The sequence below is a fragment of the Coloeus monedula genome, assembly GCF_965178545.1.
Source record: "Coloeus monedula genome assembly, chromosome: 1".
Classification (NCBI taxonomy): Eukaryota; Metazoa; Chordata; class Aves; order Passeriformes; family Corvidae; genus Coloeus; species Coloeus monedula.
Window position 1 is genome coordinate 33,005,358 of NC_138781.1, and position 288,358 is coordinate 33,293,715.

Here is a 288,358-nt window from a genome sequence, read left to right on the forward strand (position 1 = left end):
GAAAGCAAGTTGTAATTCTCTGGAAGTATCAGTGGTAAATCTGCCCCATTACTTCCATTTACTCTGGTCCTCCTGATGCTTCTCAGCTGGTACAGCTCAGAAATGCCATCTCATCAGAGCTCTGCCAGCAGAAGCGGGGAGAGGGACTGTGAGCACAAGCACTGAGTCTGGCAAAGAGCACACTCTGTAACAGATGACTATGGGTTCTTTTACTTTGATGATCATCATAATACATTTTATTTATATAGCACCTATTTGCATGGCAATAGGAGCAATATGTGTGTTTCAGTGAAATGAGACATGACAGCAAACAGATTAAAAACTACGATTCATCTTGAAATGAGGGAAAACAATCAAATGAATCACAGAGCCCAGCAATGGCGAATCATTCTTAAAAGAGCATAATAGCAAAACAAATGAAAAAGACAGTGTACAATGCTTTTTTCCTTGTCTGATGGCAAATACTGAGTGACATTGCCAAGCCTATTCAGAAACAGAGCCCAGTTTACCATTAAATTTCATGGAAACCCCTAAAGAGGGAATTATGTAAGTAGAACTTGAGTTGTGCATTAGCTATGTGCTAACCCCAGTATACACATGGGTTTGGGCCCTTGCAAAAACTATTACCTTCTAATCCTTGCATTGTTCATCACGTCGCAAGAATAAGGAAATGTGTTTTCCCAAACTTTAAGCCCCTTCAAATTGAATGGATTTAAAATTGAAAAATAATAGAACAGACCCTATTAATATTCAAACTCCATTTTCTCATATGGAATTCTTCAGCTTCCTCAGCCCTAATTAGTTTTTCTGAGGCTGTCAGTTGCAGGCAATATCAACTCTCTAGTCATCTCTTCTGCCTTCTCCTCCCATGTCCTCACCCATATTCATTATTCCTATTCTCCTCATGCCAGAGTGTCAAGCCTTCTCCATGTGCATTTCTCCTAATGACTCATCTTCCTGTAAGGCACCGAAAAATGATACAGCAGTCTATGTACAAATGAAAGAATCTTAATACAGGACATGGAAGAATCTGATTTTTTTCCAGTGGGAGGGTCATGCATCTAATGCCCCATAAGATGCTGGCTGGGTTGCAGAACCAGAGCAAGAGAAACTCTTCATTCATTCATTCAAATTTCTAACAATTTGACTTCAGCTGCTCTGTGCTGATCACTTCAGAAGAAAACTAGGCTTTTCCCTAGAATCTGGATTTTAGACTTGTATGTTCCTACTTATTATGTTTGTCTACTGAGAAAGCTCTTCCCTACTTATTATGATACATAAATATTTCAATAAGCAGTGGAGTATAGGACTAGATGTCCTCTTGGCAAGTGACTGGATCTGCCACACAGAAAAGAGCAGCAGACAGAGAAACATTTCTGTCAATTTAGAAAAGACATTTTACAACTCAAATTAGCAAGGCTGCCCTTTCCTGGGCTTGTAAATGTACACATCTGGATGTCATGAAAATGTATTAACACATGGCCAGCTTTTTACCCTGTCAGCAGCTGTCCAGCTATGGTTTAATCATGCTGCATTAAGCTGATGGAAAAACTCTCCTGACTTTGTGTGTCAAAATGTTTAGTTCTGCTTTTAGTGTATATTCTCCAATTCCTTAGAGAGAAGAGAAAATATCAGCATGATTCAGGATATTTTAGAAAAACAATGCAAGTGCCTTAAGCCCTTGGGTACCCTCTGTTCCTTCTCACTCCACTACTGTTAAATTAGGTTCTGACATAACAATCAATGGAAAGATGTGGGAGCCAATAAATAATGTGTGTAATTAAGCTGAGGCATTGAAATGTCTGTCTTTTCTGAACTTGGCCCAGAGAGTGGGAGGCTGTGCTCTGTGATAAGCACTGTGCTCTGTGATAAACACCTGAGCTCCTAAAGTCAGTGTGGGGGCAGAGATGGCTTGCTAGGAAAGGATTAGCAGCAGTAAACAGAGAGCAGGAAGGCACCTGATGGGAAATGCTCTGGCCACGCACAAGTCTTTCTCACCACGTACCCGCATCCCTTGCCCAGATGTCTCTGGCTGTTCTATGGTGACATGAGCAGCACTTGGTATCTTCCCTTAAGGCAAGAGAGAGGCACCAGGAGGAAAACAATTTGTGGAGAGGAAAGTCTCAGTTGAAAGAACCCAGCTAAAGAAGCTCACTGGAAACTGTTGTTGATGGAAGTTCTCAGGATGTAGGAATGGTCACTTTCAGCAAAACTGAATCAAAGTCCTGAGCTCAGGGGTGCAGTCATAGAGCTGTCAGCTGGTACCTACTCCCTCAGGGGCACAGAATGATGTATTGTTGTCTGCAGATGTTTGTAAGGACCAGGGACCTGCAAACTGTCAAATGCAAATAGATGTTTGCAGTGCTGCTGCACAAACATGACTGCAGTGCTTCTCCCTCTCCAGCCCTACGAGCACGGTGCTGCTGCCATCTTATCTGAGAAGAATACTCTGGTGCAAACACCTTTGTTCCAGCATTTTGCAAACCCAGTAGACCCATTTCCTGACAACATTCAGGAGACCCCCAGTTTGGAAAATATTGTTGAAGAATCCTGTAAGAAATATGGTGTGACTAAGGTGGAATCTTAGTTTAAGCATTCTGTTTTGTGACTTTTTTCAAGCATTTTCCAGCATAAAAGCTCTCACCATCTGCCTGTAAGCTCCTGCTGAGCCTCAAAGGGCTGTGCTTTGAGGTGTCTTTCAGTAAGGAGCTGACGGGTTAAAGCAAGGGTTAACTGTTTAAAAGATCAACTTAAGCAAGACAATTCAAGCTAACCTAATGATCATGCCTGGGTCAACACCATCATATGTAGTAGGGCTGAAGAAGCAAAAGGACGAGCACTGTGTATGGAGATATTTACAACTCTTCTTTTTGACTGACATTAATTAACTTGCCAACTGGACTAGCTCACAATGAATCAACATCCTGCAGAATTGCAATGTTCCACCCAAAGTGGGAATATACTTTTCTACTGAGCTGTCAAACACATATTTATAAAACACCATCATGCTGGAAAGTGGTTCTGCAGTGTGAAGCAGTGCAGATATGAGCTATACATCTCAGCTGCAGTATCCTTTTTTTTTTAGTAACTTGGTTATGTTTATATCAACCACTTTTTACCTTTGTATTTGTCCTTCAAAAAGTAGTAAGACACAAAAAACCCCACATATTAGAAAAAAATGTGAGGGTCATCTCGGTACATGTGTTTGTCACAGTAATGCTATTTGGTGATACTGAAATGTATAGAGGATAAGTAATGTTACTACACAAATTTGCTGCCTTAGGATACCATACTAGGGAATTAAAAGATAATGTTTTGACCACAAGAAGCATTCTATATTTTTCTATTAAAACAACAGAAACCTTTTGAAAAACTTTAACAGGTAATTTGAAAATAAAATATAGGCATTGTTCATTCTGTACTTTGCCCATCTTCTATTACCTGCCAGAATCTACACACATACTTGTTTTATTGGAATGTCTGTCTTAATCATCAGTATTTTGATTCCTGAAAGAGAGCAGCCAATTGTATGTTATTAAGATTCAGATTATTTTGGAATGAGCAAGATAATTACAGGCCAATCCTGCCTTCAGTTTCCTATCATAATTAAAAAGTGCTAATTCTGATTTCCATCAATGCAAAGCAGTTAAAAAAATTCTGGAGCAAAGTACTTCTTAAATAGGAAAGATTTTTTCAGAGAAGATATATTTTACATATAATATTTCTGGTAGAAATTAATTTCCTGATCCTGAAAAATGGATGGAGTTTGAATCTCCTACCGAATTTAATGAAAGCTGATGGAAATTTTGTGACTGTGATTCTGTGAGTCTGTGGGTTAGGCCACTAGCAGAATTAGAAGGGGGACACAGGCTGTAGAAGCTTTTGGGTGCTTTTCATTTCATCATCTACCTTGAATATTGCCAGTTTCCAAGACTTCATAACAGTTGTTGTAAAATCAGACGGATCAGAACCATGTTTTGGCTGCCAAAGTTATTGGTGAAATTTGATAAAAGAAATTTGAAACACAGTAAAAACTATTGCATATTATTAATAAAAAAAGGCAAGAAACAGATAATGTCCATGCGCCATGTTCTTCATGTCTCTAAAGCTGCTAAGTGCTCTTCTCTCCCTCTTAGGGTAGCTTTAGCTCTCTAGAGTATAAATGAAGCATCCTCTTGCTGAGAACAGTGTACTATTTTGTCAGTTAATAACATCTGTAAACACCCACATTTAATGACAACTGCAATTCATTTTCAGCTTCAAAACAGAATTTGTGATTTTCACTGTGAGAACAATGACAAGAATGTGAAGACGATGAAAAATGCAATCTATTTTGCCCATACATTTTTAATAAATGAAGCACATATTACAGTGAGCTATTTTTAAAGCTTTTTTGTCTGTGATGTTAAAGTGTGTAGGTACAAAATCCATCAAGATAATACATTAATGTTTAACAGTTAGCACATCAAACTCTGTTCTGAATAAACAGAGATGCTCTTTTACTAACTAGATTCTATTCTTTCCAACATTTCTTTAGACTGTCAGAGCTTATTTACTTCACTCTATTTTTGAAGCACTAATGTAATCTTTTTTTAATGCACTAGAAAACTCAAAAGCCTTGCCATACTTTTAAGTTATCATAGCATACAAGTTTGGGATAATTTATTGTTATATGCTCATTAAGATCTGATAAAGTACTAGACACAAATATAAACATGTAAAAGTTTATACACTAAACCAAAAAAATATGTGTTGAGACCAATAGAGTAATGGGCACATTTAGAACATTTCTAAATTAATCTGTTCTGGCTTAATAGCTAGTTTTTCCCTTCTTTCCAGTGTCTGCAGCACTTAATTCTGAGCAGCATAATTCTGATCTCTGGTAAGATTGACGGAATCATGACTGGATGAGGAAACCTCAACGTTTTGGGTTGAAACTGCTGCCATTGTTAGATATCCACAGAGAGGACACTTGAGATACTTGACAAGCTTTGTGAGGTGTTAATTGGCAATTGTCCTTAGTTCAGCCCCTTCTGAAGAAGAGCCAAAGAGCTCAGGGAGAAGGCCTTGCAGGAATTAGTCTTTGAAGCAGCAGAAGCTCTTGGTGAGAAATGCATCAGCTGGCTCAGCTGACTCAACTGCACCGAGAGCAACTCTGTTACTTATTTCCTACCATCTTGGAAGAACGAGAATACCTCAATGGCAAAGCTCCATGGAAAGTCTGGAGACAGCTTACCCATCCACCTGTCTATCCAAATGCCTCTCTATCCCTAGCTCATGGCTGAAGTATTTATGTGCTAGTCTAGCTGGTTTATTATGGGAGGTAGAGGTTGCAATGATAGTTGTTCAGATGCCAACAAGTAGGCATATGAAGTCCATCGGATGATATAAAGTATGTAAGACATCTGTGTAGAAATGACAGTGAAGATGAAGGAAGATCTAGAAGAGTCTGGCACCTTCTGGAGAGACAGCTGGACACCACGCAGGCTGCCTGCAGTCAAAAATGTCTTGGTTTAGGCAACAGATTCCTACCTCGTATGACTCACAACTTTCCATGAAGTTCTGTGTCATCAGGGACAAATGCCACAATTTGCCGGTTCTCCCGACATGTATGGAACACAGTGTTCTCATCCACTTTTTAGGTCAAAAGCAGTCGATATGTTCTCAGTGAAATGCAGCTTGTTTCACTCCGTAATATACTGCAGAAAGACACAAGATGCCATGTTTCAATGACCTATTAAAATGCACCTACTGTGCTTTAAAAAGCTTCAGTTTGGGAAACTTTAGCTACCCAAAACTGTACTAATAGTCAAGTAATACATGCTTTACTGTGTGCTATTCCTATAGTAATTTGGTTCTGTAATATTTATCAATAAACATCCATTTTAATGAAATCTATTTCAATGAGTTCATACCCCTATTTATGGAAAAAATAGATTGCTATAGAAGGAGAGGGCTTCTAGTGCACTCTATAAAGATATTTTAAAGCTGTTATTTTAATATAGTACCCTGGAAATGTAAGTGATAATCACAAATCCTATTTGCTGGGCTAAGATTTCTGTTAAATAGAAATCAAACTCAAGTATTTAGTTTAGTTGATTGCAAATTTGCACTCGGTGATTAATACAGCACTAAAAAGGTAGGATTTTCTCAACATTGCTTTTCCCTTATAAAGAGGCAAAAAGGTCATGCCACAGAAGATAAATGTACAAAACCATATGCTCCCTTCTGCTTTTCTGAGTGGAAGAGAGCAGACAGCTGCATATTGTGGCAAGAGGATGGATCCCCAGTAGGGACTGACAGCTCTGTGTTGGCTTTTGGTTCAACACAGAAACACTTCTCTTATCCTGGAAGGGCTAATTTATGCCATATTCCCTATGATGATTTGACATCCCTTTCTTTCTAAGGTTGGTCTTACTCCTGAGACTGTTGTGAAGGGCACAGCAAAGGGCTCTGTTTGCTCTAAGTGGCAGAGGTCAGCCTTCACCATTGGGGAATGTGAACTTTGGATGGATTGAAACTTCTAAAAATTTATTTCAATTTTTTCAAGAGCTGATACCTGCATTTGGGGTTTGGTATTGTAATTGTAACTGATTTTGACATTGACTGCTTTGCATTTAATAAAATGCAATTAATTCCCAGCTTGAGGAACGAGCATATTAGATGTCACACAACCTCCACTGCTGGCCTTACCAGTAGCAGTGTGTGTAAACATGAGCTCTTGCACAATGGCACTGGTGATTTGAGAGTGGATGCATCTGTAGAATGGTTGTACCTGGCCCTGCTGTAAGTCACTTTTGCCCTGCCTTTGAGCCCTGTCTTGCATTCTTCAGACACAGATAGGAATCTAGATAAGACATAAATTCAGAAACCTGAATCAACAATCAGATTGAGACTAGAAGAAATCGCATGGCCTTGTGACCTGGCCAAATTCTGTGTACACCCCCTTCAAAAATTCAGCCTAGAGCTGAATACTTTCTTTACTTCTTGTCTTAATTTTTTTTTTCTGAAACAGCTGCGCACTCTTCAATATCAATGGCATGTCCTCTTTCCTTCTCCCTTCCCCCCTCCAGATTCCAGTGTTTGACTAATAGACAAATAGACAGTATCTGCAGAACATGTATGAGTTTATAAAGTAATTTGGTCCCTAGTAGGTTGAAGTCCAATACACTACTAGGTTGCAGGTAGCTACCACTACTATTTACCTTTGTTCTGAGTAATCTTATGCCCAGGAAACTACTGCTACCAGCTTCCAATTTTGATAGAAGACTTATTTAATTTTTGTTTGGTTTGGGGTTTGTTCTTTAATGAAAAGAAGCCAGATAGGGAAGAACTGCTGTTAAAAATCCCTGGCAGTCTGTTAACAGAAAGAAAAAGGATTTTTTACCCTTCTCTGATAGGACTAACTCAGCTGTGTATTCCAGGTATTGCTGCTTCTAAATTTTGCTTTAAAAAAGAGTCCTGAACGTCACATAATTTGATTTTTAGTAAAATAGTAAAGAAGTAGAGAAGCAGCCCTGTGATGTGTACACAGCTTTTGAAAGGCATAATAATGCTCCAGAACACCTAGGAGAGGGTCTGCTAAAATCTGAAGTCAAAACAAAAATGAGGACTCCATATGTAATGTTGCTAAAACCAAGAAATCATAATTTACTATTTTTGCTAGTTTTATTCATAGAAGTGCCTAGGGGCCAACAAGAAGTGGAATTTTAAAAGATTAGGCACTGTTCAGACACAGAATGGAGATAATCCTTCCTTTATGGAACTTAAAAGTAACTAGATGAGTCTGAAAAGAAGGAAAAGGGTATATAGTTGATAAATACTGTAAAAAGGATAGTACTTTTATATATTACAGCTTGTTTAAAATATATATTTATTTTGTATAGAAGAACATAGAAGATAGTTTAATTATCCAGTGCAATGTAAAACACTGCACAAATACAATTTCCATTTGGTCTATAATTATTCTCTATAAATGACAGAAAACTAGGAATGCAAAGGACCAAACAGTCAAACAGTCCCTGTCCCTATTCTCAAGGCAAGATGAACCGTACCTTTGAGAGTCTGAAGGTTCTCAAAGCCTGATGATGATGGAAATTCTGCTATATTTCCTAGGTAATGTGCAAAACCAATATCTTACATGAGACAGTTTAGTCAACGAACAGAAATTCAGCCATGCCAACCGCCCTGTGTCCTGTGAGAAACATGAAGTAACTAGCCTGTACCTCCCCTTTGGCAGATGCTGCCCCAAATTAGTCAGCTTGCTCTCAGTTGCCTCTCCTGGCAGAAATTTGTCTGAGGCAAAGGAAATGAGAGTTTTGTCTGTAGCTCCCACAGACAGATTTGTATTGTATAACTCCATACATCTGTATTGTAACCATCCCCATTCACCAAAAGAAACCTCTTGCACAAAGAGGTTCAGGAGGCCATATTTTCCTTTGGCTTTTCAAAATGCACTCCACAGCAAAAATGGTGTTTTGACTGGACATAAAACTCTGAACAAAAGGATATCATTAGTCCTACAAGCCAACTTTTCTCAAATGATAAGCAATTTTGTGAAAGAAATTAACTGCAGGAATAAAAAGTACGAATTTGGGTTCTGTTCAGACTATGCAGAATAAGTAACTAGTCTTTAAATGGAGATATTTTGTTACATGTGCCTGCAGTAAATTTTTTTTTTTTTTGAGCCTGGTTTGCTGTAGTGGCCATAATTAGATTTCTTTCAAATACTTTTAAGACTTTTGGGATGGGCACAATTCTTAAAATTACATATTATAGTCTTACAAGTATTTGAAAATTAAAGAGGAAAAGGAAGTTATGTAAGATCAATACTGGCGGAATAATTCCTGAGCCACTCTTCCCATGGTATCGTATTTGTTATAAGAATTTGATCCATAAATATGGTTGTTAGTAAAATGAGTCCTTTCTAAAAAGTAAAATACCTAATCAGCAGTTATTTTTCTCTTTGTTTTCCTTTCCAATCCATGTACCTTTTACAACCACCTCATATTTTGTTCTTCAGTACTTGGTCTTTATTTCCTCACTCAGACAGCAAAATGTCTTCTGATGCTCTGTCATCTTTGCCAGACTGACTTGTGGGTTTCTTTAAATGAATTTGCTATGGCAGATAGCAGGAAACAGGCAGCAGTGCTTCCTACTGACATTGTTTATCTTCTACTAGATTTTCACTGGGGATTCAATTTTTTTGCTGGCATTCCATTGAGCTGGAGACATGAATGGCAATGTATTTTGCCTTGAGAAGATTTACAGGCAAAGAGCTTGGGGAAGGAGCTGTCTTTTGTAGCCAGAGCTACAACAACAATTTAGGGAAGAGGACCTTGCAGTAGAAGCTGCTAATTTAAAGTTCATTTCTCTGTTGTAAGGGATGGTTCTTCCTGCCCTCAGCTGAGTATTAATTTGGCCTTGAAACATGAGGATACACAGCCTCTCTGGCAACACTTTCTGAAAGGAGAACACTGCTAGGAAATGAGCTGAGCCTACTCATGTAGGCTGCTGAGCTGTGGCTTTTCTGATATGCTTAGGTTCACAAATGATTTGATTCCCTGGAGTTTATTTGAAGTTTTTAATTAAAATTCTCTCCATTGGTACTCTGATTTTATTGAATGTGACAAAGATTTCTTGGGACTTGATTTTTCTTTAAACTACAGTCCCTTTACAGTCATCACATAGTGTAAAAGAATTTTTAAGTGTATGTAAATGACATCATTTTAGCAATGTAAAGGAAACCTTTGGGAAAACGAGAATGTCTGTATTCTGTTTTTCTGGAATTTCATCTTTGTGTGCCTGGACTGAAGACAAGACGGTGAAATAGGAGAATTTCTACATTTTCTTTCAAGAAATTACTTTCAGATATGAGTATCTTGTCAAGACATCTCATAAGCATTATTTTCACAATCTTGTAATTCTTCTCTTTCACTTTAAGGTCCCCCTTCTCTGGGAAGGAGGTTATGGAAAGGGTAAAAATTAGGACATTTTCTGGTAGCCAAAAAAGACTCTAAATATGCAAGCTTTCTTGCTAGAGCAGAGCAACCAAAAGTTCACAGCTGGTGAGGCCAGGAGGAGAGCAGACAATGGGGAGCATGGAACTACAGCCGGCTTCTTACTGCACAGCTGGGCAGTTGTGGCTTGGATTCTGGTCCATGCTCCCAGTATAATTTAAGGTTTATCATTGTATTGAATAAACCATACATATTAGAACTTTATTCCCTGTAGATACAGTTCCTGTGAACTCATTGAGTAACTGTGTAATTGAGTAATTCAGCTAAGAAGGGAACCCAGGGGGTCTCTAGTTCAAGATGGTCCTGATGGTCCAAGAAAGCATAACTGGGAGAGCATACCATGCTGCTCCAGGCTTTATCCATCTGAGTCTTGAAAACCTCCAAGTATGGAGAATGTATGACGTATTTTGGCAAACACTTCTACTGCTTCCTGTTATGAAACAGGTTTTCTTTATCTACAGACTGAATTTCTCTTGGTTTCATTTATATCTATTTTTTCTTATCCTTCAGTCATGCACCACTGAGGAGCCTGGCTCCATCGCCCCAGTAATCTCCTTGTAGGCACTGCCAGACTAGTGTTATGTCCCTCTCAAAGCCATTCCTCCTCCAGACTGAACAAGCCCAGTTCTCTCAACTTTTCCTCACTGACCAAGTGCTCTAGCCTCCAACAATCTTGGTGGCCCTCTGCTGAACTCAGTTCACTTTATTCAATGTATTTCCTCTAGTGGGGGACCCAAAACTGGGGGCAGTATTTATACGTAGTCTAACAAAAGTAATGGGGCACTAATATACTGACTTCCCTCCTATATTAATAAAGCCTTGGTTTCTGTTGATCTTTTTTTTCTGCCAGAGGACACCCCTGGCTCATGTTCAGCTTGCTGTCTATCAACACCCCCTGGGCTTTTTCAGAACAGCTGCTGCCCAGCCACGCAGACGCTCTTCCCCCCAGCCTGAATCAGTGCAAGGAGTTGCTCTACCTCTGGTGCAGGACTCGGCATTTGTCCTTGCTGAATTTCATGAGGTTTGTGTTGGCCCATTCCTTCAGCATGCAAAGGTCTTCCTGGTGGGCAGCCCTCCCCACCAGCATTTTAACTGTACCCCAACCTACTCTCATGTGTAAATCCACTGAGCAACCATCACTTTGTCATCTCCTCCAGGTCATTGTTAATGATGTAAAACAGGACATGTTCCAGGACAGACTCATGTGGTGCTCCACTCGTTACTCCTGCTACTGTCCTCACGGTCCATTGCCCTGACCATCCAATCCATCTGATTGTCTGGTCATCCAGACTGAAACCTCTGAACTTGGGTAAAAGGGCATAGTCAGACCCAGCATCAGAAACCTTGGTATAGTCTGTCAAGGGTCTTTTCTGCTTTGCTTAAATCTTGACATCCACACATCCAGCCATAGAAATATTTTCAGGCTGGTTAGACATGATTTACTCTTTGTAAATCCATACTGACTGTTTTCAGTCACCTTCTCCATATGTTTAGAAATATGTTCCGAGAGGACTTGCTCCAGGACTTTCCCAGGAACCTGAATGAGTCTGGCCCTTCTGTAGTTTCCCAAATCATCCTGTTGGCCTTTTTTGAAGATGGGTGCAAATTTGTCTTTCTTCTGTTGTCAAGGGCCTTCTTTGATCTTATTAATTTACAAACATTGCCGAGAGCAGCCTTGTAAAGACACCAGCCAGCCCACTCAGCTCTTTCAGGTTTAAACCATCTGGGTTGCATGAGCTGAGTTCTTGCAAGTAATCCCTGTCATGATTTTCTGATCTACTGCTGGTACTTCTCTTCCTCCTTGCATGGAAACCTGGGAGACCTTGCTAGTGAAGAATGGAGGAAAAAAGGCATTGAGCACCTAAAACAGCTGTGTCTGTCGTCACTAAATCACCCCACCTCTTTAGCAACAGAATATTTTCATGGTTCAGCTCTATGGATTTTTTGTGCCTAACTGTATTCAGGAGGATACTGTAGACAGTAGATCCTTTAGTGAACTTGTTACTGAGACTCAAAGAGTAAACAAAAAATTTATTTTTTATTCAATTCCATTTAGCTGAAGCTTCTACAGCTCATGGCCACACAGTCTAGTGAAAGAAAGGGGTTGGATATGATTTATATAAGACAGATAAGCACTTTTGCACCTGTGAAGAAGTCTTGAAATGGTCTTTATGTAAGCTCTTCTTACATTTTTAGATTTTCTTGTCATTTAGCCCAAATTTCAAGATGGGGATGAGGTTGTGTTTTGGTGGTTTTTTTCCCTGCTCTGAACAGTGTGTGGGCTGAGAGTTGAGGATGCATATAGGTTGTGCACAGGGAAAAAGTATAGGTCACCTGAAAATAATTAGCACTTTTAAAATAACTGTGTTTGAGGTACAGCTCATAAAAAGAGACTTGTTTTCATAATATGGGTTTTTAAAGAATGTTGTTCTGCTGTCATGTTTCCTCCATCTTGTAAGGAAAAACCCCACTAACTCATAAAGAGTATCACATTCACATAAAGAACATAAATTTTGCAGAAAAAATAGCTAAATATTTTCAATTGCATCAAATATAATTTCTCTGATGCACATATTGATGGAAAATAAAATACAAGTATACACACAGAACACCTACAACAATATGTTCAGGCAATTAAAGAATATGAATGGTACTTCCCAAACTAAATATTCCAAAAACATGTCATTTCAGATCCTAGCTAAGGGCTCATCATTTGGGACTCTCTTTTTGCCTCCACTGCTGCAAAGATGCAAATTCTGTAACATTACTGACCTAATGAGAGGGAAATGCGCACTTTCAACCTCCAACGGCTAATCAATGCAATTCCCATGTCCAGTCAGTGACAGCTATTTTTGAATTGGGCTAGCAGGCACAGGTGGAAGAGTTTTTGATGGATTTCAGACAGTAATGCACATAGGTAATCATGTTCTAGGTTTTTTGTTTTGTTTTGTTTTGTTTTGTTTTTTAAAAACCCAAGAATGGTAATTCTAAAATTCTGACAAGTATATAGAAGCAGAAGTGGTACAAGAAAATAATGGTCTTTTCTCTGTTGGGCCAAGTATAGCCTCTGTTCTCAGATAATGGCAAAAGCTTGCTGCTTTAGAAGGCTGCACCTCTGCTCCCCAATAATAACCTTGCTAATTGTATAGTGTTGTATACAGTGGAAAGATTTTTCCTGATCCCGCAGGGAACAAGGGCTGTGAAGCATGAGATTTGATTAGCCTTATTATCTTAGCTTGCCCAGTTACCAATGTTGTAAGCTGCCATGAAATTATCCACCCCTTTTAAAAATAAAGCCATACTATTTGTCTTCATTATCTCCTTCTATGGAGTTGAATTCCACACGCAAACAGACCTCAGTGATGAAAATAGCACAGGAATTACACATGTAGACTTTTAACTCTGTACTGTTCCCTTTTATTCTTTCATACTACCTTTCCATGTAAATCAACATTCTCGTAAATATTGTGGGTTTGATCACTCGGTCCTGAAGGAAAACTGGTTTTATTTTACCGTCTATATTTGTAATTATCTATGTTATCTCTTAATGAGTTGCTCTGGAGCAACTCATAGCTAGGAAAATGGCGTGATTTCTTAGAAATTTTGCTGTATTTGCTGGATCTTTTTTTAAAATGTTCAGTGCTGTCTTTTGTACAGAAATGAAATCAAACTACACACCAAAAATAAATTAAAATAATAATAATGATAATTAAAAATCCCCTAGCTGATTTCTTTGGCACAAAGAACTTAGTAAAACATATCTTGGATGATATGTCAATGGATACATAAGTAAGTTATCATCATAAGATCTCCAAATAGTGATAAACACATCAAGGATACTGACACTTCATTGTTGTAATTTTTTCAGGCCATAAAGACAACATATTTTAGGGGTTATCAAATAAAGAAGTAGTCTAAAGTTCCATCTGACTTAAGACTGACCATGATAAATGATTATACAAATTAGACATGGGTTAACGAAAGTGCGTGGAACACTGGACTTGCTGAGTAGGCCAGCAATCAGCTTAAAAACCTCCTTTAAAAAAAATACTCCATCCCAAAGTCCTTCACTCAACACAAGTTTGCCACAAGAAGTATGGAAAGCAGAACTAACTCAAAGAAGTACCTCCTCTGTGGGTAAAACTGATCATTTTGTCATTAAAATAGCCATCAGAACAGTGACAGAGAATTCAGAATTCAGACCCAGAATTCTGCAGAGAATAAGATAAAGAAAATTTTGGCACAGTTCACACCAGCCAGTAGATAATTTCTCCACTATTGTGGCACTGCTGGTGGTAATTACAGGTTTTGTTTTCCATGTATACACCCAGAACTGTAATGGGACTGAAAACCACATCCTACTTTCCACATTCTGTATACTGGAATGTCTGCTACTCTAATTCCTCTAACATCAGGGTAGGAGTCCTAGCACAACCAGAAGACCCTGGAGAAAGACCTCTACCGTGTTACTTGTAGCATCAGCATAGAACTGTCACAACGTCAGCCACCCTCGTCCCTGCAGTTTTAGAGAAAGGAGCAGAAGACTGTAGTAAAAGCACTCAAGTGAGATCTGTATCATCAAAGGCTGAGTTCAAAGCTCTGTAGTCATAAACTCCAGTTCTAGTGAATGTGAATCCATCAGCCCAAAAGTATGAGGGCTGGGGCTGCCCTACGTACAGTCCTTATGCTGCTTGAATCCTGTGGCTAGACAGAGACTGAGATAATCCCTGGCATAAAGCAAATCGGTTTTGGCACTCTTCTAACTTATGCGTGGCTGACCATGATCACTAGCCAGAAATTGCTGGGACATAAGTCAGCCCTGGCCAGGTCCTGTCTTCTCTGCCACAAACTGGGAACAGGGTGAGGCTTGGCTAAAGCACAGTAATTGCCCATTAAATGGATAAAAGAGATTTACAGTCGTTTTTTTGCACTGCAGGAATGGTTCAAAGCTCTCAGATAGAACGGCACCAGCAGGGTCCTAAGGACCATCCTTGGATGGGGGATTTCTGCTATGAGCGGCATGGGAACGTAAGTAGCAAAAAGCCCAAAGGATATGATAATTCCTGACAGAGGGTAAACATCAATTTTTAAGTTTTTCTCTAATACAATACATCTCTATTTCTTCCTTGACCCTAATGGATCAAACTGATTAAATAGTGGGCAAAAAATGGTGTGTGAGCATTTGGGACACATTCCCTAGAGGGCTTTAATAGCCAAATAGCAGCTGCAGAGGCCAGAATGGAAGACATTCAAAAGACTGTGGAGCAGTCAAAGTACTTCGTGTTTAGATATTTCTGTTGCAGCCAAAAATGGGCTCTTGTATTTCACAGGTTTGGATTCAAGTTTTCAGCTGAACTGTAATAAGGAACCTCTAAGTTTTTCAGTGAAGCAATTTTCTTTCATTGGCCACGCAGGTAAAGTCAGGATATCATGAAAGATGTCAGCATAAATTGCTACAACCCTTTGTCCTTAACAGAATAACGTTTAGTTTTCAGAAATGCAGAAACTGTAAGAGAAGAAGTCAACAAGATGTTGAAATACAGGATGAGAAGGCATTTATGCATTTTGCGGCTCTGGTTCAGAAGGTTTTCCATTAGAACATCACAAAAAATAAACAAAGGGCAAAGGAGAGAAAACGATCTAAAGTTATTTTTTGGGGAGTGAGGATTTTTTATGCCTGTCAGTTTTTCCATAGTAGCTGCAGGGGTTCAAACACCGAAAGGGTGGTATAGGTCATTATGTTGCTTAGAATCCCTCATGCCATTTTAAGTTTCCTTTCAGTTTAACAAGAAAAAGATAACTGCTTGTGAAGCAATTTACCAAAAATATGTTCAATTTGGACTTTTTTACTGAGAAATTGCAGGAGGGCTGTAAACGCTTTGGACCTGTGGATGTATAATTCTGCATGCCTATGATGCTCTCAGCACAGGGTAGCTACTGTAATTTGAAGAGTAAGTAAAAATAATTCCTAAAGGAATTTTACATGCTGTTTTTCTAAGATGAGGTGCACAGGATCTCATTTACTTGATGCAACTTTATTGGACAATCTGAGAGAGGTTTTTCACCTGCTGGCTGCCGTTCCACAGTTTATGTAATTATGCCCATCATAAATATCAGCTGCTTTTTCAGGTATTTTTGCTGGCATAGAAATCAGTTTAGTTGTTATCTGGTAGGAAAGCAGAATCTGAACCCGTTAAAATGAAAATGGGTAACTAGTGGATTTTCTGTTAGAACTCTGCCCCCACATAACTCTGGCTTTCCCTTTTCCTCAATGGCTTCCAAAGAAAAAGCCAGTGTGAATTGCAGACAGCTTGTTGTGAAGGGTTACCTTACGTCACACGGGGCTACCAGGTATTCTTAAATCAGCATAATTATGCAGATTGCAGTTAAACTGTATGCTTGGATTCAAAAATTTCCAGGAAAGTCGGTATGAAGAGGAAAAAGTGAATGAAAACAAGCTGAGGAATGATGGATTGTTTTGGATATGAGCATTTCGTTTCTGGGGCAAATTTTGCCCTTAGGTGAAAACAAAAAAAATCCAGCTTTAGTTAGTGAGAATTCTGCATGCAGGACTGACCACGTGCAAACAAATTTCCCTCTTGGACAAAAGTCCAAGAGTATCCAAAGGTGAGCCTCCGCTGAGACAAAAAGCGAGAGCTGCTGTACCATCACTGTTCAAAACACATGAAATGTTTAAAGTGACCAGAAGTATGGGGAAATCGCTTTCCCAGTGTTATTTCCATTTAGGTGGTCTTGCAGGTTATTAGCATCAAGGGAAACTCCCCGCTTTTCCTCTCCCCTGTGAAATGTGTGGCTTCTCTGCTAGCATTTCTCGCACTCGGCGACTGACCAGGCAGCGCCACGTGTCCCCTCCGGACTCGGACCGGGGAGAGCCCGAACCCCGTCCGGGAGCACCGGTGAGGGCACGGCGACAGGGCACGGGCACGTTCGGACACAGGCACGCTCGGACACGGGCACGCTCGCTCCCTCCTCACTCGCCAGCGCTCAGCGCACTCGGCGGCCCTCACACACGCGTGCTTTGACACGAACACACGCGTGTCCCCACACGGCCCCGCGCCTCCCCCGCCCGCCTCACAGACACGCGCTCACACACACGCACCCGCACCCTGTGACGCGCAGTCACACACGCGCACGCTGAGACACGCGCAGTCACGCGCACTCCCGCGCACGCTGAGACACGCGCAGTCACGCGCACTCCCGCGCACGCGGTGTCTCACACTCGCCGACCCCTCTCGCCCCCTCACCCTCACACGGGGGGAGAGGGGGCGAGGCAAAGGCGCGCGCGCTCCCTCCGGCCGGGAGCCAGGGAGGCGCTCGCGCGCCACTGCCGCGGAGGCTGCGCGCGCGCGCGCTCGCCGGGGGTGGGCGGGGCAGAGGAGCGGCGGCGGGAGCGCGTGCCACAGCCACGCCGGCGGCGCGCGCCGAGGCGGGCGCAGAGCGGCGGCGGCACCTCCGGCTCGCGGCGTCCGTCCGGCAGCCCCGCGCGCCCGGGATCGTCCATGGGGCCGAGCGGCGCCCGCTGAGGGAGGAGGGGACGGGGAGCGGCGGGAGTCGGTGCCGGCCGGTGAGTTCCCGTACCGGCGGGGAGGTCGCGTGCTCGGGCGGGGAGGGAGGGAGGGTTCGCCCGCCCGGCTGCTCCCTTCTCCCGTCCCTCCGAGCCGGCGGGGAAATGGTGGTGGGAGGCGGGGTCCCTTAGCCATCCCGGCCGATCCCCTTGACCCGGCGGCGGGAGCGGAGGCGCCCCGTGTGCGTGTGGCGTGAGGCGGGAAGAGGCGTCCGCAGGTAGCGGGGCCGGGCGGGCCTGCAGGGGAGCGAACATGGCAGCGCCGGAGTCCGGGAAGAGGGATTTTTGCCCCCAGAGCGGGGATTAACCCTCCTCCTCCCGCCTCCGGATGCGTCCCCGGGAGACTCGCGCTTCATCTGCCGCTCCGGATTATCCACCCGCCCACCCTTCTTCCCCCACCCCCTTTCCCGGTATTTTCTCTCCTCCTGGAGATTATCAGGTTTCCCGCCCCTCCCTCTCCGGGATCCTCCGCCTCCCCCCTCCGAGGGGATTATCTCCCCCGTTCTCTGCCGGATTATCCCCCCAGTTCGCTGTCCCTGTCCCTCCCTCCGCGTTTATGCTCCTCCGCAGCCTCGCCTCTCGGGGATTATCTCCTCTCCCTTTGGGGTGATTCCTCCTCTCTTGATCTTTGTCCCGGCCTTTCCCTGCCTATTTTCTACCCGAGGAAGTCAGCCCTCCCCTTCCGTCTGCCTCTGACTGGGGAAAGGGGTGAAAATGTGGTTGTGATCGGGTGGGCAGGAGTTTCCAGCAGTGCTGTCATCTCCTCGGCCGTTGTACGAGTACTACAGGCAAGTGGATGTACGTGGAGGAGAGGTACAACCAGGGATGGATGTGCGGAGCTTGTACCAGAGTTCATTCAGCCTGTGGCGTTGTGCTCCGCATGCGGGAAAATATCTGCACCCTTCCTGCGATGTTACATCTGATGGAGATGGAGGAGAGCCCACCTGGATCAGTGCTTTATAAAACGTGCATGGCTGGGTGGTAGAGACTGCATGGAAAAAAAGCCAGCAAGCCTTTGAGTTTCTTTGGGGAAGGTGCAATGTACAGTAGTAGCTTTAAGTGGGAAGGTGCTTGCATGACATTGCTGCTGTCTGGGGGTAAAAGCTGGCTTGGATAGCTTCTGTCTTGGCTTGCAAGGCAGCTGGCTTAGGCTGTTGATCAGTGTTGAGGAGGAAGCAGACAGGTATCTTTTGCTGAAGCTCTGATGCTGATGTGTCAGCTTCAGGCTGTCAACTTGCTGGCAGAGGAAAAATGTGTGTGTTCCTAAAACACAGAGGGAACGTTTATCCCATGTATTTGGCTCCTGTGTAGGTTTGACCAGTTTGTTCTCCTAACACCTGGTCTCCCTGCACATGGGTTTGCTGGAGGAGAGTTGCAGATCTTCTGGCCATCTTGCGGCACAAGGCTCAGGATTAAATCCATTAAACTTCTCTCACTTGGCTTTGAGAGGAGGAGAGGCTGCTAGAAATTGTACAGAGACTGAGCAGCTATAAATAGATGTCGGACTAGAGGAGGCTTTGAAATCTTAGCATGCTGCTTCTGAACAGATAGTGTCTGTTAAACTGGTGGGGTTGACACTAGCATCATAATGTTTCCTTTTATTTCTGCTGAGGTGGTTGGCTTTTAACACTTTGACATGTGGTTGGACCATACAGCATCTGCCAAAAAATTCTTTTTAAAAAGGACACAGAGAAAATTCTCATTTAAATAAAGTGCTGACAATTGGAGTCTAGTTTGAGCTCATTTAAATGTGATTTTTAAAGGACCCTTGAGAGAAATCTTTAGTTTTTTCTTCCCTCCCTTGAAATGCTTGGAACTGATGATCTTGTGTCCTTAATTTGTTCTCAAAGTATTGCACTAGATAGATTACCTGAGATCTATGTTGCTGTGAAAAATCTGCAGTACTGAGGTATGGTGTCACAATGCTGGTAGCATTGCTGGATTTTTATTTTGTTCTTTAGGTTTTGGAGTTTTTGCTTGTTTGTTTGTTTTTTTAATGGAATCTTTGACATCTAACCAAAAGGGTGTATATTCAGTTTCCTTGAATTCAGGGTGCTTGCATTTGTTTTAGATCTTATGGATCACTGCTCTTTCAGCTTGTCTTGTTGAGAACTAATTAATATGGAAATTATTGACAAATATACTGTACTAGCTCTGTGGAATGGTATCTGTTCTGCTGCTCTATTAGTGGGCTAACTGCATACTCTAAGTCTTTAAAATTATTGCAAAGCTGTTGCAACATACGTGCAGTTGGACCTTTTTTGAAATACCTCTTTTTTGTGCCTTTTTTTTTTTCTTTAAAAAATAGTGGAAGCTGTTAAATCATGATGGTTGGGGTTTTTTTTTAATAAAAGAAAAATAAGAAAGGGAGTAATGAAAATATGCCTGGATAATATGAAAGAGTTTTAACAAAGGCTAATAGAGAGGATGAATATCTGCAAGAACCCTGACTTTTAGGACATTTCTTACTTCATAAAATTTTAGTCTGATCTTTTTTTTCCTTTTTCTGAATTTGTGTATATGTAAACCTCACGGAGGTAGAAAGGAACGGAAATCTTGGCAGTATGACTTCCTAGTTGTGGCATTTTTAGTTGGTATTTAACCATATTAAAAGCAGGAAAACCAAGTAATCTATCAAATAATTTGGCTTCATTTTGAGCTGTTAAGGATGTGATCAGAGCATTATCTTCAACACTGGGTATCTTCGGTCAGCATCAAGCTCCAGTTTGCTATTAGGTCCATGTGTTGGGTATTTCTCTGTGCAGAGACAGAGGTCAGTGATCTGGAGAAAACTTCAGAGTACCAAAATGACAAGCAAAAGACTCTTTAGTATGACTCATTCTGAATCCTTGTGTTGTTCTAAATGTATTTGTTTGTAGAAATTGTAGTTTGAATGCCATTTTCTACAAGTTCAGTGTCCTGCTTTAAACCCATACTTTCTGCCAAGTGATTTAAAGTTCTCGTAGGGTGTGACTGTCCCAGGCTTGTGAGTGCCCTTTGATCCTCTGTGCAGAACACTGGTCAGTGAATCTTTTCTCATGCTGTAGAATAAGTGGGAGGAATTTCTTTTTACTTAAGAGACAGGTATGCACCTGGGATTGTGACAGTCTCCATGCAGATGTGGAAGGAATAATAGTCTCAAGACATGAAAGGATGAAAAGCTTACATACATTAAAATAAAACGCCCTGTCGTATTCTGTGTTTAAGCTAAAAATGGGTAAAACCTGGATGAGTTGGCCTTGCACATGTGGTAAAAACCTGACTTTTTAGAAGCATCCTGCAACTGGAGGGGTACAGACACTATTGGACTTAATTGTGTGGAAATATGACACAGAATATGATGGCAGGGTTAAGAGCAAGTCGGTGAGAGGGAGAAGTGGTTTTACTGTCCCCCCCCACAAGAGAGGAAGCTCATAAAGGGTGCTGGAGAAGAGAAAGTTTAGTTCAGTGTGACATGAGAGAGGCTGAAATACAGATGTGGTCACAAATACTGTTAAAGGGCTTTTATGATGCCATGGTCATTATAAGCATCTGCAGTTGGATCTCAGGCTACACTACAGCAAAACTAGCACAACAAAGCATGGTGATGATAATGTACTATCCTGTGGCTTAAAATTGCTTTTTTTCAGAATAAAGTAGGCATGAATTATGTAGTTATGGCTGATGTCATTCTTAGAAGAATAATGGAGACCAAAAAAAAGATAAAAAGAGATTAGGACAGGGGTTTTTCCGTATATAAACATTTACTTCCCTATTTTGGGTTACTTAGAGTCTTTGAAGTTACAGTAATTTCACAACCCGTGTTAAATAATAACAATAAAAATTGAAAAATGGGATGTTATCTACTCTTACCATCATGTTTTAATTATTTTCAAGGTCTGTGGCTTAAAAGAAAAAAGTGTTTCATACTACAAGTGTTTCATATTAGCAACCATTCTTTGGGTTTTACACATCAGTTATTTAAAGAACTTATTCTAGTGTCCAGGTCTCATGAAACCATGGTGGAAATGAGAAAGATACTGAAATCAGGTGGCATTTCAGATTTACTAGCAACAAATGTTACTTAATAAATTATATATACATGTTTTTTAAGAGTATTGACTAGTTTTACATTCTGACAAGCAGCTGTTTGAGAGTAGGGACTCTGTGAAATCCATGCTTACTGCAGAGAATGAGAGTTTCTATAAACTTGTTTTTGGGGCAGGGGGACATGAAACATGATGACACATGAGACACACAAATTCTTTGTATCTTACACAAAAAGATTGCTCCTCATGCAGCTTCTCATTACCCAAATCCCAAAGGATCAAATTACTGGTTCTGTTAAATTCATTTTTCCAGTAGGTGGAGACACAACTGTTGATTTCAAATAAGCTTAAGCCTTTACATTTTGATTGCAAACATTTTGTCAAGATACTGGTGAAATAATGAAAATTAGGATGCTAGAAGGAGTTTAAGTTTTTATTTTAAGGTAGATTACTTCAGCCTCTTTTATTGAAAGAGTTCTGGCATTCAAATATTGCTTCTGTAGTAAAAGTGGCTACTCAAATAGTTTGGGTTTAATTTTCTAATTATCTCCACCCACTGGTCAAATATGCATTAATGAAAAGTTTAAGTGATACCTTTTAAAATATCCAAACACAGGATGGAGGAAAGTAGACTGAGGATAAATAGACTGAGGGTAAAAAGACTGGGTAAAGTTTTTTCTTAAGACTAGTAATGCAAGGTAGGGGACCCCTCAAGTAAATCAGCAGGGCCATAAAAGAAAGAGGAATCAGCCATTTTGACTGTGTTTTTCCATTCCTTGATAATTTTTTTTAAAAAATATTTTATTCCATGTTCATTCATTAGTTGTTCAGAGATCTGACTGCAGGTATCATGTCAGAGGTTTTGTATGTAAAACATGTCAGCAACTTTTTATGTGATGTTGATTTATTTTTTTAACAAGTCAGTGGGCCAGTTGGTAAGTCAGCCTTTACGTATCTTATTAAAATTCCACCCCATGCCTTTCCTGATCCTCTGTTGAAGTTTAGAGAAGTTGTTTTGGCAAGATGAAACTGCTTATGCAGCAGAAGTTCTCAAACTGGGAAGACAAACTGTATTCTAGTGAATTAAGTGAGAGAAAAGTTTGTTTCTCCTTTCCAAGCCATTCTGGCTTACTGTACTGTGAGCTGTTGTGCTGAAGCAAAGGACAGGGTTGCTGGACAGAAATTGCTTGAACATTATTAAGTTTGCTGTAGTCATACTGCTGCTTACAGCTTCTCATGCATTCTTCAGATCATTAGAAGGAGGTGTAATTAACAATTGAAAGTTCAGTTTACGCATTCTTTGGTAAAGAACATGCAGACAAGGGAGAAGTTGGTAAATGAAACTTAATGTTCATGGAGTGTGTGACAGTAGGGCATTCAGTCATCTGAATTCAAACCAGGCAGACAGTCCCTCTTCCCAGATCTACTGGCATGTCTCTGCTGCTTACAGTAGATTTGGTACGGAACAGCAAAATGCGATGAGCAGTGCTTGATTCGATCTCTTCTGACCAGTGAAGCTCCTTTATACAGGTTAAATCTTTGTAGTATTTTAGCAACTTCTAGGAGCTTGTTGCTTGATGTAGTTGGCATTTGCCTTATGTGATCCTCCCTGAGGACAAACTCTGGGTGTACAGTGCTATGTGTGGTATTTAAAGCAGTGTTCAACTGAGGCTTATTTATCAAGTGAAACACTGGTTTAAGCTCTGTGAATTTTGTTTCATTCTTTCATAGCTTTATGTGGAGTGGCCCACTTGCTGCTGGATAAAATTCAACCTTGGTGTGAGCCTGTTGTGTGAGAGAAGTTGTCCATCATTAGCTCTGCAATAATCTCACAGGTGTCTTGTCTCAAGAGGGATCAAATGGACACACTACCTTTGAGTCATTGTGCTTTGGGAAGCAAGATAAACTGGTAACCAGTGTTGCTGCGTTTTAATAAGCACTTCTGTAACATTACCTGGTCACAGAGAGGTAATGACTGCTTGAATTGCTCTGACTGATGGTTGAGAATCCTCACAGAGAAGTAATGGCTGTGCTTGAATTGCTCTGACTGATGGTTGAGAGCCCTCACATCTGCTTTGAGTTCCCATTGCTGGGGGGGAGAAACGTTTGGGCAGTTTTGAGGACAGGCCATAAACACACGAAGAGAAAGAAGTATGAGAGCACTGAAGAGTTGGCACTTGAAATGTTTTTTGAGTTTGACACATAATTTGATAGGAAAAAAAATCCATCCATGCATCCGTCTGTCCTTGTGTCTGCCACGCTCACACCACTGGCTCCCAACGGGTAAGTCTTAGGGATCCAGACATTGTTAGAAATTGGGCTATTGGTATGGGAGATTAAGTGCGTGTGTACACTGGTGAGAAGGTAAGAGGCTTTGTATGTTGTTAAAAAGGTGCAGAAAAGCGATTTTTATTGAATGATTTCCAAGTTCGAGTGCGGAGTCCGAACGTGCCGGGTCTGCTCGGAAAGGTGGCTCAAGCGCGCTCTCCAGTGGCCACACCGGGACAGCGGCGCTGGGATGGGGTCGGGGCCACGGCTCCGGGTGAGTGACAGAAGCCAGCTCCAGTCGTGCGGATGCCTGCTTGCTTAGCTGAGTACACTGATAAATAAGCTGGTGCTTCTTAACAAATAAGTAGCTAAATTTGTTAAAAAAAAAAAATCCGCTGTTGCCAAAAATTGATTCAGTTAGAAATCTTGCTCTTGTAGTTGGATCAAAAAGTGACTCTCCCATCCAGCAGTCTATTAGCTGGGGAGATTGGTGCAATCTCTGTTGGGACTGTTTGTACTGTCCCCTGGAAGCAGGCAGGTTTACTGCTGAACAGAATTTATTAGCTATGAATTGAAGCGTGCACATTTAACTGTGTCAAATCTTGGCAAATAGCTCTGCAAACAGCACAGACTAACTAAACAGCAGCAGAAAGAAATGTGTAGTTCTTACCAAGTTTACCACACAGTTCTCAGTCTTACATCAGATTCCATGCTGTTCAGGAAGCACTGGGGGCCTTTAGAAGGAAGAACTTTGTTTGTACTAATGAATAGGAAATGGAAAAGAGGAGGGCAGACTGTTCAGCAGGTGGATTCCTCATAAAGTGGAAGGTCTCGAGGCCCATTGTTGTAATTTGGGATTTCTGAGATAACTGAATGCTTCATAGATTATTTCAAGTTTCTGGTATTGTTTTACTTTGTCTCTTTTTAACTGTTCAAACCTTGAGCTTCTGGCTTCTGGTAAAGTTCTCTTTTGTAGACAAGACCTAAGTTAGGCCTTGTTGACCACACACCTTGTTTCTCCAAAAACTACAAATGTTTTGAGAGTTTTGTATGACAGCGAGGCTGTCAGAATGGTACTGTTACGTGTTGCTGTTAATTGGAGTTGTTGCACTAAGACACTTTAAGTATGAGCTTGTAAGAATATAGTGTTCGGTTGGTAATTTTATTAGTAAGGTACTAGCAAAAAACCTACATAGAGGAACATCCAGGGAAACCATTAAGAATTCTTTCTTTAGAATTGTAAGAATTAGTCTAATTACAAATTTGGCAAGAAATGCTTGTGTAATTAGTTTCAGAACAGTCTACTACTTAGCTTCGAATGTACGGGCCCTATAGGGAAAAGTGCAACTGTATGTCCGTTCATATGTGACATCTGGTGTGATACAGTTTTACTAGTTACACTTACCTGTTTACCACTTCTGATAAAGGCCATTACACAGAATATGTACTTTTGTGCACAAAGCTCTTTCCTCACTATGGATGTCATGATAAAGCTTTTACACATTTCAAATAATAATAAAAAAATAAAATCCCTTGGGCTTCTGTACCCTAGGCATAAATGATTTTACTTTACAAATATAATTACTGCACTTCCAGGAGGTAATCTCTCTGGACAGCCATAGATGAGTTTGAATTAGATTACTCTGTTTTTTCCTCCAGGGTGAGTTAATACATTGAGTTTTATTTTTCTGTAATTACTTCAAAATTTAGATCACTTTTAATGCTTACTATTCTTCCTTATAACTAGACTGGGAAAGCTAAGAATACTTGCATTTGAAAGGTTAACATGAACTTTTTTTCACCCATAACTTTATTTCTGTCAGGTAGGTATCAGTTCTGCTCCTCAACTTCATACATCTCATGCTGTATTCAGTTAGTCTCAGTTGTAGAGTTTCTTAATTAGGAAATACTGGAAATATTTCCTTAATAAGCAGAGAGTAGGCACACTAAATCTTCCGACTGTGACATTTAACCAAGTCTAGCTAGAGCAATGTTTTTGTTAAATCTGTGTTTCCAGAATTCTGGGTTTGAAAGCTTTCCACTAGTTTGGCAGTAAGCTTCATGAATAAAGCAAGTTACTACTTTTACCGCTGTTACAAAATCCTTGGACAGAAAGCCAGTCAGTGTGAAATAAACAGAGGAGCAGAGTTAGTCAGGGGAGACAGTCAGGAAAATGTTTTTCCTGTTTTTTTTCATGAACTTCAGCAGGAAGGGCAAATCTGTGGATAGATGATTGTGAACGACGATGGGATGCATATGCTTTTATATTAATGACCTGTTTGTATTTGCATTTCACTTACTTTAAGAAGCAGCAATGCGCTTAAGCACTAGATGAGAGAAGACTACGGAGATTAATTTGTAAATTAACTTTATAATAATACAGTTCTGTTTTGAAGTAGAAGGAAATCTTTGGTGTTTTGAGATCTCAGAATATGACTTCCTGTTTGTGTTGAATACAGGATATCTGTAGAGGCAGTCACTTTAGTTCTGTAGTTGGCATCGGGTATCAAAGTGCAGGAGTATTATGTACTAATGCAAAATTAAATACAATGTTAAAGGGTAAAACTTGTTGTGTTGCATATGAAGTCCTACAGCCTAGGTGTGTAACACGTAAGTCTGTTGCAAACCTGAAAGTACTTTGGTCCCCTTTAATATAGTAGGTTTTCAAATATTAAGAACTGTCATTGGGTCAGACTGAAGGTCCATCTAACTCCTTTTTCTGACATGCAGTGCAGCTTCTGAAACCATGCCGAATCTATCAGGAGCTCCTGTTAATGTTATCTCTGGGCAGATTTTCAAGAAGATAGAAGACATGGATGTCTCCTGATGAGAAGAAGCTGGGGCCAGAAAATTTCGTGTCTGGATAGCCTTAAATTCAGTTCCAGATAGGGAAAAAAAAGCATAATGTGGTCCCCAAGTGCCTAGATGTCATTATCCAAAAACCGGTGAAGAATTCATTGTGCTAATGTGCAACAGCGGCAGAATCCAAAATTTAATGCATTGTCCATGACTAAAATAACATCTTATGTAATTGCCCTGGGCCTGCAAATTAGCAGCTTCCAACAAGATCTGATAGCTTTGCAGAGGGGATTGAAAACTAAGGCAGCAGAATGACTGATAATGCTAAAGGCGTAAGGCTTGAAGGTCTCCAGGAAGTCCATCCCTTAGTAGAGAATAGATTACGCATTTGCCACTCTTCTTCTTTCCCTGCTCTTCTGCAAGTCTTTAGGGAGCCAGTATAAATGCAAGAGGATGACCTGAAATACCAGGCACAGGTTAGCAGCTGTGGGTGTGGCTACCTGTAAGAAAAAGATTCCTACTTCCTAATATTGCACTGAAGAAAGACCCTGCATCAGGAACTTTCTCTTGTTTGATGTGGTCTTTCTCTATGTTAGGATATTACCCATTTGAACTGAACAGGGTTATTCCTGTAATTGTTCCAATCCAGTAATGGATTGGAAGTCACAATCTGTCTTTTAAACGTCCTTTAAAAATACGTATATTTCACTTTGTTTGTATGTGTGCACATGACTGCATACATATATGGAAACATACAGAAAAAGAAGGAATTTTTAATAAAATGTAGTATTTTTTATATATGTGTGTTAAGATGTGTGTGGGTATATATATATGCACACATTTGTATCTTAAAAAAAAGAACGCTTGTCTGTAAACAGAAAGCCCAGCATCCATAAACTGTCTAGGAAAGCATAAAAACAAAGTAAGCATACATGACATTTTCCCTAGGTAATCTCACAGAATCTGGCTAATGTTTAAGCTGAAGATTTTTTGAATTAAATTAGGTTGTGGATTGTTTATGTAATTTGTGTTGGTTGCTTCTGCTGTTCAGAATGCTTCCATTTCAAAACTGGTCTCAGCTTCTTAATGGACCAGTATTCATATATAAATTGCTACTGTGCACTGGAGATCTGTTTGATTAAACATGAGAAACTCTTATCCTTGGATTGGATTACTGTTTAGTTTCTTTAAATAATTGACAATGGATTTTTGCTGAAGTGCTTGATAACTGAGATGTGATATGTGCAGCATTGTAGCCTTCTGTGAAGATTGAGCCCAGTACTAGTTCTTGTTTTGGTAACAGAGCTGGTGGCAAGTTTGCAGCAGATTAATGATTACCCATATCTTAGTTTAGGAAGCATGTCAGACTGACCAGGATACCCACAGGTTGTTCTTTGGTGGGCCATTGCTCCGTTCTGCCTAATGATATGTCCAGGTGAAACAGCAGAAATAGATGTTTAGACTCCAAACACTGGAGCTATGCCTGTTTATTTACCTGCTCTCCAGAAATCTGACTGCTGCTATGTGACATGTTCCTTCTGATCCTGTCTTCCACAGAGGCACTCTGTATAAAGTGGACCCTAGCCTTGGCCAAGATCTTGGTGTGGCTTTAAAGGTTTTTCTGCCTTCAGTATGGGGTTTTGATAAACGCAGAAAGATAAAGTGTGTTGGGATTAAAGGAAGAACATTCTAATAGTTTGAATTTTGGGTTGTTGAGTCGTTTGAACTTACCTGTCTGTGCTGGTAAGAGGTGGTTGTCTGGAGCTAAAGGGAAGACTTCTTGACTAGCAATAGAAATGCTCTTTCAAGTTAGTCTGACACTATGGTATCCTGTGCCTGAAAGCAAGTTCAACTATCCGTGGAAATGCACAGATAATAAGGAAACATCACTGTCTCAATTGCTGTGATTAAAAAACATCCTTCCTAACATCCCTCACATTGTCCTGTATCTATACCCAGAATTGGGAACAAGCTGAAGCAACTGGCTCACCTTTCCCTCACTCACTTCAGTCATTCTACAGGTAGTTCTTTGTATTCTGTATCACTTGGAAAACACTTCCAATTTTACAGCAATAAGCAATGACTTTAAAGCTTCTAGGTTCAGTCTTCTGATGTAAGGAAGAAGGATGGAGTCAGGAGTTCGAGATCAGCCTGTGTTAACAATGAACTGGAGATGTGTTTTTAAGTGAAATCATCTTGATACAAGATCTCAGAATCCCAGCAGTGATTTCCATACAGAATAAAGGCTTAGTGTTATAGAAATAGTTTCTACACCCTGTTGGAAATGTGGTGTCAGGGATTCAGAGAGATGGAAAGAGCTCTTCCCCTTTACTTTCCAGTCTATCATCTTCTCACTTGTTGATAGAAGTCACAGTTCTCATGTTTGATCCTTTCATCAGTCGGTTAAAGAGACAATGAAGAGGCAATGCCCCAATACAGTTCTCTAAAAAGATTTTGAAAAAATACCTTTTTAAGGTGACTTTCCTATTATCTTTTAATAGGAAGTGTAATCATTGACAAACCCCTAGTTGGCCTGAGTAGAATGTGGAAGCTCTGAGGCTTGACAGCAGCTGGGAAGTGTATAAAAAAATAAGAGCAGTTCCATTACCAAGAACTTGATCTAGGCTTTTATAGGTGCTCTTTCTTTTTGGGACAAGAGATTTCAATAGTGGTAGGTAAAACAAATAATTATGGGGTGTTTTTTTTAGTTATTTAGTTAAGAAATAATGCAACAGAAATGAAACAGAAATAACACAACATATGTGGAGTTCAGAAAAAATTGACTGACCTTTCTTATCCCAAGTTGCATCAAGAGGGCAGGTCTTCCCCTAATTATTGGTACATCTTGCTCAGAGAAGTGACAAGGGTTTATGTTACTTCTAAATTTGATCGTCTCATCCCTTGAAAGTGGGGCTTGACCAGACTTGTGTTTCCTCTTGCTGAAGAAATAGATCCTTTGGGAAAAAAATTGAGAAAGTGCAGCATGAATATGCTTCTTGTATAGAAATAGGAGAAAAAAAAGGAGTAAAATTTACCAGCTGTACATTGAATATTGTCTTTCCAAGTGATGCCCAAAAATACTCTTGTACATCTGAAGATGTTGAATGCATCATAAATCTCAGCTAATATTATCTAGAATTGCTCTACTTAGTTATCTGTGACCAAAATTAGAATCCTTCTAAAGCTTCTGTTACGTAGCTTTTAGAGTTCATTGACAGCTTCTGAGTGAATTAAAAGGATGAAGAAAGGCAAAAGAAGTGAAGAGTCATAAGGACTTGAGATCTTGGCCATCCTATTTTAAATTGGAATTTGAACATGAAAGATCTCTGAATGTCTATAGCACAGGTTGCTTTTATTCAAACTACTCATTGTTCTTTCACAGCTAACCTGCCATTTTGGTTTTAGTCTCTACTCTGATTCTTAAGCATTTGGTTGTACTTAGGAAACAGGAGGAGTACTTTCTCGTGTGAACAGAAATAGGCAGTGAATAGAAAGATAGTGGAAAAAATCTTGAGTCTATATGAACCTAATGGATTAATCAAGAGTTATACTGTATGACATTTCACAGTTTGTACTTAAGGAAATATATGCAAATACCTCTTGTCAGCCTGTTTTGAGGGGATCTGAACATGTAAACCTCTGAATGAGTCTTTCATTCAAGTAGGTCACTTCCTTCCTGTTCTTTTTTTTTCTGACATAATTCCCAAACCAACTTTAACAGATGCATTAACTTTGAAATCCCTGGGAATGGTTACCTGCTTGCAGCTGAACTTACACTTAAATCCTTTTCAGTAATATTTTAGCAAATTCTACTTCTCTGGTACATTGTCTAACCAACTTTTTTAAACATAGCAGGCTGAAAGAGGAGCACAGTGAGAGACTCAGCGTTGGGAACCTCCCTCTCTTTCCCATCAGTCAGGAAGCATAGTGTCATCTTCCGGGCAGAAGTGCCAGTATGTGTACATGAAGACAGGTGAAGCAGGTGACAGTTCCATTTAAACACCGCCCCTTCTAGCATGGTGTCAGCACTATGCGGTAGTGCTAGACTGTGTACAAAAATGACAGGAGGTGTGGTTTCCTGGGCCATCAGCTGGAATATGTAAGACATTTCACGTTTTTTCCTTTTTCCTACTGAGCTGCTCCTTTTGCTGTATCTAGGTTTTCTAAGTTCATCTTAATGTGTTGCCTACTTTCCAGCCTTTTTTTTTCCCCTTTTATTCAATAAATTTTCAAATAATTATTAAATAGGTGTTCAGGACTTTCAGCTCTTGAACAAAATTTTATATCTGTGCTGGAGAGATGCCCAACTTCTCTGTGTATGGTAGGGTATTTGGCTAAATGATTTGAACACTGATGTTGGGGTATGTGCGCAGGCCTGTGTTCTGATGACTGGTAAGATGACTGCAAAAAAACCCATGAGAGATAATCTGACACTAAGATCTTGAATTTGTGCATCTTGGTGGTGATTAAACTCACTGAAATATATTTACCCTCCCAAAATATAATCCAACAAAAGCCTTCAAAGGGTTAAAGTCAGTGAGTTTTTATAGAGGATTATTTGTACAAGGTGTTGGGAGGGCTGTGTCCATGAATTTGTTTGGGATGCTGTTACGTTATGTGTGTGTCTTTTATGGAATCTATTTTCCTTCCTCAGAAGTCATAGGACACTGTGTGTTGCATGGCTTTGGTCTGCTGTTAGCATAGTAGATTCAAGTAAAGATGTTTGGCAAAAGCAAGAATGTCTGGGATGCAGTTGCAGTGGTACTTCCATGCTTCAAATTTATGGTGGAGCCTAGCAGCTCTGCTGCACTAAGCAGATTTGTGCTGTGCTGTAAATGTCTCATTTCATCAGTCTTTGCATTGTTTTTCTGTATCTGTCATACAGAAAAAATCTGTATCCACCTGTTCTTGGAAAGCCCTGTAACTGAAGAGCAAGGCTGGTAGAATTACTATATGATTTATTCATTTTACGAAGTCTTGAACTTAAGATTGTCTTCTTCCTAATTTAAAATGAGAGATCTGATGTGTGCACATACAGCACTGTGTAAGTATTTCTTTCTGTCAAAAAGGTACCTGAACCCATTCAGGGTATCTCTCTGGAACAAGAACTGCCTGCAGAGTGATGGACTTTAAAGAATTAGGAAAACTGATGAACAGTGTAAGTCTTTGGTAAAAATCCTTTACAGTATCCTGTTGGTATTTAGCATGGATGAGAATCTTTTTCTGTTCATGTTTTAAGTTTCTGGTTGGTGCATGAGACCAGGAAATTACAGGGCTTCTTGGTGTCCTCTTGTCAAACAGGTTTTAACTTGTTTGACATGCTAGCAATTCATTTATTAAGCACAGGAAGAGCACATGTGAAATTTATGTAACTGCATAGTGAGTTTCAAGTACTTAGGGTGTATATAAAAAAATTATCATGCGACTATTTAATTCTCTACCCTTCAGCCATAATTTAATCCTATGTTGAGCCAATGTAATGCATGCCTGATTGAATCTTTATCCTTCATAGCCCTTGATGTCCATTGTTCTGGACAGAGGCATGGTAATTAATTTGTGAAAAGAATTTTTCAATACAGAGACTTGGCTTCTCTTTTAAGTACTGGCAGGAGCTCATTCAAAGCAGTCTCTCCGGTATTAAAAAACAAGTGTTGATTCCTTCTGTGTGAAAGTTGGCTTGTCTGGGTCTGAAAACTTAAGCTGAGAAGTGATGTGGTATTTAAATCCTGACACTGTTTGGAAAAACAGAATCTCTGCCAGATTTTCTGCAGCTGAGAAAGCTTCTTTCATGTTTCAAATACTTCAGTCATTGAACACAAATTCCTTTTTACAGGATCAAATGTGATTGCTATAACCATGGCAAGTTACTGTAGAGGAATACTCGGTGCCATCTGTAAGCTTGATTTATGGAAAGGATATTAATGAAAATAAAAAGGTCCCTTTCCAAGCAATATGGTGTTAGTACAGATGAGGTTTCTTCCAAACTGAGTATTCCAAAGGAAGTTTTGACACAAAGATCTGATGTTTCTAATGGATCTCTCAATGTGCAGACTAATGCCAGTAGGTTGGACCAGCAATCCAGCAAGTGCTTACCAGGCTGCTGGGCTTATGCCTTTTTTAGTGTGCCACTGGATCTGCCCAGGGACAGGTGTTCAGCAGTCTACCTGCATGTGGTTTACTTTATTAGAGCTGTTTCTTCAAGCTGTTTTCCCCTCCTGACTGGACCAAAAAGCAAGCTGAAGTCCAGCATGTGTCCTTGCAGTCCTGCAGTCCTTACAACTTTGGACGCATGTGTAGCTGACTCTTAGGATGAATGTAGCTGAAGTATCAGGATCTGTTGACTTAGGGAAGTGCAAGTCTGGGCTGCTTAAAAGTATCAGCTGCCCTTTGAGTAGAGACAGTCAACCAGGTTCTGTCCTGAGTCTAGGACTTTTTCTGTACCACATGACAAGTGGAATGTGTGCAGGTCTCCTGGGAGCCATATTAACAGGCAGGGTTTCTGAGAAGTTGAAACAGAATTAAGATTCCATTTGGGTGTTGAGCGTGTCTTCAAGAAAAGTGTAGTGAAAAGTGAAAGAAATGGAGCTGATTGTTTGAAAAATAACATAACAGGTTGATTTCCTTTCTGCAAACAGGAGTTTATACTTCTGAAAAGGCATTCTTAGACTATGTTTTGTTTCAGACCTTTCAAAATCCTGAGGAAGAATGGGACCATTTAACTTCAATGTCAAGTTTGTATGAGACAATGACTACTCACTCTATCTATTTCTTACTACCTTGTGTGCTCTCTAACCTGTCTGCTGAAATAGGACTTGGTTTTTTTTTAATGACATTCCTAAGTACTGGCAACAATGTGGTTTTGAGCTTGTAACACCCAGGAAGTTATAGAAAAAGACATCATTGGCCTTTCAAGTTTTCTTGGGAGCTTGAAGGTAATTTCATGTTAAATTATTCCACAATCTTAAAACTAGTTGTGTCTGAAGAACCAATTTATCCGTAGGAGGTTACACTGTTCTCTTTTATATTGTTCTCAGGCCCAATATTCTTCAGGGAAAGAGGAATTTAATGGGGAGTAAAATAAGCAGAAACAACCATGGCTGGGACTGACCTCTCTGAGAACTCCTTTGGTATGATGAGACAGTCCTCTCAACTGCCATGCTGAAGGTGGTTGGCAAAGCAATTACTCTCTTCCAGGTCAGAACCTGGACTTCATAAAACCTTCTTGTGGAAAAGCTGAAACACGGAACTATTATTTATCTGTTGCGGTGAAATTCCAAGGCTGGGGACGGAGACTTATGGTCCCCAACCTACCATTTCTCATTGTACATGGGAGGACTTCAGTAGGCTATTTTGGGAATCCTCTCCAGATCTTTTCTGTGGATGGCATTAGAAGTGGTTCTGGCTACTGATAGCCAGGTAACTGGGCCTCAAAAATTCTGCAAATCTGAGAGGTTTTATAGTCAAAACCCAACAAGGTTCTTGCTTGCACTAGTATCTTTCTTCTCCCACCTCGTTTCTCTGAGACCCCTAAGCAGTGTGGGAAACAACAGAACAAAGGACTTGAGTGAAAACTAAGATGTGTATGAGGATGTGTATGAACTGCTTTTAAGAAACAGCAATTGCAGTTTGAAGTCGAGAAAGACATTATCTTAGAACTTTATTTTTCTCCCCCTGTTGACTTTCTCACGGCTCAGATGCAGTCAAAAAGCCAAGTTCCATCATGATCTTATTTTTATAAGAAAAGCCATTATAAAAGAGATGATGTCATATCAGTAAAAGTTGTAGTTTCAAACATCACTACTTTCATATTTAGAGCCATTTGCCTGTCTCAGAAAATGATTAAAAGCCTCAACAGACATTATTCTTCCCTGAGTTTTGCAGTGGTTTGAACTGTTCAACAAGAAAAGTTCAGCTGTCTTTGCATTTGCTAGTGCTTCTTTTGGAAAAAAAAAAAAAAAAAAAAAACCAACACAAAAAACCCCCCAAAACCAAAACAAAAAAGCCCACCCCAAACCCCTTGAATTGAAAAATGTGCAAAATTTACTTAAAAGCTCTTTGGTTTTGCTTTAGTTGGAGTGATGGGGTACGTGACTGAGAATTCAGAAGTTCTTAGCAAAACTGAATGAAACCCAACTTGGTTTTCTGAGTAAATGGAGTAGAAAATTTCAAATATGTCAGGATGCATCACATACAGTTTTGGAGATACCCTTTGCTGTTTCACTGCCTGTGCCCACCTTACACAACACAGAACACTGTCATTCAGGGTTTACAGCAGTAACTTGGAAATGGACTTTAAAGTGAAAGTGGCAAACATTGAAAGAGTGTATTCAAAGTGGGAGTTTCCTTGAAAACATGAAGTTACTAATCCAAGCTGCCCCAAGACCACTAGAAATAAATTTTTCCTGATGTTACTGTGCCTAGATATTCTTAAATTGAAATTAGATTTCCCACTTTTCATTAAACGTTTGCAATCATAAATAAATCCTGATAACATAATGTGGGGAAGTAGTCCAGGAGTTAAACATGACTAAGGGCAGTGTGACTTACTCCGTAAAGTTTTTCGGTTCCCTTCAAAATACAAGTGTCAAGCTGATCTTTTTATTCCTTTTCCAGGGTTCTTGGACATACCCTTCAAAGGACTAAAGGAACATATCTGTTGAGGGTAATGAATAGGCAATTGTGTAAATCTCGGCTGCATTGAACTGAAAGAAAGGTTTAGAATAGTCTCTTCACTAGGGAAGTGACAGAGGTGTATTTTGAGCATTCCTGAAGGTCAAGTAAGCTTTTAACATGCTATATTTTGCCATCTCTTTATTAGAGCACAAAGATTTTATGTGGTATTTTTTGCTATTTAGAAACATAAGCAGTGTTATTTGGCAAACAAATTTGGAAAAGACATTTTCTATCCACTACATCACTTCTAACATTCCAACTGTGTTTTGGAAATTTTCTTTGTGGGTAAAGCTTTAGCTGTGTCCTTAAAATAAGTAAGAACTATATAATGTGACAAAGGTAGTGAAGTAAACATATTTTTATTTTCTTGTTGCAAGTCACCCTGAGCTAGAATATCATTAATTTAGTGAATTGCTTTTACTGCTTCCTAATAAGTTTGTTTGGGCAGAAATGAGGGGTGTGTGCATGAGAGAGATTAGTTTAGTGGAAGTAGGAGCATGAGAGTTTACGGATGAACTTCTAGTGAAATTTTTGGAAAATGTACTAGGTGATCGTGTAAAATTGAAAACTGAAGTCCTGGGACTGAGATAATTTCATTTAAATGTTATAAATTTTGCAGATTCACTCTTGTCCTAAATTGTTTGCCTTCAGGCTGGGATGCAGTAGAAAATTAAGTGAAAGTAGACTCTGAATTAACTGAACACATCCCTATGGAAGCATTTCATGGTGGGTCTTTTCCTTTCTATAGAAAAATGGGCTAGATATAATAATAGTGTAATTGAATATATTTTTCCTTTTTTATTAAAGAATATGTTGACATAGTCTAAATACATTCTAAAATGCTTTAACTTACTTTGTGCTCCAAAAAGCTGTCTTACTTTTCTGTTTTCTGCATATAATTTTATTGAGCAATTTTCAAATGCTTGTGGAGCATCTATAGTGGAACCTCAAAATATTTTTAGGCCTGCATTGCTACAGCTCTAATTTAAATACTCGAGTGTTTTAGCTTGGAAGGGATAATTCAATAAATACTTCATGGTAGCAGAGGCCTGAAACAGTGCATGCATGAAATGTTAACATATGGGTGTGATTGTTTAAAGGGCAGAGGTGTAGTTTTTTAAGTGGCTGCATCATAATGGAGCAATCAGATTTTGAAAGTGCTGTGTTTGGATGCTTTCATTTGGAAACGCATTCTGCTGTTGTTATAAAATAACTCTGAGAATGTATTATGATACAGCCTTATTTCACTTGATATCAAAACTCTTCATCGTAAAATTCTTAATTGTTAGAATTCCTCAGTGTCTCCTACACTTGAAGATGTAAAAGGAAGTAGTGTTAAAAGCGACAGTAGTATCTGGATGATATGTGGTTTCTGGTGGATTTCCTTGTCTAAGCATTTTCACTAAAGCAAAAGAGAACCAAAAACAAAGTGCCAAAAACTAATTTGAAACCTAGAATAATAGCAGTGGATAAAATATGTAGTGTTTTCACTAATGAAAGAGGACACTTTGTTCAGTTATAGATTTAAATTTTGGAGGAGGATGAGGTTTAAAGTGATCCTTTGTACTGTTTTGTGACAGACCAGTAGACAGAGCTGACAGTATGACATAACTGTAAGAAGGTCAAAATAGATCTCATTATCTCTCCATATAAGTGGAGAGGGAAGTATTAATGGTGTCGTGCAAGGCACTCACGAGACTCTCATCCGATTTATTTTCCACAGTTCTGACTGTCTGTATTGAAAAAAGGTGCAGACTGGAAGAGATACATGGGAGTTATGCCAAGCTTGCTTCTTTCCCAGTCAATATAGGAGAGGAGAAGACTTCTGAAGGGCAGAAAATTGCCCTCTTTATCTTAGAATAATGAAAACTGAGACATTGTTTGCTAGATGTAAAAAAATTGGGTTAAGAACGGGGACTAGAAAGAATTGGTTAAGCTAGATTTCCTATCAACCAAGATTAAGGAAATGCCCAGGTATCTGAAATGTGGATTGTTTTTAATGATAACCTCCTGATATTCTGTTGAGGGATCAAGTGCCTTCAGATAAAGGATGCAGACAGCCCTGAGATGCAAATTGCAGTGGAACCAACATCATCTCTGGTGATCAGGTTCATCATGGGTCTCTGGAGGTGCAGTGTTGTTACTTTGCCACACAGTGGAATATCTAATTTTGTTTATTAAAAATACCTTGTCTTTTTTGCAGATGTGCACAAAGCATGCTACAGAACAGCTCTGTAACTATTGTTCTGAACCATGACATTTACACTGACAGTAGAGTATGTAACAATCCTTGTGAATTTTAGCTTTCTTTGAGAAAATCCCTATCCAGTGTTCCTAGATGAAAGTGCAAATGGTTAAAAAAGATGTTGATGGCTGAGCTTGGACCAGTTGCTGCTGGGGTGCCTGGTCTCTGAAGTGGGGCACAACATGCAGCTTGCCTTATCCACTATGGCAGTGTTGATTTGAGCCCAGCAACAGGATGCAAGCATGTAACACTTGGACTGGAAGTCTGCTTTCCCTTTGGAAGGGTGTTCATTATTTTCTCTTCAGGTCTATTCTTTTTACTTGTGTAAAGAAGGGATTTAATTGGGGAAGAAATCTTAATTGATTTCCAGCTGCCTTTAGGCTGAATTTGAGAATGGGATAAAACTATAGATGGTTCTGTGTGGCTTCCCCTCAAGTGTTTCACCAAGAAAAGTGGTACAGTAAACGAATTCTTACATTTGTTTGCGTTTGTTTGTTTGTTACAAATAACGTGTTCCTGTGGTATATAACTGTGATCTTTACTTACGTTAGCATTTTTTCAGTCCTGTTTTCTTCAGGCTCTGTTGTTCTGCAACAGATAAATAATACTGAGTCCTGTGGCAGAAAAGCAGATATAAAGCTCTGATTCATTTGGAAGAGTGCACATTAGAGAAAGCAATAGTTCAAAAGGTGTACTTAGGTTGTTGCATCTCTTTTGCTGGCATTTTAGATTTCATAAAAACTGGCATTGCTTACCGGAGGTACTGCAGAGAACGCAAGTTTCATCCAGCTACTGTTTGCAAAATACCCGGGAGAATGATGGATGTGTGCAGTAAGCTCAGCCTATTGTATAAATTGAGTGCAGTGCAGGATATGTTCTGAAACTTTGTTGAATTTCTGCTATAACTTTTGAGTTTAAAGTAGTATCTTAGACTGCCTATTCACTGAATGTTTTGTCTTAATTTTAAAATCTGTTTTAATATATTTTCCAGTACCTGAACTACTAAAATAGTTGAAGAACTAAGAGTAGTACAGTCTTTCTTCACCAAAATTGAAATTTCTCCTGGGGCATGTCCTAGTATTCATTTAGAGTACAGTAGTCTTTACATGACATTAGTATATACTTTCCTAACACCTGTAGCTGAAAGGTAAGAACACATACAAAAAAAAATTAAAAATTCAGCCTTTTAAAAAACTTCGGGTTGACTTGCTTGTACATGCTCTGGTTTGTGCTGTATAGTGCTTGAAGAATTTTTTTCTGTGTACTTGTCTGGAGTGTGCATGTATGTCCTTCCTCAGTTAATCATTTCTGTGCCTGAAGCTTGCATCATTCTTCCTCTAATTAAAAAAGGTCAGAAAACTTGGTAATACCTAACACCTATATAGGCTTATCTTTAAAGCATCAAGCTTAGTGAGCATCAAGTTAAGTTAATTGCCTTTGTACTTTATGAAATATTTTTCTTTGCAATCCTTTAAGAAAGAGAAGTATGCCTTAATACTAGATTTTAGTGTATCTGTTTTCAATATCTTACTGGTGGTCATGATACATGTTTTTAAATAAGATTTAACCTTTTAATTCTGCTGGTTTTGGAGTTTTGATGTTTTGTTCCCTTTTTATCTTTGCTGAGATAATTTTTAAATAGTGCTTTTTTTTCCAAAAGATGCAGCTGTGAGGTCCATCTGTTCAGAAAATTTGTGCTTCATCTTTTTTTAGACAAACTTCACAGCCTGAAAGAAGCATGTCTGCAGTGTTCGAGCTGGGAAAGAGTTGTTGGCTCTTCCCTGTAGCTTTCATGACCTTCACAGTCATGAAAAATGAGCATGTAAGATATAGTTGAGCCAGGTTTGATAAGGCTAGGGACTGCTTGAGCTTCTATTTATAGGTATGCTAAAATAGCTCCATCTTGGCTTGCCAGTAGACTTCCAGAAAATGAAGTAAAAAAAATTAATAAACTTTTCTAAGCATTTATGTGATTTCTTTTCAACATGCAGAAATTCAGTGGGCAGAATTTGAATATCCAGAGGAACATTCATTCTTATCAATTAGACTTTTCCATCTTCCTTTAAAAATTCATTGCCATAGGTGATTCTGCAGTCAGTAAAGTGTTCATGCTGCAGACAACACCTTTCTTCATTAAGTAATCTTACTGTCTTTTTAGAGGAGGTCTGCTGTGTTTACTGCTTGAGGAAGGGGTCCCGTTTAGAAAAGGTGCCTGAGTGATGTTACAATGGAATGCTGCCCAGGAATGTCTGAGTTAAGGTGGCTGTCCAGGGCTGTAGCTGCACTGGCCCAGCACTCCCTGCTTGGCAGTGTCTGTCAAATAAGAGGTGCAAAGTGTTTGGGTGGGTGTTTAAATGCCCGAGTGTCATTGCACCCTGCTACTGTCAGCAGCATGTGTGGAGTAGGTGACTGATTTGTAGAGGAGCAGGGGGCTGAACTGCAGAGCTCCATCATTCTTGTAACGCTCGCTGCTCTGGAGCTGTGGCTGAGAGTGATCCTGCTCAGTGCCTGCAGCTGCTGGCTCTGAAAACACAAACGTGATGTTGTATGTGCTCACTGCATAGTGCTATCCCAGAGACTTTCGTCTTGAAATACGGCTTCTGAAACTTACTCTACCAGTAGTAAGACAGCTTTGTCAGTCTTTCATATATTCTTGGTCAATAGCCTGTTTATGAATGAACTTGTGAAATATTCTCAGAATGTTAACTTGTTCCTAGGTACTCCTTTTCCCTGTTCTAGACTGCCAAAACTGCTATAATTTGTGACTGGGGAGAGAAGTGGCCAACACAAAATAACTTTTTTTTTCCTTTGCCTTATATTTAAGCGTAATGATCATTATTTAAAAACATGAACACAAATGGGAAAAAATTACAGAGTTGTCATTGGTTAAGGGCTGGCGAAGTTACAAATTAATCTTCTTTTGTCTGAGCTTATTGTGTGTCTTGTGAAAGCTTTCCATATGTCCCTCTTGAAAAGGTTTTAAATTACACAAGAAATTATTTCTGAAGTTTATATATGTGACAAGATTTTAATCTAACTTTCTAGACTTTGTATGGAGCACCTGCCTCGCCAGTAGTCTTTGAGGTATTTATTATAACTTCCTATCCAGATGAGTAGGCCATGTGGAAATAAATATGCATGTTTATTTAAATATATTATACATAATTTTCTTTTCATTCCTGTTATTTTATAAGCTTGGAGACTAATAAAATGAAACCGAGCTAAAAAAATCTGTGCGAGGTATTCACTCTGAAAAGGTTTAATTTTCCCCAGTGAGTGACACATTTGTCTTCTGTCTGCAAATCTGGAAAATTTATTTAAATGTATGCTTCCTCTTTCCTCTACATAGAATTAATGTAGACAAGAATTAGGCACTGAAAGAAAGAATAAAATCAAATTTGGTAGAAGAGTCACAGCTGAGAGCTTTGTGAAAACCTGTCTTTTTCTTAAAATTACAGGAAGAAAAGAGTTATCGGGGTATCTTTTACTTCTGTTTGGTCTGAATTTACTATTGTAAGGTACAGTGTGTAGATTAAACCTTTGAAGCATCCTTTGGTTGTCTGAGGAACTCTGTGGGAATTAGGAGGATTTAATTCTGGTTAGTAAATTTTGCATTAGGAAGTGGGATTTCTGTGTTCCCGCACCTCAGGATGCGTGCTGTTTGCCACAGAGATCAATTAACATCTCTTTCCCCCTTTTCCCTTTTTGAAATGGGATTCAAATGGCGAACTAGTTTCCATGAATGTAGGGTCATATGTACAGTAGGATTAAATTGTTCAGTTCGTGTACACAGCAGACCAGTGTGTTCCTGCTGAGTCTTGCTTGAGGCTTTAAATTTGGCTGCAGTTATGAAGATGTCCTTTGAAAATTGACTGTGGAAATTAATTCTGTGTGTATTCCCTGTCACGAAAGCCGGGGGCTGGAGTGAAGAGTGGCCTGTTGTAATCTCATTTTCTCTTAGGAGTCCCAGCCTAGACTCAGTTCTGTTGTCACTTTTTCCTAAGAATCCCTTTATTTTAACACTTTGCCTCAACTGAGAGTCTGTTTCTGTTGCCCAGTTCCTCCTGGTGTGTCTGAAGGCTGTTGTCTGTGTGTGTTTCTTGTAATATGTGCGTGTTCCTAGGTGGTTTTGTTAACGACTGTAGTCAGCCATGCCTATCTCATGGTGTCCTCACAAAAGCAAATCCTTATGTGTTGTAATGAGAGTTTAAAGTTTTTCCCAGATGGGTCTTTGAATATAGAAACAGGCTTGCCTTCAGAGAGAGAGAGGGAGGTGAATAGTAGAGCTCTCAAAGTCAGTATATTCTTATTATTTTCTTGTAAAAGATGGGACAAGAGTGGGAAGAGAGACCCAATTAGTTTTCCACTGAAGGAAAAGCACGAATTTCCTTTTCATTGTACACCAAAGTACTCAACAATAAGGAGCACTTCTGACAACCTGGTTTATGCAGTTTATTCATGTAGTTCTTAGTTCTTCAGTATGCCTGACTTAAATGTAAGTTCTACAGGGCTTTCTACCCCGCAGTGAGTAACTTCTGTCAAATTTCAAGGGCAGATTCACCACAAAAGAGATGTGAGGCTCAAAAGGCAATTTTTGATTGGATATTTAGATGTGGTAGTGTTAAAACTCAGTTCCATCTGTTTCTTGCTTGGTAGGACCTGATCTTTTAAGTAAAACTTTCCTACATAAGTACTTTCATCTTCAGCTTTCATTCCCGCTGCTCAGGAACAAGATAAGATACTTTTCTTATAGTGCTAAGGTGGCTTTATCCCAGGAAAGGAAAAAGTGAAATTGTTTAAAAGAGTGCTACTTGAAGTTCCATGTGTGTCTACATTATTCTGAAAGATCAGTGTAATTAAGCCTGGAAACAAAGTATCTCCTGTTGTTTGTTGTCTAATAGAATATTTCTTCCCTAGAAATGAATAAACAAAAGCCTGTTGAATAGATACAGAAGAAGAGGTTCTATAATACATTTCCCAAAGTGTCTTCCCCTCCTCCCACCTCTGCCCTTAAATAGTCTTTTGATAAATCAAATTGCTTGAAAGTACATGTATGAATATCTAAGGCATATATAGTCAGTATATTGCTTAGACTTTCAAAGCTATTTTCACATGTGAGCAAATATCAGCGTTTCACATTAAACAGGAGCTATATTTGAAAGTGGCCCATGACTTGTATAACACACGTAAGACACTGAGATTAAAATGCTTTGTCTAGTCCATCAAAAATGTACCCATGTATTTGTGGTCTATTCTTTTTAAATAAACCAGCAGACATAGTTCCTGTTGGAAGATGCTCTTGATGATTTTTTGGCAAATAACATTTGATCATGTCCCGAATTTTTTGCCAGGTGAGTGTAAAGCAGTGAAACATGGCGAAGCATATAAATGTTCCTCTGACTACCATGTGCTGGGTAACAGGTGCAAAGACTGTTGAAGCTGAAACTTTCCCTCATGCTAAAATTTTTTTGCTTAACATTGTAACTGGTTAAAATAAAGGTACTTAAAGGTATTATTTTTTAAGTAGTTCCGATGCTAGATGTCTGTGAAACCTTTATTAAATAAAATATTAATTTGAAAATTAATACTGTCTACTTGCACAAAGTTTGAAAGACATTCTTCTGAAGCTTAACACTGCCCTTAACAGTTTCTCACTGATGATAAAGTTTCTGTGTAGGGACTGTATTTTTTAATTTGATCTAAGGCAGAGTTCTGAAAGGCTTAAGTAAGAAACAGGATATTTTAATGGAGATAATATGAAGAATGTCTTTATTCTAGATGTTTTTGTCATCATCAAGTGCTGGAATTGTAGCTGTTAGTTGAGATGCATACTTTGACATGAAGGAAGCTTTACATTTTCTCTGATAATTTATAGGAGCAAAAGTGCTAACCTGAAATCCCTTAAAAAGAATTTACATAACTGTTAAAAATGTAAAGAAAGCTTATTATTCTAACACTTGAGTTATTATGCAGCACCTATGATGTAAATTGGCCAGAAACATCTGTCCGCTTCTCCAGATATTGCAGCTTGCATGACTACATTAAAAGCCACGAGTCTGAAACTGGGAATTGAGAAAATGTGAAAGAAGGCAATTTCATCTGCAGCTGAACTAGTCAGGATGTCCTAGGAACTAGGACATACTTAGTCTGGGGCAGTTGTGGACTGTTTACACGGTAATTTCGTGACTTTACATAATTTGTGATTGCTGGCAGCACTTTGTCTGTTACAAAGTAGAAATAATACTGCTTCAAAATCTGAAAGCATAAAGTGTCATTTCCCTCCTACTCATGGTTTCACAGAAAATTCACTTTTTTCAAAACAAAGAGTGTGGTTAAAACATTTAAAATAATGCAGGGCTTTTGACATACACTGCTGTAGTTAAAATATGGCACATGAGTTGATTTGCTTGTTGAAAAGTCAGTTCCACTTAAAGAATGGCCAGAAATTTTTTTCTTGGGATGGAATTTTCTAGGAAGAATTGAAATCAGAAAGTAGGTGTTGAGAAATGCAGTTTGTTCTGTTACTGTGCAGTGTTTCATAATAGCTTTCATTATAAAGCAGTGAGGAAAGTTAAGGGTAAATTCCTGTGTGGGAGAAGGGGCATATAGGCTTCTCTAATTGTTTTGATATATACCACTCTGCAATATGCAGAGCCTTACAAAACACTGTGGTTATTCCAAGGCTTCTCAACTTACTGGGGATCTCAAGAAGAGATTTTGTTAGTACACCTGGGTGTGTGTCTGTTTAAGCATGCATATATAACTTGGCAGGAGTTAAAAGAATACAGTTAAGAACAGGAACAAACTCTCTTCACTCACCTTGATGAGACCAGAGACCGGGATGGTGGCATTTTCTGACATTTTCTTGGGCAGCATTGTTCACTCTCAGCCAAGAGCAGTTCTCTCAGCAAGTCTGAGGGTCCTGGGCAGGCATGATGCATTTCTCGTTGTAGGATGTACTTCCCACTGCAGTGTGTTATGGAACCAGGTCGGTCTTAGCATCTGCACCATGTGCACTTAGTCCCAGAGTGCAGTGGGTCAGGTCTGGCTGTAAAGGACTGCTGGGGATGTCCCCATGCTAACAGCTGCCTTGGAAGCAAATTTTTGGTTTAAAAAAAGTGGTTTGGAACTATGTGTGCTCTTTAAAAACAGTGAATCTGCCTCTACAAGCATTGTAAAACTTGTGGGTTGCTGTATGTATGAGGGCTGGAAACTTCTGAAAAAGATGGAAAGAAAAGAGTACTGAATGAGTTGCTTTTATTGTGTTTGGAAGATTATGCATACCTTGTACATAAAAAACTTGTTTGTTTTTTCAATCCTTAGCAGCAAATCTTGATAGGAATGTGGTGGGCATGGTTTTAATTGCATACAACCTTTATTCCATTTTTCAGGCACACACACAAAAAAAGCTTCTTTTCGGTTCTGTCCTCTTGCTCTCAGTAGATGTATTTGACTGTGTAACATCTCTAAAGTTAACATTGTGGTGTTCCCCAAAGCTTTTGCTCCTTATGGAAGCCTGTTTTGGTCAGTACTTACTTTATGTTTTTGTTTTGTCAGCAGCCATGCAGCAGGTCTTAGACAACCTTACTGATCTGCCGACATCAACAGGCGCTGAAGAAATAGACCTGATTTTTCTTAAAGGAATTATGGAAAACCCTATCGTAAGATCACTTGCTAAGGTATTTAAATTTGCTGCTTTGAGTAGAATTGGGAAATGTTTTCCATTATTGTGTGGACATTGAGTATGGATTGAGGTAATAACAGCATGTTATTGGTGCATCTTATTAAAAGTCTTGAAAGCCAGCTCGAAGGTGAAGATTTAGTAGAGTGTAATTTCTGTGCACTCTGGTTAATTGTTACATAGAGGAATCTAGAGGAAGAATAAAATTCAGAGACTACAGAAATAATGTGGTTACATTATTTATGAAGAAAAAATTAAAATACTTGAAATTAGAAGCAGTTGATTTTAATGTAGTCTTGTAACCACTGTTGTGTGCAAAACCCATATGCCTTCTGACTTTCAGCGTTTTTGCCAGAGGTGAAAAGTGAGAGCAGTAACCTTCATTACCCCATGGTATAAACAAGTTTTCTTTTCGTCTTTACCTCAAAACTACTTTCTTATATGCCCAGGAAAATATTCTCTCCATGCTCTTTCCTGGATCTCAAGAGTAATGCCGTTACCTTTGATTGTCAGCTCTCTAAAACATGGATTATCCTAAGTTTTTGTTCTTGGGTTACAAAAATCTTTTATGTATAGGTGGTAGCAATCAATTATAAATATGTAAGGTGATATTTGCAAAAAAATCTTTGGACTCTGTAAATAAAATGTTGCTGGTCTTACCAGTAGGAAATGCAGTCAAATATAGTATATCACTTATATTTGTTCTTAATCTTCTTCATAAAAAGAAGCTCCTTTCATGAGGAAAACCCAGTTAAATACAGCTGTCTCTTTAATAGGAATAGACATCTGAAAGCAGTGCCCTTTGGGCAGGTGTGAAATCCTCTGTAAAGCTAAAGGATTGTTGTTCAGGGATTTTGTTCAGTATAAAAATCTGCAAAGGAAAACTTCTCATGAGAATTCATATGAGAATTTACTTCTGTTTAGCTGTTCAAAAAATTGGTTTTAAGTTGAAGACATGGCATAGTAATAAACTTAGAAGTAATGGAAATGTCTCATCTGCTGGTGAGATGACTGCAGATGGAAGGACTTGTGTACTAGATTTACTAGAGTAAGTAAAAGCTTTTTTTTACTGATGATGGAAACAATGTTAAGTATCTGCTGCATAGGCCATCTTTAATATTCATCATGAAGAAAATGTTCATGGCAAAGCCTTTTTTTCTTATCAAGAATTTGTGCTTTGATGGCCAATTACAATTAGGTAGAATTTAGTAACTAGCAGATGTAAAAAAAAGTGCTGTAATGGAAACAGATTCTTAACTGTGTACCCATGCTTTATCTAGAATGCTTAAAGGTTTTAATTGTGTTCACATGGCATGACTGCACTCATATTTCTTTGTAATTATTTTGGAAAAATCCTCAGTCTTAACCAGCAGTGCTAAATAAGGATAAGATAAAAACACATTTGGTGAAGTGTATGTAGTTCACATATATATCTTACTTGTCCCTAAAAATACATAAACTTGCTTTTCTATTAGAAGAGCTGGTTTTACCAGAATTAGCAGTTCTCTGAGATGGTTACATTATTTAAACAGAATCATTTCAAAGCAGGCCAGAAATGCAAAAACTTTTTCATTTTCCTTTATTCACCACTTACTAAGACTAATCATTATGTAAAGTATGCCAAAAAGAACAAAAAGAAACTTAGGGAAAGGTGCTGCAAGCCATACAAACTTATTTTCTCCTTTTGGTCCTTAAATAAATGAAGGCAAACGATAAGCATAGTAGTTAAATTATAGTATTTTACAGTGCAAAGTTTGGCTGATGTTTTAAAACTGGGTTAGGTTAATTTCACACTTTTCCTGTATAAAGGCAACAAGGTAGAAATTACAGATTTATTTGGGATAGGATTCTTTCACTGAACCTTTCCACTTTTCAGTAGGTGGTAGAGGAAGGGAGAACTAACTATTACCATTGTAAAATGTTTTTTCCTGTCACTGATGTTTATAGACTCATGGAGTAGTTTTGGTTGGAATGGACCTTTAAAGGTCACCTTGTCTAACCCCCTTGCAATGAGGAGGGACATCTTCAACTAGATCAGGTTGCTCAGGGCCCCATCCAGCCTGACTTTGATTGTTTCCAGGGGTGGAGCGTCTACAACCTTTCTGGGCAACCTATTTCAGTGTTTCATCACATCCATCCTAAAACCTTTCTTCCTTATATCTAGTCTCAATCTATTGTCTTTTAGTTTAAAATCATTATGCCCTGTCCTATCGCTAAAAGCCCTACTAAAAAGTTTGTTCCCATCTTTCTTGTAAGCCCCCTTTAAGTATTGAAAGATTGCTGTAAGGTCTTCCCAGAGTCTTCTCTCTCCCAGACTTAACACCCCCAATTCCATATCTTTCCTGTGCTGATGTTTGTGTTCAATCCTAACTAGTCTTCAGAATTATTATGCTTTTTGGAAAATAGTTGTTGAACTTGGAACATGCATGAATTCTCCTCAGTTTTGCTACTGAACTGTAGTATCAAAATTCTCTTCTTCTGGATTGTTAACTATTCTTTCAGACCTCAAAACTTTTATCTTCTTTCTGCTGTCACACTACTGCTTTTAGCATTGTAGCACAGCCTACAGCAGACCAGGTGAATGCCCAACCCAGGCCAAGGAAACATCTTGGGAGTAATCTATGAGCGTTTAGTCCAGTATTTAAGATGTCAGATTGTTGGAGGTAAAAGCCTTACTATTTGAACATTTGGCAAGTATGATACAATACTGAATGCACAGAGAGGCCCAATTCAGTATCAATGATTTATTGATATTTATTTATTTATTTATTTCTGAAATGTTGAAGTGAAATTAAAAAAAGAATTGCAATATCTAAATTAGGTATTCTTATTTGTTTGTTTGTTTTTAACCTTATTCATACCATTCCATATCCTGCTACTCTTCAACATATTACAGGATCAGAGATTTTTCACTGATAAAACTTTCTGTTCCCCAGTATATACATGGCCTTGATTTTTGGAGTGAAGGGTAAGGATATTTGTTTTTAGATTATATCATTCAGTATTAGTGGTGGTATTTTAAAAACAACGAATGAGAAAAAAGGTAACCCATATTCACTAATCTTACAAAGGTTTTGCAGTTGGATTATGTTTAAAATCTAAGGACTCTTAGATTTGTGTTTTTACTTGCTGTAAAAGAAGTAAACTTTAAAAGAAGGATATTGTTTACTGTATGCATTATGTACAAAATAGCATTCCCTTATTAAGGAAAATGTGTGTAGGTGCCGAGCTTCCTATAACTTTGTAATCACAGTTGTTTGGTTTGTGTGTGTTGGTGTTGGAGAATGTTTGAAATGCCTTTATGTTAAATTTGCCTTTCCAGAGTTTGGTCATCAGTCCTGCAGAAATAGCATTTTATAGTTATGAAGTACAATGTAATACTCAGATGATTTCAGGAAGCAAGGTTTTCTGCTTTTAGCAAAATTTTGTTTTATTGTCTGTTTTAAAGCACTAATAAAGAGAGTAGAAGTGCTCACATACCTTCAAATTATATCTATGGGAAGCATATATAGATGACTCTGAATTATACCTATTATGTATTTGTTTTTATATGCCAAAGAAATTGCTCTTTTGTAAATTTCTTGTTGCTACAGTGTTGAAAATAACTTTCAATTGAGAATCTGAGTTATTTTTGGCCTCCTCTTATTCCCTAATTGTATGATAGAGCACTGTCTGTAATAAACAAGTGACATCTTCAGAGATGCTTCTCTTTCTGCTCAAAGTATGTACCTTTCAATGAATTTCAGTATCTGCAGAGTTCAGGAAAGGATTGTGTCTGCAGGAGTAGCTCTAGAAATAGATTAAATGTTATCAAAGAATCACGGGATGGTTGAGTCTGGAAGGGACCTGTGGAGGGCATCTAGTTCAACTCTCCCTGCTCAAGCTGGGCCACCTGGAGATGCCAAGGACCACATCTAGATAGCTTTTGAGTATCTCCAAGGAGGGGGACTCCCATCTTCTCTGGGCGACCTGTGCCAGTGCTCATTCACCCTCACACTGGAAGAAGTGTTTTGTGGTGTTCAGACAGAGCTTCCTGTGTTTCATGTTATGCCCACTGCCTCCTGTCCTGTCACCAGCCAGGAAACCAGTCACCACTGCAAACAGGCTGTCTCTGTCCTCTTTGCATAGTACACTTTTTATACACATTGATGAGAATGCCGGGAGCCTTCTCTTTTCCAGGCAGAACAGTCCCAGCTCAATCAGCCTTTCCTCATATGTGAAGTGCTCCAGACCCTTCATCATGTTTGTGGCCCTCACTGGGCTCTTTCCAGTATGTCCAGAGTGTTCCAGGTGTGGCCTCACTAGTGCTGAGTAACACTCACTCTTCTAGTAACACTTTTAATGCAGCCCAGGATACTGTTAGCTGCCTTTGACTCTGACTTTTCTTTAGCATTTCCTTCAGTTATGCAGATTTTTCTGTAGAACGTGCTGTTCAAAAGGTGTTTGAATGGGAGGAGTCTGAGGTAAATGTTTTTCTTGAAGACTCTGGAAAGATCCCATAGTTCCTTTTTTGCCCTTCTTCTAGAAAGTGTACTTGTCCAGGATTCTGAAGAAGGAAAGGTCCTGAGGTGCTGTACTGTTGATAGAGCAGTGTTTGATGTGTACAGCATAGAGGAGGTGCAGACTTAAAGCTTCTCTGGCATGTGCTGCTTATAAAGTTTTTTGGGTCATGTAGTTGAGCATGCAAAATCCTTCAGCAGTTAAATCAGATTATCCTATATACAATTTTTCTGGCTTTCCTGCTGAAGATTGCACTGAAAAATAACTTTAAATGCTTATAAATTTGAACCACTTGAAACTTATTTACATTATAGTCTCATATATTTAATCTTACAGGCTCATGAACGACTGGAAGATTCTAAACTTGAGGCTGTCAGTGACAACAACCTGGAGCTGGTGAATGAAATTCTTGAAGACATCAGTCCCTTAGTAAATAAGGATGAAAATATTGCAGAATTGGTTGGAATACTCAAGGAGCCTCATTTTCAGGTACCACCTTTTTACTGTATGTTACCAGCTTACTGTATCAGTGTCCACGTACGGATCTAGGAATAATAATGAAACAAAACCTGAACTATAGCAAACTGTAATATGTGGGATTTTACTCCAAATGAAAGGTAAAGGAGAATGTGGGGTTATATACAAATAAGTATGATTTTATTCTTTGATATCATTTCAAAAATACCTTTACTCACTTGTATTAAATTCTGCTGCAGTTTCTGTTATAAATCTTGGACAAGCTTTTACTTCCTATATGACTGCGAGTTTCCACAACAATTCTCTGAAGAAGGCTTGATGAAGGCAGATGAAGGCTTGCTTCATCTGTAACATTTCCAGATGATCTCAGTTCCTGGTCAGGAGCATGGTGCATTTCAGTTCAGCTGTTGGAATTTGTACTTGTGTGCAAGACGTACAGTTTGCAGAGTGAATGAACATGATTCTTCTGTGATCTGATCTGCACTGCAGCTGAAGCTGAGACTCTGTATCCCTCTCACTGTTGCTCTGCTTAAATGAAGTGTTGACATACGCTTGTCGAAAGCAGATGTTTTTCCATTTTGCTGTTTCTATGAGCAGCTTCTGTACTGAACCTCGAAGATCAAGGTTTGAAAATCCTTGGTAGATTCTGGCCTTTCTAGGCAGGGTTCAGTGGACTTCACTACTTAGCTGAAGGTATCCTGTAGAAGAACATAAACAACCTTTTGCCACAATATAAGTGGCCTTCTTTTGGCAGATGGGTATGGAGTCATAGGCATTTCAGGGGTAGATGAGTTTAAACACACTTTTTTCCCAAGTTTTCCATTACATGTTATACAAATGTAGCAGTGAGTTTAACATGGATAAACACTGGAAATGCTGTATTGTGGCCTGTTGGAAGAGGGATCACTTCAAGAACTCAGCTTTTGGGGCAGTAGCTCTTTTGAGTACTGACAGTTCCTCTGCCTCTCCTGTGTTAGCCTCCCTTGTGCTCTTACTTGTCCAGAAAGGCATCATAACTAAGTGATCAAAAACTATGACTCAGAGACTTACTGGTGCATAAACCTGCAAATCAGTCTTTGATCCTGTAGAAGATATTGGGACTTTAAAAGGACCGGATGAGTTTGGAGGAATTGGTAGTTAAAATGCAAAAGGATTAGAAGTGGGGGCAGCTGGTGCCGTGACAGACCTGACAATGACCCACTGTGTTAGATAGAGAAAATAAAGCTGAAAGTCAGGACGATGAATCAAAAGATGAAAAGGACATAACAATTGAAGTGCTGCACTTTGAAAGGCATGATAGCAATCATCTCTGGAGGGAGATGGCAAAGGCCAGAGAGAAGCTTGGGCAAAGGATCTTTGGGGTGGAAACTGGAAATGGCCTGTAGGAGGCTAGATCAAGTAAGAATTTTATTTTGGGTGAATAGCCAGTACTAAGGCAAACCCACCATTTATTCCTGTTCAGTGGTCAGATCTACAGAGAGGCAGAATGCGTTGCTGGTGTCAGATACTTCATTAGTTCAGGCCTAAGCAACTTAAACATGTAATCTAAAAGTTCCAAAATAGATGGTAAACTAGAATGTCAGTATTTATGCTCTTTCTTGTACCTTTTTTGTTGCTTGATATATAAGGAGCAGGCATGAAACTGCATATATGCTACCTTAACTTCACAGTTTTGCTCTGTGAATTAGTGCTTCCTAACTGCATATTAGGTAAATTTAGCAAACATCTCTTCTGTTTTCCTTCCCTGTCCCAGCAGTAGGCATCTAGGGAAGACTGTAAGTCTAGAACAAGCCAACAGTGATACCTTCCAAAACATGTTGTGAAGATTTAGTGATTTTTTGCTCAGACTTCTGAGTGAGAAGTAGTGTCATCCACCTGTAGTTCTCTTCCATGAGCTTTTTCAGTTGTTTTTTGAACCTGTGTGAAAATCTATCATTCACAGCATCCCCCATCTGAGTGGAGACTCTGCTCTTTTGTTTTTGAGACTGTCTCCTGTCAATTTCACTTAATATCCCTGTCCTCTTATGTAGGAAGAAAGTGAACATTTTTTCTTAATCAGCTTTTCCATGTTACTTGTGGTAAGAGAGACCTTATTGTGTCTGTGTCAAGTAAATAAAATGAAGCAAAGCTGTATATAGCATGGATTTATGAAGTGGTGTCTTAATTTCTATTGCATTTCTTACTTATGGCCTAAGAGTTCCTAGTATTTGGTTTGCCTATTTAACAGCTGGTGAATAGAATGGAACAGAACAGTTCAGTTAGAAGGGACCTACAGGGATCACCCTCTCCAACTGCCTGACCAGTTCAGAGCTGACTGAAAATTAGAGCCTGTTATTAAGGATGTTGTCCAAACGCCTGTTAAACACTGACAGACATGTTTAGGAGCCAATTCCAGTGTCTGACCACCCTTTCAGTAAAGAGGTACCTCTAGGCTTAGTGAGTGTAGAGGTGGGTTGTTTGTTAGGCTCGGTTTGGTTTTGTATTATTTACATTTTCCAGATACCATTTCTGACTCTCTGAGTTAGCATATTAAACTAGGATTATGTTTTCCCTTGCAGTCTGTGTTGAATTTCATTTGCCTTGTTCTCAGTCTGTTGCTTATGAGGTGCCTCTGAAGGTTACAGTCAGTTCTTTTAGTCCTTGAATAGTTCATCAGCATCAGCAAACTCAGTAGTTTCACTTCTCATCCCTATTTCCTAGGTCATTTATCTGACATGTCAGTGTATTGACAGGTGTAGAACTGAGCCCAGATGCCTGTGGAAATCACCTGATAATGTGAATTCTGAAAACAAATAATACTGTATTCCTGGCACCAATTATCTGTCTTTTAACCAATATTTTCTTCCTCTTGAAAGCCTTACTGCTTATCCTGTTGTAGTTTTGTTTCTTTAAAAGACTTCTACCAAAGGCCTTATGGAAATTGATCTATATGAACAACTCTTAACTGCCTTGTTGCCACGCTTGGTGACCCTTTGAAGGAATCTGACTAGATTTGAGAAGCCTTACTTCCTTATTAAAGCATGTTGATGCTTTCCCGTGATCTGTTTTGTCCAGTCATTCTGGGTTTTGTGGAAACTTATAATTTGTTTAGTATCAGCATCACACTTACTGTTTTGCAGTTTTTTGACTCTTCCTTGGAACTCAGTTTAAAAATTCATGTCATGATTTTTGCAGGCTGCTTCTTTCCCCATAGTGTTGGGTGAGTCATGGGCGTGTAAGAAAAATACAGTGCAACTTTGCTGCAAAACCTGGATTGCACAAAAAGGACAAAATAGTGTGAAAGGAAGAGAATAGAGATGGTTAAGACAGTTAAATGCTACCCTGGAGAATGAGCCTATTCATCACTCCGTCAGAACTAGAATTCATTGTTAAAGAAAGTCTGAATAAGCTTTAACTTGTACTTTTAAAATTTATTTTCTAAGTGCCTGTTGGAGGCATTCAGTCTCATTTGCAGAAACAATGCGAAGTTTTGGCTGCTGCATACAGGTAAAAGTGCCCATCTACTTGCTTCATTGAAGTGTATCTGTTGTGATTCAATTCTGAAGCCTAAAATTAGGGAGAATTTTCAGCCCTTAATTTTGTGCTTCCATTACCCCTGTGGAGGCAAGCAACAAAATCATTGCTTCTGCTTTTTACCCTCTTTAGTTTTAACTTTTCAGAGGTCAAAGTGTGAAAGTTCTAATGAGTTTCACAGTATTTATGGCTGCCCAGTAGGTCAGTATGTGTTGGAGAGCCAGCTGGCAGAGGCAGTGCATGGAAAAGCCTGTAGCAAATCTTACCAGACAGTAGCTGGAGAGCAGAGCACAGAAGTTGTAAGAGAGGTTGCCTTGAGGGAAGAAGAAACAGTTAAAAATTTTCACACTGTTGGGGTGGTTAAACATGCAGAAGAATCACTTCTGCTTCTTCTTCAATGGAAGAGCTTGTTCTGTTACTTTCACCTTTCCAAGAATTAACCAAAGCATTCATCCTAAATTGATTCTGCTGGCAATAAAATACTTAATCTGAAAAGCAGCCAGTATTGTCTTATAGTAGTCAGGTTTGTAAGGGCTAATCATACCTTTAAAAGGTTTCATTTAGAAAAAGTGATCTTAAGTTCCATTCTAGACAGGTATTAATAAATAGGGTTATTTTCCCCACATACTCCTGTGTTCTTACCAGCCCTCCTGATTTTTCTGAGGTCATAAATGATTTCCTCACTTTTCCAGAAGAGCCTTTAAAATGTGTTCTTTTCACATGACCATTAGGAGCCTCTAGTCCATTCATTAAGTTCTAATATTTAAACAATGTTATCAGGAAAGACTAGCACACATTTAGTGCATAAAGAGGAAAGGAAATATTTTAAATACTTCCAGGCCCAAAGTGTTAGGAAAGGAGTCCTGAATTCCAGATTGTAAGTCATTCTGCTCTTCTGTATTCCCTCCCACCACAGCCCCCAGTTTGTAATATAATTGTTCCTTTGGATCAGAATTGGGGAAATAGTTATTACATTATTTAGGGCAATGCTTCATAACATGTGCTTAGAAGTTTTTTAGGAAAAACAAATGTTGAGTTTGATGGTGGCTTCAGCACTGTAGAGAGCCTTTAATGTTTCATGTTTCTCTGTTTACTGAATTTTAATTACATTTTAAATTATTTTTTTACCTGTCAAATATATGCAGCCTCAGAAAACTACTGTAAAGAGGTCAATATCTTCTAAGTTTATGGATTGTTTTTTGACAGTATCTTACATGAAGAGATCATACTGTCTGTCACAGGACTGTTTATCCATTGTATGTTATCTCTTGTGCTTTGTAGGAGTTCTTCAAAATGCCTTATTCTGTCAATATTGTCATTTTTTCATGAGAACCTTTCTGCAGCTATCCAGTCTTGGATAGTCAGCTGATCCTGACTGGAGGAAATTACAGGTGGAAATTTTGTATGGAGGAAACTTCGAACCATTTTATGACTGTTGATCAGTCCATGTTGTTTTGCAGACTTTGGCAGTGGTTTTATAAGTGTTCCAGCACCAGTATGGAAAGGTCAGATTCCAGCGGAGCTCTGGAGCTGCAGGAGCACAGGATATCACTTTTTCCAATATCACAAGAAAGAAACAAGTTCATGCAACTGAATTTCTCAGCTCACTCAGCCACGTTCCTGAAATAAGAAGGAACTTAGTGACATAAAATGTTGGCGAGTAGTCCGGCAGTGGTACAGACACATGGCCCCCATTGCCAGGTGCCTGTGCTTAAGTGTTCTTCAGAACTGTAGGTCATGACCTGGCTGGCTGGAAACAGGCTCATAAAACTGGCACATATTCTTGAGTTTCAGAAGTGAGAGTTAGGTGTGGGACAGGAATAAGTTAACTGCCTTAAGGAAACCAGTGAACTACTTTTCTCAAAGAAACCACTTTATAGTTGTGGGCAGCAGTGTACGGTTGGTTCCTCATAGTCCTTCTGCGACTCAGGCATTGTGTAAATAGCAGGAAGAAGATCCTGTGATTGAGAGATGGTTAAGTAGTAGTTGTATGAATTCATGCTTGTCAATAAAACTGAGTGATTAAAAAGGATCAGAATGTGGAATGGGATCAGATTTAAGAACTGAAGAATTTTACAGAGCATGTTAATTTGAAAAGGATGACACAGACTCTTATCTTAGTAGGCTTTTTTGGCTGTGGATCAGGTTATAATCTGTAAATTGCATTACTATTAATGGGCAGGGAGATGTACAGGCAGCTGTGTGAGGCTCTGCCACAAGGCTCCATGAGAAGTATAGTGGGTTGTGGTCAGAAACTTCAGAGACAATTTGTTCTAGTGTGTGACCAGAAGAAAACTGGAAGTTTCATACCGCTGTATCTACCTGACTTTATGAGTGTTAATCTGTTAAAATGTGTAGCTGATGCAAATTAGTTTCATTTTGGAAATGCAGAAAGATCCAAAAATATGTTGCTTGCAAACATTGGCAGAGAGATCTATTCTCCTGGTTTCTGGATTGGATGTGTCTTGGATAGTGAAGAATTAGAAATTGCTACCATCTGACAGCTGCTTGATTTAAATAAATGATTGTTTTTCCTATTTAATTTGATTTGGTTTGTGTCCACAGTATCAGAGCAGCCACAATAAGCAGCTGTCTTTACAGTCTTAATGGAAGGGGCAAAATCGGTGAATTAATACTTCCTTCTAACCTCAAGTTGAAATATCAGCAGGTTTGTTGTGTAATGGGCAGATGAAAATGACTGTTCAGGTGTGTGACACTTTGAGCTGAGCTTAGCATGCTGAGCTTAGCACTAACCCCTAATGTGGCTGCACAGTCTTTAGCTTAGAGGTGGCTTACAGAAGGATGGAGCAGACTGCATAGCAAATCATTGCTGTTACCTGCTCGCCTGCTCTGCTTTCTGGTAGTTTGCTGTCTTCTTCAGGCATGTGCATGTCAGTATCAGCGACAGTCCCCATGGTGTCTTCTCTTTATAACTACTTCCATGACACCGTCAGCAATCTGGTTTAAGACCATATCTGACCAGTCACGGTTTGAAACAAAGCTGTGTAGTTGGAGGCCCAGTAGGTATCTCCTCTGCTTGCTACTTCTCCTCTCTGTATCTGTCAGTATGACTCCTTGTGCTGTAGGATGCTTTATCTTGGACTCCTGTGTATGATGGCTATAGGGTGTCCCTTTTCCTCTCATAGAATCACAGAATTGTTTGGGTTGGAAGGGACCTTAAAGATCATCTTGTTTCAGATCCCCCACCACAGGCAGGGACACCTTACACTAGAAGGTGGCAGAAAGACAGAAAGTCCCCACTGTTTTAATGCACAAGTTTGCTCTTGGTTTACCTGTATGTATTGTCTTATATCTTAAGAAAAATTTGTCTTTTATGAGAAAATCATGCCTAAATTGCATTGTCTTCCAAACATGATTATATTCGTTTGGATCTCCTCCTTCCACCTTGTATTTATGTCTCTGGACTGGTGAAAACAGCGCTAACTCTGAGGTCTGAGCTCTTGTCTTCCAGAAAGTAAATTCTGTCAGCTAGGATTCATTTGGTGCTAGAATTCTTCCTTGGCTTTATGCAAGCAGGAAGCACTCATTCTGCAGATGGCTAGAAATCCTTGCATACCTGTCATTATCCAAATTACTGTGGAGGAAAATTTTATTGCATTAAACACAAGTATCTAATGATGAGTTGTCTTCATTTTTTGCAGTGGGTTGTTCGTTTACTGTAACCATTTGCTCAGATACTGTCTCATTAGGTGAAAGACTATTTTAGGTACTCCTTTTTCTGTCTTCTTCCCTTGTAACATCACACATTCCTCCCCAATTTAATTACATTTCTCCTATATTTCCTTAAAAACCAGCATTTTTATTTACAAGACAGCATATTTGCTAAGGCAGTGGGCTTATCAGTTCATGTGAGCACTTGTATGTCTATTTTTGCTTTATTTCATGTGAAGTAAGAGTATTATGATGTGGTCCCAAAAGGACTGATTCAGTGTTTATTCAGCACTAAATCCTTTCAGAAATGGTTATTTCATGATTTTAAAGAAGACTTTTTCTGTTCCTTTGCAGTCACTCTTGGAAGCACATGATATTGTGGCTTCAAAATGTTATGATTCCCCTCCTTCTAGCCCTGAAGTCAATAACTCTTCAGTGAACAACCAGGTTGTTCCGGTAGATGCTATTCGTATCCTTGGAATTCACAAAAGAGCAGGAGAGCCACTGGTAAGTAACTGGGGATGAATGTGTCTTTACTGTAAAGTGCTAGTGAAAATGTTTGCATGTACCCCATTTCTTGCATTATGTTTTATTTCCATTATGTTGTCTAATTTAATGGGTGATTAGCTCAGTACTGAGAGGTTGAAGTAAGAAGATACTTTCATGTACTCCATCCCACTCTCTCCAAGAAGTAATGGGACAGTGAATAGGCAGTCACTGGGCTAGCATAATTGATTAACACAACATCTGTTTGGGCCTGATATGAGATGACAGGATTGCATGCAATCAGGAACAACACAGTCATTTTTTTAGTTATATGAAAACCTTGTCTGAAAGCACTGCTGTGTCACCTGATGCTTCTCTGTATGGGGAGCTCTTACACTGTAGTAGCTGTGACTGACTGTTTTCTTTGGAGGAGGTATCATTTTGGAATATCCCACAGCTGTGTATTGGTGCTTGAGATAATGGTAAAATGAAACTGACATTCAAACAGTGGTAAACTGGGTGTCACTACCTCTTTCAGGGTGTCACATTTAGAGTTGAGAACAACGATCTGGTAATAGCCCGAATTCTTCATGGAGGAATGATAGATCGGCAAGGTCTTCTGCATGTAGGTGACGTCATTAAAGAGGTGAACGGCCATGAGGTTGGAAACAATCCAAAAGAATTGCAGGAACTGCTGAAAAACATCAGTGGAAGTGTCACTTTGAAGATTCTCCCCAGCTACAGAGACACTGTCATTCCTCAACAGGTCAGTAGCACATTTCTGATCATTCTGTGAAAAGAACTTCTGCGTAGTACTTCATTGTATATTCTGGATTAGACATATTTTGATTATTTTGTGAATATATAATGTTAGGATTAAAACTAAAATGTAGATACCTGTATTTAGCTTCAATTACATTTTGGAAATGGGTTTATTCACCTAATACGCCTGCCTAAAAAACTCGAATTAGTGTCTAAATTGTTAAGCATTTGTATGCTACATACAAAGCACGTTTCTTTGACCTCAAGTGACCTCTGATAACCTGACAACAATCACACTACATGCAGTGAACTGTGCATGTTTATGACATGGTTGGTGTCCAAATAATCTGTTTCATAGAATGCAGAAACATACTAAATTCAACAGATGAGCTTGAACTTACTGACTTCAGTGGGAACTTGGATGGTGGCTATTCCTTATCCTTTTGTTGTTGCTGTAAGCTGTCAGTTTCTCCATGGCAGAAGTAACTTCTTGAGCTAAATCAGTGCCTTTGAAACACCGTGTAAGGTGCTCCTTCAGGTAGTGGGTCTTACACCTGTGACTATAACAGGCAGTGCTTCCAGTGAGTGGAGGCTGAGGGAATGTGCTCTATTGAGACAGGTGCAGTGCTTCTTCTGCTCCCCAGCCTGGTACAAAGAGTGTCAAAGATGTTTTCAGTTCAGTCATGCAACCTACTGTTTCTTCCCCTGTATGAAATTTGAGTCTTAAGCAGTTGCATATCCTGTTACTTTTAAAACATTGAGTTCATGGCAAAAATAGTTAAGATTCCACAGGCCTTAAACACAGGGCTCACATTCCAAGAATTTTTTGTGTTTTTAAGTAATTAAAAGTCAGAATTCTAATTGAGTTGTATACACTGAAATACAAAAATGAGCGTTTTGTAATGCACTGTCCAAATGGAACAGATTTTTTTATTTTTATCATGAAGCTACTTCAGCCAGGGTTTACACTGTTGATTATTCTGTCCCAGTTGGTGTATAACTTCTTTCCCCCTAGATTGTGTTTTACATGCCAAATGCAGCTTGGATCATGTCAAGCTTTTTATGCTGTAGGTAAAGACATTACTTCAGTTTGACAGACAGATTAGTCAGAATGTATTTTATAATGCTTAAGCTTTGTTAATTTTTACACATTTCAGGTTTTTGTGAAGTGTCATTTTGATTATAATCCATATAATGACAACCTCATCCCATGCAAAGAAGCAGGTTTGAAATTTTCTAAAGGAGAAATTCTTCAGATTGTAAACCGGGAAGATCCGAATTGGTGGCAGGTTGGTAAAAAGATTAAAATAAGTAAAATAAAAAACTGAAAAGCATCAGTAGTTGCCTTAATAATAAACTCTTTAAATTATGATCTACTATCATTTTACAGTAGATACATGAAAAATATATTTACACTGCAATCCAATTTCAAGCTAATAGAAAGATATGCAGTTGAAACACTAAAGGAAATGGAATGTTTTAAATTGTATACGTAACGCTCATTTTACTCTCAGTGCTGTTTATTTGTCTTTGTTCTTGTATCATAAGCCTGGACATTCCCAAATAAGTTTGAGGTGGACAATTTCTAGCAAAAAAGTCTTAAGTTGACTATAATTGTGGTAAGCCTTCCCTGACAGCAACTGTGGAAGAAGTGGACCCCCCTTCCTGAGTGCTCAAAGTTGAGGAGAGGGAAATTAACCTTGTGGATTTGAATAGAATAACTCTTTGGAGAGGCTGTATGTTTTATTTCTACAGTGGTGGTCAGTGTCTGTGAGCTGTATCATGCATGCTCACAGTCACAGTGTTTGGCACTATTTCAAATATTAACAGTTCATCCTGGTTTAAGGTGGCATTTCTACATTCAGTCCTTCAGTAGAAATGTAATCCAGTGCTTATGCTATGTTTATTTTTTCCAAGACACTATACACAGAATTAAACATTATCAGTGCCTTTGAAAATGGGACAAGCGAACGTTTAAGACAGTTTTCTCAACCGAAATCCTTAAAACTGGTGAAGAGTTTGGCATTATTAATTTCCCTTTCTACCCCTGTGTTGCTCACCCTTTGCAAGGTAACAAGCAGAAGAGAGCCAGACACTGCCGGAGAACAAGATACATGACTTCTTTAAAGCAACAAAAATATTCCAATATACATCAACAGCTGCTGAATTTTGTTGCTTCTCAGTGACAGTAATAACAGAAAGAAAGACAATAAAAAGTGTGAGGGAAGGCTGAAAATTTATTGCTGCCAACTTAATTAGTTTCAGAAGTAGATACTCCAGAACTCCAGAGGAGTTTGATGTTTAGCTCCCATGCTGACTTCTGTATTGCTTTTCAAACTCTCCAGTTGTAACTTGTGGGAGTCCAGGAGAAATAAATCTTCAACACTCAATCTGGTAAAATTGAAATGTGTTAAATCAGTGTAGTGTATTGCTATGCAGATCATGCCCCAGGAAAGAAAAGTTTAGTTCCTCATGCTTTCTAGAAATGCTAGACTGTTAATGAAAACTTCATACTGTAAAAAATCAGTTAGTCATAGATAAAAGTATAGGAGTTGAAAAGCAAACATCTCCTGTTAGCAAAAGAAGGATTTATTGCAAGCAAAAGATTTATGGAGAATTACACACTTCATAACTGTGTTTATGTGTGTTAAGCTTGCTGAGAATTGAGCTTGCCATTAAATTATTTTATAGAGAATTTTAGCCAAATTTTCATTACTAGGAATACTTCAGTTACTAAGATTTTAAATCTGTAGTTGCTTAGTGCAAAAAGCTTGAAGGCAGGATTAGGATGTGTTAACGGCATTCACTGGGAAATGACAGTTAATAAGCTGCACTGGAACCTGTTTGGAGCAGCTCAAGAATGTAAAATAAGTATACTGTATACTAGAAAACCTTGAGTTTTGTCACCTGAGCCTTCAATGTCTGGAGCCAGAGAATTCCACTTTGGAATTTATGCCCAAGTTTTACGGCTATGGGACCTTAGCAATGTAATGGCAACTAGTAATGAAACTTGGATTTATTTTATTTTTCTGAATTTTAATACTCAATGGCAAGACGCTATTATTGTAAAGGAGAATTTTAATATTTACATCTGACTTTGAATTTCTAAGTATCAGCAGTAAATGTATAAACACTCACCAGTGAGAAACTGTCAGTGAGGAAGTCAGTAACACCATGTTGATGAGAAAAATGCTTCTCACAGATTAATTGTAATCATTTGTATTGGTTTTTTTCCCCAGGCTAGTCATGTCAAAGAAGGAGGAAGTGCAGGTCTAATTCCTAGCCAGTTCCTGGAAGAGAAGAGAAAGGCTTTTGTTAGGAGGGACTGGGACAACTCAGGTGAGATTGAGTGAATTTCAGGAGTAGATTTTGCTCTGACTCCATTTTTTTTTGCTTTTCCTGCCTTCATAAATAATAGAAAAACTGCTGTGTGAGATTATACAGATTATTGTGAAAAGCTGAATATTATATTTTGGCTTTGGCTGAAGGACAAAGGGTGAAGTCTCTGTGTAGTGTTCAAAGATACATGAATCATTTTTGCCACCTGCTGATGAAAAGCTGAATGAGGTGGGACAGGCATTGTGCACTTTAAAAAAATTTTTTTTTTATAGTATGGACTAAAAGTTAATAAGCTAAACATGAATTTTTCAGCTGCCTTCTCCAAAGCTTTCTAGAAAAATACTTCTTTCTCTGTATGCAGTTCTTGCAGTACCATTTGATGGCTATGTAAATAGATTAATATCTTGCCCTAGGATATATACAATTCTAGAGTAGTCCTTATAAATTTAATTAATCTAAAAATTCATATATTCATGTAAATAAGCTTTGGAATTTAACAGAAATTGTGAGTTCATTTAGTTTTTTTATTTCTAGGGCCTTTCTGTGGAACAATAAGCAGCAAAAAAAAGAAAAAGATGATGTATCTCACTACAAGAAATGCAGGTATCTCTTAATATTACATGAAAGTCTAAGTTCTTTATGTTTCAAAACTTCAGAGTCTAGCGTATCTAGAGGTAAAGATTTGCAGTAAAATATTTGATTATAAGTTTGATAGATCAGATAGTTTTTATCATTTAAAAGCAATAGTGACCAGTGCCGACACGGTTGTGCTGAGTACATCATTTGGTGGGTGGAAATCAGATTAAAACTGGGTGTTAAGAAAAATGAAATGTTTGTTGCCAGTGGGGTGAGGGGATGTGATTTTTCCCTTCTGTTCAGCATTGGTGAGGCCACATCTAAGTGTACTGGGCACCTCCCCAGTGCAAGAGAGGTGTGGACATACAAAGGTGTTAAAGGGACTGGAGCATCTCATCCATGAGAAAAAGCTAAGACAGCTGGGAATGTTCAATCTGGAGAAGAGGAGGCTCAGGACAGGTCTCATCAATGTGTACAAATACCTGAAGGGAGGGTGCAAAGAGTTTGGAGCTGGGTGGGCTCTTTGGAGAGTAGCCCAGTGACAGGGCAAGAGCCGAGCAACACAGGAGGCTCTGTCTGAACACCAGAAAACGCCTTTTCCACTGTGAGGGCGACTGAGCACTGGCACGGGTTTTCCAGAGAGGCTGTGGAGTTGTCCTCCTTGGAGATACTCAACAATGTCTGGATGTGGTCCTGGGCATTGGGGTGGACCAGATGCCTTCCAGAGGTACCTTCCAACCTCAACCATCCCATGATTCTGTGAAAGCTCACTAATTGTTAGTCACAGTTTTCCCCTTCTCATCAAACACAGACTTTCTCCTTCAAAGTAAAAGTGAGAATCTGACCTTTCGCGGTAATGGAGGGATAACTATTTTATTCCCAAACCAATTCAAAGCAAGAAGTCTTGTATCAGACTTACTGCCCTCTGAGTACTGTTTATATTCACATGGGATCTGTTGATAAATAGCAGGACTACTTAATTTTTTTTCTTACAGCACTGAGTGTGTATTAAAGTTTTTTTGTACGTTTCTCAATGTAGAATTTGATCGCCATGAAATCCAGATATATGAGGAAGTAGCCAAAATGCCTCCTTTTCAGAGGAAAACACTGGTCTTGATTGGGGCCCAAGGAGTGGGGCGAAGGAGTTTGAAGAACAGGTTTATTGTACTGAATCCTACTAGATTTGGAACTACAGTGCCATGTAAGTTGTCAGCATTCCTGTCATAATACCATACTTTGAGTCTGATTAACTGGAAAGTACCTGATGTTTATCCTAGTGATTTGGTGTAGGAGTGATTTTGTCAGAGCATAAAAATTATAGAGTGGGAAAACAAAAGGCTCTTCCTGTTTTCAGACAACTGAACTAACATATGACCATGAAAATATTTGTAACTAGCACTTAAATGATGCTGCAGAAAATAGTTTTTGTCTGCACAATATTTCAGTCTGTGGGTTTCTTCAGTGTCAGTCACCATCCATTACTGAGGGGATTCCATAAGTTCCCAGTAGCCTTCTGTAATGAACAGCCAGTGGAGTTTCTCAGGTCTGCCTTGTAGTTTTCCACCTGTGGACTAGGCATTATAAATTATAAAAAATGTAGGGAAAAGCAACAAACTTCCAATAAAACTGAAGTAAGTGTTTGTGATCTTCAAGATTTGTATAACTGTCTAATGTTTTAATATATCTAGCCTTAAGCACATGGTCTTTCATATTTTCCCCTATAAACAGCAGAAAAAAGCTGCCTTTACCTAAGTATGTTTTCTTGCCTTTCTTTCTGACACTTTGCTCATTCACCTTTGTTTTTGTAACTCCTCCCTCCTGTTAGACTGCTGACCAGAGAAGCCCACTCTAGCTATGTTATTATTCTCCTGCCATGTACTTTTCAGAATTTCAAAACCAGCCTGTTCCCTTCTGTTTCCAGGGGGCAAGGAATAGATCTGATAGTAATGGGAGGAAGGACAGGTCTGAAAGATGAATTGTGCAAGATGAGAGAACCAGTCTCTTTCATTTGCTAAATCTCTAGCATCAAAACGGGCCAGGACATTTAGAACTGGCTTGTGGACCTGATAATGGGGTTGACTTCTCAGTGTTACTTTTTAAAAGAAATCTTCTCCTGGGAATTTCATTATTTTATATTGGCAAAATAGTAAGAGACCTTTTATTTCTTCTAAAATTCTTATTCTATTTCAAAAAAACCTTCAGAATTACTTATTTCTCTAAAATGCTATATAGACGCTTGAATATATATATAAGTAATGCAACACAGTGTTAAAGTGCTTTTACTTGGAGTTCTTGCACATTCTTTAAAGGCATAAAAGTAAACTTTTCCCAATCTGATAGTCTAATCATGCACATGCAATACCCAGTTTACTGTATATAGAATCTCTTCTCTAGTTCAGATTTTAAGTGGGATAATCAGTAAACTTAGTTGGTCTCAGTGTCTTTGATTAGAAGGGGATTCTCCCAGTTATTCACAAACAAATTTGTGTAGGATGTGTTTTAGGAGGTGGGAAATGGGTAAAATAGATCCGCTGTGCTACGGGGAGAAGCATGTTCTTGGTGTTGAGTTCTAATCCACCACATTGCTGTGGTGCCATGGTTTTTCTTCAGAGTGGACAACTGAACTGTTAAATCATCTCCTAGCTGTAAAATGTTAAAGCTCACTCTCCAAAATTCATTGCAAACTGATGTATGATTTTAAAAAATGTGTTGTATTAAGCAGTATAGTTTTAATCTTTCCGTAGAATCTTGACTAAAACTAGATGTTCTAGAAATATATTTATTCTTAACCACTTCAGATAATTGTTTTTCTTGGAACTTGTGTTTTCTATAATATTGAAGTGGATAGGAATTACTGGAAGGGGAAGATTGCTTTTCACTTGTATCACCAAGTTGCACCAAGCGATGACACAAGTATTACCAAAGGAATGCATTGACTGTTAGGTTTAATATGTTCTAGAGTTCAAATCTAATTAAATGCAAGTAGCACATAGTTAATACGGTGATAGGATAGCAAAGTCAATAATAATATGATATTATATTTTATTTTATTCTTTTAAAATTTTATTTTTACTTTCTTGTTTAAGTAATGTCTGCACTGCACAGTGTAGCCAACACCCAAGACAGCTGATAATGATTTACTTAAGTACTGGCTTTAATCTTTCTACAGGGAATTTACCCTGATTTAAAAGGGAAGTTGTCCTGGAAAGCAGCATTAGCTGGCCTCCACTAAGATTCTGCTACGGTGGCTGGGCTGCTTCTGATATTTAAGCTAACTTTCTTTATAGCTAGCTCAGGTAATTTTACCCTGAATAACAGGGCAAATACAGAGAGCGAAGTTTTGGGGGTGGGAAGGGGGCTGATCTTGTTGTACTCAGCTATTTTCAGAAGTACATTTGGCATTTGAGAGTTAAACATCCACTTGATTTCCAAGTCACTTAAATAAATATTTTATTAAGTGAATAATTAAAAAGATGACATAAATGAGTATTGTATATGGTGTGAAGGAGTAAGACAAAGGAAATAGGCAAATGGGTGGGTAAGCAACATACAGGAAGGAATATAAATAAAGGGAACAGGAGGGGCCATGCTCAGTTTTAAAATTTATCTGGAATAATGAATAAACCTGTACATGGAGCAATTAAAGTTGTATAATAATGTGTATTATGGTCTCCCTAACTTAATAGGCAGTCCAGTCTCATATTTATGTTCCAAATATAGAAAGCAGACATTCAATTTATATTTAATGTTTTTTGTTTAGTTACTTCACGAAAGCCAAGGGATGATGAAAAAGATGGGCAAGCATACAGATTTGTGTCACGAGGCGAAATGGAGACAGATATTAAAGCTGGCAGATACTTAGAGCATGGAGAGTATGAAGGAAACCTTTATGGCACCAAAATTGATTCCATCCTTGAAGTTGTTCAGACAGGAAGGACCTGCATCTTGGACGTAAATCCACAGGTATATGATTTATAATGTTACACTACAAGTGTGGGAGTATAGTGCTGAAGAGGTGAAGAGATATGCCTTCAAATTTGAAGGCTTCTTATCTGGTTTCAAGGTTACGGTTACCTACTGGATTCTTGTGTTTGTTTGTGGCACTTACTTGGAATGAGTTAGAAAGATGGAAAAAAGCCAGCTTAAATTCTGCATGAAAGAGGAGTCTTGCAGAGTAGTAAATAATCTTTTTAGTCAAAGAAAGAATGATGCTGAGCATTTCAAAAGGCAGTGTAGGAATTTCTAAAATAGAAATAAGAATCTTCATTTATGTGTTCCTGCCCATTTTATCAGATGAGTTTTGTGGTGTCCCTTAAGTAATGGGGAGATGTGGTGAGTCATTCCCAAACTTTGGTGGTTTTTTTTTCTTCTTCTCTGCTTCTAGGCCCTGAAAATACTGAGGACTTCAGAATTCATGCCCTATGTGGTGTTTATTGCTGCTCCAGAGTTGGAGACTTTGCGAGCTATGCACAAGGCTGTGGTAGATGCTGGAATTACAACCAAACTTCTCACTGTAAGTAGATCATTTCTTACTTAGTTTGCTTTGAACAAGATGTTCTTAGATTTTTAAAAAATTCTTTACCTTTCATTTTAGATGGAATTTGTTCTGAAATTAATGCCTCTAAGAAAAGTTAGGCAAGACTTCTGCTGATTACCTAACAGAAGTTAATCAAATACTATGTATAAGGAAGATTGCTTCTTTCTTAAAAATAGACCCTTACAGAGAAATGTTGATTACAAAAATGACTTGTAATGTGTACTTTGGGAAGTGTCACCTTTGATTATTTGCAGCAAATGGTAGATATTTCAGAATGGCAGAAATTGTTCTTTTATGCAGATGTCTTCCCTTGACTTTCCCATCTCCCTCCCCACCCAAATTTTTGTTCCAGTTTGTCTTGTAATACATGTGTGTTTTAAAATGGAATCTGTAATGCTTGGGAAAGATATTGCAGCGTATGTCAAAAACAAGAAAGCAAAACCCCCGCTAACCAACAAACCAACCAAAAAAAACCCCAAACCAAAAGACAAAACCAACCAAGAATGCAGGTAGTCCTTGTTTTCACTGCTGCAGCAGCACATGCTGCACTGAGAATGGCTGAGAGCTGCCAGAATAGGAAGTGTTGAACAGCTTCCCCTGAAGTTCCTTGGATTTGTCATATAAAGTGAAGTGGCATGTTTTGTTCATTAGATCTTCCCTCCCTTTCTGAGACACAGTGTGTAGCAGAGGGAAATGAGACATTTCCTCCAATGCAGCAAATTATAAATATTCTGTATGGGCATGAACTTTCCCAGCTGCAGGAGCAAAGCAAAAAAAACCAGATTGAGCAGTTCAATTTCCCCAACGGAGAAAAGCCATGTTTTCCTGATGGCTCATAACAATAGCACTGCAGCTTAGTAGGAATATCTTGAAAAAATGCTGACAGGGCATTCAAAGCTATAAAATGGGTGGGTGGGTTAGTATTTCCACTAAATGAGTATGTGATTTTTAATCATGGATTCTGGTTATTATGCATTCTGGTATATCTGTGGATGCACAACCATTCCTCTTTCCTGCCCCAATGAACCCTGAATTTTGTGGTGCATATACAAGAAGGCAAGGTTAAAACTGTCCAGACAAGTATAAAAATAATTTCCTGCACTTCCTAATATTTGATTCCCTAAGGGACATCCTTTCCTCTATATTACTTTTTATGAATAATAAAGAGCATCATTAAATTTCAAATATGCATTTATGCGTCTTTACAGATTCTGAATCGCATCCGTGCAGGTATAAAGAGTATGACTTGCTATTTCATATTCTTGTGCTTCCTGAACAAATGAAAAATAAATGTCATTTAAAGTATTATGGTTTGCTTGTTGGATCTGGCTGTATTATTTCTAGCATCCTAACACATTCCATTACAAAAATTCTGGCTCTTGTGGTCATACATTTACTTGTCTCCTTCATTCACTGTGAAGAAAAGGCCATTGACAAACCTAGTTTTTCATTTTGGCTTTTATATTGACAGCTGTATCAGGACTTGAAAATATTGAAATAAATACTGTAAAGGGGGACAAATCTCATAAATGCTTACAAAAAAATTGCTGTTGTGCAAAAATGGAGAGGAATTTTAAAACAATGTAGGACTAGCAAAACACAAAAACGTGCTCAGACACACTTTATAAAGGTTTCATAATGTAGGAATATAAATTTCCTGCATATTTTTCAGCTCATGTCAGGACTACAATAATGCAGCAGTAGTTTACAAATGAGGGACTGGTGTCAGGTGAGCAAGGCTGAAATGTTGTCTCTAAGAGCCGTAAGATATTCTAGAGCTGTATTCTGCTAGAAATTGTCTTTCATTTCGTACTAATTTAAAATCTTGGATTTTTGGTGCCTTCCGTGGAAATAAAAGGGGCACAAATAAATTTACAAACCTGATTGACTCAGTCATTCCTAAAGTATTAATTTTGCTCTGATTGTATCATCAATTGCCCTACAAAGTGATTGACTGCTCATTGTGCACACCAGCTCAAGTTCACCTGCTTCTATTGATTCTCTTCAAAATTGCAAGATTTGCTTGCCATATTTAACATTATTGACACAGCTCCAAACTTTTTCAGCCCTTTCAACGTGTTTTAGCTAAATTTCTGTGTGAATTTACTATAAATGAAAACCTTCCTTATTTTTAAAATATATTCAGTATCTAGCTTTAAACAGTCAGTTGCTGTACGTACCGAAGGGATCTTCTGCATCTATAAGGATTTGCCAAGTCTTATCTTCAGATCTTTAGTAACATTTAGATTCACTAATCCTTAAAAATCTCTTCCACAGGACACTGATCTGAAAAAAACAGTGGATGAGAGTGCCCGGATCCAGCGAGCCTACAACCACTACTTTGACCTGACCATTGTAAATGACAACCTGGACAAAGCCTTTGAGAAGCTGCAGACGGCCATCGAGAGACTGAGGCTGGAGCCGCAGTGGGTCCCCATCAGCTGGGTCTATTGAGGGGTTCCAGTGGGAGCTTAAGTAACAAATAAAGCCAATGGCAGCAAATGTGATGTGTAGATACTGATGATAACCTACAGCACCTGTGCATTTTTACTCTGTGTATATTCAAAAGTACACTGTTCTGAATTTTTATAAAAATGTTGAAGAGAAAGTGTACTTAAATATGTAATTTATTTTAATTTTTCTAACTTTTTACAGATAACCTTTCTATTCATATCACATGAAGGAAATGCGTTTAAGCATTTTTCTATGTTTTGATTTAGTACCTTTGCCTTTTTCATCTAAGAAACTTTCATTCACTTCAACATTTACATCTTGGTCTTACATTTTCACTGTGATTAAAAAAAGGATACTTGAAACAATTTTTGTAAAATTTGTTAATGTCAGTGTTTGACTGATCAAAAGTCTATAGCTCTTACTAGGAAAGAACACTAATTTCTTCGGGTTTTTTTTCTTCTTTAAAAAATAATTTCATGGGAAAAGAATTTTAAATATTAAAAGCAGTAACAAAAACACAGGTCCGTTGCTCCAGCTTTCCGCTTCATGTTGGTGCATTCCTGATGTTTCACAAGTTCTTGATATCTCTTGATTTAGGTAACTTTTGTGTAGGTTCCCTTATATCTGTCTCCTAAAATAATATAGAGCAATACCTTGCAAGCTGCTTATTAGGCTTTCTTAGGAGCCAACCTGTTAGCCCATTACAGTTGAAGTACTGACATTAGAAAGTCATGCGCAAGGTAATTCAGTGCAATTTGAATAATGGTGAAGTAGCTTGAGAGAGAACCTGACAATGTGGAGCCTTGTAGGTGACACTTAATGCTTAGGACTATTTGTTCATGCTTGTGAAAACACATTGCTTTTAAAAAAAAAAAAAAAAAAAAAGGCATTTTCTTTTCTTAGGACATTGTTCTGTATGTGTATAGTGATCTGTGGCTTCATTTCCTGTGACGTCTAGCTGGGTTCTAAATTATCTTTTAAATATTTGTGTGCGATCAACTGCTGTATTTTATGAGTGTTGTGTAATGGCATTTCTGTGCTTTTTCTTACATTGTTTTTAATTGCATTTTTCATTAGCTAGCTTGTGAATTGGAAGCTTACTGCTAAAAAGCAATGTTGTTCATAAGTTTTTTGGTTTGCAATGTATTTCCTTTTTAGTGACAATTTTCCCCTCAGTAGGCTCATTGATATAATTCGTATTAGGTTCAGGTTGATTGATCAAAACTTAAGCTGATGTAAATTTCTGCTTAATGAGAACAGAAGGAAAATACAGCTTGTTGCTCAGATGAGCTCTTTTTGTGACCATGTTTTATATGACACTGTCAGCTGTTGTATATAGTCACATTCCCCATCACATACTGGGTTAGGTGTCTAAACTGAAGTCATCTGTTTAATTCCTCTTCCATCTGGTGACAGGCACCTAGCTTCTGGATTCTTTTTCAACACCAAAGTGTGACATGAAATGCTATCAAAAGGCATCTTCCTCAGAACTATTTCTGGAGGAAGACAGGCTTAGACACCGTAAAACAGCATTGCTTCCTGGGGCTCTCAAAAGACTTTCATGTGCACAAGGAAAAGAAAAAATGGAGTCGATGCAGTAGAGGAAACTGTGTTTAAAAAAACCCTCGAAACACCCGTATACAACAGATGGTTTTTACACAGCCTGTAAAGTTGGGTGGTGTGGGGGAAGAGGGGCAGAGGAGACTTGAAATCCCAGTGTCCATGGAAAATGTTAGTTCAACTTGTGTATAGCACAGGAGATCTTTGTGGCTCTTAATACTGAGATTTCAGTCTTTTAGAAGGAATATGAAATTCTCTAAGGAAAAGTTTTACCACTGCTTTTTTATTGCTATGCTTTCTAGGATGTGTTTTCTCTGGTTTTGTTTCAGTTTGGCAGAACTCTTAAATGTGGCGCCAGCACGGGATTTGCAGTTTTCTTCCCCAGGAGACACGTTCCGTGATCCTATTGCTCAGAGGCTGCTGTGAGAAGCGAATGGAGTGTTGTGTGTAGCAGCAAATGATAGTAGGGCTGTTGCTTGGCTATTTTAGTGGTTTGCTTTTGACACTGTGCTGAACATGACTGAACTGTGTGTGTGTACTGTGTCATGGGAGACCTCCATATGCTGTAAATAAGATGTGCTGTCTGGACAGATAAGATGCCTTTTCATTATGAGTTAGAAATATACTCTTATTTGTGATGCCAAAAGTGGGCTGAGTTCACTCTTCCCCAGTGAAAGGAATGAGAAGATTCTTCAGTTTACACACCACAGTACTTCATATTGCAAACATCACTTATTTTCATCTTTTTTCCATAAATTTACTGGACCAAACACATGAAACACAGACATCAGGGTTTAGTCAGGAGAGCCTTTCTCTGCTCATTCTGTTTCCATCCCAGGGAAAATACTGTCAAGAGAGTCTCCCTAGTTAGCAATCTCCAGAATAGCCACGTATTTGCTAAAGACTAAAGCTTTAGTGTTTGCTCTTGGTTCACACAGTGTGCTTAAATCAGGCTGTGGAGCATCGTGGCTGAGCTTTGGGTGGTGGTGGTGTAGATGGCAGTGAGCAATTCTGCAGTGCAGTTCTGAAGCAAGAAGAGAAGGTGGCTTGCTTGGGTTGGCACAAAAATTGTGTGGAAGTATCTGCAGGTTTGATCTGGATGTCTGTGTGTCAGGTTGTGGGGGGGAAACAACCTAAACCCAAACAGCACACCCCTTGCATCTGTTTGCTAAATCTTGAGGGTTCACATTGGTGTGTTTAATGGTGAGAGGGAGTGAGAGGTTGGTTTCTTTCTTTGTGTAATTTTGGCAAAGTCAGATTTTCATCAGATACTCTGCTTAGTTTGTCCCTACCTGGTGAATGACCGGAATGAGAATAACAGTTACTATTTTTTAAGAAGAATGTTCTTGGAGGTTCTTGAAATGCTGGTGCCATTTCAGTCACATCCACAGCAGTGGCAGCCCCCACCTGCCAGGGTGTGCTACATCAGCTGTCAGACAGGGGCCTGTGCATTGTGCAATTAGCGGAGAAAGACGCTATGAAAGGCTCATTTTGAGCAAGTGAAAACATTTCATAGAACACCTGTTCAGAGTGTTTTGGAGGAGTTAAAATAACTGGCATTTCATGTTATTTCATCCTGTACTAAACATTGATTTTCCAGATACTAACAGGAAAACTTTACATTGACTGTTAAGGATTACAATAGGTGTGTCTGAGCGAGGTGAAGATGCTGCTAAATGTTTAAGATATGTGGTGTGTATCACAAGATAAATATTTAAGTAGTTTAGAAAAGTAAATTATCAAATAGTTGTCTGTGTATATGTATGTATGTGGATGGTAAAACAAAAAAATGCTCATGTTGGTTATCACATTACTAAGATACCATGACTTAATCCAGAAATGTACCTGCATGTGAGACTTTAGAACTGGTACACTTCTCTACCTGGTTTATTGTGTTTACTAATGTATATTTTTCTAAATATACAGATATTTCAATCTAAAAAAATTCTATATTTATCTGTAATTTCTATCTGTTTTGGACAGTGCATGAGGTGCTGTAAAATTCTGTACATATAGAGACTTATAGAACACTGTAGTTGCCCTGTGAATGAAAAGTTATACATAGAAGTACAGTCAGTATGCCAAGATCTGTAAGTTATTTCCCTGAATTCACCAAAAATTCACTTAAGTGCGCACCAATCTCAACTTTCCTGTAAATATTGTGGTGCATGTGTACCCAGGCGATTACCTTGCTCTCTCTAAATGTTAGCAGGGCTGCTTTAGGTTCTGCATCACATGCCAAGATGCAGTCCAAGTTTAGTGGGATAATTATAATGGAATATGTCATCTTGCATAGATTTATAAAGGTCTTTCAAAATGTTCTGCAAATCTACAACGAAGGTAAACATGGAGCAGAATCACAGATCTTCGTAGGCAAGGAAAGTGGAGTTCATAACCAATGCAGTGTCCGTGACTTGTGCTGTGTTCTCAGATCAGGGCAGCTCTGTGTACTTAGTTGTACAAAAGCTTTGTGGAGCAGGATGGCAGATCAGCTCACTGCTTTTGAATTTGTGTTTATATAAACTTGTCACATCTTGGCTAAGCTCAAATTGTGACATTTATTTCCTCATCCTCTGTACTCACTGCATCTTCTAAAATCATACCTAAGTGACTTACTGTACAAATTGCCTGCAGCTCAGTGCTCAGGAAGTCATCTGGGTTTGGTTTTGTTTTTTGAAGAGGGTGATTCAGCTAAGAAATAGGAAACTTCTTTCTCTTTGAAACACAGAAAATCCCTGGCTAGGTACCCCCTTGAGCCCAGCTGGCCTCTGCTGAGCTCAAGGACCACTGCAGAACGATCAAGCAGAGCATTGCAGAGATCAGGAACTGGGTTCTTACCTGTCCTTACGCATGAGCCAATATTGTGAACATAAACTCCCTTCACCTTTCCCGTGGTTTCCCATCCAGGCTTCCTGTAGCTTGCTTCTCCACTCACACTGAACCTTGAGGCCGTGTCCCAGTGCATGGACAGTGCCTCCTGCAGCAGCTGCTCCCTTGCCCATTGCGCCTGTGGGTGCAGCTCTCAGACAACCAGCAGCTGGAGCTCTGTCGCATGTCGTGCACATCTGTACAGGCTGTTTGCTTCATGTGAGGTTTCCTGCCTCATCCAAATTCCAAAGAGTTCGAGGACCACATGGTTATTGCCAAACTTCATGATGCTACTTTTGCAAAAGTGGTGAGACCATTTTATTGGTGTCTGTGTAGTGGGTACTGGATCAAAGACTCATAGTCTGCTGGGCCTCTTGCCTTAAATACCCCTCAGCTCCCAGCGCCCTTCTCTCCCTGCAATAAAAACCTCTCCTGGGTCACTGAAAGGGTTTCTGTCCTTCAAGGTACTTTAATTTACTTTCCTCTGGTGGACTGTTGTGACTGACAATGCTGAAGTGAAGTTCTGGCCCTTCTCTTTTTTTCCTGCATTTCTTCTTTTTTGGCCTGTCCTTCTTAGTTTTCACATGTTTAACAGGCTTACTGATGGGAATTGTCTGGGATTCCCAACTTGTGTCTTGTAGAGGAAATAGTAGTTAACATGAACATCAGTATTTAGGACTGGTAAAACTTAACTGTTTTTATGCCCAAGACAGATCCTAACAATAAAAATTCAGAGAAAAGACTTGTAAATTAACCAGTTTTGGTTATTTTTACAGGCAGCTTTGCCTTCTAATCATACTAAAAATGTGCTCATGCACACACACATACACAATACATATACATAAATAAAACTTAGGGGCAAGTGCTGCAAGTAATTCAGGCACTGTCTACTAATTTACCTGAATTCTCTGCACTATTCCACAGTCGCATTTTCAACTGCTGAATTCTCAGTTCTTTTGCTGGTACTGCAGCTGGGATTTACTGGTACAGGCTTAAAAACAAACCCCAGCTTGGTGAAGGCCATTAGGCAGTTTCACCTACAAATGGAATTTATTCAGCAGGGGTTCAGTAATATTTATAGAGTAAATGACACTTGAAGTAAATGAATTTTATTCTTGGTATTTGGAACTGTTCCTTATGCTCACTGGGTATGGAGTTCCTTTTGCTGCTAGGACAGTGGTCGGGTAACACAGTTAAAGTAGTCCTGAAAACACTTCTCCCATTTAGCCTTTTCCCTTTTATGTCACTAGCTCCATGCTACTGCTTCTCCCTGCAATTTTGGTTGTTCCCATGGCTGAGCCAACTGTTGGTTACTCCACAAGCAGCCAACATTTACCTGAATACAGTAGAGCCTCTTCCAAAAACCCAACCTCTCCGTTACCTGACCTCTCACATGATCCATAGCATAAAGCAAAATGAACAGCGTTGCTTTGTACAGGCAAAAAAGGTTTTGACTGATTGTTGGTTTAGGTCTTGTACACAATTATGTATGGAGAGAACTGTTCAAATATATTCTTCCCCCTAGGAAAATGCATGTTGAGCATCCCTTCCCTACCCCCCATATGTTGCCCATGTGTAACATTTGTGCACTGTGGTGTAAAGGAGGGGAACTGCTTCTGTGGGGTTTAAAACACCAGAAAGTTTGCTGCTCTCTGACCCCACACCAGGCTAAGAACTGTAGGATTGTGGTTGTGTTTGGGTTTAAATGTGTACTAGAACTCTGTCACCGTGCGTTTCCTTACCTTGCGTCTTCTCACAACTGGTTTTGCCAGTCAGAAGCTCTCATGGTTTTGTTTTCTTTTTTTTATTTCTACAGTATATTAAATTAACCTGGATTTGACATTTGTAAAACTTTCAAAACTGCTCTCCTGTAAAAAAAATAGTTTCTTTAGCTGAAAACTTCCTACAAGAAAAATCTTAACTATTAGATAAATTTTTTAATGTGAACCTGGAAATTATTTAGTACCTAATTGTTTGAATACAGTACTGTAGAGCAGGCCTAGGATATGGGACTTGTTAGCATTGTGACTTCATACTGATAAAGTCAGCTACTATGTGGGACATTTTTAAATTGTGACTTGTTTTCTAAGAATCCCCCCCTTTGTCTTTTTCACAGCTAATATTTTCACAATAAACACAGCCAGACATAAAAATGTTAATGTACAAATGATGAAATTCTGTTAATTCCCAACAAAATATTTTTGTATATAATAAAAATTTAATATTGAAAAAATGTAATTGGCTATTTTTCTGATTTTTTTTTTGGTTGTAGTCTGCATTTGAGCCACATAATGTATGAAGGACCAGTCTTTGCAGCTGCCTTTCATCTTTGGATCTTGGTGCTCCACCTACATAAAAGCAGCTTTTCAGTTGGTCTTGTTTATCTCGATGTTCATGAATGTGCCACGTGCACAGGGAGACCTTGGGGGCTCTTCAGCCACCCTGGGAATATCATTGCAGAATCTGGGCGCCTCATTTCCTGAGCACTGCAGCACCAAGGGAGTCGCTCTCCTGGGCCTGCACTGGAATGAGCCAGGGGACAAAGCCCAGGGGACTGGGATTGAGCAGCTGGAAGGAGGCAAGTGCTGGTACTGGCTGCAAGGCAGAGCCTGCTGGCCTCCAGAGGTAGCACGTACTCCTTGAAAGGCTGCTGACCTCCCCCTGCATTGCGAATGTCTGAATTCTCCAACTGTCCTCCCGGCGAATGCAAAGGGAAGCAGTATTTTGGGGAGGCTGTCAGGGTGTGAAATCACACCTTTTATGAGACAAGCTTCAGCCTCCTCTGAAGCACCCTACAGGTCTTTCACCACCTCCTTTCCTAGGGAAGACCACATCTAAGCTTGAAAATGGATTTTCCATGTGAGGCCAGCCCAGAATCTCGTTAGTCTCAGGTAGTGGATGCACATTCAGCTCTTCCAGTGTGGATTCTAAATTAATTTGCATCAGCTAGGCTGGGTCCCTGAAGAGGCCATGCTCTTAGCCTAGGGAAAGGCAGGATTAGAGAAATACTGCTGCTGCTGCTCCCTTGGATCTTCATATCCCCACTCTGAGCTAGTTATAAAATAATGTGCATAAGGATCCTGTTTTCAAGTGCATGAAAGAATCAACTATAGTGAAAATTGTGTACATACAACCTGCTGTAGTGCTTCTGTCCAGCTGTGCTGCTCACTCAGTTCTCTGAAGGCCATTCTACCCTACCTGGTCTAGAGGTGCTTCTGTGGTCACGGGAGTGCTGCCAAATAGAGAAAAACTGGGAAACCCCTCCACAAAGAGCATCTACAATAAAGCCAAGACTGAAGTGCAACCAACGTCTTCTGCAGACACACTGACGAATCCTAAAAACAGGGCAGCAGGTGAGGCGAGGAGCCAAGAAACCCCAGCAATCCTCATGAGCAGCGGGGAGCCTGGCGTCCCTGGGGCCTTGTGACTGCTCTGTGGTGCTTGTGTGTCTCCTGTTGCACAGGCCCAAGGCTGCCCATTCAGTGCACTGAGCTGAAGCTGAAGCAGCAGGAAACAAGCAAAACACTTCTTTCTTAATGGTGTGTCCACAGAATACCCAGCATTTGGGAGGGTTTCTGCCTCTGTAAACAAGTTCCCTCTCCTACGTCTGTGACACAACATGCACACCCTGAAAGCAGTTACACAGTGTAGTGCTCACAAGGCTCACACCACAGCTCTGCAAGGAAGATCAGAGCATGTGGACAGTGGCCCCACATGGATGCCCACACAGCCATTTGCCATCCGTGTGCACCACTTTTCAAGGCAAAGGGCATTACAGGAATCCCCAAAAGAAAAACAATGGAAATTACATGCATAAGTTATTCTATTGTTTTGACATAGCATTTAATAGAAAGTTTTGGTAAGCTCATTACAGAGGCAACTTTAGAGTAGCGATGGGCAAAGAAGACTTTCCCACTTAAAAACACACACCCCTCCCAGAAGCAGAGTTATGTGCTTCCATCCTCCTGAAGGATCTCTCCTTCTACACCAGCACAAAGTTCAGGCAACACCATCAGCTTCACTTAACAGATGAGATGCAGCAAATGCCCACAGCCCAGCGTGCAGAGCTATCTTGAGCTCTCAGGGAATGAAAGGCACCGTGGGGCTTTCCTGCAAAGCCCATGTCCTCAGGGAATGCTGAACTGATGTGACTTTTTAAAGGCTTCTTAGACAATCTGCTCAAGGCCATGTGGGAATAGAGCAGGAAACTGAGCAGAACTCCCACCCACCAGCTACGCTGCAGGGCCTGGTTACTGATCACCCCCACACAGGTGCCTGCTTGCTTGTCTGTCAGCCATCTCACAACCTCATCTGCAAGCACTGATGATGTTCCACCTACCTGGAACATCATCTTCCCAAGCCCACATTTACAGTGATCTCTGCTGCATTTCCGTTCAATCCACAATTACAAAAAAAATTATGATGAAAAAGCAGGCAAAATAGTTCAAGCACACAGTGCTTTACTAATACTTTGCTGTTGGTCAAAGAAACAAACAAAATATCTGCACTGAAAATGTCATATGGGGAAAAATTATCGTTTTTGTGGTGTGCAGCAGGGACCCTTCATGTGCACACATCAAAAGGCATTGCCATACCTCAAAGTTCAGAATGCAGTTTAAACAGCTGAAACTTGCAAAGGTGAGTAAAAACATACCAGAAAACAGAAATGCTGTACAGAGGTATAAATCCCAAAAGTGGTCTTGATTTTTGAAAAAGAGGCTTTGTTATTTCCCACAGTGTGCAGTTCACATCCATAAAGCTAAACAATAATTAATAAGAGAATCTAATCAAGTACCTTTCTAAGAGCCCTCCATTGCACTTGCTCCAGAGTGAAGGCATTCTGCACACTCAGTCTCAAAGGAGCAAAACAGTTGCTGCATTGCAGAACCCTGGGTTTCCAGGGCCTGGTTGTTTGCTTGCTTACAAAAAGCAGTTTGTACTTTGCTGTTTTCTCCCGTGCATATTAATGCCAGCAATCCAGCTTCCACTGCCCTGCAGATCTGACACCTACCACAGCAGCTATATTCCATTTCTCTTCCATGGTTCCCTTTTAATTTCTCCCCTTTATTCCTTAAATATGTATTTTCCACTGAAACTGCAGAGTCCCCTGATGGCCCTAATTCCTGCCTGTGCTGCCTGAAGTACCAATGCAGCAGCTCTACTGCTGATCCCAAACACACCAACACTACAGAGCTACAGAAGAAACAACGGGCTAGAGCAAAAACTGGATACTCAGTACAGCTCCTATACATTCCCACCTAAAGCATGAAATCCATACAGTGCAACATAAAGAACAAGTGGGAAGAATCTCGGTTCTTTCATAGTTACAGCTTTTACAGAAGACTCTGTCATTTCCAGGTTAATGTTTGATGAAGCAAACAGCCTTTGCACGACCTCAAATCTTCCTCTGTCAGCGAGAGTGGCCACCAAAGGACTGCTCAGTGCCACAGTGCCATCGGCTGAAGCGATGTTAGGCTGCATCCATGAGAGAGAGCAAAAGACAGAGACATTAAAACATTTTCCAAGCACTGCTGCTCCTGCCATCGCACAGCTCAGCTCTTTCATACAAAACCACTGGAGAGCTTACAAGGCAGCAGCAAAAGGTCAAGATTCCCTTTACTATTAGCCCTGACAAGTATGATGTACTGATCCAGAACCAAAGCTCTATGGCACACTTTAAGGAGGAACGTCTCTCCTACTGTGCCATTCCCCGAGTTCAACTTCTCTCACTGCACGTCACACTTAACTATCACTCTGAGCAAACAGTAGAACTCCCCTTGCTCCTACATATTAAAAGGATTTTACTATTGCTTTTGTCAGTGACTTTAAAAAGCTAAAAATAATCACAGAATCATAGAATGTTCTGGGTTGGAAGGGACCTTCAAAGATCATTCAGTTCCAATCCCCCTGCCACAGGCAAGGACACTTTTCACTAGACCAGGTTATTCAAAGCCCCATCCAACCTGGCCTTGAACATTTACAGGAATGGGGCATCCACAACTTCTCTGGGCAACCTGTTCCAGTGCCTCACCACTCTCATAGTAAAAAGTTTCTTCCTAGTATGTGATCTAAACCTACCCTCCTCCAGTTTGAATCCAGTCCTCCTTGTCCTGTCACTACATGCTCTTGTAAAAAGTCTCTCTCCATCTTTTTTGTAAGCTTCCTTCAGGTACTGGGAGGCTGCATTTACGTTACCCTGAAGCCTTCTCTTCTCCAGGCTGAACAAACCCAATTCTCTTACCGTTTCCTCACAGGAGAGGTGCTCCATTACTCTAATGCCCTGCACCATTCCTTCAGCAGTTTCAATAAATGGCCTCAGAGTTTTGGGACTTCAGGGTCTGCCAAGGCTCAAGCACTGTTGCTATCAAAGCGAAATTTCTGTTTCCCAAGGAGAGGTGATTACTGAGATTTTAAAACAGTGGGACTATTAGAAAAATAAAACTGGAGCTTAAGTGACAATTTTCTTTTGCTCACAAGCCATAAAATCTCCCAAATACAGCGATGTTCAGAAGTTAGGTAGCACCTGCAGCTTCGTTTGCCATGTCAGACTCTGACCTTAGCAAAGCGCTGCCTACAGCTGAAATTCCCACTGCAGCTTGGAATCTCCTCCTTTATTAGGGAGAAACATGGCTGAGGACACGGCCACTGCTGCTGCTGTGCCCATGAGCCACGCTCCCATCTCCATTACTCACCAAACAGCACAACGCCGGAACAACCTGAAGATCACAGCAGGCACGCAGCAGGACCAGAGTGTCATCAGGCAGCTCTGTGAAGGAAACATTCCCAGGGAAAGATCATTTCCAGTGAACCCTGCACCAGGCTGGCTGCTGGAACAGGGGCTTTAACAGGGAGCTAACAGGTTCTCCTCAGCTGGATGTGTGGAAGAGGCTGATCCAGCCCCTTCCTGCCTGCAGAACAGAATGGGATGGGCAAAGGGTCTGACTATCTCTGTGCTTGAGAAAAGGCACTAGTAGAAAAGAGGGTTTCCTCCCCATCATCCTTGCCTCCTCCCTAAGTATCTCCTCAGTGTTTCACTCCAAGTCTGCAGACTGGGTGAATGACCTAGGCCTTGAATAAATCAAGAGCCTATGCTCCCAAACTCTATACGAGATGCTAACTTCAGCAAAGCACAGTTTGAGAGGAATGGCATAGCTGAGACTGCCTTGGGGCTGGGAGATGGACTAACTGATCTCTGTGGTGCCCTTCAACTCTGTAACAAGGCTGTAATTCCTACCACAAGAAACAGGCATAAAACAGCTTTTGAATCTGGATCCAGCTACACTTATGCCTGGACTTCAGCAGTAGACATTATGTCCAAAGCCAGGTGATAATGCAACACACTCAATTAACTGCGCCCTGCTGTTAATGGCATCTGACAAGTGTTACCACATCAGCAGGTTTTTGTTTTCTATTTCTTTCTATCTCCACAAATGAGTTGAGCTCTCCCACCTGGGGCCTGTGCATATATGGATGCACACTGACATTTTGCTGCACAGTGCCACAATTTACACCGGACTTCCCTTCGTTATCTTAATGTCAGGGAATTCTTTAGATACAAGAAAGAAGAGAAAAATCTAGGCAAGTCTGTCTTGGACTTTGCAGGTAGCTTTTAATTAACACTGTGGTGCCAACTAGATTGTGAGGGTGGCATTTATTTGACATTTATGTTTCATCTCCTGTTTCAGCAGCTGCAAAACAGCCCTCTAATTGCAGAGTCTCTATGTTAAACTCATTTTTACTAAATTTAGTTTGCACTTGAACAATATACGCTTTTACACAGGAGACAACACCTAATTTGTAATTCTCAGCATTTAGGCGGGAAGGACTCTGGCATGTAGTAAGTACAGAAATTAGCTTGCCAAACTGCAAATGCTCACACTCAGCAGAAGCAAAGTTGAGCAGTCTTGGGGGAATGTGTAATTTACACACAAAATCTGTCAGTGATTGAGGGCTGAATTTAACTCACAACCAGGAATGCTAAGCATAGTATACCAAACTCATAAAAAGGGAACAGAACAATTTATGTTCACTCAGGTCACCAACTGCTCAAAGAGAGCCATAAATGCTTTAACATGGAGGGAGCTTCTAAAAGGAAAATAAAATTTTTAAAAAGGGCTTTTCACAACATACCAGACATAGCACTGATAAGAAGGTGAGCAGCTGAGAAAAGTTCTTCATCCTGAGGCTGGTATTTCTGCAACAACAGCTCACTCTGTAAACTGCACCCTAAGAGCTGCAAGAAACGAAGGAGGTCTCCTTGTTGTTCAAGTTTTAACTCCTCCAGATCTGGCTTGTCTCCTGCGCAGATATCATCGAACTGAAAGGAAAAGAATAAGCAAAACTACTTGAAAAGAGAAAAATTCAAGCAAAAGAGAATGCTAGTACTATTCTGAAATTACTTTGAGGAAGCAAGCCAAAGGTTCTTCATCTTACCATGTCCCCCAAGGCAGTCACCATTTCTTCACGGAGCAGGAGCTCACAAAGGGTTTTATATAAAGCTCTTTGCTTGTCTTCCGGAAGCTTCACAAAGGGCTGAAACTGGGTCTTCAACCGTGACAGATCTTTCCCAAGAAAGCAATGGAAAGCAAAACTAAGTATTTCTACAAAAATGCCAGTTAAAACCAGGTAACATTTTGCTATGTGTTTCATAAGCTCATTTATCATCACACCTTGACACCCTGATTTCCATCAGCACAAGTTAAAATGCAAGGCTGGAACAGATCTGATTTTATTTCCTAAGGAGCCACTGAAGTTTCAGTGCAAAAATTAAGAAAGAAGAACAGCTATCAAGAATCAACATTTTGGTGTACAGTATTTCTAATATTTTAAAAGTCAGCTCTTTAGTGTTAACCAACTAACTGCATCTTAAGTCTCTCGCTTCAAAGTTTATCTCCAGAGAATGTTCATTTATATGGCAGAATGAAGAGTACACATTAAGTACAAGGGAGTGCTCTACATTCACCTTCTCACAATTCAACTATGATACTGAAATTAGGTCTTTTGTGACATCGAATTACCACTTTGCTAAAAAAAATTGAAGCTTTCAAATCAATAATGCCAACTGGAAGGATGGAATGTTTTTTTTCCACATTCCAGAAACGTGGGCATGCAAGTGTTCTCAAATTTGTTTAAAAGAAATTTTCCTTCATGTCACTCCAGTCAAGAAACACGCTCTCTTTAAAGACATCCTTTATAACCAAAAATTACTTCACTAGGGAAAAAAAACCATCCAGCCACAGGCAGATATTTTGTTTATCTGATGCAATCGTATGACTGTCTACACAAATAACAGAAAATGAAATGTACTTTCAAATTCTTTAGTAAAACCAATTTTTTTTAGCTTTTTTATTTTCCAAGAGACAGTGGAAGTTAAAACTAATTAAAGAAATCTCTGTGCTTTTTAAACAAGAGAAGCACAAAGGTATGTCAAGCTAAAACAAAAACCACAACAGTGGCATACCATTCTTCCACAAGTAAGTGTTTTTTATATATTGTTTACTGAACAACCATTAACCAAGGGTGAAACTTACAGACAAGAAGTGATATTCATCAGTAGAACCAGCTGTAAGAACTCTACCAAGAACTGATGAAAAGCACAGTGTGTTCTGAGTCCTTGACTGGTTTTCCATTTTTTCATTCCTCCAGTAACATTCCTGCCTCCTCTTTCCAAATTCCTACAATAAAAACTTGTACCTGGGCCATTATACCAATTTGCAAGCTTCCATTTAAACCCCATTTTAGTTTTCTCAATTATAAAGCTCCTCAGAAAATAAAGAGGCTAAGTGAAGGCAAGGGAGATGTCTAATTCTGTTACTTAACCTGTAACTGAGGAGCTTTATTGAGAGTATTTTTCAAATAATGAGAAAGTATTTTCAGTGACTCTTTCTCAATGAAAGCATGTATCATCACTAATCTTGCAGAGGTTATCTGGAATGCAACAGAGCTGTCATAAACACCTGACTTTGTAAGATGATATTTATGACAGATTGATTCAGAATGTTGATAGGAAAGAGTCCACTGCACACGCTTACTGCAAACTGATTTTTTATATTCCTTCAGTGCATTCCCCCAAGAGTTCCTGATAAGAGCTATTAAAATGAACTAACAAGATTTCTTACTTACTATTGTACCAGATTATTTCTGCCTATCAGGATGTTTAATTCACTGTAATATAATCATGTCAAGCATTTTTGGTAATACCTTGTTGCAATATACTTATAGAAGCATCACTGGGAACGAGGTTTTTAGCCCCAGAGTACATCTCATTATCAACAGCATCTGGCTGATAGAGGAACGAAGCATCTCTGAATTGAACTGAATGGGGATAAGTTGAGCCTTCTGTGCTTTCTTTTTCAAAACCTCCCTGCTGTTCATCTAGCAGACAGAATTCTGTAATTAGAAATTCAATCAAAAACAATAATTAATAAAATACACAAGCAATTACTGAATGAGATGATAGCTTGTATTTTCTAGTGCTCTCGCATGTGATTTCTCCATGTGTCGTCTCTTCCAGATGGAAAGAATGCCAGCAGTTGCTCTGTGTGTGAATTATTGAGCATTCCTGCAGCCCTGATGTTTGGTACAGTGTGTACAGACAGAAGACCTGTGGTGCAGCTGCCTCCTACAGAATGTGACACCAGCTCCTGTGAACTAAATTAGTGTAGACAGGAAGTAACATGAAAACTTCCCTCTGACACTGTATACCAGAATGCTGCATACAGGAGATGCATGTAGGAATTCTCGATGTTTTCAGAGAATAAGTTTGAGTTGGAAGGGGCTCTCAAGGATCATCACACTCAACTCCTGGCCCTGCACAGCACCATCCCCAAGAGTCACACCATGTGCCTGAGAGCATTGTCCAAACACTTCTTGAACTCTGTCAGGCTGGTGCTGTGACCACTTCCCTGGGGAGCCTGTTCCAGTGCCCAACCACCCTCTGGGTGAAGAACCTTTTCCTGATACCTAAACCTGCCCTGACACAACTTCAGGCCATTCCCTTGGGTCCTGTCATTGATCACCAAAGAGAAGAGATCAGTGCCTGCCCCTCCTCTTCCCCTCACAATGAAGTTGTTACTGCAATGAGGTCTCCCCTCAGTCTCCTCCAGGCTGAACAGACCAAATGACCTCAGCTGCTCCTCATATGGGTTCCCCTCAAGGCTCTTCACCTTCCCTCCTTTCCTAAGAGTTTTCTTACATTGTGGCACCCAGAACTGCAGACAGAACTTTAGGTGAGGCTGCCCCAGTGCAGAGCAGAGCGGTTCAATCCCCTCCCTTGCCTGGCTGGCGATGCTGTGCCTGCTGCCCCCAGGACACCCTTGGCCCTCCTGGCTGCCAGGGCACTGCTGACCATATTCAATTTGTCATCACCCAGGACCCTCAGGGCCCTTTCCATGGCACTGCTCTCCAGCTTCTCCTTCCCCAGTCTGTACATTTTCTACCTACTAAGAGACGTGCTGTAATGCAGGCCACAGGATCCACTCATGAAGGAGACACATGAAAGTACTCTCCGAGATCTGTAACAACTCTTGAGAGTCCTTTACAGAGCTTCTGCTGGTCACTGCACTGACAGACTCCTCTTTCTCAGCCAAGCCACAGGTCCATCCTCACGTCCTCCAGGTAAGCAGAAAGCTGGAGGCTTCTGAGAGTCTCTAAAGGACATCACCCAGGGATGTTTCCTAAGAGAATCACTCTGCAATAACTGTCTCTCTTCAGTAACTTCATGGAGGAAATAACATACCCTGGCTGCATTATCCTTTCTGCCTCATCTTTGTGACAAGCACGGGCCAACCTCACCCAAACAGGACTGTCCTTGTCACCATCCCAGTACCCCCAGCCTGATGAAGTTAAGGGCCTCCTGGAAGGTACAGTGACCCTTTGTAAGAGTTATGCTGAGAAATCTGGCATATCAAGTTCTGTGCTCATGTGTCCAAAACTGTGCCCTAACGATGCAGAATACACTCAAAGCCCTATGCATATTCTGATCATCTTTTATTGGGTCAAATGCAAGATTTGAATGTGTATCCATTGCACTCTGCAGCCTGTCTGAGGAGAGAGAACATAGGCAGGCTAGAAAGAGAAACTCAATTTTAAAGTAATACCTGACAGCAAAGGGAAAAAATGTAACTAATCAAGCACAGTGCTCACATGTACCAGGCACAAAAGCCAAATATAACCTTTCTGCAGTTGTAAGAGTCTGTCTCACTAAATTAAGGACATTCAAAGCAGATGAGAAAGCATGGAGAGCACTCCATCAGCAAAAAGCTTTTTCAAAGGGAAAGGAGACAAAGAAATCCCTGCCATAGAGAAAGAAAGACAGACCTTTATGCTTGCATAACCCTTCACGGAGAAGAATGAGCTACAGAAGAGCAGAAAGTGATTAACATAAGCTAAGAACTTCCCAAAGCAACAAGACTGTGGACAGCAGCTGAGGCACCACAAGGCCAATTCACTCATGTTGCTGTCATTGCAAATAACAAGGCTTTCACATGAACCCTGAGGAGGAAGACTGTGCTAATAAAACTGCCTCCCCTCCTGAGGCAAAATGATGCTAATAAGGGAAATCAAACTTTTCAGATGATGTTGTTAAATCTTGTAATAGGACTTGATCCACAGGAAAACACAGGACTCAAAATTCCGTATTAATAGGACTGTTAATTAATTCTGTATTGAATTCTATTACATTCATCGATGACAAACCTCCAACAATGCAATTAGAGTTTGTTAGTTACTCAGAAATGTTAACAAAAATGCAAGAAACACAGAGATGATTAACGAAAACAATCAAAGAGACTCCTTTATGTAGAAAAGTAGATATATTGGGACTGTTTAATTTACAGACATTTAAGAAAAAGCACACCACACACATATAGCAATGAACAGAACAAAGCAAATCATCTGGGTGCTGTTATATCCCCTGCTTTGTAAAGCAAAAACAAGAGGCATTTCAGCACAACTTTAGAGACACGAAACTGCAAAGCCTTTAGCAGAAACAGCTTTTACATGGAGTGGAAAATTAGCCTGTAGAAATCAAACAGAATGATTACAGGAAAGCACAATGGTAAATGGATCAGAAAAGGATTAGATCCTTTTTCTTTTTTCTAGTTTATTTTATTTATTTATAAAAATATCCAAGTATGTCCAGTCACATTAGTCAGAACATTTAAAAGAAAATTTATATACCATTCTTCCTAACAGAATAACTCAAGTACTGTCAGTGGCAAAGAAAAATAAACAATAAAAAGCTTACATGCATCTTACTCCGTAATTATTTGTGAAGAGAATCCCATTACACCCGCTACTGGTCACTTTCAGTCTCACGAGAAAGGACTACATTAGTCCCTGGATTTAACTTCAAAGGCTATTTTGATTTCCATAAACAGACACTGATCCCTGCTGCTCAGACATTAACAAGTTGAAGTTTAGGCTCCACTATACTTATTCTTGCAGGCAAAGCCCTAATTTTGCTGTTAGTTCCTCCCCTTTACCTTCTCAATGACACTCAGGCAAAGGAAAATAGCACAAATTAAAAAAGAAAAAAGGCAAGGCATAAGTTGTTTAAGATAAAACATGAAACAAGCTGTGCTGGTTCTGAAGCTTCAAAGATCTTAATAAGAAATGTGAAAAAAAAAGAGCGGAAAAAGAAGCAGAAGTGGAAAAAGAGCTGAGAAATACAGATCATTAACAAGGCCCATGCGTTCTCAGCTAGCAGGACATCATAATTTCACGTAGTAATCACCTAAGTAGACAACCAGCTATATACTACCTATGTAGTCAGACGGCCTTAATTACACCTCATTACTCTGAATTACAGCTCTATTATAACCATGACGTCAACATCCTCTGCTATTATTGCTGTGTTCCATCTACGTCAGAGCAATTCCACTTTTCAGAAACTTTTTACAGGTTAAATAATATTTACTTCTATTCCTGAGCCTACAGACTTCCTTCATACCAGAAGGACTATGATGGAGAGTTAATTTTCTGCATTTCTCATCCAAGTAAAGCGCATCCTGGATTCAAATCTCAGCTGTACTCCAAATATTTCTTCAATGTATCTTCTGTTTCTCTCCACATCAGTCCTTCCCAACTTCCAGCTCTACCATCTGATTTTATTTCTCCTTGCAAAACATCCCCTGAAACCTCCTCTAGGTCAGTGAGTTTAAATGAGGATAGACAAGAAAGAAAAACCCAAGTGATTGTGAAGAGATACGACTTCCCCCAAAGCCAATTTCAACATTTTTTTTAACCTGAGAAATATTCAACCTGACATAAGTAAAGCACGACCAGAAAACATGACAAGGGCATTTCTGCAACCACTCTGAGGGCAATCTTTAAATGAAAGTGTAGGCTAGAAAAGTTTAAATTCCAGTCTTGTACGAATGATTATTTTCCTAAGATGACTGTTGTCTAAACATTCCTGGTTGACAGCTGATTTACATTCAAGTCACTCTCTGCAACAGGTGAAGGGAATAGCCTGGGCCAAGGGCCAGCTGGCTGGAAGCAAAATTGCAGAAAAAGACCTGGACAACAAATCTGAGAGGATCACCAGCAAGCCCTTGCAGTTATTGAAGTTTGCTGCATACTGGGCTGTACTGACAAGACTGTAGCTGGCAGATTGATGGAATGGAATTTTCAATTTGGGAAAGTGCATTCAGAGTGCTGGGTCCAGTTTTGGACTCCCAAGTACCAGCCCCACATTCACAGACTGGAGCAATTTAGCAAACAGCAGATATTAAGGGAAAAAAAAGTTCACCACCACGGTCGTCAAACATGGCAACAGGCTGCCCAGAGGAGTGATGGAATCTCTGTCTCTGGAGAGGAATCACAACTTCAGAATAGACAAGGATATGAGCAATCTGATCTAACGCCAAACTTAGATCAAAGTTCAAAAGTTGGCCCTGCCTTGAGCAGAGGCTCCAGCTACATGATCTCCTGTGGTTCCCTGAAACCTAACTTATTCTGAGTTTACAGTGTATTCCAGCAAGTGAAAAAGCATTACTAAGTCAGAGTTTTAAAATTACTAAATCAGCATTTCTAGCACAAATAACTATCAAGGCAAAGGAGACCATACAACATAATCACCTTCATGCACAGGGAAACATAAAAATCAGTCTGACAAACAGCTTTGTCCATAGTTGAACTGTGTGCCACAAAAAACAAGCTTTTCACTTACCAAACTGGCCATTGTGCCTTATAAACAGTTCAATTACACCGTAGGCAATAGCAGTTGCAGGAGGAATTTCAAGGATCACACTAGAATCTTTCATCAAACTTCCATTTTCACTTACTGAAACCTGCAAGACAGATTTATTTACCATTTATCTGATTCAGCTACTATACAGCTTAAACACATAACTAAGGTGAAAAATACAGAGGGAGAATGTGCTTTATTCTCCATGATGCCTCATCAAAGCACACGTTACATCTGACTTCTAGGAAAGGAACTAGATGAAGAATGAGGTAGAAACACAATGCCAAGAGCAGCTCTCTCACTCTTAGCTACCCTGTCCTAGCACAAAGTTGGGGTCCAGGAGCAGCTTTTGCCACACATGAAGCACCATGTCAATAGGAAATGGGCACCCACTTCAGTACTCTGCCTTGCCCAATTCTACTGTGACATTTGTTTTGCCCAGCTGGAAGGCTGGTACCAGGAACTCACAACTCCCAGATTTCTTCAACTGGAGACACACTGTACAGAGAAGTGATTCATCTCCAGCTTAAAAAAACCCAAACTTTCAATGAATGAGCATATTTTGACTTTGGTAATTCCTTCTCAATTCATAGGCAATTTTTGAGATAGGCTCATAATGCAGTTAATCTCTACTCCCATGATTGAAAACAAGCAGCTTCCCAATAAATATGAAAACTCAGTAGGCACTACAACGATTTGTGATGAATGATTACTTGGCTGTTCAGATAAATTTGATTCAGCAATACATTTTGCTATTCAACTTTCAATGAATTGTTTTAAGTTTGCTTCATGTTCTGCTGCAGGCAGGAATCTACACAGAAATGGAAACACAATGTGATAATATTGATGGAAACTACATTCCAGGCTCATACAAAAAGACAGCATCTTTTCCCAGAAAGGCAGTGGAAAAAACATTTTACCATACAGAATTTTCACAACCAAGCAGTGCAGTTTGTTCAGCACATTAAGAAAGCACGAAAAATACGCTGAAGTCTATTTGGAGAAACTGTAATTTCTTCCCAGATAATGTGCAAATGTTCTATTCCTTGCAGATTTTTAGTAACTTTACCTTTATTGTTTTTGCAGTGCATCCCATCGCACCCCTGACTTTTTCTTCTGTCTGGATATGTTCGGATATTGTACACTTCTGAGTTGTGATTATCTTTTCTCTCAAGATGCACAGCACTTCACGTTTTCTTTCTATTACTTGCTGCAGTAAACTACTGTTTAGATCTATTGTTCTGAAAAAGAAAATACACCATAGCAATACCAGAATTGTGGGAAAAAAACTAACCACATTTTCTTAACTGCTTGAAGAAGCTCTTATTGTAAAAATGACAATGGTTTCTGTATGAGCAGCCTCCTCAAAATTATGATGTCCTCTTTTGCTATTTGGCAGCAGTAAATACCTGTATTCCACAGTAAGCCCTCACATATATATTGAATTCTTGATTCCCTACTCTGAGCAAAAATGGCAGTTGTCCAGATACTTTCTAAGCAAAAAGAAAAAAAAAAAAAAAAAGGGCAAGAGAGAACTAATGGCAACTTTAAGCTTCCTGGGTAATACAGAACCAACGAGTCAGGCTCCTGGACACTGGACTAAATCCTCTCCTACTGTGAGCTCACACTGACATTTCCATGGCCATGGCAGTGGGTGCTGGCTGGGGGACACAAAGACAGCAATGACTCAGTGGCAACCCTCACTGCCTGCTATGGATCTGTTTCAGTGTTCACTTAAACCTGGACAGGCTGAGTGGGATCAGCACTGACCAAGTACTTCAAAGGGCTGAATGAGAAAACATGGAAGATTTCACTGATTTTGAGACTGTACATTACTGAAAAAAATCCACCTGCTTCAAAGTCCTGTGTTATTCATTGGTATAGACTCAAAATTTAAAATTGGTGACAAGGACTATCACAGTCAAAAGAAAAACTAACTGTGGGAGGGAGCTCTAAACTCTAGCCCAGGCACCAACTTCATAAGCTATCCATACTTCACAGCACAATTCAGCATCTGTTTAAATGCTGCTGAAAATAATTCTAACGTTAAGCTCTTCTGAGAATGACGAGAAGACTGAAAGTGAACTCCCAGAAACAATACAGAAGGTTTATTATCTAAGAAAATATTACAAAATCCACTACCTTGTCTTTTGGGGTGTTAACAGACTTTCTGGTAACAGTTAAAGCAACTTCCTAATTTTATTTAATTGATTAAAATGTGTCAACTATATTATACTTCTGCAAAATATTCACTGGAGGTGAATCAGAGGAGATGTTCTATTTTTTATGAACAGGTAATCTAGCAAAACTGTTGGAAGATTAAAGGATTGCTATCCCTGACTCAAATTATTCCGTCTTTTCTCCTCCCTCTCACTGTAAATGGCTATTCATGGAGCTAAATGGCAATATCCCAAAAATGTGACAGAAAGACATGTCTGACTCCAATTCATTTAAATCGAGATATCTCAACTTTTAATTTAAAAGTTTTAGATTTATTAGATTCTGGAGTTTTGAATTTATGCAGTCTATATAAGTCTGAACTCAGCTGGGGTTTTTATTGAATTAAAAATATCCTCAGGCAATTTTTGATCTTTGGAGAGTTACATGCCTATATGAAAGTTCAATCAGTTGGAATGAACTGTCTGAAAACCTTAAAGTTGATTGTTTAGACAAGGGAAAGAAAATACCTCTGAAGCAATGCAGCAGCCACCAGAAAAGCACCCCCAAACATTCCTGAGATTATTAATACAACTTTTTTCCTTTGGTACAAAGTCATGCTTTATGCTTGGAATCCAATGAACCTTTGGATTAAGCAAAAACTGAAGAAATGTCAAGCAATCACGAACATCACCGCTCTCAGAAGTGTCTGCCAAACCAGAGCCATTAGTCACAGTCTATCAAGCCTATCATATACTTCACAATAATTATTTATGTTTCTAAAGTGGTGTGCTAAGCATCTTGAAAATACAAATTATTGCACTAAGAACTTGCAGTTTTAACATGTCACCTAGGGAGCCACGAGGGAAAAATACAATGAAGAAGCACAAAAGCAATTTGCAATTTGCTTTTATTTTCTGACTGTTTAAGAGGATGACAAGTTTGCTGAATGTCCCCAAAATTTAGCGGAAAAAATTCCCTCAAACAATCCAAGATAGAAAAATACACATTAAATAAAGATTTGCTGTTTCTGAATGAGTGCTAAATGAAGACGCATATAGAATATGACCTAAGCCTATGCAAATGAATTACCAAAATAATTCAAGAGACTTTTTCTTCCATCTGCTTCTACAGTATTCTGCCCAAGGCAGAACTGGCTCAGACCCTGTCACGCTCCTGGCTTTGAGGCCCAGATGCAGAAGTATCAGCAGAGTAGCAGAGCAGAAGAGTCAGAAGACATAACTTGCAAAGAGGGGCAGTGAACAAATCTTGGAGGCAGCACTGGAGGAGCTGCTGCAGCACTGGGGGCTACAGAGAGACACTGACACACAGGGACACGGAGCTACCTGCTGCAGCAGCACTCCCCAGGCAGCGCCCAGAGGCGACCTGGGATCTCCAGCACAGAGCGGAGCGCGTGCCAGAGACAGCCGCTGCCACAGCCCCAAGGTTTGAGTGCCTTCAGTGGGATGTGTCCCGTTGTAAAGCCATCAGAAAAGTTCTCCTCTGCCCAGTAAGTTTAGTGAGCACCAAATTCAGAGCTTTCACACACATACCCTTACTCACAGCTACAAAAACCTTTTCTTCCAGCACAGCACAGTTAAGTGATCTCCAGTAGACTTCTGGCACTGAACTGTCTATCATAAAACAGAACTTTAGGGTTGCACGTGGGCACTTCATGAGTTATTACTGGGGCACAGCCTGTTGAAGGTAAAACATTCTGCTCTCCTCAGCAACTCAAACAGGAGATGACACAAGGTAAGCAAGTACCCAGTTTATCTAAATTATGACTGAAAACAGTCATCAAGAGCAAAACACAACAGGGTTAAAGTTTGACAATCAGAGCAGGGCTTCAAGTATTGCAGGGCAATGGCCACTGTGTCTGTGACTATTTTGGCAGAACTGAACTTACTTGCCAACATAGCATTGAATATAAGAAAATATCTGAAAAACACAAGATAGCCGAATTAAATCCCTGAGAATACATGCATGCAAGGCACACGAATTGCACTGCATTTTTTTTATTTTACAGGTCATGTTTCAGAGCTTTTACTTCTGTTCTACAAGCATGGCTCTTACCATCTCTTTTACTCTGTACTGTACAAGAGCCACCACTAACCTTGTGCCATTTGCACTACATCACCATGACCCATCCCAGCCTGAGGAGCTGAGCTGAAGCCCTCAGAAACAACGCTATATAAAATATAATGAGATGTTGGTTTGCCAAGTCCCATTATCACCACACAGAGTATAAGCCTGGATAAACAAAAATTATTTAAAAGATACAAATTATGAGGTTTTGCTTGCTTGATTGTTCTGCTTAAACGACCTTCCTGAGGTCAATGATTTACTATGCTGGGAGCCTTACAGGTCACACATGTACATAAAATAATTTCTTTGAGTTTTGGTCTCACTCCACATTTAACTAGATTAAACACTTCTACTCTCCTATAACGCAGACTTCTTTCACCTTCATCCAGTATTTTTCTTCTCGCATTAGGAAAGCAGTAGACAACAGAGGCACAAAGGCAATTTGCTGCAGACTGGAGTCAGAAAAGAAGAGAGAAAGGCAGAAACTAAATAAAGACAAGAAAAAACAGACAACACCTGGCAACAGATCAGCTCTCACAGTTAAAACAGAGAGCAGGTGCCTGCTCTAAACCTCACTGCTGAGAATGAGGGTCTTTCCTTTAGGCACAGAATTTGACCAAATTGCCCACAAAGGAGACACCTTAGGACCATTTTTCCATCAAATCCTGCCTAACCTTCTCAGTAATCCACCCACAAATCCTCAAAGCAAGGTGCTTGTCAATTTCCTACAAATACCAAGAAGATGGGCATTGCTGTGAGTACTCTCCATACTCACATTGAAATCAGCACTGCTGCTTGTCTGCACAGATTTTCACTGCTCCAAACTACTCACAAGTGAAAAACCTTTTCAGTCCTGTGCTGGGCAATGCCACCTCAATACACCTCCTCTCCCAGCTGTAGAGACACAAGCAGCCTGTGCTCATCGCCTCTTCTCCACTTCATTTATAATGTCCAATAGTCTGATGTCTTCTATACAAATACTGCTTGTTGCAAGTGAGAGCCTTCACCCAGCTTTGATCCTGTTCTAAAAGAGACCTCTAGATGGGTGCCAAGGAGTAAAATCCACCAGACCTCACTCTGCCATTTTCCACCAGGCACACATGCATATTTCTTTTGTTAATCCATTTCAAATATAACCTCTCTGACCTACTTCTTACAGAACACAGCATCTGCAATCGTCAGCTTATTGACAGCATTTCACTATTTTCCCTACAGAATAACCTGACACGTACTTCATAGAACATCTTCCCTAAGAATACCAGAGACTTCTTAGACTGCAAGTGACAGGTAGTTTCTCTATTTTCTATTTGACATGCTCCTTATTTTTTAAATCAAAGGCACACACAATTGCTTTTATTCAATCCTGTCTCACAACACTTTGTGACTTCGTATTACCTCATGTAGCAGCTTAGGGAGAAAACTGAATGGTTTTCTCACCATACTCATAAATGCTCAAGGAATTTTAAACAATAAATCACAAGATGGCCTGAATTTCCACTGTACTCAGATTAAGAATAGGAATTTATTTTTGTCTCAGTATGGACAATAATATGCCCTTCCATTAGTTCACCTAAAGTGCAATATGCAATAATATAAAAGTATCTTTCAACCATGCCAGAGTATGCTGCTAAAAACACTTAAAACCTTTTTCCTAACATGCTAATCATAGAGTTAGGAATCATTCACGTGAAACAATGGAAGCATGACAGGCAATTTTTTCTGCAGCTGATGTGAACTCACTGACTGCTATCACTGTCCTCTCAGAACTTCTCTTTCAATCACCTTCCATGACTTTTAGTGAAATGGTGAAAACAAACAAGCAAATTGGTAACACATGAGAAGTACAGAGATTATAATCTCCTCATGATCTGTTTTACTGCAGGGAAGAAGACAGAATGGTTGAGGTTGGACAGTCATCTGCTTTAGCAGGGTCACCTAGAGCAGTCTGCCTAGGTTCATGCCTCCAAAGAAGGTAACTACACAGCCTCCCCAGGCAACCTGTGCCAGTGCTCAGTCACTGTCACAGTGGAAAAGAGTTTCCTGATGTTCAAACAGAGCCTCCTGTATCTCATATTGTGCTTATTGTTTTCTGCTCTGTCTCTGGGCACCACTGAAAAGTGGCTCATCCAACCCACACTTCATCAACTTCTCTGTGAGGACCTCATGGAAGACAGTACTGAAAACAGAAAATGGAATATACTCTTTAATCCACAGCAATCCAAGTGAGCTAAAGGCATGGGACTCTGCCCCAAATCTGTATGTTGCAGTGCTCTGTGAGCTAGCAAGCACTATGTAATGCAAAATCAAAAATAATGTAATGTGAAATATGCCAAGTTTGCATACCTAAAACTATTGTTTAACTTTATTTTAGTATTGTATAGTATGTTAATAAGTGTGTTCTGCATTTACAATGTCACTGCTTCTGCAAACTAGGAAGGATCTCATCCCACATCCTTCAGCTGTCATCCTCTTTCAGAAAAAGGAGCCAGTGCAGCACCTGGAATCTAATTAAAAGATCAGTAGGATTCTCCTTCAGAAGGTTCACCTAAGAAGTGACAGGAAACCAATTTGCTGCCACTGAGCACTCTCAGCTTGCTGAACTCTGAAGACTCACATGACTTAGTTAAAAGGCATATCAGCTTTGACATTTTAGAGTTTTCTGCTACTAATCTGCAACTTCAACTTAATCAGCCTAATACAAGAACATTTTAAAAATGCAACTTAACTAGGTTATACATGTAGAAATAATAAATGAAGCAATGATTGATCAAACAAGCACAAGCACCACATGTCATTAAATGACATCAGGAACAGTTTGCTGCCTCTCATTTCACACGGCCTGACAGGTAAACATGCTCCTGTAAGTACCATAACGCTTTGCATCCAAAAATCACTAACCTGGAGGCATCAGCACTCCCGAATTCCACACAATACTCATGAATGAGTTGAAAGCTTGAAGCTTGGACACAATCAATCATAAATCATAAAATATTTATGAACGAGTAAGTAGAATTCCATCTATAAGGCACTGCCAACAATTTCCAGTGAGTCTTCACATTATGCTGGAGAAAAAAATTCTGCTATCCTCATCATTTTCAGTGACCTGGCAGAAGGCAGACCGACTCGGTATCAATTATACACGGTACATCATAAGCTTTAATAAGCTATGAGCATCTTTTTTATGAACTAAGAACTAGTTCCTTGCATAAAGTGGCACACACATCAACTTCAGTCACAGTTGCACATACATTGGAGTAATGCAGCAGATTTTCAACACTCAAAAGAAGGTAACATATTTCTGAGTATTTAATTACATAAAGGATTGTAACTCCAAGATGTGCTGATTTGCTGTGGGAGGATTATCTTTGCGAACAGAGTAGGCAACTTTAAGTAAAAGACTACTGACCTAAATCAAAGTTAAGTTTGTTTCTCCATAGGACTCTGTCTAGTGCTAGAAAGAAGATTCCAGATCTTGACTGACACTATTTCCTCATACTAGATGCACATTAATTTTACAGACTTGGTAGACACATTTAGCCCAGTATTTTCTGCTTTAAATAAGGCATTTAGTACAAAGAGAGCAAGGTCCCTTTTAGAATAAATTTGTTGACTTGTGAATGCTCACAATAAAAAAAACACCAGACATTTGTTCCCATGAAAATGGAGAATTGATGATTTCTAGAACATCAGTGTATCTAAAGCAAATTTACGTTGCTTCTGACAACTTCTACACTGATAGCAAAAACCTATCATCTTTATCTTCAGAGCATCAGCAAAGGCTATTAAAATTCATTACAGCCACTGCTACAAATCTAGAGTACAATGCTGTCACAAACAAACCACCCTCATCTCCCATGAGTCATGACCTGCAATAGAGAGTAGACCCCTGACTTGTCAGCTGGTTGCCAAATAGGCTTTGGTCCATGACTCTCTTACAGCAACATTAAATAGATTCAATGTCAGAGTAGGACAGGAAGTGAGGAAGTGTCGCATATCTTGTAAAATAAAGAATATGGTTCCCCTCAGTTAATACAGTGTATAACAGGAAGCAACAGATCCATATTTTGTTCAGCTAGTAGAGCATGCCTTGACCATGCTTGCTCACCTTTGCTATTCCTTCAACTTCAAATAATCCAATTTTCTAGCATGGTCACTCACACACACAAAATTACAAAGCCTGCTTACAAGAACATTAGCAGTTCTGAACTCAATTTCCAGATTCAGTGCCCCAGTAACATAGAGAACTAATTCTTTTTTTTTCAGATTGTTACCTCAGTACAGTCCCCCAAAGAAGGGAGGATTTGGCTCTTGTCCCAGGTGGTAATTCATGCAAAAACATAAAATGAAATTACAGACAGATGTTTTTAAAACTTGAAAGGGAGAAGTCTGACTAACAAGATTTCAAAATACAGAAAATTTCATTTTTGTATACATGATTCATCATGGATATGAAAGCTTACAATGAAAATAATTTTCAAACTGTGGCAACACTACAAAACCAATTGCTCAGTGATCACAGCTGGCCCAAATCTTTTCTAAAGCTCAGTAATCTCTCCTGGCCACTACCACACCCACATTAGAAACATACCTGTCTTTGACATCTTTCATAAGCTGCTGCAAGTCAATCTCCTGCTTCCTCAGGTTTCCAAATGAGGACTGGTTTTCCACATAGCCCTTCCCTCCAGCTCCCAGGCTGATCTTCACAAATGACGTTTCAATACTTCCTTGAACGAAGTCTTCAAACTTCCCCATGTATTTTGCAAAGTCAGACTCCACAATCACTAGGAGAGCAATAAAACTAATTTCTATATGTGAAGAAAAGTGCTGAAACGGTCCTTAAGTGATTGGAGGAACAGATACTTAGAGAAAATACGAAGAGTTAGTGAAGGCAAGGAACAGTATGGAGAGGTAAATAATGAAATTTACAGCTCTACAACTCTTGCTTCTGCTCTTTTCATGTTTTCATCATTTTGCTCTACTATCTTTTGTATTTTGCCATTTTAGGAAAACATAAGGTGACTGAAGTGCTGAACTCAGATGCTATAAAGTATTTATAAAGAATAATTGAAAGTTATTTCAGCTACAAAGAAAATTACAAAGCAGACCTGCTTGTACAATAGTGCTAGTATTTTGGCATTATTTTGACAAATCTCATCACAGGCTGTCCCAAAGCTCACTGAAAACCAATGGAAAAATCGAACTGGTTTAAAACAACTCTGAATTTTTTTACATCTAAAAACCACAGAACTGACTCAGAATCAGCTACTTTTCCAAGACAGCTACAATTAACATCTTAGGTTAGAGACTTATCTATTTTCCTGTATGGAATTGGGACATGTCCAGAAATATGCGATTCCATGTCGTTTATCTGAAAACATGGGTGGGACTGCTATAGTTGGGTAAGTCCAAGCATCAACCTTTTTTAACCGTCTGTGCAAGACAAACAGAATCAGTGGTAAAATTCGCTTGGCCTGGCCTGGACAAGCATTCCCTGGGCTACCAACACCAACAAGACAATGCTTATTCACTGCTTTTGACTTGGAGCAAAGTACAGTTTCACACTACTATCACATACAACCCCCCCAAATATTCTAGGGATATTCCTGTGGCTGCAGACAGCGCTGTTATCAAACAGTAGGACTGTCCAGCCTGATAACCTTCAGCACTCTAATACTCTACCCAGGCAAAACTTCCTTCTTTTTTTAACCAACATTTATTAATACCAGTTTTAGTTACATAAATGGTCAAGTGAGAAAAGATCCATTAATCTCATTCCCATGGATAGTGGATTCCTTCAGAGCATTCCTCTGAGAGGAGCCCTCTAGTAACACAATTGAGAATAATAACGACAGATTAGGGTTTGTATTGTTTTCATCTGCAATAATACTGCTGCCCAACTATGGCTTTACCTGGTTTTATTGGTTTGTCTTCAGTAAGCACATCACTCAGGGTGACTGTCAAGAAATGATACTTGGGCTTCTGCCAGCACCAGAATTTCCTCCTCTTTGTAACTAAGCTCAAAAGCTGCAGCTTGTCTGAGGCATTCAGGTGGGAGACAGGGATCAAGTCACCTCCACTGTCAGTTTCTCTCACGAAATTCTTCGTTGCTTTTGCAAACATCGTGGAAAATCAATTAAAGCCTGAAAGAATACATCTGTTTTCAAACAACTACATTTGTAAAGTACAAACATTTACATTGTCATTTTAAGAAGTTCTTCCCAGAATTGGTATTAATGAAGGAACACATAGTGTTTTCATCTTATCTTCTCCACTCTGAGCTGGGAAGGAGTTCAAATCACTTGCCCCAATATAAGTTTTCTCAGTAACTAATAAAAGAATTTTAGTTAAGACGAACATTCACAGGTTATTAATCTGTCAGGGAGGAAAAACATACACAGCTTACCTGAAATTCTATGAAAAAGCATCTACTAATGAGCACCCTGCAGAGACCAGCTGGGATGAGGAGAGCACTGGGGCAATGGCAGAGGATTTCTGCCTCCCCACAGGATCCTTCTTTTATTACCTAACATAAAACTTACTCCATATAAGGCAATTAGGTATTACTCACCAAATTATATTGATCTTTTTAATAGGCAGTAAACACATGGAGAGATAATAACTGTTCTATAAAAAGCACCAAATACATGAGCTGGCATCTTTGTTACTAAGTTTTGTTTCTGAACTACACCCCTGGAAAGTTCCAACTAATTTTTTTATTTATGAACTCTTTTTTACCTTTACTGTTTTCCAATTTTCTGTTTTTTATTTGCATAACTACAGCTAAATTGAACATACATTATTTGCAACTGTTATTCACAACTGTTATTCATATCCCCTACACAACTACATATATATCTTACTGTTGCTTTGCAATGATTTTAATTAAAAATTATCAGCATCTCTTGGGATGTAAGCTTTTCTTTATCCCCAGGAATGCGTTTTGCTGTATTTACAAGGAACAGCTTCCAGTAAGGGAAACTGGCTAAACTCACAAAGAAATGGTAAAAATGACCATTCATGGGTGCTAAACACACAATTATAATAAATAAATATTTGATCTTTCTAGCTTTTACAACTCTGTGTTATCTGAGCTAATGATATCTCCAGAATTAAATCAGTTTTTTTTAATCTGGCAGCATTTCTTTAAGTCCCCCAGCTGATGCTGACTGGAAAGTTCAACTAAGATCGTAAGACGTCTCAGCTGGGTATCCACACTTTCATGATTAATTACCTGTCTTGCTCCACACAGATCTTAAATTTGTCATTTGCAAACACAGGCCAGAGTAAAATAGAACAGACTTCAAACAAAAACTGATATTGCAGTGAGCACTCAGGATTATTGACAGAAAATGGAAACCTGAATACAGATATTAGTGCTTGGACCACAGGCTCCATATTTTAGTATTAGGGGGAAAAAAAGCCTTTCTGCAGATGCAAACTTACCTCTCCATTAGTTTTTCCCAAATCCCATTTCAGACTTTCCACACAGTATTTACCAATTCATCTTGAGGTATTTACCACCTCATGAATCCTCTATGGTCTAGTCTGTGTAACAAATAAAGGGTGTTTTCCAACAACACCTGCATCAAAAGGATTTGAGCAATGTCAAAGTCACATAACATTTTATTGGAGAGTCTTCCGGGGCTTTCATACTGCAGCAAACCCTGCAGTACCACCTCAGCTGTGGGCACTGATAATATTTCCACTGACTATCTTGTTCTCTGACCTTTTCCTAAACCGAACTGAGACTGATTTTTTGCATCCTTTATTTCTCCTCCTTAATTTTCCTGGTTTTAATCTCAGTGAGAACACTTTAACAGAATAAAGCAATGCAGATCCACTGCAGCAGAAAAGAAAAAAAACCCAAATCAAACCGAAACTAGTTTCCTTTATCCATAGGACTTCTTTTGCAGGAGTCTGTATTTTGCAAACAGCTGGACTGATTAGTAATGTAGGGGACCACCAAGAAAATTCTCATTGCTTGCATTAGCTGCCTTTGCCCAGCATAACCTTCTTCAAACATTTCTGTACTTTACATTACTGCTCACTCATCCTGATGCCCTTGCTGCATAGCCAGCTGACATGGGCTCACATAGACTCTGAAAAAAAAGAAGGCCAGCAATTTCTGAGTTTATCATAAAACAAATTGCAAATCCAGGTCCTAATAATTGGCATTCTTACAAACTCACTAAATCTCACAAGAGGAACCACTGCACCAGTCTGCAATCCTTCCAATTCACAGTGTTTTGCCGTCACTCTCCATCACCACGCTCCTGACTAAAAAAGACTACAAAGGGGAGAGGACAGAGTGCTTGTGAGGACTAACAAGACTCACCACACAGGAGAGATGGGGCAGATTTCAGCCTCAAAATGATGTCAGTGTCTCCCACACTTTGCTGTGCTGGTAATGTCTTTGCAGGGAGCATATTTTGCTGGTGTAGGTATACCTGCAAAGCAAGAATATTCTATCCAAACTCCTGCTTATTTCTCTTTGGATATAACACCTTTAACACAAATTTGCCAAATACCTTGCTTCACTACTTCCCACAACGAAGACACAGAGCAATTATGCCCCTAGCCAGCATCAAGGGGTTAGTACAGCCATGAGGCTCAACAGCATCCTGACTGAATGGACATGGAGTGGTTACAGACCCAGCATTATGAAAACTCTGCTTTGGGAGCTTCTTCCTCTGGATATTTTAATAGAGCTGTGCATGGTTTGACAGAAATAAAAGAGAAGGCACCAAGCTGGTAGGAAACGCCTGTCAGAGTGAGTTCACTCTTGCAAATTGATAGCTAAGCATGCAAGCAGAAAAGGAAGGAGGAGTACCTTCCTTGCCCACTGAAAAATCTAAAATTAGCCTGAACCTGGGCTACAGGAAGATTATTTAATGGCAAGGATGAGATCAAATTTAGGTAATAGCACCAATTTCATTGTTTACTTAAACAAACAAATCTCATCCTGCTTCTTTGCTTTGTAGCTCCCTAACTCAGTATAGTGGGACATTAAATCCAAAACAACATTTTATGAGCAATCGGTGTTTGCCTCTGTCAGTACAAAAAGAAAAAACCAACAGTTGCCTAATATTTCTTACATTCTGTTATCTTTCACATAAAATACAAAAATGCCTTTTTTTCTCCCCGTTTAACATAACATTACACAACACACTGGGCACAGTACACAGGAAATTTGGTAGCAGGGTGACAACTGGATTGCCAAATGCCAGCACATCCCCTTCCTACAATCCAAGTTGTAAGGAAACACAATGCCTGAAGGCCGAAGAGGACCAGGCCTCAATGTTGGAAGAGCTGTTAGACATTAACCACTGTGTAGGAGTGGTAATGGCCTTGGAATCCTGAAGGACTGCGAGTCTGTATCGGAAGGAAACTGGAGTATGGAAGTGACAACATGCATGTTTTGTGTTTTATTAAAGAACATTATAGTTATTTTCACCTCCTTTCTGGATAATTTAAACGAAAAAAAGAGAGCATCCATAAAAGCTAATACACAAAGCCTAGCAAGGCTGTCCACACTACGCATTAGTCTTTGAACGCATGTGGTCCCCAAAAACACATCCAAAGGCTTTTAGCCCGGGTGAAGCCCTCTTTCTGCTCCTCGAACACTCTGCATCACGTGTCTCCGCAGAGCGGTGCCGCAGGCTCAGGCACCCGGAGAGATGCGGCGCCTTTCCCTGGCCGTGGGCGCCGTCCTGCGGGGTGCGAGGGCTGTGGGAAGCCCCGCGTTGCCCCGGCGCTGGGTGCGCAGTCCCGCCCGCCTTGCCGGGAGCGGCTCGGGCAGGCGAGCATCGCCCCGCCGTTCCACCGCTCACAGCACCGCACGGGCACTGCGGCCATTCCGCTCCCCCCGCGGCGGGAACGACAGCGGGGCGCGGCCCGGCGGCCGCAGCAGCTCCCCGTGCCCCCGGGAAGGGCGGAGTTGCGGCGGCTGGGGGGAGGCGGGCACGGTCGGGCCGCACCGCTCCGCCACCCCGGGCCCGCTCCCGTACTCACAGCATTCCCGGCGCTCCCCGCCGCCGCCACCGGGGATGCGGCGCGCTCCGCCCGCGGGGCGTGCCGAGCCGTGCCGCGCCCCAGGCGAGAGGCCGCGGGCGAAGCTCTGCGAGCAGCTGCCGTAGCAGCGGGGGCTCCGTGCCGGGAGCGGCGCGGCGGGGAGAGCGCAGGCCCCGCCCGGGTGCCCGGGCCGTGCGGGCGGGCGGCAGCGGCCCCCGGCACGCCTCCGCCATGTTGAGGCGCGGAGCCGCCGCCCAGCCCGGGGCAGCGGGCGGGGGCCGGGGCGCTGCCCGCGTCCCTGCGAACCCCCGGGGCGGTTCTGCGTCCCTCGCCATCCCGCCCACCTGCCCGAGCTGCCTCGGGGCCTGACTGTTCTGCCGTGAGGGTTGGAACCGAGGGCTGCAAGTGTCTGTGCGTGGGGCGGCGTGCCGGCACAGGCAGCCCGCGGCAGGTCGCGGGGTGGGGCAGCCCTGTGAGTGGGACGGTGGAGAATTCTGCACCCGAGCAGATAACACTGGCAGCTGTCTTTAACTCCAGGTATTTGCCTGACAGCGATGATCTATGACACGATTGATAAGGACGCCTTTGTGACAGCCTCTCAAGCTCGGCCCGGATCGCCCTTGGTCAGAAACGCACGGGGCCAGTGCGAAGTCTGATGGAAGCAAGAGGCCTGCTACGATTTTGGCTGCGAGTTTGCAGCTCTGGGTTGGCACTGCGGGCCTTGCGAAGCCACCGTGGACCGAACGGGAGCCCCCAAGCCAAGGTCCCCAGTCCAGGGACTTGAACAGCTGTACTTGGAAAATGAGAAGTGTGGTCAATGGAGCCTGGGGGCAGGTTCGTGAACCGCAGTGTGAAATGCTGAGCTCCGTCACACTATCCCCTCTGAAAACACAAAAAAAAAAAAAAAAAAAAAAAAAAAAAAAAAAAAAAAAAAAAAAAAAAAAATTGGTTCTTTATGATGCTAAAGGAGTGATCCAGTGAGAAACAGATGAATCTGCAGAAATCCAAAGAGCAGTTTTCTCACGATAATAAAAATGAAATAATTTTTTTCAAGTGTATCATGCTACAGGTTGGATACTTCCCTTATGGTTTGAACTTCCCTTATGGTTTGAACGGCATTTGAGGCTGGGGGTAAAGTCACAAATGTCACATCAACAGATCTTAAGGGACTAACACCCAGTCTTCGGAACAAAGGGAAGGTAAAAGCTTAATGTCTTTAAATGGGCAGTCCTGGGTGAAAGGTATCAGTAAATGCATATAGCTAAAGTAGATCTCTTTCTTCCGTTGAGCTATGTACAGGATCCAAACCTTCCAATGAACTTCAGCTGATTTTAATCTGTCACCCCTTTCTGATTTCACCAGGTGACATCCTTATTGATTCAATGATTAAACAGATTTCCCTCCTGGGGTTTCATCTGTTTACAGAAATTTGAACAGCCAGCCAGAATGGAACTAAGTACCTGTATTTGGGATGATTTAATTTTTATGAACTAATAAAAATTATAAAGCTCCATTCTTAAGAGCCTCTGCCTGGGAAAAAGTACCCACACATCCTCGGGAGATCTCTTTTTAGGATCAGCACCGAGCTGCAGAATTACTAGCTCCAATAATAATCTGGCCAGTAATAGCACACGTTTCATAAGCTATCGTGTTTTTCCAGGGAGTGGCAATGTGTGATCCATTTCAAGTGCAAAAGTCTACTAAAGCATATTTTGAGAAATCGAGGCAGGAAGTTGCACTGAACCACATTGCCATGGAAATACTCACTGGGGAAGGAGGACTTAAATAAAACTAGTGAAACTTGCTGGTAATTTTAAGGACACTACCAGCAGTTGCATGGTACACCAAATAGAGGGTACCCACACCAGGAATATTTCCATGTTTTCAAGAAAAAGTCTTCAACAGAAATCTCCTATCCATCTGAATGGCACCAGCTAACACAGGATAATTTTCAGATGCTTCTCATTAACTAGAAGAGATAGAATCATAGGTTGTTAGCAAACAGTTTTGGGGCTATGCAGCAATTAATTTTGAGGTTTCAGTCTGTCACAGAAACTGGCTGCAAATAAGAAACATTTAGGACTGAACATGCTCCTTGAGCTTTCAGTCTTCGTGGAAATGCTCTTCAGGTGCACTGCACAGTCAAAATTCACAGCCTGTGGATTACTCCACGACCAGCTGGGATGTCAGCAGGAACAATGTCTTATCAGAGAAATACAGAATCTCTGTGTGGTCTGTCAGCCACAGACTCCATCTCCTGAGCTGAAGCATGAAGTGCATCACTGCTGCGTTTGAAGATCCTTCTGCATTGCTCCTCCATGAGAAGATTGTCTTGCAGAAGGAGCAGAGCAAGAAAACGATAAACTCTTGCCTCTGGGACAAATTGCTCTTGGTATAGGGCAAGTTCTGGCTGCCTTTTAAATAAGTGAAGTGAGGCAAGTGACTTCACAGCCACAACTTAAAAAATGAGTAATGCACATAATAAGTGAATAATAACACAGAAGATAGTAATCTGAAAGGGAAAAAAGACCCCAGCAAAATAGTTGTATGCTTTTTGAGTATGGCTGTGTGAAATTCCTCAGGTATGACACTGAAGAAACCACTGAGCATGCCACCACAAGATGTCAGCATTGCAGAATGGTTATTCCTACCAGAAACAGAAAAGGCTTTTGCATCCTGTAAGCATTTGGTATTAGATGTTTTTTTTTTTTTGTATGCTGGCATAATCTGGCCTTATTTTTTTCAGCCACTGACATTATGATGTCAGTACAAATTTAGTTGCAAGGGGGATTTCTTAAACAGCTTTTTTTTTTTTTTAATGTCAAAAACTTTTTAAAATGCTTTCACGGCATGAACAGCAGTACTAATGGCAAATAATACCTTGTAGTCATGAATATGTTTTTGCAATCCAACCTGGCTAGAAAGTGCTCACTAAAATTGTGCCTGTTTGTTGAGGTGTCCAGAGGTCATCCAAAGGTCTCTGCTGCTGCACACTAGGCTTTTTAAAAACCCTCACGCTGGCTGGAGAAGGCTCTGCTGGCCTCATTTCTGTGGAGGAAGTAGGAAGAAAGCGTGAAGCTATTTTGGGCTTCTATTTAGAAGAGAAGGATATTTGGGGTAGCAAATCTCTTTAAAGGTGTCCAGCAACATAAGCCAAATCACCAGCAAAAGAATTAATTTCTTTTTTTTCCTCCATTTTGAGCAGCAGTTTTTGTTTGTTCCTTTATTTCTTTCAGATCAACTAACCAGCCTCATTTTTCTTCCACATTAAAATTCATGTCCTGTTTTGCTGGGATGCTCTGTACTTTTCGCCTATACCATTCTGTCCTCCGAAATATTTCCTGTTGCACACAACAGCTTTCTCACTCTCCTGCTGTTACAGCTGTCATCAGCCCTGCCACCGTGCCAGCAGCAAGTGACAGGCTTAGCAAGGGACTATGTCCTGAGAAGGGGAGATGAGTGGGAGGGTGCAGTGAGCCAGGAGGGGCTATATGAGTTTGAAGCAACCAGAAAACCATTCTGCTGTGTTTCTCTACCTGTTCATGTGAGCTTCTGTCCATTCTGCTCTTGACGATGGGAAGGTGACATCTTTAGCCCTCTGAATATTTTGCTCTAAGATGAGTTTGGCCACTCTTTAGAGGCTATCTTGTATTGCCAGGTTCAACTGTGCTACCTTTACGGACCAATACGAGGAAAACACAGTTCACTTCTGGACCTTGTAGTCCCTTGGAAGGACCACTGGAGAGAGCCATGCTGAGATGCAGAGGGAGGCAGATGTGTTCAGTATAACCTGTTTGCTGTAACTGAGTCAGAGCTCTTTGCCGTGATCACTGATGCTGGCATGGGGGAAGCAGTGCTACGTCTGCCTTTCTGTAGTGTACATGTTGTGGCACAGGGCTCCCTTCTGCCATTCTCTCCAACCATGCCATGATTCTATGATGTGGCCCATAATATGGAGAACAGTTTGCATGAATTTGTATGAACTTGGTGCTTCTAACTTTAAATTGTAGACTAGATGGAAGCCACAGAACTTTATTTCTTTTACAATATTGATATATGAAGCCTTAGGAGAAGATAACATTTCTTGCATGTCTCAAAAGCCTTCCGTAACAGTTTATTAGAAACCATCTGGTTTCATTAATGTTTTATCAAAAACCATCTGGCTGCTATATTGTTCAATCTATTTAGCAGTAAAACTTCCTCAATAATTAGCCAAAAGGAATGGCTCTCGAACTGTTGTGTAGGAGCCCTAAACAACTTTCATGTAGGTCCTGTATAAACAGTTATTTTTAAAGTATTTGACTACACTAAACCTTCAACATTAAACTTCCAAAGTCTAAAAAATGTATCAGTAATAAAATCTGAAATTTAGCTTACACCTCATGCTTCTTAATTTTTCTTCTTTTTTCTACATGTTCAATTCTTGGCCAGTTGGAACAGAAGCTACGAAGTCAAAATGACCAAATGTATTTAAATAAAAAATACTAGGATTTTGTTTTTCAATGAAACCTTGCAAACAGAGGATACCTGTCACTATGCCTCCTAAAAATGAAGCCCTTCATATTTGCATCTCTGCACATGTACAGTTTTCAGACTGTAAGCACTCTGGCAGGGTTTCTGGCACTGCTCTGAAATCTAACTGTACAGCCCATGGCACCATATAGAGTTGTACAGTGCCTACTACTATGGGCAGCTAGGTAACTGATTGTAAATGCTCACATAATATACATTGTTTTAATAAATCCTACTTCCATTCATAATTATTCTACTGTTACATCTTCAGATCAGTAAAAAATGTCACCCTAAAATCAGGGCAGTTCATGGTGATTTTGCTATTTATAGACAACCTTAAAGTTACAGGGAATGGAAGAACTAAGGAAACTATATCTAAAGAACACATAGAAAATTTAGGACAAAATTGGCAAAGCAACAGGAGTTAAAAGATCCCTGGGAAAGAACCCAAGGCTGAAGCCACCTGTAGAGAGAAAAGCTGGGTGTAAGTTTTCTTTGATCAGCTCTCCAGATTTGTTCTGTTCCATGCAATTCCTTTTGCAGCCTCTGAATGTGCATACACAAGCATCCTCAAAAAAACTCACTATCCACCTGTGGGAGCAAATGATCTGGGCAGAATTTTCTGAAGAATGGGCAGTATGTGATTGCAGTCCCCCACGGGGCAGCCAGCCGGGTGGTGTTTGTGTTGCACTGCTGCAGAACTGGAGTATGGCCATAGTCAAACCTTACAAAGTGTTCAGAAGCTAACAATAACATTTCATTGAGTAACACCAGATGCATATTTTAATTTACTACATCTGTAGCAATAGCTTTATGATGATTTTAAACATATTTTCTCTCTCCCTTTTGGTTTTCGTGCCTCCTTTGTTTTCTTTTCTAGTTGTTTTGCCACTCCATAATCCCCCTTCTCATTACCTGTTAATTGCCAGCTCAGTCTCTTTTGTGGGAACAATAGCAGAAATTCCTGTTCCAGGGCAATCTGAAAGGGGTTTCTCCAGAACAAAAAAAGAATTGCAGTTTTAAGTGCCCACAAAGATAGAAATTGAGATTTTTGTTTAGCAATCTTTGAAGCAAGCCATGGCCCATAAAAGTAGCAGATGCATTGAGGAGAAGACCACAAACAGGAAAGAAGTCAGTGGCTACGGAGGGTCCTGAGGATCAGTGAGGCTGCATTGCTCCTACAAGTGAGTCAGGATTCCTGCAGCTTCCCAGGGGCTCTGCAGCAGGAACTGCCAGGAGCTGTTTACACCTTCTGCTGTAGGAGGACAAAAGTTAAAACCCCACCCCATTTCACACAGGGCTGATAGTTCAGCCCCGTTGGGTACCAAGAGGAAATCCGCGTGTTTCTTCTTAAAGCCACTTCATTTTTCAGCTTGCTATTGTTCCCCCTAATTTTAGCATGTGAAGTGTTTGCTTTTCAGTGTCCTACAGGCAGTGGGGTAAGAACATACCTGGAGTTTTCCCCATGAAAGGGAACAGCATGTAAAAGAACACAGTTCTTTTTGAAACAAGGAGCAAGGGCTGGCAAGCAGCTAAAAAGTGTGTGGGCTGGTAATTGCATGTTCTTTTTATATTATGCAACAGTGTTGCCCAAAAGGACAGCAGGTGCTATGACCAAAGCAGGTGCTTTGGGTCAAAACATATTGGTATAGATATAAAAACACTGTATCCTAGTCATGGCTTCTCAGTACAAGAGAGACATGGAGTTCCTGGAGCAAGTCTAGTGGACGGTGACAACGATTAAGAGACTGGAGCATGATGAGGAAAGGCTGAGGGAGCTGGGCCTGTTTGGCCTCGAGAAGAGATGACTGAGAGGGGACCTCATCAGTGTCTATCAGTATCTGAAGGGAGGGAGCCAAGAGGATGGAGCCAGACTGTTCTCACTGGTGCCAAGCAACAGGACAAGAGGCAGTGGGCAGAAACTGCTGCACAGGAAGTTCCACCTGAACATGAGGAAGAACTTCTTTACTGTGTGACTGACCCCACACTGGAACAGGTTGCCCAGCGTCCCTCACTGGAGACATTCAAGAACCATCTGGGTGCAATCCTGTGCCATGTGCTCTAGGATGACCCTGCTAGAACAGGGAGGTTGGACGAGATGATCCACTGTGGTCCCTTCCAACCCAACTGATTCTGTGAAAAGGCGGCAGCTGTCCTTCTGAACAGAGCAGGAACCACTACAGAGCAGTCATGTCCTGCAAATTTGTACTGGTGGTGGCTCAGGAGAGAGTCACACAACTCCAGGTTGTTGACACTATTTGTTATATTGCAGTTACACATACAGACCAGCTCTCTGCTATGCTGGAAAGCCTCATGTATGAAATAAAGTGCTGGCCTCTTCTCTGACAATTGAAAGTGTAATTTATTTGCTCCATCACAGGACTAAAACTGGTGTCCTTGTTGTTTGTACTGCCCTTGTTTGTCTGAATGGTGCACTGATTTGGGTGAACGGCATCTGTAACAGGTGATGCAAGTACCCTTGGGAGGATGGCTTTCTTATTGCCAAAGAGACAACTCTTTGAAACTGGGAGATGGGATCGTACTTCTCCTGCAGAACCAGTTGCTGTCAGCTTGAGATGGGGCTTATTTGGTTCTCCCACAGTTACTGTCCAGCCTCACCAATGCCAACATACCACAGTGTGGGCAATACAGTTTTCTAAAAGAGAAGGAAGACCAGCTGTGTCCTGAGAGGAAGCACTATCAGGAAAGGAAACAATGAGCAACCAGTACTGGGAAAGCATGAACTGCAGGTACTCCTTTTTCCTAGGACCTCATGACTGCTCACTTCAATACTGAGAATCATATTTCAACATATACTCTTTCCTCTCATTCCTTTCTCCCATCATGTCAAACCACCAATTCATGTTGGTATCAAGACAAAGCACTCACATGAGCATCAGCTTTAGGAAGTTTTGCAGCTAGACAGAAATCAATGGAGCTCCAACTATGGCAACTATGGCTCTTTTTTTTTTTTTTTTTTTTTTTTGGTGATGTGGCACATCCCACATCCTCTTTTTCAGTTCCTGGTATTCACTATTCACAAAAGGTGAGAATGTAATATCCCAGAGTTCTCTCTCCTGCATGAACTTTAACTGAAGCTTTACTCTGTCTCCAAAATGAAAGGGGACATGTCAAGGAAGGGCTAAGCTCACCATCCTTTAGTAACTAGAGAACTCAGAAAAAGTCAAGCTTGCCCTAACTAACCTGTTTGCAGTGCTCTCTTAGGCAAAGTCCTTGGTAAAAGATTTTCCCCACCAAAGGACTTCATAATTTGGTGCACTATTTCTGAACCTCATAAGAAAAATTGATTTTTCCATCCAATAAACCGATATAGCTCTAGTTGCCTTCACAGGGTTTGGTTCATTGACTGAAGTACAAGTAGCAAACAATGAATACAAGTAGGATGATCTCTTGACTTCACTCCATCTTCAATCTGTCAACTGCTGAAATGATAACAAACCTAGCAGTAAACAAAACTGTAAATCTCTTTCATCTATTAGACAGGTTCTCATCTATTGATAAATCTACATAATTTTCCTTGCCTTAGGCAGCAATCTAGGCATTGCAGACATACCCTCATAAAAACCTAAGGAGGAGAGGATTTTTCAAGGCATGTACTGCAGTAATTCAAAGTTGACTTACTGCAACCTTTATTTCTTTCTTTTAACACAAGCTGAAAAGTAAGAAATTTGTAGTTTTAGAAATCAATTTTTATAAAGAAGTTTTAATAAAGACAAAACATGTTAACTAAGCAAAAACAATTGTACTTTTGAATTCTAACAGCTGGTTTTACTAGAATAGCAAGTGAAACATCAGCACCTAAAATCCTCAAGGAGAAGTAGTGCCCTAATATTTAGAGGAAGACAATAATTCCTGGAGTCTGTGAAATTATGGTCAGAAACATCAGCAGATGTTCATACACAACATCTTGTGTTCCAAGAATTTATTACTGTTTCAAGAACCTGTAAAAACTTGCATCAATGAACCCACAAAGACAAATTTTCAGTTAACTTAAGCCTCGGTTACGCTCAGCTCAGTAGAGCAATATTGATTTATTTCAAATAAGAGTCTGCAAAAAGTAATTTCAAATATTTCCCTTGGGCAGAGTAAGCAAAGATACAAGTTCATAAGTATACATCAGAATTTGGTATCTGGCCAGCTTTTCACCCCATTTAAAAATAGAGAGTAACCCTACAAATTCTTATGCATACAACAGAGGTCTAAATTAAAAACCAATAAACCAAGCAGAGAGAGCAACATTTGCAACATGAAAGGAATATAACAGAGGCATAAAAAACAACAACAACAAAAAACCCAAGATGTGTTGGTTACTATGTAGAGCAAGCTTTGCTCAGCTGTCAGTGTTTTTCCTCACGCTATGAAGGTTTGAATCATTTTGCAGTAAGCAAAATGACTTTAAAATAGAGATTACTGTAAATGAACAGACAACTGAGCTTAAACACAAATTGGATGCAAGGTCTATACATGCCAAGTTTACCTTGCACTTCTGTAGGGGAGGACAGCCTGTTTTGTCTGGATAGCACTGACCACACTGTGGGCACTTGGCATGGTATTAGCTTGAAGGGGCAGTCATGAGAAATCCACTCCATATCCATTTCTCCCTAAGAGAGAACACCTGCTGCCCTAGGTGTTCATGAGGAGGGCACCAATAATGAGCATCCATTGCAGTCTTCCTCTCCCTTTTATAATTATGAAAAAATATTATTGCTTCTATAAACCACAACTTTCCTAGCAACTTGAACTAAATGCTAGTTATTTCCAATTAAACCACATCAGATCTCTATGAAATAAATCAGCAATGAAATGATTCCCCCTGACATGATGAGAAAGTTCCAAAGTTCTTAACCCAACAGAACCAAAATGGCTGGATTTCAAAAAGCCAGGAGCTGATTCTTGCCCAGTATAAAGACTGTTTTTCTTTTGGCCTCTGTCCTAATTCTGCCATGTATAACAGCTGAGGATATTTTGCATGGTAACAAATTTATAGATCCAATTTTCCCAGCTCTTCCTGAAAGCTCCATGTTCCCTCCCACCAAGTCTTTGTAGACACTGAGGCTGCACGGTGCTGCAGAACTGCAGTCAGGAATTTCACGTTGGTCAGGAGTTACACTCACTGTACTCCCACATTTTTCAAGATCCTAGTCCATCCATATTGCATCTTATACACATGTGGTGGGACTGTGAGACATACTTGAGATCGGATTGGCAGAGCTGTCCTGAAACACCATCTCTAAGGGAAAAACCACCACATTGATATCCTTTCTTTCCAGTTATTTATTTTATCCAGTAAATACCATGTTTCCTTGTTTTTAAAAGTTGTTTTATGAAGAACATTTAGGTTGTGGTTTCTGCATTCATGCTAAAGCATAATATTTATGCTGCACATCTGTCTGCTAAAAACTGCTTTTAAGAACAAGCTGACAGCTGTAAATGGATTACATCAGCTTACCCCTTTTCCTGCCCCAGTGTCTGGCACAATAGCCATGCAGAAGAGCTGTAGAGAACAGTACAACTGGAACATTGCACAACTACCAGACAGATTGTAAGAGTGATAAATAAGGGTTCTAGCAGATGGAAGCTCTTTCCTACTTGCCATTTTGCAAAGTGTAAAAAAGCACAGATCACAGCAGCAGTGAGATTTGTTTCAGCTGCCACTAACAACCTTGGAAGAAAGATGCTTACAACCCCTGGGAAAAAGTCAGGGTGCTCTGTGACCTTTTGCAAGTATGATTTATTAACATCCAACTAAATTGGTTACAGAGATAAAAATAATAAATCAAGCTGTGCATCAAGGTACTCCAGCATTATTACAAATTTTTAGAGTGAAGCAGAAAACAGGGATGGTCCTGACTAAAGAGACTATTCTCAAATATCTGAAAGTCAGTGATAATTCTTATACATAAGATACCGTTCCTCATTCTGAAATCACTAATGCCCTATCAAAACAAACAACAAATTCAGCATTTAGCAGCTTTGCTTATGTAATACCTCATACATGTGGTATGTTTTTCCAGTACTGGAACTAGCAAAATAACTGTTAACACAAAGACTTTCAGATTCTCAGGGACGCCAACCATCTCCAAGGTGTGGAGCTGACAGAGGTCATCACCTCTTGTGGATCAACATCCCAAACAAACATTCTCATAAGCTTTAATACAGTTTTGTTTTTTTTTTTTAACACATGAAAAACACCAAATCCACAATTTATATTAAAAAAAAGAGCCATTTAAAATAATTCTTTAACAAAGGGCAACTACTTATGTGGAAAATTTCTCTTATTGCTTTCAAAAAGCTGCAGCAAGAACAGCATCTAAGAACTGAGCAGTACAGTAATACATTTGGTGGCAAGTTACAGCATTTACTAAGTTTCAAAGATAAGCCAGATAATGTGCAATTTCTTATGAGCCCACAGCTGCTGGAGTAAGTTGCACCCATCAGTAGCTAGAAAATAGAAAGGATGAGTTAGTGAACACTGTAAATTTTATTTATTGTAGGCATAATTCATGAATGAAAGCACACTACACCAAAAAACCCTTTCATTTTAATGTAATTCCTTTGAATAGCACCATCTCATTCTAGCCCTTGCAAGATGTATTCAGTTATGTGGACGAGTTGGATGTCGTCCCTCTCTCTATTAAAATGCGCCATGGGTGAAGTTTTGCACTCCTCTTCAGCTTGCCCCCTCTGTGTGAGTTGTACACAAAAAAGAAGTCATACTGAACAAAACAAGATATGCTCAAAGTTTCCTGCTCTGCCAAGCTGGTCATTTGGACAGACAACACGAGATTTACACAAAAACAGATGCAAGGACATTCGTAATTAGGATCTGCTCAGAAGATACAGCTGCATATTTCCATAGCACACTACCCTTACCAGGTCTGACTTCAGAGTGTAAAAGTCTTGCTCACTTTCAAGGAAAAGATACAGAAGGAGGCCATTATGCTTATGGGGAAAGAATAACTACAGCCTCTAGGCATGATTTATCATTTGTTAGAATGGACTGTTTTCCTATTCATCCGGTTTTTTTAATAAAAAGAAAAATGGGACACTAAATAAAAGAACACATAGAAAACCTGAACAGGAGTGTAAACAGCTGAGGGCAAGTAGGGGGCATGGGAAGGGGTGAGGTCTTTGTTAGGTTGGGGTTTTTTGGGGGGGGTTGTTTGTTTTGAGACCAGCACTGGACCTTTGTGCAACATGAAAGCTGTCCCTGATTGGGCCCTAGTTCTGGTCCCATGAATTGCTGTACAGTGATCTGGATTCAACACTAAGCTGCTAGATAATAAGGTGTTTACAACTATTAATCCTTCAGGTTTTAGAAGAAAGCATCAATTCCATTTCCAGTCCTTCAGAGAAAACTGGTTGGTAGAAGAACAGATCTCCAGGATGTTTCCTTATCAAAATTTGGGCTGATTTTAATCTTCCTTCCAGGCATCTAACTTTCCAAGCTCTGCATAAAGAACCTAAGTACAGACTGCTGGGTCTGTATTTCAAAAAGCATCTAAAAGGAGTTGATCAGTGCTGACAAGCTATCACACCAAGCACATCTCAGAGAACAGAGATCCAGAAAGGAATGCAGTAATTAATGATGGATTCTAGTTCCACTTGGTCTAAAGGGCACTTGATGCTATCCAGAGTCTCCTCCTGAACAAGTGATGCTGTACCAAAATCAGAAACGAAGCATCAAGCCTGCAAATCTGAAAGTAGAGCTGTGGGTTTCTGTTCCTAGGTAAAATATTTCCCTGGATTTTTTTTTCTTTCTATGCTTTGCAACTCAAAAACTGAAGCAGGGTTTCAACACCCAAAGGCCTGAGCTGCTCCATCACCTTGACGGAAGTTTATACCGAGCGTTTTACTTTGTGAAGAGACACACAAAGAAAGGCAAAGCTGGCTGAGTGCTTCTCTAAATGGCCTCCAAAATCATCTTAAATGATGTTTATAAAGTCATTAAATAAGAGCGGTATAACAGCAGGCAAGGGTCATCAGGAAATTTTAAGACTGATCCATTGAGCTACACACCTTGGGGGATCACAGCTGTGTATGAAAGGAAGCAGTTAAGTTGCTGATACTTTTTTTTACTATTCAGGGTAGAAATAGTGGGTAAAAAGTCCCTCAGTTATTAAAAATAACAGTTGTCTTAATTATACTGCAGAAAGCTAATATAAATTTTGCACCCATTAACACACCTGAAGTTTTTGGGGAGAAAATTACCAAAATTTCATATTTTAGCAAGAATAACTTTATAGAATATATTAAGATTTGTGGATGTTGAATATATTTACATGCAGAAATACACAGAACTAACATCAAGACAGTTTTCTTCCACTTCTTAATACACAATTAACAGAAGTTTAACAACTAAACCCAATTGTTTCATACAAAAGTAAGCAAGGAAAACTATACTGCAGTTGGAAATGTGGGGTCAGAGGATAATTCACAACTGGTTACATTGTGTTTGGAGGCGTGTATTTCAGGTTTTCACTTGTTCAATGATTTTGCTTCATGCATTTAAGAAATGCCCTGGATTATTCTCAGGCATTTTTATGGAGACAGTACAAAAATTCTGGAGTTTACTTTCTTGATATGAAAATTTTGATGAAGAAGTTTTTATATAAGGCACTGCTCAGCCCAATGCTTCTTGTCATTAATCCCATGTATTTCAGACAGTTTGGAGTTTTAGAGAAATCAGACTTGGCACTGCCAGTCTGATTTCTCAAAAATCATGACTCAAATACTCCATATGAGATTTGTTTTGTTTAATACCTGCATGGGGGAATCCCCTCCACACACAGACTATACAAACCCAGCAATCAGATCAGACAGTATCACAATAGCTGCCAAATATGACAATGAGCAAGCTTAATGCAACTTCCACAAATTTTGTTCCTTTTCTTAAAAGCTTTTATTTCCTCTACCCTCCTTTGTTTTTAAATGAACCTTATTTTTAGTATAAATTGTAATTACCAACAGCAAGGATAATTACAATTGTCAACTCATTCCTGTGCGGATTTTGACAGTTAATACAAGGATGCAAGACAGGAAGGGAACAAGTCATGAAGAGAACCTCATTTTCCTTGAAAAGCCAAACAGCCCCCAAAGGTTAAGATTTCCTTTGGAATCAAAGCCCAGATTTTGTCTTCATATAAATGTGAACCTTGTCTTGCTGGCGTGGTAGTCAAGTTTTTCAAAGACATATTAATTAGAAATAATTATGCTAACTTCTTTGGTAATGAATTACAGAAATGATGGTGAGGCAGAGATGCTGGGCAAAACAAAAAATGGTGAAAAAGCATTCACCTGCCTCTGAGACAATGACGCTTCAAGGTAACAGAAAGCAAAATTCAAATATACATCTAATCTGACACCACAGATATTGCTTAAAATTGAAAGCCTTCATAGTATTTCCTTCATGTTACATATAATACATGGATCCATTTTTAATGGGATTTCTCTAGAACAATGCAGCACAATTGCAGTAAAGTGCAAGCTTTTCTAAGCTACTAGTCTGTCCTCCTAGGAGTCTACTTTGTCCATGCCATGTCCAGTTGTTCCAGTTATAAACCAATTTAACATTCTAGCATTTGGGTTTCTTTTGCGTCTTTACAGTGGCATGTACAGAAAAGAAAAGGGGGTGGTGACAGAATACAGCTCTATCACATGGAAAACTGCATTGCTACCAGAGAGTTGCAGACACAGAGCAAATTTGAAGAATTGTGAATCAGGCTTGGGTTGCAGATAGGAATGCAAATTATTCTGTTAATGACTATGGCATTGTGATTTGATGGAAAAAACCAAACATACTGCCCATCTCTAGAATCTTCATTCAAAAGTGAGGCGTCTGCTACATTTGTTTCCTGCTAAATTTCTGACTTATGGTTTAGTAGCTTCACAAATTGAGTCATATATATAAAATTACAGGAAAGGGATGCAATTGATGTAGTGCAAGACACTTAAATATTTATCTGAACATAACAAACAGAGGAAGATCAAAGACTCCGTACACTTCTCCATAAGGCAGATGGTAATTTTTTAAATATAAGATCTTAAATATGTTATTTATTTCTTAAGAGGTAGAAAATATCAAAATACTAGGAAAAAATTTGTAGCTTAAAACAATCCGTTTACTTACTTTTTAAAAAGTCTTACTGTTGCAATTTTTAGGTTAATAAAAACAAATGAAGCTATGGAAGCACAGGATTTCGTGCTCTGTATAGGTATCACTTACTGGAAAAAGAGCTTCTTCATCTAGTCAGTGCTCAAGCAGTATATACAAATGATCTCCTCCTCTTGCCCTGTTGGGGGCTATAAATTTGAAGTGAAAGTTTTTCCCAGTGGAAAATTTTGGCGATTCCTGACTTTCTAGCACTACATTTAACCGGGTACAGTTTATGTATAAGGCAGTAGAACCACCGACGTAAGTTCAGAACTACCTCTTCCATAATGCTAAGAAGAAAGTTAATAGAAACAAAAGCTTACTTAAATCTCCCCTACAGACAGCAAAAGATCATACTCAGATTCCAGCACTAGCTGATAATCTGTTTTAGCAATTTATACCAGCCCAGAGACAGCTGAAATACTCATTGCACTGTGGAAGCCTACCTACAGTTTACCTACAGTTTGAGTAACTAAGGCTTGCACTCTGATTCCTCAGTACAGCTAGGAGATGCTGATGCTACTGTCTCCAATACAATTCAGTAAGGCATAATTCAACTCAGAACTGACATTATTACACATCGAAAAAGTAGTGTAAAAGCTCCTCTCTTTTCCATCTAGCTGTTAACATTCAGTACTATTTATTAAGTATTTTATAAAAAGAAGTTAGGATATTTATACATTCAAACAATCACTGCAGTAGTTGAGTAAAGGAAACAAATGAATTATCAGATTCTAAATTAAGCACAATTCTGGAGATATGCATATTTGCACATATGCACACACGTACTCTGTATGTGTGTGTGTATATATACACGTGTATATATAGATATAGATATATATAGTTATATTTTATATGTATGTCTTTTAAATCAGATCCAAGAATACAGCACAGAATATCTTCACTTAGCTCCTCTTTCACCAAAGGACAGGATTGTCCAGTTTGGAAAAACCAGGTTCTTTTCTAAGGTCCATGTAGGTTCCATTGCTCACCCAGGAGTCATCACTGGATTTCCTATCAAAGATTAAACAAATGTAAGCTTATATTTTCCATCCATATGCTGTGTAATGCAGTGTAGCACCATGCACAGATACCAAATCCAGCCCATGAACCAGGAGCAGTGCAGCTCATTACAGCCTGCAAACAAGGCAGTGCAGCTTGGAGAGCTGAACGAGTGTGTCTGCACCGGGCCATGGAAAGGCATGTCAATAGCCTAATGTTCACCTGAGAACATCACTACTGAAGAGCCAAATGCATTAATTTGCATCTGCTCTAATGCTTTTGCTATATAGTAATTAAATTCTTTATTCTGTCATTTAAATCTACAGCATAAATCTCAGTTTTCAAATCCCCATTGTAAGGATTCGAATCCTCATTCACAATTCTCATTGTGAATACACAATCACAAAGTTTTAGACTTTGCCTCTATCCTGCTTCCCTTTAGTAGGTGTGATTGGCATGTGATGAGTTAGCTCACCCAGCTTGTCAGAGATGTAGTAGTCTAAGACATTCCCTTTTGCACCAATTTAAAACATTTCTGTGTTCCTCAGAAGTACAGGATATATGCATCCAGAAAAAATAGGATCCCAGATCTGCTAATGGGCCCATACAACATTCATCTTGGCTCCAGCTCTTTCAGTGCAGAAGAACAGAGAAGCTGGAGGGCAAAAGACCACATCCTTGCTAGAATTCCTTTTTGTCTTTCAATGGCTGAAGTCTCCCGTTTAATTGATTTACAACAGGAAGAGATAAAGTGCCCTCAGAATGATAATTCTCTCCTCATAAAATAGGGGAAACATGTTCAAAAATAGCCCTGGAAATGAAAGGCTCCAACTCTGCACATTTCCACAACAGGCAATCCCACTGAATTCAGCAGAAGTTCAGCAGAGGTAATTTAGCTAAATCCAGCTACTTCACCTTGCTTGAACCAAAGATGCTACATTCACTCAAGCAAATTCAAATGTAGACTAAATATCAATTGCCATCAAGCCAAAAAAAAAAAAAAAAAAAAATCAGGGATGAACTAATGAAAAAGTAATACATAATTCTGAGTGTTAACTAAATCTGGATTATTCTACATCACCAAAGTACAAAACCAAAATATATAGAGGAAACCTGGAAAAAACTGGAGCCTGCCACATGGCAATTTAGAATCAGATCTATAATAATGATTTCAATAAATGATAGTATATGATAATTACTATCTAGTACCTGAAAAACCTGGGCTGATGCTCTAGATTGTTTTCTTCTAGCACCTTCCGTCGTTCTCTCTGTAGCTGCTCGATCCTCTGCTTTTGTATTTCAGCTCCTTCAATATTCCCTTCTTCTAGAAACCTGCAGCAGCAGTGATATGAGACAATTGGTCTCCTGCCTCCAGGAGAATCTAATCTTTCCAGCAGGTATTTCACAGTGTTTGAAAGGGAAACAGCTACCTCTGCAGACAACTGCACTATGAAAAAGCACTTAAGGAAGACTAACTCTTGTAACAAGCTCAGAGTCAGAGTTATATTAGATTCTTCTACTTGGAAATTTGCAAAAGTAAAAATTTCACGGCAGAAGGAAGTTTCAAGTGTCTCAGTTTTTGGTTATTCAAATACTGTATGCTCAACATCCAGTACCTGAAGTACTGAAGTTTTAACATCCTTGGAAAGGCAGTTATCTAGAAGCATCCAAGAGCCAATTTTAGGACACACTTCCATAATGACTAGAGCATTTCTCCCTAAGTGATTACAATGTCTGTTTCAGATGCACATTAATGTAAAAATAGAAACACACTGCAGGTATCTACACAAAATAGTCTTGAGTCTAGGGTAAAGTGAGTGTACAGAAGATTAAGAACTATTTCAGGAAAATATTTCAGAATTTAAGCTTCTTACCTTTGGTCTGGCCTAAAGCGTGTATCAGTGGATGGGAGTAATGACCTGGTTTGCAGGTCCAGTTCATTTAACTCCAGTGCAAATTGAGTAAATCCATACCACTGTTCATAATCTTTAGGCATCGGATCTACAGAAGAAAAGAGTACATTCAGAATTCCAACTAAATGCTATTATCTTGAGAAGGAAAAGTTCAAGCTCCCTCCAGTCATTTGTTTATCCCTGATCCACAGTGTCAATTCTGAGGGAACAAGAGGTTTTTAATAATGTGACAAAAGAGAACATCCCCCTGATAATTGCACTGCAACAAGACAGATTTCTGTTCTCCCAGCTGAATCACAGCACAACAGTGATGAAGGCCATGCTATTATCATAGTGTTTTTTCAAACCACAGCAGAAAAAACCCCATGAGCTTGGGAGAAATTCAGCTATGGCTGTCATTACAGAACTGAGCTTTGTGGGCTATCCTCAGGTGTTTAACACATGAAATAAACAACACTTCTCTGCAGTAGCAGTAGAGGAGTTTGTTCCTTTTTCTTCCCCTTTTTTTTTCCTTCCTGCTAGAGTCCTCAATACCCACTTCATGCCCAAATATGAAAATGAGGGAGAGTGGAGAAAATGCAGGAAGCTGTGGGATTAAGTTCTCGTATCATTTAAATGATACATTCTTCTGATCTAACTTCTAAATGCTTGACAAAAATCTAATATTCTATGAAGAAATAACAAGAAATTGGAGCCTAATAAAGAGATGAAAACAGTAAGCTTATACTCAAGCAGATCTCAGTTTCTGTGCATGAGCCATTCTGATCACTAACTTGCTCTCCATATGCAGTTTGAAGATGAAGTTGTCCCACAGTATAAACTTTCATGCCACTTCCCAAAGAGTCGATGCACAACTTTCCCAGATTTATCCATGACACTGCCTTCAATCTCATGTGCATTTGGATTCCAGTACTTTGCCTAGAATTAAAAGGAACAAGGGAAATAAAGGTGCATAAGAGCTCAAGTGCAGGCCATTTTGCCATGCCAGAGCACCAGGCTATAGAGCAGTTTTCTGAAATTAATATTCATTTAGGTGTGCATTACAATAGCATATGCAAACAATTGCTGTAAGTGCCATTAAAATACTAACTTATTAGTATGTCAGCTTATCAAAATACTAACATTGAGAATTGTATTTATTTTGTTTGCCTTTTTTTAGGGGCAGTACGAGGTAAAGAGCACCTGACCTTGAATTTTGCCCAAAGACAGTTGACCCTGAGTCCTGACTTGGTTACCTACATCTCTCCCAAATTTGCAGAAGAGGAAGAGAAGGAAATCATACATTAATCTCCACTTTAAACAATTTACAATATCAAAGGTGTAAGATTTGCAGGCTCTCAGTCTTTAATATTTGAGCTTTAAACATTCATTGCAGCTATGAAAATACATTAAAGTACCTTCAAGTATTTGGGAAGAAAAAAAGCACCCTAATGCTTCTTGGAAAGCACAAAGTATTCAGGGAAACAAAAAACTTGCTGGGGAGCATGCCATGATGCTTAGGTACACTGAAGTACTTCCCTTGTACCTGTATGGTCTGTTGTATGTTGATGGAGCCTTTCTCCATCAATCAGATACAGAAAATGGAAGTTAAGGTAAATCTCTTAGGATGATTTGCAAAACTATTTATCAGGTTAGAAATTTTAGCATTGCTTTACATTTTCATTGATTTTCCTTTACTAAGAAATCATCTATTGCCAAAAACTAAATTTAATTTCAGCTATAAGGACAATTCCTGAAGAAGTCATATATATTGTACTTGTACTGAAGCAAAAACTTTGAGTAACACCACAACCTCTCACTTAAACTCCTCTGAGTACCTGCAAAGGGCTAGAAAATAACATCAGGAGAAGCACCCTGCATAAGCACTGGTCCTACAGCTGCTAAATGAATTCAACCACAGCACTTGCCAGTGGGTTAGCAGGAGGCATGTGGTAAACCACTGTCGGTAGACAGTGCCTACATCTCTCTTCAAACCCAGAGTACGTTTTCCATGATATATTCCTTTCCCCATAATTCCTCCATTTCCAGTGGAATCACTCAAGAAAGCTGTTGCTTCTCTTTTTTGTCTGGCTCTGCCTAGTGAGTGGTAGTTCCTTCAAAGCTAAAGTTCTCAATGAATCACAGGTAATTACAGCTTGTAAGCAGAAGTAGTGAGCTCCAGCAGAGAGCATCCTCCCACTGCTGTGCCTGTTAGAAAAGGCAGTGCCAATATTGCTGTGATTACTGCGGTGGTTACCTTTATGAAAGTCAGTTTGCAGTGGCAAGTGTCATCATTAAGATTTTTTATGATGATCTCTCCATAGTGTTCAATCCATCTTTGTCCACTTAAGATGTTATGGATGCAAGATGTCACCTTGTTCCATGCAAAATGGTCTTTAAAACTGCAAGGAAAAATACACGCAAGAAAAGTCTCATGCCATGGTCAAGTGAGCTCAAACTTGAGAAAAAAAAAATTTGCAGAGAACCTGATTAGAGAAACCAAATAAACTAACTTTTTTTTTACTAGAATGCTTCATCTTCTTGTTCCACACCTTCTCAAAAACAAACCCTATAACAATAATCCCACCTCCCAGAAAATCCTTTTCACTTCTGCTGTATACTTTGGTCTTGAATTCAGTTTTTTCTCAATTTACTTGTCCTTCTTTACCAATTTTAAGTTTCCAGAAGTAATCATTCTGGTATCTTCTACAGTCTGAGATACCCATTCCAAGCTTGTAACACAGGGACAATGGAAAACACAAGGACATGGGCCACCAGAGTGATCCGGACATGTACTGAGAGGAATGAGTTTGGTTCAAGCTCTCAAAGCTAAGCCTAATGTGTGTGCTTTAGGCAAGAGCAAGAGCTCTCACCAGGCAGTTCAAGATGCAGCTGCACACTGGAAAACAGCAGACAGGGAGAGATAAACAAATACCAATAGGAATACAACATTTTACCTTTTATGAAAGTAGATGCTCTTATAAAACAGCTTTATAAAGAATCAAGGAAAGGAAAAGTCTCATGAAGACATATATTCTACAATTTGTTCTGGGTATGGATGGCCAACTCACTACTGGTAAGGTAAAATATAAACTTACAAAGCACCAGTTTCCCTGCAGCAAGTGCCTCACACACATCCTGTGAAGTTATTACAATCTTACCTTAACCTCCCCTTAACTTGCTTTCACTTGCTGCTTTGTAAGGTGTTGGGGTTTTAGTTTAGTCTTAGTTTTTTTCCTGTTAAAGGAATTTTCTCCCATATGCATGTTGCTAGGGGACAAATAGCTGTACTTAAGAAAGACAAAGAGAAAGTGGGGCGGGCCTGGCTACTCCTTTGTCTACACCTGGGTGTGGGGTCAGTTCGCTCTGAGTGTCCGGAGAGAGAAGCTGCAGAGAAAGGAGCTGCTGTTTCTTTTTGGCCGTTCTTCTCTTCCTGCTGGAAACAACGCTGGGACCCCAAAAGCCGCTTTTCCTGCCCTGCTGGAGGCCGAGCTGTGGCCGCCCTGCCCCGCTGCTGCTGCTTCGAGTTTTCGCTACGCTGTAGCTCTGCTCGCCCTGCCTGCCTGGGCATCCGTGGGGTTCTCCCATCTGGATACATCTCGCCTGCCACCCGGGATTTGCGTTCGTCCCTGCCGCTCTATCCTGCCGTTCCTGAGAGTCCGGGATCGGCTGCCCAGGGGTTTGTGAAGCCTTTGTCCCATCCCTTCCCGGGATCCCAGGGCACCGGTGCCGCGTACTCCCCGAGCTCGCTCCGGAGCGCCCCCTGCAGCCGCGGGGGAACCATCGCACCTGCCCTGCTCACCGGGAGCCGCCAGCGCCCCTGCCGGCTGCGAGCGGAACTGCACCCGAGGGGAAAGGGCCCGACAGCCGAGAAGGCTGGGACTGGGTTTGTGTGTGCTGTTACTGCCATAGTTGTTGTTACTTTGTTTGACTGGTTATACACATATAGATATAGATATATATATATATAGTAAAGAACTGTTATTCCTATTTCCCACATCTTTGCCTAAAGGCCCTTGATTTCAAATATAATAACTTGGAGGGAAAAAGGGTTATATCTGCCACTTCAAGGGGGGCTTCTGCCTTCCTTAGCAGACACCTGTCTTTCAAAACCAAGACATAAGGGCACACACAAGGACAGTTTGTACAGACTAGCAGATATGCAGCCAATTTATCCCACAGTAAATTGTTTTTCTGCCCTTACCTATGCAGGTCACATGCTTATCACAAATGCTAAAAAAACAATGGTTTTGTTTCAAAATGAACCTTAATACTAATGCTTAATTTTTCCCTATAGCCTTGGCACCTTTTTTTGTACCCAATTCTGTATCAAATCCACAGGGATACAAACCAGCACATGGAGATCACAAATGAATCAGATTGCTTTCCAGTTCATCAGCCCATCACAGGCCCTAATATATTAATTAACTTGGCTCTGAATGCTCATTCACATCCTAGAAACCTTTCATTCCAAAGCTTAGGGTAGGTGCTATGAACATAACATGGTTTATACATTACTTTTGAGATACTATCTTACTGTACTACAATTTTATCCACTCAAAAGGAAAAGGCATGCTTGGTTTGAGGAATGCTAGGTTCTTGAATCCTTTGGCTGGGTTTTTTTTTTTTTTCAGATGGTGGAATAATTAATTTTGTACTCTCTCATTGGAAAACAGATTTAATTGGAACAATACTCAACCTTTAGACCCCTGGTTCTGCAAACATGATGGATATAAGCCAGATTTTAAGGGATTTAAATTGCTCATCAATAATGGGCACTCTGACAAGCCAGCATCTGAACATTGCAGATTTTTATTTAAAAAAACCAAAAGAAAACAAAACAACGATTCTCAACTCTTCACTACAGTGGCTGCTTGCTTGGATAATAAACCCCAGATACGTAACTGGTTCTACTTAACACTTACAGTAATTACTTCTGCAGTGGTGATGGCTGTTGGCCTCGCCTACAGACCAGAACCCCGTGGTGTTGGGGTCCCTACATGTACAGTAACAAAAGACAAACCCATATTCAAGCAAAAAAATTCATAGCTTCCTTTACCCTGCAGTTTTTCCCTGTGAGTTTAAAATGCATTAAGGTTGAAATTCAACTGAAGTATGAAAATACCAACTTCTCTTTTTTCAGTGGTGGGTTTTTTTTTTTTTTTTTCACTGTTTGTTTTTCATAACCTTTGAAAGAGTTAGTGCTTCTGATTTATGCTTCTGGTTTTGGTTTGGTGGGGTCTTTCTTCCTCTGCTTTTCTCTTTAAATTAAATCATAGTCACCAATTCTTCCAAAGGTCTAGCAGGGCAGAGCAGAGCTTGCTGTCCTCTGAATGAATGTGGCTCAAGTGTGTGCAAGCACATCTGTGCCTGTGCACGAGCAGCAGTGCCCGACTGCAGCACTTACGCGGGAAGAGTTACATGTGTTGTGCCAACTGGAACAATTTCCATTGACTTTCCCCAGAATTTGTTTTTCCATCTGACATCTGGAACAAGAAGGAAAAAAAGACAGGTTTAGTCATAGGTGGGTGAATCAGGCTGTTTCTGGGCTCTACTTTGTTTTCAAGAAATTAAATATAACAAAGTGTAGCAGAAGTATTCAGAGAATGTTGTTGGACCTTCGAACACTGGTTGGTGGGTTTGTTGTTGTTGCTGTTTGTTTTGTTTATTTTCATTGTATTATTGGTTATTTAAATAGCAAAGTAACAGATGTTTAACAGTCCTCTCAAAAAATTTTTCAAAAGAGAAATTTGAATAAGGTGTAGGTAGCATATACTTGTCTGCTATTCAGCTGCTAGTGAATGAATGCAGACATTTTCAAAATCAAAAGCAGAATTTCAAACAAAAATATAACAAGAACATCCACAGTCAAGAGGTTAAAGAGGGTTTCAAAGGGCACGAAATGGCAGAGGGATTTAGTCCAACTCGCTCTGTAAGTTTAACTGGTCTTTTGAAATCTTGTTTGAATCACAGAAAGAAGTGTCCAAGTCTCACGTCATTTCTTGATAAAGGTAAGAAAATTCAATGCAAGTTTAGCCAAATTCATTTAGCAAAAGCACCAGAAGAGAAAGAAACAAGCAGCATGGCAAAAGGGCTGTTGAGTTACACTGGGCTAGATATTCAAGCAGTAACATTCATAGTAACTTCAGAGCTCAGGGGAACAGCACCCTTCCTATACTAGACTCTAGGAACTCCGTTCCCTGCCTGACATGAAAAAGAGGGGAAAATTCAACTCTATCTCAAAAAGATGCTAGTTCTAACACAAGGAAAATGAAACACTGTTTCCTGTACAATTCTCGGGGGAAACTCTTATGCTGGCTGAGAGATAGATGCCCAAACCACAATTAGGAGATTACTCAGGTATCTCCTGAGTATGTAAGTACAAGTGATGAGTGAGCCACACCAAGCTGCCTAGCATTGCAAAGATAGAATGGGATATAGGAAGAATGCATGCAAGAAAGTAATTTTTCTTATCACATGAGAAAAGGACCTTTTGGGTTTTTTGGTTTTGAAGTCTGATGCTGGGTCAGCATCTTCAGTGACAGTGATACTCGTTTGTGATTCCTATACTGCACAACAAGGGCTCCAAAGCTACTTCAAGTATGATGTTGTTGAGACAAATTCTGTCCTGGCTTTCTTCTCTTCGGCAGTGGGATGGAAGACAAAAGGCAAAGGTACACCCTACTGAGTTTAACAGTTAAAGTGCATTACCAGATTGTGCCAAATTCTATGTTCTCATAAATGGCAAAGCTGTCCCACAGAGATCAGCATGTGGGAAACATCTTGGGAGCCAGTGTGCAACTATCATGCAAGAATTTTAGGACAGAAGAGAAAAAGCGAAGTGTTATTTCAAAGCTATGCTCACACTAATTCAGGCACAGATGCTGTAATAGCTGAAACTTCCTTCATTTCCACTGCTCATGTGTCGACACTCCTCTGCAAAAGCAGAGCCAGCTTCCTAAGTCATGGAAAGCTATTTCCAAACTATTGGTCCCTGTCAGAGCCCATTCTTCCAGTTCACTAGAAATGATCAAGAGATTTCTTGATGATGAAACACATGAACTAAGGTCAGTGTCTGGTGGGATGACAGTGACAGCACTACTCTGGCAATGTTGCCGTCTCCTTTTCAGCTGAGAAGGTGACACAGTAAGTGAAAAGATCTTTGCATATGGAAAGAACTGAACTTACTGACAAGCTGCCTTTATGATTAAATTGGTGTTCATCTTTCCACATAAGTCAATATAGCCTCATTACAAGAGGTTGCAGCATTTAAAAACTGCCTTTACAATGGAAAAAAAATCATAATCTAGCCCTCCTAATAAGCTCAGCTAGCCACATTTAAAAACAAAGCAAGCAAAAACCCCCAAGGCCTGCTGCACCCTGAATGTCCTGTGCTCATTGAGACCAATCTCAGACTCTCACATTAATCAGATTCTCAGCTCTCATTATTACAGAAGAACTTCATTCTCGAAACAGAAGTGTTAAAATATTTGAGTGATAACAGTTGTCAAGATCTGTTAATAAAAATAGATGAGACTTATTTGTTTAAGACAGGCTGCTATCTAGTCTTATTTATACAGTATTCAAGTTACTGAATAAATTTTTGGTCATCTTAGCTTCTGGGCTAAGAACAAAAGGATCCTTGTGTCCCTGTATTTGTTTACAAAGCAAAGAATTACATATAATAATAAAACCCAGACTAATGGTTCCAATTTCTGTTCAGTATGGCTCCATCTGTAATAACTATAATCAAGTCAGCAGAGTCAATCAGAAAAAAAAAAACCCAACAAAATGGCTACATTGTGATTTGACAAACTCCTGGGTGAAAGATTTTTAAGTAAGTTAAAAGGCATGGTTATGTTTTGTGTACCCCTCAGAATTATCTAACCACAGGTACTGTTACTGGCTGACACCTTCACTAGCAGTACACAGCCAACAAAGCTCCAACACACACCTTTTGAAAAAACATTAGTAGTCAAGCAGCACAAAATCTGTAATAATGCCAGCAGAGAAAGAGAAAGTAAAGGTATTTATCCTTGCTGTTACGCTCATTTTTGAAAATTGCTTTCAGAACAGGTTTACAAGATTTTCCAAGGTTCAGGATTTAACTTGTAGTTTTTTCATGCTGTTTTCAAGCTTGTTTGTTTTATAAATAGCTTGAGATACAATTCTTCTTTACTAAAGACCAACATCCCCCCCAAAACCCCAAGCAAAGCTGATTTTAAAGGAGATACTTGTATATGAAAATAATAATCAATTAATGTTATGTAAAAAAAAATCCAAACACAGCAAAGTATCTTGCGAATTTCTATAACAGGAGAAGATCCAAGTAAGAAGCATGCAAATAAGTACAGGCTAGCATTTCATAAAACCATTCTGATACAAATTTAACCAAGGCATGTCAACTTTTCCTAATTTCTGGATATTTTGTGTTAGACATACAATGAAAATATTATGAACACTGTAAAAGTTAATTATAGACTGAAGAGTTACCTTGCCAAAAAGCAAAGTTCACAGATTCAGCATGGCATGCAGAAATAGGTGGATGGTGACTGACCTAATAGCAAGACATGAAAGGAGAAGGGGGAAAAAAAGATTAACATATGAACACTTGAACAGTCATTTTGGTTTGGTTTCTTTTGGGTTTTTTCTCCTTCATTCCCATATGGTATTTACAATTTGAACATTTTCTTTCCCTTTGCAGTTGTGTCCTGAAGGGGGAGGCAGTGGGATTAATAAAGGTTCTGAGACCTAAGATGCCTTGAAAGAAATGGAGAACACTTATTTTAAAAGGCCTGAGATGGTATGTAGCTAGATTTTCACTCACACAAACTTTGTACACTGTCTCTAAGGTGATAATTAAATTTACCCTTAGGACCTCTTGATAGATTAACAAAAACCACACTTGGAGCGTTCAGACAAGAATTTTTAAAAAACCCCAAAACCCAAAAACACATGAAGGGCCAAAAGCTTATGTACAGTAAATAACCACAAAACCCTGAGTATGAGGGAGGAGATAGTGATCAGCATTTCTAAACGGGCCAGGCGCAAAGAAATCAAGCCACGAAATTCCATCCAGCAATCCCTACTACTGCAGCAGTGACACCCCAGGTGTTTCTAGTGTGAAACTAACCACATGCACTGCACTTCATCAGCTTTGGGCATTAGCATGTGCATGAATTAGGGCAACCACCAAACTAGCAAAGCAAGGACTGTGAGTAAATAAACAATTCAGAGTATTAAAATGCAACCGTAAATAAAAAAAAGCACAAAAAGCAGCCACTCCTCCTCAACTTGAACTCTCCCTTCTGGGTGAACACGACTATCAACTGACCAGGACCAGCTCTTAGATGTGTAACGCCTGCTGTTCCTTGGGCAACTTTATATTCAAGTGAAATCACTATTTCTCACTATGAATTTAATTTCTTAACCATCTACATGGCTCAAATCAACTTTTACTTTTTTTTTTTTTTGTTACTCATTTCACAAATCTCTTATTGAGCATTTTTTCCACAGGCATCCAGTTATTTATTGAACATCCTCCACTTGGTTAAAAAAAAAAAAAAGAAGATAAAAGTACTAATTGCTCTCAACTGTGGCCTAATCCAGCAAGAGCAACATTCTGTCTCTTACACACTGTACCGAGATTAACCCCAGATGTCACCATAATACATGGGTTAAACTTAGCTCTCACTTAAACTGTTATAATGCCAGGCTAAGATCATGGTGCTATAGCAGGAGTTATTCTAAACTCACTAGTGATAGAACAGAATCTTTGTTATTTTATACCTTTTGCCCCTCTATTCCATGGATTACATTCTGCCTGCACTAACAAGGTATCTGGAGTAAGCATCAAAATGCTTGTGCAAGCAATAAGCCACTGTTCCTGATGTAAAGAGAAATATATAATGCTTGTAAGCTGCATTAAATTTCTTTCCTCCTATATTGTCCTCCCTTCCTAGTATTTCTTCACCCCATACTCTTACCATAACTTTACCACTCTATAAACTCACGTCGCTTATTTCATATATTAGAACAACAGTTGTTAATAGAACAAGCTCACGTAGTAATATTCTTCTTTATAAAAACTAGCCTTTGTACTGGTTTACCCACTATTCAAGTGAAAATATCTTCCTTTAATTCAGTGTAACATCAAACCCAGTACTAACCTTTATTCACCACTTTGTTACTCAAATTTGATGCTGTGTGGGTACTTGCAGTGCTCTATACACATCATCTTAGTAGTGGAGTAGCACAGTGAAGAACCAGATACATTACTTGAACCTTAAATTTCATTCTTGCTTTGACTGTTTTACTTTTTGTTGGGTTTTCTTTTCTCTCCTTAGTTTTACTCTTGCCTGTGACATTTCCTGAGACTAAGGAAAGATCACATAATATTCCTTTTTGTCAGTTCTAAAACATAATGTGCAAAATGCTGTACCTTCACAGGCACAAAAGCACTTTTCATTTCCTACAGAAAGCCTCTTAGAAGTCCTTCTCTGATCAAGTTTCTAGCTTGCACACTTTTGCCCCCTGCACTTTTTGTATTTTTTCTGTTATGTCTAGACAGAATAAGACAGCTTTCAGTCATTCTTACTTTGCTAGGCACCAGGTATTTGAGTTTTATCTCTTTTTAACATATGCTTCAAGTTTAGTAATTTTGGTCACTTGGCTGGTTTAAATTTAATATTTTTCACCCATACTTAATAATTATTCTCCTACTGGGGAATTATCTTCATGAACACTTGGACCATGATGTGCTGTATACATCCTTCACCTACTCGGCTGTGGTAGCAGATTTGAAAGGCTTAGCCTACTAAATATTTGGAGAGGAAGCAGAAATAGTCATGGTGCCATTGGAAATACTTGTGGTTGATTGACTCACACCAACAGATACATTTGTTATAAAAGAAGACATTAAACAGCTGAAGATACTGAACTATTTTTAATGATCACACACAAAAGAAAATGACAAGAATGTAAACTTCTGTTGCAGTTGTGATCAGATTTCAGCATGGGGAATTGCACTCTACTTAACCAAGTTATCTTGTTACTGGAGCAGGCAGCCTGCCAGCCTTTGCTCCTCGAGTGTCAGCTGCTGGTTGTGACGTTCCATGCCAGACTTAGCAGACTTTTCTCAAAAAACAATTCTCTTTGTTTATAATTCAGCAAGGTCCCTTGAGTTTTGCTGGGCTCAGGTAATGTAAAGCAATTTTGTATTTTGCCATTAATTCTAGAGGATTCCAGCCACACATTTAGAATTCTGCAGTGTATCGAGTAGCAATTCTAAGGGTTGCAGCATACAATACCTGTTCTGCAAAGAACTGGAAACCCTTATCTTCACGAATACATTCATAGGTTTCTCCAAGCACAGGATTAAATGGCTTACTTCCAGCTCTGTAGTAACTGGATGCATAGGCAGAGACTGCAAAGGCAGCTATGTACACCTGGGAAGTACATATTTGGGACTTAGATTAATTAATTTACAACAGACACAAAAAAATAAAAGCAAGATTTATCCTGATTCTGTATTTCTCCCTTTATTTGCAAACTACAAATGTTCATACCTCCTATAAGCTAAGCCCTAGTTCACACATTAAAGAACTATTCAATTTTCAGCGTCATTCAATAGGTCAGGAATTATTAGGATCAGATACTGCAAATTTCATCAACTGAAAACAGCATTTCTGAAAAGTGTTTGAAACAGTTTAGCATTCTACAACACAGTTCAAAGCAGTAACCCTAAAAATCACTGTTAGATTTCATATAATAACTGGTTTTTATAGTTATATCTGTGACTCCGTAAATCTACCAACAATCCTTTCCATAAACATGGCACAGAAAGTACTGGATGAGTTTTCACCAACTTTGCTATTTCTAATGTTGTTTGACTTAAATTGTTTTGTCTCGACTGGGTGCTATTACCTAATCATGAAATTGTTGATCATGACTGACACACAGGCAGCCCTTCCAAATTTGTGCAGTCAACTCAAGCATAATATGAGGAATTAGAATTCAGGGCTGTTTGATTCAAGTCTCTTTTGTAACACGTTTTTTCTCTTTTCACTCCCTTTTCCTCATCTTGTGAAAGTGTAGATATTCTCTTTTCACAGCTTCAGAAAACAAATCCACTGCAGATAGGGTCTTTTATGAACTATTGCAATTACTATGCAACAGCTAGCATTAAATTTTGCTTCAGGAATTTCTCAAAGGCAAAGAATACACCAGTCCGAGGTAATTTCCAGATGCCTGGGTGTGGGAAGGAGAGAAGGCTTCTTTTCACTCCCTTTTGAACAACTACTGCTCATTTCCTTTTCCTTTTAGCATATGTTCTCAAGAGAACAAAAATAAGCTATGGACTGAAAACCCCAGTGAATGGCCACACCCTGGGAATAGGCCCTAAATTGTAACCCCTGAGTGTGTCAGAATGAGGAAAGAGACTTTTCAAACAGTATTTATAACACGACTACCTACTTCCATTTAATAACCTCATTTTAAGATAAGACATATTGAGTTGAAAAGGCTTAATTCAGTTTATGGGAAAATCTGTATCTTCCATTTACGAGAATTTAGGGAGCTTCTAATCCTTTATTTATGGGCTTGCATTTTAAGTAGCTCTTGTACACCTGGAAGCAGAACAACTGAAATGCACTTCTCTCTTGTTCTTTTGCCAAATGCAGAATTCAGGGTTCTGCACTGGCAGAGGATGACTCCATTATTGTACCCAATATACATAATACTGCCCGGTTTTGAGATCCTGAACATTTTGGATTAACCCCAAAACTTCAGAAAACTAGCTGTTAAAAAATATGGAGCTCATAGTTAATATAGAGATATCACAGTCATGTAGGGCTGGAAGATCCAGCATCTCTATGTACAGATGTGTTACCAGATCAGAACACCCCTGAAAAAGATATATTGTAGCTTTCATCTTTGACAGGGAATTATATAAATTTAATCCCCTCCTCCCCTTTTGCTGTAAATTTTTAATATTGCAGAGCAAGGGCTGCAAAACAGAACTAAGCTTCTTTTTTGTTTAAACTTGCAGAACAGCAAGGTACTTGAGGAGAGGGAGACTTTTTGAAAAAGCAACAGAAATGGAGCAGAAGAGTCAAAAATAGTGGCTATGTGAGTATGTACAGACACATTTGGAGAGTTTGCCTCTCTCAGCTGAGAGAAACAAAACAATGGAACAGAACATCTTCATTTCTTCAGCATTGCTTTTATGTTTACTCTGTTCTAATTCTACTGAATGTTACTAAGTGTTTGGAATAAGGTATTTACCATGCGTTCAAAGGGGTTCGGTGTGTGCGCTGCTTTATCCAGGAGCTCGCTGTACTCCAGCTCCTCGCAGAGACGCTGCAGGGTGTTCAGCGGCTCATTTAACTCAACTGGCATGGCCACTTTGGAGAGATCCTTTCCTATGTTATTCCTCAGGATATTCCATAGGCTGATGTTACTGGTGTTAGGGCATGGAGCTGGTAAACATGTTCTCCGTTTAGAATTGCATCCAATTCCGCTTTCAGAAATACAATCTGAAAAGAAGTGGCAGAGCAATTAAATTAACATTTTCTTAGTTTCATCCCCTTTGCAAACATACATTAAAATGCAACCATCTTTTCTTCTGTCAAAACTTCCTTCCACCCACGATTCATTTAAGTATTTCACTTGTGGTTTGAAGATAGCCTGTTATAAAAATGACAAAATTAAGAACAATATTTTACATACATTAACAGAAGTAAAATGCCAGGTACAAGAGATGCATAAAAATTACCTTATTTTCCCTTAAAGTCTGTAAGAAAAGTCTGCTCAGACTTTCCACTGAAGTTGAAAGAGTAAATATTATAACTATTTTATTTGTAATAGAGATGGATTCATATCTGTTTAGGGGACATAAAACCTCCTTCCTTGACAGACCTTCAATTAAGTTGACACTTCTCAGAAGGCGAGATGTAACTTACAGATGTAAGGATAATAACTACTCCTACTGAGCTCTTCCTACTTTTTTGAATACTCCTACCAGGGAAATTTACTGCACCACAAATTTACATTCAGGCTTTTCCACGTTGCTCCCCATGGCATTTAAACTTAGCGATGTTACTTTGAGATACGCCCATACATTGATGGAGAACTGACATGTTTTAAGGGTGGAAAAGGGAAAAGCTGAAGCAACTGTGCTTTGGGTTTGCTGAAGATAAAAAAAGAAAAAAAATGAAGACTCAAGTCAAGAGTCGTTGACACGAATATCTGAAGTCTGGTTGCTATATCAAAGCAATCAGAACAGGATAAATAGTTCTGAATGAAATGATTTGTAGCAAAATCCAAATAGAGCTACAAGCTTCTGCAACAGGCACTAGTCTGAAGTGATTACACTGCTTAGCTGTACATCACTTTTGTTTCAGAGAGGAATGTGTTTGCCACTGTAAGAACATATTTTATCTTTACACATCCTGAGGAGCACCTAGGAAGCTCCTGCCTTAGGATCAGTTACTATTTGGAAACATTTCCGCACAGCCTCAGTCTGTCAACCCCTGTCCTTTTCTGGCTTTCCTCACACAGCTCTGTCTTGAAGGAATTAAACCCAACCTGGGCAGCACATCTCTTTCTGTCCTACACATGCCTGAAGACTCCCTGCCCTTAAATGCACTTAACCAGTACTTCCTCTGCTCTTCCACTGACATAAGCACAGTATCAGCAGTGCTTCCAGCAGTGACAGGTGACCACAAGAACAAACTTCTCCATCCCTGCCAGCCCATGCCTCATGTGGAGTTTTTAAAGGGTAACCAGTAGCCTCAGAGTTTTGAGGAAGGAGTCTTTCCTGCCACTCAAACTAGAAGTCCTAATACCTCATATGACTGAGTTACTCTAACAAGGTCAGGTGAACTGTCCCTTGCCTGTATCTTTCTTTTTGCTTAAAAATGGCATGGGCACTATTGAGTCAAAAAATCTACCTGTAACAATTATACTGTTGAGAGTTAAGGAGTTGACTCCCATACTTCCCTATTGGAAGAATTTATTTAAGATCAGAAGAGGCCAAAAAGAAGGATGCTGCCTTAGATACCTCAGGAATGAGGTAAATGCTAGAAACCTATCCTTGTTTAAAAGAGCTCCCAGAAATGGGATTTGGCTATGTCTTTTGACAGCTTCTGATTAAAAGAAGAATACCAATTGACTCATTTATGTATTCTGGACCAGTCCATTAATTGAGGTAAGCTGCTGAAAAAACAGAGTAGAGCAAGAACTCCAATACTCAGATACCAAATTTTCTAAACAGTGAAGTTTGCCAACTCTCTGTTACAGAAAAGCCCATGCAGTTCTGGTTTGTAAGAGCTGTGACAGACAGGATGAATGACAAAGGAGATTTAGACATCTGACCTCCAGTTAGACTCAATGACTTTTGAGGCCAAACTGGACCATTATCAACATCTGATCTGACCTTCTACATTGCAGTGGCCAGAGGATTTTATCATAATCCCACAATTTATGGTGCAGCTAAAGCCCTGTAGGAAAAAGACATCCAGTTTTCTATTAATGGCAGTGGCAGGCTGCCCAAAGCACTGAAATAGCAGGTACCAGAAGCATGCAGAGGTGCTGCTTATACTGAAGAGCTTCAGTGACAGTCTTTGTTACAAAAAGATGAACTGCCACAATAATACAGCTTTCTAAGGTCCAGATCATGAGATAAATCGATCTGTATTCTTTCCTATCTTAAAAGAAAAAATTAAAAAATCTTCATTTTGAACAGTTACAGAACACTCGTCAAACTACCCAAGTTCATAGGAATCCACTGCTCCTTGGAGATGATCAGGAAACAGCTGCTAGTAAGAAATCACTGTTCAGCATTTTTGAAGATAAAAATACATTGTTAGAGGGGGAAGAACATTGTGGTTAGCTGAAATGAGTTGAAGGCAGGTTGTAATGACCAATTTTTCTCCTTTTTTTGAGTCTCCTCCTAATTAGAAGGACAAATTAGCATATGTACTAACAAGACTATAATGACTGAAACATGCAAGAAAAAAATTCTTATGGGCATGCACCAGACTTGCCAGTGTGTAATTATTCTCAGGTTCCTTTAAACAGTGAGTTCTGCTAAAACAACATGACTTCTGAATGCAGTTTCTAAATTGCAGACTGAAAAAACAGTGTGACAAGAAGAAAATTACTTTTTTAAAAAAAGAAAGCAGTTAGGCCTTGCTACTCTGAAAATCCTGTGGCAATGTGAAACTGAGAGGGAGTGGGAGTTGCATCAAAGAAGCCAAGAAAAGATGTTTCCCTGATGATACAGAACCACCATCCTGCTTAATCAACAGTGCCCAGATAAGCAGATTATCCAGAATCTGCTGTTCCAAACCAATCTGAGTCTATATGAGAAAAAACACAGTCTGTTTACATCTCAAAACCCGTAACATCTAATTATCTAGTAAGAGAAGAAAAAAGTATCCCAAACAAACAGAGACAAAAGTCTCAAAACATGGCATAAAAACCCACTGAACTTACCTAACGTTTGTCTTTCATTCTCCATGTCATTGCTTAGGTTATCTTCTGAGACATTATCACTGATATCACTTACATATGAGTCATCATCTGATACCTGAGTGTGGGGTGGGGAAAAAAGCAAGATACATCACTCATTAAAATAACCCCATATGCACGTGGAAAGTGTTACTTTCAGCTGCAATTATTGTTGTAATATAATTGAACTGTTTAAGCGGTGTTTCAGTACTACAGAAAAGTACTACAAAGTCCTAAGAAGAGACAACTAAATTTGGGAGAGATTGCCATAACTGAAGAATCTAACTTTAGTGGAGACATGCTTCATCTCCTTAGCCTCACAACTAGGAAGGCTTTCCTCATGTCAAAAGCCAAGGTTTTTATGGAGCCCAAGAGAGGAAACAATGATCTAATAAATTTCAATATGCATGACATCAGCTTCAAGGTACCTACAGGAACCACAAGGACAGGTATGAACAAGTATTTTTGTGATGCAATTCCCAGGGCACCTGTATAATGACTGAAGGCAGCCAGTACAATGTCTGCAGTATCTGCATACTAGCTACTTAATTGCCATCTGCCTTGCTGAGTATATAAGACTTCTTAATAATTGCTACCTTTTACAGTGAAGAGACAATGACAACAAATAAATATAAATGGCATATTAATTTCTAAATGTTTTGAAAATTTAAATTTTCTGGCAGTCTTCTGATGTACAGCTAGCACTCAGAAAGATTGCATGTCAATTAGCAGATAAGAAAATACATCTGAATGATGTCAATCTTCTTGCTCAGACCTCATTTTCTGAAGAACTAGCAGACAGCAGGACTTCCTGTGCATCAAAAAATTCTGTGAGAGAGTCAGCTATAGACAGTCTGCTTTCATTGGAGACCTGGTGAACCAGACCTCTGCCTTCTTCTCTTGAATTTTCCTGTTTAAAAGAAAAGAAGTTTTGAGCAGGGAAGTACCACCAACAACATTTGTGCATGCAATTCCACAGTCTCCTAACTTGAAGGGCTGTAAAACATTGGGAGAAGATTGCACATGCTCCTCTTCAATTTATGTAAAAGATAGCATATGTTTCAAAGTGGGATTTAAAACCAAAGTAAAACAGAGCAAAGAGAAGGAAAAAGAAGGAAAATAAAGCAATGCATATTGAGTAAATCACTTAAAAGTGCTGCATATAAAAATGCTTTGCTATTTGAATTATTTAGCCAGATATATCCAAGTGTATCATCAAAAAGCCCACAAAAGAACAGAACTCCCATCTCTTTATATTACATCCTAGATTCACATTCCTTCCTGTTCTTAGCAAATTAATTAATCATTGCTTAATGCAAAGCCTGCCGTAGAGTAGTCTACAAAATTCTGAGGGGTAAAGTTGCTTTCTTTATAATAGTATGTTTTCCTAGCTCTTTTTCTTCACCAATTTTCTATGCTGTGCTTTGGAAAGCATTCCTTCATATCCACACCTGAGATGTCTCCACATTAACCAAAACCAACATACTATTTAAGCCATGGAATCGGAATTGCTTTTGCTGCTGGAGGCACATTTGACTGCCACAGAGATCTTGACAGCCCCTCCCATGGAAGCTCAAGAGATCATTGGTGTAAGCAGAGCTCCAACAGGTGGCCTGGCAAAGGTGGGGTGACCAGTGAGACTTCTCATTCTGTGGTGGCAGTAAAAAAGCTGTCAAAGCTTGTGTGCTACTGTTTTCCCTGATAACTCCTCCAACACAAAGGAAATGAGCTATGCTGGCCCAAGGGAGTGTATTAGCTGCTCTGAAGATTTTCTGCATGAGGTGCTTTACTAACTTATAACCATGACTTCCCTATCATTAATTTTGCAGGAATTGTAGTATTTTATTTTCAGAACAACATAACGAACAGTCTGACAAGCCCATAATCAAGCTGACAAACCTTCTTTCAAAGTTTTTCTGTTGGTAGGTTTTGCTATTGTATGAAATGTTATTTGGTACACCCTGATAATGGTGACATGGAAACAAAACAAATGCTATATAAAAGACTTAAAAAACCCCTCCTTTTACAGCAGGGATAAAAGAGAACCTCAACATTGTCCCTCCTGTAGGAAGGCAGTTACACTAGCCTACAAGTAAAAAAAAAATACCTTACACATAAGCATTGCTACTGGGATTGTTTCCAATACTATTTTGAATCTGAGAAGGGAAGTGAGCAGGAAAGACTCATAAAAGAGCATCAGGTTTTTATATCTAACACATAAGCTTCAGGTTTTCTTGTTCCAAATTCCCACTTTGGCATGATGAATTACAATTAAATCACCCAATAGACAAACAAAACTTTTCCCTTATGCAAAGGCTTGAGATACTATTTTATACTGCTTCAATTTTCAAATTGGGTGTATCATAGCACCCGATGTATCATTTAGTGACAAGTTTTGTGCAATGGTCCTGTCTTCTTCAAAGCAGCACTACTGTATCACAGTCCTCAGACAATCTTAAAATGAAGCTTCTCCAGTATAAGTGATTTCATCCTTAAGTTCCATCCCAAGCCACGCCAGAGGGAATTTGTGAATGCAACCTCCAAAAGACCTTCTAAAAGCTATTTCTGTCACATGTGCCTCTGTGTGTGTGTATAGCACATAGCACAAGTTTCAGAAATAATCCGTCGTCATTGCAAAGACCTCCACTAAGTAAGAAAATAAAGAACTCCTGCAACTAAGTAACAGTGCATTAATGCTTTTCTGGATAGCAGTTTAAGTGCTGTTCAAATTCTCATGGGTTTTAAAGCAAAAGGCACTAGAATGATCAACTACCTAAAGGAAAAAAACCCCAAAACTGAACAGCTAAATATGACCAAAACACAGCTCCACTAAAACAGAACTGAACCAGAAGCGAACAGATGGAATCTGTTCTGGAATGACTAAACTGTCTTTAAAAATACAAGGAAATAATTAGTTACATAAAAGCCCCAGCACTCGAGTTCTAATGAAAGATTTATACTACAAGCACAGCAGAGGTTTCTGCATGAGTTAACATTTAGGAAAATCCATGATAAATAACACAATTCTGGCTTCCCTCACTAACACCATTAACACCTACATCTTATGACCTATAATTACCCCATATTCACATGCATTCTGCAGCGAGCCAAAAAACTGTCTGAACATCAGTGGAATCTCAAAATAAACTGGATACAGAAGATAACTGGCTAACTGGATATAGAAGACTCCCTGGCTTAACACAAAGAACACTAAATGGCTGAAAGGGTTCTTGTATGTACCATTAACTTTGATCCTTTCATGGAAATGTCTGATAATTGTTCTAAACCTTACATGATCCACACTGGTAGCCAACATTCTGGGCTAACAGCACTTAAACGGGCAACAAAAGATCTACAGAACTTAACAAGGGACTAAAAGGGCAAGAGAAACAGTGGCACAAGGGTGACAGGAGCTTTGTACATGCTGAATGAGAAGCAGGCAGGAGGCGAGGGAGACCACCAGGAACCAGTAGCAAAAAGCAATGGAAGATGTGCTCAAGAAACCTGCTCACAAGGAAAATCTTTGAAATCAAATACCAGACAATGCATCATCAGAAATGACTCACAACCATGAAAGCAGACTGGCTTTGCTAACACACCACACCACAGGGAAGACACGGAGAACAGGACAAGGCGCAGCTATGCAGCACTGTCTAGATGTAGGGGCTGGAGGAACGGACATCACTGAAAGAGGAAATCCATACCCACCTTCACCAAATCTGGACTTGATTTTGCATTAGATGCTGAATCAATGATCTTAGATTCGGCATGTATTCTGCGTAACCGGTCTTTAAGATCTGTGTTTTGTGCTATTGCCTGGAATATTTAACAAAAATATTGGGGATATAAAGTTCTCTCAGCTAACTTGAATGTGGCTTTATTGTATAAAAGGGGGCAAAGACTATTTAAAGTGCAGTATAAAACACTACCACCACATCATTTTTTTACTGGTTCAGCAAATCATTTATTATAAATGCTTCAAACCTTACTCCTTATCTCTCAAATTAAAACTGGTTTTTTCCAGTTTGAGGAAACAGAGACATAAGTGCAGAAAAAAAGTAAAAGATGGCAGGGATGTTTTTCTTTTCAAGCTCCCTTCCTTCACTCCCATCTCCAACATAGCCTCCCTTAACATCTGTTCTTGCCACATCCAAAACCATTTGATTTTCCCATACTGGCAGTTTCCTTTGCCTTCCAGTGACAGAGAAATAAGACACAAATTCACAAAGGTAACAGGTATGATTTGTCTCCTATCAGATTATAACAGCAATGGTCAGAATAAAAAGCCTCTACTGCAAACTCATGTTTGTTACATGTTATTTACTTATTCTGGGTGCATCTGATAGATGTCAATTAGACTAGACATGTAGGAAGAGAGTGTAACCCTGCAATGAAACTACCTTTGAAACAAAATATCATGTTACTAATTTTGGAACAATACTGAAGACTTACATCCCATTTTAGTGATCTGAATCAATACCAAGATGTGGAGAACCCTGCTGTTTACACATTCACTTTATCCCAAAAATGCTTCTGCTTTTGGCAGTAAGTTTTGTTGAAAATTCTCTTGGAGGCAGGAAAGACAGTAAGCTCAGTGTGATGATGGAGGAGAGAAAACTTATTTCTGGCTTTACCTATATGTGGTCTGAATTTGCCATAAAGGTATATATCCCTTGTATGTCAAGTGCTCAGCACTGTGTTAAATCCTCAACATCAGGTAAGTGCAAAACAGCTCTCCTGTAATAGCATGTTCCCATTTTCATTTTGTTACAAAATATTTTCTTCCCGATGTCTTCTTCCTCCCCCCAAATCAGAAATATTGTATCTTTTCCCGTTCTGTATTTCCTTTTCTTAGAATGCGTGTAGATCAAGAATATTATCTTAATGAAGGAGAAGCAGAGGCAGATATGCTAATTTTGTGGTGGCTTATCCACTTTAAATCTGTTCATTTTTCTTCTACTGCCAGGCTGATGGGAGCAAAACAGACTTAGGTTTGATAGCTTTCAACCTGTGAGTGATTTTTTTGTTCCTCCTGTAGAGAAAACAAACTAAAATGAACAACAACAAACACTAAGCCAAAGTCATTAACACAGGACTCTCTTGCAAGGTAGTCTTAAAAATATGTCAAGTTTATCATCTCCATGCTTCCAAATGTCTTCAAAGGAAGCTCATTCCATTCTCCTACAGGATCTCTGCTGTACAGGATAAGAAAATTTCTGCTGGCATCATGACATTACAGAACTGCAGATTAAGAAGAGCCCTCATAGGTGATTACCTTGCTGAATCAGCCAAGGTTCACAGATGACTTGTGGATGGGCTACAAAACTAATTAAGTATCAAATAAGACCTAAAAGAATTATTTTTAAAGACATGTACAGGATGAAGATGGACAACCAAATTTCACTGCCCAGAAAACAAAATGATTCATGCTAAGCTGAGTGTTCACTGAGTTCAGCAGTCTTAAAACTGATTTTCTGATATAAAATGGTAGACAAATAACATTGGAAAAATAAAAGTCACCTATTCAAATATCAGAAGTGCAACATCTGAAAGCCAAAACCAAAGAAGTGCAAGTGAATGAGTACAGATATTATGCAACAGGCTTCAACTTTCTCTAAATACTGTGAAGACATCACAGCCTCTAAAGGTCTAAGCAAAGAGGCATGTCATACACTTAAAAACTATAATCACATGCAGATTTTGTCAAGCAAAGGGAAGCTTTCATACTGAAATAATTCTAGGATGATCTACATCACATTGATCAGTGCCAGAGAGTCTCCCCTGCCTCTGATGTGGTGTTTGCAAAAAACACTGAAATTTTAAGGCCATGGTAATGACAGCCCTCATTGCTCTGAAATCAGATCAATTTGGTTGACATGTTCAAACATGACCCAGATGAAAAGTTCTGGTCTCAGCCAATTACATACAGCACACCAACCAACCCCCCACCTTTTTAACGAGCACCATCTTTTGTCATTTAGAACTCTGCTCTAAGAACTCCATTGCTGCTTTTAGAGGACTGAGAGATAATTGAGGTTGGAAGTCAACATAAACCAGTTGTACTTGAATTTGCTTTGCAGTGTCTTGGTGCAGCATGGAGAAGCTCTGTAGTGCACTAGAAAGGACAGCTGAGAGCATTCAGCCACTCTTACCTTTATTTTATGCTAAATCATACAGTGAATATTCAAGTGCTGTTTAGATAAAGAAAAGGGAAAGGAAACCTGCAACCCATCAGAACTGAGTAGTAGCATGTTTAGAAAGAAAGCAGACTCACAGTAACAGAGCAGCCCTTTGATTCTTAACATCGAGTGATACAGATTACACTACATACCTAAATCAATCCATCTATTAAACTCCAATGATTTGAAAATACCTTTAACATTTAGAAGAGTCTTTGAAAAACACAATCTATAGTAACTTACTACAATTAAATTCTGCAAATTTTAGCACAGAGCTGACACTAAGGAAACAAAAATTAACTACTCTGAAATTTAAAAGTAGTATCTGACGACAATGAAGCTTCGTGAGCTTCAGCATGTCACTTACAGATGTTAAGGCATTCTTCAAGCCCACTATTTGTGCAGATGGAGATGAGGATGCATCATAGTCCAGCATCTGCTTCAGCTTTTCTCTCTCTGTAGATATGGTGCTGAAAGCTGACCTCAAGGTGAAGTAAACTAGAACCATTTTGTAAAAAGTGACAGTTAAAAACAGCTGCTACCAATTGTATACACACCAATTACATAAAACTCAAAGCATCGTTTATGGTGACAGAAACAAGAATTTAGGTTGACAGTTCCAGGGTGGGTTACTAAAAGCAAGTAATATTAATCAAGGTTATAGGGTAGATTTTTAGTAGGAGACATGTTTATGGTGAAGGCTACTGTGTTGACTATATTAGCCACAGTAAAAATTACTCTGATTATTTGTGACAGATGGCAGCAAGGCTAACTAACCACATCTGCTCTTCACTTGCTTTTGTTTCCCAATTAGCTTGAATCTTCAGGTGGTCATGACTCTATTCCATACTCCTCTCTAAATTCCAGTGGGGGAGAAGAAGAGATGAAAGAAAAAAAATCAAATAGAAAAAAAAAGTCATCAAAAAAAAAAAAAAGGCAGCTATAACACATTGTGCCACAGCTTAGGGTTAGTAGTTTCCCCACAAGTAAGTCAACTGTGGTGTTGTGTTTTGTTATCTCTTTCTGTACTAGAGAAATTTCAGCTTGTTAGATGATTTAGTGACTCAGAGGGTCAGATCCTGAGTGATGTGCATGTTATGCTGCTACTTCTACTCCTTCCTGAGGCACTATCACCAGCCCAATACATTTAAATCAGTCAACAGATCATGCAATTTTAAAATCACTAAAGGGGGTTTTATAGGGGAAATACGCTTTTGGAATTTTTTTACCATTAAGACATTTCATCTTCTCTTTAACCACAAGGAATAAAAATTTATTTGAGCAGTATTTGCTTATGTAGGTTTTCAACATTCATCTGACTGGAGTATTAGAGGATTTCTGAGGGCCTAATCAAGCCCTGTAATACAGTCATGAGACTTGACAATGCACAAATGAATCCAGTTACAGGGAAATGAAGATAGAAAATCTGAGCATGGATGCATGAAAAAGGGAAACAATAAGGAATTCCTAATACTTCTCTCTCCTAATCATCCACTCTGAGGTAACCCGAATCATCATTTCCCTGAGGAGTTATGTAACTTAATTTAGTCTTCTGAAAAATTATTCTTAAAGTATATTCCAACACTGCCAACCATTACCAAAGCTAATTCTCATACTATCCAAAGAAATCTTTAACAGTATCACAGGGTGGGGAGGGAGATATATCCCCTGTGATCTATTCTGTTAGGCTTTCTGTTATATGTAGATAACATGACCAGAATTTTCAATGACCTTCAATGACATTTAATATGTTGTATACTAACTCTACTTTTCAAGAATTATTACCTACTAAACTAATGTTACATTTTATTCAATTTGTATCAAAAAGGTGACACGAAACTTTTCTCCACTACTCTTTCTTGGAAGGGGTGTGCTATTAAGTAACTTTCGAAAAATATTCTTTATCCTCTTAGTGAAAGGATTCTGCAGTCAATAGAACCAAGTTAATTGTCCCTTCAAATCACTGTGGATCAATCTAAACAATATTTCTGTCACAGACAATTCCAGTAAGATGATCTTGAGTAGGTGATTTCATTGCTCAGCTTAACAGCAACTTCTCCAACTGGGTCCCACCCTCACTTCCTTTCTTTCTTTGGAAAACATACGTCAGTTTTGACTATCATTGACTTTATGAAGTTTACTACTTAGATACATTCCTTACATAACAGAATCAAGATACATCAGCACTAAAAGGGAACAAGAAGCAAAGAATGCTTATTGATAACATCAACCATTATCGTGTGCCAAAGGGGACAAAGCCAATACTCCCAAAAGCCTTTCAGCTATAAAGCTTAAGTGCCTCCCTCACCAAGATCACTTAAACAATACAAATGTTTCTGGTGCAAGGGTGATGGAACAAAGCATTGCTAATGAAAAATTATTTTGAGGGCAGAAATATTTCTAGTCAAGCTCCCCCTCTGGCTGCTTTGCATGATTTACTCTTCTGTATTCACTAAAAATAGGTTACTACCATAGCAACCCTTGCATCACCAACAAATGTTGACTCTGAACTACAGTGAAGCACACAGAATATAGAAACATAAATGTGCTCATATGCACGGATATGCATGCAAACAAGAGTACAGTCTGCTGTATTTCTAGCAACCTATTTTAGGTATTTTACCTTTTGGCAAAAAATAATTGAATCTAGGCTTTTAGCACATAAAACAAGTAGTTCTCTATTAAATAAAAACCCTAAAAAGTGGTGATTAAGCCCCCTTTTTCAAATGACTCAAGATCTCAACACTTGCAATTCCTCAAGGAAATTAAAGGAAGGGTGTTTTCTGCTTTTTCTAAACATTAAAAAGGAAGCATTCGCAGAAGTCATATCATTATCTAAACTGGGATGATATGAAGCCATTTATGGAAGACAATTTCATTTACCTTTATGTGCAATGTGAAACAAGTCTTCTTGCATTTTAGTAAATTCTGATGATGTTTCAGAGCCATCAGAGTAATTTTTCTCCTCTACAAAATCTATTGTAGATAAGTTTGGATTGGAAGCATGCAGTCTCATAGGGGCAGAAAATACTGAAGGCACCTGTAAGTAGACAGTAATTTGTGATGTTTTTATTAACTGTAAAGAAAATTTTGGTTTTTTGTACCCACCTGGATTACATGTTGCAGACACCAAAAATGAAAAAAATTTCTATCAATTATCAATAAGATTCGAATGGATGACACCTGGCAAATGAAACCGGAGATATAACTTGGCCCAAGATCCCATAATGGGAGATTGCCAAAACTCAAAGAAGCAAGCCCATTGACAAAGGTAACATGCTATATTATTTTCCCCCACTTATAAATATCTAATCACATGGCCTCTGGATGCAAATGTGCACTAAACTAGCTAGGGAATTTGCAGTAATCTGTTCTGATTAAAAAAAAAAAAAAAATTAGAGACAGACTGAAAACAGGCGTAAAAAACATGGCCAGTGTCCTGAAGGTAAGAGGACAGGTTCTATTGCAGATATGAATGACAACACATTTGTGTTTTGTCTGATGTATTACCACTTAAAATGAGTAACACAGGACACTACTTAGAAAGGATTTGTATTTCCTTAACTGGTCATGCCAAGAAGTGATCAATAACTAAGGTTTGGAGGAAGACGGGCTCTGAAAGGACTGAAGTTACCTGTAACATTCCTTTAGCCTCTTTCCCAACAACCCTGGATCGCCACCTCCTATGTGCTCTCTTTTCCTTCTTTGGGCTTTCAAAAGGTCCAACCTTTTAACAACACACAGGACAAAAACAACAGAGACTGCCATAAACCTAACAGAGCTAAGAAATACCTCGATTCTTTAAGATTTGGGGTTATTTTTTGGAACTGTAAGGGAAAATGCTTTTTGGTTTTGTTTTTAAACAACAAACCTGCATAGCATTTATAGCAGGCGCTGAATATGTCCTGTGAAGAACATCCATGCTCTGTAACAGCTGGTTCATTTCCAGTAAATATGTGTGACAGTTGGAGAGGTCTGTTTGGAACAAGAGAACATTTTCAGTTGCCCTACAGTAACAGACACACTGACAGTTTTCTGTCTTTGTAGGTTAGTCCTATTTTGATTGCAGCTAGCTTAAGTTATTCATTGACTAAAAGCATTAGACTGCTAGATAAAGAGATTGTATCCTATATTCGAGTTCAAATTCAAAATACTGAAATGCACCTATATGGTGTGTATAATGATCATGATATCTTTTCCTAGTTGGCTGCAGAAAAAATGAGAATAATGTGATAATTTCTGCAGTTTGAGATTTGTCAGAGCTCCTCCTGGTGAGGGTAACAATGCCACAGGCATCTACACTGAATTGCGCATTCAGACCTAGAGATGAAGCTCCTCTGTATTAGAGAAGAAGCTCACTGGTAGGTAGAAACTTAACAAATAAATATCACACAGACACTGCCAACATGAGAAAGATCTTCATGCTCTTAGGAAAGCATGAAAGCAGAAGGTGACTTTGAAGTACAAAGACTTAGTGCTTTTCAAATTACTAGGTTTTGGATGCTTCCCTTTTTCCAGCCTAAGGATGTTCAAATCTTACTACTGCATGTGATGTTCCTATGTAAAAGAAAATGTACTGAAATGTACTGGTTCCTTGAAGAGCTGCCCACAATTGATACCCCCACATCCAAAATCACCAGTTCTTTTGCAAACAAGTCAGTAACCACTTAATCAACCACCACCTCTCTCCTTCCTCCAGTTTCGGAGAAAATTCTAACCATAATGACTACTTAGTGTATAATACCCTCATTGTTATGAGAAACTAGGGGAAATATTAGGCTACTTTCAGCTTTCTTCAAATATCATTACCTCTTGAGCATTTTTCCATGTCTTCAGAAGACTGTAGCCAAGATGAAATCCTGGACTCGTTACTCGAAAAAGAAAATGACAAATTACCTCCAGTTGACACTGAATTCTGTTTGGTCAAGCTGCCAGCCTGTTCCAAAGAAGAACAAATGAATTATTAACACACAATATTTTAATGTTGTATGCACAAATTCCAACAACCAACAGTTGAGGACCATGGTCATGGACAAGGACTGAAGGCATCAATTACATGCAGGGGAAACAAGGTGTATGATCTAGACTAGGTATATAGTCATTGAGCATAATGCCAGGATATCTAACATAACTGCTGTCCACAAGCAGTAGAAACACTCAAGGGACCATGAAAATTTGCTGAAAACTAAATTTTGAGGAAGGGCAACGTTCTGCATAAATTAAGTCAACTTAAAACAATTAAAGTACCATATCTGAAGGGACCAAATTCGGACATTCTGTTCCTCCTCCACGCTCCCCCAAGAAGCCCCAAAAGTAACTTAGATGTAACACATACATTTGTTAAAGCTATTTTTCAGTGTAAAAGCAAGATATACTAGATGTCATTTAAAATTTTACACAAGGTTGAGTGACTTCAGCATGGATTTGGCTCAACAGGCCTTAATACAGGGATGACCATACACCTCATCTGGATAAAGACTACCCTTTGACAACACCTCAGTAAACATTTTCAAACTTAGCTCAATTTCAGCAGTGCCCATCATCAGAGGCTTCAAGAGATGCTGGAAATTCTGCATAAGAGCTAATTGAGCAGTACAATTAAATAGCTTCCAGTGGGAAGAAATTTCTACCAGTACTGTTACCAGTTGATTGTAGCCTATAATGCTGTTTTCTTCTCTCATGTAACTACAAATAGTAGCCATTCAATACTATTATGTTAGTTATAGTTAGTTATTTTTACACCTTACTAAACCTTTCATTTTCAATAATACCCAGGTCAGGAAGATGCACAAATCACATGCGTTGTCAACATCTTGTTAAAAATCAGTTTTAAACTGTTTCATCTTAGTGCCATTACACAGCCATTTTACTGATTATGAGAAAAGGTGACTAAATTGTTTGGCTCTTCTCTGAAGCATACAATTTACAAACTTTGTTACCTCCTGCTCACCTTACATCAGAATTCCAGCAGTACTAATTTTAAATCTATTAATAAGAAATTTCATCTACATCTCAGTCAGTTGCAGCTTTCTTAGTAGGCCTTTTTAAATTTACAACATGACCACCAACCTGAGCTTCAGAATAAAATGAAATGCACTATCCATGTGATGTCATTCAGTATTGTGTCAGTATGCAATAGCAGTAAGCATCAATGAGCATACTTGTTTTTAAATTAATCAACTCAGCTTAGCTGGCTTATTCCTACATAAAGCTGTACAAGCTTTAGTCATCTATTTAGACATATATATATATACACACACATATATATCCAGATAATAATCTCAGCATCTTTAAAAGCACAAGTAAACTGAATTTAACGATGGGCAATTGTATTGGCATTTTCTGAACCAATTCCATATTTATCTCTTCAGAAATCAGCCTCATGTAACCAACTTTTCCAGAACTCATATACAAGTGACATGAGCATGAGGAAAGAAGGAATTAGGGATTGCCAAGAATTGACAAGAGAGAGCTTGTGTAGCTCCAGTTTTCAGAGTTTTGCTTTGGATCAGTATGGCTAAGCTTTAGAATCCAAGGATTCCACATAAACATGTGCATATACAGACACCTGTCTCTCAACCACAATAAAAAGATGTGAAAACTGACCAGGTGTTGCTAAAAGCAAATGAAATGAAACCTGAAGTTCACTCGATATATATTTCTCAAAATAACCTAAGTGCTGGAGTGATATCAACTAACACCAAGCTAAGGCTGGTGTAAATTGGCAGACTTCCATTTAGCTTGAGCACAGCTAAGGTGATTAACTGCAGCTTAAGAACTATCCCCTTCTATTTTTCACATGAAAATAAGTAGGGCTTCTTTGCAGTGCAAATCTGCACTAATAGTCTGAATTAAAGTCTTTCATGCCAAAGAAGAAATGGTTAGTTTCCTCATAGTAAGCATAGATTTTAAGATATGCTGGTCACAGAGGTTTGTTCGGTTTGGGTCTTTCGGGGTTTTTTGAGGGCACCAGCATAAATATATCATGGACTTTACAATGTTCCTCTTCTGCCCTTGATATCCTTCCCCACTTCTATCCCTGCTGTCTTTCAGGAGAAAATAATGAAATGGCCACAGGAGATTTGCCATTCCCTTGCAGACAGTGCCTGAGGAGAGCAGGCTGTCAGAGCCACGGAGCTGCTGGCACAAGGAATGCGTGCAGACAACTCTCTGCAGAATGGCCTTGTAACCGCAGGGTGAGTTACTGTTCTTTCAGCTGCCCACTCGAACACATCCCCTCCCTCTTGACAACGAGCAAAAAGCTGTTCAAACACATCTGTGTGTGTGCTAAAACTCATACTCAGTTACAGGATAAAGTGATGAACTGCAGGTATTGGGGAACAAGCCTACTCAGATCATAAAGTAATTACACGAGGGAAAAGAAAGCCTTAGTTAGAAGGAGAACAAGGAGGGCAGGGCTGCTTAGGAGTCATTCTGGAGCTGCCAGAAACAGTTACTACATTTCAACTGTAGTAACACAGAACATTTTATTTTTGATTCTCAAGAACGACCAGTGATTCTACATTGGAGCAGAAGACCTTCTTTGGGTGAAGGTCAGCCAGTCAATGTACAGACAGCTGAAGGCACAGAGGCTGTGTTCAGGCACAGAACCAACACCCTCGTCCATGAAACTGCAAAGAGGCCATTTATGGGGGTGGACTGAGCATTTGTCAGGTCATTTTTGAAACCAATTCACAGATTTTACCAAAAGAGAACTACACTGCTGACTGGACCTATCTAGACCCCATATCCACTTACAGCACAGCCCTTGGACTGATATGAATAATGCTTTTGCCTCAGTTAAAAATATAAATATAGTGGTCCCAGTTGATGGCTTCTTGTATAACTCCTAAATACTCCTTAGTTAAGTAGTCAGCTTCATTCATGTAAAAGGGGAAAGGGTTTATTAGCTAAAGCATATACAACAAAATGCTAAAAGGAAAAAAAAATACCTAACTGAGTACTCTTCTGTGACTAATATTCACCAGCACATATCAGAAAAATACTGATATATGTCCCAAAAATTTATGAGGATTCTAACTCAATATACAGTTTTGAAATTCACTGTGAAAATACAATTTACTAGATTAAATAATGAAAAACTACTACATAAAATTTAATAGCATCATAAAGGAAACTGCTTGGGTGTAAATCAATAAATAATTTTCCTCTTGACATTTTAGAACATAACTTAAGTGCCACCACAAACTTCCATTATGCTCTTTATTTAATGAACACAAATTAGACTAATTTAATTCTTTATGAAAGCTCATTATTTATAAATAAAAACTATTACCTTTCTACCTGGAGTAGAATCACAGAAACCAGGGACAGAGTCCGTAGTAGTAGACATAGGGAAGAAAATATTATTGGCGTCATGAGGAAACATGGAGATTTCATTCTGACGGTACATCCTGTGATGGCGAAGTTTTGCTACCCATTCATCAAACAGCTCCTGAGACTTCACCTACACAAAATTTCAGGGTTGATAACATTCACATTCGAAATAACTAACAAAGAAATTGTGGTATTTTGTGCTCATTAGACAGCTAGCCTGGCTGACCTTTACTGGCAAAGTATCAGGAAAGTTTTTCTAAGGATGCTCCTACCAAAATGCACACTGTAAGGGCTTAGGCATGACAGAAAATTAATCACAAGATAAAGTCAGGAAAAAGAGAAACTACAGTTAGTAGTTATGCCTTCCAATGCAGAACACAATACTAGAACAACTTATAGATAAAAAAACCCCCCTACAATTTGAATAAAGCCCCACACATATAATTTGTCATTTATTAATTGCCATTGGTAAAGCTAGGTCAGTGTTTAACTAATTACAAATAGAAATTTGATTTTGGTGATGTACTTTGAAACAATTTATTCCACAAGTATAAATCTCCATACTTGACCATGGAAAATACTTCCTATAGATAAGACAAGGACGAAGATACAACTACTGAAAATAAAAGCACTTGTGTAAGAAGTGAAAAAAGCGCAGCTAAACATGAGGCATCTTTGAGGTTTCTGTTCAGAACAGGGTTACTGATTCTGGGCCCAAAACAGTACAATAAGACCTCTCAAGTTATTAAGTGTAAACTAATCTGCTGAAACTAAAAATTATTAGTGTAACTAACAAACCTCTTGCCATCAAAAAAAAAAAAAAAAAAAGGCTCCACCCTACACAATTAATGTTATTAGTCTGGGAGCAAGGTTATAACAACCTTGAAGGCCTACCTTCAGGTGGTATATCTGCTCTTCTGTATCCAAATCTATACATTTTGTTGATTTCTTTACAGACATGACAGAAAGTCCAACATCAATACAGCCATGAAGTTTTCCTCTCTCTATCTGCAAAAACGTAAAAAGTAAAAACACAATCACCCCAGACGAAAGCAAAAGGATAAATATTACCTTCTGAAATCAGCATTTCTTCCCCTCTCAACCTACTGTTTAGAACTGCTGAAACTCTATTTCTCATTGCCAACAGTAGGGAATTATTGTTATTTTGGATAAAAGAGTGGTGTTACTTTATATAATGGCCTTAGAGGGTTTCTGATCACTTACATCAGCTCGGCATTTAGAATACTTCAAAATCCCTCTGTCCAAAAAGAAGTATCTCTGTAACCAGAAATGCAGAGAATTAAAAACAAACAAAACACACAAAAAAGGCCACAAACAGAAAAATAGCAAAAACACATCCTCCCCACTTCCATTTCTTTCTTTCAGAGAACACTTTCTCTGCTTTTTTGTAACCCTTTTGTCACAAAACCACACCAAGTAAGTCCCACTCACGTGGCATAAAGCTTTCAGATACACATTCCTTTCCTACCTTGTGCCAGCCTTTCAGAGGCCATTTCCTCTTTTTCAGCAAGCAGCCCTCCTGCTTCTGTGGCTCCTGGGTACAATTCATTGCTCCCCGCAGTCCTTCTACAATTTCCCAGCTGTCCTGCTTAAACAGAAAATCCAAATGTAGATCTTATTTCTTCCAAAGAACTGAATTGTAAAGAGAGATTCAAGAAGAAGAAGGCTATAAGAAAAAAAGACAAAACCCAATTGATGTTGAAATATAACCAAGGATCCATCTGTACACTTCGTTACATATCATCAGAGAGATATGGTTCTTTTTAATTTTGATAGAAACAACATCACTAAACAAAACACAATTTTTATGACACCATCCTTCATTGAATTTATGTGCTTGCCAGAATTTTATATGTATCTTCTCCTGCATGTATATACACACAGTGCATAACCACAGCAAACAGTCACAATTTAGCAGAAAACCTTCTGTCATCAGAGACAGAAACAGCCCATGTTAAAAGGACAGGTTTTGTCGGTTATGAAGCAAAAAATGAGACACTGAAAATGAAGACCTTTTTTCTATAAAACTCTTTTGCCCATACTCAGTAACTCAAGGTTTTGTTTGGGACAAATTGCAGCCTCCCTAAAGTAAAAATAATAAAATTAATTAAATCAAACTAAACTAAAAAGAAATCAAAAAGTGAGGGAAGTAACTCAAGTACTATGAGGAACATGACATGAATGGAAACTATAAGAAAAAAAGAAGTCACCCTTCATCAGATATAACTCCAATTAAAAGAGAATCTTTTGCCACCAGGAACTCTTAAATGAAAGACCCTGCAGCAATATAACAGAGAAGAGACTAAATCTCACAGTATTTTTACAGTTTTTATTTATGGAACAACTACAAATGACAATGTCACATGTGTTTCAAGATTTCAGAGATCTCATGAATTATTTATTGCCAGGATTTGGCAGATGTAGAATTATAAATAACTGACAGGAAATGGTATGTGCTAGTACCATCCCTTTATATTTCAAAAAGATAAAGAATACTTTAAAACACAGAGTATAATAACAAAAAGGACAAGTGTGGAACACTTTAGGGAAAAGAGAACTACTCCAGGTAGGTAAGTACTCATGGTGCTCCCTGTAAGATACGTAGGGAAGTATTCCCAAAAAGAACTTGACTGGCTAAAAAAAACCTTGAAAAGTGAAACAAAATTAAACAAAAAAAAAATCAGCAAGTGTGCTAGCTGTCCTCATTTATCCACCTTCAGAATGCTTAAACTTCACCTCTATAAACCCAGAAAAAAATGACATCAGGTAATATGCTCATTACTTGTGTAATAAGGCATTACAAGCAAACCATCTTGAAAAGGCATCTATTAATTCCACCACACTATCAGTGGCACTTCATTATATCTCTGTTATTTTCCTTGTGCTTCATTTAATATAAGAAACTGGAAAGCTGCTCTGCTTTCCTGTTTTGAGTTTAGTCTCCCAACACTTACCACACAACAGGCTACAAGCAGTAGAAATGTGGGGCTGAGCAGCTCCTGGCAATCAACACCTTACAGACCACCCAATGATGTTGTACTACCTCAACACAAGTCAAAAGTGCAGTTGTCCTAACCAAAATTTTTACAAGGCAACATATTTTGTTATAGAATTCTAATTAAGAACTAACAGGAACAGCTGCGAGATTATGAAAAATGTTGTGTTTATGGTCTTGTTTCTTTCTTCTTGAAATTAGCCAGAAGAACCTTGCAGAAAGACAAGCAGAAATTTGATCTTAATCAAGGAAGATTCACAGTATCATAGATTATCTCAGGTTGGAAGGGACCCTACAAGATCATCTAGTTTCAACCCCTCTGCCACAGGCAGGGACACCTTCCACTAGACCAGGCTGCTTAGAGCCCCATCGAACCTGGCACTGAACACTTCCAGAGGTGGGGCATCCAAAAGTTCTCTGAGCAACCTGCTCCAGTTGTCTCACAACTTTCACAGTAAAAAATCTCCTAACAGCTAATCTACATCTCCTTTCTTTCAGTTTATGACGATTCCCTCCTGTCCTATCACTGTGTAAATATTCATTCTCTTTTCTGTATGCTCCTTTAAGTACTCAAAAAGGCTTCAGTGAGTCACCACAGAGCCTCATCTTTCTATACGGATCAGCTTAGAAAGAAAGGGACTCCTGAAATGAGACAGACCCATGCTATTGGGTATATGAGGTGAAGAGAAAGGAATCAGCTGTGAAATAGCTCAACCATTACACCCATCTGGAATATAAAGACTGTTAATAGTTTTGATCAAACTTTTAAAAACAGAATGCAACCTTCCCTGCATTACAATTCCAATTTTGCCTGGACCTCTCCTGCAGTCCAGACACAAGGTGTCTCTCACATTCCTGCAGGAAAGTCACATTTATCACAGTTCTTCAGGTCAGCAAGGTGGCCTACAATGTGCCTTCTCAAATAAAAAAGTGTGAAAATGGGAAGAAAAGGTGAAGTGGGAGCACTGCTTCCCCTCAAGCAGTCTTGACGGCCTGCCAAATCTCAGGTAGAAGGCAAGTCTGCTACATATCTCTCTACCCTGGGAACCTCACACTTCAACTGTCAGCTGTACATAAAGGTAGCTTAGTTGAATTAGAAATGGATCTTCTTAAAAGCTCACAGAATTAACAGTTTGGGGGCCTGCTGGATACATGCAAGGTGCCATGATGCGATAACAGAAACTGGTCCGCTTCCATATACACCCTTCCAAAAGAATCCAACCTTCCCCACCTGAACAAACACATTTTTCAAAAACACTGACTGCTTTTGGATCCATTGCTCGACCCAGACCCTACAGATCTTGATCAGGTTTTTCATTTTGTGAGAGATTTGACACCTCACTGAATGAGGAAAAAGCGTCAGCTGGCTATTCCTGGGAGCAGCTGCAGAAGTGAAAGAAAACTGCTTACTCTCTAAAATGAAGGCAAATGAGTCAGGCTGGTCGATTATCTTCTCTACCCATCCCTCTGAAATAGCAGAGGAGCAAATTGGAGATACAGGACTTCCTGAAAGCATTCAGATTACACTCCCTTTTGCTGATTCTTATCCCACAATAGGGAACTGAAAGAGATAGCCCAAAACATGGCACTAACTTGAAAAAAAAACCCAATGACATCCCCCCCACCCCCCAAACGCCCAAAACTCCCAGATGAATGGCATTAAGAATTCTAGCATACATCTGATGTCTAAATTGGTTGTGTTTTAAGATTACAGCACTACAAAAGATTTTGCATCATTATGGGCCAAAATCTGCACAAAACGATCAACACTGCATTTGCTGCCCAGGAAGAAATTTCACTCAAGGCTAAGGGAGGAACAAAATCTTTACTTTTCTCAGGTCCAGAGGTGCTCATTTCAGATCAGCACTGAAAAATCCCCCTGTACACACTCCTTGGCCCATACCTGGTCTATGGCTGAGGAAAAAACCCACAGACTTCAGTCTTCAGAGATAAGTAGATCATTAGGTAAATGTATTAATTTTCTTTGTTTGATAAAATAAAAGCCTCCTCATTTTCTGCAATACTCTGCACCATACAGCTCCTTAAGGCAAATTATTTCAGGGGAAAGTATGAAGTAACGATTCTGAATGGCTCTCAGACTGATGCTTGCAGTTGCAGCTCCCTGAACGAAACAGATGACAGTGCCAGACTTTCTTCCAGTGCAAAATGCAGGCAGTTGTACCAAATATTTTAAAGTGCCAAAAATAGAAACCTGCTTTGTGGAGGATAAGGGTTGGCATCAGCTGCAACTAAGTCATTTGCTACGGTTCATAAAATTGTCAGAAATGATTTAATTTTCTTTTATGGAACATGAGGTTTTTTAAAATGGTTCTCCTGTCACAAAGCTTTTCCCTAGTGGATCTACTTTAAAAGTTAGTTAACAGATTTTAAAATAACTAGCACAACATACCTTCTTTTGATCACAAATCAATTTAAATTTAAGGCAGATAACACTGGTTTTCTTTCCTCACAAAACTGAATTTGAGTTGTGTCTCTGTGGAAGATTCCTTTCCATAACTGAAGGAGAGGGGCAGAGAAAAGCAAAGAGGTAGGAAGTGGCAGTAGCCTCCAGCTTTTCATACAGTTTCAAAGTGCAGGTGAACTTAGTGGAAGAGGATTAACTGTTAACCTGTTCAGTTCACGCAGCAAATGTATTACATCGGGCAGGAAACGGGCACCAAATGTAGCAAAGCAAGGAGTAGATCCCTCAAAGTCCTGCAGCCCTGCTTAAGTCAACTCCTTTCTAGCACAGTGGCTCATCTTCTGCATCACAGGAGTCATGCCCCACACAAACAGCACACCAACATGTAAGTAACTTCAGCAGACACAGCAGCCTGGCACTACTGTGCTTCCACATCCCAACCTCAGGTCACTTCTTTGGTGTGGCATACACCAGCAATAAGAATCTGTGTCTAGGAAACCAAGAGAGACTCAAAATGCAGATCCTGCTATTTTTTGGGCAAGCTTCCCCCTGCTCCAACTCACCTTCCCCCTACAATTTTCAGAATTTCTTTCTACTTAATCAGATTCAAAGAAGTGCTGTGTCAGAGCAGCAGCACAGAGAAAAGCATCTGTCAGGCAGCTCTGTCGCTAACCCGCAAGCCACAAGTGCGAGAGCTGCAAGTGTTTGAAGGAGGAATAAGAAGCCCTCCATGGAGCAGGAATATGAAGAGAAGAATACCAAAATCATAGCGTGTCACTCCCAAACCTGCACAGTACCCAGCAACATCATTTAAACTTTCAGGATACTATTAATAAAAAAGTATCAGTAACAGCATTACATTTCACTATTCTACCAGGATTTTGAAACAAACACCAAAACAAATCCAAACAAAAAGCTCCTGAAGGTTATTGCACATGTGGTCCTTTTTTGATTAGGGGACTTTTAAGAGTTTCATACAACTTTAGATTGTTGCTGTTTTGTTAATAGATCACCTAAAGTACTGTCATTTAAACTAACATACAGATGGAAAGGGCAAATAAATGGCATAAGTATGGTTCCTTATATCGGCTGTGTTACACACCAGTGGATTTAGTCATACTCATGTAAATCTTATTATTTAAATACTACATGACAACACATTATAGACATGAACTGTTGAACAGACAATGCCTTTTAAAAAGTCTTTTAAATTACACTTTTCAAAGGTAATCTCCTAGGGAGGATATAAGAGATAATGTGTCAGGAAAACAAAAAAAGACATCCTGAGAGCAAGGATTTCACTGTTCACTATACTGGAAATGCACAGCATTTCTCACAAGCACAGCACTTTAAAAGGCATAAATTGTTCAGACATTTGTCTGCCTTGCCAACTGTATGAACAGGGCCAGAAGTCCTAGAAGAGCAGGTGCTGTTTCAAAACACAGCTGAGGACTCCAAAGCTTTTGGGGGATTGGGATGCTCAATTCCAATTAAATTCTCAGCCTGAGGCAGCTTCAAGAGCTCCACTAAGCCAGCACTTGTACAGATAAAAGTTTATGTCGAGCACTTTGCTCATGACTTTGCAAATATGGATTGAGCACATTTAAGTTTAATTCTCAGTGTAGCTGCAGGTGAGCATTTCTTGCCCACAAACAAAGCTGTCTTCAGCAGCCTCACCTGTCAGGTGCAAACACTTGTAGACACATCTTTTGAAACTGAGAGGTTTAAAGATGAGCATAATCTCTGCAGAAAACAAAGCAACCTTTACATTTGGCACCCAGATGCAGCATGTTACATGAATACTCATTTTCCTATCTACAGTTCTGCAGCAACAACCAGCACACATGGGCATTCAAAGAAGCCCTGTGTCAGGTTTATGAAAAATGAATTATCTTTCACCCATGCATGCACACCTTTCCTTGGAAACTTGAAATAAACAGCGCAGTTACACAATATTCTACCATAAAAGTAGTGCCTAACAGAAAAGATTTGGGATTTCAGGATCAAACCACTGAGAACAAGATGCTACAGCAGCTCCATCTCACTATGAAGACACCATACACACAATAAGATGGAAATCAAAATGCACTGTTAGCATTCCAGTTTTACACATGCTTGCTATTCAGTAATGTGTGTAATGCATTTGACTCAAAACAAGATGCTGCTACCAACAAAAAAAAAAGTGAGGAAAGCAAAGAAGTGATGAAATAAAACAAGTAAGCAACAAGAAAACAGGATTTAAGAGATTTGCAGGTATTCAAGAAAAAAGTAACAGCCAATCTCAGCAATCCTTTCAGTTTGGTGAAAGAAGTACCTGTCGACTTCCCTGCTTGGAGGAGCAGCTGCTAGTACTTCTTGAAGGAGACAACATTTTCTGGGATGCACCAAAGTTTTTTTCTTCACTCATGATCCAATACTATTTTTTTCACATAAGCTCACTTAGAACACCATTAAAAGGTAATTTGGAAAATGTGTTGGAAGACTCCTCAGAGAAACACTGAACTCATTCTTTACCCAAATGCAGTCCAGTGGCATGATCTGTATCCCAGGGACACTCCTAAAAGGGAAAAGAAAAACAAAAAGCCAAGTTATCAGATGCTGTCTCTTGTTGCCATACTCTAGCATGAATCATAATAAAGCCTTTGGTAACACAAGCTGAGCACATTACTGTATTTTATAAGAAATAAATTCAACAATCACTTTAAGATAAATTTGCAAGTCTCAAACAGGAATGACATTAATTTTGGAGCCTAAAAACATTATAATTGTTGCTATTTATTCAGAGGACAAAGTACAGTATCAAGCATCTTTTTACAGATTTAAATTAATTTAAAAAATTAATAAAGACACACAAAGAAAACAATAATTATCTATATGAAACGGCCCAAAATAGACTCAAAGTGACAAGAAAATATCTAATAAAATGTCTCCAAAAATGATGATGTAATCAAAAACATGTCTCTTTTTCTCTGTTCCTTGATAATTTAAACAAGTAAGCATGGCTTCAGGTTATAAGGAAAAAGGAAACTGTACGTGAAAGAGTAATACCTAAAAGCAGTGAGCATGAAAAGTTAGCTGCATAGAGCTGTGCATGACCACTTTCACCCGGAATCAGAAAGCTCTAACAACAGTCACATCAGTTGTCTCAGTGAGTGACTGGAAGAATAATTAACAGTCTGTTTAATAACAGTGCTCCTTGCAGCACATGCAAATAAAAGCCATGCCAGGAACTCCCAGTAAGGGATTTCCAGCATGGGTAAAAGTTGTCATGGTAACCGTATACTTTAAAAAAACCCCAACAAAACAACACATAGAGGACATTAGAAAAGGGTGATGCTTTCCAAAACTTGAGGTGGCTGCATTGTGTATCACTTCAAATTTTATTGTCTCAGGCAAAGAATTCACAATTATGAAGAGTCCAAGAACAACCACTGAGGAAGGTAAAGAAGTTTCCACAGAGAGAAGAGAGATTTCATTGCCAGAACAGGGAGGCATTACTTCACCAATGCCCTTGCTTGCACTGTGAACAGTCCTGAGCTGGGATCACTGATTATTGACATTTGTCACTCATTCTTTCTTGAAGACACTTAAATACTATTCTCAGAGAACCAGTAATTTCAGATCCCTAGTAAAACATTTTGTGCGTTTTAAGAATTCATTTTCCTTAAAAAAAACCCCAAACAACAACAACAACAACAAAAAAACCCAAAACAAAACAAAACAAAAAAACAAAAAAACAAAAACAAACAAAAAAAAAACCCCAAAACAAACCCAAAAACCCCACATCAAAATCCACAGACAGAGACAGAACACAAACTTAAAACCAGGTGCTATATTTAAGATGAAGGCAACACTCTGCAGCAGAAAATCCCTCTCCCTGCTGCTGTAGTTTGAAGCATCCAGCTTTTGAACAGAGACCTTTTCCAATCTACAGTGCTTTCTGGCAATATAGTTTGCTGTAACATTTCAATCAACATGCCCTCTTTTCACCTGAAACACAATCTCTCTTTATGGCATTTACTTTACCTAGTCAAAAACACTCTTGTTACCTCCAGAGCAAATCTGTGATACAGCCTCCACAAGTGAGGTGAGAAAGGAACTCTCCTGGGGTTCTTCCAGGAGTGAAGGTGAGTCAGCTTGGTAAATATTCCAAGAACCAGCAGAGAGCTACAAAGACAGTGAGCACAATGAAGGCCAAAAAGCCCAGAACAGCAATGTGATAGCAAGGTCTGTGTGATTTGGGCCCAACAGATGGACCTTAAACTGAAATTATGACTGAGATTAGGAGTAGTGCATTTTGGAGAAGGTATGGTCACTTTCTGTCTGGAAGACAAATTTGTGTGGCATTTCATTAAGAACTAACACTTTAAGCAGACTTAGATTTTTTTTTTTTCAAAGCAGGTTAGAAGCATCTCAGGTTTTTAACTATGGAGTAAGTATAAAGGATTAACTTTCTTCCTTACTTGCAAGCTCCATTTAGCAAAGTAGTTTAATGGTAACATCTGTATTAACAAGCAGAGGTCAAACACTCTCAACAGGAACAGAAACACTCTTCCTGCAAACTCGTTCAAATACCACCTTGAAACCAGACAGCAAGTGCTTTACTTTGGGACACACTTTGCTCAGATAAAATCCTGTTACCTTCCCTGCTCTGTGTTCAGAATGAGCACCTTCAGCTTTCATTGGTGACTATCTGGCATTTTGGCAGTGATTGGCAGAGTTCATGGCAAGAAACAGGCTCTAATTTGCAGCAAAATGCACTGAAAATTACTGCCGTCAGTACTTTGTGGGTATATCTCCTAGACACACTAGGTTTAAGATATACGATGCCCTTTGCCTGTCTGAACACACAGCACAATAGTTGTGATGTCCTGGAAGTGTCAAGTAAGTCAAAAAAATCCTAGAGGTCTCTTGGACTTCAACACAGAGAGAAGCCATATCATTATAGGAATATTTCTATCATCACGTTTCTGGTGTGGAGTCTAAATGAACTAAAGGTTTGGCTACATTAATGTTTTAGGACAGAGCAGAGGGCTACTTCCTCTGCAGATCTCCTGTAATAACTAGGTTTGCACTGCAGGGCAGTCTTGGAACATGGGAACTGAATCCCTTTTGGATTAAATATACTCCAGGGCTGCATCCAGCGCTCAAAGCATTGAGTCCATAACACCAGAATAAAGCTAGTCCTGACTAGTCTTATCCAGGGGCTGATGTTAGGTCTTCACCTTTACCTGACTGACAACAAGAATCCACTTTTACTGCACTGCTCTACTTGCTAACATTGACGTCAGAGAGGCACAGACTTACGCCACCTAGGAAAGTACTTAAGATCTCCTAGGGCAATGTCATTTGTCCTTCTGGAATCAAGAAGAGGGAGATGGGCACGTTTCCAGAATTCAAATGAGCTGAAGATGACTCACTACCTAACAAGAGGTGCTTGAACATGGAGCAGGAGACAGGTGAGGTAAATCTGGCAGAGCGCACCTGAAGTATTTTGTCAGTATACTTCTAAAGTTGGGCTTTTAAATTTTCCTTTATTCCTTCAAATTAATTACTGCATGGGCTGAAGGAAAGGCTTTTCTTACCAGTCCTGAAGAATATACGAGTGAAAAATGTATCCTCTCTCCAAAGTGCTTTATTCTATTGGTGTTTCCCAGTAATTTAACTTCTTACCTTGAGACTTCCAGATTTGAACATGAAAAAGTGTATGTGAATAATGATCCCTCATCTCCTTTGTAAAAACTGCTGCATATTCCATGCAACAAGTCTGTGCTCCTTTTTAAAAATTCTCTTCAAGTTTAGAAAAGAAAAAAGAAAACTCAGGCTGCCCTTCAACAATAACTCACTTTTCTTTCAGGAAAGTGAGAAAACACTGATCCCGCATCCCAACTTGACTGGCTTTCAGCAGCAGTGACTGGGCCTCTCTCTAAGGTAAATGATATTTTACATTACCTGTGGAAATTAAGGCCACCAGGTATAAGAGCAATTACAACTTTAAAGAAAGCATAAAAAGTAGTGTTATACTAACAAATGGAAGATTGCAACTACAATTGATTTTTAAAGTCTTCATGATCCAACTGCTTCAGATTCATTACAACTTGCTCTTTTCCATGCCACAGGATGGCCTCAGAATGCATTTACTCCCACACGTCTCTGGAGTACACAGTGCTACTTACTTCAGTCTACTCCAAAAAGACAACTCAAAGGTGTGAGGCTGAGGCAAATCCAAATAAATTTAGGACAGTAATTTTCACAAGTGCTAAGTACTGGCCTAATTCTTTTCTATAAACTCAACAGCTGCAAAAGTAGGCCAAGAGTATCTCTGCAAATGACCTCACCAGGTGCATTTTGAAGAATTAAGAATACATGAGTATTAAATATTATTACCTAGAGCTATTAAACCATAAGACAATAAACAGCACTTATCTCTACTTGTCATCTGCTACTAAGAGCCTTATCATTCTACATCAATTAAAGCTAATGTAAACACATGATAATATGTAAAACAGGAATACTTTTCTTTTTCAAAAAGTACCATCCCAGGTTGTCCACAAACGTTTAAATTGCACAGGTTCAAAGCAGCCTTGCAGTATCGTTTCATCTCTCACAACTCTAAAAACAATAAGCTTATAACAAACTCAAAGATTTTTCACATCTCACCAAAAGAAGGGAAGTGAAATTCAGAAAAAAATTATGTATAACTGCAGTTAAAAAAAAAAAAATCAACATTATGCAATTATTTTTGCTACCATTCTGGAAGAAAATAAAGCCTTAATAGCTGCTACAAAGCTGATTCAGCAGTGAAGGAACACTGTAGATACTCTGAGAAGCAAAACTGGAAGTGTACATCTCATTCTGTAGTCAATTAAGGTTTTTTGAATAGAAGAACAGAAACAACATAGAGCCTGATAAGAGTCAGGTGGATACAGCAAGCATGGAACTGAGCAATCCAAATCAGAGTTGCAAGCAACACTGAGCGACTTTCACAGAATTAAAAAAGACTTTGTGCTGAAACCTTTGCTCTGCAGCTATTATTAAATTACATTCACTCACATCTGCCTGGATAAACAAAGCAATAGTCTTTTCCTAGTATTGCTTTCATGTCTCTCTCTGTTATAGTTCAATTTGCCAGCTTTAATCTATCCCAGTGTCTCATCTGGCTCAAAATAGGAAAGAATTATTTATAGGCTACAGATACACCATGTACAACTATTGGAGATGTCTTTTCAAGGCAGGTATTTGCTCTTCCTCAATTACCATAAGATTCACGCTATTGAAGGTCAAAGCACATAAATCCTGTTGTTACTAGCTCGTTCCTTTACTAAACAAAACTTGCAGAAACAAAGTAGTTTAAAACAGCTCTTACTGGTAGGTTATTAAACCTATCTTTGAAAGCAAAAGTTCAAACAGCTTAGGGAGACTAACAATAACAGGAAGCATTTCAGAACTGACTTCCATCAGATAGGTGCTCGCCCAAATCACCACCTCTCTCGAGCAGATGTTTTCATCAGCCATGAAAAACTACTACTCTGAAGTAGTCTGTGATGCAAAGAAACAATTCCATCTAGCCTGCCTGCTTAAGGAGGCCATTGTAGCAATTAAATCATGCTATGTCAGTGACCCAAAAGAGGAAAATTTAGTTCAAAGAAAACTCTCATAATTGTCTAATCAAGAGAGGCAGACAGAGAGGGAAAGGGGAAAAGCTAGACAAACAACAACCATACTGCATTTAATAACAGATTGCTTATCATGTATAAAGTTCATCACTCAATGAAAGAAAATCCCCTATGTTCCAGAGCGCAGAAAGCAAAAGAAACCCAAACAAACTCAGAAAACCAGAAAACAAACCACAAAACTAAACCCCAGAAACAATCCAGTGGAATACAACCCAAGAAAGACATCAAAGAACAAACATGCTTCAATGTCAAGTCTAACTAGACTCTCCTGAAGCAAAGCAAATATTTGCTGTTTCACTAACCCTTGTGGCAGATAATTCAATCCTTACATTAGAAAAATCTTATATAAATTTAGAAATAGGTCATTCAGCATCCTGAAATATGAGTACATATAAAAATACCACCTCTTCCTCACATCCACCACAGAAACTGACTATAATACTGCACACGACATGGTTCATTTAAAATGCATACTCCTGACACTGTTTCCATCCCCCCAGGAGATCTGTGATAGATTGCACTTGTATAAAGAACCCAAAATTACTGGCTATATAAACTAGATAGATATGTTAGAAGTCTTGGTGACTAGTGACACAGAAAATATACACAGTAATGACAGTATTTTTACAGTAATTAGTCAGCTCTCATAGTATCTTTTCCACTCAACTTTCAATCACCACTGAGAATCATAACTAACAGGTCTAATCTAGCTCACAGTCAGGTCCTAAATAATTAATATTCTTCTTCTCTCCCTAGCCCTTTCAGAAAGAGTCTTGCCTAGTGCTTGCCTGGCAGCTCAGGGCTCACTAGCATGACTGAGAGGGGGCCCCACATGCCCCTTCCAGCTCTTGGCAGGACTGAACACTCGACTGATAAGCCAAAAGCTGGGGGACCACAAGAAACTGTGTGTGACCCAGAAACAGAAGGGTCCACAGTCTCCGTGCCGGGAGGGTGGAGCAGAAAACAACAGCTCCTGAGCCGTGATCAAACCCTAGGCCAGGAGCGGGTACACCGCATACAGCAGTGCCAACGAGGTAGACAGTCCTCCCTCTGCTCCAAGAACAAAGCAGCAGCAGGCCTGTGTGCGCTGAAGTGCTGTTCAGCTAGAGAAAGCCTTACAAAAGGTGATCAGGCAATAGAAGACAGAGAGACAAGCTTATTATCATTTTCAGTAAGGAAAATTACAGGCACATGGTATCATTTTACAGTCTGTACTAAAAACCTTGGAGAGGCCCATCTCTTAGTGATAACATCCCTGAGTGGGAAACATTTGGCAGGAGCTTGGTTGTCTTTCATTTTTCTGCTCTTACTACTTAAAGCTTTGCTTTGTTCACTAAAACAAAGATACTTCCCTGTGCCCCGAGGCTTACTCCTTTTCAAAACTGCAGTCATTATTGCTAAAGTGTTACTGAAATACACACTGTTTGTGTTCGTGGGTTCAGTTTTGATAGGCACAATGTTAGTTCTGGAAATATCTGTCAGTCTGCCAGCATGTAGTAATTCAAGATCTTAAGACAGAACTGCCTGCACATCAAGAAAAAGACATCAATTTTCTGTCAAATCATTGAAGGCATCGGTGTAACTTTGAATCAGACTGGCTCTCTGTGACCTGATGAACTGCATAATGCTGTGAGATGCATAAATCTATCAAGGCCGACATAAAACAATATATGTTATTAAACCAGCTGACATAGTTGGTGTAACTGTGGAGAAAGAAACCCAAACCCAGTCATCTCCGGTTTCTCGTAGAACAGCGAATAAAAATACCGGAATAGTTTTGGTGGGCCTGGAAGGTCCTCACCAAAGTCTGAAGAAAAATACCATGAGGGTGGCACGAACAGCAAACACAACACGGGTTCTTTATCTCATGCAAGAGAGCTAGACATGTTCATTAAAGAGTGGCAGGATCCAGCAAACCTGCTTTGTCCTCTTTAATGTACTGTTTTACCTTTCACACTTTGGAATCATCTACTTCTTTAAAAAAAAAAAAAAGAAAAAAACAACAAACAAAAAACCCATCACCAAACCAAACAAACAAAAATTTTGATCCCTCTCACAGATATTTGTTTTTCCATGATACATTGGCATTGTCATTTGTATGTCACTAATTTCTAAAAGAAAAAAAATACAAAGGAAACAGTGCTTCCCTTTCAGAATGTTCATATTTGTCCTTTGTAAGCAGGCCTATTACCTCAAAATTTAAATCTTATTTAATAACTGTGGTAACAAGATTCAGTTCTTCCTAGGATGCATAGAAATTCATTTACACACTTTATAAAGTGCAATGACAACAAACTATTAAAAGGTCATATTTCTTCTTGATCCACTTAATATATCTTTAGAGGCTTCTGTCTCCAAGTCCTCTCCAGGACACCTTTTCAGTGTGCTTTACAACATTAATATTTATATATGTAGAACTACAGCTTCCTTTTAAATATTATGCAGATTATTTCCTTACAGAAGTACTTTCATATTATGAGATCTTGAAACAACAGAAGAGGTGTGTGGTGTTCTGAACAAGGGCAGCTAATTGTTAGCAGATCAGTGTTAACTCTAACACCACCTTAGGTGAGGGGCCACTAATTTCTTAACACTGTATTTCTAAACAAGCAATGTGCAAACATCAAAACTTTAGAAATGCATTGTAGAAAATAGTTACATATAAAGTATCCTTAGGACACTTAGTACTACAAGTGGTAAGTATTTTTATTATTAAAGCCAAAAGGTAGGAGTTTACTAATTCCAAGTTTTCAAGAAAAATAAAAAAAAATAAAATAATTAAAAAAAAAAAAACAAAACAAAACAAAACAAAAAAAAAAAAAAAAAAAAAAAAACAAACCAAAAAAAAACCAAAAGCCAACATGAAGGAAATAAGTATACACAGAACCACAGAAACATCAAATGGCTTAGGCTTGAAGGGACCTTAAAGATCATCTAGTTCCAACCCCCCTGCCACGAACAGGGACATCTTCCACTAGACCAGGTTGCTCAGAGCTTCATCCAGCCTGGCCTTAAACATTTCCAGGCTTGGAACACACACAGTTTCTCTGGGCAACTGTGCCAGTGCCTCACCACCTTCACAGTAAAGAATTTCTTCTTAATATCTAATCTAAAACTCTCACAGAAATGTGTTCATTTCAAATACAAATTAAAAATGTTAAAGCTTTAGCAGGAGCTCCTCCAGGACAGACACGATGAGGCCTCCAGCTGTCCTTTTGCCTGGAAACACGCATCACCCACGTTCATGTATGCAGGTGACCGGAACCATGAGTCACAGATGCACATAGTGAACTACTCTTGGAAGATTCTGCTGGTCTTAAATCCATTCATATTTATGATCGTAATGAACACCTTGACAATGGGAACCAGGAAAGAGGTTCCACGGATCGAGTTTTCTGCAACGTTATCTTCATGGTACAGGATAAAGATAAACTGAAAGAGACCTAGAAGCAGAGAGATGGGAAATGTGGGAATCCAGATTATAAATCTGAATGACTACATGCAATGTTTTGCCTAATTAACAAGAAATGGGAAAGTATCAATCACAATAGCTGGGTCAGACAAAAAAAAAGATGCAGGCCAGAAGTGAGGGTCTCTGGTTAAAAGGGTAGCTCTTGAACAGGAAAGAACCATAAAAGGGACCCTCTCCCCACCTCAAATGATACAATCCCACCATCACGTCCTCAAGTTCTGAAATGCTGGAGGGGAAGACAAATCCAGCTAGGGTTACCACAGGAGCTCAACTTGGACAGAACTGGTAAAGGAACTTTTGCCCTTGAAAAGGGAAGAAACTAAACACAAAGCTGCAGAAGTAGCACCTATATTTGGGAAGATTAGAAGGTCCATCTCAGAGTGAGTGACTTCATGTCAGATCTTGCCCTGCCTCTGCCTAGCTACAAGGGTACAAAATCTAAAAGCAAGTTCAGAGATTGGCCACAAAAAGAAAGCCGTGAATAATGTAACTCTACTACAGACAGCCCAGAACAAGGAAGACCTAAAGAGTTTTAATGCAGTAAGTTTGCTTATACAAGTCTACTACAATATGACATCCCAATGTAGAAATATGGCCTGCATCCAGCAGTAGAGCTCAGAGTTAATATAAAGCTGCTGAGAACCTTTATGGGTCTCAGTAGCAGCTCAGTTCCTCCACTGACAGGCTAGAACTCAAATTCATATTCATTTTCAAAGCTGCCAAAGTAATTGAAGAAATTCTTGCTCCCAAGCAATTTGTTACTGTCCTTTCCTGCAGATCAGTTCACCAGCCAAAAAATAAATACATTAAAAAAAAAAAAACAACAAAACAACCAAAAAAAACCCCCACCAAACACATGAGCCCTGCCTGATCCACTTCAGTGCAGCAGCATTTGTCACGGTGAGTAGTTCACATACTTTGCTTTGGGATGGTCATCACCAGCTGGTGGTCAAAAAAGTGGAAGCAGTTTCAATTGATCCAGACAGTTCTGGAAAAGATACTCTGTCCCTAATCTTACATTTAGATCCAGGTTAGTGCAAGCTAGCAGCTATCTATCTGAATTTAATCAAAAACAAATGAAACGCCCCGTGATTAAAAAAAGCTTTAGCTACGCTCTCATTCTCAAGTATTTTTAGAGGTTTAAAAGATGGAAGGTTTTAATTAGGATGCCTCAGCAGTATGAGAGAATGAATAATTTACAAAGAACTTGATCAGAGCTCAGTGAAAGGGCGGTACAACTAAACTATTCATATTTTTTATTTCTAATGAGTATATAATTTTTTAGTTCAGCTCCAGTTGCTGCAAGCAGGCCACAGAGATGGCAGACAACAATGTGAACAGTTTTATAGTGTGTACAATCCAACATCTCGGTTGCTTCATAGCATTCTTGAGGTTGGTTATACTTGAACAGCAACTAACAAGCTGGATTTTAATTATAGGCTATAAAACCAGCAATAAACAGAAGTTTTTAAAAGTGATGTAGGTTCCCCTTAAACAGCTTAGTATGAAAAGAGTTCCACCAGTCTTTGCCTTCTCTCTCTACTCTCCTTCCAATCCCGCATCAGTTTTGTGTTAGTTTTTAAACTGCTGGCATATGGCACTGGCTTTGCTAGACCATCAGGACTTCCAACACAAAAAAAAAAATCAAAGCTGTGGTTAATTATATATAGTGCATAAAATGAATTCTGAAAATACTTAAGTCTTATTTCATATAACTCTCTTGATGAATTTCTGAAAAGAAAAACAGAACAAAGCAATTTCTTGGAGGAAGACACAAAAAGGTTTGGGGTTTTTTATTTAAAAATGTCTAAAATGACTAAAGTAACATATGAAGTTGCAGGAAACATAATACTGAAAGCTGTTTTCTTAACAGATGGCACTCACGCCTATTTCACCCATGCTGACCTACATATTTTTTCCTTAACTTTTACTAATATTAATCTTTCATTGAATGTGTTTTTTACAATTTTGCTACCAAGTGATACTTTTAGCATTAAAGGTTTGAGAAACTTATTCAAGAATATATTTTTAACATTATGAAATATAGAATGCATAAAGGAGGAAAACACCTTTACAAAGTTCAGGACATAAAATTGCACTTTTGACAGGAAGTTGTCTTCTCACAGGCTGTTCAATATTGAAACTCTATGCACAAAGTTTTCATCCAGTCTTGACTGGAAAACATGACATTTGCAGACATTAAAGCATTGCCATAACTCATACTGTCTTCTAGAAAAAAATACACCTGTGCAATACAGGCAGTTAAAACAGAACCATTGGATTTCATTCTTTTGTTCTATGTGTTTAATTGTGAGAAGGTAGAAAAATTAAATGTATGTAGAAAATGAGGAGCTGGAGGAGAAATGTGGAAAAAAATTTACAGTGAATGGTGATTTAAGTAAAAAACCACTAAGATTTCCCTATAAAAATGCACCCAATTATTTCTCCTAACATATTATACTGTTTTTGAGATCACATCATACAATATGTCCAAAACACCAAAGATCTTTAGTGTTGTTACACCAAAATAACAAGGATTTACATGGAACATCACATTAAAAACAAATCTTGAAATGACCAATGGCAGTTGGAAGGACGACATTTGGAGAAGTTACATTATCAGTATTTGCAGTTTGACAGTCTTTTCTGTACTCAAAAAATAAGAAAATCAGTCCACTGTCTGTTCTAGCAGCAAACAAACAAGGTGGCTGTGGGAGCTGGCAGTGCCCCAGCTCCTATTTCACTCTTCTCAAACACGCTGACTCACCTGACTGCTCACCAGCCCCATGACATCCCTCATTATAATGATCTTCCAGAGTAGGACACTCACACTAACAGTGAGAATAATAAAAGAAGTGTTGTTGAAACTATTCCCATATGGTTCCCAGAGTAAACAGCAAAAAATTGTTCTCTAGAGTGATAGGGTGATCACTGCTTCAAGTCAGTACTGAACTATAAAATGCAGTGACAAAACAAGCAGGATCTTCTGCCACCCACCAGCATCATTTGCATCACAAGACATGATTTTGGGGATGGATTATCATGCTGAATGGGTATCACACTTTTGAAAGGTGAAAGAAAACACAGTACACAACATAAAACATTTCTTGAGGACCTGGTGCTGTATTCCACCTGGTCATTTTGGTCAATTGAATTAAAATGCTACTAGAGCCACATGCCAGTTAATTTATGAAGTGCACACATAAAAATGTAAATAATTTATATTTGTGTCAAATACAAAAAAGTTATTGAATTACTTGGAGAAAAAGACTCTGATGTCTCTCCTTATGTTTTTCTCCTTTTAGCACATTAGGTTTTTGAATAAGGATTTTGAAAATGGGACAAATGGTAGTCACATGCCAGGCTCTGAACAGCATCCAGTGAAAACTGATTGCATCTTCGTGCTTCCCAAAACACCCACCCTTAAAGTGAAGTTCATTTAGACCCAAAACTGCAGTAAAAGTTTTCATACCTCACATTTTTCTTTCACATAAATGATACCATTTCCAGACATACAAATTTTGACCTATTACCAATTGCCAATCTATTCAGAATTTCATTATTATTCCCAAAATTGGAATGTAAATTTGCTTCTACTCCCTATGGCATGCAGCAACTAATTTTGAAAAGTCTGTCATTTGTTCTTACAGATTGTCCATACAAATCCAGCATACAGTGCTTTAAAATAATTAAAGCTTCCAATAAATGCTGCTGCCTTGTGCAGAGGAATCTTCGTATTGATTTTGCCTGGGGACTTCATTGCTCAAACAGAATTCACATCTCCTTTTACCAGTCTGAACAGCTCAGTTTCTCTCTGTCTTCCTCCCTGCCCCATTCCCCATGCCTGAGATACTTTTCTAGAGCTAGGTGAGGACACGGAAAAAGCATGAGGCATTTGGAAGTTAAAACCAGCAGCTTAACCACTTTACACAGTAGATCTAAGAAGCTTAAACTCACCAACAAGTGCAGGAATTGTCAAGTTGGATGTTATGCATTTAGCATGAGAAACACATGTGACAAATGCATTACTTCCCATGTGAACACAATGATTCTCAGCTAATGTATCTAAATTAAGTCACACATTAGTTATGTCTGAACAGAGCAGAGTGACAATTACCATTTTGTACATAAACAACCACTGGTTTTTTAGATTCAGAACCACTTCAGAGATGCTGCAGGCCTGACTTTTCTCCAGCTGAGTAAGCAGAGAGATATTATTTCAACAATATTAATGAGCCTTCATTTCCCCATGGACAGAAACTGGGTATTTCACAGGTAGCAACTCAAATAAATCAGGTAAAAGCAATCAGTCCAAACTGAGTTGCCACAATTTATCCAAAACCATTAAACAGTCTTCTATTTGATCTTCCCTGTAACATACTGAACCAGAACTTCTTTGCTACCACTAACTTGCATAAATAAGTATCAACAATGCTAGTTTTCACAATCCTTTCAGAGCACTCTGAAATTCAAACATATGCAGTCATAGGAATACTTCTGTGATAGCAATAAAATATTCTTTATAAATACATCTTCCTTATGCTGCACTTTCTATCATGTTACCCCTTGTTCACTGCAGTCTAATGAGAGGAATTTTACTAATTGTCATTTGTGGCAGTAGCAGCTTGATGCCACAAGGCCAAAATGCACTTAAAGGTCACTGCCTATTAGATTACACCAGACTCATGGCAGCACATTTGGAAGCCAAGGCAGAAGCCCCTGAGCTCTGACTCACTGCAGAGACTCAGAGATCTGGACACTTCATTCGGCACAGCATGGCGGGGCCTTCTGAGCTGGCCCCTGTACTCAGATCAAACAGCCTGCAACCTGCCTCAGGTGGCCTGCAGCTTTCCTCTCTGCTGAATACACCTTCAGCAGCTCTATTCCATTCATCAGGCTAGGAACTTCTGCTGCACTTTCCATGGCAAACCCCATAATTCTTGCCGGTCATAAAACTTTCATTTCCAATATCCTTCATTTCCCAAGTATAGGCATATTGATATTCATGTTTTCTATATAGTCATCTGAAGTGATACTAGCACCTTGTTCAAGTGTTAATGATCCCTTTTTAATCAAGTCTTACTATGCATATTTATTTTTTCTATAACAATGACTTTATGTTTTAAATGCACACATATCAAGCGCATTACAGATTTCTGGGCTGTAAGTTAAATGAAATGTGATGCACGGTTATGTAACTGAAAAAACCATGGACTTATCTTCCCACAGGTGAGAACTGAATCACAGAATATTCTGAGTTGGAAGGGACCCACAAGGATCACTGAGTCCAACTCTTCAGTGAATAGCCTGTACAGCACAGCTGGACCATCCCACACAGAACCACACATCCAGGTAAAAGATGGTAGTAGTGGTTCCTTATTTCTCACAAGATACTATTAAAAGGGCCTCCAGCTTAAAGCCAAAATCCCACTTCAGAAGTATTCCTCAAACTCTGTGACTCCACAGGGGATGCACACTGGAGCAGTTCATGATAAACTACAGCCCATGTGAAGGACTCATGTTGGAGGAATTCGTGGAGGAGTGTCTCACATGAGAGGGACCCCACACTGGAGCAGGGCAAGAGAGTGAAGAGTCTTTCCCTGAGGAGAAAAGACCAGCAGAGGCAATGTGTGATGATGTGACTATAGCCCTCATTCCCCAACCCCTGTTCCACTGGGAGGAAGGAAGCAGATTTGGAGGTTGAGCCCAGAAAGAAGGGAGGGGTGAAGGGAAGGTGTTCTAAGACTTGGGTTTATTTCTCATTACTCTATATTTGACTGGTAATAAATTAAATTAATTTCCCTCAGTCAAGACTGTTTTGCCCATGACAGCAATTGCTGACTGATCTCTCTGTGTCCTTATCTTGACCGATGAGTCTTTCATTATATTTTCTCTGCCCCATCCAGCTGAGGGGAGTGACTGAGTGGCTTAGGTGGGCACCCAGTGTCCAACCAGGGTCAACCAACCACAATATCCATTGTGGCAGTCCCGGCACCCTGCTTACCTGCACTTCTTCACCAGGGACTTTGCAAATACAGGACAGATTGAGATTTCTCAACTCGCAGGGGAAGCTAGTTGCAGCAGGAGACACTGAATCATGCCCTTAACAGCTGTTACTTAGCTATCACCACTTCTTAATTAGTGGTTTCTTTTAGATTTCCTCAATAGCTATATGGCACCAAAAAAACCCCACAAAACAACAAAAGAGGAAAAAAAGCCAACCCAACAAACAAAAACCCCAGACAATTCAAGTTCAAAACATAAACATTATGTAAAAAGGTTAAAGGTGAAGTACAAACTAAAATTTGACAAGATAGAACAAACAGCCAACTACAGGCATAGAAAATGTTTATTTTATACTATCCTCGTGACAAATCAAAATCCATTGAAAAGCTCTAGATTTTGCAGCCTGTCTCACTCTACAGAGTGGAAAATCCAATTTCCTTTGGAGTCCCAAAGCTTGAGTTAAACAATGAATGATTTTTCTATTTCTCCTGAAGCAAAGGTTTTCCCTCAAAAGCTGCTGGCCAGATGCTGAATGGTATTAAGGGTGAAACTATAAACTATCTTTTCTTAGGGTACATTTTACTTTGCTAACCACTTGTTACTATCACTTTGTCCAGTCATGGCAAAAATAAAAGCAGGCAGGGAGTGACACATGACTCATCACAATGTGTTAAAAACGACATTAATAGTTTAAATCTTTAGAAGCAAAGAGTTGTTGCCCAATAAAAGTTGTCATTAAAAAAAAAAAATCACACACAAAGGGACAGGGCCATTCTCTGGTCCTCCTTGTCCTTCTCCTCACCAACACCAAATTATATTGGTGTCTCTCAAATAAATACCAATGTAAAATCCCTTTTCCCCTTCTAACTGTGTTTGACTCTTGATTTTAAGACCAGGAAAAGGCATCACCACAGTGAGTACTGCTGCCTCTGGACCATTAATGTAGCTGACAGTTTCTACCTTTTAGCTAATGCAAGAGCCCCCAAGAATTTCTTTTTGTACCACTTGACAGCTTGTTAGAAGTTCCAAACAAATGCTGTGCTACAGAAAGAATTTTCTAGTTTTGATTAATTTTTTATTATTAGGCTTCTAAAGTAGAATAATAACTTGAGTTTCTTTGATTTTCCTGAAAGCATAATTTCTGCTGTTAAAAATAAAGTACTGCTTGAAGTACATTCAAACATCTGTGGACGGTCATCAAACTGTTTAGATATTTAAGGACAGGAAGTAAAAAAATCCAGGGGACAAACATGTGTGGGCAAAACTTAAGGGGGAAAAATAAGGATAATTTTTGCTACTTTTCAAGGTAAAGCATCATATGAAATCTGGTCTTAGATCAGAAACTTTTCCTTTCCTTTAATAACTTGCCATCCTCCAAAAATACAGCAGCAGAGCCCAGGTTTCCTTCAGGAGATCTGGAGGCACAGAATTCACCTGGACATAAGGAAAGAGCAGTGAAAGTTACAGTAAAACATGCTGCTGCACTGAAGGCTTCTTAAAGCTTTTCCATCATTTTATTTTATCATTATAATTTTATCATCAATTTCTTTTCATCATTACTCTGATGCTCACTATTATGTCTGCAAGTTACCAGACAGCATGTTTTGTTCCCCATCAGGTAACATGGGGAGTAAACCATCATTTCCTGGTTTTCTGCAAGAATGTTCATGTTCTTGAAAGGTAAGCTGATGTGCGAATGTACTTCGATTCTGAAAAGTTCTTGTTATGGTTTGGTCACTAAAAAGCATGTGTCTCCACAACAGACACTGTGTGTGTGAGACATAGAAAGTTGGAAAGTTTAAAAAACTCATTAAACAAATATTGCAAATGTTACGTTTTCATAACTACATCTCTGTTTATTCATCGCTGTTGATAATTGTGCTTCATCAGGTTTGACCATTTTTCATCCCTCATATATGCTTTGATAAGAAGTGCAACAAAAATCTATGACAGATTACATTCTTGGGCAAGCACACAAGGAAAAAACAAGATTAAAACACATTAATGTAACAGAAGCCCAATGACAAACTAAAGAAGCCACTGAACTTTATACACATAGCTCAGAAAATTTATACCGTTAACATTTTACTCAGTCTTTAAAGTAATCTTTATTTCTTTTTGAGAAGTAACTGCTTCAATAATCATAATGTTTTTCTGCTTAGTAGGAAGCTTCTTCCAACCTAAAGAAACAATGTCATTTTCATTTTGTCTTCAAATACCTGCTGCTATGAGAACCTGCCTTACGAATTAAAACAAGAATATGACCTTTTCTCTGAAGCAAATGTGAGTCTACGGCATATAAACTAGGAATCAATGAATAAGCAACAGTCACTAGAGGCCAAAGCCATACCTCATTCACTATTACACATGGTAGGATTGGGGATTCAGTCTCATATTCTCATTACCACACTGAAGGAGCCCACTGACAACTGCAACCTTCTCTTCCACTCTCCTGCAATCTGCCTGCACACAAAACCTTTGCTGCGGCACAATTGGAAAGAGGGGCTCTGAAGCTATACAACTACACAGCTATACAGCTGTTGGTCTTAATTTCTAAGGCCACCTTTGAAATGTAACAAATCTTCTGCCTTCTGATGTATCTGTGGCTTTATTTTTATTCTTCAGCTGGTGGACAAATAAAGAAATTACCAGAGTTTACATAAGCAAAGGCAAGAAAAATTTACTTCATCTTTTTTCAAAATGATAAGGCTGGCAGAAGCACGTGTTCAAACATATACTGAAAGACAGAGATGGTCTCTTTGACCTACCCCTAAAAGAAGAGAGGCAAGTTCTTTTAGCTTCTCCAAGCAAAAAAAAATTATGCACATCAAAGGACTGAGTTCATGAAAAGTGTACGCTTCTGCTCAGTGAGGGTGTGATGAAAACATTTTCACTAGTAAGAATATGGACTATCTGTATCACTCTCTGCAGGCAATATGCAGGCTTTCACTTCGTCAGATCCTCACTGTAATGTTACTAAGAAAGCAACTTGTTCCCACTGCTAAAGTGGGAAGGGTGACCCAGCTGATTGTCTCTGGAACAACCAGACACAGCAGTCGCTACTTTTCTCTGCATTTAAGCATAAGGAATGTAAAGTTTCCATAACAGGAGACAAGACTCATGATCTTTTTTGGCTATGCTAATTAGGTATTTCAAGCACTTAAAATTCATAGTCTCTGCCAAAGTAGGAAGCAGTAAATATTAAGAAGACCGGAATTTTCATGTGTGTGACATACTCTGAACCTAATCCAGGGAGAATGGTCTGTCACCTTGGCACCACAGGGCCGAGGAGTTTACAACCTCATCACACCACCTCAAGCCAAACATCAGCCTGACACGTTTGGCATTTACAAGCAACAACTTGCCCTAAAAGATGCACTTAAATAATATCATGCTGTATTAATAAAGCTGTGCCTGTATATTTGGTCCACTTTTTCATGATTTCACGAACATTTACTTTCTACTGAAACAAGTCCTAAAAATTACTTTATTCTGAAATCATAGTACATCAGCATTCCACTTGTTTCAAACAGCTCCTCTAAGCATGTGTTTTCTGTTTTAGATCAAAGTATCTATGACAAACTAAAAAATACAAATTATGCTTCCATGAGGTAAGTAACTTGCTTATTCACCACCCCCATCCACAGATGCCATCCACGATACTCAGATGTAATAGTTTGTTTTGGTCTTAAACAATAACAAAACTAATTTGTTTCAATAGCAACTAGTAAGACAAGAAGTTAACAAACAGCCTTTTTCTTACCTTCTTCACTTTTTTTTTTTTGCAGGAGATTCACATATGCTACTATTCACTGTACAAGTTAGTACAGATATTCATAGCTAATTCCAAAAGAAACACATCTGAGAGAAGTAGCTTAAATTTATAGTCATGAGCTTGTACACAAAGAACAGCTAGGGTTGTACATTAGTTATTTTTGCATTTACAAGCATATGCATGCTAAGATTTAGCCTCTTTTTCCTTCAGAGGAAGAACTAAATGGCATATTTTAACACGGAACTTTGTTCTGTGAAGAACAAAGTAGAGTTTTTCCTATAAGACCATTAGTAAAGAGCCAGCAGACAACAGTGAGCTACCAATATGCAGCTTAAAAAGTAAAAATCACCTTTCACAAGTGAGATAAAACCAAATAGCCAATGTACGTAATATTTGTACCAAAGAACTCAGCTTGGAATTTTAGGTTGGCAAAACTAAGAGAAAATACCAACAAAGACCAGAATACACAGGGGTTCCATGAAGTTTCTTTTAAAAAAATGTATCCGGACTGAGGAATGAGGATCACTGTATTTTCCTACATTCAGGAGAACACTAAAGAATTCTTCTAAAAGCTCAGTAACATATGGAAGTTGCTTCTGTTAACAGCCATAGATTCAATTTTCAAGCTTGCAAAAATGAATTTAAGACAGCCACTTAAAGGTGAATTCACTTTCAGCACCAGGTACTGCTTCTTTCCTTTTTCAAAAGATACCGAGCTATTCAGTGAAATTATACCACGTGTTAATGGGAGATTTAATGTATCTCAAAAAACAGGGTGTTACAAAACATTAATGCATTCCAAGAACAGATACGAACAGGATTGTACTGTGTCAGTATGAAAATGGAAGTATTATTTTTAAGATAAATCCTAATTCTCATTTCAGTGTTCTGCTACCGCTATTAGAGGAGCAATGAAAAATTCCCTTTTTATAACTGTTCAAATGCTGTCAGTTTTGTATCCTTGTAAATCTACCACCCTTCCTTTCAGTACCTATTAAAGTTGTCTTTCAATGGGGAACACTAGAAAGATTAGGATAAGCAGATAAGGTCTTCACCAGAGTTTTTCACAGGTTTCCTGCACGACTTCATGGGAAGTCACAAACGTATCTGTTGCACAGGAACCCCCTCTGTAAATAAAATTGCCACGTGTTGCATGCTGGGGTGGGCTGCTCTATGTTCATTTTTGCCACGTACAGAAATATTTTGAAAGTCATCAGGCAATCACAAAACTTTGATTTGCTACTTAAACATAAAAATTCCCAACTTTATCAGCGAACTGTTTTGTAATAGTGTTGATAAACTCCACTATCTTCATAGGTAAAAGGATCCCATAGCAACTGGGCACCGCCCATTGGAGCAGTATGGCAGTACCTACCAACTGAAATAACCAAGTGAAAGTATTCCCCACTCCTTGCTCTCCCCTCCAGTGACACCTTTTCAGCTTCTAGTTTAGAGAAGCTGAAAACATACATAGTTTTTAATGTGCTTTACAGAAGCCACATCTAGCAAAGATTCAATCCTTGCGCCTGCTACATACTTCAGTTCTCATGACTCATCTCCAGCTTTCCACAAGAAAGCAAGTTCCTACTGGGCATCCTGGAGCTAGTGATACCTTTTACATGCTCTCAAGAGGAATAGAAATTCAGGCTAAAAATTCTCCAAGCTTAAAGCAGTGATTAAGCCTACGCAAACACAGGTGCAAGTACAATAAGAAATTAGTGCAAACAGCAGTGCTATATTCTGGTTTACAAGTATAAGATCCACATCAGTCTATCAAGACAGATTTTTAAAACATCAGTTTATATACAGGACTGTAAGAACTGCACAGTTCAGAACATCCAGCCTTCCAAAACTGCAATCAAATATGTAAATTACATGCATGTAAAGCCTACAACATCCTAATCATCCTATGTGCTCTAAAATACTAATCTGGCCCCCACAGGTTAAAAAGGACAAGAATGTATCTATTTATACACACACACAGATACAAACAAAACAGTTGAAATGCAGCACAAGCAGCCAGACAGGAAGTTCAAATACATTACCAATGTCCCTACACCAAAAGAGAAATTGTTAAGTATTCAGAATGTATTGTGACTATATTTACATACTGTTAGAGAAGATAAAATGCCACAAATGCCATGACTGGAAATATGATTCAGGACAGTTTTCTCCTAATGCTAAATCTCACAATTAGTGAGCACTCGGGCAAAAAAAACCCACCAGCAGGACAAGAACTTTTTCAATGTCACCGATAACATAATCTCAACCTTGCCAAAGTCCTGTATTTGGCTGCAGTCTAGAGAGAACATTTCAGAATGAGACACGAACCTCAGAGTCCAATGGTGCAATGGGTGAGAGTCCCCCTTTAACTCAGTGGGTGATCAGTGGAAACCCCAAAGCCTTAGACTGAAGGGAAATCAAACAGTACAGCCCAACAAATGGTGTATTTTTAACCCATTTCCCTCAAAAGTAACATAACTTTGAGGTATTTTTGAACAATTACCCTTGTGTCAGCAGAATAAAAGGCTACATTAGCACAACTTCAGGTTCACCTATTCTGTTTCCTTGCTACTTCCTTCAATTCTTCTAGACATCTAATTAAGCACAATGTCTTATCCCAAAAAGGGACCGAACTGCTACCTCTTTGTGGCTATACTGTAGTCCTCTCCCATTCTCCACTGAGTAGTACTTCATACCAAGAAGCTTCTTACACAGCTTCTTAGATCATGCTCTCTCTAGGCTGAAACAGGCTGAAACAGGCTCCACACCAATTTAACCTCTGCTTTCCTAGAAGGAGGGCAACACGTCCATAATAGAAGGAAGACTGACTTACAGTGAGTGGGGTAGGATCACCGTCACTAGAAGAATCCAAATCTCTTCTTTTACAGAAGTGAAAGTATGAGCAATTCCATTAGGCAAGATGTGGCAAACTCATTTGAGTCTTGTGTTGGAGCTGAAAAACAAACCAAAAAAATCAAATGAGAAATAAAACTTCCTGCTGCATTGTCCTTTCATACCTGGGAAACATAAGGGAGGTAATGAGTAGAATGCATGAATTTCTGAAAAATTTCCCACCTTTGTTTTTTGTGCATTCTCCTCTCCCAAAATATTTCTCTAAAATACAGCATCAGTAGCTGACTTTTTTTTTCTGAAAGATATGCATTAGAAATCCGGGTTAGCCACACTCTCCCATATAACTAAGCAACTTGAGTTTTAGTTTACTAATACACTAAGAGAGCAATGTATTGTGTAACAGAAACCCTTCTTGCTCCAAAGATTCAGAACTCTGCACATGTGTGTAACTCTACTGAGGCTGTGGGGATCTTGTCAGCACAAAACAAGAAAGAAGAATCCTGCACAGAAACAGATGCTGGAGTACTACTTTTTGACAAACTTGTATCATTATTCAGCCATTGCTTTGAAGCAATGGAGTTTTGACATTTAGTCAAATGCCCTTTTTCTGAAGACAATCCAATTTTACAGTTTTAGCAGCTTGTAGGACTTATCTATACAACGCGAACAGTACAAAACAAATTGCTTATGACAAAGTTTAACGTGCTCCATTTGAGCTAAAAAGGAACAATGGTTTAGTATGCCTTTATATTCATGGGCTACATGGTCCTTCATTCAAATTATTAGATTTGAACTTCTATTGCACCAAGTCAGTTCCCACATCAGCTTGACAATAAATTTCCCAAAAGTCTGCAATCAATTAGCCCCAGACAAAACAGTGTCTGAGTACCACATACTGTTTGTAAAAACTAGCACATTGTTAAGCTTTCTCCATTGCTCTGAGGCTTTCCTGACCTTTCTTCAAAATCAGTATGAGAAACAGAGAATTCCTCAAATTACTTGTGGTAAGTTTTGAATCTCGATTACTGTTACCATTTAACTTTTTCTTAGCTATTATTTCTACATGCTGTCACAGACTACAGCTTTAATTCAGTAATGAAATTAAATTCTTCTGCATTTCTTGAATTGACATTACTGCCCTTATTTAGTATTATTCTTACAGTGTTAGCATATTTTCCAAGGAAAAAGGAAATTCTTTTCTGTTGCCAACTCAAGAGTTTTGAGCTATACTTTTCCCTTCTCCTATTAGCTGTCTACATTTAGTATCTCCTAATTTCACATTTACACTCAATTTCTTGCTTCTTCTATATCAATTTCTAAAAATGCCACTGTCCCCATCTGGTTTGTAGTTTAAACATCCATGATTTAATTTTAGGATAATTCAACACATGAACTTGTGCATTTTTAATCAGCTAAGTATTAAGGGTAGAAGTTTTTTAAACTAGAGTAAGAAAGAACACTTGATGTGTTAACTTTGATATTTTTGATTAATCTAAGGTTCTTTCATTGTACTGCCTTTTAAGATTAGAGTCCTAAAATAGCTATTAATATAAGGGCCTATTGACATTTTTAGCCTGTAGGAACATACAGTGGGCAGAGGCAGCTGAAATAACATATTTGAGCAATGAACCAGCTTTATGATTTTATTACTCAGACTTTCCCAAATCTATGGCTGGCATTTTTCCCAGTAACTCAAAAATTAAACTGTTCTACATTTGAAACTTCCAACTAATCAGATATTAAAAACTTCTCATGGTTAAGGCAACAGGATAACCTTACAAAAAGTCTTTGGAAAAAAAAAACCCAACAAGTTAGATCTGAAAAACTCATGCCTTTAATTCACTGTGCTATCTGCACGAACAACATAAGAAAAACAGAGAAAAAAAAATCTGATACAGGTCACAAAGAATTATGTTAGTTACTAGGAGTATATTACATATCATATTGAAGTAACAGGGACCCTAGAAGGACCCTAAAGGAAAGTGACAGATATAAGGAGACACAACCTAAGCATCCTTCACTGGGCACCTTAGGCCAACAGCAGCTCAGGAAGCCAAGGCTTGTATCAACCACTTGTACAAAGCCAAGTGACATCTTTGTTGTTCCACAATGTCCCCACATTTTTGCATAGACATCAAGTTTTCCTCCTTCCAAAATGGAATTTCCCCCACAATTTGCTGGTCTGAAAAAGGTTCCATGTTCCCCCTTGATCCCCAAACCACTGAACTCAAGGGATCTCTTCTGACCAGTGAGCATAAAGAAGCACTCATATGATTTTGTTTCTGATTATTTTGCAATACAGGTACACAACTGCTAAAATCATCTGGGAAATCCAGATCAGCTTAACTGCACTGTTGATTGATTTATAGCTTTTTTTTTTGTGTGTCTGTGTAATAAATAAAGTAACCCACAGTTGTACAGACATACTCACAAACATCAGAAAAATTCTAGAGCCTGATGCACTGGAATAGAAGGATAAACTGAGCAATAAACACATCTCACAGTGGATGACTATAGCTCATGTGAGCATCATAGAGGGATGTTCATTTAACGCAGAACAGAAAATTAATTATTTGGTACCCAAGGAAAAAAAAAAAAGAATGAACATGCAATAACTGACCTTTTAACAACTCTACAGCAATTAATTAAGCTGGTTTGTACTGTATTAGTCCTAAGGAAGCTACAAATTTCCAGAAGAGCCTACCAGGAGTGTAACAAAGACTCAGTCTGGCAACAGAGAGCAATTCGGTGTAAGTCTGCATCAAGCAGAACTGGGCCCCTGGGGAGGAACCAGCCAATTTTCTCCCTTCTCAAAGTTAGCTATTTATTCCCACAGCAAGTTCTACTAAAGCTGGTAGCAACAAGACTACAGAGTGAAATTAGAGTGGAAAATTAATCCAATTAATAACTAAACAGGAAAAAAGCCAAATTTTTAGCCATAGTGTTTGCAGAGTCATTTCACTGCACCAACATGCTGCAAGCATAAAGATCATGAAAAGAGCAAACCAGGCATCTGCTGACTGGGGGGTAGAGCAGAACCACCTCTTTCAAAAGCTACATGGGACTATGGGAGTTTACATGGAAAATGGACATAGGAACAAAGTGGGAACAGTAAGAAAGCAAATAACTTCTCTAAAACAACCCACACCAGACATCTTCTAAAATGCAAAGTTTAATGAATGTAAGCAAAAGTTAACAGTAATGCCAAGTCTGACTGAAACCAAACATTAAAATCTTACAGTCTGCCTGATAGATAAGCTAGTCTCAAGTGTCATTATACAGTGCTAGCTTTAATTGCTCCCAGCTAAATATAGCTTTCAGAATTTAATAGCTCCCCCTCAGCTTTTCTGTCTTTCCAGGAGGGAAAAATCTTCTCGTTAGAAAAAGCACACCGGCATACACAGTGGCACGTTACCACAGTGAAGCAGGAAGCAAACCATTAAGATGATTACATTAGTCTCCAACACTCATCCAGAACTCCTGTTTTTCAAGAGACCAAATATTTCCCTGTTCCACCACTCTGGTTCCAGTTACAGCAGGTGATGGAAGCCCCTTTTCAAACTAAGCCATTTTGCTGCTTTATTAGCAGACTGTAAATCTTGCTTGCCCGGTGTTTCCAGTCAAAGATGTTGTCTTTGCCAGCAAGCTGCCGTGGTGCCCACACACTTCTTCCTGTGCCACCTCACTGGGCACCATGGGGCAGGAAGAGGAGCAACGCTGCACACACATATGCAGCCTGCCCCTTCCCTGCGGCCACTGTAGTGGCACAACTTACACGAGGGGGTCCCAAATCTGCTACAGCAACTGAGACTGCAGCACTCTGATACAGGCATGAAAAAAATGCTCTCTTCTGCCTTCTAATACCCAATAAAGATTTCAAAAACGTAACAAGAAGTTCCATATAGTAAGCTTCATTTTCCCCTCTCTGAGCTGATAACGGGTTTCACTCAGAAAATTTGGCTGACAGCTAGAAATATGTTCCACAAATTCAGCATTTTTGTTCACCTTCATTTTTGAGGTCATTATGTAATTAAAATGCTCACAGTGTTTTTACAGTCCATGGAGTTAAATTAAAAGTAACCACTGCTGCAATGACAAGTCTTTCCACTTTCCCTCAGGCCATCGCTCCAAACTTTGTTCTTTCCCCTCCAAACCACCATCTGACCATCTAACTATTTTCTCTCTGGATTCCTCCATCCTCTTCTTCTTTACTGAGTGGGGAAAAGAAGAATAATGCTACTTATGGAAAATAAAACATTTACCAGACCATATGAATCACCAAATGCCACATTACCTGGCCCTTCACTTCAGCTGTAAAATTCCAGAATTGCCTGTGTTAGAGCTGTGCAAGCACTGTAGGAACACCGCCTGGAGGACTGCCAAGAAGTACCTACTACACTGAACAAGACCAAAGGTAGTATAGTATGCCACAGATTTTCTGCCCTCTGAACTACCACTTCTGAGGTGCAGACCAGGCTGAATAAAACAGGTTAAAGGAACTATGTCTGTTCACTGCTTACGAGAGGTTTTAAAGTGAGCCTCCTGACATGCACTGTTCTGCATTGAGACATCTGTGCTCTACTGCTAGCTGAACTGCCCCAGAACAGAAAGGCTCCCTACTGTCAGTGCAGGTGCAGACTTCATTTACCAGCTTCTGATAAAGCACAAAATCATGACACTCATTCCCATTTGTTTCTGAAGTAACAAATCAAAGTGTGGATAAATAGCATCAAAAATAGGGGTGAGTACTGGAGAGGCACTTTGTATACTAGATCCGGTTACTCTTACAGAACACGTTTTTATTTTAAAACACTGCCAACCACAACAGACTATTTAGAACAAATGAGGGTTAAAAAAACCTGCAAAATGTATGAAATATCATCCATGTATATGGATAAATATAGTCTTACAGCTGTGTGCTAGCTGTCATGAATCAGAGCTCAGTGCCCCAAAACTCCACGGGGCTCTTCCTTCCGAGCTGAGCTGTTCTGCTCTCAGGCAGCAGCAACCAGGCAGAGGCAGGGCAGGCAGCCTGTCAGCCAGGGCTGCACAAGTCCCGAGCACCAAACAGCCTCTCACCCTCTCCCCACATCTGAAATCACCATGTAAGGTGCAGTGAGTAGAGACTCACCACATGCTGCCTTTTAAGAAATCAGCAGTAAAACCCACACAAGCGGAAGGAGGGAAGAACAGCGGGGATCCGCCAACGCAACCGCAGCATCGGACTGGAAAGGAAGCACGCAGCTACGGTGGACACATAGTGCTACTAAATCTGGATCTGGGGATTAGCAGGAGAGAAAAGATACCAGAAAAAGGTAATTTGTTTTCTTGTCATCTGTAATACTGAAGAGATTTTGCTCTCCTCTCCAAAATTAGAACATCTACAGTGTAACTCCTTCCCCTCTTAAGAGTCACATGTGAAGAAACCCACAAAAAAAAAAAGCATTATCAGCCTCAGGTCAGGACAACTGTGGCCTAAATAGTCACAAAACTGTCACGGAAGCATTAATTCTAAAGCAATTCTGTTAAAACAACAAGATCCATCAGAGTAAATACATAACACCCACCAGAATAAATAAATACCATCCTGCAGAAGCTTCAACCTAATCACAGTAAGTTTATTCAAAGACATTTTCTTGGACAAAAAAAACCCAAATAGATGTGATCAGTCAAGATGTCCATAAATTCCAGAATCTATTTCTTTACCAGATGTTTTTCTCTACATATGATGACCTGCAAATATGCCTTAGCTGTAGCAATAGCTGTTGATAAACTTTGGCAACAGCAACTACTGTATTTGTGACTGAAAGAAAATGACATATAAATATTTTCAGTTAATTATGTCTATTCACATAAATGCAACTTGAAAGCTTTTTTATGTTTATAAAATATGTAAGGTCACATTTAAGTGAACGGTTTCACATATATTGGCTTTCCCCTTCTCCCTTGCACTTTATGTATTTCCCTGTTGATTCGAAGCTGTATTCTATCTGGGTGTTCAAGGTTACTTAAGGAAGGGGGACAGACTCTAGAGATTATTTATATGGCAGGACTTCAAACAATTGATCCAGTATATCTCAATTGACTTGATAAAGAAGCATTAAAAAAATGAGGAGAGAGAAAGATGGGTGAAACATTACAGCATTTCAGAGTCACTCAGCAGCACTCTCCTGCTCAAGGACTCTCAATTATGAGACAAGGACACTGACCATGAAGGACACGGTGACACACCCAGGGAGGGATTTACAGATGAAAGTGAGAAGTGAGAGTTGTTGGGCACCCACAAAACCTGCAACCTCGATGCGCGAGTAAAGGAAAATGAGAATGTGACCAAGAAGGACTCTTATCTCTGATTGCTTGATAAAGGGCTGAAAGTCCTAACACTGATTAGAATAGTGTTCTGGCAGACAAGTAGTCTGCCCGGGTAAACAGGCATGACAAGATAAAACATTCTAAAGTATTTGTGTACTTACAAAAAGAAGCCTCCACTGCAAAACTAATGAATTTGAAATAAATACAAGATTAAATATCATGGGGACAACAGCATCTTAGTGGCTACAACACATAGTAAAATGCACATGCTATTCAAAAAAAGCCCATAAAGGTAGGGATGGTTCAAATATACACCACTTAGAATTGTGATACATTTAAAAAAAAACACCCCAAACACAGCACTGCAAAAGAACTAACAGAATCTGATTGAGTCAAAAAAATGAAAAAAAAAACCAAACCAAAACCAACCACTTAAAAAGGACAGCCTTGTTCAGAGTCTGCAGTAGATTCAAAGAAAACCAGCCTTGCTACAGACTTTATTTTATTAGAATGAAAAAATATCCCAGTGAGTTGGGCATTACATGAGATTAACTTCTGACTGATATGAAGTTTAAGTAGTCAGGTAGAGCGAGGAGTTCAGACTCTCTAAATTGAAAATGCTGAGTTGCTGCTTCATCAAGTGTGCAGAAACAAATCTGGAAATGCCTCATGGGATGCAGTATGCAGTAGATAACTTGAAAGATGAAACAGGCCCAGCTAGATAAGCGCTTCACCACACCTCCCAAAAGGCAGAGAAGATGATTAAAGAAGTTGCATCTCAGATGTTAAAGTACAGGAATAATGTTATAGCTTTTAAAAAAAATTTATTTAAAATCTATTAAAAACAAAGTTCTTCAATAACTCATAGAAACTATGTGGAGTAGTAACGTGGAAGTGAAAATTTCTTAGTAAAGAAACAAAGATAGGATGTCTATTATGAAACAGAACTGGAAACTACCAAACCCAGCATGGAATTAAAAGTAACATCTTGAGCATGCGTGAAGAAAAACAGATGAAACCACTACAGAGCTCTGCAAAAAAAGAGGCAGATTAAACTGTACACAGAGTTGCAAATAAAGCTTTCATGTATTCTCAAGCTATTGTGTCAACTTCACCTCTAGCCAATAAAATAATTTAAAACCTATAATCTATATTTCTAAAGTAGACAAAAAAAAGCCCTGCTGGAGATACTCCATGATGGCAGAAGAGCAAACAGAACACCTGTCTTTAGAGTTGAAGCTGAGGGGAGAAAAGCAAAAAGAAATCAGCCCTACTACAATCAGTACCATGCAGTCAATAGTAACAGAGCAGCTTTTTACAAAAAATTAAAAATAGGAGAAATCTTAGATCTCATCTGGACCCAACAACAGCTGCATTAAAAAAAGTTGGTAATGATCTTATTTGGTAGAAGAATTGCAAAGTGACTAAGTAACTGGGCACAGACAATAAAAAATTATCAGGCTGGACACAGATCACCAGAAGAAGTTGCCAAGAATTATCTTGGGGTTAAGTTTTATTTACAGTCCTACTACTGGCAGGGGAATTGAGGTGTCTACTAAAAGTTGCTGCTGACAAATGTACAGAGGCACTTCTGATGCACTGAACAACTAGGACACCAGGGGAGAGGAACCACATGAAGAGAAGCAGTGAGAGGAAATGCAGTTCATCAGCCCTGGAGGCAAGGTCAGGATCCAAGGAGTAAGACAAGCAGAAGTTCTGCTGTGACAGTGAGAAGTGACTAAGGAGAGGAAGGTACTCACATGCATGGAGTACGTCTGATCAACTCATCACCAAACTGCTGAAGGTATGAAAAGAGAAAAGACCTACCCATGACATGAATTAAGGCATTTCCTACAGAGCCAGATAGGGAAGCATAAAAAGGCACTGCCAGAATGTAATCTGGTCAGGAAATAAAAAAATAGCACCTAAGACACAGGTGAGATATACATAACTTTATGCAAGGAAGATTGACAGCATAATATTGTCCTGAAATGAAAACCATGAGCTTACCTAATCAATCATATCACAAGATTCCCTGCATCTCTTCAAGTCTAAATTCAAGTCTCCTAAACTGACTGGAGGAAAAAGAGTCTCCCTTACATGAACAGAGAGAAAACCCCTTTACAAAGGGTGCAAATGCTCTTATAAATACTGAGAGAAAATACCAATTTTATCCAGCTGGGCATACAAACTGGTTGTAGGTACATTTAGCCAGAATCCTGGAATAAAGTTGTAGCCCAAACACTTAAGCTTTGAAATAATTTGTTAATGAGACAAGCTTTGACTATTTTAAGATGATGCTTGGTAACTTTACAAAAGTTACAAAAAAAACATATACAAATGCATTGACTGCAACAAATACTGAGCATGAGAATCCAGGAACTTTCTTCCAGTCACATTATGTGTCAGTACAGCCACCTTCAGCAAGGAAGTCTTTATATACCACTTGCCAATGTTATTATCGCTGATTTAATCTGGGCTGCAAACTGACCTTGCCTTAATACTCTTAGGTTTCCATTAATAAAAAGAAATTACTTAAGCTTTACTTGCTTACATGTATTTCTTCTGTGCAAAGTTTGTGTATCTTTATGTTTTTTTTTTTTAAGGACTATAATTTTTAAAAGGGGCAGATCAAAGAAATGGTACTTTTCAACATTTAGTTTAGGCTACCAGTCATAGGTAGCTTCAATTACATCAATTTTGACAATGAAAGTTACACATATTTTCTTCTTGATTTGATGTCAATGCTTTGCATGTCCTTGCCTTTCCAAAGACAGCTACAGTCCCCAGAGCTCTGGGACTCAGACACAGAGAAACAAGCACTTCAGAAACTCAGTGCAAGGAGGAAGTAGGAGATCAGAACAATTCCCTTCTTCAAAGTCAATCCGAGCACAAATCTAACCCATCTATGCCTTGCAATTTTTGTTTGCACTCCTCCTACATTTCACAAAGCATTTTTGCATGCAAATATGTCAGTGGCATTCACAGACTGGGCAAAACAGCTTCATAAGATGACTTGGCTGCATTTACTCAAAACACCCTCATGATTTTCAAGGGCCAAGAAAACCCACCAGTAAGTAAAAAAACTGTTTGGTAAACCAGAATAAAAAGAGAAGAATTTAAGTTTTGTACATTAATACATAAGAAAAAAATACAAAATCCTGTTTTCCAGCCCTTCATCCCTAGTTCCATTACCAAATAGCACCCTTCCTCTCAGCTCTAAGTGCATTATGCTGGGCTAATGAAAAAGATACGATTTTATCAATAAATTAATGTACAACAAATGCACATCCTATACCATCTCTCTTCTTAAGTAAGCCATCACAAGGTAGATCAAGTTGCAATGCACTTGCAGAATGTTGAACAATAATATTGAGAAAGAAAATCCCTCAAGAATTCTAGTTCTGCAAGATGTTGAGTGCTGGGAGACGGGCCACAGTGAGATAGGCATTGCACCTTTCTACCAGTCAAGAGACAAACTTTAACTTAGAACATAAAATTCACTTAACAGCAAGCAAAGATGATCCTTTTGTAGAAGGGCTCTGGGGACTGGACTACTATTTAAATTTGAGCAAGCCAGAAGCAAACAACTCTCATCCTGCACTCAATAGAAGGGCCTGTTTATGCCAACCATGCATTCTAGTCATATTAAAGTAAATAATGCGAACTCACTTGACAAGGAGTGCCTGGTGGTTCAATGAGAACTATCATGCCTGGAATGTCAACATCTACAGTTAGGAAAACACCAATGTTTTCAAACGCTGAGCTGTGCCCCAGAAACCAAGATTTCCCAAGCTTCTTCAACTAGGAAGCTGTTATGACCACAAATCTTTCCCAAAGTGAGAACAGTGACTTGATGTCACTGAAATACAGCCACTGTTTTACCACCTAATTACTACGAAATTAAGAAAACCACTTCTTTAAAAAATAGAGATGGCTGACAATACAGCCAGAAATAAATGGGAAGTTGCATTTTCCTTGCTCAGCTTATCAACGTAATCAACTAGGACTAAAAGCAGATTATTAAACTTTTCTGGTGAAAACAATTACTTGTATGCATTTAAAAATACTCAATGGTGTCCCATTACCTGAAATTTGATCTTTTAAAATGTAAGATTACCTGCAAGGGATCTTCAGTACACCAACAACTGCACGCACATGACATAGCAGAAGAGAGTGATATTGAATACTTAAGTGTTCCAGCAATAAAGAAAAAAAAGAATTTATAAACCACACTTATCAAATATACCATTTTTGTCAAAGCCTGACATTAATTTTTTTTTTCTTCTTTCAAAAACAAGCAAACAAACAGCAGGTGTCACAGCAAAAGTGCTAGCCTGGCAATGGCTGTGCTGTTGATTTTCAAGTGCAAGTGTTGATCCTGCTGAACTTCTAGTAGTAAAGCACAATGTAGTATTATACATAGGAAAATAAGCCGTAAAATTGCATCCATGTGTGTGGAAAGAAGAATTATGATTCAGCCATCCTGTGGAAAATTCTACCCTCTTATCTCTGAATCTGAAACTAAGTTCCCTATTTATTCAGTGAGTGAAAAAGCATTATTTCAGCTATGCATTTGTATTCTTATTCTAAGAAATAGGATGTTAAAAAAGCTAGTTTCAACAAAACAAACTGGGTATCAGCTAAAAGACAAGAACTGACTTTATGCACAGAAGCACTTCCCTACCTCGGCAAGCTCTCCTCCCTCACCAATTTTATATTATCTAAGCACTGGAAGATATTTAATAAGTGAGCCTTATAAAACTAAGGTTTATAAAGTTCTAATTTTGAGTGCTTCTGGTCTTACAGTTGAAATTAGTGGGTTTGAAAGACAATAAGAAATCTGTGACTGAACTCACTGATACAACTTTTTTTTTTAAACAACAGGAAAGAATGAATGTGTTTTATACTTCCTGAATTTCAGCAGCTGTGGCAGTAGTGTAAGAAATATGAATTGTTAACTTCCTAGTTAGGTCACTCAGTAAAACAATATCAGTACCATTCAGTTAAGGAAGACAAGAATCAGTCACAATACTTCAGCTGGATATTTTCGGCACAGAAATTTTCCTGGATTCTAAACCAAGCTGGCTGCCTTCTCTGCCTAGAAGTGGTACAGATACCACAGTTGTAGGCAAACAGCTCCATGATACACCTTTGTTGTCCATCATTCTATTCACTTAACAGTACTTGTTGGCACTAGTAAGACCACACCCACTGAATTCACATCTTAAAAACCAGTATCTTTCTTGCCAAGACATGACAAAGTCCTGTAGACCAACACCTAAACTCTTTTCCTTCCATTGTTTGACCTTAATCAGAAAGCAAACAAGAAATATTAACTTGTCTTTCCTAACATGGTTGTTACTAGAGTTCAGTAACAGGACAAGATCTAGCCCAGATTCTCCTCTCTTCATATACATACTGCCATTATTCAACTTCAGTGTCAAGCAAATTAGAACACCCCGGTAGTTCTAGTCCTTTCCAAAACTCAAATTCTCTCAGACAGACACCACCAATCCTCCACAGGAAGTCTACTCCAACAATGGTTGCACCCTATTGTACGAGAGATGACCGGTATCCCAACCACAAGGTTACTTATTAACTTCATTGAGGCCCAGGCAAGACCAGAAACACCAAGACTGTGTCTGGCTTTTCAGAATTAATTTGTTCATCTAAGATTTTGAAGAGCAGAACTGCACTACGCTACACTTAAAAATACCCTAGTAAAATTATCACAGAATGGTTCAAGTTGGAAGGGACCCCCCCAGTTGGAGGGCATCGGGTTCAATCCCCCCACACAAGCAGAATCGCCTGGAACAGGTCACCCAGGACCACATCCAGACAGCTTTTGAGTATCTCCAAGGAGGGAGACCCCATCTTCTCTGGGCAACCTGTGCCAGTGCTCATTCACCCTCCCAGTGAAAGAAAAACTTTCTGATATTCAGATGGAACCTCCCCTGTTCCAATGCCCATTCTCTCTGGTCCTCTCACATATCTTAACAAGTGACAAAACCATTATCAGAATGTTATCTTTTAAGGAAACTAAACATGGCTGTTCTGAGTGATTCAGCTAACCCTATTTAACAGTAACAGCAAGCAAAATGGAGTTCTGACAAGTTTCCAGGGAAGACCACAGAGTCCTATCAATTATTATTAGCAAAACAAAAAGTTAGGTAGAAGTCTTCTCTTCAGGCATAGTCTTAACACCTTTTCCTTTTTTTTTTTTTTTTTTTGTTTCTTTATTCCAATATTGTTTATTTAAAAAGCAAATACCTTCAATCTTTTAGCAAAAATGTCAGCTCCAAATAGGAGTGCCAAATGCATCCAAGGTGGCCTACCTTCTTTTTGAGGTGGTGAAGTCATTGCTAAAAAGGTGGACCTGCTACCTAAATGGCTGCACAGTTCCCATGAAATGAGAGCTCACGTGTCTCTATGCTGCACAAGCACAGATACATCCAGCTGAGGGGGAAAATCCCACACAGCTACCAAATTGCAGAAAGGCATCTCTCAGCAAGTACCAGCCTGCCTTCCTTTGGCAAGCAGCAAGGTATCAGGGAGTGAACCTGAGAAAGCCACCACAAACTCCCAACCGCAGTCATCCTAAACTAGCAGAGAGTCAGTAGCCCACATCCTTTGGAGCTCGCTTCATCTGCTCCCAAATACACAGACAATAATCACCCGCCTGTCTTCAGGATCACTGTTGCTACTGATGATTTACACATTGTTATTCTAAATCAGTCAAGCACTACCACAGAAGACTAACAGACACTTGCTGTTTCTTTTTTTAAGGTATACGAGACTGTCAGGGACTGAATCACATTCATAGTGAAACTTCCTTGCTCTTAAATTCAGATTTTATGCTGTCAGAGTTTTGTGTCGGGAACCTCAGCACCTGTATTTGTCACAAGCAAGAGGCACTGAAAAATAATAGAATCATTCACTCTCCTTCAGAATACAGTCCTTTATCAGACTATTAAACAAACTTCTTTTCTGGCAGCACAGTTACAGCAAATGTAGTCTCAGCTGCCAGTATGAGCAAGATGCATTCCACATCATATTCAGGGCAGATGCCACAGTTATGGCTCACAGTCTGAGGTAGCACCAGAACCTTTTTGACAGTAACACTTAGCAAGACTGGTCTCAAAATCATATGTTGTCACTGCAGACAGGACAGAAGTTGTTCTGTAAAAATAAGAACTGTACATTTCACTTCAGCAACTATGAGCATGAAGTAACTCTATCCCTCCTCAAGGCTATTTTTCTAGGCACACTGACAAAGCAATTATCTTGGAGAAGAGGGAGACATTGCAACAAAATGTTTTTAACATGCGTGACTGGCAAGATGGAAGAAAGTAGTACCAGAGACCTACATCCTACTCTACTCACATGAAAACTTGAAGGGCAGGACTTAACCTTCTGTAACAAGCAGAATTAACAGTGACACAGATGGGCTTGTGCACCGAGAAGGATAAAGTGTCCCGCACACATGGTTCTTTTGCTGATTGCCAGGCTGTTCAGAAATTGTCTCTTCAGGGGTTTCAGCTACTCTCTGGGCAGAGTATACATGTGAAGCAAATGGAGTATATCCACACAGCTGCTCCTTATCAGAACCATTAACATCAGGAGCTTCATTCCTTTTCACCAACAACTATATGAAAGTGTAACAGACTAAAACTGGAACAGTAAAAAATGTGTACACTGTGACTAGGAAAAGCCTCCAGAATTATGAGAATAAGCAGCATCAGATAAGAGAGAAGTGACCTAAAAGTGACCTAAGTGACTGGCACAAGAGATAGGAGATTACAGTTGTGATAACACTCTATGCAGTATCATCATGAGCCATAATAACAGAACTGGCTGGAATTAAGATGGGAGAAAAGTATGACTGCATTCAGTAAGGGAAATCTTTGCAATTTCTACCCTGAAAACATTCATCAGAGGAGACACAGAATGGCCAGAAAGTTCCAAACAACTTTTTTTTCTTAATGATAATAAAAAAAATTCAAAATAATAAAAGAAATTCAAAAGATATCACTACAGTAAACACAGAATAGTTAGAAACACTTACAAAAAAGGATGAGTTTCCCACCTTTACTACTCTGTATTGTTATTGCACAGCAATTACATACAAGTGCCGCATGACAACTGTAGCACCACATATTACCATGGTCTTGCTGTGATTTTTTTTAAGGTTTAAGTACAACCAGCACACAGGAAAAATCTGAAGACGACTTAAAAAGTTGCTAACACGTAAAGATGAATCAAAAGAAAAATCTTAATTCTCAATCTATGCATTACATTGGAAAGCAGAGGAAAGGGAGACTTGTTTGCACGCCCATGGTAACGTAAGTGCCAAAGAAAATGTGCAGAAGGAAATAATTAAGTGTTGACATGGCAGCAGCTGTGTTTGCCAACCTAAAATGAATCTGGCATCAAACCCCCACAACTTAAAGACTAGAGGGGAAATGTTCAGTTCAAGTACTTGTAGTTTAACAACTGAGCTTGAAAGCAAGAAGTCAAAAACGACAGACATATACACACCTTATGGCTGGACAAGGAATGCAGAACTAGCCTAGCATGCTTTTCAATGACTTCAAAGGAAAAGTTTTCACATTCAGTCTAAACTGTTACAAATTTGGAAAACAACAGAGACACATAAAGCATCCTATCTGCAGCTTTCCTCTTGTGACTTACCAGATGCTATTAGGCAGCCACTATCTTTATGTCAGGATGTCTGTCTCACAGCCAGATATACAATTATTTAGTTTAGAGATATCTCTAAGAGCTAGATGCACATAGCAACTCTCAATGCACTACTTCAGCTTGGGGCTTAGAGGTCAGTGAAAGTCAGTTCTCTCTCCTATTTGCTCCTCCTGTTGCACATAACAGGGATTCCTGTCAAGTCTTGCTTATCAGTACATATTTTCTACAGAAAACTATTCAAGAGGTGTGTCTACAATAGCCTGCATCCAAAGACTGAGAATCACTACCAAACAGACATTACAAAAACTGCTCGGCACCTGCCAGATTGAAAGCAGCTCAACTCTATTTCTTTACTTTCATGGTTAACATCATGGAGTGCCCAGACACTGAAATAGGATTAGACTCTGCTGTGCTCAGTGGCACACACCAACACGTGACTTCTACCCTAAGGAGCTTGCACTGAGTCAGGCACACCAGACAGGCAGGACAGTAGAGCCTGAGCTGCAATGGCCAAGTACATTTCTCGGTTTCAGCTAGCATTTCTAGAGTCCTCACTGCTTTTAGTTGAATTTGTATTTTAGAAAAAGCAAAACAAAACAAAAAGCCCCAAACAAACAAATCCAGCAGCCACAACAGCTCTGATCATTTAATAATTCTCAGTTGCAACAGCTGAATACAGAAAATCAGAAAGAATTTGTTCAAGATCTGTTTTCTTCTGCAGCTGAGGCTGTCCTCAACTTTATTTTCAAATGTTTAAAGTGACTTGCAACAATGTGCCTGAGCTTCATGCTGACAGAGCTCCAAAACCCCAACGCTGCTCATTCATGTCATAACTTCACATATAATAGTCTATTTCCGAACATATACCATATGTGAAAGCCACAAGCATCTTCAAGAACTCCGCATGAGTAACAAGCTAAAACAGATAGAAAGGAGAAGAAGTTACAGATATCCTGCCTCCCAGGGTATAGACCCAGAGCTGTGCTTTTCTTAGCTATTATGCCTACAACTTTACCTAGGCTATCATAGTCATTAGCATTAACACCCACATCACTCAGCCTTGAAGGCAGACAGAAAACTTCTCTCTAAGGTAATTAGACATTAACATGGAGGAGATATATTTTATGTTAGCAGAATAAAGTCAAGTATCCACAACAGGACAGAACTATAAAATACACAAAACCTCTGGGTCGTTCAGATAAATGAGAAACTAAAGTAAAGAAATACGTATTTCATGGCACAGTATTCAAGGATATAGCACAAGTGACAGCTGCAGGAACCTAAAAACAGTGTCTGCCCCCCAAAGTAAAATGTTTGAACATAATCACTAATGCAGGAGACAGACATGCAAATCCAGCATCTCAAAGAGCAGAGCAGGGTAAATTTGGTAGCATATTAGTCCCGGTCTAGAGAGTTGTTTGTCAGATCTCAGTGTATCTGCATCCTGTTATCTGAAACTTGATACAGAAAAAAAGCAGTTAGATTCTCCTAGAAGTTTCTTTGGTACCTTAGCAGTGGTGTATCATAGTATCTATACCCCAGCCTTTTACCAGCAAAACTTTGCTACTTTGGTAAGTCAAATCTTAACTGAACCAAAGTAGATTAAATTTAGTAAGATCAAAATATGCTGATACAGATACTACACTGCTTCTGACATGTTAAAGTACTCCATGCACACTAAAATACTCATTCTACTGCCTTGTTCATCACTGCATGGTTTTGAAGTGCACTTTGCAGCAAATCCAATTTAAACCTAAAATATATTAGCACTTTAGATATGAATTAACTTTTCTTTAGAGAGGGTTTTCTCATTTGGTAGCTAAGAGCACCATTTGTAGGAACTGAAAACTAAGTTTTACAATCAGAAACCATAAGGTCCAGGAAATGCCGTGTTTGACTGTTTTCTCCTCAGTATGTAACAAGATGTAGAGAATGCAACAAATGCGGGAATTAAGCTGACTGAATTAAGCATCTGTTTATAATAGATGTGGTTTGAACAAGACCCAATTCTTTACAACAATGTACACACATCAACTTAAAAAAACCAAATAAGGCTTTTGCATAAAATACAGTGTACTCACATGTGCAACAGTGGATGAGCTAGCCACACACACAGAGTGTTGCAACAGGCAGACTACAGCTGAGTCTTACCATCATTTCCTGTCCTTGGTGAACACACTAATAATTTCAGCACAACCACAACTGTTCAGTGCACACACAGAGAACATCTCCAACACCTAAAAGTCCCCTTCCACCTTTCCTGCACACAAACCCAGATACTATATAAAATTATATGAGAGAGGACATAAGTGGGCCTAATGCAATGTGTGGGAAAGGCAACATGGGAGTAAAGAGAAAGAGAATCAAGACTTGTGAATGCTGTTGTTTTGAAAACAGATAGGAGCCACAAAGGAAAACTAGTTAGCTTAATCTATTGGGAGTGCAGACTGGGGAGTATTATTTAAAGATATCTTTTTAAAAAAATTTTAAACAACAAAAAACAAAGCTCATGGAAATTAAGACTCTTGCTACCCATGGCTTTACAGAAAATATCCATGAAAACACACGCTTTAAATACCCAAACCGGACTTACAAGCTCTGTTGAAATTAAGTAGAGTGAAACACTCTGAACTCTATGAGTTAAACACTCGGAACTCTATGATTAATCGATGAAAGTCAAGGGATGAAGCAACTGTTCCCTTTGTCCCTTCTCAAGAAAACAGAGAGAAGAACATTGTTACCATCATTAGCGGCCTAGGACAAAAACATAAGGCAGAAAATTACCTTACATTTATTAAATGCCCTTTTCTCTACCTAGTCCAGATATCCTCCTAGTAAAAATAAAACAGTATCAGTGAAGAGTACTTCACTGCCACTGAACTTTACACCAAACAGTTTTCAAATAATAAGAGTATTTTAAAGCTCATATTGCCTAACTGGTCCTCAAATGGAAATTAAATCAACCTGGAAACAAGCTGGGTTTAATTAACCTATTTTCTTAAAGATAAAAGCAAGAAGTAAAAATAATAATAATGGTGACTTTTTTTTCATCTTTATTTTACAAGAGCACAGAGAACCACAGGTTCAGCAGAGATCAACGGCTTTGCAAACACGCCCAAGATTTCTGAAGTTTCATTTCACAGCCAGCCAGCTGCCGGGCGATTCCCCAGAGCCCGCAGCAGCGGCGAGAGCTGCTCCAGCCCCCGCCCGGGGCAGCGGCTGCCCGGTGTGTCACAGCTCACCTGGAATTCGCTCCGTCTCGGAGCCACATGGAGTGCACCGGCAGTCAAATAAACCCCTCAGCGGCACCCTCCCAGGGCAGGGAAGGTGTCTAAGTTGGCGGTCTCTCCGGAACAGCCCCGAGGGGCTGTGACAGCGCGACCGGGGACCCCGAGGGCCGCAGGAGGAGGCTGGAGGGGACTCCGTGGGGCAGGCGGGATAAGGAGCTGCACCGGCAGCAGCCGCCAGCCCGCGCCCCGGCCGGCACCCGTGGGCGCCCTCGCTGCCAATCGGGCGAGAAAGGCGCTTTCTGGGCGCCAAAACGCCACTTTTCTCGCGTGCCGAGTTCGCCGGCTGCCGCCCCCCGGCCCGGCCCGTCCCGCGGACCCCCGACCCGCCGCCGCGCTCCAGAGAGGGCAGCGGCCACCGCCGCCAGCCCCGCCAGGCTGAGCCCCGCCAGCCCGCCCCGTTCCATCCCGTCCCATCCCATCCCATCCCTAGAGCGGACACCCACCTGAGCTCCACACCTACGGCCCGCCGGGCGCCCCCGCCATGGCTCCCGGGCAGCGGCGCCCCGCAGGCAGGAGCGAGGGAGGGAGGAAGGAGTCTGGCAGGAGCAACAGCCGCCAGCATAAAGGGCCGGTCCGGGCGGAGGGCTCGCCCCAGCTGCCGGGGAGCACCCACGAGCGGGACCGGCGGCGGGACCGCCGCGCTCGACTGACGGCCGCGCCGGCCAACGGGAGGAGCCTGCGCTGCCCCCGCCCCGCCGCCGCCCGGAGCCGCCGCTGCCGCCCGCCTCCCGGCCGCCGGGGCGGGGGAAGGGGTGTTTCCATGACGTCACGGGCAGCGCCCCGGACAGGTGGGGAGCGGTCCCCGAGGGGACGCGGGGACAGGAGCCCCGGGCTAAGCCGGAGCTGAGCCCCCGAGCCGGCCTGAAGCGGTTGGGGCAGGGGGGACTGCGGGCACGGCAGGGCAGGGCAGGCGCGGAGCTAATCCTGCAGCGGCCCTGAGGGAGCCTCGGGAGCGATGGCTCCCTGAGCCGCCTGGTCCCGAGGGCGCGGCTTCCCGCGCCGCAGGGGCGAAGTGCGAGCGGGCGCCGGCGGAGAGGGTTTGTCGGGGGATCGCCGCATCCATAGCAGCCTGAGGGCATCACTTCCCGCTCACGAGGAGCGCTTCCCGCGCCCGTCCTCGCCATCCGCCTCGGGAAGAGCTCCTCCGTGGGAGAACCACCCCTCCCCGCCTTTCCCCCCTACCCGCACCCCGCACCGGCATCCTAAAATTATCGTGTTCCTCTGGACCTTATTTAAAAATAAACAACTCGAATGACAAGTTAGATCCAAGCCGTTAGAAGCACGCTGGACGGCTTCCATGAACCCTGAATGTGTGCGCTAAATCTTTCAGAAATTGTTACTGCTTGCGAGGAGGTAGACGGGATGTGACCTGGCACGCAATTCACACCGTGTTTACTTACAAAGTGCGATTTAATCCACACTTAGGAGAATCGGAGGGGGGCGGGAAGAACCAACCCGGTTTCTTTACTCAAACTCATATGCCCAAAATTGATCAGCTGCTTCTCAATTCCATTCAGAACTCGGTGTTTTTCTCGACGGGAGGGAAACAGAAACCCTTTTCTTCATGTATACCATTCATACAGCATTAAAAAAGAGCAGATGCATTTGGAAAAACAAGCTTAAGTGACATCCCAAAAGTTAGGAATGGTATTCATGGTTTGGGGCTCGAGGTAGCATAACCCAGCAGCACAGTAGTACACTGCACTTTGAACGAAATCTTGTAAGGGCACAAGAGAGGCCACAGAATATCACAGTTAGTAAGAACACTATCCATTGTAGGCTTCGCAAACCATCAGCAGCAGAGTGACTCAAACACCCTGAAAGCTACTTTCAGAGCTGGCCTATGTGATGCTACAGCAGGGAGGAGGACTTCTGATGCCTCTGCTGTTGATTGTAGCTATACAGCCTGATGATAGCTTGAGGAGATGCTGCCTACACAATGAAAACTCAAGCAATGACTTTTTAGTCAGCATCAAGCATCAAAGTCAATGAAAAGCAACAGAAGTAGTTTTAGTTATCATTATATTGTTTAATGTAGCTCCAAGTCACTGCTGTATGGGAATTCAGGCATTGCCAGAGGGTATATATCAGTTTGCAAACAAGTGGAGTTCAACAATAGCATATAGCAATTCCTTGGCTTTCAGATTCTATAAAAGTTTGATTTTATAAATCCAGGTTTTAGGACAAAATTAGCAGCCCCTGTCATTTTAAAGAGCACAATTTTTGACCTAAAGGCACCAAACAGCCTGCAGCAGCAAATCAGTTAAGGAAAAATTAGACAACTGGAATATGTCAATGGTAGACCTTTCTGGTGTTCACATGATGTAATAGCACATTGTTAGGTAACAGCATGTTTCCTATGCACATGTGGCCAGTTCCAACTTCCACTGAAACCAAACACAGACCACCTCTTAATTTAGAAAGTGACTACGTGTCTCCCTGAAGATGTACAATCTCCAGGCCCGGCAATAAAAAAGACACAAACACTGCAAAAATAAAATTCTCTTCCAGACCAAAATCTCCATCTTGAGCCCTGCTGTATAGACATTGCCCTATTTGAGATTCCTGAAATATTTAGGACTTCTACTGTTCCTGTGTAAAAAACATGGTCTAGGCACATCCATGGGCTACATTACATTATTTCACCCGAGTTACATGAGGAAGGAGTTTGATCTTCTTACAGATTAAGGGCTTTGATTCCTTTCCTTTTGTTCTTCCCTTCTGTCAAACAGAAATAATGAAGAAATATTGGAGTACTCTCTTTTCCTGTGCTAAAGAAAAGTTTAGAAATAAATTAATAACCAGCCTTTTGAGAGTAAGATCATTCTTTCTGTTAGAAAAGCAACACACAGAGAAATAGTGACAGTTCATTAACTGAGATGGCAAAATACAAGGTAGTTGTAGACATTGGGGGAAATGTATGGGCAGAAAGCCTCTGTGTGAATATAGATTGCTGGTTTTTGTTCTTAATAGATCATCAACACAAACTCATCCGGTTTATAATCATAAAAGGAAGGTGGTTGGGGTGTTCCTCAGCAACATGCACTTAACCTTCAGTTCATCCTTGCTCTTTGGCTTTTCTGTTCTGATTGATGGAGCCTCATGACACAGTAATCTTTTCAGAGCTATTAAGAAGAGGAACTCCATTCTGCATAATCCAACAGGTATTTTTTTTTTAAATTCAGTTTCCCTTTGATCTTTTATAATTCAGAATTAAATTACATGGTCTGAATTAAAACGCTACTAAAATGTGTGTCCTTTTAGCTTGCTCTTTCCTGTGGTTTTGTAAAGACAGTTCATAATAGTGTTTCCAGTGGTGCAATGAAAGGGATAGTCTTTTGATTTCCAGCTTGATTTTTTTTCCTTTAATTATTAGGTAAAAATAATTATTGCCTCCCTATTGAATTCAAAGACATGCAATGATGTTTCATGTTTAAGCAATCTTAGTCTGGTGAGTGAGCCAGCTTCCATTCCATGTATGTTTTTCTCCACAAAGAGAAAGGCTCATTATGAGACACAGGTTTTGTCCTGTGGTTTGAGCTGAACAACTGACAAAGAAGTTTTGTGAAGAGCTTCTACATTTACAGCAGATGGATATATTTATCAGTATTCGTGTGGCTGAGGTGTGAGCAGCAGAAGAGTTGGGCACATGGCAAAGTTATTGGATTCATCTGTCTAATTCTTCTGATGACTATGCACATATATCTTCAGTCCTGGGCAGGAGTTATCTATCTTGAAATTCAGAAACATCTTTCCTCATGCACAAAAATAAATCTGTCCTTGAGAGCTTTCTTCTTTCCACCAGCCCTCCCCATGATGTAATTTCTGTCCTTATGCCAGTACCTTCTATGTTATTCTTGGTCAGCGCTGAGGAGCCTCTATCCCATTGACAGTGCTTTGGCAAACGTTGCTGTTGTCCTGTAGCACTTACTGGCTGGTATTATGGAAGCTATTGGCACTTTCTTGCTCGTACTTCTAAAAGCTTGCCTATCTCCCTAAGCTGCCCAGGCCTCTTTTCACATGACCATAGTTTCTGGGTCTTCTTCCATGACTTGCCTGGCTTCCCAGCTAGAACTAGTCTTTTTAAATTCCCTTTGGAGCCCTTCTGGATACCTCTGAGGTAAACGCATATCGTATGTGTTGCAAAATTCATCAATTTTTGCAATTCTTTCAGTAATCTTGTTTGTGCCTTACCATTTGTATGGTGATCAGAGCTCTACACCTGTGGGGGAAAGCAGACCTGCTGTCACAGCACCCTTTACTCTTTTTCTTCTTACAAACTGTTTCATTGATTGTTGCTTACTTATTCAGATGAGGGCAGAGAGAGAGCAGGAAGGCTTATAGTCTTTCTATGTTGGCAAGGCAGGTGTGTGGCCAGAAGTAAGTCAAAATGGGAAGGTGAAAAACTGAAAAGGAATGAATATCCACTAGCTGGGCACTCAAGAAGAAAGTTCCTATGCTGAATGGTCAAAAGAAGTTTGACCTGGTCTAAAATTTACAAAGCTGGACAGGATGAACCAGGCAGAAAACATCAAAAGGATGCACAGATTTACTGTGGCTGCCATGACCATGCATAGTGTATACCTGCCAACATGACATAATACACACAACGTGATATGACATATATAACGTGACATGATAACATAACATGGCTTCACAGCCTCTTTTCACTACACTGCTGATCTGTCCTAGAAGGCACCACTGCACATCAAAGAAATAGAGAAGGCATGAAACATATGTTGCTTTAAAAAGACCCAGAAGCCAAAAATGCAGACCCCCAAGAACCCTGTCTTTTGTGAGTGTGTGTGTTTGTGCATTACCTGCCACAGTAGGGTCTGTGGACTTGACAATCACTAAATTCCAAATAGCAACGTTCATCATGAGTACTAAGAGTACTTTAATTGCTGTTGATTTGAGTTTTATTTCTCTATTTTACTTTGCTCCAGGGAAACTGTGAGGGCCCAGTTGCATTTGGTCTGGCTCCCAGGCTTACTGCCTTTGAGGGCCAACTTCGAATGTCAAGTGGTCTCTGTGTGGTGGATGAGTAAACCTAACATTGAGACCTCTAGAGAAACAGGGAATTAATCACTGAGTTTCTTCTTTACACAGATGAGGACATTTTTCAAGCAGTAGCTTAATACTGCCTTGGAAATGAGAGGCAACTTCAAGGTTTTCAAGAGGAAGTTATTCTGATTTTTTTTTTATGGTAGCATTTTCCCTTAAGAAGAGAAGTTAAACAAACTGGCAATTGAAGATTCTGGATTTCTCAGTCTTGTGCTGGTTTCATACATACCAGATGCTGTTTTATAACATTTATCCTCCTCCCCCTCATTGGTGACTATTACTCATTCAGCCAAGAGTTCTGGGATTTTAGTATTTATCTAAAAGGCAGTCAGATGGAAAAAAAAATTAGTCCTATTTTTTTTCATACTACTTAAGTCAGAAAACATCAGAGTACATGGAAGTTTACTGTACTCAGAAAGCATGTTTACAGAGATGTGATACAGCTCTCTGCAGAATCTGGCAACCAGACGCTGTTCAGCTGCGTTCAGAGGGCAGTACAGCTATTAAGTAACAGTGTAATTCAGTGCTCTGTGGGCCAGATTATTCCTCCCTACTGATGCAGGCCTGGTCATTCAGATTGCTAGTGAGGGGCTCTACCTGGAGTAGGAGAGACAGAAACGTCCTGTGGAGCACAAGGGATTAGCAGAGATACTCCACACCCCCAGGTCATTCTGCTTTCCAGAGTCTCACCTAGATGCAGATGGAAGACTTAACACATTGTCCATTGCACCCAAAGTTTCTACTTACTTCACTGGGCTCTGGGTGAGGCCCAGGCATACCTCTTGTGTTATTCTTTCTCCTTAAGTACTGCACACAGCATGGAGCACTTCAAATCCAGAGGTTAGGTCCCTGCTCTTCTTTTCTCAGAGGATCTGCACACAGATTCTTTAATCTTTGATGACTGTCACGCTTTCTGCTGTGAGAGTAGGATCCCAGTTTCTCTTATTAGTTCTTTTCCTTTGAATACACACAACAGGAAAAAATGTGGAAACACTAATGCACAAAAACTGCTAATGCCGAGTTATTTAATTCTTTTGGGACCATGAGCACAGAAGGTAAGGTAAGATACTGAATTATTATCTGAAAGACCATAAGAAAGATACATTTGCATTTCACTTCAAAGGAAAATAAATTATATTGTTCAAACCTTGTAAATTGGACCTACAAGGTACATTTCCTGCCAGCATGAACAAAGTTTTCCATTGTGTGAACTCCTTGAAATTGCTAGTACTTCATTTGAGTGCATGTGATACTCAGCAAGTGTCAATAATGGCAGTAACAAGATCCCAACAGTGTGTGCAAGTCCAGCTACAAACATTAAACTGGCGTCAGAATGGAAGAACAGAGAACCAACTCTCCTCATACTCACTTGAAAGTTAGACTTCTGGCTTCCAAGCAAAGAGCTGTTCCAAATCCTTCCTGCTCCAGTGATCAGACAGTCTCCTAGTTCTCAGACTGGGCATAGTTACATCCAGTTTGTGCCTATTGATACTTTGCACCCTGTCATGGTTTAACCCCAGCCAGCAGCCAAGCCCCACGCAGTCACTTTCTCACTCCCCCACCAGTGAGATCAGGGAGAGAATCAGAATGATAAAAGCCAGAAAACTCTTGGGTTGAGATATAGACAGTTTAATAGGCAAGGCAAAAGCTGCATAGACAAGCAGAGCAAAACAAGGAATAAATTCACTGCTTCACAAGGGCAGGCAGGTGTTCAGCCATCCCCAGGAGAGCAGAGCCCCATCATGCGTAATGATTACTTGGGAAGACAAACTCCAAATGTTCCCCCTCTTCTTTCTTCTTCCTTCTTCCCCCCACTTTATATACTGAGCATGATGCCACATGATCTGGAATATCCCTTTGGTCAGTTGGGGTCACCTGTCCTGGCTGTGTCTCTCCCCAGCTTCTCATGCACCCCCTGTCCCCTCACCAGTGTTACAGTACGAAAAGCAGAAAAGGCTTTGGCTCTGTGCAAGCTCTGCTCAGCAATAACAAAAACACCTCTCTACTATCATCACTGTGTTCAGCACAAATTCAAAGGCAGCCCAAGTCTAGCTACTGTGAAGAAAATTAACACTACCCCAGCTAAAACAAGCACAAACCCCCAGACCTGCACCTCAGTAACACTTAATGTAGATAAACTATCCACTGTCACAGCAGTTAGACACATGTACATGTACATAGGTAAGAATTTCACCAGATGACTGTAGAAAGTATGCCTGTTGCTGCTGTGAATTAACTACTCATTTTGCATCAGGAGATTTCCATCAGGAAAACTGTTCAGTCTGACTGCCAAATTACTGTTATCTGGGGGAAAAACTAAGCTAGGTGGGATAAGTTCTGCTGGGGTACAGTAGTAGCCTCTCCTCTTTCTGTACTGCAGCCATTAGTGTAATGGCCTGAGTTTTAAAACAGTTCAGATGTATACTACTAAGATTACTTCCCATTTTTACTGCTGCTAGTAGACCTTATTTGACAGAAAAATATGTCTTCCCAGACATCATAACCCTGGCTCCATACAAAACAAGTCAATAAGTCCAGGCAGACTTTATTTTTTATTTGCCAGAGGCCAGCAATGGTTCCAGGCAGAAGGAACACCCAAGAAATGAAATCTTCTGCTTTATTTGAAGTAACATTACTGTTCCAGGCAGCAGCATCAGACCACATCTAGAGTTGTTGAAATCAGTGGAAAAATCATCCTTCAAGTTCAACAAGTTTTGTGTCAGATGCCTCACGTAATGCATGAGTGGCTGCGATTTGCCTTTGCATCTCAAGATATTGATGAGAATCCAGGCAGCTGTGGGAAGACAAGTACTCCCCCCCACTACTGCCTCATGATACTTGAGGCAAGACGGGCCACACAAGCTATTGGTCAATGCATCCTTTTATTCATGCTGTTTTTCTAAGGGTTTACTGCTGAGGAATGGGTCTCCGTGGTAAAGAAAGTTTTGACAATGATAAAGCAATGAGAGCCTTTAATTGAAGTCAAAGGTGATTGCTGAGAAAGAGAAGAACAAGAGTATTTATGGCATTAGTGCCACACTTTGACACAACTGGCTGACAAAGTAAAATAGAGGAAAAGCAAACCTCCCACACAGCCCGCCTTGGGCAAACACAAATATAGAGGTCACAGGCAAAAGGTATGAAAGGTTTACTCACCTGCAGCCCAGGTATAGCCAGTTCTTCAGTCATCTCAATCCACTCAGTTGCTGATCAGTCACTTAGCACAAGTTCAATTAACAGTGCCCTCAGCCATGACAGAGATGTGCAGCTGCCTTTCCACTTTTCTGCCTCCAGAAGAGGTGTCGGAAAGAGATATCAGTATAAGGTTTTAAAGTCAGCCACTTTTAAAATCTCCTTTTGAATACAAATAGATAGAGATTTACCAGCTGTTAAGATTTTTATTTTAATAAGCTGTTATTTTTAAATAGAATTTAAAAAAACACAAACAAACAAATCAAAACCCAATAAAAACAAAACAAACCTGTTGAAAAGTTCAGCAAATATTATACCAGAAATGTTGAGGTCATTGGTCTGTACACATTTGAAGGAACCAAGGGTGAGCAAGTATATTTTATAATCTTTTGAAAAAGCAAGTCATACATTCATAACTGAAGAAGGAAAATATTTGGCAGAGACATGGATCTGTTTATGCACACTCATTATCCCCCAGGATTCAGTATTGGGGCCAGTCCTGTTCAATGTCTTTATCAATGACCTGGGCGAGGAGATTGACTGTCCCTCAGTCAGTTTGCAAACAACACCAGACTGAGCAGGAGTGTTGATCTGCAGGAGGGTAGGAAGGCTCTACAGGGGGGTCTGGACAAGCTGGATTGATGGGCCAAGGCCAAGGGTATGGTATGTAACAGGGTGAAGTGCCAAGTCTTGCACTTGGGTCACAACAACCCCAGGCAGCGCTACAGGCTGGGGGAAGGGTGGCTGGAACGTTGCCCAGGGTAAAAAGACCTGGAAGTGCTGGTTGACAGCAGCTGAACATGAGCCAGCATGTGCCCAGTGGCCAAGAAGGCCAATGGCAGCCTGGCCTGTATCAGTAATAGTGTGGCCAGCAGGATTAAGGCAGTGTTTGTCCCTCTGTACTGGGCACTGGTGAGACCACACCTCAAATCCTGTGTCCAGTTTTGGGCCCTTCACTACAAGAAAGACCTTGAGGTGCTGGAGTGTGTCCAGAGATGGGCACCAGGGCTGGGGAAGGGTCTGGAGCAAAAGTCCTATGAGGAATGTCCAAGGGAGCTGGGGGAGTTTAATCTGGAGAAAAGGAGGCTCCAGGGGGACCTTATCACTCTCTACAACTGCCTGAAAGGAGGTTGTAGCCAGGTAGGGGTCAGCCTCTTCTCCCAAGTAACAAACTATAGAATGAGAAGAAACACCCTCAAGCTGTGCAAGGGAAGGTTTAGATTGGATATTAGAAAAAATTTCTTCACCAAAAGGATTGTGAGGCATTGGAACAGGCTGCCCAGGGAGGTGGTGGAATCACCATTCCTGGAGTTACTTAAAAAACATGGCGATGGGGCACTTTGGGACATGGTTTAGAGGTGAACCTGGTAGCGCTGGGTCTTCTCCAGCCTAAAGATTCTATGATTATCACGGTAATTAGTATAATTGAATGGCAGGAAATAACTACCTGTGGGGAATTCAGGGTTATCTTGGTTTTTACAAGTAATAAAGGCAAAAGACTCCTGAAGACATCTTTGAAAAGGTGAAATTAAATCACATTACATAACTGGGAGCAGGTGATATAAGAATGTCTAGTAAAAACTAAAATAAGAAGCAGCTGAATTCAAAAAATTCATCCCACAAAATGAAAAATGGCCTTTGAATTAAATGGTCTGTTTAAGTGACCTCAAAGAGCTAAGGCAATGTGTTATGGCAAACATTTACTTTGCAAGGAGAAAATGAAAAAACATAATATTCGCTCTTTAAAGTGGAACTTATATTGATTTTAGGAATCTCACAGGTTATAGAGTTTTAGTCAATGTTGAGGTAAAGAATTAAAGGTGTATTTCTGAGGCAGCTGGGGGACTATTATAGACGGGAAGCAAACAGTCATAACAATAGGGGGAGAAAAACTAGCAAATATACCTCCCATGCACTGGTTTTGATAAACCAAAATGAAGTCACTTAATAATGGTGAGAAGAGCATTTATTTTCTAAGATGTAAACATTATTTCAGTATTAAAATACTGGCTAGTGAAGGATGAAGAGATGAAATAGTTTGAGAGCCTTGAAACACTGTCAATAAAGTCTTTTTCAAAGAGGCTGTAAAGGAACTTGAGAATCAGACGTGAAAGGTAAACTCATATCATGAGTTAAAAACTATCTGAGAGAGAGACTATGAAGAGCTAGAATAAATTACTGCCTCTTAAAATGGAAAAAGGTTAATAGCAGGATGCCCCAAGGACCCTGGCCGGAGCCGCTGTTCTGTATATTATTCAGAGTCTGGAAGGATGAATGGTCTGGTAGTAAAATTTGCTTGTGATACAGATTATTTGGGTTTGGCACAGTTTGGGAGGATTATGAAGAATACCAGATGGATCTAATAAAGCTACTGTAAACGTTTGGAAGCAATATAATTGTAAATGAAATACCAACTGTCATGGTTTAACCCTAGCAGCAACTAAGTACCACGCTGCTGCTCACACACTCCCCCACCTCAGTGGGACAAGGAGGAGAACTGGGAAAGGGTAAAACTTTCATAATTGAAATAATTTCATAATTGAAATAAAGTCAAGTATAATACTAATACTACTACTAATAATAGTAATGAAAAGGAAGGTAACAGAGAGAGAGAGGAATAAAACTCAAGGGAAAAAAACCCCAGTGATACATAATACAGCCACTCACCACCCACTGAATGATGCCCAGCCCATCCCTGAGCAGCGACTGCCCCTCCCAGCCAACTCCCCCCAGTTTATATACTGAGCATGATGCTCTGTGGTGTGGAATATCCCTTTGGTCAGTTCGTATGAGCTGCCCTGGCTGTGCTGCTCCCTCTTGGCTTGTTTGTGCCTCCTCACTGCAGAGCATGGAAAACTGAAAAGTTTGGTTTAGAGAAAGCACTACTTAGCAACAACTAAACACCAGTGTGGTGTCAACATTATTCTCATACTTAACCCAAAACACAGCATTGCACCAGCTACTAGGAAGAAAATTAACCCTGTCCTAGCCAAAATCAGGACACCAACAAAGAAAATTCAAGATAAGGCTTGTTGGAAGGAATGTAGGTTTCAGCACACTTGTGTGCAGTGGGGTCTGGTTGAACTGCAGCCTCCAAGGACAGCTCTATGCACAACTGGCAAGAAGACCATTAAAAAAGCACCAGTAAAACTGCCAGTGTGGTTGCTGTCATCTTGAGACTGTTTGCAAATATGAACTGACTAGCCAAATAGCTGCAGCAAGAAAAGACCCAAAAAATGTCAAGGGCAGATTCAAAAATTGAAGTAGCAACTGGAGCACTTGGAAAAGATTCATGAGAACCAGTACCCCCTCCTTCCTGTAACAGAAGTCCATATGTCACGGGAGAATGCCACAGGGCACAAGCTGTGCCAAAGGGTGCAGATCGAATTGTTTCATTTACTTGGAGAAAAAATGGGAAAAGAATGAATCCCTGACTTTGGTAGTGATTAAACTATTTCCAAGAAGATGCAGTGCTTTATTGTCTTTACCAATCCAGTATGTTTCTTTAGTTGTATCCCCCCACAAAAAGCTTGATTCCTGTCAGGAAATGCTTGATTCCCAGAAAATGCTTTAGACAGGAGGTTAGGGCTGCCACTTCATGCTTACTCACTGAAGAAGCAGGAACAGTAAGGTTGGAGGGTCAGACTATATTTTCTTGTACTTTTCCTGTAAGCAAAGTATTTCTCTGAGGCTGAATGGAATATTTGTTTTAAATCAAATATGTTTTCCAGGGTTTCTTTTGACAAGAAGATAGACTGTAGTCTTGATTGTAACCAATTTTTGTTTAAATTGTCCAGTTTAGCTGTCAAATCAATTTGTGGTGCTCAGGATGCAAATGCATCCTGTCAGTTCATCCAATACATCTGCTGATTGTTCAGCACTTGTCAAAAAGTGAGTGAAGTATTAACATTTTTAAGAAGAAAATGAAAGGTAATAAACAAAACAATATGATACCGTGCAGCCTTCTTTTGGTCTTCACTTTGTCAGTTAACAACAGGCTGCATCAGAGCCCTTGAAAAGTAAAGGCGTTTTTCAAAGACATTCCACGTTGCTTTTTTGTGTGGCTTTTCACATTTCCACTCCCTCATTTCATCACTCTCTTTTCTCTTTTGTTCCCTCACCAGACCCACATGTACCTTAAGTGCAGACCCAAACAATGCCTCTACTATTTTTCCTTTTTTTTCCCCCCTCTCACCTCCTCAGGTGGCCATCTTACCACTCCTGTATTTGAGATTGAGAGCAACTTGAATTTGAAAAGCACCTTTTTGCTAAAAATCTCTATGCTTTAAACTCTTGAAATCTCCCACCTAAAAGAAAATTATCCAGACATAACCAGCATGACAAATCATAAGTGTCATCATAAAAGGTCCCCAGTGTCAATGTGAGTTGGATATTCAATATCCACTCCCAGTGTGCTGCTCGAGTTTCTGTGACCCCGAGCAGCTCAGGGAGGAAGTGCCCAGAAAGGTGGCTGTCTTTTTATTCAGTGAATGTAGGCTCAGTGGCAATGACAGATATCTTCAAACTGCCAGCTGAAAAGATCCGAATCATTCAGGTGAGATTTCTGAATATAAACGGAAGAAAAAAATTCAGAGTAAGAAACTTCAGAGGGAAAGAGAAGACAGTATGACATGGGCAGCAGAACTAATGAAGTTTGCTCTCCTACAGATTTGTTTCTCTACATGTTTCTCACAAAGCTCAACTCAATAACCATGGATTTCCCTTCATCTGGTAAAGCTTACTTACATGTCCCTCAGCTCTCCTACAATAGTTTCACTTCACTCCAGGTCCTTTAATAACCAGGCAGGGAAGAGGCCAGATGTGCTGTAGCTGAATTCAAGCTTAGCACCTAGTCAATCAGTAACAAGATGAACAGGTCAGCCTGCTCTCACCCAAAAGAACAGTGCCTGAGTGCCTCCTTTTCCTGCATCATCAAGGAAATAATGGGCTTTTTCTACCTAACCACAGGGTTTTGATACAGTTTGCAGGAATTTTGCAAATCTGCCTGAAATCAGTCTGAGGTTCATAGTTATTAGAGCTAAATTGAGAGATGGGTGAACAACTTGGCTGAGCAGGCATTGCTTCTTTAAGAAAACAGACTAAAAATAGTTTTTTGTTGTGAATGCCCAACACTCTGGGGCCTCTTTTCACAATGAACTGACTTAAATAATTTTCAGCCATTTTAAATTAAGTGAAGCTTAGCTATCTGATCCAGCTGAAATAACTTCGCAAATGGAAATTAGCTTCTAGAAATACAGAAAAAGAAAAGGCAGAAGAGTCTCTAATACTGCAAATATGGAGCAGATTTCCAGTAAAATAATATCAACCTAGCCAACAGATTCATTCTTGTCTTTTTTAGCTTGTATGAAATAGAGGCAAGTAGGTTTTAATTTATATTAACCCATCCAAACCCAAAATAATGACAGCCTCCTCCTAGTCAGCTGGTGGAGAATTAACTAGGTGGCATGGTAACTCTGCTCACAGTGTGGCGACGTCCCCATGGGCTCCATGTGAGCCAGGTTGAATTTGGGAGCAATATAGCCATGCTCTCATGAGGATGCACTCTAGGACTTACTGCTTTGAGCTTATGCTAGTTTGAAGAGCCCTGTAAAGCAGCGTTGCCTAATCTTTGCGTGAGTTGATGTCAAGTTTTACCAGTGTTTTTATTACCTCTGGTATTGTCTAGTCTAGCTTATCCTAACGCCTCCCTCATGACTTAATTTGCAGGATTGTGCTGACTAATTTTGCAGGATTGTGCTGCTGAATCTGGCTCCGCAACCTGAGGGTGGCCTTCATGGACTGCCAGGGAAGATAGAAATGTACAAGTTATTCCCAACGTCTCTTTCTTTCAGTAGAACCCAGGTAGGATTCAGCAGTGTTTCCCCAGCCAGAATACACTTCAGTATCTATTTGTCCTCAAGCATTCACCCCAAGAACTTTAATCTTAGTCCAAGCTAACACTGGGTGAGGAAAGTGAAAAGTTTCTACCCTGTCTGCCCTTGGTGAAAAAATGACTTAAATTGTGAAAGCTACAGGGGACAGATATTTGGGTGTATGTGTATGGGAGATAATACCTAAAGCTGAACTTCTGGACCATTAAGATCAGCTTAGAAGCCAGCTACTAACTGCAGCTGGTACAGGCTGGTAGCAAATTTTGGTAAGACCTGAACTGAACAGAAGTAGTGCATCCTGAATCCTGCAATTAATGAAGAGACATGAGACAGAGCCACCAATTACATGGCTGATCATATGAATTGTGCTTCAGACTATTGAGACCAGGGAAAATGGGGTCCTTGCATTCTGTAAAGAAGAGCTGGTGATAAAATGATGGGTTCCCAAAAAGAAGTGGTCTCAATAAAAAGAAGGTGGCCTGCAAAAAGGAAGGCGGAGATCTTGGCTAGAGGAAAAGTCCTGGATGTGGAGGAAGATCCTAGAGACCTGGGGGCTGTGTGGAGGTGAATGCCAGGGGATGGCCTTGCTGGATGAATAGTGATGCTCCTGCTGGGAAGTGAAGTTGAGACTTAGAGGACATAACACCAGGGTGACAGTAGGACTGAGTATGTGAAATAATTAAGAAGGGTAAAAATTCTAATTTTCTTGGTTTTTAAGTAACGCTCAGTTCCCAGATCAATGGTGGGTTGTCATTTGCTCTGTCTCATCCATGACATTGTCTTATTTAAAGCAGTCTGGATTTCCAGGGCTAGTGATGATGTCAGATCTTGTGACTTCTGTGCATTTCTTTGCTATTGTAATACAAAAGACAAAAAAAGAACATTGTCATATAATTACTGTTTTCCTCCAAAGATTTCTCAGCTGGTACAAAAGCACTCCAAAGCACACCTCTCAGTGGGAAAGGAACACTGACACTTTTAACCTTGAAAGTAGGCACCTGAACCAAAGTAATGCAGCATGAAAAGTAGACACTGGTCTGATTCAAAAAAATGCCGGTATTTTAAATATGTGTGCACGGGAAGGGCCTTTTTTGGATGCAATGAAAAAACTCTCATATGGAAACTCATCAATATTAAGAAGTCTGTAAACTGTTAAAATGTGTGCAAGTAAAATCAATTTATCAGGAATATAACTGATTTACAATGCAATAGAATTGACTGGTGTATAGCTGAGTCATAGTAATATTTATTTTCCAAATAAATTGCCCACATCTAACAGTGAAAATTCTTGAGTGACTAAGTCCTTTTTGTGGTGTGAAGTGAAGCACTGGAGATTTGCAATGACATCCTACATCTTACTGTGCTTTAAGCTCATCTAGATAATAAGCACCAGCCTTGTGTTAGCAATCTGCTTCTCTGTCTCCACAAAAAATTTTTGATAACTCTTTCTGAAGGTCAGATATTTGCTTCATGGGAATGTTAAGTGTACATGTGGATATAGCATTTTTTTCACTCTTTTCAACCAAGTCTTGTAAGCAGAGCTGAGAAAAGTCAAAGATCTCTAGTTCCTTGATAACAAAGAGCCACCTTCTCTAGCAGCTCAATATCTTGCTCAGGGCAGGCATTTTCTTCTGACAGCATTCCAGTGATGCAATCATAAAAGCTGCAAACAGTTATCTTCTCAGAGAGTTTCTGAAACTACTAGTGAGGGCAGCAAGACAAAGTAGTGAGAACTCTGACTGTGATAGAACTCTTGGAAGGAAAAAGATGGTGTGACTAGTCTGGCATGCAATTTCCGTTTCACTTTCTATTTCACTTTTTACTACTAGATCTTCACAGTCCTAGATAGGCACAATAAAAAATGCTGGTCTTCTTATTTTCTGCAGAGTAAACTTGTGGTCTTTTTATGGTGGTTTTTTGTTTTTTGTTTTTTGGTTTTTGGTTTTTTTTCAGACTGTGCCCATTGTCTGTCTACAAAGAATACTGTTGCAGCATCTTTCAGCCTGGTGAAAAAAAATACTATGCAAAGCCTCTGGTTTACTCTCTGACACCAGGCTTTCCAGGGGCCATTTGTTTCCTGACAAGGCACAACACTTTCTTTTACAGGTCCTGCAGAATTCCACAATGCTTTACATCAGATCACATACATGAGAAGTAACAAGGATCCTGGAAATCTGGAGGTAATTAACCCAAGTCTTTTCAATTTGTTGTATCCCACTACTTCCTTGGAGGGTCACAAAAATATTATTGCTGTTGTATTTTGCCTTAGGACTTCAATAAAACTCAAGTCATATAAGAACATAACTGAACTGCAAAAGGGTGACAAAGGGAACAGCGATCAGATCTAATTCAAGTGGTATTCTTGGAAGTAGGTAACAGATCTAGACTTAGTCTCTATTTGGTACTAATTCTGAACTAGGCATGCTGCCAAGTGAAAAAACCTCCAGTCACTGAGGAAGTGGCAGATTATTCTGTTGTAGACTGCTAGTGACTTTTCCACAAGCACTGTACAGCAGAATCTGGTTTCTTGCATAGCAGCAGCTCTTTCAAGGTCACAGCTTGATGAGTCCTATCCATGTTTGCAGAGCACCCACGCTAAACACATCAGAAATCCAAGAGTGGGAAAAGGTGCTGAACACTATGCTTTGGGTAAGTTCTACTTAGATGAGCTGGCTCTGTAGTGACTTCTGCCTCTAATTTGTAGAGATCACTGCACCAAAAGAGAGAACCACTGCTGACACAAGCACGCACACACTTCAGAGCTGGCTCTTCCACCTGCTTACTGCAGTTATTCAGGAGATGTTCCCTGGCTAGCAAACACTCTTTTTTTGCCATGCAAAACTTTCAAGCTGCTGTGGAAGTTTGTGTCTGCCCTCCTAGTCATTACTGATGGCGGAGCTGATACAAAATCAAAGCTATGGCAATTGGTACTAAAGAGGGAAATAACTTATTCCACTAGCAGGAAAGCAAATGAAGTCTAACAAGCTACAAATGTGTATTATGTGTCCTGAGCCCTAAACCGTATTAGCAATCCATCTCTCACCCATGTTTCTTGCAGTACTGCTATCACCATGTCCCCAGTCTTTGTCTCTCCTAAATTCTCCTCACCTCAAGCTCCTCTTTACAGTCCCTTGTCATGTTCATACAGCATCCAAAGATCTGCTTATGTCCCTTGTTTACAGCCCTTGGGCATCCTGCTGAGCACAAATGAGCACATGGTATGAAGAGCTACAGGCACAGTCACTGGTTAACCAGCTGCTGTCAGAGAGAAATCTCATCTGAGTTCCCCCTGCTACTCCCTCTTTCCTGCTCCTATCCAGTCATCTGTCAGATCTTCACATCTCAGAGATCTCTGCTCAGCCATCCCTCTTTGACACACACTTTATTTCCTTAAGTTTCCTTAAGTGACAGTGAAAAATACAAACCAATTTGCTCTTTCTTTCTCTCTCTAAGAAAAAAAACCCACAAAGAAGGATGTGAACCCTTAGCATCCTTATACACTGGACAGTGAGAACCTACAGAAGTGAGAACCTGGTGAAAGATTGGAGGTGTGCGGTGCTCCAAATAAGAGAAGAACTACCAAAAATCTAGGAAGAAAACTCAGATTCAGCTCTGTATTTCTTTCTAGCCAAGGCCAAAGTGTCACTTACACCCAGATGTTTGTCTGTGATACAAAATGTGAGTGAGACTGCATTCCTGCTGCCACCCTGGATTCCAGGGGGCGATTGTGGCTCTGCTGCAGCAGCACCACCGCTCTGCAGCGGGGGAGGTGTGGGGTGACATCCAAAGCATTACTCATGTCCTTCTGTCTGCAGATAAGTGATGATGGCAGTCCCTGGCAGCTATCGTCTGAGGAGGGAGGCACCGTGCAAGTTCTCAGATTCTTAATTATGACTTCTCCCTACCCAGCCTTCCCAGATCTGCAGATGTCATCTAAAAGGCCACAGATACCTCAACTGTTATTATCATTAACAATTCTGAGCAAATTCTAGTCCCTCAATGCTGCTGTGGTCCACCTCAGCATGATGGGTGGCAATACAGATGAGTGTTGGATCAGTCATTGTAGGCAACCTGAGATAGCTACACAAAACAATCTAACAGCTCAGTTGAGCTCTGCACAAATGCTTTTGCTAATTTCAGGATAGAGGTACTGTAAGTGTGAAACTCGGGCAACAGCTGTGAAAACCACATATTGGTCACAACCCCAGCCATCAGACCAGGCATGGGACAGTATACACAACCTCGTTCCTGGGTAGAGATCACAAGCCCTACAACTAGCATCAGGGAGGAGGAAAATGCAGTGATGTTGATTCATATATATAATATTTCCCATGGAAGTGTGTGGGAGTTTAGCCTTTTACCATAAGCTAAATTTTAAGAAAAGCAACAACTTGTTTCCAGTTCAATAACAGAAGCATATGACATTTTATATTAGCCTGAGAAATATGGAAGGACAGAGTGTGACGTAATTCTCCTCTTTGATGCTCCATATTTTGCAAATTCATGGTATTTATGTGCTATGTTAAGCCATTTGAAGAGATGCTCTCGTGCAGAAGCAGCAAATAAATAAGAGTGGAAGAATATATTTGGAGAGTCATAAGGTCACATCTTATCAAGACTCCTAACTAATAAATATAGTACAGCTATGATCAGATGTTTCTAGGCTGTCATATTTTGACTTATAGAAAAACAGAATAGGCAAGCAAAATTCTCAAGTAAAGATTGATATGAATAGCTGAATTTAATGACCTGACTTCCTTAAACAGCAACAAACAAGTAGATAAGGTCTTGTTTCAACACACATTTCTCTCCATAGATACTGCAGCAGAAAGCTGTACCACCAAGATCTGATTTTCTCCTCTTAATGCTAACAAAATGATGGCTGAAGCAGATTTTAGGTGCTTCATTCTTTTTTGAACACTGGCTATGATCTCATGAAAGATGCCAAGGGAGCCCAACCAATTTACACAAACCAGAAATCTGCCTGTAAGAAACTATAAACAGAAGCTGTGGTGTAGGAGACTCATGATATGAAGTTAGGGATGACTGGCAGGATGGGAATACAACTTCCAGCAGCACCTTGAATTTGAAACCTGTATCCTGATTGTATCCTGATTTTTATTAAAGGTATGTAGCTCTCCTTTTTTATTCAAAAACAGTGCTCCAGGAAAAGAAGCAGCTATTCTAGCAAGAAGGGAGGGGAAATCAAAGAAATTTTTCAATGTCCTTACTCTCCATTGCTCAGTGGCATAAAATTACAAATCATAAAGTGTTGGTCTGTGCTGTTGTATCTCCTGGTCATCCAGTTCACTATAATATGGAGCAATCTCATATTACCAGTCATTCCAAATATCACAGAAACATCCCCCATTCTACACAGCTTCTCTGTTGTAACTCCACATGAGTTATAGCCAAGAGTGCAACTACAGAAATCTAACTTTAGATCATTTGTTCTAAAGCTGTGCTCCTGCCAGCAGAAATTCACTGAAAGCAAGCTTAAAAGGACATGTTTCTCCTAATACTACATGTTTTTATAATTTTACCACTCATTGCCAAATGCAAGAGTTCAAGCTATTGTAGCTCTGGAAAGCTAATGAGATGAGCCAATTTTTACCACTCAAATCCTGGCTTTATTTCCACATTCCTGTCCACCCACTTGTTCTGTATTGTTCCATAAAACCACCTCATGCCTGGGCTATTTATTTTCAAATGCATTATGTTACTCTCTAATTACAGTGAGAGAATAGACGGACTTGCTATTTCTATGTGAAATATGGTAATTGTAGCATCATTTAAATCATTTCGGAAAAATTATCAGCTCTGAATAAAGAACACAGTGAATGAAGGAGTAAAACACAACCACGAAGTAGTCCTGATAACTCAGGAATGTGAGTCAAGTGTTTCAGAAAGTTTGAAGATTTGGGAAAATCAGTTTCTGTACAGAACCCCCCTCACCTCCCCAAAATAAAAACTCCTCCAGGATGCTTGCTAATACAATTGAATTAAATTTGTTTCTTTATATAGCTTTCAGCATACAAAACTTTGCAAAGAGAGTCAAGAGTTGACTGAAGGGATGAGTCAGTGACTTAGAAAAGGAAAGAGGATTGTGAACACGTGGGGTAGCAGGCTTGACGCAGCAGTCCTTTCCTGTAGGACACGGCAGAAGTGCAAAACAAAGGAGACTTGAGTTTGTAAGCAAAGGGACACACTTTAACAAGTTAAGCCAATTTATCTGACTGTGGAAAATCAACATGCATTAAAGCCCCAAATGGCTGTCCTCGTTTAGGATTAAAGTGGTCCTAATGTGACTAAAGTGGTCCTTAATCCTTGGGGATTTAGTCCTTGATGAAAGAGTGCTCTGAATTGATTCAAAGGTATTTCATAGAATAAAATCTCAATGTGCAGGTTTCTCCCTTTTCAAGTTATGTCATCTGACTGCATACTTCTCCTTGACTCACCATAATGTTGCTGATCTTCCCCATGAAACACAACCTTAATTTGAAACATGAACATTTAAAGTGACAGGACAGAACTAGTCTTGGGCAAATTACAGCCAAGGACTGTATTGGGAGCACTGGGGGCTGAATAATACAATTCAGAGAACAGGTAAAACCAGGACAAAAACACTAATCTGACTTGGCCTAAGATAAAAATTTCTAGGCAAAAGCCCAGAGGTAGCCACCCTAGGCCAACAGCACACAAGACACTGATCCCAGGGTAAACCACATTCGCTACCTAGGAACCACCTTGTGTTTTAGCTGCAGTAAACCAGCCAGGGCAGATTTGCCTTAGTTCAAGAAACTTTGTCACGTCCTTTAGGGTGTAAAGGAGGGAGTTTAGGGTTTTCCAAAGGTATTTCACAGCTCAGGGTTAGTTATAAGAGAGTCATGATGACACTTTGAGGGAGAAAGCAGTCCCTGCCACGGGCACTTCCCCATCTGATACAAAACACACTGTGGTACTTACAGATGAGGAGAATTACATTTCTCCTGATTTCCCCCTGCAAATCCATCTCTGCAAGGCCTAAGAAGATAAACTCAGAGAAAGGCAGGACATACTGATCTCGAGGGCATATCCAGCTTTCCTTGTTCTGCACTTGGCTTCAAGATGGGATGTCAGCACCAAATGTGTCAGCCTGTGCAGAGCAGCACCCGTCTGCTAGACCCTGGACATGGCTCAGGTTAATTTTACACAGCCCCAGCAGCTGTTCCAGGCTAGTGCCTTCTTATGAACAGCCAGTAAATTAAAACTGACATAATTAAGGGAGGAAAATCTCAATCCAATCTCAGCTTCCAAGGACAGTGGCAGCAAGGAGAACATGGGGGTTATTCCTGACACTTGCACACCTGCTTCACTCTTGTTTTAAAATCTTCCACTGAAGGAGATACAAAAGCATTTATTTTCAATGATGAAAGCAATAACTCTGACACTGATAGAAACCATATAGATTGCATCAGTCTGTGACTCGACATGCTTACCGAATCTTGTAACATGCTTTTCCTGCAGCTTGGGATTGTCTATGGTCTACTTGTACTATCAGTCACAGCAAAGGTTTTTTGCATTCTGACTTCTGCATGAGCTGAAGTGTGGGAAGACATTTCCATCTCAGCTTCCTTCATGTTGAAGAATTAGGCCCCAGGCTCTGCAGATCAGCTGTGCTGGCCTCCTCTAATAAACATGCAAAAGTGTCCTATCAGTGCTCTTATATAACTATATAATGATTTCTAAGTGAAAGATACTTGTCTGCCAAGTGCTGGGCAAACTTTGGTGCTGAAACAGGCCTGGTCAATGAGCAGGTCTAGCATAATCATATCTCTGACTGACAGTGAATAGTTACATGCAGTTTGGAGTGCTGAGTTCAACAACCACTGTCTCCTCAGTCCTTAAGATAGATAGTGAGACAATTCAGGCAAAACACTGAAGTACAGGTTCTTTACAGACAGGGGAATACAACATTTACTGATAACCCCAATGCCCAGTGGGGCTCCTCAGTCACAAACTCCAGATTGTGAGGGATGCTCTGGATCTTGTCTCTCTTTCATAGGGTGGGATGTCACTGGGCCAATGTAATCACATGGGAATGGAAACTTCATTCCATCATGCTATAGCCTGCTGGTGTGACAGTCAGACCCAAAGGGATGAGAAACATCAGGTAGGAAGCTATACATGTATTAATGTCCTTGTGTTTAAGACACAAAAAAGGAAAGAAGACTTGATTTTCTATGTATAAAGGTGAGTTTTTCTGGTCTAGCAAGAGCAAGACAGAAATCCTTACTGATGCACTTATCTGATCATCCCAGTGGCTGAAGCATGTCTGAAAAGAGTCTCTAGAAAAGAAGAACTGACAGAGAATCATTGAGAAATTAGCTGTGTTTCTGCATAAACAAAATAATGTGGACACAGCAGCATGACAGTGCAGGAGATAGAGATGAGGCTTGTGCTGCTGCAGCACTCCTTGCACCCTTGCAGCTAGGTTAAATCCACAGCCCGTGAAATCTGGTGAGCTGGCATTAGCATTCAGCCTCTTATAAGCACAGCTTTCTAATCCAGCTGTCATGGAGGTGTACAGTCTTACCTGCTCAAGGAGACAGAGAAGGGTGAAGAAGACAAATGCAAATGGGATGGGAGGAAGGAGAATGCAGACAGGACAGACTGGCAGAAGAAAAATAAGTTTCAGGTATGAGCTAAAGCCAGTGGACATAATGGTGTTCCCTATAAGTCTTTCTTTTTCTTTGCAGAACTAGGATGACAAAACCCCATCTCTCAGGAGAAAAAGAAATGAGAACCCTGTTATATAACAGATCACTTCAGTAAAAGGTAGAGTCATGTTTGTAAAGCTGGACTCCGAGTTACAGCTTGGCACTTCTGGCATCAGTACTGAAGTGCAAACATAGCTAGAATGGCTTATTGCCTCTTTTATTTTTTTTTTTCAACAATAAGGTCTGATTTCAGATTTACTGGAGGAATCACATTGATTTCTTGTTAATGCACTGTTTACCAAACAAGATCTCAACATAGGTTTTAGACAGCATATTCTTTACAGACTAAGTAATTTTCTTTCTTTGCCTTTAGCTTTTTCTGACTTTAAAAAAAAGTTCACAGAGCAAGCAGAATTTGACCTTTGCTGCTTAATACACCTTGGAGTGTTGTAGTCCACAAACACAACACCAGCTCTGCCCTTTTCAAGGGCACTCTTCCCAGGGTGCAGCACAAAACTGCCCTAAGGAGGGCTGAATCTACTTCTGAATCTTGCAACAAACAGCTTCAAGAATAAATCACCATTTTTGCCTCATATTTTTGATCAGTCTATAAGCAGCAAATGTCTGGAACACTTACAGTAAGTCCTGCAGAGGATATTGGTGAAGGTTAAGTAGAGCTACATGTATTTTGGACAATGAGTTTATGAGATAAGGGATTGAAGACATTAGTCTTTTTTTGAACCGCCCATTATACCACTATGTCTAAACATCAATTGCTGTTGTCTAGAGGAAGGTGATTTACCTAAAGATAAATCTAACGGCCTGTAATCAGCGAGTTATTGCTCAGTGTTCAATTAGATTTTCAAGTTTATTTCTGCACTGCAAAACTTGCAGTATCACAGTCATATGATGCCAAAAAGCATTTATTGTAATTTGGCTGAAGCAAAGTGAGTGTTCCCCAGCAAAGAGCTTCATTACTGAGTCCACTGACAGTACATCCAACACGCAGACCTTGTGCTGCTTGAATCATATCTCATGCATAGTTAAATACCAGTATTGCTCGTTTAGCCTCTCATTTGCCTCTGGTTCTAATAAGCCAAGCACTAAAGCTGATTTAGAGAACTGCACTCACTCAGTATGAAACTTGGCACAATATCCTTCTCTCTCAGGACAGTCAGAGCCTGGCAAAACAACAGATTTCCAGCAATCAATCAGAAAGATGATACACTGTCCTACCACATTAGGCCTAGCTAAACCTGTGAGCTCCCTGAACAGTATGTGGAGGTGCAGCAGATCCTCTGCTGACATTTTTCTAATGCAGCTTTTAGAAGAACAGAGTCTTGGCTCAGCTTGATGACAAGAGAACAGAGCAAAATCAATAGCACTGTTCCTGGTGCTGGACAAAACACTGGCTGTAATGACTTCAGAGCCTCCCCAGGCATTCCTACAGGCACTTGACACATGCTGCTGCTTCAGGCCCTCGCACAGTTCCCTTAGAAAGGAGGGATCCTGCTCTGCTTAGGCTAGAGAAAGAAACCAGTCAGTTCCCAGGTCGATGTTCCCAGACAGCCGCTGCCTCTCCTCTCTTGGAGGAGTTTGATCAGGGGCCAAAGATGCAAAGGTCTCTTGGCCTCAGTGTGTCACCCATGACTGAACACGTCCTTTGGAAGGCCACGGGGCACCATGCACGGATTGTTAGGAGGCAGGCTGAACTGGTGAATCACCGGGGGAAGCAGTCAGTGCTCTCCCCCTCAGAAGCACTGCCTGTGTTTCCATGCCTGGACACAGTGCCTGCCTGCGATGCTAAGTGCTAAAAGAGTAGAGGCATCCAGGGTGGTTTCTCAGCTGGGGGACTGGGCTCTGCTGCAGCGCTCTGCTAATGCAGCTTTTCTCTCTTTGCTACCTATGATAGCTCAGTAAGAATTAGCCTGAAAATCTGTACATCATGCTGCATTATGCAGCACAGGTGCACCTACCCCTAAGCGTGAAAAGACAGAGCAGGCCTAGAAGCCCCCATTTCTGCTGCCACCTTGGAGTACAGAAGCACTGCTTCCTAAAGGAGCTTTTACTTGACTGCTAAAGATCCTTTTAACCAGGCCTCTTCCTAAGCACAAATTTAAGAAGAATAGAGAAAGCTGATCAGAAATGAAAATAGTTTTTTGACTATAGTAAAAAACCCAGTAATGTTCCTGGCCTGTGAGGCATGAAAACCTCTTTAAAACTTCATTTCCAGTTGAAATTAAACCTGTGCTTCAGATGGTCCTAGACTTTTATTTATTATCAGAGGATATAAACTTTTTATGTATTTACATATAATCAGCATTTTGGTTATCACTGAACTGTAGCTCAACATTATTAAAAGGAACACAAACAGAACTTGGGTAGTAATTTTCCCTACTCCATATTTCCAAAACAACTTTAATCAGAAGATGACACTACAAGACTATCAATTTCAGCAGTGAAAGATTTTTCCACAAATTGCTATTATTTTATCAATTTGCAAATAAGTCTTAGCTAAATGAGCAATTTAATGCTACCAGAGTTATTCTGTGCTCTGAAATTCCTCCAAAAAAAGTGGAATCATGGGTGTTCTTTTTCTTCTGTATAAGAACAAATTAAAGAAATTAGAGGATTCATATCTTTATGGACAAAGAAGATACAAAGCTCAAAACCATATGAAATAGAGCATAGTTTGCCTAGGCGTTTTGGTAAGTGTGGTTTCAACTGAATAATTTATAATTGTTTCAGTGTATATGTGGTCCTGTTATGTATGTTCTACTTACTAATTAAGTAACTACATAATTAATAATATGAAGCTTCTCCATAGTTTTCAGTTGTTACCTCTCAGTTATTGCACAGAATGAGACCATAGGCATATGCAAATGCTTAGCTGAAGAGCAAAAATTAGACTGTTCCTGCAGCTGCTGCCTGTGGAGGCAGTGATTCGCTACTGTAATATTGCTTTTTGCTGTAAGATTACTTTTTTTGAATTTTTATGGACTTTCAGCTGTACGAGTGCAAGATCAAGCAGCTTTTCAGAAGGAAGAAAAAGAGGATGGTGTAGGCTGTATTGAAAGAAGTAGAATCTAGGGAGGGAAGCAAGCTATTAGTCACAGAGCAGAATGCTCGATGGGCCAAACACTCAATAAAACAGAGTCAATAACATCCTAGTCCTGCTCTGATTCTTACTTTCTTTTTCTCCACCACCATTCTTTTATGTCTGGATAAACTTTCTGTAGTCTTTTTCATGTATCACTCTTTTCATGGAAATTCTTTGATTCTTTTAAATTGCATTTTCTTTGTTCCTTCCTAAAGCCTTCTGCTTTTCCTATGACTGTCTCCCTTCAGTGCTGTCTCCCTGATAAATCAGGCCTGCCTCCCTAATTTTTATGTAAGCACTTCACCAGCTTTCCTTTCCCTTGATTATATCCAGTCCTTTTGTTGGATTTCTTCCCAAAGAATGGGAGTTTTGGGGACCTTCTTTCTCCCACAAAGCCTCTTCACCATCTACTCAGCCCCTTCCATGTTTCCCTTACTCTTTTCCTGCCACTGAATTTTCATCCTTTTATTTAAGTGCCCATGCATTTCTCCATCTAGGTGCTGGATATGGAGCACATCAAACACTTTCATGATTTGTTTTGTCCTCTCCACACACTTGCCAAATAAGAATTATGGAGCTGATTTTTCAGTGACTCGAGGAAACTTTGCTTTTTTTGGTGACATTGCAGCTCGGTCAAAAAAAAAAAAAAAAAAAAAAAAAAAAAAAAAAAAAAAAAAAAAAAAGCCAAAGCCCCTGTTAGTAAGTGACAGCAAGGACAGATCCATACATCCAGTGACAGTAGGTGGCCAGAGCAAGCAGCTCCTTGTATTGTTCAGGCAGTTCTTTAGTGCCACAGGGTGGTCTGTAGTGACAATTTCCACAATACAGCTTTTGTGTATGTGTGTGTTGCTGCTTAATGGCCATGTTTGTTGAAAACATTAGTAGAAATTTAAATGTGAGCAACCAAGTGAATATTCCACACACTTCCAGTTCCCACTGTTAACTGGGATAGTGCCCTTGGCCTTCCCTCCAGAACTTGCTGATTTCCTGTTCCCACTCTTCTCTCTGTAATGCACTGGAGACCAGGTTTGATTTTACCTTGACTTTGTTTACTTTCCTTCTTTCTTCTCAAATTTCTTTAGACTTCATTTTTTATCCCCTTTAATATGACAGCAAGAGTGTCCAGCTCCATTACAGAAAAGGCTTGTGGCTCTGTTGAGATGTGGTGACAGCAAATGAGGCTAGCATGACTTTTCTAACTGCCTGGGACAGAAGTTTCCTTTATGCTAGTTGCTGCCAGGCCTGGGCACAGCAAAGGCAGGTTCTGGTGGATCTGCAGCACCTCAGCCATTGCAGCTGCTGACAGGCTCTTCTGTTTTTCAGAAACTCCCTGGGCACTCTTAGGTATGGCAAGGTGCGTTTGGTCTCTGCAGCCAGCCAGAACCAATTAGGACATGGGAACACTGTGTCTGCTTTTCTTCTCCTTTCCCAGTCCCTGGAGGTGCAGGGAAAGCTTGCATGATATGGTTATGTTCCCCTTCTGTCTGTCAAATGTCTTACCTGTACATCTTACTGTCTGAGGAGGCCTATCTGGAAACAAGACTGGGAAGGGACATCAGACCTCTTGTACTTCCCTGCAGGATTTGAGTTCAGATTCCTGTCCGCTTCAGATTCATGGACCTTCTGTCTTCGCCTTCTCTGCTTTGAAGATCATGCACTCTACCTTCATCTAAATATTCTCTATTTAGGCCATCTTAAGCCCAAATTCTTTCGCCTCCCTGCCCTGCATTTAACCAGACTACATTTACATTGTGCCTAACATTTATGCCTCGTTTGTGTCATTATAAAACAGAAAAAAATCAAGCCTTACAAGTGTAAACAAGAAATCCTCAGAGACACAATAGCATTTCTACCCACTTTGATTTTCTTTTCTTGTAAGTAAAAGATAATTTTAAAAGCCTAATTAAAATTGATCTTGATTTTCTGAAACATTGAATGATGCTGTCCTAAATCAAAATTATAGCAGCTATTCTTTTAACAATCATGAGATTGAAGAGAAAAAAAAAACCTGTCAGAACAGCTAAGAAATATTATCAATATTGGTTTGCTGGCTCAGGAAACAATACCAGTCTTTGAAATGCAGAGTGGTATATTCTTTTTCAGATAGGTGGCTTGCAGCAATCCAAGAAATCTATCCTACTGTTCCCAGAAGGATAATGTCACAAAAGCTAAATCTCAGCATGGCAGTAGCTGTGGCAGCAGCCTAGGAGAGGACTCACTGCAGGCTACATAGAAACAAGAGATCATCAACAAATCCTCCCAGGGCTGAAGAAAGGACTGATGAGTTTTATGTAGGCTTCATGTATAGAGGTGAGGATGGAGGAGAAGCAGAAGGAAAAAATCCAACCCTCCCCAGTCCCAAAAGTGAGTCAATCCTATACAAAATTTTAATAGCCACAAATGAACATTAGTATACACTAAACACTCTACAAAACGGCTTTTTAAAATGAAGAAAATTAGTGCAGTAACAATTTGTTATACTAAGGAACATTGCTGTAATCTTAAATGGTTTCAGACCTGCTGCCCTAAACCAGCTGTCAATACATGTTAGCTGAAACATTCAAGAAGCTGTTGTCATTCACTGAAATATTTGCCAAAGTAGAGCTTGCCTTCCCGTAAATGATAACTTTTAATGCTGCTAATGAAGTCATGTTCTGCTAATGCATTTGATATTTTTCTTGGAGTGAGAACTGCAGCTTTCTGGATTCCAGTCTGTAGCTGTAGTGCCATCCTGTCTGATTTTTATAGTTGCTTCTAAGTTGTAGAGTAGCCATTAAACTCAACTGCAATGACAATTTTGGAAATACAGTAATACTGTATGCTGGAGATAATTCACAAAGCCTTTATTACTTGAGTGCTTAGAAACAGAGAAGCACTGTAATGCCTAAATCCCACAAAAGCTGATTATTTTCCCCCTGAGCTTCAGACACAAATCAAGAAAATGCATCTGAATAGGAGGAAAGGAGCTGCAAAAACAGGATTGCTGAAAACATTGTCCTGGGCTACATATCTTTATCCTGCATCCTGTTTATGAGTTCTGAATTACTAGGGATCATTACTTAAAAAAAAAATCCCTCAGTGCATCGAATCTGATGCACTGATGTAATCATTACTGAAATAACTTATATGCTGCACACTTTTAATTTCTTATTATTTGTATATAAACTGTGAAGCAGCAAAAGACTGCAGAACACACATACAAACACACACATATACCTTTTTTTTTTTTTTTTTTTTTTTTGAGATAGTAATCAATGAGCGAACAGCACAGCAAAACCAAGACAAGATTTCATTCAAAAAGAATAGGGAAACCACAACTTTTTCACAAGGAGCTGGGCTGGGGGTGGTGAAAAGTTCAGCATCCATTCATGGTAGACAAGCTCATCCTGAATGGACTATTTAATGCTGGATAAATGAAAGATGAAGAGTTGATCCTTCTAGGACATAAATCCAGGTTCCACATATAGGAAGTCTTTTTAACCAAAGTTTTTGCTTCAGTCATTAAATTAGCTTTTCTGGCTATATGAGATTCAAGGCAAGAGCAGCAAAACATTCACTTCTGTGTAATTACTGAACTGCCCCCTCTATGTCTTCTGTAACATGGAATTCAAGCAAGGAATACAAATATTGGCCTCTAAGCTTTTCTGAGCCAGAATTTGGAGCTACAGAGAAACAATTCAGGAAAGGACACAGAATCATAGAAGCAATCAATGCTGAAAGACAAAAGCCCAAACCTATATATATATATATATATATATATATATATATATATATGCACACCAGCCTTGCAAGCCCCTATTGAGATGCCTTAATAAGTGGGGTATACACATGAAATTCCCCCAGATGAGCTTTTCATTTTACTAATGGTGGCAGGGAAATAAAACCATGGCAAATATGGAGAGTAAATCCTCTCCAATGAGGTTTGGATGTAGGAGACAAAATTTAGGCAGATATGTGAGACACATGTCCACACTGATTTATAGTCAACACCTGCAATGTTTAAGACCTTGGGTTTCCTGAGACTGACAAGAAATTAACAGTTAAGTTCACACCTCTGGCATGCTTTATACATCCTGTGTAGACTTCCTGGCACTTGCATTTTCTGGGATTAGTTATGTATTGGCAGGTTCACAGTCTCATATATGCACTAAAGCATAAGAGAAAAGCCTCAGCATTTCTGAACTCACCAAAGTCTATTAAATACTTAGAAAATGCTTGTAGCACTAGGCAATTCCTACAAAGCTTGGCAAGACAGAAAAATTCCACCTACTTGCAAATTTTAAATAAATGTCTATTTTCCCACAGGTAGAAAGTTCAAAGCATATAATTTTACAATTGTAAGTGGATACCATTCCTGAGAGTAGTGAAAACTCTTCTATTTATAAAATAAAACCCCTTCACCACTTAAAACTTGCAAAAATCCAGAGACAGTCACAAGACTGTACAAACTCAGACTGGTTCTATCTACATTTACTGGAAAACATGGCCTTAGGTAATAAAATAACAGGCCTTCCTTTAAAACGTGGCTTCATGAAGAGGGAGAAGGTCTCCTCCTCTGTGACTGGAAACTGTAGGCATGAACAAGTCACAGGACAAAAAGAAAGCCCCACCCACACGGATTACATCAACAGCTATGGGAAAAAGCTCTATAAGCAGTCAGTTCAAGAACCCCTCTTTCCTCTTCCACCCTCCATGTGTGTGAGAGACAGACAAGGCCCTAAATTAAACAAAAATAAAAGAAAAATGAACAAGTTAGTGTGTTTATGCAGAAATTCTCTTAAAAATAGCTTAACCAATAGCTTAAACCAAGCATCTGCTGCAGGAATGTTTTAGCAATCACTACAACATATATTTCATTCTCTGAACAAATGTAGCTGTAATAGCTGTAGACAGCAAAGGAAAGCAGGATGGGTCACCAGAGGATCAAATATTTCAGAATTTCATTAATATTTGCTCATTCTTACATGAAACTCCAAGTTAAAGATTCTCATCATGCTATTATAAAGCTTTTGTTTAGACTTAAGCACCTGTCCTACTGAAAGTTAAGAAATCTGCCTCTGAAACCTTTTCATGTAGAGTGCTGTCATAAAATGTACACTTGATATTTACCATTATTTTCAGTGAAGTTACAAGCTCTCATATTACATTAGGTCCATAAATAAAGAGAAATTGAGTATATGATGTGCACCAATAAAGTGAACTTCTGCAGATGAAGTAATGAGAAGTACTTAACCAATAATTACCCTGTATTTGGAGTCCCTCAGGGTCAAATTCAAGCAGATAGACAAATAGGAAAATAAAAGGAAAGCCCTCGTTTTTATGGCATTATATTCTTCTCTCATGAGGAAGGGACTGGCTGGGCCTTTCAAAGACTCTCTAAATTAAAACCTAGTAGTAGTTCTTGCAAAACAAATGAACAAGCAAACAAAAAACAAACAAACAAACAACCCACCCAGGAAAAAAAAACAAAATCAGTCCCCAAAACTTAGAAGACCTTACAGAAAATGAGGACCCCAACCCTTTCAGTTAAGCAGATGAATAACTGGATTGCTCCAAAGGCCTGGAGAAATCTAAAGACTGGCTAAGGACTCACTGTTCTTAGTGATCCTAAGATCCTGTGCTGTTCTTTAAAGTAAGAACCAAAATCTGTAACCCTCAGGTGAGAAAGAAAGGATGTTTGGAAATTTTAACACAGTAGAAAGAAAATTCCCCTCACCTGGAAGAGCAGTGGAGACTGTCCCCCTTTTTGAAGAAGTGAAACCAGTGACCTGGTTACTGGAGATTCCTGCTGCAGCCATGCAGTAAAAGGAGCTGCACCGAAGGGAGGTGAGAGGTAGCAGACATTATTGGTAATGGGCAGTGGGAAGGTCAAGATTTAAGATAAATCTTCGGGGAAAAACATCTCTTGTCACACCATCCCAAACTGTAAACTTTCAGACTGAAGTCCTACACCACAGTGCAGAAACTGACAACAGTTTCTATCTCTCCCCCATCCCCCCTTTTTTAGCCACAGTGGCAGTGGGCATGGGACCCAGAAAGGCTTTCTGGGTAAAAACATTCCAGCCGCCAGACACCAGCTGTCCTGGATTCACAACTTGGGATGGTGCTGTCTTTAGGTCATGGTGTGAAGCCCTGGGAGGGGATTATCCCATCTCACTCAGGCAGCAGGAGAAGCCTTTGTGACCTTTCCCTCTCCTGCTTTCCTGGCAATAGCACCAGTTGTATACATAGCATTGATTTGATTGTAAGAGAAAAATAAAACTAACTGCTTTAGCAAAGAAATAGTTTTCTTGAAATCTTGAGATGATAAAAAAAGGTTATTGGAAACCATTTTCTGAGAGTGAAACATAAATTTGGCTAACCTGATCAGTCAGAGCATCAGGCTGCACTACCTAGAAACTGAAAACTGGTGTTAAAAGAGCCAGACAGGCAAAGAGCCAGACAGATGGCACTGCAGTAGATGTGGATTCACTGGGCTTTTTATCTTCACCTCTGGAGACTTTCATGATGACTTGACTTTCAGCTGCATTCTGGATTGGCACAGAGCAGCTCAGAGAACTAGCATCCTTAAATTTAAAATAAAATATATCAGCAATGTAAATGTAATTTAGGCCAAGCTCCCCATCAATACTTTTTATATATTCTGGCTAAGGAACAAAGGCTCTTTTTCATGCTGACTCTACTGTATGGCTACTCTCTCTTGTGCTAGAGTCCTTCTTCTTACCTTTTTATCCACAGTATGTTCTCTGCATCTACTAAAGATTACTGACCTGTACTTTTCAGGTAAGATCTGAAAGTTGGAGCAAAATTTAAAGTATGCCATCAACTGCAGTGTAATTCAAGCATGTTGTGCAAGTGGGGACATTAGGCTTTGGTGTTTCTGAAGAATCAGAGCTTACAGCCCTGCAAAACATCATTTGATATGTGCACTGAGTAAACATCACACCATTTCTCAGCTGGCTGATTTGCTAATGTGGGATATATATCAGTAAAACCAGTGGAAGCGACTGCTGGAGCCAGGTAGCCTCAATTGGATGACTTCAATTTGCTGAAGCAAAATTAAAGGCATCCAACCAAAGAGATACTCACTGAACACGCACACCCACTCCCTTTAAACCTTCAACTAAAGATACACAAGTTTGGTTTTTGTTGCTTCTGGGTTTCCACTGCTTCTCCTTTCATACTGCAATATGTTGCTCAATAGGTGAAAGCACAGGTGCATTCTTTGTCCCTGCTGAACATACAATATGTCACCTTGTACTAACCTTGTTTAATTTCCACTTCACTTCCCCTTTCTTTGCTTCGTGTCATTTTGATTTCTATCCTATGGTCCGGTTCATTTGTAGAAGACTACCCTATGTTTTTGATAGATTTTCTGATGTGGAAGTATCTTTCAACTGCCAAGCTGTCCCTTTGATTGCATCTCTCTGTGGGGAGTTTTTTTCTGATGTGTCATTGGATGCTGGTACAGAAAGAGATGTCATCTTTCTGAGAATTCAGAGTGAGAGCAAACACGTATATGAGCTAAATTTTTTATGTCTGATCAGACTGCTCCTGGTAGAGTTAGGCACTGCAAAACAAGCTTAACTTGTAACATACACATTGATCATGAACTGACAGGACAAAAGGCAGCATGGTCTTTTGAAGAGTTTCAAAGGCTTCGTGGTCTGGCATGTGCCAGAAAATCCATACTGATAGTTAAATTAACGTTGATATCCTCATGAAAAATATCCCTGCTAAGTAAAATTCTAACTAAATGGTACAAATCTTAGTTTTCCTAGGACCTTATATAGTATCAATGCTAGTATTTAGATACACATGTATTGTAAAACATCATGGTTTTCAGGGTAGTTTGGGACTATCACCAAGCACCATCCATAAAGCAGTATTAAAAACAGATTTAAAAGTGCATTTTTGCTAACAAAAGTCACAGCGTTTCTGCCTAACTGCTAGTGGAGAAACTATATTACCTCTATATCCATTTCAAGATTAATACCTTAACTGATGACATCAAAGTGAGCTCCACAATAGGAACAAAGCCAGAACACGCATAAGAGATTGCCACCTTTGATTTAAGATTCTTTTGAGCAGTCAGAAGAAACATTCTGCTTTCTAGCTGAATCTTTTACCATTTGAATAGGCTATTTCAAACTTGAGCACGCCTGATGAAATACAAAACATGAATCAGTTTAAAACTTCAGAATACCACAGACTTATTGCAGACATATTATTGCATTCAGCTGTACTAATCACCTCCAGCGCTTTTTGCTGATCAATTGCATTAAAACTGCTTTGTGTACAAATGAAATTCGTCTTTCAGGCTGTCTGAGGTTTTTTCAAAATTACCTTCAAGAGCGTGTTACAACTCCTCTGCAGCTTTTTTGTGCATTGGCTCCCTCTCCTGTTCAGTGAGCGCAAGCAAGAAACTGATCAAACACAGCCAGTTACAGACGTTTCTCAGCACTCCCGTCATTGCTTTTTGGAAGCATGTTTCTGAGGTTCACAAGAAAAGACTTTCGTAGGTATCCAGTTGAAACTGAACCTTTTTCAGTGAATTTAAAGCAAAAAAAATTTGAAGCAATGCAGAAGGATTCTTCAAGTAAAGTCTTTACCTGGTAACATTTTAGAGTCCACTGTAGAGTTAAGAGAAGTCTAAATAAAGACTACATTTGAATAGCAAAGTACAAGAAGCTGCATGCAGTTCAGACATGGAAAGTATAAACTGTAACAGTAACATGTGAAATGAAGAAGAGAAAGACCGATGGGCAAGCTAACCCATGACATTTATATGTGAGAATTAGAATTAAAATCATTCACTGTGGCAAAAATTTGTGGAATTGAAAACATGGTACCTTTCCTGTAAAATACCACTGGAAGGAATAGAGATCTAATATCTAATATTCAAACAGAGAAATTATTTTCCCTCTACTTAGTACTGGTGAGGCTGCACCTCAAGTCCTGTGTCCAGTTCTGGGACCCTCGCTACAAGAAAACACTGAGGTGCTGGAGCATGTCCAGAGAAGGGCACTGGAGAACAAGTCCTACATGGAAATCTGATGGAGTTGGGGTTATTCAGCCTGGAGAAAAGGAGCCTCAGGGGAAACCTTATTGCTCTCTACAACTGCCTGAAAGGAGGTTGTAGCCAAGTGGGGGTCAGCCTCTTCTCCAAGGCAACCAGTGCCAGGAAGAGAGGACACAGCCTTAAGCTGTGCCACAGGAGGTTCAGGCTGGACATCACAAAGAATTTCTTCAAGGAAAGGGTTGTTATGCATTGGAATGGACTACCCAAGGAGGGGTAGTCACCATTCCTGGAGTTGTTCAAGAACAAGACATTGTTTGCACTTAGTGCCATGGTCCATCTGACAAGGTGGTGGTCAGTCACAGGTTGGACTTGATGATCTTGGAGGCCTTTTTCAACTGAAATGATTCAGTGATTCTGTGATCAATATCAAATAAACTGACAGAATAACTGGAAATAAAATGATGGAGTCTTATAGGAAACATGGCAAGGTATGGAGAAATCTGATTTCCTTTCTGTTCTCAAAAAAAAAAAAAATCAACAGTGGAAGCAGAAATGTGAGACAGTGGAAGTAGAAATGTGAGACATACTTCCAGGGAAAGGCTGGTTACATTCCTGCAATGAAATCTGGGTAGGTAAGAGCACCAGATTATTGAGGGTACTAGTGATACATAGGTGACAACCACGGCATTTTTAAAATGCAGTGTATGTGCATCTTTCTTCTTATCCTTCTTATATTCTTCTTATATATCAGGGAATGCTCATATAATTATGCTGTATCTCATAGTAAAAAAAATCCCTGAGGCATAGTGCAGGTAAAAGCCGCATAAAACTACCTGGTTTAGTTAGCTCTATTAAAAATTTAGAATTAAAAAACACCAATAAAAGGCAATGTCCCATATCTTAAGAACCATGAGCCATCTTAAACTGTCACCAGACACTCACAACTGAATGAGGCCATCAGAAGTCAATTTTTGTGGATTATTGTGAGGGTGAGAATAAAGCTCAGTATTTCTGCTAGCAGCTTTTCATTTGAGTGCTCACGACCAGAAGACTGGTAGTGGGGTAAGACAGGGACAGCCCAGACTTACACACAAAAATATGCTTTACCATGGAGAAAAGGGAAGATGGATCTGGAGAGTGGGTGATTCTGAAAGGAACAAGGCAGTGGCTCACATTGCATAAGCAAGCTGCATTGAACAGCTTTAACGAGATGTAAAACCAGCAGAGTAATGACTTCTGATCTCTATTGCCAGATTTATTTTTATCCAAGATGGTTTAAAATTAAATGCATAAATAACCAAGAAAGAACACATCTCCCCTGCTCCCAGGTATGTATTTTGAACGCTGTGCTATAGTTAGTTCCTCTTTTGCTCATTTTCTTTCTGGCTTTCCTTTTGCATAATGACAGCTTCAACAGATGGCTAGAGAATCTTCTTCTTTGTTGGTTATTGCAGCCTTCTGGAAACTGAGGATGTGAATCTGAATGGTGTTACAGAAGCAAATACCACCCACTTCTCTTAACTGTTGTGACACTGACCTCTAAGCAGAAAGCAATCATTCAAAAGGTGACTATCAAATTTTCTGTATTTCAGATCACAGGAACAATCCTGGAAAAAAGCAGTCAAGTACTTACATGCAAGCTCTGAATCATGAGCAGAGCAACAACTACGTGGAGCCCTGACTCGGCAATTGCAGCACCGGGAAGGGACAGGATTTCATACCCTTTCGCAGGGTTAACATGTCCTACTGCTAGCTCTGGGCTGCTCACCTCCCAGAATAACCTGGTTTTCAAGACATCAGTTTGAAATGGTTCAACTCATCCTGTATGTAGCAAAACAGACTTCTCTTGGCTTTGGGCCTGGAAGAGATTTAGGATGTGTTTTGGATAAAGGCAAATGACAAGGCTTACTACAGAGGTAAGTGTGTGCATTTCAGTGGGCTTTGATATACGTGAGAGACTAGAATATCTAATTATTACCTATTAGCTGGTTTTGTTCTCCCCTGTGAACAGGAGGAGGATCATGTACTGCACTTATTTTAGAAACTGATGCTGTACTTTATACCAAAAAGGGAAAGTATTACATAATCCCATACAAGACTAGATCTATCCAAATGAACAGATCTTTAACTGAAGCACTTATATACAATTGTACAGGCAGCAACAAATGGAACTTTCCCAAGTTGTTCGTAGAGTGGTTACACTTGAATTGTTAAGACTCTAAATAAACAAGAGAGCTTCTGTATTACTAAATTTCAATTGAATGTACAACTAATAAATATCGTAGCTTTTTAAGTATCCTACTTATTTTGAAGTCATATTGTGAAAAGCTGTACTTTTGGATTTTACCTTTTGTCCAGTCATTAACTTCATCTTCATTCATTTGCATAACTACATGTGAAAATATCACAAGATCATTTTCAAAAGCATGCCCCATCAAAGCTGTGAACTAGTAGCCAAGAACAATTTTTATGGGATGGTGCAATGTTTGGCAGTGGTGTTTTGATTTCATCATTGGGAACTGTAAAGGAACTACTGAAATACCAGGTGTCTAGACTGGTATCACTTTCAAAATGAAAAACATTAAACTTGCTACTTCACAAAACAAAGGCAAACCCCACCCCTCTACTCTATAAAATAAACTAGGAAACAAGGAACTAAAGCTTGAATATATAACTGATCTTGATACCTCCTTCCCACCCTAGCCCTTGCACTAACACCAAGTGATAATCTAACCTCCTTCCCTTTCAATATTTGCCTATCCATGAGTAGAAACACCACAGTATTGTTTCTCCAGTGGCAAATGGCTGCTAGTTAGCTACTGTAACAAGACTTTTAAGCCATTGCTGTCTAGGGCTGTACACACAGAAAGATGAAATTTTAAAGGTCAGAATGGTCTTTTCCCTAAAATGGTAAACAAGGATGCATGCTCAGTCTACAATTAAAGTTAAATTTTCTCAGTCTTACAGCGTTATGCAGAAGCAACGCTTGTCTTTGTACAGGCAGATTGAAGAGCCAAGCTAAATTGTGCCCCTTGCTTACTTTGGGCAAAGTTTGCTCCCTCCTGAAGTTTTTCTGACGATGGATAACTCACTTGTTATAAATTGTAGTCTGTAAGAATTAAATACCACACCTTACTGAAAAATCCTCTTCCCTATCTGGAGAAGAAAAAAGTTGTAAAGAAGAGCAGCTTGGAGATCACAGTCTCCTTTCACAAAGGTGCTAACAGAACGAAGTGTCACAACTCTCTCTTCACCATCATCGTCTCAGAAGACTGTAGAGGTGGGTACAGCTACATTCTCTATCTACAACTGCTCTATTGGGATTTTGGCATGGAAAAAATTAAGTTCTGCATAGCCATAGAAGTGCTATGACAAACACCATTTCTGAAAATTGGAACAGTAATAGACTACTACAATTTGAAGTTCACTCTGAAGCTTTTAGTAAAAAAACTGCTGTTGGTCAACACTGTGCCCATAATTGCAAGAAATGCTGTTTACAGGTTAGTCTGGAAAGAAAAACCAATCACAAGACATATGGTAGCAATCACTGAGACCACTGTTAGTAATCTTAGGTCTTTTCACTCATTTACTCTGTGTAAAGCCCTTTGTAATTCCATCATTAAGTACACTACTCCATACAACTCAAATGCAGCCCATCCTACAGCACAGCCACGACTTTAGTTAGCCTGAGTTTTCTCCCATCTCACTCTAGAAGCACAGCAGAAATGCTGTTGAACAGCACATTGCTGAAGGAGCTTTGCTGGCTCTGGTCCAAAGTACTAACTTTGCCACATTTGTACTTCCCCCACCAACTCAATTAGCATCTACCTTTTTCCACGTGGAGCTTTTCCTTGTCTCGGTTCCTAATGATGTAAATCTGGGTATCCAACTTTGCTCTGCATTCCCACTGTTTTTCACTTAATTTCATACACATACAGCAAGACAGACTTTTAATTTTTTTTTTAATTTACAGTATTAATTGCTCCAAATTATGCCTTACTGTTGGTACACAGTAAATACATTCTTCTGAACAACTTAGTATGAAAAAAATGCAGTTAAAACATTAAAAATACTGCTTTACAATGTGCAAAACAGAACCTTCAGAAGTAATGACATTGGCTACAGTCAGGCAGAGGAAGACTGCTTGTTTTTGTCTTATTTTTCAGTCTACCAGCACATTCATTCCCCTTCATCTGAAACTGCCTGTAACAGTAGATCTTAGGTGAACATGTCTGCTGAATTAAGAAGATTAAATAACTCTCAGCTTGGCCTTTAGCACCTGCATTCCCAGAACAGGATGTTTTTCTCTTACACTAAGAATGGCTGTTCTCAGAAGATTTACTGAGCAAAGGGCATCAATAACACGTCAGAACTGGAGATGTTTCTGAAGGGGAGTTATACTTTATAGGTGCATGCAGCTGTCAAAGTCTGGATGAATTAGGTAACATGCTTCCCCTCGATAAAAGACAAGTTGCTAGGCACAACTGCCAGTTCACAAATAGTACTTAAATCAGATGAAATGCATTTTTATCACAAGCTTTAGACAGATTAATATATACTGCAACACCTAGCACTGATTAAATTTAGAAAAATATTATGTTGGGATTTTTTTTTTTTCATAGTCTTCACTGTTTTGTTTTTAATGTCACAAAAGATGTATGGCAGATGATGCCAAAAACCACCCTGCTTTTTAATGTTAAAGAGCTGACCTGTCAAAGCTATTATGCTGCTGAAAATTACTCATTTGATTATTTACACATTTTTTTAAACAATGAAGAGGCAGGAAATGTTTATTTATTGTTTTTTAATATTTATGATCAAGGATGACTGAACCCAATTACATAGTCTTTGTTAAGTTAATGGCTGCCAAACAAGCGTGTACTCCTGTGACTCACCGTGAGCAGAGTTATCTGATGGGTGAGACAGATTTTAAGGTTAGACACAGTACATGTAAAAATAGAAAGTTTAAAAACCAATCTCATCACAGACATTTCCATTGCCATCTCCTTTGTGAAATAAATAAGGCAGCAGATAACTTTTACTTTGCAGTGGCAACTTTGAGGTATGCTATTAAATCTGCTCTCTCGCCCTTCTTCTTAATACCCGCAAAAATCATCTTTGTTCCAGGAATATACTTCTTTGGATTTTCCAAATACTCCATCAGAGTATCCTCATTCCAGGTGATACCTAAGTAAAAAAAAAAAAAAAAAAAAAAAAGTTAGTAAGTTCAAAATAGTAAGTTCAAAATAGTAAACATTTATGTTCTGGTCCTCCACTCAATTTTTGGCAGATTTTTAAAACTATCACCAAGAACTGAATATTTCTGTCCCCTAAGGGCAGCTTTAAGTTTACCTTTGTTCTTATTAGCATCCGTGTAAGAGAAACCCTCAGCTTGGCCAGTCTTGCGTCCAAATAGGCCATTCAAGTTGGGTCCAGTCTTATGCTTGCCTCCCTTTTCAACTGTGTGGCACTGGGAGCATTTCTGGACAAAGATCTTCTTGCCTTTCTCAACGTCTCCCATTGTCAGTACTAGACCAAGAACACACACAGAGGTCAGTATCGCAACCTCAAGGTCACTGATTGAACTGAAACTTTTTATAAAGTGTCCCGCTGGTTTACAAAACCAACAAATGCAGCCCGTGAATCTGGCAGTTCTCCAGCACATTTTCTACCCACAAGCTACAGCTCCTGGGCTTGAAGATTAGTATGGAATCATCAGACTACCTAAAAGTTATCAAGGCGATAAACATGCTTGAAGGGCACAAAAAACCTTCCATCAGACAAACTGATTGGCTCACAGCATTTAAAGGGTACGGCGATAATTTCGGAAGAACAAATTTAACACAACTGCTATGCATAGTTCGTACACCTGTGACAGGAGGGTTTCCTAGTCACAAACGACCTCGTGTAAAAGCACAGGACTCTTGGCAGCCTTTTCTTCTGCAGCTGAAAAAGCGCACCAGCCACGCACCTGGGCAGGGCCGGAGGGCAGAGGGCACCCGGCTGTCACCACGACCCGGGATGACCCCAGGGCTCCCGCCGGCAGCCACGCGTGAGGAGGCGGAAGCGCCCAAGGACGCGCGCACCGCCCGGCTCCGGCTCTACCCGCACCCAGCCCGGCCTCAAGCTTCTCCTCAGGCTCCCACCCGCGGTGGGGCCGCCCGGCCCCACGGTGACCTTCCGCTGCACCCCGGCCGCCGCCTCAGGCCGCGGCGCCAGCAGGCGGGAACGGCGCTCAGGACGGCCGAGAACAACGCCCGCTCGCCCCGTTCCCCTCCCGGCCCTCACCGCCCCGCAGGGCCCAGCTGCAGCCCGGCCGTCCAGCCGCACCTGCCTGCCCGGCTGCGCCCTCAGACACGGTCACCGCGCTCCCGGCACCTCCTGCTCCGTCTGCGCCCAAGGACACGCTGTACTCCGCCCTATGTAACCCGGCACCGCCGCAACCAACCTCTGCCGGCACCCTTGGCCCGCCTCTGCGGCCCAACAACCAATCAAGTGCCAGCTTCTGGAGTTCTGATTGGTTGCAGTGGCTGTCCGCCAAGTGACGTCAAGCAGCCGGAGGGTAGTGGGGTAGGTTGCGACCCACGGGCCCCCGGACTTCCTTCCTTCCGCCCCTTCTCCCCTCCAATCCCGGCGGAGTGACGTCAGACGTCACACTGGTGGGAAGGGGGCGCGCAGGAGCGGGGCGCGGGGGCTGCGGACGCATGCGCACAGCGCAAGCGGGAGCAAGGGTCGCGCGGCGCCCCCGCACGTGGCGGCGGCGGTGCGGTGGGCGGGGCCTGGGCAGTGACGCAGCGGAGCCACGCCCCTGCCCGCGCGCCGTGGCGGCGGCGGTGTGCGGCGGTCGGGCTGCGGGGGCGGGAGCAAGGGGCGGGGCCTCAGAATTACGGGATCAATGAGGGCCGGAAAGACATCTGGTCGTCGAGTCCAAGCTATGGAATGAACACCACCGTGGCATTTAGACCATGGCACTAAGTGCCGTGTCCAGTCTTAAACACCTCCGGGGATAGCGACTCCACCACCTCCCTCAGCAGCCCATTGTAATCACCCTTCTGATGTCCAACCTGAACCTCTCTTGGCACAGATTAAGGCTGTGTCCTCTCCTCTGATCACTGGTTCCCTGCGAGAAGAGGCCGACCGCCACTTAGCTACAGCCTCTTTTTAGGGAGTTGTAGAGAGCGATAAGGTCTCCCCTGAGCCTCCTCCAGGCTAAACAAACCCAGCTCCATCAGCTTTTCCTCACAGGGCATGTGCTCCAGACCCTTCACCGGCTTGTCCATGAGTTGTAAAAGCCAAGGGAATAACAATGTGGAAGTGTCGCAGGTAGCCAAAGTGAGGCGAAATCCCCCTGGAGAACACGGCCAGGAGCGCCTGCCAGCATGGCCTTACAAAGGGCTGGTGGGGAGCGGGTGTGCGGCTGGATCCTCCGTCTGTGTGGGATGCCAAAGCCGTCCTATTCTGGCAAAGATGAGAGGGTTATGGAAGGGACTGCCACATGAAGGGATGAAAGTGTTCCAAATGCCAGTCCAGCAGTGTGGTGGTGCTCAAAGAGGACATGTCAATATTCACACATTGTGGGCTTCCAAGCAGAATATAAATGATGAATTCCAGAAATGACTGCCATCTCACTCTCCTTGGCAAGGAGGAGGAAGAGCTGTTGGAAAAGCTGAGCATAATAATGTCCAGTGTTCACAAGAGTTGAACTGTTTGCTTTGACTATGGACATTAAAACTGTGAGATTTTCCACTGTCTGGCATTTGAAAAACATTTTACTTCTGTGTGTGCTTTTATGCTGTGCTGGAACTGGTGTAGGTGTGCCCTTGTAACTGCCCATGGAGCAGTGCTGATGTGAAGTGTCAACATGAAACAGAAAGGAGTGAGGACTGTAAAAATACATCAAGGGTTCCTCTGATGGCAAAATTTTGCACATAATTCACAAGAACATTCAGAAATCATCACTCCCTAGTTCAGACAGTGCATTGCCTTCCAGAGCTCATGGTGTCTAGAGCATGACACACAGGTTTTGTGCAGTTTCTAACACTTCATCACAAGGTATATACAAAATATGTGTTCTTAAACTTTTAGTAGTTTATGCTATAATCTTATTGACAGTTCACTCGCCACAGTAAAACTGTTTTGCTTACAATATACAGATAAACTCATGTACTTCATGAAGAGTGAGGAAATATGTGCAATGAAACCACTTTAAATTTGCTTTGAATTCTGCTGTTGTTGCCCAACTCAAATCTCAACTCATATCAGACTCCCATTATTATAAGGCTGACTGGAAAATATTATTTTAAAAACTAAAGGCATCCTCTGTTTCTTTTATTTGCTGTTTGGTTTTGAACCTTCATAGTGCTTTTCACTCTTTTTTTTAGCCTTTTTACTATGATTGTAAGGACTGAATTTCATTTAGTAAGGCTTCTGTGTCTTAGATGATTCCAAGGGCCAGATGTAACTTAATATCACAAGACTCGTGATAAAACCATGAGTCTCTCCTATCTTTAAAGACGCAGGGAGCTGAAAGCACCTTTTAAGCTGCTCTAAGAAATAACAGTGTAAATTATTAAGCTTCTTTAAGCACTTGATGTGGACTGATGCCTGCTGACACCTGTTCAGAGGTTCTCCCTTTCTTCACAGAACTTCAAGTGTCTGTAGCTCTCTTCATTTCTGTTGCATTTTGCTTTTAAAATATGTATGTTCCATTTTGAGAATTGCATGTTGTGCTTCACAGTTAACCCTTCCAATGCATGTGGAGGGGCATTGTAGCAATGCTTTTTCAGGGTTTTTTCAGGTTTTTTTCCAAGAAGCTGTTTTTGAAAACTGCAACAATTCAAGACAACTGGATTGTTTTTTGTTAAACTTCTGAAATAAGGAAGTAATGCTCTTGGTGAAAATACTCAACCTTTGAGCTTTTCAGTGCTAAAGATTAGTATACTAAAATTAGTCTATAAAATGAACTGTTATCTTCTCAGCCTTACACCTGACTACGCCGATGCCTGCAGTGTGACTGGCTGCCAGCAGTCATGATGTAATACCCTTTCCCGAAGGTGTAAATGAGACAAACGCAGTATTAGTGGACTTCCATACTGTATTAGTGGAAGAAGAGCTTCTGCCTGATATAACAAGATAGTAGGTTAAGGGATGTATTTTCACCAGTAAAAAGAGGTATCTTGAATGGAGAGGATTTCTCATATCTTTGAGCCCATTTGGGCATTACTAAGGGTGGATGGAGCAACATGGTGGTAAGAACTGACCCGTAAGTAAAGTAGACGGTGCAGGAAGGGGTGTTGTTCAAGGTGCCCAGTGTTTACTTTTTGAAATGTTCTGTGATAGGACAGTCTAATAGTGAAATTTTTGCCTTCTCTGCTAAATACGGCATCTGCAGTGTATGTGTTAAATCCTGCATGTGACTTCCTGTGTAGGACAGAGAATGTTGTGGGACTTCCAGAAGCAACACTAAAGACAAGGGCAAGGCTTTTCTGGCTTTGTGGGTTTGAATTGCTGGAGTAAACTAAAATGACTCAGGGTGCATTTTCAGTGCTCTATACTTTTCTACATACATTAACATTCATTAGACTATTTGCCTTGGTGTGGTTTGCCTAGAAGGCTCATATTTTAGTCTTCCAGTTATTCACTGTGGTTACACCTGGAATACCTTTGCCTTTTTACTAGCTCAGGCTATTACATGCTGGAACTATAGTTATTTTGCAGTCAGAATTCTGAGTGTAACTCTATGTAATTCTGTCCCAAAGGAAGCAAGAATAAACCAAATGTGCCAAGTCCAGTAGTAAAGAAAACATGTCAGAAGAAGCATCCATATCTCTTTAAGAGGGACACTGAAAATAAAAGAAAAAAAGGTAGCCTTGCATTGTGGGCCTAGACTGGAACTCAAGAGAATATGTGATTTTTTTCTCTCAACTCTGTGCTAAACTTCTGGTTTGGTCTTTGATAAATACCTTAGAACCCATTTCTTATGGAAATCATCACCTCATCCCTGAGGTGCTGGAGTACCTTGGTCATTTTTAATCCCCTTATCATGTGGAAGTGGGACAAGCCTGAACTGTTACCGGTTATCAGCAAACTGTGCTAGCATTGGGGAGTCTGATTTGTGCTGGAGTCATGGTGGTGTGATGCTGGTTTTAAGAAACAGTTTGGCTTATGATCTGAGTCATAAATCTTACCTCATCACAAAGCAGTACTGATTAATTTGCACTGTTATGATTTCTGAATTGTACTGAAGTTATTCAGAAAACATGTTGTTGTTTTTTTTTTCCTGATTTTATCTTTGCCTTTGGAATTGTTTGGGAGAAAGGTATATCTCTCCATGGGTTTTTCAAAGCCCATTTTATAAAGATGAAAGAGTTATTCTGGGCTGGGCTTGAAAAGTTTTTTATGCTAGTATCCTTCAGAAAGGAGTATTCCGCAGAGGAAAATGTACAGGTTTAGGGTTACTTTTCAACACTTTCATGGTACAAGTCCTGTCATTTGGAATATACTGCTGGCCTTAGGTTTATTATGTCTTTTACAGGCTGTTCTGGGGGAAGACAGGAACCTGTTCACCCAAACAGCTAAGGAACAAAGTTGAAAAGCATTAGAGACTGAAGAGGAAATAAAAATGCCTGATGAATGGCGTGCCTCTAATGATTACTGCTTGTTGTGCTTTATGCAGTCTAAGACAGAGAAGCCAATTTTGCTACTGCTTTGAACAGCTGCAAGGGCAGTCTCTGAGATGATGCAGTTCCTAAGGGTCACTATGTAGTCCTTCTTAAGACAAAGCTAAATATTGGCCTAGCATCTAATTTTGTGTAATATTTTCCCAAACAAGTCTTGGTTTTATTTTAAGGACTGCTTAAAATAAAAGGCAGTGTATTTATTCTTTGTGCAGTTGTTTCTGGCAATGTTGTGATTTTTATTTTTTTTTCAATGACAAGTGTTACATTGACTTTAGTATCTGGATTGCATTCAGTGCTTAATTGCCATTATTGAAAAGGTAAAAACTATTCCCAAATTTAAAAGAACTGCTGGTGTATTGTCCCATCCCTATGTTATAAAGACAAATTTTTTGGGAGTGGGACATAGAAATATTTTCCACAGCCAGTGTATGGAGTGGCAGTTGAAGGATTTGATCTTAGCAGAGGAAGGCAGAACTTGGAATTCTTCCCATATCTGCTGTTCCTGTGTTTTTGGAGAGTGAGTTTGGTAGGGCTGTGAAAACAACTACTTGGCACTAAGGGACATAAGAATGCCTCTAAGTGCCAAGTAATGAGAATTGCCTGGCCAGGATGTTGTAAGTTCCGCTTTGGCACAGGGTGAGGCATTGCTGCTCAGCATCACAGTGAGCTGTTGAAAAAAGGACAGGAGGCACAGGTAGAGACAGCAGCCAATCCAGCCAGAGTACAAAGCAGGGTGAGCAGCTGGGCAATTGCCAAACTTTCATAGCTGAATCAGTTGCATAACCATTATAATGCCATGGCTTACTGAGTGATAAATTCACTGATGAGTTTAACAGGTGTGAAAATAGCAAAGTACTTTGACCATCCTTTGATGCTGTGGTTCTGTGCGTCAGGCATGGAGATTTATTCAGCAGCCATTTATTGTACGAAGAAGTGTCTCCAGGATGGGGGAGGTAGAGGTCTCTGTCGTTCATCTGGCCTGCGGGGAGCTGGGTAGATAAGAAGACCCAGGGTTCAAAGTCACTCTTTGACAACTTAAACACAGACCTCAAGCTGAGAACATTGACTTAATGACTGCCTGGGTTGCCCTGCTCAAGCACTTGTCCCAGTAGCTGCCTGTGGACTGATAGATTTCTTGTTATCTTGGTGAGTAACCTTGGACCTCAGAATAAGATGTGTGGGATACAACTACTCTGTAATCAGTTGGTGGTTTGAGACAAGTAACACAACAGAGGCATCTTGTTTGGATGAGTACAGAGGAGTAGTGAATACAAAACATAAGTGCATGAAGTTGGGGTAATTTGCCTTGAAGTGTGGAATAGCAAGGAAGGACTCAATGCAAGACTTGTCCTAGGATGGAACTGCACCAACGTCCATTTTACTATCAGAAAAATAATTCTGAATCCTTAAAAACCAATTCCCATAGTGAAAGTAGGCCAAAAAGAGAGGTGATTCAAGATAGTAATTTAAAAAAAAACAAAAACAAGCAAACAAAAAAACCAAACAACTTTTTTAGTTCAAGGACAAAGTTAATTAGGTTAACCCACAAGGACATCCACATTTGGAAGATTCAGGACCCAGCAAGTTTTCAGAAGTTCAGCTTTTCTTAAAAATATAATTGTGTTTCTTTTGGAAAAGAACTTAAAAATTAACTTCAGAGATTTAAGAACTGAAAGGCAAATGAAAGGGTATTCTTTTATCAAGTCCATTATGTTTTTAACTTTAGAGCTAGTCTCATGCTATTGTGGAGTCTGCCACAGTTTACTGGAAAGCGTAAAATAGTAGAGGTATAATAAATGTCCTTGAACATTGTCTGAAAGTCTGATTCCATCTGACAAAAAACATGCCACAATAACAGTAATTTCTATTGGCCTCAGTTTCTACTTTTGAGTGGCAAATAATTGGTCAAAGCTACCACATTTTCCATTATTTTTTTTCTTTGTAGTGAATCAAACAGTTGGAAGAATTTCAGGAATATCCTATTTGGAGGGGATGACAATTAGCCACATTGATAACACATTTGCTTTGTGTATCTGTGGGAGCCAAGGATTACTGTCTTCGCATTTACATGATCATTTGGGATGTTGTCTTCTGAATAATCCAAGATATAGAATGAGAATTACCTCAGCCTAGATATTGTGAAATTAGTCTCCAAAGCATCAACTTAGCCCCAAGAAAAGCTTAAAATTAAGAGTCCTTTTGTAAGGAGATTTGTATGGTTGGGTCTCCTTATGTGATGATGATATGCTAATCTAATGTAATCTACTAAAGCCTATGCAGTTTTTGTGTCTAAGGTATAGGCCAGACAGGAGGACCTTCATGAAAAGTGAGCACTAGTATGGCCCCATGAGTCATATGAAAGTCTTAAAAATAAGTGCTTTGCTTACCTTAGAATTTTCAAAGGAGAAACCTTTTATAGCATAAATAGAAATAAGGCCATAAATTGGCAAATTTATCTCCGCTCTCCCACAGAAATGAAACTGGTGTGCTTTGGCAGACTTAATGCTTGTAAGTGTAAACCCAGTTCTCTGCAGGCTACGAGGGCCCTGTGTAGAGCAGCAGGAGGAGCTGTTGAATGAGAAGCCTGACCAAGTTTCAAGACAACACGTTCATGGATTGTCTTCTTCATAGTCTTCTTCATTGAGAGGAAGTCACTGCTGCAGGTGGTAGAACACATGGGGTGTTTCTGTTAGTGGAGAGGTGGATTTCCTCCCAGTAAGGATCTTATGCTTGTTTTGCTGCCTGTTGTGTCGAGTTTTCATGGGTTTGGTCACCAAGTAATCACCTGGCTTGTAGTTTAGCATCAGATTTTAATAGCCCAGTTTCACTGCTTCTTTTTACATCTGACTTGAAGTATGTGTCAAATGTTCTATCAGACCAGATTTGATCTGAAACGGAACAGATTGTCGTCTTTCTGACAGTGCTGAATGCTGGATGTTTTGCACACATAAAAAACTACCCAGGATGACTTTATAATCCTAAAGCATGGAGTTTTAGAGCTCTGAGAACACTTTATCCAAACTACTGGTGTTGAAGATGTTTTTCTTATACTATTAGGACATGTCTCTAAGGCTTTTTAAAAAATGATGTCAATCTTTTTGCCTTTGTCATATTCCCAGACTTGCTTTTTGTTACTTAGGAAGTGTGCTGAACAAAACTAAATGCAAGATACACAAATAATGTAATATTCTGTCTTCTCTGCTGCTAAACATTAATCTGTCCTGAATTGTACTAGAAGCAGAGCAAAAGGCAGGGGTCTGCACTTCTTTTAAAATCATTCATCCAGGAGGTAACAACCATTTAAAAACCCATTTGTGGCTGAGTTGTCTTCAGCAGTTCTTTGCAGTAAGTTTCTTCATACTTCACTTTTAAATTTCATCTGTTATTATGCTGCTCAGTTATTTTTGTGCTAAGTCCTCTAGATGCTCTCCTGTACTCTTCTTGTGTCCTAATAAATGCATAAATCACCTCTGTTTTAACAACTAAAAGTCTCATTGTTTCCGAAATGTGTGAAGGTGGGATAGAAAGTGAGTATCCTCTCCTAATGGAAAATAAGGTGTCTGACTCCTGTCCTGTCATTTTAGTTATATCCTTTTGGTAGCCATGGAGCCCTATTCCTCTGAATACTTGCACAGAAAATAGCACGCTGCTGGGGCACTGTGTCCTGATTGACCTCCTGAAGATCTCACACATGAATAAAGTCATAGGGGATTTATGCCATGATTCTTTGCTAGTGTTTTTTTTTGTAAGGGAAAGTTCAGTGGATAAGGACTAGCTGGAAGCAAGGTTCTGTTTGAGCCATGTATTCAGGGTAGGATCCTGCCAGTCTCCTGAACTCTGGTGATTTGCTTGAAGGGAGAGGAAAATGTATCTGATTCCTTGATGGGACAGCTTAGAAGAATGCAGTGAAAAAATTCTCAATGGAAAACACAATGGTATTTTGCTCCCTCTTCAGGTTCTCTCTAGGAAACAACTGAATAATCCCTCATTTAATTAGGAGTTTAAAAAAAAAACCCTGATGAATGTCTGTGTGCTGTTTCTGCTTCTCTAATCCCCACTTGGCTGCAGTTTCTTAGGATATGCATTGAACCAATATGAGCTGTTCCTGCAAAAGCTGTTCCAGTATTATGTTCCTGAAATCTGTGTAGCAGCATCATAAATCTGTCAGCACATGGAAAATAGCAATTTAAGTGTATTCTTTGCATTCTGTTATGAGATAGCTTTCCACAAAGGTTTCCTTCACTGTGTTCCTATTTTCAAAAATCTTTGCAAAAATTATTCAAGATATTTAAATATATTGTATTTGGGGACTGTTTTGTTTAGGTGGTTTTTGTTCACACTTCTCAGGAATCTAAAACAGTTCTGTGACCACAACATGGCAGCAGAGCTGTTCTTTCCTTATCTCTTGCCCTTAATTATTTTTATAACCACCAAGTTAATGCCCGTTATTAATCCCGGGCTACTGTACTGATCACTTTCAGCCATCTAGGCCTGAGTCCCGATAACAGATTACATGTTTTCAGTAGCTTTCCTTCTTCATTTTAAAGCTCCTTCAAATCCCTGGAGGGACTATTAAATCCCATTCTCCCTCTACCATACCTCCCTTCAGTTTAAATACAGTCTCTGTGGCCTTTTCAGTTCTCTGAAACATTTCTGTTTTAGATAATGAGTGAAGAAGGAGAGGCAAGAGTCTGAAACACAAGCCACAATAGTCTGACATAGGGATGTGTGTTTGAAGAGGCCACAGTCAGCCTTAGAGCATGGAGACTTTGGGAATGTGCTGTGCACAGACAAAGAGACTCCACAGCTCATGAGAATCATGTTTGTCCCTGTGTGTGCACGTAGCAGTGCTGTCTTTATTGGCGTTTGCCTGCCTGCAGAGTAGCAGAGGATCCTTTACGGTGGAAGTTTGGTGTTTGTGAGGGCCTGCAAAGAGCCTTATTGGGTCAGTAACTGATCCCCAGCTGTTGCTGGCAGCTGCGTCATAGCTCCTTTCAGAAACGGAAGCAGCCTCTTTTCTGATCCTCTCTTCAGCTCTTCCTGAAGTTCCCTGCTGTGAATGTTAAAAATCATCCTGTGATACCTACCCTAAGTTTATTCCCAGTCAGGCTGTAATGCTCATTTATTAATCCATTTGGCCTTTAATGTATCAACTCTTTCCATAACCAGTATTTATCCCATTAATGTGTTTGTCTAGAATAGTCATGTTTTCACAGCCTCTAGACCCAGACAAGGTCTTCTGCTGTTCTCAGATAGTCTGCATGTGTCCTGGGCTACTCTAAGTGCTCTTCTCTTTACTGTTTGAACTTATTATGGTTCTCTGAGAAAGGCCAGACAATTTGTATTGAAGTTCTTTTTATTTGTTATTCCATTTTTAAAAGAATGTGTCAGTTAAAGAAATAAAAAGCATTGAAACCATAGGACTTGTGTCTCTTTCTCTCAGTAGTGTTATCTGTGAGGAGTTTTTCTCTCTCCTTTTACAGGATCATGTAAATGTTTCTGTGCTGCTGTCTTAGAAAAGGAATGTTGCAGCTCCAGCAGTACTGTCTGGTGCTGAGGAGCTTCACAGCTAGGGATCCATTCAGGCAGTGTTATCTCTCTTGGCCCATCCTCTGGTCTCCATGCAGGCAGACATGTTTCTTGATGCCAAAGTTTGTGCAACAAAATTCTACTTTCCTCATACTTTATATCCAGTGGTAAGCTTGGCTTACTTAGGCTAACTGGATTTTCCCATATTGTGTGTTGATCCAAATATCTGGGCTTGAAGTCTTTGTAGGAAAGTGAACATGCAGATTTTGGAAGGGATTCAAATTTGGGCCTTCCTGAAAGCTGCTGCCTCTGCAATGCTTATGTTTGCAACATGTCAGTGATTTTCAGAAGGTTGTTTATTGCTGGGCTCGAAGCAAGATAAGGAACTTTCTGGTAGCATGTCTGAGACAGAGTGTCTTGCTCTTGGCTCACATCCCATTTCTGGTCTGTGCTTTCTGTCACTTTGCCCTGCTGACCTAGGCTGGCTGCTCTTTTTATTTCACTCACTACTGTGGCTTAGCAGCTGGTGAAAACAGTGGGAATGCTGAGTACAGGTGAAGGCATCTGAACACTGAAGGAGTACTGTTCTTGCAGAATTGATACATGGGGACCTTGAAGGAAGCATGCAGTGCACCCTTCAGGAGGTCTCACTTGTGATAAACCAACATAAATGTTTCTTTCTTTATGGAGACAGTAGCAGGATTTACACTGCCATCTATGTCTGTTAGCAGGGACTGCTTATTTTAGCAGACCATTGCCTGTGACTAGTTAGAGGTCACTGAGGCAAAGAGAAGCAGCCCAGACCTTTGCTTCTGGCCCTGTCGTATAGGGAGCTCAGAGACACTCTTTATGCTTTAGAAAATAAAATTTACTGTTCCACTCCAGTGCATAAGGTAGAAATGGTTATAGATGTCTTGTGCTCTCTTCTTTCTTCTATAAGCATCTGTCTTCTCATATGAGACCTCACATGTGGTCTGTACTATATGATAGTATAAATGTTGACTTGCAGTAGTGTGTTTTTAACTTCTTTAAGAACAGCTGCAGGTGGTTTTTAGGATGCTCACTTGCATGTGACTTTTTAGCTTTCTCAACAGCAGTTTGATCCTCTGCTCACTGTTAACCTGTATGAATAATTTGCATTGTTGAGGCTTCAGATACTGGTGCAGAGCCAAAGGAACTGTTCAAACATAAATTTGAGTCCTGTAGCCAAAGAATGAACTTCAGCAGTTACTGTGCTGAGCAGTCGGAATGTTTGATATTCAACATGTGTAGGCTTTAAGTGGATGAGTGTTGTTCAGGTAAATCAGCATGGCCCAGGGTAGGCCTCTGCCAATCACTCTTTGGAAGCCAGAGGGTGATAAAACTGCTCAGTTTTGAGTTATGTAAGGTGCTAGTCTGGATTTTATTTCCAGACACAAAGTGTTCTTTGGAGTGTTCATTATCATAAAGCAAAACTTCTTTTTCTTCATCACTGAAGAAAACGTTAGGCTGCTTTTCCATTTCAGATACAGGGATTCAATTATCAGAAATTTGCAAATGCATCAGAAAATGTAAAATGTAAATCAGAAGGGATTTCCTTACTTGGATTTGTTTTAATCCAGTAGAAGAAAAGCAGGACAATTTGGGGACTTATTATCCATTAGTCCATTTTGGACTTTAACTAAGAAAATGACAGCGCCTTACTTAGTTGCCCTGCTTTATGTAAGTCCATGCAGTTTGAACCTGGAAGTGCTATAAAGCCAGCAGAGCTGGAATGTGTTCCTTCGGTTTTACCTGCAGAATTGCTTAGCCAGTTACAATTGCTTACAGTTACAATCAATCAGAGCTGTGTATATAAAGCCATCACAAGTAATGATGCATTAGCAAAACACAACTCTCAACTTAATTTGCTTGGCTTATAGACCATATTATGCTCTGCTTGCATGAGTAGCATTTAATGCAGATAGTATCTTTTCACTTTTATACAGGTCACAGAGAATATAAAAAGTGTTGAAGACAACAAACACAGAGTTTTTTAGTACTGTTTTATACATTCTTAAGAGTAAATCTTGGCATTAAAATAGAATCTGCTGATGTTGTTGATGCACCCTGGAGGAAGAAAGGCAAATCACTCATGCAAATGGAGGAGTATAAACCATAGAAACTCTGGCAAACTTATACTGGTATGGTTAGTAAGGAAGCAGTAGTCTGCAATGGTAGTAAGTCACTTACCAAATACACAGTGCAATAGGGACTAATACTTGGTGGGTTCAGTGAGGCTGTCCTGAGTAATAGCAGCTGAACCTGTAGCCAATACATTTCCGTCTCTACAGTGCTGCCCCGTTCACATGAAAGCTGCCAACTCGTTCTATGGACACTGTTACTCATATTACTCAAGGTAAAAGGTCTTTTGAATTGCTGTTGTGTGTTTGTGCCAACTTAAAAAGATAAGATAAAAGGTAAGCAGATAATCACAATAACGTCCCGTCCTGCAAACCCTGAAGAAGTCATTAATCCATTACAGAAGTTCTGTAAACTGGCTGTGTCAGGACTGATTTAGTATTCTGAACTTTTGCCTCTGCTTTAGAGTGAGCTTTTCCCTGTGCTTAAGTATTATCAAAGAGAAGGCTTGATTCTGCCAGCTGAGTCTGATAATACTCTTGCCAGTATTACTTGTGGTGGAAGTGTGAGATTCTTAGTAAATGCAGTACTTATTAGTTCCTTGTCTTCACCTAGTTCTCCAGTCAATCTGCAAACTGCTGTTACATAACAGTTATCCAGGATAAGGGGATATATTTGAACTATTCTTAATCAGAGATATATGTTATTGTCACACATTTTTATGGGTTAGGAAAATCAGAATAAATGCACAATTCCCCCAAAAAATCTCAGATAATTTACAGTTTATGTGTCCTTTTGTTACTAAATGACAAAAAAATCAATGTCTTTGAGAAATTTAGGAGCTAACAATTTGTGGTCTCACATTGCTATCCCAACTAAATTATTTTAATAAAAATTGCTTACCTGTGAAGACCTGACTGTATGTTGTGATCTCCAGAGCCCTTTCAGTATTTTGTAGCATATTGGTTATTCTTGGAGACAAGTTATAATTGAGCTCTTTAAAAGTGGGGTTGGGGCCACTATCTTGGGTGGATTTGGATAAAATATTTCACCCTTTTCTTCAACAAACAAGAAGAAATAGGTAAGGTATAAACCAAATATATGTGCTGTATGGAAAAGACCATTTTAAAGACTTGAAATAACATATGTTGGTCACCCTCCTCTCCCTCAGTTACCTGTTTAGCAAATGCTAATAAAAGTAAAAGCTGGTGGGAAAATGCTTTTGCTGCAGTATTAGTACTCAAGTGGAAGTTTCAACAGGTACATAGTTTAGCTAAACTGAAGTCAAATAACTTGAAATCAAGTTCTCCATGATAGTCACATATGGTAGGCAGGGAAAGCTGTAAGCTTTCTTTTGTAGTCACGATTATAAAAACTGCTTTAAAATGAGCTGCCTCTTATTGTTTCCGTTGCCACATCTGTAAACAGTGTGTCTGTATTGATAAGAATGACAGATGGAGCTGCATTTTTAGCTGTAGATGAGTAATCACTATAAAGACAGCTGTGCTGGTGGGAGAGGTTCTTTCTGTGAGCTGCTGCTAATGTCTCCTTTGCCTTTGGAAACTGACCTGATGGATGTGCAAACAGAACTCATCTTCACTCTTTTGGTACAAAATCAGCGGGATTAGACCAGATCAGCTATTTAATCAACATAAGTTAACCCAGTGATGTGTGATAAAATCTTTATGGAACTCTACATGATCATCTGCACCACTAGATCTGGAAATCTAATTGTCTCAGGCAAAGAGGTGGTGACAAGCAGCTGAGAGCTGGATCTTATACCAGATAAAGCTGTCTTTGCAGAAGGCTATCTTCCCACTGCCAACTGCAGGAGCTCTGGCTTGATTCACACACCAGCATGGAAGATTCTTATTGCATTTTCTGTGCACGATTTTTACAAACAGAAACAGCAAACACTAAAGCTTAATGAATTGTGAAGCTCATTCTGAACTCCTAATGTCACCATAAGGCATAACTGTTTCTAGATGTCTTGTAAAAATGAAACTGCAGTGCAATTAGTTTCCAACCCTGTTTCTGTCACCACTTTTTCTCTCTCCAGTCTTTCTGCCTCTGTTTCCTTATTTACCTCACAATGATGCTGCCAGCATTAATTACTTAATAGATACTATGAGTTTTGTAAAGGTGAGATGTGGAAAAGTCACAAAGCTTTTAAACACAACCTTCTGTTGGTAAAAGTCACCTGAGTGTGAACTGGGTTATCCATATTTAACCAGGGATTTCTCCTTCAGTCATGAGAGCTGGAGTGTCCCAATCTCAGAGAAAGTCAAAACATATGGAGGGAACAGCAAATGCAGTTAAAGTATTCCCTAGGTGCCAGTGGTAACTGTCTCCTTAGCTGGTAATTCTGAACCTGTTAAGCTTTGCTGGAAATAGATTTTGGTCTCTGATGATCTTCCTGTTGTGCAAAAATAGGCTTTGTAAGTCCACCTCCACACATGATTAGTGTTTCTTAAACTGACCAGTGATCCGTGAAAACTGACTAAAAGTGACTATTCCTAACATTACATATTCCGTGGAAGGATTTTGGTTTTGGATGGACAAATACTCCACTAAAAATCACTCATGTACCCAATTATATAAATAACAGTATAGCTATGTACTAATGACTGGGAATGGCACCTAATTAATGCAAATTGAGCTCCCACTTAACATTATCAGCTTTTACTTTCCTGAAAAGCTTCTTATCCATGCCACCGTATTCTTTTTCTGTTTCAAACAGTTACTGCCAAACCCCTCCTGACAAGCACTGCCATGGCACATAGAAGTGCTGGCTTTCTCCTGTCCCAAATTCCCCATAACCTTGTGTAGTCAGTAGCTGCCAAGGGCTCCTCATGAGTTCATGCAGGTGATCTTTGAAATCTTCCAAAACAAAATACCTGTCAATTCAGAACAATAATTTCATGTCCCTTTCCTCCAGTATTTTATGTGAAACACTCTCAAGGTAAAATGCTTCTGGGTAAAATGAAAAACAAACACCTTGTGATGGCTTGCATAATGTTCTGCAAATAATGAATGTCTAGGGTTTCATCTCAGACTTCATAAGGGATAGGAAGAGTTAATTTTTCTCTCTGGATCTTGTTCTACCATTTGTGTAGTGATAACATGTTTTAAATCGCTCAGCTCTTATTTCAGGGGTATTTCTGTTGACCTCAGCAAAGGTGGCAGGCATGACTTTGGCCCAAAAAATTCTACTTTTTGATCCCACTGAAATTTTTTTTTCATTTTTCTTTCCCTGTTTTGGACTGTGAAGAATTAGTTGTCTAGCAGAAGATATCAGACACACTAAGTGATCCATCATGCCTTTGTTGGGAATGGCAGCTGTGCTAATAGCTCTCTTGGCTTCTGAGGCTACGAGGGGGCTTTTATTCTCAGTGCTGAGACATCCCCCATGAGACTGGAACTATCAGTACATATACCTTTATTTTAAACCAAGGTGCTTACCCTGACCACTGATGAATTCAGATTCTGTCAAACTCCAGCAGAAAAGCATCACGGCTGCCATGGTGTTTCTAAGTAAGTTCCAAGAATAAAGGACAAACTAACGGAGTTCTTTCTTACCTCTGATCTTCCTCAGAGCAACCAGGTTAAAAGCCTTGCTAGAGATACGGGGATGGAAAGGTTGATTACTGCTTGCATTGATCCCAGTGTCTCTCCCCTCAGGTGATCTGAAGTTTGGGAACACAGTGTACCTGTGTGTAGGGTAGAGCTGAGAGGGGGAAAGTGGCAGGCACAGTGGTCTTGGGTTGGTTTGAGTTGTCAGGAAGAAGGACAGAAAGAAAGAAAATTTCCTTATTTCATATTTCACTGAGCTTTAGATTAAATGTAGCACTTTGCAAGAACAGGGAGAGATGTGAGACTCAAGAAGGAGTTATCTTAGTTCTTTAATCCCCTTTTGCTTGCACCTTGCAAAGAATTCCCAATGATGCTGCCCTTGCAGCTTTTATACATGATCAATCATACTGATTCTCATTTACTTTTATGTGGCTTAAGGGAAGGAAAATGTGGACTAGATTCTTGCACAGCTACAATTAATAGTAACTGAGTTTGTGCTTGTGTAATCAAAATTTGTCTCTAAGATGACACTTATTTCTGGGAGGAAGGGGATCAAGCTAAACTGGAGATTTTATGGGATACTGAGAACTGAGATTTCATTGAGTGCCCATGTTCCTGTGGCTGTTCTTTACAGATTTAAGTTTTTAATGATAGAGTAATTAAAGACTTATTAAAATCAGGGGAGTCATGAAATTTGAGGAAAATTAAAGCAGAGGTTTATTCCAGTAAGAAAGACTAGCACCCTGTTTGGATTCTTTTAACTTTAGCACCACTGCATACAGCAGCTTACTGAGAGTAAACACCTTCCCCCAATTGCTGTGTAAAGCAGAGTCACAATCTTGTACAGGAGCCAGATTAATTCAGTTCCTGAAGCTGTGCATCATGACATAACGAGGTCTTACCAAGCCGGACTTTTCTGAGGCTTCTCTCTCATAAATCTGCTTTATGAGAGAGAAGTTGTGCTTTATAGGTACTCTCAAAACTTTAATTTACATTAGGTAAAGAGGCCATGAACAACACAGCCAAGAAAACCCAATTAGCCCATAGGCAAGTCAGCAAGATCAGTATTTTTTAGGGGAGTGTGTGTGCTAAGCAAACACTGCTAATCTTCTAAAACTGATAATTGCATACTTTCTTCAAGAGAGAGATTTTTCTGCCTAATGCTGTTGCTGCTGCTTATTGCCAAGGAACCTGCACTGTGCAATTATGGCTATGAGAGGAACAACATGCTCTTTTATTTCATTAAGGAAATATAAGATACAGGTGAAATGTACCTAGCCAAAGTGTCTGGTGGTTTGGGAAGCCTATATTAGGGAAGAAATGTAATAGCTTACCTGAAGCGACCTATTCTCATTTGCATCTCCCACACTTTATCTGAATCAGTGCAGTCAATATACATTAGGGACAAATCAATGTGCAAGCAGTGCAGGCAGTGTTCTTACTGATACCACTCATTACATGAGGAACATTTTGTGTTGCCAGGTGCCAAGGACTGAAAAGACATCAGGAATGTGTGATGTGTGGAATGTCTTTTTAAAACAGAGTGAAGAAAATAAAAATCTATCTTCTTAGACTTTTCTGTAATAAGCTCTATATTAGTTAACAATGGGATGCAGTATTAGTACAAAAAACAAATAAGCAAAAAAAAATCCTCTTATCATTAATGCAAAACAAAAAGCATACTCTGTTTATACTTGCAGAGAAAATACCTATTCATACCATGCTAATATGTTATTTATATTTTACCTTGGAGACTTATTTTTTTTTAAAGACAAGCAGGATAAAACACTAACTTTAAAGGGCAATAATTTAATCACTAAGCCTGGCTAAGAGTCTCTTGGCAATTTTACCAAGTCATAAAAATATCTAAGGTTGAAAAAGTAATTAATTTGCTTAGTTTTCTTTGTGGTATAATAAAATATAAAAGAAATGGCTGAAGTACAGTATTACTGGGCTAATCTAAGTCATTCACTGAGAGCTCCAAAATCTTGTGCCTTTCATTAGAAAGGCTTGTCTACCAGGCCTTGCTTCAAAGGGTCTTTATGGTAAATGGGTAGGAGATGTCAGATGATAGCCTTTTTTGAAGCTTTATTATTTGTACATTGTCACACAAGGTTTCTTGTTTCTTCCAGCTGTATACCAAAATCTGCATATTGCTAAAACCCCATTTTTTCCTCAATGAGAAGAGGGATGCCCCAGATTCATTTCCAAGCAGGAGATAATGGTAACTACTCAGGGCTCCTCCCCTTGCTCACCTTGAGGACACAGAACTGTTGGGATGTTCATAGGCCTTGCAGGGACTCCATCATTTCAGCTGTGGCAGATCCTGTGGGAACTCTTTTCCTCCCATGGCTGGGGTTTGTTCAGTAGCCTGGTTAATGACATAGCTGTGACTTGGGAGCTGCACCCAAGCTCTCTTCAAGTCATCTGTGACTCAGGGTGCAGCTGGGCCACTCCATCATTGAATTAGTCTCCATAAAGATAGGTGTTGCATGGTTACAAAGAGGAAATATGTCCCTTCACTCAAAGAGTTTAAATACAGTCCTGTACTTATTTCTCTGCATATTAACATGGGTGTTTTAAACATAAACTTCAACTGCCAGATCAATTTTATTCACACATTCTGATACAACATGCACTTCATTGTGAAATCTGTGCTGTGATGCTATGGGGCTCGCTGCAATCAACATGAGGTGTGATATCTCACAAATTGCTATGCCAGAATTACTCATACCTCAACTGAGCTGAACAAAAGATCTACTTTTAATGTGTGACGCTACAAAGATAACAGGACTTAAGGTGTTGAATTCTGGCAACCATTTGTATATTGTTACCTTTATAACAAACTGGGACTCTGATTCAAACTTCGTGTCTGTCTTAATAATGGGAAGCCTTTATAGAAATGTTATACTTACAGACCAGCAATCTTTGAAAGTTTATTCTATGGATAATTCTAATTGATTTTGCATTTCTACAGTTAGAACTGGTGTATGTCTACTGGTGCTCTAGATGTGAAGAATACTTCTTGAAGTTTCTTTTCAATTCACATTCTGTTACACTTATATTATTGTAATAGAATGTGAATTGAAAAGAAATACTAAGAAGTATTTTCAATATCCATTTTGTTGTGTTACAGTGTGACTTACTACATTTTTCACTGCAATAATTGGACATATGGCTGATACACATACACATAAATAAGGACAGTCAATGTGCTTTGAGCTCTGGCATGGACAGTCAATGTGCTTTGAGCTCTGGCATGGCAGAACTACTTAACTACCATTGTAGATCACTTTTCATTTTAACATCTAAACTTAAGGCAGCAATAAAATAAGGATGAACATGCATTTTCATGACTGCCATGATTTAGAGAAGGTTTGTGAGCTCAGGTTGTAACAGCCAGCAAAGTTTTGCATTTTTAAGGGTAGACAGTTGTTTAGAATATTTGTTATATTTTTAAATCAAACCTGAAGCCACCCAGAATGGGTGGCAGAAGAGAAGGAAGAAAGCTTTTTCAGGCGAGGAAGTTAGATATTAATAGTTTTTTAAAATTTGGCACTGAGGTGTTTTCACCAGAGTTCTCATAGAATTTTGCTGAAGTGTGCCAGTATCACACAAGAAACAGTTGGTCAGTATTGTGTTACCTGCTCCTTTATGTTCAGTCTATAGAGCATATGGAGTCTGTCTGTCTATTGAAAAGAAGTCAAGGCTCGTGGTGGAGGGGATTTATGCTTCCAGCTTGGAAAGGCCCAGAACGAATCCAGGGAGTTGTCCAGATGAACGCCATCCCATCTCCCTAGCAATGACTGCACTGTGGGCACTCTTCAAATACTTTTTGATAAAATAGGCATAAATCAAGTTTCACATGAAAGAGAGTATACTTATGGAGACTTTGGCTTCTGTGCAGAAGTTCTGTAGCTTCCGTCATGATGTCAGAGCATTAGGTGGAGAGATGCACTTGCTCAGTAATAGTAATAAGAGACACATTGGAACCTGTGTGACTTTTATGAGGGTCTCCCACTTTAGTACTACTTTTCAATTCTCTGACACATGCTAGGGGCCTCTAAAGATCTGTTTCTTTTCTCAAGTGTGGTTTTGGCCTGAAGGTGATGAAGCATGGGGAGCCTCATGACCTTCACCTTCTTTTCCAGATCAGAGAACATTTTGCTTCTCTTTCCTGTTACTTTCCCATGTATTCTGTAAATTATTAAGAGAATCAGATGTATCACTCTTGCCAATTTTAACAGAAAGGAAATTACAACTGGAGAATAAATTGTTTCAAATGTGTAAATTGACTTTCTCTGCTGCCTTTTATTCTTGCAGAGGGAGGCGATCACTTACCTTGCCTAACCTTAAAACCTGCTTGGTCAGGAATCTGAGGTCTGGGAACCACCACGGGTCAAGGAGCTGGGAGACAGCCAGAGGAATATAAATACTCTGTGGCATGATAAACAGCAAAACCATATTAGAACCCATGAGGCAAAAAAAAAAAAAAAGACAATTTCCATTCATTCTGTGCTGTCACTAAACACACTGGAAACCTTATTGGTGTGGCTTGTCAGTGGAAGGACAGCTGCCAATGGTCTAACCTGATGTGTGTGTGTAACTAAGGCTCTTGGCAGTGGCTGAAGGGTGGTTTTTTTCAAGGCCTTTCCCAATTTTTGTGGTCTTGTTTGATGGGAACTTGAGGACCCATTACACCTATAGAAGTGAGGAGGCAACTACTTTTCTCCAGTACATTTGAGTGGGAGGGCATATGTGTGTGACCCAGTGCCAGTGCACTTAGCAAAGCACATCTGCACGGTCACTGATTGATTCTAGTGCAAAACTGCACAAGGATAGATAGTGTTCATCCTTATGGTAAAGGCATTGTTGGTCCATGAAAGTGTAAAGAGTTATTGCAAATACCTTGTAATTCATTTCCCACCAAAGACAGTAATGGCTCAAAGGAGCCTTCACAGGCTAAAAGGTAAATAAACTGAGTGTTAATAGCTCCCAGGTAGGTATGCTTAGCACCACTCAGAGTACATTTTTCAGGAAAGGTTCCATGTAGCTGTCACCATTTAATAGTTCCTGATGGCAGGGAGAATATTTGCTCTGAAAGACCTTGGACTATGAGTGTGGAAGACTTCTGTGTGTGTTTTTCACTTTTTATTTTAAAGGATATATTCTTTCCTTCAATTTAAAGATCTTTTAAAGATGAAGAAAGTAGAATATTATAGAGAAAGAAAATTCTTAAACTAGGACAAATGAAAATGTTTTTAGAGACCCAGCATATTTCAGGTTAAGATGTGAGTGCATAATAATGGAGAAAGCATTTTAATGATCTATTGGTCAAATACTCAGAGTCCAAGGTTATGTATTTTTCAGTATGTATGGGGGCAGAGTTTGATCTACTCCTGTAAAGTCTCCTTCCTCCTTATATAGCTGGTACAAGGGCATAGAGTCACAGCAGTCCCTGGTTCCTTTCTTTTAAGGAAGAACATCGATAGAAAGGTGCTGTGATCTCTTCCTCATCCTCTACCTGGATGATCCATTCTGGTGAGCAACTGTCACGAGGAATGCACCTCGCAGCCCTGTGAAGTTAACTGTGAAATCATCACAGAATTATTCTCAGGTTTCTAATACACTTAAGTTATCAATGCTGATATAAGAGGTTGTTTATTTTCTTGTTTTGAAATATTTGCATCTATGCTTCAAACTACCTTAATCTAAAAGCTCAGTAGTTTGATCAAGTTTAAGTGTTTTGCTAGTGCCATCAAGTGGCAAAACGTTGGATTGCAAAACTCCCACCGCATTCAAATTCAGTCAAATACGTCTTGAGTAGCACCAATGAGGAAAATAATCTTGAAAAGCCTCCTCCAAAAATACATATATATAAATATGTATGAGAAAAAAGGACTGAAATACATATGGTGTCATGGTTACTTCAGTTACTTCAGTTTGCTCTGGATTCTAACTAGTAGAAAGGCTAATGTTTTCGGTATTACTAGTTGATAAATATAGGCAACATATAAAGCAAATTCAGAGATCCTTGTTGAAGAGCTACTTGAACTGAAGTGGCACAATGCTGTATTCTGAATTTCCTTCCCAACTGTGTTTGCTGTCCTTTGTTACTAACTAATCCATTTTTACAGAACGTGGCCCTTTGATTTCATATCATAGCTATACTTCATATCATCAGAGTAGAATGAATATTCACTTTGCTGCTATATTCACTACATTCACAATATGTAGTTATATGGTTAATGGAAAATTACATACATTACAATATGGTTAATGGAAAATTTAAACTTACAGGTCATCATTCATACACACATCACTTTTTTTTTCCCTGCTGAGTGGCATTGTATTGTTCATTAGGAAGGCCTCTGTGCAAAGAAAACACATAAATATATAAAGCTTATGCTCGATTTCCTTATAAAAATCCAAATAAATTGGTATGATTTTGTCTTGATTTCTCAGGGGACTGCTAATATCAAAACTCATAGATGCTGCCGGTGTGGAAATTATCCCATGTTTCAAAATCTACATCATGCAGGGCTGGATTTTGAGAAGTGCTGAGCACCCATGCCTGACTTTAAAGTTCCTGAGAATGCTGAGCATTTCCCCCTGTGAAAGCCTGACTCTTACAATTCCTTACCACAAACACCTAACACTCAACAGGAGCTGTGGGAATGCCTCAAATGGGTACAGGCTCCAACTTCTTACCCTATAAGGAGTTATTTCTACACTGTGGGGATCGCTTTCAGCTCCTTCTGATGCCAAAGGGCTCACAGAATCCAGCCAAACTGTATGATGGTTTTCACTGACAAGAATCTGGAGAGATCCATACCAAAAACCAAAACCAACAGCAGAGAGCAAATGAGAGTGTGAAAATGATGGAAATGCAGGTGACAAGATCAGCCATAGCCAGTAAGATTTTCCTGGCATTAGAAAAAGCCTTACAGTTTAATTAATTCTCACTGTGGATATGTCCTGAAGTTTTATTTACAGATTTCATTATAAACATATCTATTTAGGTTTATACTTTCCTCACTGAAATTTGTGCCAGTACTATCAGAGGCACAAACACAAAAATACTTCATTTGCATCTTGCCCACTTCAGCTTTTTACTCTATAATTATTTGCACTAGAGTAAGCTTTTAATTAATATCTAGCCTGTATCTCTGGTAGGTTTCACTGAGATCAGAGAAACTGTTGCTATTGGGGTTACTGTAGCTCTGTTGCTTGCCTGTTGTCTGTGTTTTACAGGAACTTAGTATGGAGGAAAGGCTACTCTCTTTTGCTCCAGAGTAGCACCATCAGGATTGTGGGTACCTGTGCATGCTCTGAACAACTCTCCTGCAGTAATATTTTACTGTGAGAGTTGTCTAAGACAAACAGCAAATAGATGTCATTAACGTAGGTTTATGAAGTAGCTTGCAAACCTCTTCTCCCGTTCTGACTGCTGTGTTGGCTTTCTGAAATGGGACGAGTTGTTGCTATGACTCATCTACTTGCTCATGAAGTACTGTGCCTGAGTTGGCCAAAATCTCTTCTGGCTTGCAATGTGAGGGTAGGAATGTAGAGACATAGACTACCTGCCGCCTAGGCAATTTCCACCCTGTGGAAAAGGGAAGGTTTGTTTCTAGACATCTTCTTTCCTTTGGAGTGGGATTCACTTGGATTAGTTAGGGGCTCTACACTACTCTGCCTGGACAACAAATAATCCAAGGGATTCAGAAAAGACGAACACAAGAGCAATGAAAATTCTTGTTTCAAGCTTGTTATACATTCTTGCACCAGTCCTATCACTGGGATCACAGCACCTTGCCATGGTTTTGGTATGGAAGTCCCATCAGCATCATTTAACAAGAGCAAGTGCTGGACTCTCCCCCTGGGATAGGGTAACCGGTTATAAGTACAAATTGGGGGATGAGAAGCTGGAGAGCAGCCCTGGGGAAAGAGGTGTGGTGTTTGGGTTGATGGCAAGCTGTACTTGAGTCAGTAGTGTGCCCTGGCAGCTGAAAGGGCCCGCTGTGTGCCGGGGTGCACCCAGCACAGTGCAGTGAGCCAAGCGAGGGCAGTGACTCAAGGGCAGTCCCGCCCTGCTCTGCACCGCTGCAGCCCCACCTCGAGCACTCTGTGCTGCTTGGGTGCTTTAATGTAGGAAGGACATTAAACTATCAGAGTGTGCCCTGAGGAGGGGACCAAGATGATGAAAGGCTCGAGGGCAAGATTTACAAGGAGTGGCTGAGGTCACTTGGTTTGTTCAGCTGGGAGAAGGCTGAGGAGTGACCTCCACACAGTCTACACCTTCCTCAAGGGGGGCAGTGGAGCGGGAGGTGCTGCTCACCTCTCTCCTCTTTCTGGTGACCAGTGATAGGACATGAGGGAATGGCATGAATCTGCACCAGGGGAAGTTCAGGATGGATATTTGGAAAAGGTTCTCCACTGTGTGGGTGACCAGTCACTGGAACAGACACCCCAGGGGAGTGATCATGGCACCAAGTCTGTCAGAGTTCCAGGAGTGTCTGGCTTCCAGGAGTGTCTGGACAATGCTTGTGGTCATGGTTTAGTGTTAGATAGTCCTGTGAAAAGCAGGGAGTTGGTGATCCATAAGGGTGCCTTCCAACTTGAGATATTCTATGATCATTTCACAAAAAGGTTAGCTCTTGATAACACAGAGGGAGGCACATTTCCAGTCTTTGAGTCATGTTTAACTCTTTGGCATTCTAGCCTGCATCTTCCATTGCTGTTGTCCAGGAAAGGCGGCAGGACTGAAGGCTATCCTTGGACTTTTCTGAATCACCCTTAAGCAGCATGTCCTGCTTCCAAAGCTTTCCTAAGTCAGTAATGGTGATCTGAATGCTGCATGAGTGTCTGAACAACAGAGATTTGGCATCGTCATTTGCCTATCTTTCAGTTAGCCAGTCTTTTTTTTTTTTTTTTTTTAAATTATGCTGTCATGAAGAAAAAGAAGTCTTGTAACTGGTTTCAGTGGAAGCAGCACCTACCCCAGTATATTTTAAAGAAGAAATCAACTGTGGTAAGAGTCTAGGAAAAGGAGCCCTAATTGCAAAAGCATTCCCCAACAGCTCCTCATCTGTCTAGATATATTGCTTCTTTACAACATCTTTCTGAAAAAGCTGAGCACTGACTTTTCATGTTTATGCATATGGCATTTGTGTATGCTGTAAATTAGGCCAAAAGTTAAATCTTTAAGCTCAGGAAGGGTGTTTGGGACAACAGCCAACAGTAAATAATTATCAAATGATGGGCAAAAAATAAATAGAAATTTAGAACTACAAGTGTTTCAGCAAAATACCGTGTGGAGATTTCTGAGTACCAATATATTTCCACATTAATATTCAGGGCACTGTGAAAAGAATAAAAACTTAAAGTGCTGTCATAGGTTAGCAAGCATAGTCCCGGAAGGGATGTCCTTGCTAAGGGGTGCTTACAGTTTCCTCTGGGAACTGATAGAACTTATCAGCTGGCCAGTTTGAATATGGACAATTCTCTAAGCCACTTAAAGTTGTGAACACCTCTGTGATCCACATTTAAGAATAGGCAAACTCCCCCCCAAGCTCTCTCTCGTTTCCGGCGCTGGCACAGGTGGCTGCGGGCCCCGTGTGGGGGCCAGTGGGCCCGGCCAGGCCCTGCTTGGGCCAGGCCAGGCCGGGCCACGGCCATCCTGGAGCCATGGACCTGTTCCAGCCATGGAACCCCCCCCACTGCCTTGCCGTGGGCAGCCGGAGCGGCTCGGCTCTCCCCCCTCTCCACTGCGATAAGAAAAATTCAACATTCCAGCTGCAAAGCTGCAAGGCTGAGGTGAGATTAACCATTTTTATTGCTGTGAAGAGCTGAAAACCTGAGGGAAGAGAGAGAGGAGATGCTTAAAGCTGAAATTCTGTTGTGAAGCTATGATATATCAGAGTATCCCATTGTAATTCCATGAAGATATGGGGGGTGGAGTGTTCAGCTCGTAAGCAAAAGCACCTGCACTGAGATAGGCAGATGCTGACACAGCTGTAATTTCATGAGAAGTTTGGACAGGGAGAGATGAACCAGATGAGGACTTTTGCTCCAAACGGGAAAGGAGAAAACCTCAGTCCCTAGAGATGAACCAGATGAGGACTTTTGCTCCAAATGGGAAAGGAGAAAACCTCAGTCCCTAGAGATGAACCAGATGAGGACTTTTGCTCCAAATGGGAAAGGAGAAAACCTCAGTTCCTAGAGATGCTCCCAGAGATAGTCCTAACAATGAAGATGAGGAAGACCCTTTGCTCCCAGGGAAGGAGAAGGGCCTCTGTTTTTGTTTCTGAACGGCTCAACCTTAAAATTGTACCCCAAAAAACTTCAAGAGTGGACCCTCGAACGCGGGAAAACCAATTGCTATCTGTGTGTGACCTTGAACAAGCTGCAAGTCGGGGGAAAGGACTCACATGCAGGCAGAGAGACTCCTCTTCCTAAATGGACTGAACAATATTTGGAAGTGGGTGGCTGTCTCGTTGTGATACTGTTTTCATAGCATGAGCAAGAAGAGACTTCTCTTTCTAAATGGACTGAACAAGGTTATTATGGCAGTGGTAAACAGACTGAACATCTTAAGGGTTGTCTTTTCACATTGGCGGTGGGAGAAGGGAGGAAGGTGGGGGGAGGAGGAGAGTTCTGAAGGTGGTATAATTTTTTTTCTTTCCTCTTTTAGGTCTGTTAATAAACTTCTTTATATTCTTTCAAGTTTGGTGCCTGCTTTGCATTTCTCCTAATTCTTATCTCACAGAAGATAAACAGTAATGAGTATTTTGGACCAAACCACTACAAGTGCCCATTTTTGGAATGCAGATATTTGTACTTGTCAGTCTAAATTTCTATCCAACCATTTCACTGCCTGGTTCTTTTCTTGATAAAAGCACTTCACTTAAACATTTTGACTGTGAAAAGTAGATGTCTAGCCTATGTTGGCTGAGGGTCTTCTCTACTACCATAAGGTTGACTGGCTAACTGAAAGATAGGCAAATGATGATGCCAAATCTCTGTTGTTCAGAAGCTCGTGTAGCATTCAGATCACCATTACTGATTTACAGGAAAGCTTTGAAAGCAGAGCATGCTGCTTAGGAAAGCTGTGGAAGCAGGACATGCTGCTTAAGGGTGATTCAGAAAAGTCCAAGGATAGCCTTCAGTCCTGCCGCCTTTCCCGGACAACAGCAATGGAAGATGCAGGCTAGAATGCCAAAGAGTTAAACATGACTCAAAGACTGGAAACGTGCCTCCCTCTGTGTTATCAAGAGCTAACCTGTAACAAAGGTACATGGAGGTCCTTTTCCTTTGCTCAGTTGTCTTCTGGCAGTACACGTAGAGCAATTCCTCCATGCTTCCTGTCTGCTCCTCAGGGAAGCTTGCAGCAATTAAGGAATTCCCCGAACTCTTTATGTCTGAAAAAAAAACCCCAACAAAATGTCTTTTGACAGCAGCAACAGTGATGGTTACCTGAAGTCTTTTAAACAATGACGACTTGGCTCTATTTTCATGACTCTGACTTATTCAGCTTATTCTGGCTAATGCTATTAGGATGAGCTGTCACCAGGAGAAGTTAGTACAACAGTGATTGGCAATTGGTTAATGAAGGTTGGATCAAGTCAATTATGTTTTGATCAGTGAGAGGAAGAAAGAAGGCAATAGATACATGCAGCAGGTGCATCTTGCAGTGTAATTGAGTCTCAGCTGCCAGCACATACGTACCTGCACTCTCCTTTCAGTACTACGTAAGTAGCATACGGGCAGCAAATGTATGCAGTAGCACAGATGGAAGCTTTAGCATCTAATTCCCACTGATTTCAGAATCTGTTATTGCTGCCTTTGAAAACTTCCCCTCTCCATCTCTAGAGAGGGGTGAGAAATGTTATTGTTTAGTCACTGTAGTTCACACTGAGTGAAAGCTGTGCTAGGCACTCACATGGACGTGCTAGAGGCTGAGGGTACCCTGTACATTTCCATACATTGGTGTCATTTGAAATCCAGCAGTTTGATGTGTATGATGAACCAAAATAAGAATGTGATGTGCCATAGATTATCAGAAAACTTTTCTGGTTTTACATTTCTGAAGGAACTCAAGCATTCATTTACAAGTTCTATCTAAAGTTTCACCCCCATTCTGAAAGTAGTCAGGCAGATGCCAAGTCACCTATGTGGCTGTGATGTTTGTATTCATTAAGCCAACTCTCACTGGAAACATTAATAAATCATTCCTGTTGGCTGCTATCTATAGGCTACTAAGTTGCAGAACAACCACTTTACCTTAGACATAAAAGAGAAGCATTGCATACGAAGGTCTGATCGTCTATTCAGCTGAAACAGGACTATGTTAAACTCAAAATATTTACAAGTCTCCTTCTCCCAAAAAAATATTTATAGTCAATGTTGATCCAGTGATATTTGAGATCTCAACGACACATTAAAAAATGTCTCATCCCAGAGATTATCAAAAAAGGGCTAAGGTGAACATATTTTTAAAATGTCTATTGTGAACAATCCTTAAGAGTCTCAGCATGATAGTCAATGATTTAATAGAGACTATTAGCATTTCTAACTTCTACAATTGTAGATTTATTCTGAATTCTGACAGACAACTTCCAGCTTTCTGGCTCTTTTCTTCTGAGAAAAACCCACACCACCAAAAAACTAATGTTCTGGGATCAGAACATCAGTTTGGTAGTGCCTTCTTTATTATTAAAAAGTTGCATTTCTTCCCTTCAGATTTGTTTTGTATGTCATGCAGAGCTCAAACCAGAGTGTAAGAATGCAGTGTCTTAAATTATGAGCTTGTGAAGGCCTCCAGTAACTGATTTGATCAGTGCATGAAACCAACACATCTGAGGGTGTGTGCTGCCAAGAGCTTCGAGAAGGTCTTGGAAGGAGAGCTCTTATTCATACTGGGATTTTAATCCAGGACTCCACTTTTGACGTGAATCTCCCAGTGGTCTCTGTTTTTCAGTGCCTTGGTCTTGGAGTACATGAACTGGGTTCCTTATGGATGTAATTATCTGAAAGATGTGTTCCAGAAATACACCAGGAAGGCACCACAGCCACAAATGGACCCTTAATCCAAAGTAAAGAGCACCTGAAATGTATTTTTTCTGCACCTCTGATTCTCAGCACCCACTGTTTCACTCTACACATCTTCTCCTGAAGACCACAATACATGCCAGATGACATAGTCACTGAGCAACATAGAGATTTGGAATTCATTGAATTTTTTTTGGAGTGGGATTGGCTGAATTCGTATTTATTAACTGTTTCCCAATAAACCTATAAATAACTACACACATAATCTTAGTATATCAATGCTGAATCTGACTATCTGATCATAGGGTAAAATACATAGGATACCTTGTTTGTATATATATATATACAACCTAGCATTATTCAAATATATGTACATGCTTCTGTTTAATCAGGGGCACAATCTAGCTATGCAAATATTGGTAACAAATGCTCTAGTCCAAGAAAATAATGTAATAAAATTAATTCATGCATTATTTTTGAAAGCTGAGAACAACTGTTCTATTTATTTATTTACTTATTTATTTGTATTTATGCAACTAGGAAAAAATGCAACATTTTAAAAACATGTATGATATTGTAAAACATGCAGCCATCTTCTTTTCAGGTATGGATTGTGAGTTCATGTGAGTGTGTGTTTACAGTAGCAGAAAAATGTAGCTTACTACCTGTGTTACAATAGAGATTTTCCTGGTCACAGAGAAGAGAATGCTACAACCTTGCTATGTGTATTTCATGTTTGTGTTTTAGAGCTGGGTCTAACATAGTTGACATCTGAAAGATGCTTTGCTGTTGCACTGCTTAATTTTTCCTTTTGCTGGATATCCTGTGTAGTTAACATGATTATTTTCTGTATATTCATTAAAATTTAGATCAGTTCTATAATTCAGTAAACTTCCAAGCCTATTAATAGTTAAAAGAGTGCAGATGGAAATTCACCAAATTCCTGCAATGCAAGGAATACCACAAAAACTTGCCTCAGGGCAGATATGTAAGTGGGGGGCATCAAGACACAGTTTGACAAGCGTGATAATCCAAAGTACTCTGACTGGAATTCAGATGTTGGATAGGAGACATTACAAGTAATGGAAGAAGTTATCAACAGTAGTAAACCAGAAGTCTGTCAGAAAGATAGAAACTAAGACGTGATTTTATTAACAATAGAGATAAAATCTCAAATGAAAGAACACTGGAGGACTTGAGGCTCACTCTGGAATCTGTTATGTATGGAAAAAATACAAATTTAGTTTAAATAAAAAATTGTCATGAGTGCCAAGCAGCATGTAAGTTCAGCTTTCCAGACCTTTAAAAACTGCAGGAATTCTGCCATATCCTGCCCTCCAGCTAATAGTATAATTAAGCCCTCAAAATACAGTGAAAACACATTGATTCTTGAAACTTCCTGATTACACATTGGTGATTATGAAAGCAAAATGCAAGCTTCCTGTAATTTTAAATTTTAATTTAAAAGTTTATTTCAGTAATTATAGATCAACCTGTAATCTAGGAGAAAAAAAAAAGGTTTAAAATAAGAGTAGGTACGATGATAAATGTTGGTGATTGATTTGTGAAATATGCTCATTTTTTCCAAATTACAAATGCAATATACATGTTCATTTTATTCTTTATGAGAATTATTTCAGGAGATTTTGAATGCTAAAGCCACAGTATAATTTATTTTAACAGTCCTCCTTTCAGCTGTAATGAACATATTTCCTGGGGAACTGACAGACTATTGCACAAAGTAGAAGATACTCTATTTCATTAAAGCAAAAAGAAAAAAAATGTGTCTTGCCAGAAAAACATAAAATATAATGAGAAAATATTTTCAATAACACTAAATTGGTATCAAATACTTCTAATGGAATAATTTACCTGTACAAGTTCTGTTCTTGCCTGTCTTTTGAGACAGTTGCCCGAGCAGAAATTTGAAATGGAGTTAGTACTACATTCGAATGGAAGGTTCTTGTAGGACTTCAGGTCCCTCATTTTCTTGGTAGTGTTGGAGCGGGTTATGTGGTAGCATCATGCTTAATATTTGAACTTCTAGGGGAAGATGCAGGATAAAATACCAAATACCAAAGCATTTGTTACTGCATCTAGATACTAAGGAGAAAACAGATGAGTTCTGCCTAATTCTGGCAAGTGTCAACAAGAAACAATGGTTGCTTTTACTACTGCTACTGGTTATTTGTACCAGGTTACAAAATAAAACAAACATACAAACAAAAAGAAAAGAAGCAGATTAAAGAGGTGTGATACTATTGCTTTGTGTTACTGATGAACAGAAGCTGGAAATAAGCTTCCAAGTAAGAGCAGAAACTTTGGACTTGCACAAAAAAAGACTTATGCACAGTAAGTCTCACTTGGTGAATTCAGATTCACTGTAAAGTTCCAGTCCCACTCTGAAAAGGATACTTTTAATAGAAAAGGCTTTTTTCCTTAACTGCCATGTTTCTTGTCTCTACTGTGCTGAGGGGAAATGCTTCTGTCCTCCTTTCACTCGAACAAAGTTGTATTTCAACAGTGGTTGTTTAGCTGTTTGTGAGGAGAGGAGCTGTATTAGGCCAGTATAAGCCCCTGAGCTCTCCGGAACTTCATGCAGGCATTTATATCTAAACAAATTGCCTCTGTTTTGAGCTGCTCTGCTGTGCAAAAGAAAAGCACCAGGACTTTTACGTTCTATCAAATGAAGCTTTGGTTCACAGTGACAAAGAGTCTTCTCTCAAAAAACACCATCACCTCCTTAGATGAAGTAGACAAAGAAGTGCTACTGCTTCCTCCCCCATCCTCCAAGAGCCAGTAGAGCATTCCCTTGTATCTGTGCCTTCTTTTTCTGGGACGATCCTGAGGAAACCCTCAGGAACCTGTTTGCTCCATGACAAGCACAGTAGGAGTGTGTAATAAGGGCTAGATAAGTTCACAAAGAGAAGCACTGAATTCACTCTGCTGTCCACACACTGTGACAAGGCTCATTTTGACAAAAACCAATGGCTCATCATGTGAAGAAGGCTGAGAGACCTTTGTTTTACCTTCTTGCATTTCGAGTTGTACCTTTGAGACTTCTGTGTTGCTCTGCACTTAATGATCTGCTAGCTTTTGGATATGGATCTTACAATGGGAAGTAGAGTCTGAGGAGAGTCTCAAGGAGAAAGGAGCAATTTGTATTCATCTGACTGGTACATGTTTGCTATCCTGACTTTGGCAAAGCTTTGACAAAAAGGATATTTTAAACAAGCCCTCTTATTCTCTGGCATATGTTAGTAAAATACAAAAGATTTTGCTGTGCCTTATTAAAGTAGAGAACTAATTTGAAATTATTTGAAATATGTTATTCTTCCAGGATGTCTGGGAGTTTGGGCCATAAGTTTTTGAAGAAAAGAAGCTGATACAGCATATTCAAGTGAAAAAACCGAAACTAATTCTATCATGCTGGCAGTTTATAGAGTATTGAGTGGTCTGCTGTGGTGTCTACATGAACACTATGGGAATCTTACACTGATGACTCAGATTCAAGTACAACTGGCTTCCAATGAGAAAAATGTTCTGAGTTGTTGATCCATAATCTGCAAGTGGGCAAGAAACAGAAATCAGACTTTCCTTCCAGCAGAACTGCTGTGGTTCTGTAATGCAATGCAGTTCTGAGTCCACACTGTTCAGACCCCAGTGGAATTTCCTCTCTATCCAGCTTTATTAGCCTTTCTCAGAAATTTATTTCTGGCTGCCAGAATTACAGATGGAGCCTGTGACTAGCAGATATTTTTGCCCCTGCCTGTTGCACATGTAGGGAGGTATCACATTTCATGACTTCTCTTTGCAACTCCATGACAGCAGCTGCCAACTGAGGCAGGGATTTATGCCATCAATTTTACTTCATCAGTCTCCTAGCATTTCAAGCATCATCCATAGCACCAGATCGTGATTCGACTGCACTCATCTTCGAATCCACAATGTACATACAGGCTTAAACCCATCTGCAGTCTTACCCAGCATACCAGCACCAGGACCACTGGTTCGCAGTAATCCACACTCCCTCATCAAAAGGGTCCTGAACATCTATGTCCCACGTCCCTGCAGCTGCACTAGCCCAAAACCACCACTGAAATAGTAAAACTTGTCTTCAGCTCCAGAAAAATAGTTCATTGTACAGTGCTTCCAGGTGGCTGGGTCGGGGACCTCAAGCTTCTAGTCATTGACACCTCCCTTTAGCAGCAGGATCCAGACCAAGGGTCAAGACATCCCTATGAGCAGTGCTCTCTGGACACAGGCCAATGCATGCAGAGGGGCCCACAGTCTGTCCAGTTCTGTTTCCTGGCAAACTGGCCCAATTACTTGGCAGAAGAAGCCAAAGGGATTTTAGCTCAGTGACCAAAGTCACAAGTCCTTATTGATCCAGGGGAAATGACCTACAAAGGAAATCATTAGTTTCCAGGATGATATCTCTCCAAAGCAGGAGTCACAGTCATATACATTTCAGCCCCAGAGCTTTCAGAAATCCATGGTCAAGAGAATGAATTATCTCACTGGGAGGCTTTGCTGAGGCAAAGCTCCCAGTGGGAGAAAGTAGGAAGACATAGGACAGTGATACATGATTATTTTGAGAAATGATACATAAGTAAAAATTGATTTCTAAATGTAACAACCTTTCAAGTATTGTGCTTACAGAACCCTAAAGAAATATTATTCCAACACAGGAGACAATATTTGGAGATCAGCCCCTCTCTTCCCAACCTTCATTGTCTGTCTCTTTGGAAGAAAAGCATTAATAGGAAACTCCGTAGGGCTGAACTCTGAACTAAGCCTACCTTCTCATTCAGCGCAGTGCACTGTGACTATGCTTTGGTCTGTGTTCTGGTAGTATTTGACATCACAGCAAGAGGGCGTTGGGGATCTTCTGGAGTGGTACATAGGATCAGACAGCTGGTGATGTCAGCAGGTATTTAACTGTTGAATGCGGGGGAAGGATGTTAGAGCTGGGATCCAAGACACACACAGGTCATGTGGAGTTTTACCTCTCCTGAGTAAAGCAATAAATACAGCCACAAACCAAGACAGTTTGTTACAGAAAATTTGATTGGGAAGAAGTGAGTGAAGTCGTGTGGATATTGGTTCAATTCTTGACAAATTGGCTGAGCCTAGTGGATTTCAAGTAAGGCAGGCAGCCCAGCAGCAAGACTTCTGTGAAGTGCCAATTTTTATTCCCAGTCTTGAAAATACCAGTATTCTTTGCTAAGGTCTTGTGTGGGATGTTCACACCATCCTTCAAAACAGTTGGAGTTGGCCACCACTGATGAGTTTGGATTCTGGTTAGTTGGCTTGCTGGATGTTTTTGCCCTCCTATGTTTACAGTGATAGATTTTGATCTGTTTTACTTTCTTCTGCTGACCTTTTCTTTTCTCTCAATGTGTCTTTTGTTTAAGTTGAATAGGCCTCAAAATAAATGGATGCATTTGAAAAGAGTGTTTTTTCTGTTGGTTTTTTTTTCACCAGTGAGAGCAAAACTAGCTGGAGGTCCTACTTTTCTTGGAAAAGCAGTGTGAAAAAAGTTGGGAGCATGTCTTTTGGCAGGTGATAATACATAAATTATTAAAATAGGCATTTTCTAAATACCTATTAAATGCACTACTGTGTTATTAATAACCAGTCGAGCTGGTTTATTATGATTTTGAACCACTGATTTGTTTTTAACCTGGATAGCTTGGCCATCACATTAAAGTGAACTCAACTTTAATGTTTGTGCCATGTGCAAGTGATATAGCTGTATCAGTGATTTCCAGAGTTCACAAGTTTAATATATTCTGAAAAAAAATTATTTCAGTATTTCTTTTTCATGCTTCATCTTAGTCTAGAGCTGCATGTTTGGAAAGGCTCGGAGGAATATTTTTCTTCATTTCATTAATTACTCAACTGTTGAAAAATCTCTGTTATTTCCTTCCAAAAATATACTATGGAAGAATTAAAGTTTTGGGATACAATGGGAATGACCTACCTCAGCTGTTATTATAGAGGGTGTGCTGACTGGAAAAAAAAGGCTCAGGACATCACCTCTACACTCCAAATCTTCACACAAAAGAGGTCACCCCCAACACGTAAATCTATCAGTACCTAAGTTGTGTGTTTTGCTGCCAGCTGTATCTCCACATTACTGCGTTTCTCTGGAAAAAAAAAATTGGGAGGATGAAGGTCCTTGATGCATCTCTGTATAGCTCCCTTACCAGGCTGCAGTGGAACAATGGTGTCAGGGAAAGATGGATATCACAAAATCACAGAATGCTTGAGGTGGGAGGGGACTTCTGATGGTCACCTGGTCAAACCCCTACTCAGGCAAGACTGTCTAAAGTGGGCTGCCTAGGACCATGTTTCCAAGGAGGAAGACTTCACACCCCCTCTGGGCAACCTTGTCAGTGCTCAGGCACCCTCGTAGTCTAAAGTGCTTCCTTTGGATTGACTGTCCGATGTGTCCGTTGGTGTCCATCACCTCTGGTCCTCTCAACTGGGAACAAATGAAAAGAGCCTGGCTCCATCTTCTTTTGCAACCTCCCTTCAGGTGTTTGTACATGTTGATGAGACCCTCCCTGATGAGACCCAGCCTTTTCTTCTCCAGGCTGCACAGTTCCTGCTCTCTCAGCCTTTCATCATATGAGAAATGTTCTAGACCCTTCATTAGCTTAGTGGCCTTTCACTGGACTTTCTCCAGTAGCTCCATCTCCTTTGTTCTGGGGAGTCCTGAACTGGACACAGTACTCCAGATGTGGTCCCACCAGTGCTGAGTAGAAAGGAAGGACCACTTCCCTCAACCTGCTGGCCACTCCTCCTCATGCAGTCCCAGATACCATTTGCCTTCCTTCTAGTGAAGGCAGGTTGTCGGCCCCTGTCCAACTTGGTGTCCACCAGCACCCCCAGTCCTTTCTGCAAAGCTGTTTTCAGCTGGTCAGCTCTCGCATGTGCTGGTCCTCCTCGCAGCATGCAGCTGTTCCTCCCTACGTGCAAGACTTTCCATTTACCTTTGAACTGCATGAGTTGTTGAATTGCATGTCAGTCCATTTCTTCAGCCTGTTCAGATCCCTTTGGTTGGCATCATGACCCTCCCAATTTTCAATCATCAGCAAACTTGCTGAGGACACACCCTCCCGCATCACCCAGATAATTATGACAAGATTGAGCAAGTCTGTCCCCAGTATTCTTTTCTTGGGTACATTGTTCATTATTGGCCTCCAGTTAGACTTTGTACCACCGATCATCACCCTCTGGGCCCAGAAATTCAGTTTTCACTCTTATTCAGGCCATAATTCATCATCTGCTCTATGTGAGGTTTTTATGGGGAACAGTGTCAAAAGCAAGTCAAGGTAAACAATGTCCATTGTCCTGACTATGTCTGTCAAGTGGTCATTGCATTGTCAAATATAATCAGGTTGGTCAACTATTACTTTCCCTTGGTGAGTCCATGCTCCTCGTCATCTTTTCCTATATGTGCCTGGAAGTGGTTTCCAGGATGAGTGGCTCTGTACCTTCCTAGGGCTGGAAATGATTCTGACCAGCCTGTAGTTTTCTGGGTCCTCCTTCCTGCCCTTTTCAAAGATACGAATGGCATTTGCTTCCTTCCAGTCCTCAGACATGTCTCCCAGTTGCCATGATTGTTCAAGGTTTAGAGTGGCCTCAAGATAGTATCAGCCAGCTCCTTCAGCACTCACCTCAGCAGGGCCCGTAGACTCATGCATGTGTGTTTCAAAGGCTTTTCAAAGACTACTAAGTAAAACACTCCTGTGCTTTTGGTCCAATCTTGTGTCATGAAGAATACAGAGAATAAATGTGTCACAACCAGTTGTACTTCTAAAATGCTGTGAAGATCAGAAGTTAGAAGCAAAAATGAAGTGGTATTAAGAAGCATAATCATTCAGGAATTCTTCCTAGGCTATTCAGGAAACCCAAGAAAAGGTGACTTCAACCCAGTCCTAAAAATGACAAGCCTGAAAACTTTACTACTCCAGCTATCTACTGAAGCATATTAAAAATGTTCTGCAGTGAGTTCTTCTTGTAGTGCTTCCATTTCTACATCTCTGTGGTTTTTCATGAGAGCTTGCCCACTGTTTTCCCCTCTTACTCCACTGCCCTGTTAATTGCTCCTATAATCCCACAGTCAAGGCCTGTCCAAGGTTGTTCCCATGCTCTTTGCAGTTATGTGGAAAGTGGGATAAAGAAAACTATCCCCTTTGCTGGGGCTAAGAGAGATAGGAGCCTTACAACAAGGAATTGAAAGCATAATCCACCTTTTTAAGCAAAATATTCCTCTCTCAGGGACTAAAAATCACCTGATGACTCTGATAGGTAAAATACTAATTTGTATTTAGCTGTGGTATATATATGATCTCAGGGAAGGGATCTTATAACCCTTTCCATTGACTAATGCAGAAAAGATGAAGACTTGCTGAGGCAGTTATTAAGCCAGTACCCCCTCCATGCTTAACTCAGTATGCTTTGGATGGTGAGATGGGACAAAGCCAGTGGAAACCAAAATTAGAAACCTTGTTTCTAAGTGAAGAAAGCTATGTTACCTACATAGTAGTGGGTCAAGAAAAGGTGAGGCCAGTTCAGCTAAATAGGGAGAAAAGTAATTTATCTAATTCTTTCTTCCCCCATAATTTTCGTGGAGAAAATAGAGGGATGGGAGCATTTTGGTGAAGAAGACAGAGACATCATTCTCTGGACTTCTCACTGATTTTGATAGCCTCTATATTGTGAGGGCTACAGATGCATTTGGATCCAAAAAGAGCCAAAGCAAGCTGTTTATTGAAGGGAGAAATTATACATATTCTTATCCTTAAGCTGGTGCTAAAAGGCAAAAGTTAGAAGGCATTGATAGATAGCTTAATACACACTGCAACATATCCTCTCTTCAGTCTTTATGTCAAATGTCACTGTAATTTCTTTTTTGAAAATTTATTTGTTCTATGAATGGTTATTAAAAGACAGAAAGTTGAGATGGCCAGACTTGTTAAAGTTCATGAGATAGATTTTGTAGAGCTAACGGCGTAGTTTTCATTTTCCTAACTCCTCCAGGAGTTTTTCGTGCTAATTTACATCCCAGGTTCTATAAGGGAATACACGATTCTTCCCAAAATCAAGCTTTACAAAGAGTGTTCTTTCTGCCCTCTCGTGGCCACGAGCCAGTTTTGCATCGGCGAGAATTCCAGACTTGAATCGCATTTTGATAATTGCAAATGTCTTGCTTTTACTTTAGAGAGCAGACATAAGTGTTGTATCTCCAAGTCAGTTTTTATGAAAAATGCATTTATGTATATCTTTCATTTGAATATAATACCTGATTATTTAGATTATCAAATTAATTACATAAAATTCTTCTAGTTTTATGTCATAACCCAGAATACGAAGCTGTGACTTGCATGTTACAAGAAACAGTTAAAGAGCATTTATTTTCTAGCAACTAAAGCGATTTTAGTTTTAGGGCCTTTGTCCCACTTTTGGTCTGCTCACATGAAAATGTTGTATAATTGCATGCATCAGCTTCTTCGCAACTTCAGTAAATCTTCAAGTTATTTATAAATTAAATTGCACTCAGTTCCCATGTCATGTCAATCAATCAATCGACCAATCAATCAATCAATCAGTCAATCCATCCATCCATCCATCCATCCATCCATCCATCCATCCATCCATTTATTCCACTGGAGTTACTTTAAATTTATCCCAGACTGGTGGCAGGATCAGACCACAAGGTCAATTTCTGTTTTAGAAAGATCTTATGCGTTGTCAGGGTGACCATGTATCCCTTGTATGAATAATGCTGTCCATGACAGACTTATAGAGTGTTGAATTGTTTCAGTTAAGGCTGATGTGTATCACATTTTCTGATAGTCAAGTGTCCAGAGACAGGACAGGTACATATGCATGCACAGTGATTTCTCTCGTGCTTATTAGCTGGTGAGGGTCTGAACAAGAACTTCTGTAGCACACATGTAAAAGCATATAATGCAATAGTGATTTAAGAGAAAAGTATTATAAAAAACAAGAATAGATCATTCACTGTCAAATAATACTAACAAATGAGAATATTTTTCTGTTACGTGTTGGAAAATGGGGGAAAAAACCCATTACTTTACACATTACCTGCAAACATTTTCCTCTGTGCTCCTTTTCAGTCAGCCCAAGTAACTGTATCCTCATTTTGGTGATTTCTGGGGTAACAAAGAAAATCACTACTGCACATGTGCCAGTGCCAAACTGGGCACCATCTGCACTTGGCAGCCGAGGGAAACAAGACCCAGAAAGAATTTATCATTAGTTGCACTTTTGAGACAAGGGTGGGCTCTGAAATCCTCCAGGCCACCCCTGGATTCATAACATCTTATGCAGTATAAATATGTGCAAGAACACATTTGTTAGGAAATGTCTTGAAATACAGAACTTCCAGAAACATGCGGTGGTGGCTGAGCAGACACAGGAAGTACCTTCTGAAAACTGTCTGCTCTTTCCCCTCCCCTGCTCTTTCTGCAAACTGACATGTCAAGAGCGATTCAGAATCACCTGGGTTCACATTTTTTTCAAGATTCCATAAGCCATATGTGATCCCAGTATAACTACACTATAGGTTGCTCTGGACTACCTCCACTGGTATTTATTTTCTTCACAGAAATCTAAATTAAACTTCTGACTTTTCTTTCATAGCTGCCAAAAGAAATCAGCTGCTGAATTGGGCTGTACAATTTCATTTGAAATGCCTCTTGAGGGACAGGCAAACCTGCAGCTCTCAGAATTGATGATGGGTCTCTGAAGGCAAGTGGGTACTTAGTCAAAATGGTAACTACACTCAAAGACAATCTCAGCACCAAACATATGCTTCTGTGTTTTTCTTGAGCTGCTCTCTGCAACAGCAGAGTTCAAAGAAAGTTTGCCTCCATTCTTTTACAAATAAATTTCTCCATATTGGCCATAGAATAAATTCCAAACACTTTTATTGCCCCAAGATGTGGTTATATTTTAAGTACACACAGAATTAAGCAGCTGAGAGAAGCAGATGATTTTTAAAAGTTCCCCTCTGTTCTCCTTCACTAATTCATCCAAATAGGAAGCGTTCCAGGTTTTGGAGCAGAGATTCACCTGCATCCTGCAGACCCAGGTGAGGCAGGCTGTCCCCCTGCACCCCATGGAGGACCCCATGCCAGAGCAAGTGGATGCCAGACAGAGGCTGTGACCCCTGTGGGAAGCCTGCAGTGGAACACGTTTGCTGTCAGGACTTGTGATCCTGCAGGGGACCCACGCTGGAACAGTCTGTTCCTGAAGGACAGGACCTCATGAAAGGGACTCACACTGGAGCAGTTTGTGAAGATCTGCAGCCTGTGGGAAGGACTCATACTGGAGAAGCCCATGGAGGAGTGTCTCCAGGAAGAAGGACCCTATGTTTGAGCAGAGGAATAGTGTGAGGAGTCCTCCCCCTGAGGGGGAAGGAGTGGCAGAAACATCACTTGATTAACTGACCCCAACCCCCACTCCCCATTCCCTGCACTGCAGGGGTGGAGGAGGTAGAGGTAGAGAATTTGGGACTGATCTTCCTTATCTTCACCCATGAGCCTTTTGTTATATTTTTGCTTAACTGTCCAGCTGAAGATGGAAGTGATATGGTGGCTTTGGTAGGCACCATGTGTCCACCCTGGATCAGCCCACCACAAGCATCTCCACAAATTGTAAATCTGTTTTCAACTGAAAACTTTAATATAAAGCTCCTCAGAAGTATAAGATGTACTTTGAACCTCCTCTATGCAAAGTAATTTAATGTTTTCTTTTATGTGAGGTGGAGCAGCTTAGGAACTAAGGGTCAAAACCCAAGCAAAGTTTTGATTTAGAGTATTCCTAGTAGTTGCCTCTGGTTTCAAACCACATTTCATCTATCACTTGTTACCTGTACATGCACAAATGCAGTATTTGCAAAGAGCTACATGGCTCTGTGTGCCCTACAACACTCATATTGCATTGTTGCATGTCTGTGCATTTGTGCTACATAATGTGCTACATTATGCAGCATGTGAAGTTTAGCTCCAGTTTCTATAATTTAAACATTTATTTCAGTGTGGCTGAGGTATCAAATATATGTGAGAAGAAAGGAGAATAAGTGTTTTTCAATACAGTAAAATGGGAAGCTGCAATTGAAAGGACTGAAAATATTCCTTGTTCAGTTATTAGCTGTCTCTAGCTCTGTATGTAAGATCAACCCTCTGGGTTCATCTAAATTACTGAAATTCTGAGAGAATTTAAAGAAGGAAGTTTCTGATACAAATGTTGCTTTCAACTCTGTATGTTAAACCATGAACTGACTTTTATAGTTTTGTTTTCCAGCTTATGCCTGTGATTTCTAATGTGTTGCAAGAGACAAAGAGCTGGACATCATTCTGTATGGTAATTGATAGGTGTGCCAGAAATCAATTGTTATGAGCATCAGAGATGAGATAAATATATTAAGTAAAAATGCTTCAAAGCCAGAGCAAGTGTCCTAAATATGAGAGAATAGGGGGAAATAGCTAAGTAGTCATCACGTTCCAGAAAATGGGAACTGTTAATAGCTCCTACCTACCTGCACCGTTACTGCTATTGACTAAGAAACCTTCTGCTGTTGCTAGTGACCTACTTTTGCTTGGTGAGGGACTTGGGATCAAAGTCATAAAGGTATATAAGGAAATGGACCTAAAGATTCTTTGTGAATTAACAGTCTTGTCTTAGCCTTGCACCTCACAAGCTTGAAGAATCATAGAATCATCAAAAAAAATTGGGTTAAAAAGGTCAGTCCTCTGGAGATCACGTGGTCCAACCTCCTGTTGAAAGCATGGCCTTAAAAGAAATAATTATCTGCTGAGGTATGCCAGTACTTGGGTGCCTCTGAAAATTTGGGATGTAGCAAAATGAATTTTCCTGTGCAAGGTTTTTCTGACCTATGTCTGTCTTAACCGCCTGACTCCTTTTTTAAGACCTGAAAACAATGGAAACAACCTCCTGTTTTTCATTTCACTTTATGCACTATCGGCATGTTGGGGGATGGTAATAGAAGGATAGAATGAACTTGAATAGCATTTAATACCTTCTGGTTTTAGAAATCTGTCATAACCATATGCCTTTTTTAATATTTCAAGTACAATGGTTGCCTACAGAGGTATCTGAGTTTTCTGAAAGCCATTCTAGAATATTTCTTCTACCAGTTAACTCTAGGGATCTAAGTGGATAATTTGGATGACAACTGTAAAAGAAACCCATTTTTTGTTGGTTTTCACTAAAATTTTAATTGGATACAGTTCTGAGTAAGGCCATAAGACTGACCTTCTGGCTAATCACTGCATAGGATACATTGTGCATAGATATGAAAAGATGAAAAAATGTATTTTGCCCCATCCATTGTTCTTGAGATAAAATACGCATAAGGATATTGTAAGCCTCTCTTTTCTTTCCTAATAGCACAGATTTTTCTCATCCAAACTCTATGCCACAAAAGATCTGAGTGGCACTAGCTGAGACCCTTCTACATTATGTCATCAGGAGAGCAGCACAAATGCAAATCAGATATCTATGGTTGTCAATGCCAGATGTACTTTAGTGGGTGGCACTAATGAAAGCATTTCCAATTCCTGCTAATGGGTGCTCTTAAACTCGGGGAAATTTTTAAAATGTCTTGCTTAGGGTTTGGAAATTTATAGTGGTCTGTCATGACTAAGGATAGCCCAGTTGTCATATTTTAAAGAAAATGCAAAAGGCAATTGCAAAAGCAATTGAAAAGAATCTAAGACTGACAGATTTCAAATGCCAGATTCGCAAGTCTGGCTCCTTCTGAGGGTAAACCAAAAATGTCACTTTACACTCCACTAAATTTGTCCAAATGATATATTGAAATCAACCCCATGATGAGCCTTTGGACTTATAAATTAATCAGTACATTGTCAGCTGTCTTCTCTATAAGCTTAAGTCAGAACCTAAAATAAGCCGGGTGTTTTCGCATGGAGACTTTAATAATAGGCATAAATATTACTTCTATGGCAAGGAAGGCTGGGAGCTCCTGAGCCCTACAAGAATTCTTGCCAGTAAGCCTCAATAGTCTGTCAATTGATTTACTTGTGTCCTTTCCTTGCTTTTTCCCAGTTCATGAATAATATCTATATATGGATAATAAATAATCCAGTGAGGGATAGCTAGAGCAATGTATGTTGCCTGTTGTGCCCCTTTTCCTCCTGTTGCACTATACAGTGATTGTTTTCTTGGCTCATGTGCTCTCAAGCCAAACAGAAATTTTGCACAGCATAGCATAATTCCTACTTTATGTACTTTTCACCTAGCAGTTCCTCTGCCGAGGGAAAATAAATCAAAACCCATCTCCTGTATCCATGCCATGAAGTTTGCAATAAGAGGACAACTTAATTGTACCCGGTGCTGGGCCAATGTTTGGGCTTCTGCTTTCCTCCCACAGCAGCTATCATTAATGTCAATTGATGTGTACCCTTTCCCTGTTGCTAGGTGATACATGCCTTAAAAAGGCAGCTTCTATTGCTGTTCAGGGATTCTTACAAATCTTCTTTGCTTTTGGTTCACATGATGTGCAGTGAGGTTTGCAGGACCAGAAACACAACTGAGAATTCAGGACGTTTCCTTCTGCTGTCCATTTGACTGTAAATCACTTAACGATCCTGGTTTTCCTGACTAAAGAAAAAGTGACACTTGTTCTGGTGGTAGGCAATGGTAAGACTTCATCTTTATTGCCTGGGTCTTTGACTTTCCCCCCACACAATTTGTTGACCAGTGTCCTTCACCATGGACTTGGCTGCTGTACCCAAGTGTTATACTGCAAAACAGGTCTTTCACAAGTATTTGTTAGGTAAAGCATCTTCTGAAGCTCAGAGAGAAGCCCTAAGATTGGTTTGGGATTCAAAAGGTGTAAACTCATTGGTGTTTATCTGTTTAGAATTTCCTATCTCTTTGTTATTTCAGGTATGAGTGAGTAGAGAGGATAGATATTCTCAGGACTATAGTCTGATTCCTTTGAATTGAATTAGATTCACCAGGCACAGGTTGAATAATGTTGTATTTCCAATAGCCTCATTAACTTTGTAGAGGAATGGCAACTCAGCCTCTGTCCTGTCTATGAATTTATCTGATCAATTTGGTAGGTTTTTTCCCCAGGTTCTTCTAAAGGTGTATGGAACGATATCTGGTTACTGGTTACTCAGCATAAAGACTAAGACAAGAGACAGGAGAAGTAATAAACTCTCAGATACCCAAACCTTGTGGAAGAGGAGGTAACAGGACAGCAACAAAGAGCAGAACTCCTAGATCACTGCTTGATGGGACTTGAAAGGAACCACTCAATGCCTTGAGTAGGTTCAGCCAGACACTGAATGGACACTGCATGGACACTGTGAACATGTGTGTGTATGATCTGATAGCAAATCTCAAGCCAGGCTAGCTGGCAAGTAGAGTGAGTGGTCTGATTGACAGCACCTGAGGAATTGAAGGGGTGTGGAGGTCTGAGGGCTAGGAACTGGAGAGAGACACGTTGTCTGGTTCCAAGCTATTGAACTGACTGAGCATCAAAGGGCTGCTGATGAAGGGACCCATTTGTGTGTGTGATTCTAATGTCAATTTAAATTTGGACTAGCTGGTGAGCAGAAGAAGAGGTGTGGGAGCCAGCTACCAGAGAGACAAGGCCTTTCAGATTTATATCTAAGATGACCCATAAAAACCAGGAAAAGTACTTTCTCAACACTTAATTTTCTTTAGCTGCATATGACACAAATGCTTTCAGCAGTTTTGATCGTGCTTCTGATTGTTATTCACATTGTAGGCTTCTTTTTATTTGAACCATGCATCTTTATTCATATTATGCTTCTTTTAATTCTGCTTAAAATGCTTTAAATTATACAGCCATTGTTCTGAAACTTGGTTTTACAACCGATAGGACATAAGTAGCACAGAAATAAATAGAATTTATACTACACTGCCACTGAAGTAATCTACTACAACAATCACTACAATTATAATTGCCTTATATGTCAAGGGTTTGCACAGAATAAATATATTATGCATACATGAAGGCAGGTTTGCATTTCAATTCACATATGTTTCCTTTTCATGACCTTTAGTTTTGAAAACACATTGCAGCTTTTCCAAGTCTTTCAGATTCTGTCTTCATAATTTCATTCCAGTATTAACGTAACTGTTAAAATTCATATCCCTAAAAATACCAGACAAACAAAACAAAAGCTGTTATAATTAGGTGAGACAGTGAGAAAGGAATGAAAGGAATCAAATTAAATGAGAGAGAACCTTGGCTTCTGATATATCAGTTATCTTTCCTGGCCTGAACTTCTGCTTTATGCCTGTGTCAGATGGAGGTCAGGGGTAGCCAACTGAAACTTGGTTACAAGACAAATGGGCAGTTCCAGTAAGGCAGCAGTTATGATAAGAAGGACTGTTATTGAAGAGCTGGTTTAAATTATTCTTAGTAATGGACAGGAAATAGTTTTCCTATCCTGAAAAAAATTCTGAGATGTCATAAAGAATTTTTCATGTTAAGTTGGAATGAAAAATCAAAATCTCAAACACTGTCTCAGCAAGAAAATATGAAAAAAAAAATATGCTCGGATGAGAAAAAATAATTTTCAGAAGGCTGCTATTCAGCTTGGAATTTTGTCCCTTTTTAACTCTAATTTGCATAAATTTAGAAAATGGAAGAGTAATTTTTAGGTAAGCTTGTAATTTTATAGTGCCAAAATGGGATATTTTAATGATTCTGAACCTTCTTCACCAAAGCTATAACTTTTCAAAGTGAAACCTGATCTAAAAAAGCATCAAACCTAATCCTGTCATATGAATATTTTCAGATTTGGATATTTGGCACCTTATCATTAGAAAAGATTTTATAAAAAGATTCTCTACTACTTTTGATGAGATTTTTTGATTTGATGAACTGCAATCTTTCTTTTGGCAAATTGAACTCACGTTGAAATGCCTAGGAACATTCCTAGAGCAATTCTAGCTGTATTTGACCATCACTAACCTGTGATTTAATATGCATTTTAATATATGGCTTGAACACTTGTGTAACATTACCTGGTTCAGATTCCTGAACATCTTGAGGCAGATTGACAGCCAGTGACTTCCCAAATCTCTGTGGCAAATTAAGAAGTGATTGACTGGAACCTTTAACAAGTGGAGATCTCCCAAGCCTGTGTGATACCTTTGGAGCCTGATAAGGTATGTTCTCTCCAAAAGCTCTTCCAAATCTCAGGGGCAAATTAGCAAATGGTTTAATGCTTCTTTCTTCTGGATAATTTCTTCCAAATCTAAGCGGTAAATTAGCAACTGAATTTGGCATCTTGTTTACTGTAAAAGGATTCATTTTAATGATATTTTTTGATCCCCAGTCTTCCATTTCTTCAAAATTGAGACTCCTCTGCTTTTCTTCCAAAATATTATCTTTAATCTAAAGAAAAATAATTTTTAAAAGGATATGATCATTTTATAGGGCATTACTCCAGCTACCAATCACACAAAGTACTCAATTTCATACCTCCTTAGAAAGCTGCTGGGTAATGGTCCTATTTTTCTGACTATGCAATGTTTTTTTAGTTGTATTTGCTAAGCTCCATTGTAATGTGAGCTCTTTCATATGCCGACATTGTCCTGCTTACCTTTTCAGAACTCTGACCACAAGAGCACATCTCCGTATCAGTATCAGCAAATGGTTCAGCTCAAATGGTGTCAGTTGGAAATATTTCTGGGCACAGGTGCCAGTACCTGTGCAATCAGTTAGGGGTGGACAGCAGTTGCTGTCAGGTCCACATTTGCAAATATCACCACCTGAAGTTGTCTGGAGGGGAAGATGCTGAATATATTTAGTGACTTGACACAAACCCAGACTCTTACTCATCTGGTTTGGATGAAAGGAGGATGGACCAAGCTACCTGAAGGTATAGCTCATTTGTTTCTAAGCATTGGGTGGATGCTTTGGACCCAATATCCATCCAGGCTAACAGACAGGGAAGTGAATGAAAAGTATTTGGGTCAAGATCACATCATGCCTGTTCTGGCGTTGCAGCATAGAGGTTGTCCTGAGCTTTAAGTGGCTTTAGTCCTCCACTAGTACACAAGATGCATTGGGAGCTCCTGGGATCCTAATTCCTGTGCAACCAGCACAAAATATACTTTCTGTATGTATGCTGACATACAGTGAAGAACTGAGCCTAGTCTATTACCTGTCTCCTGATGTAAAGAGCAGCTATTGCCTGAAAAACAGCCCTTTGTATAGAGCAGTGCTCTTCCCTCGGCATATTGAAAATCACTTACTTTTGTGACAAAAATAAGTTTCCAAGCCTTAACAGCAAATACGTACAAATATGGATTTAAATTTCTGTTAAAGACACAAATGCTACTAATCCTAATTTCACTTCCTTGTCCCTATTTGACTTCCCTGTGAGTGTCTCCAGTTACTGGCAGAGGAGAGGAATGAGCCATTCTAGTTCATCCTTCATGATTAAAACTTTAAATAAACTATCCCTCTGATTGCACCTGCATACACCTTCTGGAAGTATATAAAAGACAGTGAGCTAAAGTCCAGAGGATTTGACTAGCATAATTGAAATTGTATTTTGTTTTGAAGGATGTTTATTATACCAATGATGATAAGTCAAAAAGAGAGGTTGGCTCCCATTTCCTAGGGAGTATTTGCAGGGCAGACATGAAAAATAATAGAGATGAAGTGTGAAAATTTCATTTGGCATCTATTGAGACATAATAAATGTGCAACCCTGCAAAGAAATTTTTACAGGCAATTTCCAGAGTAAAATTTTAA

The 288,358-nt window shown here is 39.8% G+C and overlaps 5 protein-coding genes across 9 annotated transcripts in view; 1 reads left to right on the forward strand and 4 right to left on the reverse strand.

The window, feature by feature from the left end:
- Positions 1-45,179: 45,179 nt before the first annotated feature.
- PALS2 (protein associated with LIN7 2, MAGUK p55 family member) lies at positions 45,180-69,614 on the forward strand (the record flags this gene model as incomplete). The annotated part of the gene is made up of 11 exons (XM_082293068.1): positions 45,180-45,296; positions 50,135-50,287; positions 57,815-57,967; positions 58,485-58,712; positions 59,866-59,997; positions 61,948-62,047; positions 62,582-62,650; positions 63,663-63,824; positions 66,384-66,586; positions 67,008-67,136; positions 69,438-69,614. The coding sequence occupies 11 exons, from the start codon at positions 45,180-45,182 to the stop codon at positions 69,612-69,614; spliced, it is 1,623 nt and encodes a 540-aa protein (XP_082149194.1).
- A 9,672-nt stretch (positions 69,615-79,286) lies between these two features.
- Positions 79,287-103,604, reverse strand: GSDME (gasdermin E; the record flags this gene model as incomplete). The annotated part of the gene is made up of 11 exons (XM_082277187.1): positions 103,489-103,604; positions 101,813-101,924; positions 99,387-99,584; positions 98,066-98,258; positions 90,302-90,473; positions 89,215-89,335; positions 84,243-84,431; positions 82,476-82,603; positions 82,173-82,359; positions 80,735-80,808; positions 79,287-79,517 (listed from the first exon to the last, which is right to left on the reverse strand). The coding sequence occupies exons 2-11, from the start codon at positions 101,901-101,903 to the stop codon at positions 79,287-79,289; spliced, it is 1,584 nt and encodes a 527-aa protein (XP_082133313.1). The 5' UTR covers positions 101,904-101,924; positions 103,489-103,604.
- Positions 103,605-114,275: 10,671 nt separating this feature from the next.
- OSBPL3 (oxysterol binding protein like 3) lies at positions 114,276-200,246 on the reverse strand. Of its 4 annotated transcripts, none has more exons than XM_082302529.1 (24): positions 200,068-200,246; positions 181,300-181,419; positions 159,849-160,091; positions 153,586-153,702; positions 153,321-153,374; positions 152,991-153,104; positions 152,056-152,226; positions 148,569-148,695; positions 147,631-147,734; positions 147,394-147,486; positions 146,643-146,799; positions 144,127-144,257; positions 141,289-141,396; positions 138,356-138,490; positions 137,566-137,659; positions 134,353-134,603; positions 132,378-132,515; positions 129,562-129,625; positions 126,476-126,554; positions 123,326-123,470; positions 121,863-122,007; positions 121,051-121,177; positions 120,386-120,508; positions 114,276-119,188 (listed from the first exon to the last, which is right to left on the reverse strand). In XM_082302529.1, exons 3-24 carry the CDS (start codon positions 159,939-159,941, stop codon positions 119,092-119,094), a joined length of 2,667 nt encoding a protein of 888 aa, XP_082158655.1. In that variant the 5' UTR covers positions 159,942-160,091; positions 181,300-181,419; positions 200,068-200,246; the 3' UTR covers positions 114,276-119,091. The 4 variants fall into 4 exon arrangements, with proteins under 4 accessions (XP_082158655.1, XP_082158654.1, XP_082158657.1 ...); XM_082302528.1 differs by having other exon boundaries at positions 153,586-153,705; XM_082302531.1 differs by lacking the exon at positions 141,289-141,396.
- A 38,291-nt stretch (positions 200,247-238,537) lies between these two features.
- CYCS (cytochrome c, somatic) lies at positions 238,538-241,080 on the reverse strand. Of its 2 annotated transcripts, none has more exons than XM_082295844.1 (3): positions 240,927-241,080; positions 239,945-240,121; positions 238,538-239,779 (listed from the first exon to the last, which is right to left on the reverse strand). In XM_082295844.1, exons 2-3 carry the CDS (start codon positions 240,111-240,113, stop codon positions 239,631-239,633), a joined length of 318 nt encoding a protein of 105 aa, XP_082151970.1. In that variant the 5' UTR covers positions 240,114-240,121; positions 240,927-241,080; the 3' UTR covers positions 238,538-239,630. The 2 variants fall into 2 exon arrangements, with proteins under 2 accessions (XP_082151970.1, XP_082151969.1); XM_082295843.1 differs by having other exon boundaries at positions 240,923-241,070.
- Positions 241,081-286,528: 45,448 nt separating this feature from the next.
- NPVF (neuropeptide VF precursor) overlaps positions 286,529-288,358 on the reverse strand; it is a gene marked incomplete at both ends in the record, with an annotated part of 2,373 nt that continues 543 nt past the window's right edge. The window contains one exon of the mRNA XM_082293422.1: positions 286,529-286,990. Coding sequence (XP_082149548.1) covers positions 286,529-286,990 — 462 coding nt within the window. The remainder of the gene's footprint in view (positions 286,991-288,358) is intronic.

Excerpts from the sequence above, each read along its gene's own strand:
- OSBPL3 (XM_082302528.1), bottom strand. The coding sequence starts at position 159,941 with ATGAGTGAAGAAAAAAACTTTGGTGCATCCCAGAAAATGTTGTCTCCT. Across the intron at positions 132,516-134,352 it reads CGAACCCCTTTGAACGCATG|GTGTACATAGCTGCCTTTGC; the intron begins GTAAATACCTTA and ends TGTACTTCCCAG. Across the intron at positions 129,626-132,377 it reads TCCAGTTCTTTGCAGAACAG|GTCAGTCACCATCCACCTAT; the intron begins GTATTGTATGCT and ends TCTTGCTATTAG.
- CYCS (XM_082295844.1), bottom strand. The coding sequence starts at position 240,113 with ATGGGAGACGTTGAGAAAGGCAAGAAGATCTTTGTCCAGAAATGCTCC. Across the intron at positions 239,780-239,944 it reads GGATGCTAATAAGAACAAAG|GTATCACCTGGAATGAGGAT; the intron begins GTAAACTTAAAG and ends TTTTTTACTTAG.